Raw genomic sequence first — 281040 nt, forward strand, 5'->3', positions numbered from 1 at the left:
GTTTGGATCAGGGAATATTGTCTTCAAACAGTCCCATCGTAAATGTGACTGAAGATTGGTAACACAGATTCAGGTCATGTTGCTGGTGACATTTTAGGTCACACACCATCTTAGAGAAGTAATGAATCAGCTTCCTTATCGATTCAATTCCTTTTTGTTTATAAAAAATTATTATTACCTGCAAATATTATCATTTATTGTCTGAAAAAAATCTATTCTATTATGCAGTCTATGACATTAGTCTAGACTGAAAGACACATACAATGCTCATTGACCTGGTCATGAATGAATAATTTTTTGTTCCCTTATCTAATATTTATTGGTAGAAAAAAACGGTGTTACTGTAACAAGTTCAATAAAAGGAAGGAGGCGGGAACCGGCAAACGTAAAATAACTTTTATTTAAATAAACAAACAATAAAACGAACTTAAAATCCAGGCCTGGTCCTCTCTCACTGACGGTCCGGTCGCTCGTCCTCTCATGCTCCCAATCTCCTCCGTGACACGAGACCTGTGCGCATACAGCTGACGCTCGTAATCACTCACGCACGAATCCTGGTTCTCATCCCGCCCACCTCACTACAGTTACAAACTGGGGTCTTAAGAAGCTGAAATACCACAAATTTGCAAATGCCAGGACAGACTGCATTTTTATATACAGTATATACATATGCACCATCTGTGCTTTTATATACAGTTAATATGAAGGTCCAGCAAATTAATATGGCTAATATCTCCTTCATAAGAAAAAACAATATTTTATTTATTCATTCAATTAATCAAAAAAGGTTTTTATAAATATATGATATTAGCCTATAATAAATGGGTATAAAAGCTAAATATTGTGTTAATTACATTTTAACTTTCGCAAAGCTATTTCTATTAATTCTGTACCTTGCGCAACAAGATTTCTTTTCATGAACGAGTCCAACTTGACTGCATCATGGCCCCGATCTTATCCTGTTTATATGAAATAAGCCTGCTCCCAAACAGGTTTAAGCTAACAGACATGTTACAAACCGAACAATCCAAGATAATGCAAAATCATCACCAATGAAATCCAGCCAACTGAGTCAGCCTGGTACAAAGAACAGGCCCCAGGCAAAATTAAACATGAGTGCTACTTGTGCACAGACAGGACTTAAGACTAAACAAGTCACACCTGTGAACAATGAGACAATTAGGGCAGAGCTACTCATCAGACTACAAAGACCATGTACAATGACTACAACACAGACTTCAAATCCAGCCAACTGAGTCAGTGTGGTACAAAAAAACAGGCCCCAGGAAAAATTAAACATGAGTGCTACTTGTACACAGACAGGACTTAAAACTAAACAAGACACACCTGTGAACAATGAGACAATTAGGGCAGAGCTGCTCATCAGACTACAAAGACCATGTACAATGACTACAACACAAACTTCAAAATAAAAGACCTACACATAAACGTGACATATATTTACATTTACATTTAGCAGACGCTTTTATCCAAAGCGACTTACAAACAATTCAGGGAGCAAAAAGCAATATGTCATAAAAGAACAATAGTACAATAGGTGCTAATACAAAGTTAGTAGTTTCAACAAAAGCTAGACCACTACATGTTGAGAGAAGAGACATTTTTTATTTGACTGTCATGTATACAGTATAAGTATAGGATTTCATTTATATTATATATATATATATAAATAAAATATTTTATAGTGATAGATCACTGAAATTATTTTAGTTATTAAACTAAAATAATTTTTAGTTTGAGTAAATATGTACATATATTTCTTACCACGCTGACTAAGCCTCCACTTGATTTTGAAATTCTAGGTATTACCAACAGACTGGACGCCTGAGAGCGTAGTGCACGTGAAGGACTGTAATACTTGAGAAGTTCACTCCATGCAGGGCTAAACCATGCAGGGCTTTATAGGCAATAAGCAAGATTTAAAAGTCAATGCGGTGCTTTATAGGTAACCAGTGCAAGGTTGTCAGAATTGGGCTAATATGCTCATACTTTTTTGTACGTGTAAGAACTTGAGGTGCCGCATTTTGGACCAGTTGGAGTTTTTGTAATAGGCCTGTTGGGCAACCACCTAATAGTGCATTACAGTAATCTAGTCTTGATGTCATAAAGGCATGAATTAGCTTCTCTGCATCTGACGGTGACAGCATAAGATGTAGTTTAGATCTATTTTCAAGATGGAAAAACGCAATTTTACAGGTGTTGGCGACTTGTTTCTCAAATGACAGAGTACTATCGAATAAAACCCCAAGATTCTTTGCTGAGGATGAGGATTTTATAGAACATCCATCAATAGTTAAGCAGTATTCTTGGTTGTTACCTAGGGCGATTTTCGGTCCAATAAGTGACACTATATTCCACTATTCAATGGAATTGCTGTGTTTCATGAGGCTTCGATGATATATAAAGTTGAGTATCATCAGCATAACAATGAAAGCTAACTCTGTGTCACTTTATTATATCTCCTAGAGGTAGCATGTGTAATGCGAAGAGCATAGGCCCTAAGACTGAGCCCTGTGGTACACTGTACAGGACTTGGGATTTGCGTGACACCTCATTGTTTATTGCTACATATTGAAAAGGGTCGAATAAATAAGATCTAAGCCATTGGAAAGCTATTCCCTTAATACCGACATCATTTTCGAGTCTATGTAGGAGCGTGCTGTGGTCAATGGTGTCGAATACAGCACTAAGATCTAGCAGCACCAATAAGGAGATACAACCTCGGTCAGATGCCCTAAGCAGATCATTTGTAACTCTGATCAAAGCAGTCTATGTACTTTGATGTGCTCCAAATCCAGACTGGAAATCTTCATTGATGTCATTCCGTTGGAGGAAGGAACATAATTGAGTTGAGACTACTTTTTCCAGAACTTTAGAAATGAAAGGTAGATTCGAAATAGGTTGGTAGCTAACTAGTTGTCCAGGGTTGAAATGGGTTTTTTTCGACAAGGGGCCTTATAACAGCCACCGTATATGCTTTAGGCACATGTCCTAGTGTCAGAGACTAGTTAATAATGCTAAGTAGAGGATCTATAATTTCTGGGAGCATCTCTTTCAGTAGATTTGTAGGTATAGGGTCTAGCATGCATGTAGTTGATTTAGATGATCTAATGATTTTAGATAGTTCATCGTGATCTATGGTAGATAATAAAATATATCTACTTAGGGGCACTGTAGTTAGTCGTTTATTCAGCGGATTTCACTTCTGGTGGCATAGTTATGATTTTTTTCTCTAATATCTTGTATTTTATTTGTGAAATAGTTAATAAATTCATCACTGCTATGCTGGTATAAAGAATTAGAAGTCGCTGACGATTTATTTTTGGTTAATTTAGCCACTGTGTTAAATAAAAACCTAGAGTTTTGCTGGTTTTCTTCTATTAGTGATGAAAGGTAGGCGGATCTAGACGTTTATAGGGCTTTCCTGTATTTTCGAATACTGTCCGTCTATGCTGTACGAAATATTTCTACTACTAATTTAGTTTTCTTAAAGTTGCGCTCCATTTTCCGTGCCACTTTCTTTAGAGCCTGAGTTTGTTCATTATACCACGGTGTCTGGCTGTAATTTTTAATTTTCTTTAAGCACGGAGGAACAACTCTGTCTAGCGTTTCCGAGAAGGTGGTGTTAGCATTTTCAATGGTAAAGTCAAGATCTTCGACGTTATTACTCATGTTAGAGATTTGAGACAATTCAGGCAAATTATCAAGAAAGCACCTTTTGTAGTCGAAGTTATTGTTCTACCATATTTGTAACTAGGAGCATGATTTGCAGCCATTGGCCAGTGAAGCAAGCATGATACCAGATAATGATCTGAAATGTCCTCGCTCTGCTGAACCACCATGGAGTTAAGAGTGTTAAGAGTGGAGAGAGAGATCTAATATTTAGCAATCCGAGTCCTAACAGTTGATTATCTGTATTTTTTTCATGTTTAATTAGTTTAAAGTTTATTAAATTACCTTTGAGAGGTTTACGCATTATTTTATGTTTGCTAGTCGGGGGGACAGACGCAGTCTCTATTTTATGATGTTTGGGATAAACAGTCTTTTGTGTCTCCGGATGCTTTGAATATCAATGTGTTCTTACACCAGGAAACATTGTGAACATCACGCTTGTTCTCAAGGATCTTGAGGTCTTCTTCCAAACTGGTTTTCTGCTTCTTGATCACACAGGAAGTGAACCATTTTAAGAACAGAGCCGAGGGGTCTGGTTTCTCACACCACACATCATTTTAAGTTTTTCAGTAAACTTACACACACCTTGGTATAGTTGTCAGTCCCTCCAGGATATCAACCGGAGGACCCGAGTACGAATACCATTTTGGATGTGAAACTATGGAGGGTAAGATGTCAATGGACTGAGGGGGCCTAGTCGTACTTAATAGTTGATTGTCAATCTTGGACTGTCTGGACTTGGACTGCGTCAACTGCATCCGGCTTGAGGTTCTTCGACCTAGGTCGGTAGGTAAGGATGAACTGAAATCAGTTAAAGAAAAGAGACCACCAAGTGTCACGGAATCTCGGGCCAGACGAGACAGACACGGATCCAGGAGTACAAAAACGGATAATTTTTAATGAATCAAACAGACAGGTACACGTAACGCAAGACAAGACATTCAATAACCGACAAGGGGACAAAGGAAACACAGGGTATAAATAGTCCTTGGTAATGACAATGATGGCTGGCCGGTGCGGGAAACGAGGTGACTACGGATGACGAACAGGTGCGGGATCGTGAAATGAGAAAAAAGGGAAAACCGGCAGGGAAAACGGACGGCAGTGTTACAGTACACCCCCCTCCCCAAAGGCGCGTCCTCGCGCCAACGAAACACCAGGGAGGGGGGGTGGGCGGGCAGCTGAGAGACTCGTGCAGGACATACCAACTAGGACGAGACAGGGAGCCTCTCAGCTGGCTTCCCCTGGTTTGGGGTCAGGAGGCTTGGGCTCGGGCTGTGGGTCCGGAGGCTTGGGCTCGGGCTGTGGGTCCGAAGGCTCGGGCTGTGGGTGCGGAGGCTTGGGCTCGGGCTGTGGGTCCGGAGGCTTGGGCCCGGGGCTATCCGGGGCCATGGAAAGACTGGTGGGTGCCGGGCTCCCCGGATATGCAATGTGTACCCCCCCAAAAAACATTTGGGTTGGCCCCTGGGATTCCTTGGGCTCTGTAGAGAGCTCAGAGACGGGTATGGAAGGCCTGGTGAGGCACGGGTACGGAGGCCTGGTGAGGCTCGGGCACGGAGGCCTGGTGAGGCTCGGGCACGGGTACGAAGGCCCGGTGAGGCACGGGTACGGAGGCCTGGTGAGGCTCGGGCACGGGTACGGGTGTGCATCGGGGCGCTGGCACGGGAGTGCATCGGGGCGCTGGCACGGGAGTGCATCGGGGCGCTGGCACGGGTGTGCTTCGGGGCGCTGGCACGGGTGTGCTTCGGGGCGCTGGCACGGGTGTGCTTCGGGGCGCTGGCACGGGTGTGCATCGGGGCGCTGGCTCGGAACACCAGAGGGGACCCAACTCACGGAGAGCCTCTAGTGCAATCAGGACCGGTAGCTGTGCCCGGTAAGGTCGGAGATTTTGACCCTCATGGCCTTCCATATTCCGCTGAGGCGGAATCTCGGGAGCGCACTCGCGCTGCATGCGCGGTAGTGCCCGCCGAAGTGGATGGCGTCGACGGGACTTCGTGGAGGAATGGAGCGTGTTCCCAGAGTGAGTCAGAACGACCCCCACGCGGATGACCGGTACCGGATGCGAACCGCTCAAGCCACCGTCAAGCTCCCCAACGCGGTCCACGGATTCCTCCCCCGGGAGAACCTGATTGATCAACTCCTCCAGGGGAAGGTCGTCCGCGTACGGGAGCAGAAGGCGGCGAGCAGATCGTCGTCCAGACCGGCCAAAAACACACGGTTAAGTGTGGGATCGTCCCAACCCACCCGGCAACAGACCTCAAGAAACTCCTCCACGTACCTCATGTAGATGTAATCCATCTTGTAGGTCGGTTATTCTGTCACGGCTCACGTGCCAGACGAGACAGACGCGGATCCAGGAGTACAAAAACGGATCATCTTTAATAAATCAAACAGACAGGTACACGTAACGCAAGACAAGACATTCAATAACCGACCAGGGGACAAAGGAAACACAGGGTATAAATAGTCCTTGGTAATGACAATGATGGCTGGCCGGTGCGGGAAACAAGGTGATTACGGATGACGAACAGGTGCGGGATCGTGAAATGAAGTCCATAGGGAAAACCGGCAGGGAAACGGACGGGAGTGTTACACCAAGCTGGTCTGGAGTTCACCCGTTTCGCTTGCTGAATGTACTCCAGATGTTTGTGGTCTGTGAGTACTTAAAATGGATGAGAATCTCCTTCAAGCCAGTGTCTCCACTCCTCTAATGCCATCTTAACCACTTGGAGTTCACTATCGTCCACATTGTAGTTTCTTTTGGCTGGAGTAAGTCGGTGTGAAAAGGCGCAAGGATGGAGCTTTTTGTCTTCACCCCTCTGAGATAGAACAGCTCCAACACCAACTTCTGAGCTATCTACCTCCACCACATAAACTTTCGGTAAAAGTTTGTAAAGCCCAAGAATCGTTGAACTTTTTTAAGGTTCTTAGGGATCGGCCAATCCGCTACTGCCTGAACCTTCCTGGGATCCATTTGGATCCCTGGAGCAGCTCAAGGGCTGTGGCCATGAGAGGTAGGGGGTAACGATTACGAATGGTTATTGCAGCCCCCGATAGTCGATGCAAGGGCATAATCCGCCGTCTGTTTGGCCACAAAGAAAAACCCTGCTCCCGCGGGTGAAGTGGATGAGAAAATTAGTCCTGCTGCCTGTGGCTCCTTGATGTAGGTGTCCATGGCTGGTCGCTCTGGAGGGGTGGTGAGCTTGAACCGAGACTCAGTCTGGAGAGTGTGATCATATGTTTACACCTTTACGCAAAAAACATGCTTTAGCTCCCCACAGCAAGACTCTGCACTGGGGCTGTTCGGACGATAACACTATTGGACCAGTGCTATAATGACCCACATGATAAGGGCAGTAAATAAGGGCAGTAAACCGAGCACATATTGGCTCTAAGACGACTTGCTGGCAGGGCTTTTGGTGGCTTGTGCAGTGCTCTGCAGCGGCGTACTAGCTGTCTGACAATGCTGTGTGTGTCAGCTAGGTCGTATAGGCAGTCAATGGGGGCGGTATATTGTTTTGAGTAATTCTTCTGTAAGAACGCAGTGGCGCCAAGTTGCAAACCTGTAATAAAAGACTTGAAGTGCTTCCCAGCCGAAGCCCTTGACCCTGACTCATTTCTTCCCGATCAAACGATCAAATATTATTACACCTAACATTTATCAGCGTACAACAGGACGCCGCCATGCCAGTAGCTGGAGGCAAAGACACTAGGTGGTGAGGCTGCACATATACAGCTGAACAGTTTTAAACCAGCACCACCCTCAGGTTACACACTGCTCAGCGCTGTCTCCTGGGGTCCCATAGAGGGCAGACTCGACAATGGGATGGTGCATTCTCCACACCTCGAGGGGAGAAATCTCCCATGCTTCTGGTCAAGGTTGCCGAAACACATCAGACAGGCATCTGCAGTCCCGCTGAAAAAATTTCAGAGGCTCCTGGGGTACATGGCTTCCCCGACAAGGGTCATCCCTCTCGGGTTGATTCACATTCGACCGCTTCAGCACTGGCTTCAGAGTCGTGTTCCTTGGAGGTTGTGATGCCTCAGTGCCTTCGCACCCTCACCCCGTGGACAGACCTGGCCTTTCTCTGAGCGGTCGGACAGCACGTCTGCCGTGTCGTACATCAATCACCAGGGTTGCATATGCTCACGGAAGATGTCACGACTTGCCCGACACCTACTCCTCTGGAGCTGGCAGGTGAACAAATCCCTGCGATCCACCTTCATCCCGGGCAGCCTGAACTAGACAACAGATTGCACTCTCTCATAAGGAGACACACCTCGGAGAATGGAAACATGATCCACGTGCAGTCCAGGCTCATATGGGAGCGGTTCGGCCAAGCACAGATGACGTCTCATCCACACAAAATTTAGCCATAGGTGTCTCTTCTGGACCACCGGCTGGACATCGAATGACCTGCGTGCTGTCACCTTGGTCTTCCGGAGTGCAAAGTCAGTGGAGCAACCAGGTACCAGGATCAGCCTCATCCTGCGCTCGACTGACTGAAAAGCCGGCAGCTCCAGGGAGTCTTCATTTTGATGGGAATGGTTATAGGTGCATTTCCAGAATGCTGAATGTTCCTGTTAGCACTGTGGGAGCCATTATCTGGAAATGAAAAGAGCATCAGTTCACCATAAACCAGCCACGATCAGGTGCTCCACGAAAGATCCCTGTCCGGGGAGACCAAAGAATAATCAGGAGAGTTCTCCAATAGCCAAGAACTACTCAGGGAGAACTTCAGGAAGACCTTGCAACAACAGTTACTGTCATTTCAAAGAAAACTTTAAGCAATGCACTAAACCGCCATGGTGTAGTAGACTTCAAGTGGAAACCACAGGACACCATGGAAACACGACCACACAACGATTGAAGTGATGATACCTTGTGTTGTTTATTCACCTCCGCTTCCCTTAAACAGAGTAATGAGGCACAATTAGGGACATACCAGAAGGCCTACTCTCTCATTCCTCCGCTTCCCTGTTCGCATACACCATGCATCTCATTTAAAACATATAGCGATATAGCATTTAAAACATGTAGGTGATGGTGCTGAATTACCCCACACAACAGGACAGCACTCATAGGAAACATAAATGGAAATGAAATAACATATTTGAGAAAATTAACATACAAACATGTTATAAATTCACTCAAATGCACATATGAATGTGCTTTAGACTGATTGTTGAACTACTGTGTGTATAATAAAGTTCCCTTTTTACACAAACAGTGTTTTGACATCATAAATAAAGTGATTACATTACAGAAAATCAGTTAATACAAGACAAATGAGAGAGAGAAAAACCACCTCCGCTTCCCTGTTCGCATACACCATGCGTCTGAGCGCGAACGCTTAAAGGAGAAGCGATATAATTTCCTTAGGTGTCCCACTAATTAAGGCCCCACATACAACAATTGATAGGAACTCTCGATAGGAACCATTGAAAATAGTACATAGAAAACAAGTTTTGTTGAAGTTAACAGTTTATATTACATTTCTTATTACACATAAAAAAAAATTATGAAAAAACTTGAATGCCTAAATTGACCGGCTACAATGGCATCCATGCATGTCACCATGCAAGACTCCATTGCTGAACAAAAAGCATGTTGAGGCTCGGTTAAAGTTTGCGAAAGAGCATATGGAGAAGCCTGTGGATTATTGGAAGATTATAGTATGGTCAGATGAAAGCAAAATTGAACTTTTTGGCAGTCATTCTACACACCATGTTTGGAGAAGAAATGGCACTGCCCACCACCCCAAGAACACCATGCCAACAGTTAAGTTTGGGGGTGGAAGCATCTTGGTTTGGGGCTGCTTTTCAGCAAGGGGTACTGGCAGACTTCATATTATTGAAGGCAGGATGAATGAAGAAATGTACGTGGACATTCTGGATAAAATTCTGCTGCCATCTACCAGAAAGCTGAAAATGAAAAGAGGGTGGACATTTCAGCAAGACAATGATCCGAAACACAAGGCCAAGGACACAATGAAGTGGTTTCAAAGAAAGAAAATCAAGCTGCTTGAATGGCCCAGTCAATGACCTGACCTTAATCCCATAGAAAATCTATGGAGAGAACTGAAGATCAAAGTTCATAAAAGAGGCCCAAGGAACCGTCAAGATTTAAAGACCATTTGTGTGGAAGGATGGGCCAGAATTACTCCTGAGCAATGCAGACAACTGGTCTATCCATACAATAGGCGTCTAGAAGCTGTAATCACCAACAAAGGCTTTTCTACAAAGTATTAAATAAAGTGTGTTCAATACTTATTGCCTGTGTAATTTCACTTTATTTATTATGACTCAACTTGTATACTTAAATGTTCTGATTTCTGACACTTATTACTGGGATACAATATGCTTATACTTAACATGCAGTCAGAGGCGGTCTTAACATAGAGGCATAGGTAGAAAAGGCAGCGATAAATACTTGGCAACGCTGCCAAAGATGACACAGGTTTTTAGTACTGTTGTTGAGAATACTGACAGGAACAACAACGACGTCCAAAGTGTTGAAAAGGCCTGTACAGCAGCAGCAGCTAACAGTGAAGTGGCGCTAAATAACGTTATTTAATTAAACTCACGTTGTTGCCGCCCGCTGTCACCGGCGACAGTGTCAATGACGTTGACACAGATGAGGTGGAAGAGTTGTCCAGTGATGGCCACTTTGACACTGATGATGACGATGATGGGGCTTTGGTGAGTCAACCGCCTAGTTTTGCTAGTAATAGCCATAGCCCTACACTGAAAGAAAATATTTTGTGGCGAAGTAAATAACGTTATTACAGAAAAAGCTAATTTAACCCTTATGTTATGTTGGGGATGTTTTCGTCCACTATGTGTTGCTGTTGAGTCTTAATTTGGCCACAACTTTCTCTGTGTCACAGCAAATGGAATGATTTTTGGTGACAAATTTTATTTTTACAAATATTTTGGGAAAATGCTTTGAACATTTTTCAAAAACTCAACAATACACTGTGAGCAAATTCACAACCCTTTCATTATTGTCACACTCCGTCTGTTTCCCTGCTTGTTTTCCCTATGGACTTTATTTACCTGTTCGTCATTTGTAATCACGTCGTTTCCCGCAACTGCCAGCCATCAGTTTCATCACCAAAGACTATTTATACTCTATGTTTCCGTTTTTCCCTTGTCGGTTATTGATTGTCTTGTGAATGTCTTGCGTTATGTGTACCTTGTCTGGATGTCAGTAAAAGTTACCTGTTTTATGTAAACCTGGTTATTCTCGTCTGTCTCATCCGGCATGTGAGCCGTGACAGTTATGTTCGGGATGAAAACATCCACTCAATTTAACTTCTGTAAAAATCTGATAAATATTTGGTTTAAATGTTTTTTTGCAAAAATCTGTTAATCAACCTCAGTCCTGGTCAAAACTGCTAAATGTTTTAAACTCTTTAATTGCCAATGATTTTTTTTCAAAAACACACAAAATGACTTATTTTCAATATAAAAAGTGATTGTGGACTGGATTTTTTTACCTTTTATCACAGTCTTGGACATGTGAAAGATTAGTAACAACATTGTCTTTGATGCATTGTGAATTTTTGTGCAGGATCAGATTAATTTTTTTTCTCCCTATCATGTATCGTGTACATAAGTTTGTTTGTAGAATGTTTGAAATGTTCAATCTCAAATGTAATGTAAATTCACTGATAATATCCTGTATCTTGTACACGGGGTTGTTTGTAGATTTTTTGAAATGTTATATTGATATTGATTTGATCTTAAAAAAAATGTCCTGGTATTTTGGCAAAGACGTGTTATCTGAAACCTTATTCTCTATTGGGTTCCATCGTGACTATTAGTTTGTGTAGTGGTACACTTTGTGTGTTCTCTGCTTTCCATCTTCATTTTGAAGTAAACATTTTTCGTTCTCTTTTAAAGATCGGATAGTGTGGCCCCATACACACCTTCACCTTGGGCCCCCAATTTGCTATATCCGCCACTGCATACAGTACATTCTCAGTACTCTACTGTACGGTTAAAAAATACGCTTCCAGATGCTGTTTATTCTAATTCCTAATCTACCTTCATAGTTACAAGGAGACATATTTTGGCAATTTTTAGGTTAGAGATGAGAAACTGTCGTTGTCAACATTTGTTATGTTACAGTGATAATACAAAGATAATAACAAATAGTAATATACTGTGGCGGCCCTTAATGAGGAAAGCATCTCCTTGGGGACCTTGCCCGGAATTTGGGCTAAGCCCCCAATCTCTACAATGTCTGTCTACGTGGCTGGCCACACATCCATTTTGTCATGCAGGGTTACACCTAAAGCTAAAAATCTTCTTCACCTGCCACACAATTCTATTACGATTCAGAAGGTCCATCCATCCATCCATTTTCTTTTGCTTATCCGGGGCCGGGTCGCGGGGGCAGCAGTCTAAGCAGAGATGCCCAGACATCCCTCACCCTAGACACTTCCTCTAGCTCTTCCGGGGAGACACCGAGGTGTTCCCAGGCCAGCCGGGAGACATAGTCCCACCAGCGGGTCCTAGGTCTTTCCCGGGGTCTCCTCCTGGTCGGATGGGCCCTGAACACCTTCCGGGGAAGGCGTCCAGTAGGCATCCGGAACAGATGCCCAAGCCACCTCAGCTGACCCCGCTCGATGTGGAGGAGCAGCAGCTCTACTCCGAGCTCCTCCCGGGTGACCGAGCTTCTCACCCTATGTCTAAGGGATCGCCCAGCCACCCTGCGGAGGAAGCTCATTTCGGCCGCCTGTATCCGGGATCTTGTCCTTTCGGTCATGACCCAAAGCTCATGACCATAGGTGAGAGTAGGAACGTAGATTGACCGGTAAATTAAATCTCTTCACCACGACATGCCGGTACATCGACCGCATTACTGCAGAAGCTGCACCGATCCGTCTGTCAATCTCCCATTCCATCCTTCCCTCACTCGTGAACAAGACCCCAAGATACTTAAACTCCTCCACTTGAGGCAGGAACTCTCCACCAACCTGAAGTGGGCAAGCCACCATTTTCCGACTGAGGACCATGGCCTCGAATTTGGAGGTACTGATTTTCATTCCAGCCGCTTCACACTCAGCTGTAAACCGTCCCAGTGCATGCTGAAGGTCCTGGTTTTAAGGGGCCAACACAACAACATCATCCGCAAATAGCAAAAAAATCCACTCGGACTCGATGTCTCCAGCCTCCCTCGGGATCCGGTTGAAGCTCTGCCGGAGGTGGGAGTTAAAGATCTCTCTGACAGGAGACTCAGCCAGGCGTTCCCAGCAGACCCTTACAGTACGTTTGGGTCTGCCAAATCTGTCCAGCTTCCTCTCCCGCCATCGGATCCAACTCACCACCAGGTGGTGATCAGTTGACAGCTCATTTTGTTCGTTATAGACAAACTGTGACTAGCACAAAAGTCCAATAACTGAACACCGCTCGGGTTCAGATCAGGGGGGCGTCCTCCCAATCACGCCCCTCCAGGTGTCACTTTCGTTGCCCACAGAACGACAGGGCACTTTCCAGCACCCCTCCCAGAGACTCCAAGAAGGTCGGGTACTCTGCACTGCCATTCGGCCCGTAGGCACAAACAACAGTGAGAGACCTACCCCCGACCCGTAGGCGCAGGAAAATGACCCTATCGTTCACCGGGGTAAACTCCAACACATGGCGGGAGAGCTGGGGGGCTATAAGCAAACGAGTGATGAAGTGTGGTTCCAGAGTCCAAGCCATGCGTAGAAGTGATCCTGACTATCTCTAGTCGGAACCTCTCAACCTCACGCACCATCTCAGGCTCCTTCCCCGCCAGCGAGGTGACGTTCCACGTCCCTAGAACTAGTTTCCGTGTCCAGGGATCGGGCTGTCGAGGCCCTCTCCTCTGACTGCCGCCCGATCCACTATGCACCGACCCCCTATGGTCCCTCCCGCACGTGGTGAGCCCACGGGAAGGCGGCCCCACGTCGCTCCTTCGGGCTGAGCCCGACTGGACCCCGTGGGGAAAGGCACGGCCACCAGACGCTCGCATACGAGCACCGACCCCGGGCATGGCTCCAGGGTGGTGCCCCCCGGATGCGCCATACTGGGCGACGTCACAGTCCTTGAAATGTTTCGCATCATAAGGGATTTTTGAACCACTCTTAGTCTGACCCGTTGCCTAGGACCTGTTTGCCTTGGGAGACCCTACCAGGGGCATATAGCCCCTGACAACATAGCTCCTAGGGTCCTCAAACCCCTCCACCACGTTAAGGTGGCGGTTCAAGGAATGGGATTCAGAAGGTCGAATTATTCAAATTAATAATACAAATACTTTCTCTTACAAAATTTTTATTTGGCAGCTTTTTAAGCTAAATAATAATGACACACTTACTTTGTTTTTAGTCTGTTAAAAGTATAATAATAAAACAATCAAATGGGATAGAACATACAGTATTTGCATCAGAATAAAAAAATCTAAAACAAATTGATTCATGTTAAAGTCTAGAATTATTCCTATATGCATAACAGTAGACAAGTTACAAACTCAGCATCACTTGCTCCAAACGTTTAAATATGGTAGGCCTACACAATGGTAATGGTAAGATTAATCAATTCGTATTGGTGCATCGGCATAATATTTAGTTATTAGTAGATGCACTATACTTTTATTGTTTTATATGTAGGTTGATTTGATTTCTCTATACTGTCTCTCAAACTATTTCACTGCTGCAATGTGAATATGACATATCACAATACGACGGAGACAGAGGAGTGTCCTGACAGTCACACACAGGCTATGTCCGACAGCTATAAAGTGCTGCCTTCGGAGGCTGCATTCCAAGGCAGAGAAGCATCAAGGCACGTCGAATACAATGTTTGCTTTACTCCCTGTCTCCTGAGATACCTTCATCTGATCGATTTTTTTGCTATAAAACTTTTTTCACTCCCTGCTAGCTAACTATGGAAGCATAAAGTGACTGTCACAGTCACCAGCTGCAGTGCCCTCTCAAATTCGCTAGAGGGCACTCCTCTCATCACTCGGATTGTCACTGCACACTACATTTCCCATAACCCTTTGCTGGACTCATTGTTGACCACACTCACCTATTTCTAGTTAACCTTGTCACTTCTGTCTACATAAGCCTGGTCTGTTCTTTCAATCATCGCAAAGTCTTGTTTGACTTGTAAAATGTAAAACAGTGACTGTATTTTGATACAGCAAACTTTTAGACATCTCAGTGGTCTAGATGTGCACTTCAATGTCAAAATAGGGTTGCTAACAATATTTATTAAACAATGCATTGCAATACACAAACACTTCTCTTTATTTGTTACTTCTTTCTTTATTCTTTTAAGATCTCCCAAGTATCCATGTTTGGTCTGTGGTCAAAATTTAATGGGACAGTTCACCTAAAATTTAGTTAGTTTTGACAATCACAATACACGTCAAATGCAAGGATTTAGTTTAAGACATTCCTACATCCCAAATTTCTGCCCAATCAGGCCATCGTAACAATGGAAGTTCACAATTTTTGCGCGTCACATGATTTATGGAGCCTTCAGATAGTTCCAGGAAGTTATGTTTTCTCTTTAAATGCTTTATTTTTGTCACATTGTATTCATTAAATGATTTATGGCATTAAATGGATTAAACGTTTGTCGCTATCGGTCAGTTTAGCTGCAGCCACATGTGTTCCTAGTAACTTCTGGGAACTATTGAGAGCCTCTATGAACTGCCATTGCTGCAAAGAAACTGTTCCATTGGAGTCAACGGAGTTGACGGAACTCTCTTTCTCAATGGCTCTGAATGCTTCTAACCACAGATGACCCCCACAACCACATACTGCAATGCAATGCATTTTGCATGATGTACCTATGTTTTTGGGACACTTGAACTTAGAACTATGCTGTGTAATGATGAAACTGGCAAAACTGCTTCCAAATGCATTGAGACTGTATCTGTCCCTGGAAAAACATTATAATAATAATTTCAGTAAAAGTTCAAGAAAAAATCTAATCGTGGTTAAACCGGAAGACAATTTAATAAATGAGCAAAACCAACTCCTAAAGTTCAGGCTACTTAATATTAGGTCACTAAACATATAAGGTCAAAGGCCGTTATTGTAAATGAAATGATCCCAGACAACAGTTTTGATGTACTCTGCCTTACCAAAACCAAATTATTATTTTGGTCTAAATGAGTCTACACCACCAAGCTACTGTTATATGCATGAGACACGTCTGGTTGATCGAGGTGGTGGTGTCGCAACAATCTTTAGAGACTTTCTCACTGTAACTCAAAGAACAGAGCATGCATTTAAATCATTTGAAGTGCTTGCATAGAACATGATTGTTCCAAACAAAAGTAAAAAAATATTGCTTTCTCTTACATTGGCTACTGTGGATAGACCTACTGGTCCCTAAACTGATTTGACTTCTTATCTGACCTTTTGTTTAACGTTGATAAAGTACTGATTGTCTGAGATTTTAATATCCATGAAACATTCAGGAAAAGAAATAACACACACACACAAGACATGGTAATGCCATGACCTGGTCCACAAAACTAAATCCACCAAAGAGGGTCGACACACTCAATTTAAATCCAGATTAAAGACACATCTTTTCAGGCAAGCATTCACTTAATGCATAATATACTGAATAAAAAAACAATTAATGAATAGCAGCTACGCTATTTATTCTTTTCTGCCTTCCTCCCCCGTCTCGGGATGCCGATCCAGAAGTAGGGAGAGATTACACCAAGTCCAGTAGAAAATCCTGTGCAATCCTGTGCCATCCTCCTACCATCCCAGCTCAGGCAATTCCATCCCCAACCAAGAGCAAAAACAGACCACTTGTCACATTAATGCTAAATTTACATCACATGACAGCAGTTTGAAGTTACAGTATAGCTGCACTCAGTTACATAATGCCTTTACTATTTTCCCTGCTTATAACATTGCACTGTTGTCTGATATCGATCACAAAATAAGACTCAATTAGAACATTTCCTAAATAACAACTAATAAGCTCTCCCAATCTCACCCTATTTTTCATAAACATTTACTCAGTAACTTTAAATCAAAGTCATTGAGTGCAGCTGTGACACATCAGAGGGGACCTGGCTCTCCGGCTGAGACTGGTTTCTCCCAAGGTTTTTTTCTCCATTTATTCATCATTGGAGTTTCTCACTGGGAGACAGCATTTATTCGATATAATTTACCTAAATGATCTTGCTTGTTCTATAAATACCACGCACTGTGCTGTGTTTGACCTTTTATGTGTTTGTCTTATTTTTTCCAGTAAAGCTGCTTTGGAACAATGCACATTGTGAAAAGCTCTATATAAATTGTATTTTATTGAAAAAGTTGGTGAAACCCATCACAGGTTCAGTTTCATTTATCAGTTGTCGTTGTATGACCTAAAGTGGAACAGGCCAGACTGCATATTTCAGTTTAGGTGAGGAGTGTTAAGAGAAGTGCTGGCATGATAAGCATCACCTGCTGTGAGAGTAAACGTGTATTTAAACCCGTTTGGGGAGTGGTTCAGTTCATCTAAATATTTCCAGAATCCCTCTTCTACCAGCCCTACTAGGCTAAATGGTAAGGTTTTTATATTATCGTTACACGTTTAAATGTTTTTTTTGTGTTTATTTCTTTGTTTTAGTTTAGAAGGGCAGGTGATAATTCAATGTAAGGCAGGCTGCACTACATGTGGTACATTATGGCTAAACAAAAGTGATGTATCTGATACGGGGACCCATACTCATACTCCTGTGACTTACAGTATTTAATGTTGACATTTGTTGGTCTAATTTTAATATTTCCATTACATAATACCTTATGTCTCACGTTTAAACCAAATTTAAATTGTAAATATGGACACATACAACCGAGTAGCCTATTTAATACAGGAAACTAATCACTTTGATATGATGCAGAATTAATAATTGAAATTTGTATATCTTGGCATAGTGTTAAGAGGAACGGCAAACACTACATATGGGCTTAAATAAGACCTGATTCTGATTTCATTTCTAAAAGTGTAACAATTGTAATTTTCTTACTTTTCCAATGGTTATAATCAGTTTATTTAATTTGTGAAAATTGGTGCACATGCTCAATTCTATCATAGAGTGCATCAATTTATTGATAAATCCTGTTCAGATGAGTGCTTGTTGAGATCCAACAGTTTGGGTATATTTAATTGTCCACATGATTCTTCTATGTGGCTTTTTCCAAACCTGTTTATAGTCCGAGTAAAGTGACATTAAAATATGTGTTCTGAGCTTGTCACACAACAGAAAAGTGTGTAATTACCCTCCCAGCCAAATTTGAATGGAGGAAAAAAATTAAGTAAAATAAATTATCAAAATCTTGGAAAAATAAGCGCTCAAACGCTGGGGGCGTGTCCGCTGTTGGCGCGGAAGCCACGCCCACTCGAGTCGCTCAACCTGAATCCCCAGTGGCTATAGCGTAAATTATAGTCGTTCGTAGGACCTACGCCGAGTCGCGTACCCTGGGAATAACCTACGCATTAGCCTGATGCGGCACCTTTCCAAAAAATGTAACCGCGTCAATGGGACGCGGACCGCAAGCGCTGTGATTGGTCGGTTTGGCAGCATCGTACATCCTCTCCTCATTTCCGGCGACTTCTTCTCTGGCGTCTTCTTCCGGCAAGTTCAGAGTTCACCAAAGAACAACATGGCGAGTAATTTAATTAAAAGTAACTGTTTTCTACTTCGACCAGCTCCAACTCCATTATCAGCTTCCATTGCCGTTTATTAACACTAGCATACGCGCAAAATATAGGCGAACATAAAGAGCCGACTCGCGTTTTAGCGTTTTGAGTAATTGCAGTGTAACGCATCCTCTCAACGCAGGACCATAAATGTTCAGGACGGCGTCGTCTACGTACGTAGGCTACGGCTTTTTTAAATTGATTTTTTATTGAGCTCTTTATACAAACAGGAAATATATATGCAGTCTTAGAAAAAACCGAAAAGGATGATTTATAAAAGGACTTTTATTTTAATAAATTAAAAAATATGAAAATTACACCATGACATAAGGGAAGAATTCCGTTATTGTTCAGCTATTAACCTCAGTTGGGAAATATTTTAGGGTATCATATGTTTTTTGTGGTTTAGGATCTTTCAACATTTTTTAAAGACTTCATATACAGTTTAAATTCATTTAAACAAAAAAAATTGGGGAGATGATTTCACAATTCTACATTTGTGGATGAAGAAATTTGCTAGACATACAATTGTATTAGTACAGAGCTCATCACCCTTGCTTTGCAATAACAATCCAAATGTTATGAGAAAGAGGTTGGGAATTAAGACAACTGTTGCTTGAACCATTTATATACATCACACCAAAATGTCTGTATCACATTACATGAGAAAAAATATTGTTCATTACTTTGAGGTGTGTTTCTTTCACTTTAGGAGGTATAGGGTTTACGTAGGCTACTGCACAGGTCCGACGTACAAGTCAAAATTAATTGAACTTTTTTAAAAAGTCTAAACCTTTTCTTGACGCCTCCATGGAGGGCGCCATTACCGCGAGTGACTTCCTGTTCGCTGTTCCGCACATCCATTTTGTATTTGTTACTATGTTAGAGGACATTTCTGTTAATGGTTAAAAGTAATTGTTTTTCCAATATTTGTTTGTGGTAAAAGGCTGATACAACAGCCACAGAAAGCTCAAAAAACTTTTCGTGTTACTACGTGACACAACAAGAGCTTAATGTAAATAACATTTAAAGACCGCTTTCCCTGACTGCATTCTGCCCCCCTCAAAAACACCACAACATATTGTTTACTTCGTTATTTACTTTATTATTATTGCATATTACATCACTATTGAAGCATACATCCATGGCTAAGTGACATTATTTATAATTATGTAGTTTAGAAACAGTTCTCAGACTTCTCTTTACCCGGACTTTAACTGCAAAATTGTCAATTGTTTAATGTTCCACCTGAATCCATCTCATGCTAATTCAAAATAGTTTATACAATGTTTATTGCGGTAAAAGAACAGCATAAAAATGTCATAGCTGCTATTTGGGGAAAAGGAAGATATCATGAAAATACATAAAAACAGTTTTCATATTTGGGTGTATATCCACAACATGAATGCTGGAGGTGAACTAAAATACTCATGTAAACAGTTTAGAGTTTAAAAATGAAAATTTCAGATAATATTTGTAGTATTTAAAATATATTTGTTTTACAATCATTAACTGTAAATTTGACGGTAGAGTCTTGTATTTTCTAAATCTCTTAGTTGTGTGAGCTTTTTTCATTTGAGTCCACTAAAAAGTGTTTATATATATCACAATATAATTTTGTATTAATACTGTAAATGATATACTGATGATATACTCTTCAATTCGAATTTTTTATTTTTTTACAGTGAAAAATACTGCACAAATATAGTGAATCAATTTTATAGTTAATCAATGATCAATTATTATTAATTTAACAATTAATAGCATGTTTTACTGTGGAGAACAACAAAAAAGAAAAGAGCAACAGAAACACAACATCTACATCGGTCAAGATCTCACCATTGAACCATTGCCATCACTCTCTGGTCAACTACACAATTTAAGCCTGTAGTCTGGTCTTGTATACATTTAAGACTGCCAAACACTGTCACTTACCTGTGAATACTTACCTACTTATGTATCTGAGTACTTGCAAATGAATTCCCCGTCTCCAACTCCAGTGATTCCCCGTCTCCAACTCCAGTGATATGATACCCGTCTCCAACAAACCACTTTCACTTCATTTCTCACCATTACCATCTTCGCTTACTACAAACCACTTTCACTTCATTTCTCACCATTACCATCTTCGCTTACTAGAAACCACTTTCACTTCATTTCTCACCATTACCGTCTCCGCTTACAACAAACCACTTTCACTTCATTTCTCACCATTACCGTCTCCGCTTACAACAAACCACTTTCACTTCATTTCTCACCATTACCATCTCCGCTTACAACAAACCACTTTCACTTCATTTCTCACCATTACCGTCTCCGCTTACAACAAACCACTTTCACTTCATTTCTCACCATTAACGTCTCCGCTCATAACAAACCACTTTCACTTCATTTCTCACCATTACCGTCTCCGCTTACAACAAACCACTTTCACTTCATTTCTCACCATTACCATCTCCGCTCACAACAACAAACCACTTTCACTTCATTTCTCACCATTACCGTCTCCGCTTACAACAAACCACTTTCACTTCATTTCTCACCATTAACGTCTCCGCTCATAACAAACCACTTTCACTTCATTTCTCACCATTACCGTCTCCGCTTACAACAAACCACTTTCACTTCATTTCTCACCATTACCATCTCCGCTCACAACAACAAACCACTTTCACTTCATTTCTCACCATTACCATCTCCGCTTACAACAAACCACTTTCACTTCATTTCTCACCATTACCGTCTCCGCTTACAACAAACCACTTTCACTTCATTTCTCACCATTACCATCTTTGCCATGAAGTTTTAAACAGTTTTAAAGTGGCCGACACTCAGACAGTTTCTGCATGTCTCATGTTAATCTTGAGGATTTACAGAATAGTATCGCACCCTTCAAGTATCCGTAGTCTTTAGTTTAATCACATTTATAAAAGACAGATACAGCTTTACAATTATTTCCGAAAAACATACGACACATGCAGGGGGGTGTGGGGACGGAACTTAAGCATGTGCGCAACGATTGCCAACAAAACAAAGACATATGACTTCGTTTCACTTACCGCGTGTGGTTCATTTGCGGCATCTTTTAGTGCCCTCCATCTATCAGTCCAAACGATCTCAAAATCCAGCATTATATCCACCGTTTATATATAGGGCAATGACAATACAGACACCGCTTTGAGTCTGTTCCACTCCGTCAGAATGTTCTCCTTCATGTGTGTCAATTCATAAATTGAATCCAGCGTTTATATATAGGGCAATGACAATACAGACACCGCTTTGAGTCTGTTCCACTCCGTCAGAATGTTCTCCTTCATGTGTGTCAATTCATAAATTGAATCCAGTCCAGCACGTACCAACAAGTGCTACTACATGTACCCTAGATGTACATGTACTATGTATGTATGTTATATTTACGTAAATACTTTTCTATGTTGTGTTTCACACAGGATGGTGATTCATTTTCTGACCTCCCAGGCGCTGATGTTTCAGTCGGTCTACCAGTGGAAGTAAGATTTTGATCAGCAGCAAATGAATAATAAAAATGCTATCATTAAAACCTTCAATGATGTCCTTTTCTTAACAGAATGGTCATCAAAGTTCAACCAACCCATTTTTACCAACAGCACAGGTAAAACTTTCTTTCTTGGTTATTTATTGATATAGCACACATAAAACAACAGTTGTTGCCCAGTGCTTTACAATAATAATGCAGAGTAAACTATCACATACAAAAAACATCAAGACATCATGAAAGCTATCCAACAACTAACAACTGATCCACCCCTATCATACAGTATAAGTTTAATAATAGCAGGGCCCTAAACATAGCAAGGACTTCGCCAATCTAACAAGAGGAGTGCGACCTTTCCAAAGTTTGGAACTGGTTCTTACAATAACAAGTAGGTTTTGGTTTTTCAGATCTCAAGGATCTGCATGGAGTATACACTGACACTATGCAAGAGAGATAAGAAGGTGCCAGGTTTTGTAATGCTTTAAAAAAGGAACAAGTATCTTGTAATTGACTCTATACTGGTAACCAATTGAATGATCTCAATAACAGGGTGTAACAGGGTCAAATTTTCTAGCTGACATAACCATTCTGGCCACAGAGTTATGTATGTTGCAAGCGCGCCAAAGCAAAGTCAATTCCAGCAAAGAGTGAATAACAGTAATCCATTCTTGAGAACACAACTGCACTGATTGCTTTCTCAAAGTCACCAGCTGTTAAAAGTGGTTTCGTTTTTGATAAAAGACGTAAGTAAAAGAAATTGGATTTTATTTGTTTGTCAATTTTATAACTCTGTGTCCAGGATAAAACCTAAGCTTTTCACCTTTTCAGTAATGGATTCAGGACAGGGGATTGCCTTTATATATGCATATATCAGCCAAAATATAGGTTTCAGGGCCAAAATGTTTTATCGTCATTCAGCTTCAAGTAAGCTGCCATCACGAATGACTGTAATAAGATGTCAATGATATTCCAGTTTAAATGTTTTAAAGCAGCATAATCAATATATATATATATATATATATATATATATGTGTGTATGTAGCAGCAGATGAGAAACTAAGAAACGCAACATACTGCAAGTAGGACACTGTCTTATTAGTTACTTATCGTGACACTGCGTCTAGTTCCACCTAGCTCGCACCACAGGACCCAGCGTGTTAAAGGCGGGCTGCATCAGTCTCAAAAGCCAGACACTGCCTAGGAGTTGGCTTAAAGCAAGAAATGTATCTAACCAGCACATCACCAATGTGGTGAGGATGCTACTTTACATTAGACCCTGGGGATGAAGATTTATTGTCACTAATCACACCGTGACGAGATTTCATTCTGTCACACAACTTCACAGCAGCACAAAAAGTGAAACTATCATGTACATCTCAACTTGTGGTGTAATTCAACTGAATTATAAACATTACAACCCTAGTTTTCACCCTCTTAAATTCCTTATTTTTAACTTATCTTATTTAGAATGGGCCTCCCATCAGCCAATGGAATACTAGGAATCCTTTCTTGAATAGGAATCCTTTCTATTCAACCCCACAGGTATCAGTGACAACATTCTATGTTTGAAAAAGATTTTGTTAAACCGGGTGCAAACTGTATCATTTTTATGTCACACTGTTTGGATCATTAAACCTATAGGTCATGTCACATTGCGGGATATCAGTTGTCAATGTCAGTCAAGACTCTGCATAAAAATAGACACAGGCAAAAAGACAGAACAATTGGAGCTGGAATAAAATGATTACAATATGCATTCATCATCTGTTGAAGGACATAAGGTCTATGTTTTCAGCCTAGGACATTTGAAAATGATCTACGATTCCAAAAATGTTATGAGATTGTGGCTAAAATCTTACAGTATGCATCCAGCTTAAATAGAATCATTGTGTCTAATATTAATGTTTAATGCATTAATGCAAAATGAATCATTATGGTAATGCTCACTATATTCCACAGAAAATCGTTCATGTTTTGTTCATTTTATTTGTTCTCCAGGACTACAGTGAATTATGTTGTTCTCCTCTACAACCATTTTCACAAAGTAAATTCTTACAAAATCTGAATAATTTAAACATAGGACAGATCGACTCTGTTAACCAGACAAAAACAGAGTCACCACCATTTTTTGATTTAAATTTGGATAATACTCTCTTTCCAGCCCCGGACTGGGTTGTGCCTCCTCCACCTGATTTTTGTCAGGACACCCATTCACAAACATTCCACAACAACCACACGCTAAATGTTTGTCATACCCCACAACCATATGAAATTTGGGATAAAGAAGCAGCCATTTGTCAACCTTTGAATCGAAATGCGGGCACTGACCTGCGTAGCACCCCAGCCAATCAGAACACAGAATCAGAATCTCCATCATTATCCAATCAGAGGGATAATCATGTGGACTGTATTTTCTCCAGGCAGGCCGAAGCCAGAACCTTTCCTACATTACAATACAATTCTACACAAGTTTTTCAAAAAAACATGAACACGGCCAGATTCTTTGAGACTTCAACAACAGATAACCTAATTCATTCATTACCTCCCACCTCACCTCTCATTTCCAAAAACAAGGAAACAAATAATGATATTTTTAACACATTCCCTTCCGTCACTGAAAAAAAGACCTCGTCATCTACACCATTAGTTCCACCTTTAATGCAGTCCAATATTAACGGGTTTAATTATCTATCTGATGTACCAGCAAGTACTCCGAATGATGTCACGTTTAAACACCAGAAGAGTAACTATGACATGCCACACACCAGCCCAGGTGGTACAATGCATGACATTTCTCAAATGGGTTCACAATATGGAATCCGAGAAATATCCGCTGTTGCGGCACCTTCCACCAGCTCCTCACCCATTGGGAACCTGGTGCGTTTTTTTTTAAAACCTCTGTAATGAATATTCTGGGTTATTTTCTAATAATATCTTCTAAAATAAATCATGTTTTAATCTTATAGAACTACAGAGGTCATCCTCCTGTACCTTCACCTCGCAGTAAAGCCCCTAAGAATGCTTTCAGTAACCTTAACACATCCTTGCTGCAGGTACTCTCTACTTTTGTGGTGACGTGTTCTTCCATATTTTACTCATTTATCCTTGTTAAGCAATTTGTTTATTTATGAACTAAATATTTCTACTAATAATTTTCAGACACCATCACCTCCCACGCTTGGCTCTCGTGGTACAACTAGCTTCCAGGTCAGTTTAATACAGCACATCCTCTACTGCTGGATTTGGACTATTCAAAATATTCTTCTTTTTTGTTTTATCTTCTTTCTCCAACAACCATAATAATATCATTCTGTGGCTCTGGGGATGAAGTGATCATACCTGTGATCCTGTTATCATGTCTTAAAAAGGGAAGTTGTTGCGTCAAATAGTTAAATAGTAAATTATTGCAGTTTTTTGAGTAAGGTATCTCACTTAAGCCTCTCTTATTGTGTAAGCCTTTGTGATAGATAGTTAGTTTAATTCATTTCAGCTTTGAAACAACAGAATTTCCCTAAAAGGGCCTGGCCAAGCCCCCGCTAAAGGATTTAACTCAAAAGATAGAGGAAAAAGGGGTAGTAATGTATTGATAATATTAATTGATTGGTTGTGAAATAAAGAGAATGATAGGGTGACATAGTTTTGCATATTCTCTCAAATGCCTGCCTAAGTATTTTATTAATAAGAGGGATTTGGAACTCTGGTGCGAAATCAATGCTAGAGTTAAAGTGGCGTTTCGGCCAATCTCATATAAATCTTGAGCACTTATACAGTTGTATTGCATACTTCGTATCTTCAAAGAGTCTTTAGTTTGATCACATTTATAAAAGACCGATTCAGCTGTACAATTATTTCCGAAAAGGCCAGCCCCTGAAGGCATGCAATGGGCAGAACTTAAGCACAATACATCATTGCATTATTATTGCATATTTGTTGATTCACTATAAGTTTGTGTTGTTTACACTATGCACGTACATGCCAATTGCCAACAAAACACAGACTTGTTGGTTCACAGACTCGACTCTTCGCTCTTGACGTGACATCATTTGAAAATCCATTTCTTCCGGTTAGTGAAAGCCATTAAATGTTCCATTTGAGGTGATCCTAACCCTTCAAAAATGCCCACACTAGGAGTACATACACTGTAAAAATGTCTCGGTTTATCCCATTCCGGAATGATCTCTGCTGTGTTTAAACAGTTTCTCTAACTCTTTGCCACAACAAATTCTCCATACAAATGCACAAAATGGACTGGATATTACAGGGGATTTCAGTAAAGCCCTTTTCATACAGAGATCCCGGAAAAGAGGTGTCCCGGGATGACAGGATCGGCTGATTTCGGTTCAAACTGCCATTGATTTTCTGGAACCTGTGCGTGCGTTCACACACATCCTAAAGACATGTGAGGTGTAATGTACTTGAATGTAGTTGTGAAAAGGAATTTTTCTTGAAGTGATTTTGGTTTTTAGTCGCCGAGATTGTACCCCCAGTCCATGCACGCTTTTATCAAGTCATAAACGCTTCAGACGTGCATATGCAAATAATCATTAATGATTAGTATTAAGATTCACACATTTTAGACCGCCACTAGCCGCCATGTTTGCTCCCTGAATTTTAGTGCTGAGCAAAACGTGATTGGCTGTAGTAAGAACGTGCCCTATTGGTCAACGAAAGCGGAAGTTACTCGATTGGCTTGCGTAGATAGTGGGCGGTAGTGGGAGATATTTGTAGATTGTGCGCACGCTTTGTGCAGATGTGGATTTTGCAACCTTTCTAACGTCAGAGATCTATCCACAAATGTGTGCACTGATCCACAGATGCGTGCAGCGATTCACAAATATACAGAAAGCGATCCACAAATGTGCAGAAAGGTTTCTACAAATAAATGCCTTTCAAATAAATTTGTAAACATTTTTTATTTGCAAATCTATTTGTGAATTCCATTTCTTTTTGAGGAACGTCTCACATATTTTTATGGTTCTCTTTTTGTGCATATGTGGATTTAAAAAATGTTTGTGAACTCTATATATTTATTTGCGTATTATAGTTTATTTATTCAGAATATTGCAACAATTCTGATCCCATAGATATTTAGTCTCTTTTTAAGGAGGAAAATATAAGAATTAAGTTAGTTTATGGTAAACATTTAAAACAAAATACTTGTCAAGTAATTGTATATTGAGTTAAGAATGTTTCGATATTTGTACTAGAAAACAAGACATCAATGTTTTGGAGTTTTTTGCAGTGTACTGCATCATTTAAGTGCATGGTATATAGTTTGCAGGGCTGGGAATGTTGCTTTTAAAACGTATTTCATTACAGAAAACAAAATACATGCTTTAAAAAGTAATCTGTAACTTATTTCGTTAGATTACACACATTTTGTTACTAAATCTAAATACTTTAGAATACTTTGGAATACAAGGTACATTAAAACTGCTGTTGTTTAAAATAAGTCCTTTGTTTACAGTTTTCCCTCATTAGACATCATACTGTATGTTTCACAATTCTAAGAAAAGAATTGTAGTTAAAAATTCAAAATTGTGAGAAAGTCAGTCTGTGGGACAAAAAGTGACCTTAAATTACCTTAAAAATAACTTAAACAAGACACTCAAAAACAACGATCACAAAAATGTTAGTTTTGCAGATTGTCAGAGTCAGAGAATCACAGATTGCTGTTTACATTAATTGCCTGTTAATGTTTAAAATGAAATAAATGACATTAAAATTCCAAGAAATAACTTTGTTAATCTAAAATACTTTTTGGATGTAACTGTAATTTGATTACCATCCATTTAAAAAAAAAATATGTACAGTTACTCAAATTTTGTATTTAAAATGCCTAACTAGGCTGCAAGTATTTTGTTACTCCGCTGGCCCTGATAGTATGTCACTTGGGACGTCATAGTTACTATAATGCTAAAATATGGTAGCCTAAACCATGCTGATATCATGTTAAAGCATAATGGTAAGAGATGTTTACATCACACTAGATAACACACTGCATGTTTTAACAAGTTTTTTGTTACCATTATTTAAAAATGTTTAAACCCAAAGCCATTTGAAGCCATCACTAATTCACTTTTCAAGCCAGGCTTGTGTACAAATTAAGTTGCAGTTTGAACTTCAGTTGGTGGCACTATGACCGAAACAATAATGACATTAATAAAATTAATTTATGTGATGCAACCCTACGACAAAACATACAACTTATGTTTGACTAAGAAAGCGTCTCTTTCTAATGTGCAGGGTACCCCTTCAGCATAGTTTTTAAACATACGGGGTACTCCGTTTCCATGAGAAACTGTTAATGTCAGCAAGCGGACGTGACGGCCACGCGATTTTACCATCATTATTAAATGATATATTGGGATATAAATTAGCAATGACAACATGTGTTGGGGTTTGATTTTTAGTTTGACACCCAGAATAATAATGTTTACATGTTAGCAGTCAAAATGTCATTCAAAAACTACAATTATCCAAGTGTGCCAAAGCCAAACAATCAATTTGTATCAGCAATACATGCAAGAGCCATCCACCAAATCCCAGATCTGGTGAACAGACATTCAAAAACTGTCACCAGAAGAAATGCTACATCAGCTTCGATTGTGCAATAGCTTTGGCTCTTGTGTGTCTCATCAAATTGGTACTGCGTGCACTGCCTGAACGTCAATGAGTGAAGAATGTAGTTTTTTTAAAGGATAGAATATTAATAGTGAAGTTTGCAGGACGAGACAATACAAATGGATGGTTAAGAGATGAGAATAAACACCATTAATATACTTGTCTAAAACTTTAGTATCTTGTTGTCACATTGATCCACACAACTAAGGGCTGTGTACGGTACAACAGTGAATACAATGTTACCATGTCACTGGTTGATTTTGGTAAAATGTAACAATTTCTGAACGTAGTTGTTTTATCTAAATCGGGATGAAACATCTAATTCAGTTTTTTTGTGATTATCACACAATATCCAAGCCACTGACACATGATTGTGCTGAAATATATAACAGCCAACTGATATCTATTTCTACGATTTAACAGAACATGACATCAACAGCAGAGCTTAATCTCCCAGTTTATGAGGACATTCTTCTCACTGGTCAGGTGAGCATCTGTGTGGGGGATTTTAAATTCAGACTTGTTATTGTAGGAGATAAATTGCACATACACACTGAATCACATGATTTTTAGGAATATTGCGTAGAAGACTGGCCGGAGGACTATCCAGAACTTTTCCCTGAACGGAAACCAGTAAGTGAAGCGAAACAAGGTACCACAAAACTGTACACAAGCTGGCATTTCACTGATTTATGTAATGTTTGTTTGTTGTCAGACTGGCAAGTTAAAGCTTCGAAGAGATTCAATACGGGTGAGTCAGTGATCTACTATATATCATAGTGTAGCAATATCGATTTTTTTAATGTGCGCCATTCGGGGAAAATAAAATATTACCTTAAAATCTAACTATAATTGTGGGGTTCTCCTGTGGCCAGTGTTTCCAAACAGAACGTAATTACTCCTCTGGCCAGATACAAGTACCAATATATGTCATTATAAACCTAATTGACATCAATAAAAACATATTGCAGATTACATAAATTGCCTGTGTTTTAGGTTCCTGACATCAATGGAATTGATGGAACGGATGCTACAAAGGTAGAAATAAAATATTACCTGTTTTTGTCTTTTATTATTGTTATTACTTATCATCTCATTTCTTCTTTTAATAGAAACAAAAAAAGAAAGTCAAAGTCACATTTGTTCCACAAAGAGGATTTGTTATTGGTTTTAACAAGGTAGGCATTAATACTACTTAATTTTATATATATTAAGTTTTGTCAATTGTGTTTATATGTTTTAAATTACTTAGACGGCAAGTTTATACATATGTGTTTGCCCTACTTGGAACACTGAAAGTTGCTTTAATGACCACTCAGATGATAATGTCAATTGTTATCTTTATTTTCTTGAATGTAATCATGTCCTTTCTATTTATCATGCGTTTTGTGTAATTTAGAAGAAACGACAGGTTAAAAATAAATACCTAATAATGTGAATTATGTAAAAATTACAATTTTGTTGAAGTATACAAAGATGGTACAAAGATGATTCGAAATGGAAGTAAACTTCAGAAAGAGAACAGAAAATAGCAATTATTAAAAAAAGTGACATTTGAAAGCAAAGCTTCTTTGGAGCTTGTACGGCAAATGAAAATTTCTTCATTCATCAACCCTCACCCCTGACAGAGAAGGCTACGCTAAACGTATGATTGCCTATATCCAACCCAAGGAGCTAAACCATGCAGGGCTTTATAGGCAATAAGCAAGATTTTAAAGTTAATGCGATGCTTTATAGGTAACCAGTGCAAGCTTGACAGAACCGGGCTAATATCCTCATACTTTTTTGTACTAGTAAGAACTCGAGCTGCCACATTTTGGACCAGTTGTAGTTTTTGTAATAGGCCTGCAGGGCAACCACCTAATAGTGCATTACAGTAATCTAGTCTTGATGTCATAAAGGCATGAATTAGCTTCTCTGCATCTGATGGTGACAGCATATGACGTAGTTTAGATCTATTTTTAAGATGGAAAAACACAATTTTACAGGTGTTTGTCATTTGACAGAGTACTATCGAATAAAACACCAAGATTCTTTGCTGAAGACGAGGGTTTTGTGAAACATCCATCAAAAGTTAAGCAGTATTCTTGGTTGTCACGTATGGCGGTTTTCGGTCCAATAAGTAACACTTAAGTTTTGTCAAAGTTCAGTAATAAGAATTTTTTTTTTCAAAAGACGTAGTTACATCCGTTTTTTATTCCCTGCTTGAAGATTATGACAAATTTTAAAACCTTTTCAGTATAACTTCAAATGATGCACAGTCAGATTACTCTGAGATATTTATAACATTTTAAAGCAGTTGTAAACTGAAGTTGTATATTTTGATAAATTAACTTTGTTTTTTTTTATAAATTCTCTTTTTTAGCGGTTAATTGCAAATAGATGGGGGTTTTCCCCACAAAATAGTGTTTTATACCCTTCACTGTTCACTGCATAGAGGAAAGTGTCTGAAGGACATTCCATTTCAATAACATTTCTTAAATTGGATCTCCTTAAATCGCCTTAGCAGTTACAGGTGTCCACATCACCTGAAAGGCATTTACCGTGTAAGTACGAAAATGTGGTATAGATATGAGGAAAATAAGATTTTATTGTGATATATTATTGATTTTAGTGTATTGTGAATTCTCCACAAAAGACACAAGACGCATACACTTTTTAAAGTCTTGAAAGGTTGAATACATGCAATAAAAGCCAAAACTTCAATGCATTGACCTTGACAATATAAAGAACAAACTTGGAGATTTAGATTTTAAAACGATTTCATTGTTTACTGACCTAACATCTCTTAATGCTGGTAAAATATGACACTGATGGTAGCGCATGCATCAGTACAGGCCCTGTGAGGTTCATCCCTTAGACTTTTTATACACTTAAATCCTTCATTCATATCAGTTTCCCAAAGCTCATTTCATGATTCTGTCCTGACTTGAGCTGCAGTGTAACAGGTTTGGATCAGGGAATGATGTCTTCAAACAGTCCCATCATAAATGTTAAGATTGGTGATTAATGCAGATTCAGGTCATGTTGCTTCGGTGCTGGTGAAACTTTAGGTCACACACCATCTTAGAGATGTAATGAATCAGCTTCCTTATCAATTCAATTCCTTTTTGCTTATTAATTTTTATATTATTGGTAATAATATTATTACCTGCAAATTTAATAATTTATTGTCTGAAAAAAATATATTCTATTATGCAGTCTTTGACATTTAGTATTTTGCTCTTCATCACCAGCATTAAACAGTTCCTACACAACCTCCAAAACTATGTAGCGCTCTTTATTCCTTGGTGAAGCCATATTGTAAGTGTAAAGTGCAGGCGGAATGAAAGTGCAGTGTGTGAGCTTTGGCTTTCTCCTCTGCACATTTATAAATGATGGACAGCATTGCCAAACACATGCAATGTGATTTGTATACGAAGAATCATATTGGATTATCTTGGTTTCATCGAAAAGGTTCATTGGCTTATTTATCATAAATGATAATGTGTACTTGTCATAACTTTACAACTGTAGGAACAGTCATTGATTTAAGGCATCCTGTCAGTATAATGTCAAGCGTGTCTTGGGCGTGTTTTTATTTGTCACAGATGCTTGATAAAAACGCACAATAGTTATTTAGAAATTATTACGAAGTTTGTATTATTAAGACTAGATTACTAGTGTGTGAAATTCTTATCATTTTTTTAGGCAGCCAATCAGGTCAAGGAATTTCCCAAAGAAGCAGATCTCTTCACAATTTTTAATTCCAATGAAAAGCGTCAAGAGATGGAAGACTTTCGACCAGTAAGTGGTGTTTTAAAAATTTTATCTGATGGCATTTATAAATTTGTAGCACTAATTTCTATTGTGAGAGAAAATATGTATAACACTATAGGCTATACAGTGCTGATAACACCAATGCCTCTTCTAAGGTTGAATGGCTGAGTAAAAAGTGACATTGACTGGTACAGAACACCATTTGCTAATCATAAAATCGTTGTTATTTAATGAGGTTTCAAAGCAGATCAGAAAGAAGAGTTTTCACAAAATGAACGCTACTGACACTATGGTGAGTAAACCATATAAGAAATCGGGAGTTAACACATTCTCTGTGATGTGTATATTTTTTTTGTTTTGAAACTCACTGTTGAGGTTTGAGATCAAATGTCTTGCCTTAAACAAGACAAGGCCGGACCAGATACTATATCTTCATGGCACCAGTTGAGAGACTCAGATGATTTGTTTTCTCGTGTGTATTCTTATCTGTTACAAACAGGAAGCCAGTAAGGAGAAAGAATTTCATAAAGGAACAGTTCCCTTCACTTCCATAGATTTCAACGAAAACCATCAAGAGATTCAAGACTGTCGACCAGTAAGTGCCGTTTTAAAATCTGGCCTCAGTGCATGTCTTTTGTTCATCGGTATGTTTTGAATTCCCCTCAAATGTTTATTAATATTGTGCAAACTATGCGTTTTTTCAAGGACAATTATATATGTATTTTTTGTTATTCTGGCTTAAATCAAAACAAACCAACTGCGGTTTGATTGATTTGTTGGAATGTACAAAAGAAAACATGAGTTATCGCATTTTGGAACCAACATTCTTCATATATTCATCATCATTCATTCAGTCTTTCATTCTAAAGTTGATGTGCACAAACACATGTTGGAATCATCTAAAGTGTGTTGTAGTGTAATTTTTCCCCACAATAATCTGGTTCTTTATTGCTGCAGCAACAAAACTTATTATCCTAACTCAATATTATCTCTAAAAATTACTTGGGTTTTATTTTTCCTCTGTACAGAAGAAATCAACAAAATTTAAGGTTTTCCGCTTGCAAAGTCAATCCAAGGTAATGCTTCACACTAATGCCAGAGAAAAATCCAACCTATATTAAAAATGTAATGATTCACAGACTTTCGAATATTGAATAATCGTACACCGCATTTGCAGACCTCACTGGTACTTTTCTTTTGTAGAGTACTGAAGATGCAGAGGTCAAGCTGCAACCAAACACACACAGTGATGCTTCAGAGGTAAACATATCACATACATTTTCCAGTATTAAAGATTTTTCAGAGTTTTACTTGTATTTCTACATGTACCTTTTGTAGATAATGAAGACACCGATTTCTACAGTGCCAGCACTGACCCTGAAACATTTGAAGGTATTTTATTTGCTATAGTGTACCATATTATCGTACCATTATTCTTATGAAACATTTTTGGTCAGATCTGTTTAATGCAGGAGATGTAATTTAGCAGTAGGCTAGTTTTGTAAATAACAAAAAAAATATTTTAGCTTAGAAGCCACATAAACATAGTTAAAATGTCAACATGCTCAATAATTTGTAACAACATTTCACCTAAATTACAACCTGAGCTGTACTGTGAGTTCTGGCTGCTCGACTATGTATTAACGTTTCCCCAGCAAAATGTGGCTTTGCTGCACAAATAAGACCAGAAGAGACACATTATTTACATTCACACACAAATACACAGGCCCAGTTATAAGCCAAGAGTGCTTTTAATACTGTTGGTCGATGTATGTGCCAAGGCACGTCCTGTTTCTTTTTACGCAACAACATCTCCATCCACTGGCCTGGCGTGCATACTACAGTATTTTTATCCGTGTTCCTGATCCATGTAGATGCTGACAGTTGTGATGTGTGTCGCTGTCTTGTGTACGTGAAACTTTTCAAAAATGCAAAAGCAAAACGCTTCCATTTTTCCTTGTTTAAACGTGAAAATGATGACACAAGTTAAAGAGATAGTTTATCCAAAAATTCTATTACATTTACATTTATGCATTTGGAAGACTCTTTTATCCGAAGCGACTTTCATTGCATTGCATTATACATTTGTTTCTGACTATGTACAATCCCCTGGGATCTTACCCATGACCTTGCCACTGCTAGCACATGCTCTTACCACTGAGCCACAGGAAATGGTTTCATACCAATTTTAATACAAAGTACATAATTTATACAAGTGATTGTTGATTGAACTTACCTTTTATTGAACCAAGTACATAAATGATACAAGCTGTTGATGATTTTCCCCAGCAAAATAAACCACAGAAATCCAAGCCAATTGGAAAGCATCTCAAAGGGTCCAAGGTAATTGTGTATACGTACTAGTTTATACTAAATCAACTGACACCAATTTTTTATGACCCAAAATAAAAATGTGCGTACCTGCTCTTCTTAGCATAAGGAAACCAAGGACTTTCCTGAGGACCTTGACCTTCCATATACCAACTCTGAAGAATATTTTCTGTCTAATGCTTCTAAGGTATGATAATTTGAGAACCTATCTTTTCCGATTATACTTTGAAAACATTTACATTTAGACGCTTTTACCCAAAGCGACTTACAGATGAGGAAACGTTGGAAGCAATTATAACAACATAGGCAACCTGGCAGCAGGACCAGATGGTGGCAGCAGGACCAGATGGCTGCTTGTTGGAACTGGATTACTTATCCCTGTTGCAAGTCTTGTCTATGGTGTATTGTGTACATGTTTTTCTCCTCACCTTCCCCATCTTATGCTTTATCTTCTTCTAAAAATACATTTCGTTGCACTGTACTTGTACGTGTGTAATGACAATAAATTGAATCCAATCCAACAAAATGCATAAGTGCATAAAAACTAGTCCATTAAAGCCCAGCACAGTATACAAAGCTAAGAATAGTGAGGTTAGTAGTAGTTTTTTTTTTAAGAATACAGAAAAGAATTAGAGGTTAAAATCAATCAGCTACATGTTGACAGAAGAGATGCGTTTTCAGGTGTTTATTAAAGATGGCAACAGAGTCTGCTGGTCTTGTAGCAGCAGGCAGATCATTCCAACAATGTGGAATGGATCCAGAGAAGGTACACGAGAGTGACTGGTACCACTAATCGTTGTTCATTTGCAGACCGCAGGGATCTGGCAGGAACATAGGTCTGCATTAGCGAGTGAAGATATGATGGTGCAGACCCGGTGATGGTCTTGTAGGCCAGGAGCATAGCTTTGAACTTTATGCGGGTGGCAACAGGGAGCCAGTGTAAGTTACATGCGCTCTCTTCGGTTCATTGAAGAAAGACCACTCTTGCCTCTGCATTCTGGATCATCTGGAGAGGTTTCATTGTGCAAGCCAGAAGCGCATTGCAATAATCCAGTTTGGACAAGACAAGAGCCTAGTATTTGCGTAGAGTGCTCTGATAGGAAAGTTCTAATTTTCCTAATGTTGTAGAGGTTGAATCTACAGGACCGGGTGGTGCTGGCAACATGACTTGAGAGGTTAAGCTGATCATCAATTACCACCCCCAGGTTTCTGGCTGTGCTGGACGGTGTAATGTTTGATGAGCCTAGTTGAATGGAGAGGTTGTGGTGGATCTTTGGGTTGGCTGGGATCACAAGCAGTTCAGTTTTTGCAAGGTTTAGCTGCAGGTGATGATCCTTTCATCCAAAGTGAGATGTCACTCAGGCATGCCGTGATGCGAGCAGAGACTGTCAGATCGTCCGGTTGAAATGACAGGTGGAGTTGTTTGTCATCCGAATAGCAGTGATAGGAGAAGCCATGCTTCTGAATGACCGAGCCGAGGGATGTCATGTAAATGGAGAAGAGTAGCGGTTCAAGCACTGAGCCCTGTGGCACCCCCATGTTGAGCTGTTGGGACGTTGAGACCTCATCTCTCCAGGATACTCTGAATGACCTACCCGTTCATTTACCTTTTTGTTCTTCGGATCCTGAGAGGTTTATGCTGAGCGATCTTTGCATCGTAGATCCAGTAGTAAGAATCAGAGCAGCGGAACACGTCCTGGCAGTTGTGATTTCCCCTGGGCGTTTCAGTAGCTGGTCGGAGGTGTCTTTCATTTGGGGCAAGCACATGCTGCAGACAGACAGCATGGCTGCCCTAGCTTATGTCAACCGTCAGGTGGCGTTCATTCATGGCAGATGTCACAACTCGCCTGACGCCTCCTTTTCTGGAGTCAGAGGTACTCTCTCAACAGGTCACTCAGCGGAAGTTGGTGACTCCATCCCCCAAGGTCCAGCTCATTGGGAGCAGTGTGGGTAGGCACATGTGGTCCTATTCTCCCCCCTGAACACCTCCCATTGCCCGCTTGGGTACTCCCTGACCACCCCTCCACCCGAGACCAGACCTCTGGAACCTCTGGTAGTCCTGTATGATGCTTTCTCACTCTTGGTTCCCCTGTCAGCTAACCTGTGACCTCCCCTCGGTGGACTCCACCGCTTCTGTGCACCCCTGGTTTGGGCCCTGCACTACTACTACCGTGAGTTCTCACCACTGGTGAGACCGTGTAGGTATTACACATATTATCTCCCTTTCGGCAGATGAGGGGGTAGCACTTCCCAGTGCTCCGTACGGTGTCGGCCGACCTACTCGCCTCTAGAGTAGCAAGGCCTGTACGGCCGGTAGTAAGTGCCTCTCATTGTGGTCACACAAATTGATGTCTAACTACACAACTGGATGGTTACGATTTGTGAGGACTCTCATTCGTGACTCGCCTCGGTTCCCTCCATCAGGGAACTGAGGTTACATCCGAAAGCGAGACGTTATATGTCGGTTTGTCCACAGGCTGGTAATCCTAAACACTGACTGCAGATTAAACATAAAAAGTGCATATTAGTGAACATATCCCTTAGACATTACAAAAGGGAGAATGCAGGCGTTTTGTAGAATCGTCAGTAGTATGTTGGGTGAACAGTTCAACCTAAACATGGATTAAGCACTGTTATGTTGTGAGATGTTACATGTCATTATGTGTTTACTATTTATATGTTTTAATTGAGTTATTAATGTAACTGGTTCAATATAAATTACGCTAAATCAAAAGCATTTGGGGAATTATGAAAATGTTTAGAAACTAATTACATACTTTATACAAGCTGTATGTTGGTGATTTTTTTCCCAGGAAAATAAACCAAAGAAATCCAAGCAAATGGGCAAGCCTCTCAAATGGTCCAAGGTAATCGTATATTCGTAGTATAGTTCATTCTCTAAAATAGCTCAATCCTTTATGACACCAAGTGAAAAGATTTGTACCTGCTCTTCTCAGGAAAAAGAAACCAAGGACTTTACTCAAGACCTTGACCGTCCATGTGCCACATCTGAAGACTATTTTCTGTCGGATGCTGCTACGGTATAATGAATATCATATTTGTACAATAGACTTTGTTTTTTATTATTTATTAGAGTTTGTTTTTGAGATTTACTAAAATAATTGTTCATGCTTAATTATATTAAAAAACATTATTTTCCAACGTATCTAACATTATTACAGCACCACTATTCTCAGAAATGTTGACAAACACCTGAAATGCAGTGAGAAAAAAGTCAAGATATGTATCCTTTTGCCACTGGGGCAGTACTCTTTCAAAAAAGTACACATTTGCACCTAAAAAGTGCATATTAGTATTTCAAAGGAACACATTTGTTCCACATGTGTACATATCTGTACCTTATGGTACATATTAGGACCTTTTTGAAAGGGACCTGCCCCGACAAAAAAGTACATATTTATTTCTGACAGTAACTTCTCAATTCTTGATGTTACAGCTGATTAAGATTAAAATGGATTGTTCAATCTCTTTCACCACTTTTTCTTCTTTTAACCTTTTTTATCTCCCACGGCAAGGCTGAATGGGTGTCTGCTCGGATGGACATAAGAAGAGCAAGAGGTCAGGAGGAAAAGGAGGTCCTTGAAAAAGTGGAAGAAGAGGAGGTCAGTAATTCAGCTAATATTGCTGTCTGCTAATTTTTTCAGTGGCAAGTATTCAGTTTATTAGTAATTTGTGACCCTGCCTATGACATTCAGGCTAAAGTCTCAAAATCTATTATGATATGAGCAACAATGTTTGACCCTTAATTCCATTATGACTTGAATTAGATTTTAGAAAAAAAATGATTTATTAGATTTTACAAATGTTGATGTCACCAAAATGACTTTTCACATGCAGGGTCACATTTGCTCTTGTAAGATTCAAGACTTGTTGAACTTACACATTAAAATAGCTGGCTGCAGATGGATTTTATGTAAGGAATCTTTTATTGACAGGACACTGACAGCCTCATGGAGTGGTGGAATACAGTGGAGTGTATGTTGATATCAGATAATTCACATATCTCATTTCTTATTTCGTATCATATTTTAACAGCTATTTACACTTTTCAGTTTGGGATGAATTGCCGCCTGATGAGACAATCAGCGTGAAAGAGGATGAGAACATGTAAGAATTATTTCCACCTGTTCTTACGTTAAAAGTTATCCTGCTTAGCGGTCATGATTTTGAGGCTTTGAAACCTCCACACCAAATCAACATCAGAATGAGAAGTGTTGATTTTACAGTGTACACTAGAATCTAATATAAAAGGGACATAAAAGGGACACAAATTTAAAAGTTGGTACATTGTAGTGCATGATAATTCCTATGTCTTGCACTACAATGTCACACACAACAAGTCTTAGCTGGTCTGATGTTGGTCTTGGAAGGTGTGGTTTTGACTTTTGTAGCATTTTTGTATCGCTTCTTTGTAAATTCTTGATAAAACTTCAATACTTTTACTATTTTTACTATTTTTTTCTTCTGTAAGATCTTTTAAAGTGATTGCAGACAAGGTCCATCGTGGCCTCCGCGTATACTTAAAACTCTTCATGGAGCGAGCTGAACTTCTCTACCAGCATGTGCTGATTTTATATTCCATTGCTGATGACCTTAGCAACTTCCATCATCGGGCACAAATAGTAAACATCACTGGAGGAACCACCACAGCTCTTGGAGGGGCTGCAGCTATCACTGGCCTGGCTTTAGCGCCAGTCACTTTTGGTGCTTCACTCTTAATCTCAGCCATTGGACTAGGTGTGGCAACCGCAGGTGGCATCACAGCGGCTTCAGCGACTATTTCGGATAATTTCAACAACATGCACGTATGCAGTTTTTTTTATCAAAAATATTTTGGATGTTTTGAATGATAAATGTTTATATTACAAACATCACTTTGTATATCCACATCTCCGCGCAGGACCGTAAGAAGATTGAAATAATCGTTCAGGACTACGAGGCCCAGTTGATTGAAATGCAGCACTGTTTGCAATTTATAACTGATGGTCTTAGACGCCTACATAGCCATCCGTTACTACGACGAAACAACTACTATCTCGGTGACTGGGACGTACGTCGAGCTCTGCAAACCATTACCTTTGTAACTGACCCAGTAAAGCGAGCTGAAGAAATAATGAACAATACACTGGCCAGGTTGAAAAGCCTTCACAAAGGAATGGACAGGTACTTTACAAAAGAGTCAAAAGACGTGAAGAAAGGATGTAAAAAGGAGGTGACTGCTGAAGTTAGAACCTTGGCCAAGCATCTGCACGAAGCCTTAGTGGAGCTCAACTCCATCAGAGAAAAGCTACTTGATGCAATTGGAAACCTTTGAAAAATGGACATAACTAGAATAGACCAGTTAAATAAGCAATCTACTCCATAATGCTATGGAGAATAAAGAATAATGTCTCTGAACTTTTAGCCACTTACAGTAGCCTATTTTTAAAAGATGTCTAATCCGACCACACGGGTATCGCTACTGCAACATATTTACTATACTGCTATATTGGTTAAAGTTACTTATGATGACAATATTTCCTTAAGGTAAACGGAATTTATTAAGCGAAAATCAATTGTTCATGCTTAATGTTCCTACTGCCTTCAAAAAAATATATCATAAAACAGCCATATTAAAAACTGTAATGTAATTTATTTCCCCTTGCCTGTGAAAAACCAGCTAAAGTATTTTTTGTGATTTACTGTTTTCAAATCATTCTACATGATTTAAAGTACATTCTGTGAAAATATAACTTTGATGTCTTTAACAATGACTGAGGAAGGCCATGTCAAACAACAATGACAAGATTGAGCCCCAGTCACAACCATCCGTTTAAGTTTTGCACAATTGTAGAAATAAGTCCTCTATTCTTTCAAATCTTGCAAAAATGACTATATGGTTGTTCAAATGTTTTGAACTTGAATAAACAAAAACAACTTACAAATGAAAGAGCATTTAACATAAATCTTGCATTAACACCGTACTGTAGCCACTCAAAATGTAATAACTGAACATATTATTCATTAATTATTAACGTAATCAAATAATGTAATGAGATTTTCATAATGTAATAACTTTCACAAAACACAATCAAATCTTTGCTTCTCATTGGTTACATTGTGAAATCGTTACAGAAACCGTTACATACTTTGCTACAATACATTTGTACTTCTATCCCCTGCCTAAAACTATACGAAAACATTTTAAGAGTGCCGACCTTTTTGTATTCTCACTGAGTAAAATAGCAGAAGAGGCGATTGGAATGGTTTCTGATGACACTTGCAAGAAGGCTGAGTAGGACTCCCCAAACCCAGAGTCTGCATATTGAGACAGAATCTGCATATCAGTGATCCAATGGAAGACACACAGAATGACAAGAACTGGGTCACAGAGGCTCCAGAGTAACCACTTGGATATTATGACTAACAGGTGCATGTTTAAAATCATGTACAAGCAGCATTTTGTTGCCATTAAATCCAGGATACCCTTCAAGCAATATATAAAGTTCGAGCCACTTAGTTGGGCATGCAACTCTCCAGAAATCTATTCAAGATGCAATGTATGCTTCGCTAGATACTTCAAAAGAGACAAGTAAATAAATAATCACCTTCAGAAAAATTAGCTGGTTGTATTTAATTTACAAGAAATAGAGGGAATTGCAATATCAATGTTCCATTGTCACCATAGCGACTCATTTCAATCACTGTGGGACCGGAGAAGCTAAATGTTGACTGGATTGTTTATTCAAATGGATGCATTGTTTTGTTACTTCTACTAAGTGTTCGTGATTCGTGTGAGGCTGTCTACTTCAAATCCTTTTAACGTCATTGGAGTCACATTTTAAAAATGAATGCTGTTTGTTAGATGTGACACTAGATGGCAGTCTTACCTAAATGTGCCTGAGCAGAAACTGGAAAACATAGTGACATGACGTGCGTTTATGTGCAGGTAAACAGAAACGAAGTTAAAATGAAGTCTAGTTTAAGACAGTAAATACGTGCGGACTGAAAGACAATGTCTATCATGTCACCCGATTGCTTTTATGGAATAAATGTTTTACATAAATAATATATACATTTATTGAACTGGCTTCTTGAGCCGTAAACAGAGCTGGATGCTTCTTTCTTTCAAGATACAATAAATAAATAAAACGCTTATGTTGAAAAGGACCCACATGTTTTGGTTATTGTTTACGCTGCATTTTTCACTGTTTCTTCTGAAAAGAGTGGCCATGACGTCTTGATGACATCACTGCTTACACAAAGGCGGACACGTGCAACACACAAGAGTAAATTATGCCATGTTGCAAAGATATTGTTATCGTTCCTTTCATCCTTAGAGGTCAGACACTATATGTGTCAGGTGTTGTGCCGAGAAAAGCACGCCTGCCGTGAAAGGCACCCGTCGCGGGAACGCGCATTTGCTGAAATTCTTCTAAATATAAAAGGCGGAAACTGCAGTGCTGTTTAAATCCACTAGATGCCCTAAGTGTGTTAAATTACAGCAATAAGACCCTCGAAGCAGTTATAAAATGCAATTGCTTTTATAAAACGGTTACTGCATACGCGTAGCATAGTTTCATAAATACCAATCAGGCATTTAATAATTTTATAAAGCAATTATAATTAAAAATTATTTTATAATTTTATTAAGCCATACAAATCAGGACCAGAATTGGCAGGATTTTTTTTGCCCATAAGCTTGTAAAAACTGACATTGTGCACGTAAATTGTTACACAGTAGTTTTTACAGAGCAAGTTTACTGCTTTTCAGGACAAATCAACTAATTTAAATGAGCTGCACCCCCCCCATATCTCCCACTAGGAATGTGTCACAAGAATGAAACTCACCCAATTAGACTGTATACGTTCTATAACCATACATTCATAATTGTTTCATGCTGGGGCGAACACGAGCAAATATAAGAGGGGGGTGCTTTTCACGGCAAGCCTGTTTGCCAGAAAATGCATCCCCCCATATCTCCCACTAGGAACGTGTCACAAGCATGAAACTCACCCCATTAGACTGTATAAGTTCTATAACCATACATTCATAATTATTTCATGCTGGGGCGAACACGAGCAAATATAAGAGGGGGGTGCTTTTCACGGCAAGCCTGTTTGCCAGAAAATGCATCCCCCCATATCTCCCACTAGGAACGTGTCACAAGCATGAAACTCACCCCATTAGACTGTATAAGTTCTATAACCATACATTCATAATTATTTCATGCTGGGGCGAGCAAAGGCACATTTAAGAGGGGGGTGCTTTTCACGGCAAGTCTTGGATCTTTCCGTCAATGTATAGTTTTTCATGATTAGATTACAATTTGTATGTGAAATATAATATAAACTCAGATGTACGGTGATATGGGACGACAAAAGTTTTAAACATATTCGCCTCAACTCTTCTTCTGGGAAAGCATACACAAAGCATTAATTGCAATTTAGTTCTAATTATTACAAGAAACTTTTTTTAATTTCGTTTGTAATTTAAAAAAAATCTGTAAAAACATCTTGATAACAAAAGAAACAATCTAGGAATTAAATAAAATATAACTCATAAAATCTTCAAGGCTTGCATTGTCAGAAAAGTGAAAAAGAAACATTTCCAAGATACTTTGACAAACACAAGTTAAACATAAACTACTTGGCACAGGTAGTAAAACAAATATTGCAGCAAGGGACACTTTTACTGGCATGCAGGACACAAGTAATCCACATCCACTGGAGGGCTCTGTACACAATCATGGTGGCACCTTTCACATCCGTCACAGCAAACCTGGGAAAACAGTGACATGAAGTGGTACATGTTTTGAATTATAGGGTATTTCTAAAAATAGGTGATATGTGAATAAACTGATTTTTAATATTCTTACTATTCCTTTAATTTAAGAAGTTCTCAACAACATAATCTTGTGTTCTGACTACAATAGGATTTCCTACATCACACCTTGTTCAATAGAGAGTAATCACATAAAATCAACATTAATAATGAATACATTAATAGATTATGTAGAAAGATGAAATTACTACTGCAATCGTACATTTTTTTGTATATTTTGTAATGTGAATAACCCACCCATTGTGTTTTACCCTTGTCCTCCATCCCACAATAAAAGCACAAGCCGCTTAGATCATCTGGACAAAAAGTATTCAACAAATAAATTCAGACTAACACAGTTTGCATTACACAGCAAAGATTCACTAGCACAGAGCTGCATTTTTATGATAGGCCTATTAATTGCATAAAACCAACAACATGAATTGATTAACATGCTGAGCAAAAAAATAAACAGACCTGATTCTCTGAGGAGGGAAGTAGCTATCTCAAGCCTCATCTTGTCCACTGCCTTCTGTGAGGTGTGAATATTTATCCCCTCCCCCTGTAAAATGTTCTCTGCAAACTGAAGCCAAGTTTGATTAGCAAAATGGCACAATCTATGCACTATGTCAACCAACACTAGGAAAATACCTAAATGTACATGTTACTTTATGAATGAATGACATCTACACTAATATTTGTTTGTCTGTTTCATTCTTATTCCAAGGTCACTGTAGTCATCTTGATCTAGTTTGTATCGAGTCCAGATGACCACTGTAGTCACCTAGATACAATCGTTATTCAAACAATTAAGTGACCACAACAGCACTGACAACTAGACGAGTCTTAAAGACAAATCGCCTGTGAAGACTTTGTCACTAGATGTCCACCTGCACAAAACCTCAGCTAAAACATGAGAACCAGACCAGTCCTCTGCAAAAAGGACTCCATTCACCTGTAAAACTGAATGAATATTATGAATGATATCAAACCACAAGAGAATTTCATTTGGCTGGATTATGACATAACTGTTGTATATTCCACTGTTTTGCACTCTATCTACCATTATCTATCTAGCAAATAAGGAATTGCACAAAAATATGATGGCTGTTATTGTGGTTTGCTCATTTTATTGGAGATTATGCACAGCATTGGTTATAGCCTAAAATGTATATTAACTGTTAATTTATTGTTAAATCACTGAACCCCTTTCACAAACAGTTTGGCCTATGTATGTCCTCTTACATTTTTATCAGTCAATTAGGTACATTTCTTGAATCATCCTTAAGATTTGCAAACCAGAGAAATTGAACATTAACCATTAAGTAATCCCAATAGAGCAGTGCCTTGCAGCCACCTAGAGGCGGTTTTGTTTTTGTATATTCAGTCACTTTGCATAAAAATCACAGACTAGTAATTCGTTAGCACTAATCATTCTTGCTTTTCAACTAGGCCAATCTAGCTCTTTATGTACTTGTAATTGTGTGAGTAGTGAAGAAATAAATTAGATGACTAACTTGTAAGACTAGTCTAAGTGGTTTATGCATCTGGCCCCTGGTATTAAAGGGCTCTGGTTTATAGCTTACTAGAAATTCATAATCGATTTTTTTTATAACATAGGAATTAAAAACATAATTGAGTGTGTGTCCAAAAACACATATATCACATGTGATCATATGTGTTTTTTGCATCTGAGAATTTCGTGTGTCTTTTCTGTATGGGTTAAAGGAGCAAATGTCAAATTTTTGGCCTCTTTACAAAACAATGTCTTCATAGGTGTATAAAGACCTTACATAATGAACCGTTGTGTTTGTTTTACTTGGAATAAGTTATTTTTATCTACATACATAACAGGCTCCATAGACGGATTTCGCCATATTTAGCAGCTATGTTTTGAACAGTAGCCCTAAACGGAAAAAACAGCTCTACAATCACGTTTCTTATATGTTGTAGCATGCAAGAAATATAGCTGAAATCAGTGAATAGAAAACACTGACACAAGTATAGAAATGTAACAATAACTTTTGCAATAGCATACAGGTTAAATGGATACTACGTCAAAATATTTTCTTAGGGTTGAACTTCGTTTTATCCCTTACTATTGATAGAAAACGTAATTCGCTCTGACAATGCCGGGCCCTTTCTGCAGTGTATTTATATCTGTATTTTAGATATGTTTTGTGATAAAACAACAGACAGTGGATTTCGATTATGCGTATACAATACCTACCTTTATCGGGGTGTACTCTACCTCTTGTTTGATAATATGACCGGCTGCTTGGCACACTGCACATTCTGACACCTGTTTAAAACACACACATTATATATATATACATTTGCCTCTTTACATCCTGGCCTCCTAATTAACCCCTATATGTTCTAATTGGCTTCGTGTAAATGTCTCTTCTCAAACAATAAGCTGGTATTCGTTGGGAGTTTTGGTGCAATATGGCTGCTGTCACATCATTCTGGTGGATACTGTACATTGGTGGTGATTGAGGAGATTCTCCCCTTCCATCCAAAGTGCTTTGAGTACCAAGAAATGTGTTATATAAATGTAATGAATTATTAACTATTATAATGATATATACAGTATATATAAAAAGCTAGAACACCCTATTGTATATTTTAGTTTTCTGTATCAGGAAATAATAAAAAAATGATCTGGGACATGGCTGCCCTTTACATTGGGAAAATACAATCTCAGATGAACAACAATACATGACGAATTACACCATGTCACGAAAAAGCCATGGGTGAAAAAGTAAGGACAGTTAAGACACCCTTATCACTTCCATAGCAATTAAGAGGATCAGTAACTAGACACTGCTAATCAAATGCCTTTGATAAACTGATCATCAGCAAGTGTGAGCACCTCTACTATCACCTTTATTATTCACATTGAGCAGACATTCAAGACAGCTGTCAATCTTGTCAGGTGTGGACAATGACATCCCAGCAAATTCACCCTAAGGCCAGACCATGCAGTTTTAGAGAAGTTCTAAACAACCCAAGAAATGTAAGCTTTGCGCAAGTTCTATCAGAAAGACTCCTCACGTCATAATCAATTACCAGTTAGCCTATCATCCCTCAGCACGTAGTATAAAAGGATTGTACTTACCTTCTCTTTCGTTCACAGAAACTAACGCACGAGTGAAATCCCCCATCCTCCCCTCCACCACCACCACCAGGTCTGGCCCCGTCCTCAGTTCAGGGGGTAGGCTCCGCTCCTGCCTTATCTTCAGGCAGGAACTCCAGAATCATTTTGCCATGATTCCTTCATCGGACGGGGCCTACGCCCAAACTATTATACAATACAAATATATTGTTACATAATAAATATCATATATCGTTCTATGTTTCCTGAGTCTTTCTGGTAGAACTGCACCTCATACTCTACAGACCTTGGTTATCATGGTAAATTCTGGTAACTTGCGAACAGACGAGTATGGCATGTCTAGAAGGATTGCCAGGAAAAAGTCTCTTCTCTCTGAAGGACAATGCAGCACAGCTAAGGTTTGAAAAAATCCAAGCTAAAACAAAGAAAATACTTATGGAACAATGTCTTTTGGCCAGACAAGACCAAACGGTAAGTGTTTTGCCATAATGCACAGCACCATACTTGCTGAAAACGAAACACATCATATCAGCAAAGACACCCCACAGTAAAAGTTAAGCATTTTTGGCTTGTTTTGTAGCCACAGGACTTGGGGACCTTGCAGTCACAGAGTTGACCGTGATCTCCTCTATATTAAAGACAAATGTGGGACCATCTGTCCAACAGATGAAGCTTGGCTAGTATTGGGCATGCAACAGGACCATTACTGTAGCCTATCTAAAACAGAATGTCCGAAAAAGAGAAGAATAATGGCGCAGTCACGTCCATATCTCATCTCAACTGAAATGCCGTGGCAATACATTACTAGAACTGTGCATAAGCACGATGCCCACATCAATGAACTGAAGCACCGCTGTAAAGAAGAACCAAACATATTGCTGCTAAAAGTGGACCTAAAAGCAACTAAATCATAAGGTGTCCTTACTTTTTCATCCATGGCTTTTACATTTTGGTTTTATTATAAAATAAATATACTGTGTAATATGTCATTTGTGTTGTGTTTTTGTAATTTTAAGACAGACCTTAGTGATTTTTTATTATGTCCTCATAAAGAAAACCATACAATTTAATGGGCTGTCCTACCTTTTTAACAGCCAATCAAACTTAATGTAATCTTGATGGCAAGCGGGAATCACTTGGCGCTCGTTGGTGCCTTGGCGTCTCTCGCCTTGCCGTGCATTTACGGGAGAGTTGCACAATAAAAGAAATGAGACCCCTGTTACTAGAAAGGGACCCAGACTTATAAAAAACTTTCCGAAACAAGTTGTTCTGCTCAAGGCGTGTATCAAGCACAGAAACACATCCAGCATAAGAAAGCACGTATAACAGTAAAGAAGTCAGAATGCATGAAATAGCATGTTACCCGATTTAAATTATTGATTTTATTGTAACATATATCAAAGGTATTTTTTCGTTTAGCATGGCGGAATAAGGTTTTGTAAACCTTTTAAATTGATTTAAAGGAAAATCAATTGATTTTTCAAAAATCCAGTGTTCACTTACCCATTTGTCGATGTCAGCAGACATCCCAGGCCAGAAAAACCTTTTTGAAATGGCGTCTCTGGTCTTTTTTTGTCCAGTGTGAGCACCTGTGGAACTGTCATGAAAATCCCGAAAAATGTTGTTATGTATATAATTTGAGGGAAGTGGTGGGCAATTGCAGCTGACCATACCAACGTTGGCCCAACGTTGTATTTCTGTCAGATAGGTTGGGCCAACGTAACCAACCAATATTGACGTTGGCCCAACGTCTGTTTGCTACCTGGGTAGCCTCCTCCGTGCCTCTAACCACTTTGGTTTTGATGGCTTTACCTGGACCTTTCAAATAGTGCAGTGCTCCATCTATAAACATAAAGTAGGCTATACATTTACATCGGATCAGGCTGAGTAACGTTAGGCTACGAGACAATGACAATATCCAGAGCACAATCCCTTTATTTAGACAAAACCATAAATCCTAACCAAAATTTACCTTCCAGGACATACTTTGAAGCCTTTCGTCTAATTTCATTTTTATCCTTCTTTGAAATGTTTGGCGAATACTGGCCTTTGGTTTTGTAATCCAGAATAATCTGGTATAGTACTGGATCCATATTGTCGCAAGTGTTAACCTCGTGTAGTCGTCGCTCTCTAATTCCGGGGTCTTAATGGGGCTCTCACAAATTTGCCTTCACCCGCAATTTAATAATAATAATATGCTACAATAAAGGCATTTAGCACCATATACTTATATGTATAGTTAAATGAGGTGAGTTTCATGCTTGTGACACGTTCCTATAGGGAGATAGGGACAGTCAATTTTGTGGCAGACAGGCTTGCCGTGAAAAGCACCCCCCTCTTAAATTTGCTCGTGTTTGCCCCAGCATGAAATAATTATGAATGTATGGTTATAGAATTTATAGAGTCTAATGGGGTGAGTTTCATGCTTGTGACACATTCCTAGTGGGAGATATGGGGGGGTGCAGCTCATTTAAATTAGTTGATTTGTCCTGAAAAGCAGTAAACTTGCTCTGTGCACGTAAATTGTTAGACAGTAGTTTCTACAATGTCAGTTTTTACAAGCTTATGGGCAAAAAAAATCCTGCCAATTCTGGTCCTGATTTGTATGGCTTAATAAAATTATAAAATAATTTTTAATTATAATTGCTTTATAAAATTATTAAATGCCTGATTGGTATTTATGAAACTATGCTACGCGTATGCAGTAACCGTTTTATAAAAGCAGTTGCATTTTATAACTGCTTCGAGGGTCTTATTGCTGTAATTTAACACACTTAGGGCATCTAGTGGATTAAAACAGCACTGCAGTTTCCGCCTTTTATATTTAGAAGAATTTCAGCAAATGCGCGTTCCCGCGACGGGTGCCTTTAACGGCAGTCGTGCTTTTCTCGGCACAACACCTGTTCCAAGCATTTCAGTCTTTTATTAATGTTTAGCACACAACGCAGGTTAATAATCTATTTCAACATAAACTGTAGTTCAAAAGCTGCTTTAAAGTTTCATTCTGAATCGAATAGGCGTTATTGGTACGAAGTCATATGTACTAAAAAAATGTAAACGTTCAAATTGATACTAGTTTTACGTTTTTTTTCACAGTTTTTACATAGTACATGGTATAGAAATGGTAATATACGAGACATAAAAACAAAAGCTACATTTAGATTGTGGTCTTGTGAGAGTCTGTCACTGTTAAATATGATGTCCACTTCAGTGCAGTATCTTGATAAGAGTGTGTAATGTGTAGAGAAACAGAGTTCGAAACATCAATTTAACTTTCATTTCACAAATAAAGACACAAGAAGCCATGGGTACAAGCCTTTTTATTATACTAAAGAACAACACATTTCTGAAAAAGCACACTGGCCTTCACTCCTCACAACGCTGACCAGGAAAGTAGTTCTTAACCTGTTTAGCTTTACCAGTAAAGTGGTGCTCTGGATTTAAAGCCTAAGAATAGATCATTCAGAAACTTTCACGTTATCTTGTTATCTAGATCTTAGAACTAATAGGTGTGCCTTGTTTACAAGCAATGGACTGAATTTTATATTGGCTTCTCCTTTTCCATTTTAAAAACACATACTAGCAACAGTTTATTCATGAAAAAGATGGAATCGTATCTAGTTTAAAGAAATACTACAGTCCTAGTTAAAATAATAATTCTATTTTTTAATTGCTGTAACGATATAAGGAAAGACAATCTCGACTAAATAAACACTCAAAATCTCAAACTGAAATTTTTTTAAGAATACTGAAACCACAATATAAAGTGTTTATGCATTATTTACCTGGCCATTGTGACAGCCGACAACAGAATCATCGGGATCTCCCAATGTGATTTTTTTTGCCTCTCCCAACCCAGCATGAAAAACAGTCAACAAGCGTTTTTCATGCATTTTAGAAGGAACATCTTTTAAAAATGATTATATTGTAACTGCACCTCCCACCTGAGATATAAAAAGGTTGACCTGTATTGAACGATAAACTAAACCTTAACTGTATAACAAAAGATTTTCAGCCAATTTAGAATCAGTCAATTCATCTCGGTTATGAAATAAATACAGTAATGCAGACCTAGATCCATCAGTGCAGACCTAGATCCATCAGAACTAATTCTTTTGTCATATTAAGACGATGCGTTTTGTATATCATAATTGCCATAGATTGCATGCACTTACTATGCAAAATAGTAAAGGTAGTCTGGGAAACATTGTCTAAAGCCCCAACATACATTCAGCGTGAATATTTGTATACAATCTATTAAAAAGAAAAACTTACAGAAATGTCTAGGTCATATCCCCCCTAAGAGAAAATAAACAGAAATTTGCATAAACAATTCAAAGCTTAAACCAAGATTATTTGCATTGGACATTTTAATAACAATTAAGCTCACTTAATTCCCCATTTATACATTTAAATCCCCATTTTAAATGGACACAAAAATGACTCTCCATACAGTAACATTGACGAGGTACATTTTTAAATATACACATAATGATAGTATTTGTTGTACCAAAGCTGATTTATTTTAGAGTTCTTCAAAAATCATGAAATATGGGGTAAAATATGAAAGACGTTTCTACATGAGATTCATATATTCCCTGTCATTGAAACAGAACTTAAAGCATAATAGACATCTTATGGAAAGATAGAAAACTTCTAACAAAAGACAGAATTTTCCATGTAGAACAAAAAAACCTTGACCTTTTATTTCCGCCCAAAAAATGCATAGCAGATTTTTTGAATATTACACATGGCTTTCATAGATGACTTGGGTTTTAGCTGTAGCACCACCCTCTTGTTCTGACTCTACCTTTTCCGTCTCATCAGACTCTACATCTAAAGGCAGTGGAGCAGCCAATAAGGGAGAATTGGCCGTTTCAGAAAGAGGCGGAGCTTCGTCATTGCAACATCCAGCTGCAGTTAATGGTGGATGAATTGAAACCTGTATGGCTATGTGTTGAGGCTGCTCATGAAGTGACGCGTCATCCGAATCCACAGCAGGGGAATCGCTCCTTTCCCTCTCTCTAGCTCGCTCTCGTTCTTGCAAGATGGTGAAAACGTCACCCGAGGTTCCAGCTGGCACCCCGTTGCCACCATCACCTTCATGACTCTCAGGTGCCTGTCGAACGAAGGTGTGTCTCATTTCCTCAACCCCAACAACCTCAAGAATCTCCTCCATGAATGTGCGACAGTTCATGATTAGCGGCGGAAGCGGTATGCTACGGGCCAGCTCCTCAATATAACGTGCAAACTCCATGGTCTTGAATTGTGTGACCTTAGCCAGTTCCAGTGTTTTTGCCGAGGTTATAATAGGAATACGCTTTGCGATCTCAAAAGCCTTCTGCAGCTTTTCTGCACCTTCCGTACGGAAAAACTCATTGATGGCCTTCTCTGTTTTCTTAAGATGGCTGCTCATCATGCAAAGTCGAGTAATGTTTAATATCATAATGATTGTAAACGTCACCAGACACACCACCATATAGTAGACACCCATATCGCCATTGGATAAGACAACGCGGAGTGTCACTGTGCAGTTAGCTGTGCCATACTCATTGGACGCCATACAAGTGTATTTACCTCGGTCTGCAAAAGTGATGCCGGTGATGTTCAGTATGCCATCGTCCAGAATCCACCATTTACCATCTACAGAAACAAAAGAGAACATTGTTAATTTGATAATCAAACATTAAGGTATTGACAAGCATGCTTATCTAGAGATGTCAATGACAAAACTGATTTCAACAACTCGCAGACTTTCATTATTTTAAAAGCACTAATCCAGGGTCAGTTTTCACCCCAACCAAGGTAAACTGATCCTTGATCCTCACCGGGGTCAAAGGACACTAAAGTATAATCAATCTGCGTAGTAAGTGCTTATGAGAATTTACAGCAAGGCTGTGAATCAATAACACTTTATTTTGGCACCACAGCAATGCATTTTGCATGTAAAGTAAAACATATTTGATCTTTGTCCATCGGAAAGCTAACAGGCAGCAGTTATTCAGAACAATAAAAAGGAATCAGAAGTGCAGATAAAAGTAATCTAGATTTACAGTAGCATTTCAAAGCATCCAATAAATGATCAGGAATTACAGTAAATGCACTTATAAAGTCTTATTATTTTGATTTTAAGTACTGCTTTGTGCACCTGTTTAAAGTTTTGCCCTAAGATCGACAATGGTAACAAACTCTCTCTATTTTAGGTGTTATTTATTTGCGAAAGAACACAATAAATTCATCTTTAATTTATTCTATGTTTTTACATGAATAAATATTGCTATTACCATGACTTCTTTTGACCACAGTAACCGAGAAATGAAAATCTGATTTTGTGACAGCCCTACTCCCCATTTACTCTTGTGTGTTGTAAATATTTTCAGACTGATGTGTCAGAGCGAAATCCGATCGTTCAACCGAAAAACAAAATACACAGTATCTTTCGATATCTCCAAAGGATGTTTACACCTCACTACATTGTTGTAGTTTTCTATTCATTGATCCTTGCAGGGCTCTCCTGATTTTGCCAAGTGGTTGATGTCCTTGGGGCAACCTCCACACATACCATACCACGTATATCACACCTTATCTACGTGTCCTTAATTTCTATCCAGGGGTGACTGTTTTATTAAATGCCGGTTCGTGTAATTCATTTAGACAATGTTTTAAAACAACTACAGGTCTTAGTACTGTCGACTTACCACTGTTCTTTGTGTCAAGCAGAAGTCCGTGCGAGTTGAACCACTGGACATTTGGAAAAGGTTCACCGGTAATATTACATTCAATTAAAGCACAGCTCCCCTCCCGGGCTATGATCTGGCTCATTTTGGTAAGAACCATAGGAACTGTGCCACCGCTATCTGACACGTTCCAGTTCTTGGCACTGTCTTCATCCACTGCCGAGATGTTTAAAGTCTCCGTGCCGCAGAAACTGATCGCGGACACTAAATAAATGATGAAGGTTCTGTCGACTCTGTTCATTTTCTCTGCCATTCTGTATCAACCGCCTAGATGAGATCCAATTTCTCACTGGTCCTCATGTTACATTAACAGGTAATCTGCAAGCGTCCCAGCAAGAGGATGACAAGCCACTGATCTGAAAGATCCTTTTTGTAGATGCATCACTGAAAACATGAAGGAAAATAGTGAAATCAACATTCAATCAAAACAGACTTGTTTTTACAGAGATGAGGCCTTGTAACTCACTATCAAGCAAGAAGCCTTGTAAACAACAAGACTTGTAAACAAACAAACCAACTGACTCGTACAAGGCCCAAAACACTAAAATATACTTTAAAAAGAGCCCTCCAGCTGTATTCATACCAATCCAAATGACTTTAAATCAATTATAGGGTGCAATATATGTCGTCGCTTGGCGTTTAACATAACGATATTCACCTAAGTATTACAGTTCCTGTTGAAATACAGAGCAATACACTTAACGTTACCTTTAAATCAAACTGCGCCAATGATTGTGAAGGTAATTTATACGACTAAAGAGAAGTCTAATTGTAGCATGTAAGTTAACCTCACGTTTCGTATTAGATAATAGCTTACGTATGCAAACATATCCACTTATTTATTACATACTACAATAAATAACCAACTGAAATAAGACATTACGTTTGTGTTTAGTGATGTTTACACCGCTCTAATATCTTAAGTGTTTTGCTCAAACGTTTAACGTTAAATCTGTCAAAACAGCTCGAGCTAACTGCGGCTAACTAACGTCACGCTAAACGTCATATGACGAGACAATTTCCGCGCAGGAAGACGGACAAATCGCATTTTAGCACATTAAAACCAACAGTTTAACACTAGACAGATACATTGATATCGTAAGTTTGCACATAACATAACATTAAAAACCAATGACCCTGTAAAGTATCGTGTGAATAATCGCTGAACACGCAGCTAGCCGAATAGCTTAAAACGCTTCACTTTGTTAAATCGACAGACTGCTTTGAACAAGATGTGACGTTTACACGTTAGATAACGCAAACTTACATAATGTCGCTCCCCTGCAGATAGCCCTCGATTCGTGTCCCCAAATGGCAAAGCTTTACGTTAAAAGGGTTTCCGTTCAATAGCGAACGATTGAGTCTCGACTCTCGACCAAACAGGCTCTCGAGAAATTTACTCGACAACACATACACGATTAGAAAACTGCTGAACGTTTATGACGGAGAATGCAGTAAGAATAAATGTGTCATTTTTGGCCTCTAACTCCTCCTATTTTGTTCACCTAGTCTCCCAATTCCACCCTCCCCTTTCGCATTTTGACTTAACTGACCCAGTTTTTCCTGCCGTGGGGTGTTATGAAAGCTCACTTTCTCACCCTGTTTGAATAACCCAATTTAGTTAGTATAACGTACAGTACAAAAATACGATTGCATCGTTACATGAGGATATTTAATGTCATTTGAGTATTCTATACTTTCATAGACAGTTGTTTGAAATAGACAGTACTAAATTGACATTACCATGGTGCCTTCTCCATCTAGTTTTATATAAATAGATGTATGACGTAACCCTGAAAAAGCACACAAAGGTATATTTGCTTTTTTATTTATTAATCCAAACTTAAAAACACAGGTAATGTTTTGCCTTCATGAACAGTGGTAATACCTTGGTGGTATCAAGCAGCGTATCACGTTAATCAGATGGTATATAAATATATTATACATGTAGTAGCTTTACATAAACCAAAGAACCATGATTTTACCATTGAACATCAACGCCATGGTACAATCACATTACTATTTTGCATATATGGCAACCTGCGTGAATCTTGTATGCATTGTCTGATAATGTGTATTAAGTAAATTTACACATTCAAAATTAAGAATCAAATAAACATGGAGATAGACAGTTCTTGTTGGTCGATGTCAAATCGCGTTTGCACTTTTCTTTTTTGCCAGTTTGCATAACTGATAAACTTAAAAGAAACATGCAAATAAACCATGCAGAATACACTCTCTCCCAAGCTCATGCAAAAAAAAAAATTATGAAAGATAAAGACGTCCTTAAGAAACTCTTTCCTGGAGTACTGTATGCAAAGCACTGTTGCATGAAAGAAACAAGTCACACACTCATTAAGCTGTTGAACTTAAGTTGAGGTTAAGTACTTACTTCTTGCATGGCTTAAACAACTAAATACATCCATAACACTGTTAAACAATACCCTTTAAACTACATTAAAACTTCTTTTTATAAGGAGATTCGTTTGATTTCAAAACTTTATAGTTGCAAACCAGCACAAAATATCACAATGATAATGAATAGCTTTTAATTAAAGTGGTGTTATCTGATATTGACTGGAGTTTGCAATTTTGTTTTAAAAGTGGAAAAATGTTTGGTTTGAATAATTTTAGATTGTCAGCTGTGGCATGAGACCGAAGGATTTTATTTGTGATTTAGACTGTCAAATATTGTACATATCAGACCCTTAACTCATCTTTTCTGGGAATCAGTCAAGTGCATGGCATCCTTAATAAGATCAGCGAGTCTCCTAAAAGCCTGTGGATAATATAAAAAGGCAAATCTGATTATTACAACAGTTTGTGTAAGTAGATATTATGCAAGTAGAAAATATTGGCTGCATTAATGCGTATCTGTGGTCAGATCAAATTCGGACTTTCATGTGGGAATGCCTTAACATGCCATCTAGTTAGGCAGCTCACTTGTATGATCTTAAGTACCTCATCGATCTGTTGAGGTGTGGAGAGAGAAAAGGCTGCTCTAACATACGGAGATGGGTCTGAGCTGTTGATGTTAAATGCTCCTCCAGGCACCAGAAGAACCTACAGACAAAAACAACGTAAGTAAAAAATGATTACTCCTGTTGGTTACCTTAAAAACAAATATTATATCTTTATAATACTTCAAGGCCGTTTAATAGTGATACAAGTAATTCTGATTCCCAAAAGGTTAAAGCATAAACCCCATTTGACCTTTTTTAGAGGTAAAATTGGGGTAAGCGATTTTCAAACTTGGCCAGCTGTACACGATATTTTCTAATTGTAAGAAAAACTATTTTGTTACATGGGTGTGTATTTATACTTCAAAGCAGTCCGACCTCTTTCTCCAAAGCTCTTTCCATTATGAGCTGCTGTGTGTCTTTAATGCCCTTGAGTTTAATCCACAGGAACATGCCAGCCATGGGAGGATGCCACTCAGCGACATCTAGAAAACAAATGCACATGACATAACAGACAAAAAGGAATATTACTTCAACCCCGACTTTAACCAATTTTGAAAGAAAAACGGTGAGGTACAAAACTTGCTATTATAGTCTTTTGGAAAACATTTTTTTATATCTGGGATTACTGCAATTCATTTGATTAGGTGTCAGCATGTCATATTTTGTCATTACAATTGAAAATAAATTCATTTAATAATCAAATAACAATTGTAGTAGATACACATACAGCTCTGAAATCATTTTTGTGCAATATAGACATCGCTGCTTTTGATTATAAGGAAAAACTCATTATCTACCTGTAAGCCATTTGTCTGCTGAGGAGAGCATGGCATTTCTCTGACATCTGTAAAACTCAATGACCCTGCAGATTAGAAAAACATTTTTTTTTACATATTTTCATCTTAAACACGACCTACCCAAAGAATTCAGTTTACAAACCCTTACTTATAATCTTCTTACTAACCCATCAATGTGCTTAAGGAAGCCATCTTGACCCCAACTATGCAACAGCTGAGAAATCATCAGCTGAAGACACAAAGAGAAGATAGATAACATTTTCATTTGGTACATTACACTGACTTCACAATATTTTATAAATAAAACCATGTATAATGTCAATGCCAATAATGTCTCAGCCCATAGACACACATCATTGCAAAACTCCCAAGTGCCTATCCGGCAATGAAAACAACTTGTGGCAGTCAAGGTGGACAAAACGTTGTCTTTCTTCTTTGGTACGGTCTATTCTCTACATGCTTGTATCTGGGAGTGCTGGAGCCTGTTGCTAGATATTAGTGATCATAATGACAATGATCTTTATAATCATGGCACATGCAACAGACCTGACACTGAATTATCATTATACGCTTACGCTTGTTTTTCTCAGCACATCTCGTCTCCTGAGATTCACACTTTGAGATTAATTAAAGTTTAAATATAAGAACAGAGCTGCGTACAACTCGGAGCTCATACATTATAAGCAAACATCATCAAGCCACCCAGCATCCTTCCTTCTTACTCAGGGTATATACAGGATTCATGGAGCTAAATGCAAACTTTTCATACATTTTAAGACCTCAGTGCCACTTTAACCGGTTACATTGGCGACACTTTTACTTACATTTACTATGTTTAGTTGTGCTATCTTACAATCAGTATAGTCTTAGTTTGTGATAACTCTATATCAATGCAACATATTTGAGAAGGGTGAGAACAAAGCACAGGAGAATTGAGTGACTAACCTGATGCAAGATTTATTAAAGAGAAACCAGCTTTGTGTCTACCACTTAGCATGCTGGACCGGACAGTGTTGATCCCCATTGAGGCTACCCTATCCGCCTTCCGACACACAGACACGGTTATTCCCACAGGGGGCCCTCAGCCATGGTTCCTTATCCTTTTCATTTCCATGAAAATGTGTGTTTCCTCTTTACTCAACTGTTTAACAACTGGGTGTAAATGGACCTCCCACTATTTGCCTACGCAATGGTTAAACGTTAGCATATGACCTCTTTGTAACAAATATGAAAAGATGACACACAATTGAATACCCTGGAAAATACATTTGAATACTTTTGAAGGGCCTTAATTCTCTCTAAATTGATTTATCAACTTTCAATACTTTTTAAGACCCCGCGGACACCCTGTTACCACAAAATGAATGCTTACAATTCTTTGTACAGCCATTTCTCTGTGTGTGTAAATATTTCTGTGAAGTATGACTGACCTGTGTGAACGTGCTGGTGTGCATCGTAGAGGCCTGTATATGCAGTACCACTCTGTCCACTAATGGTTTCGGCCCTGTGATAAATCCTACCCTTAACCTACCAAAGGAGAAAACATAAATCATACTCACGTAACATTATTATAATTAACAAATATGTTACATAATGTTGTACAATACGTAAGTGTGAACTACCCCAATCCGAATCAAAACATGCACATACTACCTTCAAAAAGTTTGACAGAAGTATGGCAGCAGTACAATGGTACATCAGATGATGATGGGACATACAAAATAGGACTGAGCAATATAGCTTAAATAATCATATCTTCATATTTTTCAGCCTCCTGATCACATGATTTTCAGAAGAACCCTGTTTATACGCTACAGGAGGAGACTCCGGATAAGTACATACGTTTTCACACCCTCACTCTTCACTGAAACACCCTTAGGGAATAATGCTTCCATGAGGATTTCCATGTGCAACCCTGATAACTGTGTCTAGTAAAAAAGCACAGCTGTTTAAATGTACTCATGTACGTGCTTTTAACAGCACCCACCCTGATGAAAGAATTTTAGAGAAAGAGTCTGTTCGAAGGACTCGTCCATCAACATCCATGGAAAGAAACGTCGGTGCCCAAGGCTGAAGAACAATAGAAACACCAGAATTGATAAGCGTGTTGACTTTGCATGAATTATAGCCAACTGTTTACTTTACAAGAACAGGAACAAACAAAAGTTGTGATAGTAATAACACTCAATTACAAACGGTTTATTTAAAGAGAGCAATAAATCAGCCGTGCTTACTTTTTGGAACTGAAGGAAATAATAGGGGTCATCCTCGATGATAAGCATGTCATATTTTCTTGCAAGCTGAAAGAGAATTTTTTTTACAAATGTGATCCAAAAGAATGCTACTTTTGAGCTTGTTTTGCCCACACATGTTCTGGTCACCAAGCTGTCTGGGAACAAAATCTACACTGCCCATCCAAAAAAAGTCAAACACACTAATATTTAGTTGGACCGCCTTTAGCTTTGATTACGTCACGCATTCGCCATGGCATCGTTTCGATAAGCTTCTACAATGTCACAACATTTAGTTATTTTTCGCGAAGATCTTGCATTGATGATGGGAGAGTCAGACCGCTGTGCAAAGTCTTCTCCAGCACATCCCAAATGTTCTCAATGGTGTGGCCAATCCATGCAATGATGTCTCATGCTCCCTGTCTCCTTCACTACTTGTTTCCTGTCTCTTTCCCCGGTCTTTAGTCTCTATCACTATTTGAGCCCGATGAAGGGCATTGGCATCTTGGAATATGCCTGGAATAACCTGGTCATTCAGTATATTCCGGTAGTCAGCTGACCTCATTCTTTGGGCACATAACGTTGCTGAACCTAGACCTTGTCAACTACAGCCACCCCATATCATAGCACTGCCCAAGTGGTGACTTTTTTTTTGGATGGGTAGTGTACATACTGTATGTATGAATATGCAAAGGCTTGGTACCCTGTTGGCAGTTACAAACCTTAATATACAAAGGGGTAGTAACGTCATGCTCAAATGTAAATTCACATTGCATTATACTATACATTTGTATGTGCAATCCCTGGGATCAACAAATGACCACTAAGCCAAAGAAAGCTACATGTAGGGTTATTATTCAGGTGGCTACCTATATACTGTAAACTACAGTGTACACTAATGTCGTTTATAGTGCTCACTGTGGCAACGCAAACTCTATTGGACAAACTACTTTCATGTGTTTGCTCTCTCACATACATGCATAATGCACAGAGACAAAAGACAAATGAGGAAACACTAAGAATTATGTCTACATTAAAAGCACACATGTAAAATAGCCAATTTAGGAAATCAGCCAGATAGCCCTTACTTCGTAGACTTCATGTTTCCTCTCCAAAGTCAGAGATGCTCCAGTTGGATTGCCTCCATTGGGGATGGTGTACAGAAGTCTTGGTACTGTACTAGCTGTCTTTTGCGCATCTGATGGGTCCCACTGTGCCAGAACGGCCTTTAAGCCTTTTGGGATTATTCCATACTGATCACTCTGCACATTAATGATATTGCAGCCCAGCGGCTGAAGCTGTTGAAACAAACCTTATGGTGAGCATTTAACGACATACATATAACTTAATTATATATATTAATTTATATATATTAATCATATAAATGATTATAGTTAAGGCCTCAATCCACAAATGCATCTGTATTCTTACTGCAGCCAAAGTTCCTGCGTATGTAGGTGCATCAAGGAGGACGTTGTCACCAGGATTGACAAGCATCTCAAACATCTGAAATACAGAATGTGAGGAAAATCTCTAATCTTAAAATCTAAAGTTTACACAAACAGAAACTAAAGGGTAAAGGGATAGTTCACCCCAAAAAAATGAAAACTCTTTAGCTACGATATTGATACATTGCTAGCAAATACACAGTATGTGCAAAACTAGGTGTACTTTGCATAGGCCCTCCTGGCTGCCTGTAGTGACACACAATTCCATTTGTCCTTTCTGTGGGCTGTAGCTGGCAGTAGGTGGGTTGTGGAGACTCTTCTGGAGGTCCTTCATCCATGACGCCAGCTCTGGAATACTATAAATACACAAAAATTGTCTCTAGAGGTATTATGTGTACCTAAAATCCCAGAAACGACTCACACTATAAACTGAAAATGTTAGATTGTAGACAGTTTCTGGATCTTATACCCATATGAGCCAGAGTATTGAAGCGCTCTCTTCATCAAAGTCTCATCGAACACCACATCATCTCCACCCTTCACTTTAATCGTGGCAGACTGGAAAGGGAAGGTGTTGGGGTTTGGGGCACCTCCAGCCAGGGAGATCAGAGATGGAGGAGATCTTTGCTGAAGCTCAGCTGGTTTATAGAAAGAAATAGTGTTGTGTCATTTATCAGAAAGTTTATTTAGGCCAGTGAGAAAAACATAAATACATGTTAGTCTAGGCAGACTCACTCAACAGGCGAATGGGTGATGGTTTCCGTGCTGCACTTACAGCGGTCAGATATCTAGCATAGTTCATGTTTCTAAATGGATTAAAGTGGAGAAAATGTATTTTAAGGTACTGTCTTTAAAATAAATAGATACATTAATATAAAATATAGTGTTTTGTGCAACGGTGTCACTGAAATCAGTGTCAATGCTTGCCACAAAAGTTAATAGAAATAACTTTTGGAAAAGTTAAAGTAATGAAAAAGTTAATGGAACATAAAATATAATAATACAACGTAAATAAAAATACGAATTGTCTAACAAGCACGAAATCATTCATTTTATAATTAGGCCTATGATTCTAAGAAATAGAAGAGATAAAGTATTTAGATTGTCCTAGAAAACGTTTGAAAGCTTTACATTGTGTAACCGAGGCTAAGCTAAACCAAACCAATAAATAAAGCACAGCATCAGTGTAATAACCAGATATTATTACAAATATTAAAGCACGAGCTAAATCTGTAAATCATCGAGAGCTGTTCGAACATCTATACACAAAGACCATTTGCAGCTTATAAAGCCTGATATCTCGAGCACGTTCACTAACCTTTTTACATGCAAAGCCTTCTGGGCTGTGTAGTTTCTTATGCAAATGCCATCGAAAAGCTCACCGGTTGAACCAGTTCCCCAAATCACTATTATGCAAATGTCAAATTTCAGTTCATTTATTTACTTCAAACATGCCTTATATAGGGATGAGAGAAACGATGTTTATCGACACAAAAAAAAACTATGCGGGTACATTTCCATTTTCTGTCAAAAAGCGTTGACCTGTACGTTTAGTTACAGTACCACGAGAGGGCGCATGCCCGACTCCACCGCTGCATACGTAATCTCACAGGGTGGCTTTCTCTTAAAAAATAAAAAACTATCTCTAAAAAAAGTCTCTCTCTTAAATGGGCCGATATACTAAAGGCATCTAAATAAACACCGAAAAGTTACAAAATTAAAATGGTTTAGATACGTCAAACAAGCTCCGCCTCTTTCAAGGTTCAACAACATTTCCCACAATCCTTTTGTGGGAAAGCTAACGCTGCTCAGTAAACACCGCTAAAATGCTAGGCTACACCTATAATTCACATAAATATTATTCGGTACCGTCTTGTAACTGATATCTGTATCATTCTGTGTTTTTATGCATTAACGCAGTTTACTTAAACAAGAAAATAGCATTCATTATCGCCGCATCATTTAACGTTAGCATGCTTGCTTTTACGGAACGCTAGGTTCGGGTATGCACGTTAGTTAAACATATCACGTGTAATATGTGCATTAAGATGACTATTATAGTTAATAATTGAGGCCAGGCAAATCTGTGTGTCCATGGGGAAAAGGAAAGACATGATTCATCCCAGGTTTCTCGCCGGTAAGTCTTTTTAAGAAATAAAAACATGCTTTTATTAGTCTTTAACGTGTGAATACACTTTTAAACAGATGTAAATAAAAGTCATATCGTTTACTATTAAGAGAAGTGAAAATGTGGTTATCACACTTATTATTTTTAAGATCATTTTTAACACTCGGAAGATGTGGATTGTCACAATGTCGAAGTTTTAACAAAGGGGGTGGTACATGCTTCATAGGGTCCAGCTGGAGTGTCCTTGTGTTTCTGATCAGCTAAAATATATATCAACTATGTGTTCTTTAGGAGCTGTGGATGATTATATTAACAAGAAGAAACACAAAAAGCACAAGAAACACAAAAAGAAGCATCATCGGGATGATGGACACAGTTTCTCCTCTGAGGCTCTGGAGTCGGACTCCGGCATGGTGCTCAAACCTCCTCAACTCAAACTCAAGATCAAACTAGGAGGACAAACACTAGGCACCAAAAGGTCTGTGCTTTTAAAGTCTTTTGTGTTTTGCTTGATAGCAGGTTATTGCTAGTTATATTTCTTTGACATTTATGAGACTTTCAGTTTCTGGTATGCCGTAGATCAGGGATCTGCTGCTTAAACTACAAGCTTTTGCATTTTACTCATCATTATAATTTCGAGTTTATATTAATAAAGTGAATAGTTTAACGTTACAGACAGTACATTGATTCAGAATTACTGTTCGCATGCTATTCGCATCACATTGGTTTCTCGTGAATGGATATGAATAAATACAGTGTCGTGCTTTTCTGACCTTCATGGCATTTTCTGTGTATCTTAAAAACGTTTAAAGTTAAGTATATAAAAGTTAAATATCTCACAATCTTATCACAATGATCGGATGAATGAGAGGTGATGACTTTCCTTTTTTTGAAGTGTGCCCACATTTACAGTGATCCCGGACTCTCTGCGCGTCGTGTCACCGCTGAATGTAGACAGTGATGAGGAGGATGATGAGGAGGATGACGAAGACTCTGATGATGATGTGCCATCAGAGGGTGTCCCTATTGAGCAGTACAGAGCCTGGCTGGGTGAGTGATTGGGCAGTTGAGGTAAAAATTTTGCCTTGAGTGAACTACTGTCATGTTGGCCTACTGTCAAACATAAAGAGAATTCAAAATGGAGGCTTTGGGGACTGGTAAGGACCCTAGGTCACTTCACAGTGGGACAGTGATGATTTAACTTCCTTTTAGAAGCGCACTGTGATTCTTCACAACTAATATTTATCAACAACAGGCAAAACCAGCATCTCTTTGTTTCAAATTTTTAGATACTGGTTCAAGTACGTAATGAAAAACAATTTTGATTATTCCGTTACATATCCATGTTTTTTTATTTTTGGTTTGTTATACAAAGATGAAGACAGCAACCTGGACCCATCTCCACTGCCACACATGGACACATATTCACTTCTGAAAGTCCCTATGGATGAGGAGGAGAGGTGGCTGGATGCTCTGGAAAAGGGAGAGCTGGATGATAATGGAGAGCTCAAGAAAGAGATCGACGAGACTTTGCTTACAGCTAGACAAGTAGGTTGAAGAAACTGCCTGGGTTGGATGGGGCTTAAATTGATCACAATATAATACAAACAAATATAATCCGGAATTTAATCAAATGTTTTTTAAACTGAACAGAAAGCGCTTCTACATAAACAGCAAAGCCAGCCCTTACTAGAGCTCCCCATGGGATACAAGGAGAAGGAGCTCACTGCGGAAATGATGCAGAAGCGTGAAGAGCGTGCCCGCAAACGTCGTCTTCAGGCAGCCAAGAAGGCAGAGGAGAACAAGAATCAGACCATCGAGAGGCTCACTAAGACCAGCAAGGCCAAGATCAAGAGTATGAGGGAGCGCAAGTCAAAACAGGCCCATTTCCCCATGATCCGTTACAGCAGTTCTGCACAGGGTGCATCTGTATCTTACCCTGTTGGGATACCTCCCCCGACTCCTGCACTACCACAAGCTCCTCCTCCCGCGCCGGTGAACTGTGGAGTGTCTGGATGCTCTAATCTTAAAAAATACTCCTGCTCCAAGACTGGGACTCCACTGTGCAGTCTGGAGTGTTACAAGAAGAACCTGACATTGGTGGGGGGCGTTGCTTAACTTATTAGCTGCAGCTTTGTGCGTTTGTAATGTTTAAATCGTGCAGGTGTCACATGTCTGGTTCATACAATTATGTTTAATACAAGCAGGTTTGAATAATCTGTGTGAAATTATGGTGAAGTTTGATATATTTTGTGAATGGTAAGACACAGTGGGCCTTATTCATAAACACAAAACAAAAATCATTGCCATTTCAAAAACAATTTATGAACAATGATTTGGATATCAAAACTTTTCTACGTTGTATTGTGTGTGTGAGCTAAAGGCAAAACGGCTTTATTTTTGTGACAAGATTGAAATAAAGAACACTGAAGTCAATCTTTTTGCATTTATTTTAAAAGTGATATGCTCATTTTGAATAATGTATAACAAAGATTGTATTAAATCACATTGTGAAAAAGTTGTTGTGTTAGCGTCACAAGGATGTGGTCATAAATTCTGCATAGCTGTTGCCCATAAAACGTTGTTCCACTTGATCCAGCAAGGAAAGTTTATATGACAAGCAAAAAAAATACAAAGGCCGTTGAGATTTCATAAGCGTTGTAGCTTATTCTGCACATTTAAGAAATCCATGGTTTGAGGTAATACGTTGAGTTTTCTCTTAACCATTGCAGGTGCATTTATTGGCTCCAAAAATTGACATTTAACACGGAGCACTACTTCCATGCATAGAGCACATTCGACTGTGTTGACTGAGCCACTTTTGCCTCAAACAGTAACATGAAATTCCATCGTATCCCAATGTAATTCCCATTTTCCCCATGTAAAGTAATTTCTCCCTTAAAGCTTACAACCACCTCCTATACCAGACCAGAGCATGCTATTGTTTAAGATGACATTTAGCATTCTGTAACATCACACAGCCAAGCCGAAAGACAGTCTAAATGCCATCTCAACCGGAACCTCTGCGACGGAATCATGGAAACACACATAGAACTCCTGAGGCACTGGTTCTAGAAGCATCCGTCTGGAACACAAACGGCGAATAAGGTCATAATTCTTGTGTTGAAAATATTTCTAACAGTATTTGTTTAGACTTTGCATCTTCCAACAACACTAATTTATGCTTTAATTTTATGGACAGGAGGACTATGGGACAGTATTTCCCTTCTAAGTGTCTGGAACAGCATATTGGAGCTTTAAATGCAAACCGGCTGATAAATGATGAAATTAATGCATGCTCGTTCTAATAAAGTATAACTACAAAATGCATCTATTTGTTGCATAAATGATTTCCGAACATGACAAACAATGTAAACAGTTTATTTTTAATATGGTGATGAGTCAATTAATGATAAATGCTGTTTTGTTTTACAAAATTCTACAAGATATTTAGGAATCATTCTTTATGAAAGTTGTTTCTTACGTACCCTATAACCCAATATGTCATCATGGGCGCTGGTTTCTTCGGATCTGTCCAGTTTTCAGGTTTGCATTGAAACAGAACACCGTGTTCTTTGACTGGACCCAAACCTCGAGTGCTCTGAGGCCGCTCTGACCCTCTTCGATCCTGCAACACACACATTTACACATGTTATTTATGTGCAGAGAAACAAAAACCTATCAATAATAATTAAGACTGCAAACATGATCTCCATTACTTGTATTTGGTATGCTTCAAGCCAAGTTTATTCTTTTCTAAATTTGTAGTCATTTAAGAGTGGAATTTAATTATTGATACTAAAGACATGAAACATCACCAATGAATGGATCAATATTATGTTGATAAATACATTTTCCGCAATATACATAAGCTGACAGCACTAAAATGTAAAAAAATTGATATGTTGATTATATTTTAAAATAAATTCTGTAGAAGGTTTAAAGGAACAATAAAGGGTTTTTAAGAGGATCTATTTACAGAAATGCAATATAATATACAAAACTATTTCTTCAGAGGTGAATAAAGACCTTACGTAATGAACGGTTATGTTAGTAATAACTTATAATATGATATTTATATCCACATATAGAGCAGGCCTACATACATTGAGTTCGCTACCATGTTTTTGTACAGCAACCATAAATGGACAAACAACTTTACAACGCGCGTGTCCTCTCCCCTACCGTACGGATCGCGCTCTACGTTTCAGAAAGCATGTGAACCGCGGATTAACTGTAAATGTATTCATCCTTGAGTAAAAGTGTAAAAGGCGTTCTCGCTCTCTCTCCAATTTTGGTGCAAAGCGCGCTCTCTCTCTCTCTCTGGACGAGTACAATATTAAAATGGTTCCAGATAAACAATGATGCTCAAAACTGATGTGACTCACATACTGATCCGACTCAAAGCAAACTCCTCAGGGGTGATTTTTAGACAATCTTTCGCTCCAACGTCTCTTCGCTGGAAAGTAACTCCATAGAGTATCCCCCTTAAGCCTTAGTCCTAACGTTTCTCTGCTGGAAAGTCTTTATAATTTTAATGCAGGTCCTAGCTGCTTGCCTGACCTGTGTCCTTCATTTTATTCTTAAAATCCACGTACCTTTTATTTTACGCAATAAATAAGACTACTGTCTTTCTCATGCCCGCATGATCTCTTCCCTGTGTCAACACGAGAAGTCACGCTGTCGCATCCGGCGACATCTTAATGTACTGTGGTGGCCACCGTCGTGTTTGTAGATTCGTTGCAAATCTATAATACAACGCTAGTGGCCGCTGTAAATCAAAACTGCGCCTTTAAATCTATCCTATTAAATGAATGTAAGCTCCATTAGCAGAGCTGTTCTTACCCGTGTCGGGAGGCTCTGCTGAAAGACGTGCCGTATAGACAGGCAGCAGCGATAGAAGTTCTGGATGAGTTGAGGGTGGATGGATCCGCTGAGCTGATATACTTCTTTGTGTGTTGGAGCGATAAAGATGCCCTGCACCGTCTCCATGAGGACATAGTGGAACAGTGTATTTTCGGCACCTGCTGTTAGTCTGTCAACAGATACACAAGAAAACATTTAACATATAGACTAAACTGATCCGTGCTTAATTTCTTTATTGATATGTTTTTTTGTAAACTATTATATTGTTGCTGTCCTTCCAAAACCTTGGATGTCCAAATCAGGAAATGGGGAAAAAAAACACTGACTAAACAGTATTTAATTGTTTAAAAAGTACAAAGGTAACAAGCACTTTTCAAAACTTTATATGGGTTAGATATGAACAAAACCCAGTGACAAACATAACGAGTGACTAATAATAATGATTTATGCCAAAGAAATTAAAATGACGAAACATGAAGATACAATGTTTCAGAAAGACGGCAGCGATTTACAGTATAACAATTATTTTTACAATAACTATTAGCTGCTTAACTGATGTAGAATGAAGTTAAACGTAAAGTAATTTTTAAACAGAACTACTCTGCTCTTGCTACTGGCAGGGGCGGAGCCAGGCGTTGTAGACATTGGGGGCTTAAATCTTTCATTTGATTTATTGTTTGTGGATACATTTATTACAGAAAATGTACCGTGAGATCAAAATGTAGTGAACATTTTTTTTAAAGGCTGGCAGGGAAAGAGTTAACAGGCAGAATATGTATGCTGTAAGCCTGTAACTATGAAGTTACACAAGAAAGGTTGATAAGGAATTTGGAATAAACAGCATTACTAATATAGAATCTTGATGCCTGTTAAGTAGTTTTCATATCTGAATCTTACAATTTAAATGTTTTATTGTAAACAGTTGGCTTTGTTATGTCTGCCTTCTTACTCACTAAAGTCATCTCCGCGCTGGAATTCACGCATGGTTTCTGTTACGAGCCCGCCTGCCGATCAGCAGAAGTTCGGTATTCTTCAGTCTGATTGGCTGACATTCTGCTTGCCCTCTGTAATTTGATTGGCTGGAGTTGTGTAAACTCTGTCTTTCTCATTTGATTGGTCAACTTTTTGACATAGAGGAGCACTAGCCGCTGCTGCACCAAGTTACTATAGGGCACAGAAATTGCGAGAAAAGCTGGTAACAAGTCTTTAACAAGTCAAAAAATTATTACTTGTATCCCAACAGTGGGCCGGCACACATTGAGCAACATAGCCTATTCGCCTAGTGTTAACATTAGCCATTAACCGTTATGCCACTGTAATAATGACCAATTTGAAAGCGTGTTTACTGTCAAAAGATGAATCATTTTAATTTGCACACATGTCATTTACCTTTGTTTTAATCTGAACGTCGTCTTCTGTAAAATTGACTGAAATGGAGGACCGAGTTTCAAGCTGACTGCTGCCACCCAGCGTACTGAATGAATTCATTTTAGAAACCCGAAATAGATTCGGGGCTCTTTTTGAAAAAACATTCGAGGCTTGAGGCCCAAAAGCCGTCCCCGCTCCGCTCCGCCCCTGGTTCACTATTTAAATGGTTATTTCACCAACCACTAGTGAATTTGTGCAACTCACTTGAGAACATTGTGCATCTCCTCTGTTTCCCTGTCTGTCAGACTTTTCTTCAAGGAGCCCAGGTAGAAGGGGTTAGGATGCTTTAAACGGGGAATCTGCGCACCAAAAGAAAAGGTTTAAGCAAGAATACCATAGTTTTAGGATAAACTCAATATTTCACTAAGAATCAGAATAATGTGTATAAAAGCTGAATTGAAGTTTAAAGCAAGTCAGTCCACTGGCAGCTACTTGCAGTCAAAAATGATAAATTAATGTGTGGCAAAACACCACCCCAATCTCAAACAAAATAACAAAGCTACAAAAAACATCTCTGAATATAAGAGGTAGTTTTGGTTTGTTTTCCCAATAATACATCTTGGGATGAACTTTGTCCGACTTGGTTTGTAAAAGGATTTTCATGTGGACCTAATCTTAAAAAGCAGCTACTGTCTCCTGCTTTGACTATGAATCCAAGTCGACTAACTCAATAAATGGGATGAAAGCAAGTTTCCATGGATTTGGTTAAGGCTGTCTCTCTCTATGAGAATTTATGAGTCAGACATGCTGGTCCAGGATGTCCATTCTGTCAGACGCGTTCAGCCAGTTTAACTCGGATGAGTGATGTTTGGTTTTGATTTACAATTCTAGATTCTGATACTGCTATACAAGATGTGGTTTTGGAAGCACTCGGAACACATGCTCAATAATACACGGCATGGTCATATTTAGCAAATAGTGCAGTGGTGACATACTGACTTTGGTAGACAAAATTTAACTCCTAAATGTTTGTGAGATGTGATCACAGAACCTAGACAAGAATGTTTTATGTTGATATAATATGGGTTAAATAAAGTTATATTTTAAATTAAATCAAATAAAAACTTCTGAAGCCACCAATTCTTATTGCAACACGCTAATAAAATATTTTTTTCACTGTCAATTTATTTAATTCAGACTTTTTCCAGTACAACAAATATGTCTGCCAAATGAAAAACTGCGATTAATAAATACTTGAAATATAAAAGTATAAAAATATGATGTATTATGTAAATAATAATACAAACATTAAAATTGAATGTAATTACCTTTTACTATGAAGAAGATTGACAGGGTGTACTTTTTCCATAAAAATAAGTTCACAATATACATTGGGTGCAAACAAACTTTTTTTTGCCAAGATATAATGTAATGTTTAATTCCGATGTATTCTGTGAAATTTGCCTATATACACAATAAAGATGTGGCCTGAAATTTAGGTTGTGCCCCCCCATGCTCAAACAATGCCCCCATAATAAAAAAACTTAAGTTTTTGTTTTCTGTTAATACTAGTAAAATAGCAATACAGATTACATAAATCATACTTAATAATAAATCATTAAAACAAAATATAATATAATAAATCACACCTTGAAAAATCCAGCATTTCCTCCACTGCCGTCTGATCCGCCCGACCCAAGGGAATCTCTTCGCGTTCCACTAGTTGGTATCCTCCGTACTGTTTCCGGTGTGGCAAAAGGACTCAAACCTGAAGTAAACATCCCGGGCCCTTCCACTTGACCTTCGCTCCCGCTATCGGACATACTCCTTTGTGGACTTGGTCTTCGTCCTCTTAAACCTGACGAACCCATCTCCCCAAACAGACTTCGACCAATTGACCCTGGCGATGGGGGTTTGATGGCTGCTGTCAAACGGTTAAGAATCGGTGAGCTTCCAACGGCATCTTGTCGATCCCGTCCACCCGTAGGAAGGAACCAATCGGCACAGGACAAGCAGGGTGTGGGTGGAGCACAGAGACGCTCCTCAATACCTGCGTCGAGACTCTCTAGCTGAAGGAGTGTGGCTTTGACCTGGTCCACATACACGCAGTCAGGACCGGGAGATCCAAGAGCAGCTGAGGCACAGCCTCCGGCCTCCAGCAATACACAATGCATAAAGTGTCGCTGGAGACAAATTTAGATTCATTAGCATGAATGTGTCAACAAATTAAAGAATTTCTTCCTTGAATCTAGTTCTGGGCTTGATGGACAGCTTTCATACTTTTTACAATATGCTGTAACGACGAGTCACGTGTTTCATAATGCTAAACAATGTCTCACCAGGCCCACTATGAGCAGGAAGTAGCGTCCATGTGGTTCGCAGTGGCCAGGATGGGAGGCGGGACTTGGCTGCGCTCTCCGTTGAGGAAACACCTCCCTCCACACCACCAGCTGCCCCACGCGCTCCTCTGATGCCAGCGGCAGGAGACAGTAATGCTGACAGTAAAGACACACATCCAGCAGGTCTTCCTTTGGTAGGTGATTTGCTATGAGATATCCCTGCGTGACATCACATAGAAGATCAACCGACAGACAATTTTTTCCGTAGTAAGCATTATTACTTAATTTGGCCATTACTTACATTCATAGCAATTTATACATCAATTTTTATTTATTTAGAATGTTATCTAGAAATACTCAATTCCTTGAGTCAGGCAGGATAATATTTTTTAGAATTGATGTACCATTATATGTGTTTTTATTAATCGTGTTAAATTGATAATTCACCTAAAAATGAAATGTCTTATATTATTTACTCACCCTCTTGTAGATTCAAATATGTATGTCTTTCTTTCTTCTGCAGAACACAAAAGAAGATATTTTAAAGAATGTTGTTATACGGCACCCATTCACTTTCACTGGTTTTGTGTCCGTTAAATAGAAGTGAATGGGGACAGAGGCTTTTCAGTAACCAACTCTCTTTAAAATATCTTCTTTTGTGGGTGAATAAATGATGACAGCATTTTCATTTTTGGGTCAACTATCGTAGTAATATGGGTGATTTGTTATAAAAAAGCATGTTTCAGTTTGAGACTTACCTTGTAGAACAGACAAGAGCCCAAAATAACGTATAGACGCCTCATACCATAGAAGTCTTCAGACTGCGCAATGAAAGACAGAGACAGATCAGTGAACTGACTTTAATGGTTCATCAGGCCACATTTGTGGTCCTTTACAATTCAATTGAGATCTAAGTTGCGCTTTTTACGTTTCAGAATCTAACATTTTAAATGGTCTTACCATGTCACCAAAATCTGAGGACTCAAAATCTGACAGGATGGTGTCCACCTCAACCTAAATAAGGTGGAACAGAACAGAAAATTTATTTATACTTTGTCATGTAATTTTTAAGCTTAATAACTCTAACAGGAAATCACACCTTTATGTCTGCCGGTAGGGTGAGCCAGCGAACAGCTGGTAAGCCGTCTAAGAAGAGCGTCCCTGAGATGTCAGGAGTGGGGGGTCTAGAGCTGTCAATCAAATGGGACGGCTGGATAAGCTGCTGAAAAAACAGGCAGAAGAAGTGATCCAGACGAGATCCGTTCTCCATCTCACAAAAGGCACTGAGTACAGAGAGTGAGTGAGAGAATTAGAATCTTATGAAGAAAAATACATGTAATTTTTAACCCCAAAATATAATATTTGCTACTTTTTTGCCCTCAACACTGTGTCTACACTGGATGCGGCGCGGCGTGTGCCGGTGTAAGACTTTACAATTAAAATAATACATCACAGTCATTGTATTTACAATTTTGGGCATAACAGTAATGATTATTATTCATATTGATAATAAATTATTAGGGGGGAGGAATTGTGATAAAACTCATCTCAGTGCATATTATTGTGGCACATTGCATAAATGCTCAACGACCCACCTGTCAAGTGAACCATACATGACCTTGAGCGTGCGGACAACTCCCTCGATCACAGTCTGCAAATACAACAGAGGAACCCTGCAGAACAGACAAAAATCCCTTATAGAGCTACAATTACACCGAAATAAAATATGTCTGCATGCTGATACAAAGCAACAAACATATTCTTATTGAATGTCCAATGCCAGAAAACAGAAGTGATTGTTTACTTGAAGACTGTAATGGGAAAAACAAGGTTCACAGCTAGAATAATTCATACTTGTAAGTCGCTTTGGATAAAAGCGTCTGCCAAATGAATAAATGTAAAATGTAAATGTCATATAAAGAGACTGGAACATACAAATTGGACAGCAGCATACACGACCAAACTGGACTGCCCGACTCAACCAGATTTTCGGGCCAGTTTAACCCGTTTCATTACCAATATCATTATTACCTGCTGGCTGGCACACCTAAAACCAGTAGATCGGATCCTTCCTTCCAGTAACCCACATGAACCAACTGTTTCTGAAGCAACAGTGAGGAACTGTAGGGAGGAGAAGAAGTGAGATAACGCAGAATTCACTTTGTCGCAGAATATTACTTTTAGGGGTAGATGTAGTCTTTGTTCTCACCTGACTATCTGTCCACCCGTGACATTTTCCAGCATGTCACAGAGTGTCAGAAAAATCCCTCTCACTGCTTTCAGCTGGGCCGATGCCTCTGACACTGGATACTGATACAAGATCTCTTGCTATAAGAAAATGGAAAAGCACTGTAGTTAAAAAAGGGAATAAAACCCCATTTTGTATAAAACAAAATACATGTACACTTACAAAATTGTACAGTTGAATACATTTTAAAAACTTCAATTGGCAACTTAAATTTCCCAGCTAATAAAAGTTTGTAAGTCTAGGGTGATTATTATTAAGACTGTATTTTCACCACATTTTCTCATCCAAACTACAACTTTAGGGTTTTATTATAATGACGATTTATATATGTGTGTGCATGTATGTATGTGAAATGTAACTATGTATATATTACATAAAGTCAATTATATTTTAGTCCCTCTTTGACTAAAACTTATATACCGGTATGTAAACCAACAAGCTTCTTTATTGTATTACCCTGGGGGCTTTTTAAATCAGTATTGAAATAGTTTCCATCCATTTTAAACTCTTGTTGGGTGTTTTCCTTATTACTTATACCTGACCATGCCCTGAAGTAAGCTGTAAAATATCCTGATATGTATTAAAAAGAAATTGCTCCCCTTAAATATATTTATATATATATATATATATATATATATATATATATATATATAGTATCAGTAGTTTCTTATCAGTTAAACACAAGAACGACACATCACAAATTGAAAATTCACTCAAACTAATATAAGAGATTTTCTCTATTAGTGCTTTTTATTCATTAAGCAATTGAAAGCATTTAAAACTACTTTTCAAAGCCCTTAAAAGCTTTTCGTTCTGATGAGCTTTTGGCTATGAATTATTTAGCCAGACAGCGCGAGTGAGTTTCCACAGGTCACACTGATGGTGCTATGCTATAAATACGGTCTGGCTGTTAGACACAGCAGAGCAATTCATGTTCCTTTCTGGCAGCTCAGCACTGACTGATTTGACAGAGGAAACTCTTTTGGATGGTGAAATCTTATTAATGGATCAAGTGGCAACAACCCTTGACATTTTTCACACACAGCCTTTTCATCCTTTGCCTTCGGGAGAAAATGGACGTTTTCACAGGCAGTCCTATAAAAACGGAGTCGGGGACTATATTTACTGATGGAAATCCGCGGCGGTTTGTGAAAAGGACTATACAACGACTCATTTGCATTTAGAAGATGAGCGTTCAAAACGGACGCTCAAAAAAAATCTACAAATTCCATGACATCATGTTACACTTCACCTTCCTGTTAAAGTGGCTGTCCAATCAAATACGCTTTAGATTTAGAAGCGTCCCGCCCCTTTGAATAAGAAATCCGCTGAATTGACATGTCGTATCAGTCAGTTGTTCACACGTTTATTGTGTCCTACATAGTGAATGTCGCACTGTGCACTAGATAGGGGATGATCCGGACAGTCTAAACATATTGTTCAACGTTGACAATGAAGTCTAATTTCACGGCATTCCCACACAAGTGTGCTCCGGTTTAGAAAAACTAAACTATCTGACCCGTTTAAAGTCTACACAGTATGTTGTATGTTAAGGCTCTTTGGAGGAAGTCAGACACCGCCGCTTTGATAAGTAAACAAGACAAACGCCAGTGTCACACACCAACTGACCTCTTCCTGTGGCGACTCAGAGTCCAGTTTGAGTGAGAGGTACATCACTATGTGAGGTATATGTGCTATAGACATCTGGAGCTCTACTGTGTCCTCCCCCCACAGCAGTCTGACCAGCTGGCTGACCGGAGGAGATGGTTTAAGTCTAGAGTCCACACACCGTTCGACAGGTCCCACTGTCTCCAAAGTTAATCTCACCTGAAAGAGAAAGAAATTAAAATCAGGAAGAAACGAGATTGTAGGTAAAAGCATAAAAGCACTTCTGCAAATATCTCTTTCCACTTTAATGCTTTAATGTCTGTTTTGACAATTTGCTCATTTAATTTTAATATAAGAATTTTGTTCTATATGTAAAAACGTGCACCGTCTTACTGCTTTTTTGTTTATGAAGTAATCACAACAATATATCTTACATACTTATATACAGAACAAAATATAAGAGGTTGTCAGTGATTGTTTTAATGTGGACGAAGCTGTAAAGATACAAATGAACGAATACGATTTCTAATCCTATTATATTATGAATAAAATTGTGTAGATGGATGCTGAAAATGTACAGCTATGCAAAGGGAACAGTTTTCATAACAAATATGTTTTTACAAACATGACCTTTAAGGACCAGTGTGTAGTTTTTTGGAGGATCTATTGACAGAAAGGCAACATATTATACATAACTATGTCTATTATCAGCAGCAATATCACCCTGTAGCCCAGTCATCCTCAATAGGCAGTCCGCGGCCCAGATCCGGACCTTTGCTTCGTTCCATCCGGACCGCGATGACCGCGATACTATTTTGCTTCTTTAGATTGAGCCGCGCGTCTTCACAATAGAGACGGAACATTTATGTAATTGATCTGTTGCTGCTATATCCTCTAATATCTTTATTTAGCTCCGAACACGCTTCATTTTAACCCTTTACGCTCCACGCGCTGCTTCTCTCCCGCCAATGAAGAGCAGCAAACACGTGCTTATTTTAACACCACTAGTGTTGACACGCAGAGCAGGTAAATGGACACACAGCAGTAAACAAAATGCAGCGAATATTATAGCATTTGTTTGCTATAAGTCTCCAACCTTTCAACCAGATTTGTGATATTTTATTGACCATAACGTTTATGTCTACATTAGGCATTATCATTATTGGTCAGCATGTAAACATTTGTGACCCTGTGAAAACCCAGGCTAACATCTCATAATCTAAATGATTATTATAACAAGCATCAAAAATTTATTTCAAGCATTGATTTCAATAAGTTTTTGGCATTGTTCAGTCAATATTAAAGATATTGTTATATTTTCACAGAATATTCTGTACAATGATTGTATGAAGGAGCTTCGCTGGGTTTTCACAAGCAGGTTCACATTTTATAATGAAGACCAAAGTTGCCCAGTCGCCTATATTCATCATGGCCTCCTAATCATCCCCACATGTACCAATTGGGTTTGTAACTCTGTCCCCTCTCCACCAATAAGCTAGTGTGTGGTGGGCCATCTGGCGCAACATGGCCGCCATCGCATCTTCCACGTGGATGCTGCACATTGGTGGTGGTTGAGGAGATTCCCCCTTCAATGTAAAGTGTTTTGAGTAGATGTAATGATTATTTATTGTTTATTATACAGAGGTGTATAAAGACCTTACATAATGAAGCGTTTGAAACTTGCAATTTGCAACCTCACCACTAGATGCCGCAAAACAATTACACACAGCACCCATTTAACATCTAAATTTTGTTCTGATAAACGCAGTGTCACAGTTTTAGATTTCTGTTATGTTCTATTTACTTTCAGTTTCTATAGTGTTTCTATTCGTCCTCTTCTTCCAAATATCCTTCTCTGTGGTCATCAGAAAGAAATGTATACAGGTTTGAAACAACCTGAGGTTGAGTAAATGATGACAGAATTTTCATTTTTGGGTGAAGTATCCTTTTAAATCTAAAATTCTCTCTAACTTACCCATAAGATTATAACTGGTTGAATGCATTTAGCGTGAAGACACAAGAAAGCATCTGGATTTCCAACAGAACTAGAAACCTCTAATGATGGCATAAAAATACCGGTCAACATATTAAAATAAGTGAATAACTGAGTATATATCTCAAACGCTCAAAACACACAAATAGAGGTTTACAAGAATTGAGTTTCTTCGAGTTTTAGACAGAGGTTAAAATGATGTGTTCCTTTAAGTTCTTGAGTGCTGCCAGTGGACATGATGGTTCTGTTCCTGTGGTGAAGGAGCTCAAACGGCTGACTCATTGAAAGTCAACAGTCAGGCAACACTTACCTTATAATTGTATAAAACTGTGGTCAATGCAAAGCTCATTTTAATCCCTAATATCATAATAGCACTTGCTTGTCCCGTTTTATATGGTATAATTTGCTATCGGTTCTCGGCCTTTAATCATTTTCTCCCTTTCTCTTCTCCACAGAGTAATAGCAAGTTTCCTGTGGCCTCCAAAAACAAGCTTTGCCATAACCACCATCAATGCTGGGACGAAAGAACTCTGTAATTTCAACATTCCGTCCCTTTCAGGCAACCAGCCTGAAAAGCCATCAAACGCAAGGGATACTCAGAAATAAGCAGCGTTTAGGTACCAAAGTAAACAAATAAATAACAAAATGGTAGGGACATAAAGATTTTGTATAAATTCAGAATCTATAAATGTTGTGCTTTCTCATGAGTGTTTCTGTGACAATCTTTGATACTCCCATTCCACAACAGGGATAGATAAAAAGTTGAATGCTTTGGGCTAGGAAACCAATACCTAGCCCTAAGCAATATCCCCAGCAAGCCAAGTTCTACTAATAACCTTCCCTATGAGTCTCAAAATGTTTAAAGGATTAAACATTTAAGCCTAAAGTAAATATAAAGAGGAAATCTAACAAGCGACTGTGCCTAAAGCAAGACTGTAAATCATTGCACTGCCTCTATAATAGAAGAGTTTTCTTGCCCATGGACATCTCGTCGTAAACTCACAAATGCTTAGACACTATGAGAGCACGTAATGCAATCTCCTAGTCCTGGAAAAAGTCCTTTATGGGATTAATTTTTTATAATTTCCTTTTAAGACTTTTTAAACAAAAAGTCTCTCCATCCCCCTAAATGTTTTATTCTTCTAAATACAGAAAGTTTTCTTTGTTCTTTCTTTGTATCCCTCTTGGGTATTCTTATTAACAGCTATCAACTTTCTTTGAGCTATGAATCGGTACTAATCCAAGTGGCTGCAGTTTTTTTATTCACCAGGCAAGCGAAAAAAATACTGAGGATTTGATTTTAAGCCTTGGCCATTGGGTGACTTTTAACATTTTGGGTCTATGACTTTAAAGTGTCTCAAAAAGCACATACATGATAAAAGTAACCCAAACAACAAATGTGTTTTGATGGTAAACAATGGGTGTATGTGAGAAAACTCAATTGTTGTTTTACTGCCTTCAAGCATTGTTAGTTAAAACTGTTCAAACACAATGTCTGTGATTTTATGTACCGATTCGGAAGTGACTAGATATTACAGAGGTAGGAGTGTCTGTTTCGTAAGCTTGGGCGCTACAGAAGATCACATGCTCTGGATGCATGCATTGCGTATAGTCATATGACCCAACAATAGCAGCCTGCTTAATAAACCCACAGATATGAAGTAAACATGTTTATTTAATATAATAATTTCTCATTTTCATTCATTAACATTACCATTACGTAATTGTGTGGACAAATACAGCTGACTTCTGGACTGATATCAGTCTATAGGAATAGGAATGTTGAATTAATTAATGGAATGCAAGGACTATATACGCGCGTTGGTAAGAGCTTATGGCAGTTCACATTGGCCAAAACACGTGTGAAGAAACGCGTAGGTAAACTGCTCTGGGATTTTTAAAGAGATCCCGTGAGAAAAAACACGGATTCGGACAGGATTAAAATAGCAAATTACACAACTTTCTCTAACAACCCCCTGGAAAATGTATCCAGTCCGAATAGGGCTTTGGACAATAATAATTGAATTAATACAAAGATACACCTACCTGTGTGGGGCCAGGTATACAAGACAGAACTCTCTCAATGTTTTCTGAGGTAACATCCACATCGTCTACAGCAACCAGGACATCACCTACACAAAATAAGACAATAATCTTCAAAGATCATGAACATAGTATCTTACAAAGAGCAATATGGGATTCTTTCGATGCACAAGCTGAGCAAATCGCTAAGGTAAATTATATTTCTACAAAAAGAATAAAAACTCCCTGTCAAAGCCATCCACCCTCCAACTTCCTTTGGTAGATCTGCACAGTCTTATCTTCGCATGTTGCAAGTTTTTTAAGCATTCTAATTGCTTTAGTATGGACGAGCTTTGGAAAACAGTCGTAAAAACTGGTGGCCAAAGACTTTCACTGTGTAATTCTCTTGGAATTTGGTCTTTCTGGTGGAAGAAACCAACTGTGGGTTTCCCTTGAACTTCATTTTAGTACATGAACTAAAAAAACCTTGACTGTACAGTAAAACCAGGAAAGCAGCTGTTTTGTTATTTCCCATCAAGATTTTATTCGCAAATGTGCTATAAAACTGGCTTTGTTTAACAGCCAGTGGTATAAGGGAACATTTAGGACAGGCACAGCACCAACCCTCAACTTTAATAGTCACAGTAAGTAGACATTTACATTTCCAGAAGAGAATGTACTGTAAGTGGTGCTATAATGAAGTTGCAAGGTGGTATATTTTTTCTTTTATAGTGGGTTGAGCAAAAATCGTCTAGCCTTATAGTTTTAGAAAGTTATAACACCCTTTCTTCAAAACTCCTCTTTGAGGTCATTCATGTCTGTAGCCAAAATGGGGATGTTCAAAGCATCTCTACATAAAAAACAATCAACATCCTTGTCTGTCATGCTTACCGATTAGAATATCAGCACACTTGCTGGCGGGACTGTGAGGAACCAATGCATGTATAGTGAGTTTTTCTCCCCTCTTCCCTGCATTTCCACCTGGCCGGTGCACCACACCCAGCAAGGCCTCTAACAGACCCCCTGTCTCTGGAGATGGGGGCGAAGAGCTGCCGAGTCGTTTAGGGTTCAGATAGACATTCACGTCCTTCAGACGCTGCTGCTTTACCACCACCCCAGGCCGCTGCCCCGCTTGATTCTTAAGGATGGATGTGGGGCGTTGTGGAGCTCCTCCCTCTTTTCCATTTACTGCTTTTCTTTGAGATGATTGCCTTCGTCTCAGAATCCTGGCAAACTTCTTGAACTTTGCTTCGGATTTATTACAGGAGTCTGCTTCCTTTTTACCACTGTCTGTGATAATCTCCGCCTCTTTTTCACTGAAACGTACATGATTAGTGGCAGTGGACTGACTGGCGGTCACCTGGGCCAATAGAGCTTCTTCCTCTCCTTCACTCAGCTCAAGATAAAAGAGTTCCCCATTCTTCTGGACATCATCTAGCCATTCCGGCTCTAGGTCACTGAGTCACAAAACAGAGAGTTTTAGAAAAGTAATTTAAACGTCCACTAACACAATTTCCCCCAATTTGAGTATTTACACATTTAAATGACACCCAAGAATATCTCTTGTCATGGCAGTCTATAACAATATGTTAAAGGGGTCATATTGGATGGCTAAATTGAACACTACTGTGTGTTTTTGGTGTAATACAGTGTGTTTATGCAATTTACGTAAAAAAAACCGAATTGTTTTCACATACTGTTGCTCCTCTGTGCCCCGCCTTTCTGAAACGCCTCGATTTTTAACAAAGCTCATCTTTGTGAAAAGCACCGTGTGCTCTAATTGGCCAGTTACCCGGTGCGTTGGGATTGGCTGAATACCTCAAGCATATGGCGGAAATGTAACGTCCCTTATCATATTCGTTACATCAACCATCAAAGCATATTGACAGCTGATAATGTCACCGGTTCAAGCCCGAATATGAACCAGAAAATGCATTTGACCAAGAGGATTAATCAACTTTGCCAGCAGAGAGTAACAGAAGTGTAAGGTTTTATTAAAAAAAACGATTAGGTTAACAATTAGCTAACTAACGCTAACTTCTTGAGCAGCCTTTGACACTGTGTGTCGACGCAACATGACAGTCAATAAAACATATTTTAAACCAGGCATTCGTTGCATCCAGCGGGTCATAGTTACTGAATAAAATGACTTATATTGACTTGTTGCAGGAAGTCTGTGCCAGTCTGCAGATTTGATCAGTTAGTGTGTTTCTATCTGAAACTTTCAAAAAGTCTGCAGGTGTATGATGTCTAGTTTAAAAAAAATCTGTTCAGATTTTAAAAGTCTTGTATTCCAGCCATAAGTAGTTTTTACACACACACAGCGTCTCCACGCCATGGCGGCAGCAACAACAACACTACAGCGGGTATAGACACGCCTTCTTTCTTTGTGTATACATTTTGGGAAGTGTTCTTCAACGCCTCTCACGAACTGACGTAAAAATGTGGGGGCCGTGTTTAAACAAGGGATTTTAGGCAGGTATGGACAAGCCTCCACTTTTCAATGAAAAATATATTTTGGTTTGAGACTTTAAGTTTTACAATTTTACGTGTCTAATAAATGCATGAACAACTTGTAATACACCCAAGATACAGGAAAAATTAAATCGCGACTCCTTTAAAACAAGCGTCTGCAAACAAATTATGTGACTACCTCTTTGAGTTATTTTTGCTATCAAATAGTGTTAAAGTGATTTTAGTAAAGGTGTTCTTCTCAGCATTAATATAGACATGTTCCACTTTTTGACAAGCGAAAAGTATCAAAACTTCGTTTTTATTTAGGAAGTTATTTCTTTGCTTCGCCTCTATATAAGCTTTTAGTACATTATTTAAGCTTGAAAAACATTGTAAAATGCTTGTGATATCTTGTGGCTGTGATGCTTAGTTGTCAAAATATTTAGTTAAATTATTATTAAATATTATAGAGTAAAACATTTGAATTAGTACAGATAATATGGTTTCCATTTCACGGATAGTGTTTTAGATATTTATATTATCCCAAAAATAGAGAAAGTGTAAGTAAAGGGGAAAGTTTGATTTACATTTATTCATTTGGCAGACGCTTTTATCCAAGTATGTATTACAAGTATTTATGAAGACTTTTCTTTCTAAAAAAACTAAAACAAACATAGCTGTAAAGAAAGCACAGGATATCACAGCACATTCAAGCTCTACTTGAGCAAGGATCAAATACACTTTTAACAATTGGCTGGTCGCCATAGGTGACACGGTTCTTTATCACCACAGTAGGTTGGGTTTGTTAGGTTGGCAGTGTTTCATTTACACGTTTACAAAAAAAGACAATAATGCTTGACTCCATCATTGAACTTTCATGTTGTTATCTGTAATGAGTGTCTATATTTTAATATCCAATAGATAAAAAAGACTAAAAAATTTCCAAACACTACGCTTGCAGGAGAAAGCCACAGACCATAAACCTTCAGAACAGACTCCATCCTTCAAAAATAAATCAAAAAATGAAACTGAACTGGTGAATAACATATAATTATTTCTAATGGCTGACTTTTTGAATTGGAAACAGAGATTCCACTAAGATTGAGAGAGGGCAACAGACAATGACTTTAGGAACATCTCTTTCAAACTCGGGATCAACTTCCATTGTACTACATTCAGCAAATCTGACAGTAACCAAGATGTCAAGTATCAAATAAACATTCTAGTTAATAAAATCGTTATTTGTCGACGTTTCTTACTCTGAGAAACCTGAGCCTGAACTGTAACTTGATGCAGTAGAGTCGCTGCCGTCGTTTCCTCCTTTCTCTTCGTTATTTTCAAGAGAGTCGGGCTGTAAGCGCGTCCCGACGTCTTCTATAAAATGTCTAGAAGCCATTCACGAATATTGCCTCATTCAGCCGTCATTATACCCGATTTTAATAGTAAATTTCTCCTTTTGAGCAGGGAGACATTTTGCCATCTCGTCTGCATACGGGACTTTTCATTAGGTCACGTGACGCGTTTCTCAAAGAGTGATTGGTACAATGGAATCGTTGCTATAACAACTCTAAAGCTTTCGCTCAACCGCATGGAAGGACTGAAAACGACTCACCTGCGCCACCTTACAATCATTTAACTTGTCCCGTTGTATTTCAGTTTTTTTCCTGGTAGGTCTTGCTTATTAATATCTAGAAGAAACTAGTGTATGCTACTTCTCTAAGATATCGATTTGTTTAACGCCGGTTACTAAATAGTCTTTATAGCAATAGATCGCTAGAGCCACGCACACAAAAATCCCATTAAATCCCCTCTGGCATGCTTTGCAAAAGCGGCTCGCCATAATTAAATGCAACCAAGTTATGTGGCTGAAAATACAAGAATTAACCAACCATACACATTTTGCTACACGTAATGCTTTTTACACTAACCTGTAAAGAAGTACACTCCGTATAGAATCAAAATCATCCAGGTTCTTAGAAAATGACTGAAAATGTTTTCCACCCGAGCAAGAATTCAACATCATTTAAACTTCATAGTTCCAATGACGCATTCTTCCGTCGTTTTTCAGAGAACACCACGCAAGGAATTCCAAACATGTTCTCGTTATATTATCCACGGTGCAGTCGATGCTATTTCACGTTTTATCTTCTCGTGTTGGAGTCCACTGAGTTTTGTCAAAGTTTGGTCGCGTCATTTGGCGTTTTAGAATAGGGAACAGAAATCCGACGACACTGAATATAGTTTATTTTGACATTGAAATAAGTATTGCGGTCTTGAGTATTTCTCCAGAGTAACAGTGTCGTCGGGGCCGACGCTCTTTAATGGGCGCTCTTTTAGAGAGAGAGAGAGAGAGAGAGAGAGAGAGAGAGAGAACTATTTACCAGGCAAATGCAAACATGTGGTGTACGTGCTTAATGTAATAAAATGTTGTCTGCAATCAAAAATTTGACTTTCAAATCAAGGTTTAAACATAAAAAACATCGTGTTTAAATATAATTTAACATGTAGTATTTTGATATATTTTCTTCACGTTGAAATCGTACATTATCCGTCGAGACAAAAGTTAACAGCGGTTCAACACAGCCTAGTGGTTGAATATGTTACTGCGTGTTTATTTCTGACATGGAACGATGCTGTGTGGGTCGTGTTGCACAATGGGACTTATTTAGTTGAAGCACAGATACGTAACCTTACTCATAATATGCATAGACATGTGTACATGATCAAATGCATGTGTTTACAAATTTCCTTTTCTCATTTAATACTATTTAAATGTACAAGTTGAAAACGTACTTTTATTGAACCTAAATTATGTTTTATTAAAACTTAACGAAAGTTTTTTGTGTATGTGATTTAATTCAATTTTTATTGTAATGACATACAAACATACCAATGAATCTGAAACTGTTCCTGCTTGTTGTCACTGAAGGTAAATAGTTAAAATGTTACAGGAGCTAGGCTAATTCAAAAAGTCATGCGTTTAGTCTTTAACGGTTTAGTTCTTAATAGAAATAACGTGTGGTTATTCAAAGACGTTATTTTATTATTTAACGTTAGCTGAGTAAGTTTCTGCTGACTTTAATGGCTGTCACCCTTTAAAAGCGCTTCGTTTAGCTCGTCATACCACAAAGGCGCAACTGCAGGTTACCGTCATTGAGCTTGATCGTATCCCTGTAGTGTTGTTTAGTGAGCGCTGAGAAACGTTAAGACTATACTTTCAGGGATCATTTCTATAGTATTTAACTATGAAATGTGTTTTGAATGTGATAAGTCTCCTTAACCACGATGAAGAGCATCGATGTGTTTCTCTGAGCGTGAAACGAGTATAAATAAGCAATGTATTTCGCTGATTTGTATTATTGAAGAACGTTCTTTAGACCTTTATTGGTTTGAGGAGGAGAAACGCATGATCAGAGTGGTCATTCGCTGAACATTTAAGGTAAATTAAAGTCACGAATAGAAAATATAGTTACGACTATTAACAATATAAAATCCGTATTCTGCTATTTATTATCATATTTTAATTGAGTGATAAAAATAGCGTTGCATTTTTTGTGTTTTGGAAAGATAGAAACATAATGTTCCTCTTAGTCTTCTTATGTACGTGTCTATGAGTAGGTTACATTTGTAATTGTATATGTAACCCTGCTTGCTAGGTGAAGATACGTGACAGTTACGTAACATCAACGTAATCTTGTGACCAGATTTACCTCGTGGCGCGAGCCGAAAAGTGAAATTCCTGGATTCGTCGCCTCCACGTAACCTCGTGACGATTTCTGCCGGCAACGTAATGGATTCAAATAATTGTATTGGGAACCAGTTAGTAATTGAAATACTTTGTTTAATGTTCTCTGGGCGCATGCAGTACAAAATGTATTGGTAATGACATTACGTGCCCGCAACGTGCCACTTGCGTTACTCGTGGGTTGCGTTACAAAGGTGCAACTGCAGGTTACCGTCATTGAGCTTGATCGTATCCCTGTAGGGTTGTTTAGTGAGAAGTAAGTAACATTAAGACTATACTTTCAGGGATCATTTCTATAGTGTTTAACTATGAAATGTGTTTTGAATGTGATAAGTCTCCTCAACCACGATGAAGAGCATCGATGTGTTTCTCTGAGCGCGAAGCGAGTTTAAATAAGCGATGTATTTCGCAGATTTATACTATTGAAGAACGTTCTTCAGACCTCTTAGGTCTGAAGAGGAGAAATGCATGATCAGAGTGGTTAAGAGATTCAAAGTTAAGAATAGATATGAAGTACATTAAATAGTTAAATGTACTGAAATTAGTTATGCAATCAATTATTGACTATCATCTGATTAGGTTGATTTATTTTAGCATCCCAATAGGGGCATATTTTTAATTGAAAAGGAATTATATAACTCTCAAAACATATAGAAGAAGTGTGGAATGGTAATTCAATGAATCTGTCATGGGAACTGCCGACGTATCCTTTTGACTCTATGTGCTCGACAAAATGAAAATCGAATTAATCTGTAGAGACGTAAAAATGCGCTCTCAGCCCCCTTGAGCCAAGAAGTCTTTCTGTACAGAGTTGTACATGTTCTGTTGGTATAAGCGTGGGTTTCCTCCGGACACTATGGTTTCTTAAAATATCAAGATTAGATGGAGTTACTGCTTGCCCTTTGTTGGCAAGTGTTGTTTTAACTATATTCAATTCGAACAAGATTAAGTCGAAGTAAAATTGTTATTAAGAATTATTTGACAAATGTAATCGAAAACGTTCTTTAACATTATCAGACGAATGTTGTAAGTATACTGATTTCGTTCATACAATATTAGATAGATGTAAAAGTATTGTTTTAATATATAAGGTAATGTTTTCGAAAACTAACTTAATCCTTATAATCAATGATACCAGGTATATCGCATCTATGATACTTTGGTAACGATACCTGTTCTTCATACAGTAATTTATTGAATAACTAACGTTATATAAATTAATTTTTTAGCGTTGCTTGAAAACTCACAGGAAAGTTTGTAGGTGACCTGCACTATATAGTTATTTTTTTAGACAATGTGTTACTCAACATTATTTAATATGACGTTGAAATCTATCAAATATAGGGATGTAAAGATTCACTCAGCTCACGATGCGATTTATTCAATATTTATTTTTACAAAATGAACAACTTGCCTTGTATTATTTCTTAAATGGTGTTGTGAAATGAGAGTTCAGTTATTTGCTGAATATGTCCCTAAAAGTTTGTTTCTTTTGTGAGCATTTCTAGAGCAGGTTTCTAATACTGGGGTCCTCTATTTAATTTTGGCTGAATTACTTTATGAAAGTGATTGCCAAGGCAGAGAAACAGAAAACTCACTGTTCTCAGAGATTATTAGTGTCCAGAGTATCTGTAAACAGACCCCAATTTGAGACACATGTTGTAGATATTGATGTATGCGGAACAGTTGTTCTTAGGCCAAAACTTGGGTATATGTATGTTTTTATATGTAAATAATGATATGATAAATACATTAGAGCATGGACCGCGGAACGCATCTGAGCAAGGGGGGGCCATAATTTCAAGTCACGCGGAGGGGGTGGGGCGCAAATGCATTGAAACAGACAATATTACTGATATATTAAAAAACGTCCAGCAAACATGTGTATGTGGGGCCCACATGGGTTGTAAATGGGCTACAGGGGTACAGACTGGGCATGGGCTCAAAATGGGCATCTTATCTGGGGCCCACTTGGGCGACCCAGATAGGACCTACATGGGTGAACCCAGGTGGGCTCCCCATGTGGTTTCTAGTTGGGTAATTCATGTGAAATGTGTGCATGGGTTTAAAATGGGCTACAGTTATGTCTTTTCACAAGGAGTATTATTTAATTAATTTGTTTCTTTTTCTAGCCAAATTTAGTAGGTATAGCCATGGGCTCAAAATGGGCATCTTATCTGGGGCCCACTTTGGCGACCCAGATAGGACCTACATGGGTGAACCCAGGTGGGCTCCCCATGTGGTTTCTAGTTGGGTAATTCATGTGAAATGTGTGCATGGGTTTAAAATGGGCTACAGTTATGTCTTTTCACAAGGAGTATTATTTAATTAATGTGTTTCTTTTTCTAGCCAAATTTAGTGTCCACAAATGTACATTTCGAGGAGACAAACCTATATAGGTGTTAAGGCGGAAATCCTATCTAATTCAATGTAATGTTTAGAAAATATAAAAGTATTTTGTTACTTAGTGTTAATTTAACATTTTTAATTGTTTTATTTTGATATTGCTATAATTTAAATATTGTGTTTGGTTTTTTTATGTATTTGAATAATGTACCCAACATTTATATTTGAATAAAAAAAGAATGGTCTTCACTGCGCAGAACCATTGGCGTATGTCATCAAAGTACCGCGAGATGCAGCCGCAGAAAGATCCGGTGAGATTTCCTTTAGCAATTCCCATCCCCCTATAAGTATTTGAATCGCGCCGCCGCCAGCATTTACCTGCACGTCCACAGACTTGGCTGAACTTTGCCTGCAGTTTATAGAAGGTAAGAATTACAAGTTAAACAAATATATATATACACAATGTATATACTCTTTAAGTATGAAAATACTGTTTCATTATGGTTCAAAAACTTAGTTTTGACACTTGTCATGATCGAATGAAGACAATATCGCGTCATATTTTTCTTATTTCTGGCGCCAATGCTAAACGATAATGCTGTAAATTATGCCTTTGTTCCCAACGCCATCTAATAGTTCAAGACACGAAAAAGCTTATACTTAAACTACAAGTTTGGCACCATGCGGTGTGCTCACGATCGAGGAAGATTAGCGTTATAACAATTAGATCAGGGCTCATTGCAGAGAAGCTAGTATACTCTAGTGTATAAAGCAGCTTGGGACAGATCTCTGTCAATAATTAACAAATAGGCTTTAACAACTTTTAACAATACATAAAAATAAAACATTATTCCATATTTATCATGCAAACAAATCGTTCTGCAAGGGCACATGGAGAAGATGGGTAAAAGACTCTTTAATTTTAAATCTTGATGTTTGGCGCCAGAATGCTAACCTGACACCCGTTGTTTTAACTGTGAAAAGTGGAATCATGGTTGAGTAATTATTGTCTTTTCACAGGGCTGTTGGGAGAGAGAGGAACGAGGACTGAGGAGCTGCACAGTTTTTTTTCTACGATTATAATACACAAAGTTGTAAATGTACATATGTTTTTTTTTAAATTCTAAATGTACATGTGTTTTATAAAGTTTGAATTTATATTTTATGTATGAATGATGTATGTATGATTCAAAAGAAGTTTTAAATTGAAATAAACTTTGCTTAAAAGCATACACTGCTGGTTTTGATTCATTAAATACTGTAACAACCGCACGAATTATAGGAAGGTAGAGATCAACACACTCGGATGGCAGTTTACAAACAATTCTTTATTAAATATAAATAGTATTGCTCAGCATTTAAAACACGTTACCCCCCTTTTCTCGGGCACAGGCGAGGTTAGTCCACAGTCAGAACAGCCGCACACCAGGCAGGCACAGGGGGTACACAAGAGATCCGTTAATCCAATGGAGAGTTCACAGGTAGACGGCCTTCCGTTCAACACAGAGGATATCCAAGGGCTTTACGGTATCGTCCTTCGACCGGCAGGATCACCCTCTACAGTCTGACACAAGTATTCGGATACCTTGGTCAGCAGCTCTCCTAACTCCAAGTCGTACACCTCACTATCTAACACAGGAAGCCCCCCACTAACTGTCTGTCTTCACCGCCGGAGATACTAGTTACCTCGAGCGGCCGTTTAACGTTTCCCCACAGGTGAGAGCTCGACCCAAATCCTCCCAAATAGAACTCAAGCCATGCTTAAATAATGATCCTCTCGAATCAGCTGTAACCACTCATTTAATTAACCACGTCCATTCTTTCAAATTAAAGGGCGTGTCCATCACTCACACCTCAGGTGCCCTATTCATCACACTACCCCCCTCCCAGATGAAAGGGACTCGTCCTCGAGTCAGGCAGATAAATCATAGTCTAACAATCGGGCCGGTACCCTCCTGGTCCGCGAAGAACGTCCTTCTGCAAATCCGTGATTTATCCCAGAGTCAGGCCCCAACTCACTGAGTACATGTTCAATAGGTTCAACCCCACTAGAACTGTCACCAACAAGGCCTCCAGCCATATCCCCTGTAGGGGCAGGCCACCGGGTGGAAACAGCAGGCATCGCCACATCCAGCGCAAAACCAGGCCGAAGCGCAGGGTCAAGATGCCGTGCAGAATTAGCCAACAGCGTAGGGTCAGGAGGCAGTGCAGAATCAGCCAGCAGTATAGGGTCAGGAGGCAGTGCAGAATCCGCCAGCAGTGTAGGGTCAGGAGGCAGTGCAGAATCAGCCAGCAGTATAGGGTCAGGAGGCAGTGCAGAATCAGCCAGCAGTGTAGGGTCAGGAGGCAGTGCAGAACCAGCCAGCAGCATTCGATCCCTCTCAGCAATCTGCAATTCCGGTCTTCCTGCAAATAGATTGACCACATATGGCTTAAGACGATTAAAATGCACAGCTCGCTCCAGCCCTTTTTCTTTAGGGGCAATTCGATACAAAACCTCTGTAACCCGCTCAGTAACAACGAACGGCCCCACAAAATGCCTTTGTAACTTTGGACACAGCCCCCGCTTACGTGCCTTATTTTTCACCCAGACCAATTTTTCACACTACGGTGTAAAACTGATGGGAAACTTTTACATCAAAAATTCGTTTCTGCCTCCCTGATGCTTTCAGTTGATGAGCTTTCACAGCCTCCACTACCGTAGACAAACTTTCAGCTACTTTCGTCACATAATCATTTGCAGACTCAAACCGTTCCGTCTCCCCCACTCCCAACACAACATCCACCGGCAAAACAATCTCTCGTCCAAACAGAACTTTATATGGTGAAAAACCTGTGGTAGCATGTGAACTACTCCGATAAGCCATCATAACATATGGCAGAAGCATGTCCCAATTCTGCTGATTACTATCCACAAACAAAGACAGCATGGAAAGTAAGGTACGATTAAACCTCTCCACCATCCCGTTCGACTGTGGATGATATGCTGTAGTTCTTGTTTTATGCATCTGTAGCAAGCCACACAACTCTGTAAATAGCTTTGATTCAAAGTTCCGCCCTTGATCCGAGTGAATGCTGCGTGGGGCCCCAAATCTACACACCCACTCCTGCACCAAAACTTTAGCTATGGATGAGGCTTCTTGATTTGGAAGCGCAATCGCTTCTGTCCACTTCGAGAAATAATCCCCGATCACTAGAATATACTTATTCTTCTCTGCAGTTACAGGCAAGGGGCCCAAGATGTCTACCCCTACACGTTCAAAAGGTCGAGCAACAAAAGAGGGCTGCAAAGGGGCACGAACGTTCAGTGCTGGAGATTTACGAGAAGCACACTCCGTACATTCCCTACACCACCTCTTTACATCCTCAAACCACCCGGGCCAATAGAACCGGTCTTTCACTTTCGCCTGTAATTTTTGCACCCCTAAATGGCCACCCGTAGAAGAATTATGTAACATTTTCAAAACCTCTGGAACCATCACCTTCGGAAGGACCACCTGAATTTTTAATGCAGCATCTGTATTTAGAGGCGGTTTACGCACTAACCGCCCTCGCTCAAACTCCAACTGATCCCACACGGGCAAAAACCCTCTCACTTCCACTTTAGTCTGTGCCTCAGTACGCCCTTCCTCACCCCGCAACCATAACTGTTCCACAATCTGTAAAACAACATCCTTCTTCTGCGCCTCCACCAATTCATCCTCAATCTCCCCCGAAGGAGGCGTTTCACATACCGCGCAAACCGAAGCACTAACCTCCAATGGTGAATCTGAAAACTCTTCACACTTGTCGCCAAATGATGGCAAGCGTGAAAGTGCATCTGCATTAACATGTTTTTTTCCAGGGCGGTGCACAATTTTATATTGGAAACTGGCCAATTGTTCAACCCATCTAGCCAGCTGTCCTTCCAGCCCCTGAAAATTATGGAGCCACCTTAAGGAACTATGGTCAGTACGCAATATAAACTCTTTACCCAGTAAATAATGCTTGAAGTATTTAGTAAATACTACCAGACTTAGTAGCTCCTTTTTCGTGGTGGCATATCTACGTTCTGGTTTCGTTAAAGCTCGACTAGCGTATGCCACAACCCGCTCCAAGCCATCCACCTCTTGGGACAACACCGCACCAATGCCCACATCACTCGCATCCGTGTCTAAAATGAATGAATTGTGCGGGTCAGGATACGCCAGAACTGGAGTTGTCACCAGCGCTGTTTTAAGCTGTAAAAATGCCCGCTGGCACTCATCATCCCATTTGAATTTCCGACCTTTCTCTGTGAGACGATGTAATGGTCGCGCAATTTCAGCGAACCCCTCAATAAACCGGCGATAATAAGATGCCAACCCCACAAAACTTCGAACTTCAGTTTGGTTCTTTGGTATCGGCCATTGTCTAACCGCATCAATTTTAACTGGGTCTGCTCGTATTCCCTCGGCCGATATAACGTGTCCCAAATAACGGACCTGAGTGGCAAACAATGCACATTTAGATGGTTTAACTTTCAGGTTCGCTTGACGTAATTTCCCAAGGACCTCATCCAACCGTTGTAGATGTTCCCCAAATGTTCTCCCAAAAACAATAATATCATCTAAATAAACAAGGCAAGTAGTCCACTGTAAATCAGCTAACACTAAATCCATAAGACGCTGGAATGTGCTCGGAGCGTTGCATAAACCGAAACTTAAAACATTAAATTCAAACAGCCCTTGTCGTGTTATAAAAGCAGTCTTATGTTTATCTCTGGCATCCACTTCGACCTGCCAGTATCCACTGGCCAGGTCAAGAGTGGAAAACCACTGAGCATGGGCAAGGCTGTCCAACGCATCATCAATACGCGGTAAGGGATACGCATCTTTCCGTGTTACATCGTTTAACCGCCTATAATCAACACAAAATCGAAGGGTCCCGTCTTTCTTTCGAACAGGGACCACAGGCGCGCCCCACGGGCTACACGACGGCTGTACAATTCCATTTGCCTGCATATCCTTAATATGCTCAGCCACTTCTTCTTGCAAATGAAGAGGAACACGCCGCGGGGGTAATTTAATAGGCTTCGCCTCCCCCGTCTCGATCTGATGCGTTATTAATTTTGTCCGCCACAAATCTCCCTCATTCATACTAAAAACGGACAAATTCTTGTACAATAACTCACGCACTGCACGCGTTTCAGTCTGCCCAAAGCCCTTTCCATGCAAATTTAGCCGATCTATAAGCGCGTCCAGAGAGAATGTAGGCTTATTACCTATAGCCACGTCTTCTCCCTCCACCACTACATCAAAAAATAACTTGCCCACTTTCATCCCACGTTTTAAGAGATGGGTGTCATCAGTGACATTAATTACGCGAATGGGCAGAATACCCTGCTCCACCCGACACACTACCCTTGCCACCAAAAGGTCGCAGTGGTTATAAAGGGAGGAAGACGGTTCTAACATGCCCTGCAAACTATCAGACACCCCCTCCACCGCCCCTGTAATCAAAACTTCACTACGAGGTGGAACTGATGTATCCGCGTGCACAATCACATCACAGGACTGCATACCATTATTATTGCCTACCAAGAGGGCAATCTGTTTGCCCATTAACCCACAGCTCCTTTGGTCGAGGTTAATAATAACACCGTATTTTAGCAAAAAGTCAGAGCCAAGAAGAATTTCCTGAGGCTCAAGATCTGCCACAAGAAACTCTGCGATGACAGTTAGAGAATCAAATTGGCATACAGTTTGCCAGCGGCCCAAAATTGGCATCCTCCCCCCATTGGCCACTCTAACCACACCCTCATGCTGTTCAAGGTAAGCCCCACCATTCGTAATAGTAAGCCACCTCTGTTTCGGTATTATTGAGACTTGTGCACCTGTATCAACTAAAAGCTTGACGTCACACCCACCTAATTTAGCCGCAAGGTAAATCCCCGGTAGGCCTTGGACCGGTGAGGCCAGCTGAAAAAAATGATCTTGCATTGGGGCAGGCACTCGGCCTATGATGCCTGCCCCCTCCCGTTTCCCTGTACATAAGGACAATCTCTCCTAATATGCCGATTACATCCACATTCCCAACAACCGCCTCCTAAAGATTGCGACTGCCTTTTCCCTACCCCACTAACAGTTGACGGTTCGATCATGTTATTTCTTAATAATGTGGGAACTGTCTCACAAAGTTGTTGTACAGATTTTTGTAATGTCTGCACCTCATTACGAAGTGTATCCACCACCTCCGTCAGCGCATCTACCTTACTTTCTGCCGCCGAAATATGTAACCCAAGCACTCGAGCATCCGGGGTGATCGCACATTGTTCTAACCCCTGAATAAGTTCGAATTCGCTTGCAATATTTATTGCTTCTTCCAAAGTGATAGGTTTAATACTGCGTAATCGAATACGAGTCTCCCCGTTTCCCACATGTGCAATAAAATGATCTCTAGCCAATAAGTCCTGTGTGTCGGCACCTACAGAAGAGTACGCTTTCGTCACCAACCTCCGCAGCGCATTACCAAACTCACGTAAAGTTTCGTTCGCCAAGCGTTTACGTGACGAGAAACTAACACGATTCCATTCTGCGGTTTCGCATGGTTCAAACATTTGCCTAAAGCGTCTTTTAACAGAACATAACTGCGTTTGGACTCTACCGAAAGGCCACTATAAATATCTCTAGCTCGCCCGGATAATAAAAGTGCCATAAATTTCAATTTCATTCCGTCATTCCAATTATTCACCACAGCCGCCATCTCAAACTGTTCTTTCCAATCAGACCATTCTCTACCCGTACCGGTGAAAGTCTCCGGCATAAATATCGGACGTGCCATAGACACGTTTGATGATGTAGCTGTGGTCAAAACCGAAGGTGCAGTCACATTTGCTGAGCTAGATGGGGTAGCTACTGCCCCTGACACATCCCGGTGCCCATCTCTACCCTCCATCGTCCGGCTGTTTTATTTACGTTAGGGATAAAATCCCACCGCTGCCACCAGTGTAACAACCGCACGAATTATAGGAAGGTAGAGATCAACACACTCGGATGGCAGTTTACAAACAATTCTTTATTAAATATAAATAGTATTGCTCAGCATTTAAAACACGTTACCCCCCTTTTCTCGGGCACAGGCGAGGTTAGTCCACAGTCAGAACAGCCGCACACCAGGCAGGCACAGGGGGTACACAAGAGATCCGTTAATCCAATGGAGAGTTCACAGGTAGACGGCCTTCCGTTCAACACAGAGGATATCCAAGGACTTTACGGTATCGTCCTTCGACCGGCAGGATCACCCTCTACAGTCTGACACGAGTATTCGGATACCTTGGTCAGCAGCTCTCCTAACTCCAAGTCGTACACCTCACTATCTAACACAGGAAGCCCCCCACTAACTGTCTGTCTTCACCGCCGGAGATACTAGTTACCTCGAGCGGCCGTTTAACGTTTCCCCACAGGTGAGAGCTCGACCCAAATCCTCCCGAGTAGAACTCAAGCCATGCTTAAATAATGATCCTCTCCTCTCGAATCAGCTGTAACCACTCATTTAATTAACCACGTCCATTATTTCAAATTAAAGGGCGTGTCCATCACTCATACCTCAGGTGCCCTATTCATCACAATACCTTTAGGATTTTTATAAGATAAATGTTTGGATTTAGCGTAAAATAATTTAACCCATACAAACTATACAGTATATACAAATAAATTAGCCCATATGTATACTAACTGTGGCCCATAGGAGACCCATATAAGACCTAGCTGGGTCCCATCATTAACCCATCTAGGCATACACCTGTAGACACCAAATGGGAGCTATCTGGTTAACCCAAGTGGGGCCTGTATGGTGTCTATTAAGGGCCCATCATAAGCCCATGTGGGCTAACACATGTGGGGCCACCATGGAAACTGCGGACAAAATTAGCTGGGTCCCAGTTGGGTTGCCCAGGTGGGCCCCAGATATCAGCCCAAGTGCAACCCATTTGGGCCCCACATGGTTGTGTTTGCTGGGGGAGCACTTTATTTTATTCCGACACCACACAGTCACATCTACAGTACACACATGATGAACACGCACACATGTTTCCTCAGATTAACCCCTCTGATCCCACTTACATTCACACACAACAGGCCAAGCCTATTTACACATAAACGCACAGATGAAACTATAGCAAACACATAAAGTACATCCAGTCCACAACCACAACTCATCTTGCTGCCTTGAATCTAAATCAACATCATAGTCATTATCATCACAAGTCAAGACATTATTATCAGATTGATGTGTTGTTGTGAAGACCCAGTCCCCTGTACCTTTTTGGTCTTCATAAGAACAGCAGGGTTTTGTGAGATCCCCCGCAGCACTCACTTGTACAGTGGCTGTCGGTAGCTTGGCTTGAAGCCGGAGGAGTCTGTGGTGGAGATGGACGCTCCGGGTCTGTTGTTGAGGCGACAGTGGAAGCTGGAGTAGTTTGCTCATTTTGTTTTGCCAGTTTATTTGTTAAAAATCTGACATTGACTTCTGTCCCTTCATTGTCGCAGCCTGGTAATTCCGCCAGCGGTTAAACAGGTGCCCGCTGTTAGCTCGCGACGATGCTCTCACATGACAGACCTAGTAACTACGTCAACGTAACGTCGTAGTTGATAAACAATGCACACTAATTTCAAATCAAAATGCTGTAGTCAGTGTGAGTTTTTTTTATCGCAGCAGTTGGTGAGAGTGAGTGAAGCTGTGTGGTGACTAGTATTGTTTGGCTCGTAAAAACACGGATACAACTTAGGCTTTTATTCATATCAGATAGTTTGTCAGAGTACAAAAGTTGCCCGGGCCGTAGCCCCCCTGGCCCCCCCAGTTCCGCGGTCTATGCATTAGAGACAGATATGGAGAGAATAAATATTCAGATAATTCGGAGTATTTATATATTCAATAACCTTGTGCATACAGTACATAAGCTTATACAGCCTTATATTTCTACACAGAAATTATTATTAACGTATTTGTTTTTTGCATTTTTGACAGGGCCATTGCACATAGGATAAAACCCATAAAATGGACTGAAAAAACAGGCCTTGATATGCAGGTTGGCTATCTATCCATCCATATATCCGTCTGTCTATTCAAATCTATCTATCTAAATCGTATCATCCATTTATCTATCCCATCCCTCTCTTTAAGTCTTATGTATCTATCTTTCTATGAAATTTGGCTTATTCCCTCCTTTCATTATATTTAAGGGTTTTCCAGTACAATCATATGGCAACGACTGTGGTGTGTTTATGTTGATGGTAAGATGTACATTATGTTTGTAGTTAATATTATATTGTTGTGCCATAATACTGACGTCTCTTTCATTTATAGTCTGCATTGTACATTGTGCTGGATGCCCCATTTGACTACACAATTGTAAGTATTAGTACAGTTTTCAATAACTTTGAGACAGGACATGGTAGAGCTGAGGAAATGGTGGTGCGTCATGTTAATGGAGAACTTTGGACTGGACCTGTATGGAATTGTTTGTATTTTGAATATTTAAAGCTATTATGAGAAAGGAATCATCTAACATTCAATCACTATTTTCCAGTCATGGAAAATTGTTTGCCCACTATACAGAGGAGTCCAAAGCCTTCCTGAGATGTGATCAGCAGCCTGTGTTTAGGTTGCAAAAAAGGAATATGCTATATATATATATAGCATGTCTACATAATAAAACTTTATCATTAAACCATTGATTAACAAGCACCTGTTTATTGTAGAATGAGTAATTTATGTATATATGTGTGTTTGTTTATAATTTTAGGCCGGAAGAATACGTGTACTACAAGAAAAGGTTTTATTTAGTAATGTATTTTCATTATTAGTGCAGATGTTCAGTAATGTATTTCAGCTATAATTATAATAAATACCTGGCCTTGACCCGAACCACCAGTATTCACGGTACTCTTAAAAAGCAGTAACCTTTACATTTTATGAATAGAATCTTACAGTTCACCCCGTGAAATACGTTAGAGCGTTCATGTGACAAGTGCGCATGCGCGGCTGAGAGTGCATCTCGTCTGCAGACAGATGCTATTGATCTGGGCTGCATTTCCCAAAAGCATCGTAAGCCTAAATTGATCGTTAAAACGACCGTATGAGTGATCTTAATATTAAAAGTATCGAAACCTAAGTAACACTTGAAAATGATCGTAGATCTACGAGTGCTCTGGAGTAATCGTAAAGCTGTAAGTGTATCGCAAGAAGACAGAGTTATGAGGTCACCTACAGGACAACCGGCAGATTACACCTTTAACTTTATTCAAGTACATTGTGATAATATGTTTTGATTGTACTTTATTGTTCTTTTTTAAAAATGAGGACAGGTAACAAGCAAAAACATTACAAATGCACATCTAAATTAAATGACTGCAAAAAAATTAATAAAATAAGAAATGTAGAAAATACTTCAAAGACTGGGAAAAATAGAGATAAAATAAAAAATATGTCAATGACTTGTTGACGTGCACGAAAACCGGCCATGTATTGGGCATTTCTTGGTTGGCCAGCATGTGGTCCCATGCCATTTTCTTCTTCGTCCTCCTCCACCACCTCTTCATCTTCTTCCCTGTTAAGTAAGGGCACTCTCATCTGCACCTCTATGTAACATAGCTGTTACTATTATTACTGCACAGCACTGTTGTGGAGCAAACAGAAGACCCCCGCTGGACTGGTGAATAGCCCGAAAGCACAGCTTCAATCTCCCTACAATACTACGTGCAACACGGTGTGCTTTGTTGAAATCTGTGTCCCTGACATTCATAGGATTAGCCACAGGGGTGACCACTGTCCCCAAGCAGCCTCCACTGTCCCTTTGAGTTTGTGCCTCCTGACCCACAGATTAATTGGTGAACATGAAGGAGACGTCGGGCCACCTTGCCACAATGTCTGTGATCAAACCCTTATGGTCACAGATCACCTGGCAGTTGACAGCTGCATACCCTTTGCGGTTTATATATATACAGCACATGGCCGTCCACAGATGGTGTAAGGATCGGGATCAAGGTACCATCAATCACTCCGATGACCTGTGGGATGTGATGATGTGTAACAAAATACTTTTGTATTTCTGTGATTTCCTGTATTAATGCAGGACATGTTATGTGTTCCACAGCAAGTGGAAGTAATGCATTGGTGACTACTTGAACAGCTCTTGACACTGATGCTTTACATAATCCAAGCCCATCATCAAGTTGCTGGAGAAAGCTGCCTGTTGCATAAAATCTCAATGCTGCTAAGAGTTGGACAAGGCAAAATTTCTCCTGGTGGGACGCATCAGCTGAGGTCCGATGCTATTCAGCAGTTATCTCCCAATTATAGCCATGTCATCAAGGATATCCAATTGGTTTTGATGCTGTCTAATGAAGGCATTTAATGTCACCAATCTACTTCGTGGTCGTCTCTGTCCCTTAACTGAAGAACACGCTGTAGTGCAGCCATGATTTCCTTTGCAAGTCTACTGAGGTGTAAACTCTATATACTATACTAATTTATTTGAAGGAACCATGTGAAGGTTATCAGGCCTTGATAATGTTCACATATCCGACTGCTTGTCACCAATTTCAGTAATCACATTAGGCCCTGCCCTGAAGTAGGTGAAGGTGTGGCATGCTTAGAAATTGTATAGATTACATATTCCTTTAATCTATCCTCTGTTTGGAATGACCAGAATTTGTGCTTCTTAATATGTATACATAGAACAGTGCTGGTGAAACATGTCTGCAATAAACTTTTTTTGTCTGTACCTGTAGAAATGGCTAGATGAAGTACATATATTTGTGCTACTTTACCCTTGATATATAGACTATATATTAGTATTATTGAAACTTACATGCTTATGAAATAATGCTGAGTCATAACTACATATATAAAACATTTCAAATTACACAAGAAATAACAGAACATGTATGCAGTTGGCAGACTCTTTTATCCAAAATGCCATACACTGCATTCAAGGTACACATTTTACATTATGTCAGTTCTTGCTTTCCCTGGGAATCAAACCCACACTCTTGTTGTTTGAGCTACAGGAGAGCAGATTACCTGACTCTTCTGGCAAGGTAATTGGCACAGACTTCATCTCCTCTAATGCAAGTCTTCTCTCTTCTAAGGCCAGCTTGGCCTTCTTGAGCTCAATGAGCTGCTGTTGAAAATTGGTATCCCTCTTGTTGGCTTCTTTAAGGGATTGCCTAATGTCTTTCAAGACATTATCTAGTTTCTCCTTCTCCAGCTGAACCCCTCTTCCTTTTTGCCAGACTTGCAAAACCCTGCCACTTCTTGCGGACCTCCTTACCCGATCTTTTAACCCCCTGGTTGCTGTTAATTTGGTAGCAATGTCCTCCCAGATGTTTTGTTTCTCCTTATTTGTATGATGTCCTTTAAATCTGGCAATATCTTTATTTAGCCCCACCTCCTCTAGAAGGACATTTACTTAATCTTTTCTTGTTTTTTTTGTTCAGCCATTTTGTCAGTGCCTCAGCCTGGAGGTAGTTGCTTTATATAGACGTGTCTTGATTGCTAATCCACATCAGAGGACGATTATTAGGTGAAACGTTCAGAGGACACGATTACATATAAGGTTACAGCTAAACATTTGGATACGGTTACATTTATATACACTGATAACGATCATCTTAAAAATCGTTTTGTAAAGTTTAAAAAATTGTAAGCCACTGCATCTGTTTTAGAAGTCTTTAGTTTGCATTTAAAACAAGATTTATTTTCAACACTTATTTTCTAACGTTATTAATATGACCATGTGATACATTTAGTTTTTATTGTGATCTTGAATTATAAAATTGAAATGAATATCAATCTAAATAAAATGCTTGTTTCAGAATATTATGTCTTTCTTAGTAATGTCTTAATAATTTCCAAACCAACAATGCATTCTACAAATCAAAATAGAAGGTCAACTAAAATGTTCCTACTCAAGATAAGGGCTGATTGTTTTCATTTATTAATTCAAACCTCCAGCTTGTTCAAGTTTTTATTAAACACATCTTAAAGCTAAAATATTTTGGCATATTTGGTTATTATGGCACATGTCTCCCAGTGGATGTTATAATTGTATCACTCGGAGTAACCGCAGTACTCTCCATAAAAGAATACCAGTAATACTCTCTGTAATGCGTTTTTGTAATACTGCTCTTCAACAAGGCAAAACTGTTATTTAATTTGAATGAAAACATATGCATAGACAAAAAGATCATTCATTTTACAAAAGTGGCACGTGTCATTTAATTATTGGGTTGCTTAAGACAAAGACAATATTCCCTTAATGAATGAGATTTTTTGGTGTCAAAATAAAAACACAGCAAAAGAGCCAAGACTTTAGAATATCAGTGTTATAATTCAATAGCTTTCTTTAGTGCTCCCAAAATGTCTATTAACTCAAAATTTGCTATATACACTATTCCTGAGAATCAAGTCAAATGATACACAAAAGATAAAGCAAAATATTTTAAATATTAGCAATTCAAGTAACATCTCCAGCCTGAAAACCACGACAGGCATAGTGTAATACAGTAACGGTGACTATGTAATAAATATACTGTGCAAACATTGCCTCATATTCTTTGGTCACTCAGAGGTTGTCGCTGATTGGCCCTCCAGAGCCCCAGGAAATCAGTGTCCAAACTCTGAGGACATTTGTGAAGTCACCACATAACCCTTTCCAGGTGGGATACCAGAAGCCAGAGCTGAAGTCCAATCCTTGGTCTCGCAAAAAGCCAGCAAGATTTCAAACACTGAAATGCAAAAGCATGGTCAATTGTAAATGATCAAAATGATTATGAATTAAGCATGCAAAAGTGCTTACGTTGGTTGATTGCAAACATTTTCTACCTTGGTTGATGGCTAAGATTTTGGAGTGGAAGTTTTTGGGGTTGGACTTCTTCACCATGTATTCATCAATAGGCAGTCTCATCGTGCAGACTCCAAGTTCTTTTGCTCTTTTGTAACTTATTTTCTGTCAATATCAAGTCTATGTCAATGGCTTAGCTTTTTGTTTTGGAAGAGCATCTATCAACGATTCTTAATAAATGACCACCTTTTGTATGCTTTCATCCACTAAACCGCCAAGGATATAAACTTTATCTTCATCCACACGTTCTAAGGCTAAAATCAAAAAGAATTTTAGAAATCACAATTATATACACATTTTCACTTCATAAGGGCTTTCATTACATTAAGCTGTATGCATACATTTACATAATTACAATTTTGCAATTCAATGAAAAGAAACATCTGAAGCAAAATAGAAACATGCTGTTCTAGCCGTATAGGAACTTCTACAAACGTCACTAAAATAGCGTGCACCAGGTTGACTAGCTTTACTTGGTCATGTAATATAACTACTTAAACAATTTTTACTGTATATCTTATATTACATGTTTAGACTTTCTCTTTATCACATTAAAAACAGTGTGCATTTTAATTGCTGTAATAATTTCACTTGTTTGACAGCTAAATTTTATTACAAATATATATATATATATATATATATATATATGATAAAAAATAGATGGATTAGTCACAAAGAAAAAGACATGAATTATTTCAGAACTGTAGCAAAATCACCTTCACAGCATTTTATAAGCTTATAGCTTTTGAAAATATTTGGCAAATGGTGGCTGCTTTAAAGACACTACAATAACATAGTTTTAATTACAATACAATTCTGAATCACAATAGTCATTCCATTGTTTTGATGAGTTTACTATTATTCCCATATGAAGAAAACAAATAAAGATTTGGGGTGTTTCAATATTTTGATGGTTAGGGTGTAGAGTTTAACACAAAAAATGAAACCTAGTGTAAAACCTAGAAAATTGCTTTATTGCTAATTATAGTATGTCAGACATAAACCTTCATTTGCGTCTGGGGTTAAATATATCACATCCTCAGCGGGGAACAGATGAAACCAGCTCTCATCTGTCACATCCATCTGTCAAATACAGAGTGTGTAATGGGTCACCTCCACAACAAAACTAATATATATATATATAATTACAACAATAATTCTTCTAATGATTACTTGAATTCTTCAACATCATTAAATAAGGATTAAACTTGGATTTAAAACATTGAGAAAAATCTGACAAATGGCAGGACTATTTACCAACCAAATAATTCAGGAATCCGTCATTCATCCGAACACATTCTTTATACAGCAGACTGTCCTCCTTCAATTCTGTCAGGAAAATGTGGAATGGCCGCAAAGCTTTTTTATTCGATCCATAAAGGCGCCTAATCTGACCTGCAAGACGGCTGATTTCCTAAAGAAAAAATGTCAAAAGAAAAAAGATCACTACGGATAAGTAAATACAGTGGACAAGTAGTTTGAGTAGAAAGTTTAACTACGCATTCCTTACAACAACTCACAGGGATATTGACTACTTGCACGTAGCCTCGTGATGTACACAGTGAGCCGTACGATTTCATGTATTTACAATACATGAAACATGCGACATAAGAAATATTCTAAACATCACAGATGTTCTTTTTGATATCTGAGAAAGCAATGGCTGGTGAATGATAGCGTTTCGCTTTTCCTCCTGACACACAGCTCCGAATGCAAATCTCAAGCTGAAGGAGACTAACAGGGAATCAACAGGGAAAGCGCTGTTTTGATTGAACAATTGCAGACTTAAAGGCACATCACCATAAAATCTATCTCCTGTCAAATACTCACCCTCAGGATGTTTAAAACCTGTATACATTTCTTTGTTCCGATGAACACAGAGAAAGATATTTGGAAGAATGTTAGCAATTTTCAGTTCTGGGACATCATCCACTACCATAGGAGGATTTTTTGGTTCTAAAAAACACAAAAGGAGATATTTAGAAGAATTTAGAAAACCAAAGACTTCCATTAAATTAGTCTGCTATCGTAGTCAACGATATCCCGAAATGTCTAACATTCTTCCAAATATCTGTCTCTGTGTTCATCAGAGCTAAGTAATATATACACAAGTATGGAATTACATGAGGGTGCGCAAATGATGACAGAATTTTCATTTTTGGGTGAACTATCCCTTTCAAATAAAGTATTTAATGCGTAAGAGAGCACGGACCTGACAAACAAGTTTTTATTACATGTTTGGATCACTATGTTGTGTGGTTATTTAATTGACAAATCCTATCTATAACTAAATGCAATTTTTGTCAATAGCTATAGACCTATGTAAAAAGTGTAGTTATAATGTTAAAGAATAAATGTCACAAAATGTTGTGCAGTTAGCGTATTTATTAGCCACTCATTATTAGACTCATCTTTAAATGCTTTCCAATGTGAATGAACATCTAATTAATTTAAAAGCCACATATCACATTTAACAATCATTGTATGGTGTAATATTATTGTCATTTAAATGTATGAAATATAATACATTAGGGATGTAACGATGCACTCCAAGCCGGTTGAAAATCGATGAAAATATGTGATGATTCGTGTCGGTTGAGATGTTAAAAGAATCGCGATACACGTTTTAAACAGCAGGGGGCGCTGAAGCAGTAGCCTACATTCTGACCTCGCTTTACAGGCGCGATAGCAGCGAAAAAGCTGTAGCTTTTAACAGAAGCAAAAATGGCGGCGTCAAGTGTAGGTGACGTTGATATTGAGGATGCCCCAAACTCATTCAAATCGGACGTGTGGCGGCATTTTGGCTTTCCGAAGACTAAAAATGAAAAAGGTGAGGTGGTAACGGACAAAACAAAAACTGTGTGCAGATACTGCAAGAAGATGTTAATATACACCAATAGCACAACAAACATGATGCAGCATACAAACCGTCACCACAGTGAGAAGCTCCAGTCACCGCCGTCTGCACGTAAAAACCTGTTAGTGGGCCAAACCACACTGACCGGCGGATTTGCAGCCCCACTCGCGGCGACTTAGTTTGTTTATATGAAAAGATTTATTTTATTTGTATTTATTTTATTTGGGATTTGTTTTAATATTTCAATTTAGTTTTGTTATTGACAAAGATATTTTTTATTTTCAGAAAGAAATGTACAGCATTTTGTCTGAGTGAGAATAAAATAATAAAAGGAAACTTTTTCATTTATCTTTCTTAAATCTCATTTTGTACAAAAAAATTGTGATAAAATCGTATCGTGAAACCAGTATCGTGAATCGTATCGCATCGCGAGTTCAGTGAATCGTTACATGCCTATAATACATGAATGATACTAACACCATTTAGGTAAGTGATGGACTGCGGGGTGCATACAATGGCTTTATTATGCATGAGTTGAGTATGCGTTCATAAAATATAATAGGTGAAATTCTGCTAAGTTAAGATCTGTCATTTAAACCCACATTAAAGCATGTTAACGTCACTAAAATGATCGGGTGTCCAATTTCCGGATTACGCTTGTTAAGACAAAGTCGTACTGAGTACCAAAACAACCTTGTAGCAGTAAGGTGCACAGCGCACAGGACGGACATAAGTTGAAACTGGCGTTGACGAAAGCGAAAGATGGGGTAGGGGTGTGTTTGTTTATGTGATTTGACCATGACAACGGCTAAGAGAAATCGGACACCCCGCCTTTAAGGGGCCGTTTACACGAGACCGTTTTCAAGTGAAAGCGCAAAACAATTTATGCGATTTGGCTGTCCGTTTACACGGAAACGGCATTTTAGGGAACAGATAACGCGAACTTTTGAAAACGTGAACGTTTTTGAAGACCACAGCGTTCTCATTTCCGTGTAAACCCCGGAAGTACGCAAGAATGAGAAAATGACATTGTGCGAATGCGTATTAGGTGTGGGGGTGTGGTATGCGCATGTACACCCAAACACAATGAAGAAGAAAAAAGCAATAGTTTGTTAACGCTTCTCCAGCAAACTGTAGATTTACTACACCAGTGCTAGAACCATTATTTACCTACAGCAAAATCTTAACACTCATTCACAACGACGAAGGGTTTTTAAACGGGGCTTTTGGATCAGACCCGGGAGGACGAGAAGATGGAAGAATATCCAAACTTTTCGCCATCTTGTTTGTTTGTTTGTATATGTGCGCACGCTTCTTTCACTATAAATGAGGAGAAATGCAGCGCTCTGTATTGTATTGTCTCTTTAGCGACGGAAGTCTGCCTTCCAATAAACCGTCAATCAATCATCAGGTACTCTGGTATTTTTTCTTTACAAAGTGATCCCACCAACTTCTGGCGTGGCATGCGTAATACAGTGTTTTAGTCATTTTTGTCGATCTGTGTAAACGCGGAATGTTATGATAACGTTGCCGTGTGTACGTGAAACCTTTCAAAAACGCAAAAGAAAAACGTTTCAGTTTTTCATCATGTAAACGTGGCCTAAGTGACCATCCCAAAGATTAAAATTATTTACTATGATCTCAGCATGCAGACTGTTACCAGCAATGAGTGAGCCGCATCGAGGAGAACGCGGAAGTAGTGCAAGTAGTCCGTTGTGTGTAAAATGTGTGTTTGTGTTACCGTTATGCAAAGCTTACTTTATGTGACATGTGATCAGTCATGTTGAGGTCCACACACAGAACCAGGCCTGCGCCTCTGGCATCCTCCAGTCTCTCTTTTGTAGTCGCTTTCATAACACGCTTGTTAAGCTGGGGTCCATAAATATCTGCAAAACAAACGTTTTTAACTATTGTTATCGTTAAAAACAATAATAATTATCGCAAAGACAAGATACAAGTCAGTCTGTCTCTTGATCCATGTGCACAAAATATTTGAGATGCAACACTTTGCCTCACATGAACCTAATGAGATGGACATTCCAAAAGTATCTTTAAAACACTAGTTAAATATCACCTTTATTTCTACCGTTGAGCTTCTTTCTTTGCTTCTCCTCTTTTCTTTTGCCTTTTTTCGCCTCGACTCTTCTCTCCCAGTTACGCTGCTTTCGCATGACATTTTTCTACAAATAAATCAATAAATAAAACATGTGACTGGAATAACAGGTTCTCTCTGCTAGGACTGCTTCTCTGCATCAAGGTCATCTTACAGAACACGCGTTTTCTTCTCTGTCGCTACCAACAGGATCGAGCTCCACATCGATACGCAGAAAATCTAATAAATCGGGGATCACGGCTTCGTTTGTTCGGGACAGCCTTTCATCATAACAACGCTGCCCCTGAAGCGTTTCTTCCTCCATTCGTATTACTTGTGACGTATCCTTACAAACACAACCACAGAGAAAGTCGTAATCTTTTTATAATAAATAAATGTTCTACGTTTCAAGGAAACATACTGCTACTGTCAGGTAAAAGGTAAGACGAAAATGGATAACGGTACACACCGAAACATGTGCATCGACGGGTCTGATGTTATGGCTGAGATCAAACCTTTCTCGTCACATTTAATTATACAGGAAACGATCCGAGAAAGCTACAAATAAATAAGAAATAAACGTCACAGCATTTTTCTAAACTGGCGAATTTCCACGCACACACCTCCTCAACTTCATGTAGAACTGTCGCTACCCGATCCGTCCCGGAAACACGATTTGTTCCGCGCATGCGTGAAACTGACGTCACTTCCTGTTATCGCCGACGTTTTACGACAGTTTTCTCGACCTGGGAACAGCTCGGTTACGTCGTGCAGCCAAACTTGTATTATTATTTAACGTTTTTTCTTGTTTGTGTGTATGTTATGCACCTGCACCCGTTTTGTACGTTTATGGGTAAGAACTGTTATCATTGCCATAATGTTTGTACATGAATATTTGTTCAATAAAAAAAAAAAAAAAAAAAAAAAAAAAAAAAACGTCGTGCAGCCAAACCCCTTTCATTTATTCAATGATAACTCCTAAACTACATCCTAAATGTAAAGAGGTGCATTTTAAAATTCTGAATCATATATATCCAACAAAAGAATTTTTAAGAGTAAGATTTAACGTTGGTGATTCAAATGTATGTCAAATATGCAAGGTAGAGATAGAAACGGTTGAACACTTATTTTATCAGTGCAATTTGGTAACCATATTCTGGAACGATGCGTTGAGCTGGTTGCAACAAAGATTACCTGTAAGGCTGATATTGTCGTGGGAACTTATTAAGTTTGGACTATTAATTAAGGATAAAAAGTTATTTTTTGTAATTAATAATGTGTTGCTTTTATTGAAATTTTATATACACAAATGTACATTTTTCAAAATTCCTCCACGGTTAGTGGCTTTCAAGGAGGAATTCAGGGTATATTTAATGACCGTGAAAAAGTTGAAAAGCCCTAAAGCAGTGTATTTGTACTCAGTGTTGGAAGATTTTGGTTTTATAATTTGAATAACTTCCTACTCCACTACTTCGTTTAATTTATTATTTGTTTATTTATTTATGTATTTTTTTTCACTGTCTTCATTGTATTTATGAATGATATGAATATTATGTTCTAATATTTGTATGTAAGCTAAGGTTGGTTGTGAATGTTAAACTATGATTGTCTTTTTTTGTTAATGTTCTACAATGTTAATAAATAAAAAAAAAAAATTTTCACGAAAGACTTCAAAAATGTATCTTAAAAGGAGAAATTCCTGACTGTCCTACCGGGCATCTTCGAATTAAGTAGCGTTAAGCGATTTTATATTTAACAAAAAGGAGAACTGACCATCTAGAAAACTATAAAAACCTTCACAGAGATGCAAATTATTTCCATTAAAATACTACTATGAACTATTAGCTTTTACTATTAAAACCATTACAAATGTCATTCCTTGCAGTTTGGTTTGGGCATGATTCCTGTAGGATTGAATTGTGTTATTGGTTATAAAATCAATTTATATAAAAAATTGGTTAAATTGATGTCATGTTTTTATTGACTGTTATCGATATCAGATAGTCAGATAATATGAATTTTGACTGCAACTTTCATGCTTTTTTTTCTTATTTAAACAGGCGACAGACTCTTCTACGCCGGCCCAACTAAACAGTACATGCGGCTAGTTGTCCTGTCCGAGTAAAGAAGAGTGCTGTTCTTGCAGAGTGCTATAATAACCCTGGAACTGGCAATCACTGTGGCATCAGAGGCAGTTGCAACAGTTGTTTTTTAAACTAACTGTGGATGCACTTTTCCTTTTCCAGTTTTTCCTCAACAGTCCAGTGGGGATTCTTGCGGTGTCTACATGCAAGTCTTTCAGTGTAATTTGTGTTTCACAGTATGCTCTCAGCATCTGCACATCATGTCCCTTAACATTCACAGAGGTAAGCTGAATTTTTCACACAAGTATGTCATTTAACTACTGATATGTGTAAATTGTTTTTGTGTTTGTGTGTTTCAGGAGGAGGTGCCATTAATTCGCCAGTGGTGGTGCATTAACCTCATGGAAAGATTTTGCATAGAAGGGTATGATAGATTCTACAGATATAATTTCAGTATCTTGGCTGTATTAAGTAAGCTAAAGCTATTAAATAGAGTTCATATACGTTTACATATATTTCAAAGGCATGGACAGAGGTTTGCATACTGGACTGAAGAAGCATCCCAACTCCTTCAGGGGATCGTTGAGACTGTGTTTAGGGTGTCGAAATTCACCACCACCAAACTGTCACCCAGCAGAAGAGTAGTGGATGACAAGGACATTGATAAGGTAAATTATTATACAGAAGTGGTTATACATTAAACATTTGCATGCATGCTGAATAAATAGTTTAAATGTTGTGCCATTTTAGTATGCAAGAAATAATTTAGTCAACCAATTAGAATGCAACATAAACTTCACTTACTTCAATAGGTGCAACCAATAGCTCGCACCCAACCATTGTGCGAGACCTAAATACAGCGTGGGACTGGGTACAGAATCACAGACACTTATTCCGTGGGGAGGTGACGGAGCCGGCCTTTTTGCAGATGAACAGGGGTGATAGACAAAATGCCACCAAGAACCTCCTGGGGGGTCAATTCTGTGAGGCGAAGGATGACTTTTTGTTTATATTTTACTACCAAGAAGACATGGAAACATTTTTGTCATATTGTGTTGATGAACAAGGCCTAAAGGTCAATGCTATGTTCAACAATGAGAAATGTAGTGTGGGAGTGTGTGTATGTGCGAGTGAGTGTGAGAGATTAAGAGAGAGATAGTGTGTGTGTGTGTGTGTGTGTGTGTGTGTGTGTGTGTGTGTGTGTGTGTGTGTGTGTGTGTGTGTGTGTGTGTGTGTGTGTGTGTGTGTGTGTGTGTGTGTGTGTGTGTGTGTGTGTGTGTGTGTGTGTGTGTGTGTGTGTGTGTGTGTGTGTGTGTGTGTGTGTGTGTGTGTGTGTGTGTGTGTGTGTGTGTGTGTGTGTGTGTGTGTGTGTGTGTGTGTGTGTGTGTGTGTGTGTGTGTGTGTGTGTGTGTGTGTGTGTGTGTGTGTGTGTGTGTGTGTGTGTGTGTGTGTGTGTGTGTGTGTGTGTGTGTGTGTGTGTGTGTGTGTGTGTGTGTGTGTGTGTGTGTGTGTGTGTGTGTGTGTGTGTGTGTGTGTGTGTGTGTGTGTGTGTGTGTGTGTGTGTGTGTGTGTGTGTGTGTGTGTGTGTGTGTGTGTGTGTGTGTGTGTGTGTGTGTGTGTGTGTGTGTGTGTGTGTGTGTGTGTGTGTGTGTGTGTGTGTGTGTGTGTGTGTGTGTGTGTGTGTGTGTGTGTGTGTGTGTGTGTGTGTGTGTGTGTGTGAATGAGAGAGAGTGTGAGTGATTGAGAGAGAGTGTGAGTGATTGAGAGAGAGAGCGAGTGTGTGAGTGAGAGAGATTGTGAGTGATTGAGAGAGAGAGAGAGAGAGAGAGAGAGAGAGAGAGAGAGAGAGAGAGAGAGAGAGAGAGTGTGTGTGTGTGAATGAGAGAGAGAGTGTGTGAGTGAGTGAGAACAAATGTATGAATAAATTAAATCAATGCATATATAACTTTATTCTGTGTGTTTCTTTAATGCAGACATTTGTTAAACAATCTAGAACAGTTAAGTAGAACCCTCTTTAGAAAATTAAATGAAAGAAACACATCTGTATTTTCCAAAGTCTGTCTAGAGAATTTAAACAATTCAGTTTAATTTGACCATTTATTTAATTCAACAAAGTGAATTTATGCCACATTTAGTAGTTATTTTTTATAACAAACAGGCATTATAATGCAGCAACAATTTAACAAGCCAGGAAATATATCAAAGCAGCTTAAGAAACACATTAAGAAAAAATAAACGTATAGGCCTACAGATATAATAAATACACTTACTAATAAATGTAATACAAAATCTATAAAAACGCAGTGGGCGTATCGGGTGGCGAGTGTAAAGCATAATAATAATTATATTATAAATAATACCCGAAACTGCCGTAAAGTGTTTCGATTGATTTCAGACCGGAAGTGACGTCCGTTTCGCGCATGCGCCGTACAAATCGTGTTTCCGGGACGGATCGGGTAGCGACAAGAACCACAACTCGTGAGACGCTGTCGGACCTTGATGACGTCACTTTCTAATGTAAAAAGGTGCATACCGCCACCTACTGTGATATGTATGTAAAATCATGTATTCATTGATTATTTCCTGTTTCTGAAACACCTCCTCATTCGATAATATACGTTTCTCAGTGTTCTTCAGTTTGTTAGTACACGTTCTACATTTTCTTAGTTTTTTGTATTTTACAGATATTTGGACTTTATCAAAAGGGTCAAATCAGTCAACAGCCTACACACGTTTTCCATTTTAAAAAGGGAAAATGTGTGTGACAAAAAAGAGGATATTTTTAGACAATACTTTGGAGGAATCCTGTGATTGAAAATTCATCTTCGAGTCATGCCAGCTGCCATTTCAACGTATACTCACATCATGAGTCAACGGTGAATGACCAGTTGCTGTGTGATAGGGATTCAGATGAAGTACACTACTGGCACAGTGTAGGGGACACAGAAAAACGGTTCCTCTGGCTGCATAGGGAGATTCAAGGGGAAAATTCCCTTGACTGTCTGAGAGAGATTCAATGGGACGATTCCCCCGACTGTCTGAGGGAGATTCAATGGGACGATTCCCCCGACTGTCTGAGGGAGATTCAATGGGACGATTCCCCCGACTGTCTGAGGAAGATTCAATGGGACGATTCCCCCGACTGTCTGAGGAAGATTCAATGGGACGATTCCCCCGACTGTCTGAGGGAGATTCAATGGGACGATTCCCCCGACTGTCTGAGGGAGATTCAATGGGACGATTCCCCCGACTGTCTGAGGGAGATTCAATGGGACGATTCCCCCGACTGTCTGAGGAAGATTCAATGGGACGATTCCCCCGACTGTCTGAGGGAGATTCAATGGGACGATTCCCCCGACTGTCTGAGGGAGATTCAATGGGACGATTCCCCCGACTGTCTGAGGGAGATTCAATGGGACGATTCCCCCGACTGTCTGAGGGAGATTCAATGGGACGATTCAACCGACTGTCTGAGGGAGATTCAATGGGACGATTCCCCCGACTGTCTGAGGAAGATTCAATGGGACGATTCCCCCGACTGTCTGAGGAAGATTCAATGGGACGATTCCCCCGACTGTCTGAGGGAGATTCAATGGGACGATTCAACCGACTGTCTGAGGGAGATTCAATGGGACGATTCCCCCGACTGTCTGAGGGAGATTCAATGGGACGATTCCCCCGACTGTCTGAGGGAGATTCAATGGGACGATTCCCCCGACTGTCTGAGGGAGATTCAATGGGACGATTCCCCCGACTGTCTGAGGGAGATTCAATGGGACGATTCAACCGACTGTCTGAGGGAGACTCAATGGGACGATTCCCCCAACTGTCTGAGGGAGATTCAATGGGACGATTCCCCCGACTGTCTGAGGGAGATTCAATGGGCCGATTCCCCCGACTGTCTGAGGGAGATTCAATGGGCCGATTCCCCCGACTGTCTGAGGGAGATTCAATGGGACGATTCAACCGGACGATTCAACCGACTGTCTGAGGGAGATTCAATGGGACGATTCAACCGACTGTCTGAGGGAGATTCAATGGGACGATTCCCCCGACTGTCTGAGGGAGATTCAATGGGACGATTCAACCGACTGTCTGAGGGAGACTCAATGGGACGATTCCCCCGACTGTCTGAGGGAGATTCAATGGGACGATTCCCCCGACTGTCTGAGGGAGATTCAATGGGCCGATTCCCCCGACTGTCTGAGGGAGATTCAATGGGCCGATTCCCCCGACTGTCTGAGGGAGATTCAATGGGACGATTCAACCGGACGATTCAACCGACTGTCTGAGGGAGATTCAATGGGACGATTCCCCCGACTGTCTGAGGGAGATTCAATGGGACGATTCAACCGACTGTCTGACAAGCAGGCTGCTTGTCTGCAAGCTATCTGTCTTATTATTTAGGCTAAACGTGGCAAACTCAGCCTGGATTTATGAAGATTTTAATTCATTTCACAAAACTTGATGATGATGATCGTTCGTTTGTTATACATCACAAACTCACCTTTTCTGACAACGTAATAGTGGCCATTTCCATAACACCAAAAAGGAGGACACTTTGCAGCATTAAGTGAGGCAAGAATAACTGCATAGGACTCTGGTGTACTCGCAACTACAATACAATTTTGTGCATCATATCGCCTACTCTGTTTTTCAAAAATTGTCTGGCAATGAATATTTGACCTAAGCTTAAGGGAAGATGTACCTGCAGCTCGTCGGTTACTTTTGTTTTTCTGTGCTGGCATGTCGCATGTCCCTTGACTACAAACGTCCACTTCACAGCGACATCCATGAAAAGTGTCTCTACAGCCTTTTTATATAAAGTTGTGCTCTTTTGTCCATTCCAGATTAAATGAGGTTTCAGCAAGTTACCGTTATGATGTGACGAAGCCAGCACGTGGACTCCACTTCCACGTCGTGGAGGCTTGTTTAAGTTTTTAACCAATGATATATCAGATATTTATTTGACACCTCTTTCAGCCAATCATTTGTTTGACTGGAGATCTTACGGCGTCAGACGCTATGCTGCTGCGTCCCAATAAATGTTCTAAAGCGGGTTTTGTTTAGGCCGATTCAGCACAAAAGAAGGACAAATGAGTGTCTGGTTTGAGGCTGCCACGGACGCGGGGGCTTAAAATCCGGACTGTCCGGCCGAAATCCAGACGTGTGGCGTTGAGTCGTATCACCCGATAACCGCGACAATCTCCTTCTAAGGCCGCTCATGCTGTCTCAGCTCAGGGGCCGGTCACGTGCAGTGCTGAACCCACAGAGTTCGCCCTTCCTCTTCTGACTTTCACTTTCGTTGCCCGAATACGGAGGTGAATGAGGCTTTTTGCGTTTTTTATCTAGACTTATGTGAAATTCTGCATTCATTGTACATGATTTATTTATTTATTTATTTTCCACCTCGGGAGGGCAACGTGAGTCAAGAAGGGCATATGGGTAGTTGCCCGGGCAACCTGAGCAACCCCCCTGTGCAAGTCCCTGTGAAACAGTGTATCATATCGCATTATATTTTGCAGTATATTCTCATATATTTGTTCCGTAAGGTTCACTGTCCCAAACACTTTCAATGAGGTTAAAGACTCGATGATGGACGATTCATGTTTGAAAATTTCATTAGTTGTTTTCTGTGCCTTCTGAAGCATCTTTTCCAGAACCACTAAAAAGATCTTTAGACATTTGTTATGTCAGAAATGAGAAGTTACACACAGCATCAGTTCAGATGAAAATATATTTATCACTGCGTCAAACTCGTCAAACTATTTTTGTATCGCTATGAATCATTTGTGCAGGTGTGTAAAGTGAAGGAGACGAGAGACACAAATACTGAAGACATTTTTACATAAAACTACTTTACATTGTATACATTGTATTACTGCAATTTTCTCAGTACGATGAACATTGATGACAGTTAATGCAAGTGTTATACATTTATAATCGGACATTTCGATTCAAAGTGCTAGTATATACCACAATTATTTACATCATCACCATACAGAAAGAATAACAAAAAAAGATACTATGTGTCACGGCACTGACTGTCCCCATGCCTGTTTTCTCATGTGTTACCCCATAGACTCCATTTCCCATCACGCCACCGTGGTGGGGCACTGGCATATGCCGTGGCTGCATGGTCACCCTGGGTTTTCCCCAAATAATTAATTTTTCTGCTGTGGCCTCGCTGCACTGGCCGGTCCTACCTTCCGAGAAAGGACCGGTCACCAGAAGCACCTCCGTGTAGTGGTCGTCCTGGCCGCAATGCGGATGCTGGCCACCGTGGTGCTGGGGTCTGGTGAGTGAGGCTGGCAGCTATGAGGATGCTGCAGACAGCCGTCTCCTTCTCCACGTCCACAGCTGCCAGCCTCACCCCCACGGCAGACCCCAGTGCCACGGTGGCCGCCATCCTGTACTCCCCTAGCTCCATCACCCCTGACTTCCCCGGCCCAACTGCTGAGCCAGAGCCCCCTAGGCCCCCTGAGCTCCCAGATCCTCTGTGCTCTTAAATGAGAGTTAAATTATGTTACTGGTCTATTGATTAATATTGATCTTTTATTACTGTGTTGGATTGTCAACAGAAGATGTCGATTGTTTATTTGCAGTTTTACAATAACACAATATCAAGAATCATCTTTTAAATCATGTTTACTTTATCATGTCACTGGATTGTTTACAATATTATAATATGTGAAGTATCAACACAATATTAGTGATCACAGTTTAAAATATACACTTATTGTCAGAACTGGAAACATAATATTTCAATAAATATGTTAATTTTTTAGGTGTTCTGCAGGATTCTGAATGCAGATCTCAATGCACATGTTTAACAGACGCGTCTGTCATGTTGATCTCACTGCTGCTGTTTGTCCTGTAAACACATCTTGTTGTGTATGACTGAAGACTGTTGTTTGTTTTGTAATTTGTAGCTCTTGTAGAAAATTGATACGGTCAAGTCTCAATACTGTAAAATATTGAAGAGAAACATCAGATATGAATATCCACTCATCACAGTCATTATCAACAGACATCATGTCAGAATGATGTTTATATCTATCTGCCATTGCATTCACCTTTATACATTTACATTTATTCATTTAGCTGACACTTTCATCCAAAGTGACATGAGAATAATACACGTAGAGCTAACAATATCACATTTATACCAGTGACACTGGAGCAGAAGTGTGAAACAATTACATGACAAATAATGATTATGATTTTAAAAACACTAATATAATTCAAACACTAAATGAAGAACGTACTGTAGTTCCTGTAGTTTACAGTTTGGATCCTTCAGTAGATCAGAGATGAGCTTCACTCCTGAATCTCCAGGATCATTATAGTTCAGATTGAGATGTGTCAGGTGTGAGTTTGGGTTTGATCTCAGAGCTGAAGCCAGAGCAGCAAAACCTTCATATCCAATTTTGCACAGCTCCAGACTACAGAGTGAAAAAAAACTCCTGACACTTACAGCAAATCAAGTCGTGAAATATAATGAGGTGTGTGTGACTTTTATAATAAGAACATATAAAGTCAATGAAAGATAAACAGAGAGAGAGAAAGATTGAAAGCATTTGGAACGCTCATTCATCTATTTACGCATCAAACAAGGAGGTCTTGCATGTGTTATCTGTGTCACTACAGTTTATTAACTCTATATTACTATTGATTATTTTCTATCATATTTATGTCCGCCTTCTTTTTCTTAATGAGGAAAACTAAACTGATTAAAGTCATGTGTTTTTTGTAATGTGTGTGAAATGGTCTACCCAAACGTGCAGCATGACAACACAAAAGTGTCATGATTCCGCTATCATGTCATGCTTATTCTTGGTCTTGCAGCGGAGTCATGGCATAGCCTTAGGTTTTGTGTGAGAAAGACATGGCGTTGTTTTGATTTTGACTTGCCATGTGCTTTCTCGTGTCTCGTCTGTGTTTCCCGCCCTTTTGTCTCGATAGCCTTCCCATTAATGTTTCATTACCTACACCTGCCCCTTGTTAATTATCCTGTGTTTCCCCTTCAAAACATCCTTGTGTTCATTGTCCTGTGCTCGTTCGTTGTACTTGTTTCCCTGTATAGATGCCTTGTCCATCGATCCCTCATCCTGAAAGCCTTTAACTACAAAATACAAAGACTAGAAAATACTTAGTGTTCTTGTCAAGTGTGTTTTGTTCTTTTCAGTTTATCGTGTCCCCTGTTCTTGTTTTGTTACCCCATCGTGGGTGTTTGTTTTCTGTTTTGTATATATATATTAAAGTCCTTGTGTTAACCCCTTCATCCCCGTGTCTGCCTGCACTTGGGTTCTCCCTTTAACCAAACCGTGACAAAAAGAGCACAGTTTAACATATTATTTTATAGTTAATTACTCATTACTTTATACTCCTCCGCTGGCCTCCCTGCATTGTCGTTGGTCGATATTAACCAACGTTTCATTTCGACAAATAAGAATACCCTAAATTTAAAACCTGAAAAAGAATCTGCGTGCACATGGGACTGTTTAACAGGGTGCTGTAAATGGATTTGCTGCACCAAACCTAATGCGGTTGTTAATGTGACGTACTGTAATCACCTCAGGGTTAATGATCGAGGGGGAGGAAATTAAGGCTGTTTTATTTTGGCTTTTTATTTGCCTGGTTTTATCTTGACTAATATTTGTATATTTTGTTACACTTATTGATTGCATACGCTATTTCTAATGAAAAAAAGATTCCTGAAGACCCCGCCATCGCGGCCTTACAACCTCCCGGGGGACCCCTACTGTCTTACACTATGATGAACAACATTAGATCAACATTCTCATCAACTTTTACAAACATTTAGATGATACAAACACACACATTTAATCTTATTGCTTTAAGGATTCTCTTACCTCAATGACTTCAGTTTACAATTTGTATTCTTTAGTCCATCAGAGAGCAGCTTCACTCCTGAATCGTGCAGATTATTGTGACTCAGGTTCAGTTTTGTCAGATTTGAGGAGTTTGATCTGAGAATTGACGCCAGTGCTGAACAACTTTTCTCTGTCAGATTACACTTCCACAGACTGAGAGAGAAATAACAAGATAACAGTGTATTAAAGTACAACTTTAAATGTCACTCACAGTCAGACATAAAGAAAACAAGGGTCAATGGATGTAGAATGAGAATTAACTGCTGTGAATGAAAATGTAAAACATTTTCCACGAATAAAAACTCAAAACTATAATATCAGATCTTTGATATATAAAACAATTGTGATTCACATCTTAAGTTGCATTTTTAATCAATTAATTTCTTAAATTATCCTGTGTTTATTAATATGTGTTTTTGGCCCGATGCCAAACTTACTTGCCGACCCCTGCTCTACTGCCTCTACCTATCAATGAAATATTTTGGCCTCTCCAGGAAGCAGAAACAGACTGGGAGGAGCGAGCGTTAAATGGCAAATGCGGAGTGGAATATGCAGACCTTTAGCGGTGTAAAAAGAGAAAGTATTTAGCTTGGACGTGAATCCTCTTCACACCACTCCGCTTCAGCAGCCTTCGGATTATTTGAAGAATCACAAATATATATAATGATGATTAAATCATTGATTTAATCATACACTAGACTTGATTATATCTCACGGAGCCGATCTTACCAATAAAGATATGTTGCAGATATCTATAGCAGAGAAAATTATACATTCGGCTGGGTGGATAATTTATTTGAAGCAGTCAATGCGGGTGACATTTTAGCTCATCCTCGCATCTCTACTGTAATAAAATCATAAGCAACCCAAGGTATTTAGATTATTTAAAACTTTGGCAAACGGTTTTGCGGTGGCGTTTTGACTATTGTAAATGTTTAGTTGGGTGTTTCAAAACCAATCATGTTTTACTGTCAGGTGGTTTGTGGTGTCCTTTTATATTTGGACGTGAAGTGAGGTGTCCTGCCCTTCAAAAGCACCAAACCGCCTAAACAAGCTATCTGTTATGACCTCATTTCCTTTGCACATACCCCAGTCAAGTTAAAAGTAAAACTAAATTAACTGAAATGGACGTCTGTGATTACAGATGGCTTTAAGAATGAGAGAATGGCGAAAACGTCAAAGAGAGCTCAAACAACTTCTATGTCATTCTGACAGTGATGATGAACATTTGGGCATTCAAAATTATTCTGACAGTGTGCCTGGCACTCCAATTAATTTTTTTTTTCATTTGGCAGACACTTTTATCCAAAGCGACTTACAAGTAGTTTTTTACAGTGACACATTACTGCAGAGCAATCAGGGGTAAGGTGCCTTGCTCAAGGGCACTTCAGTCATGACACATCCTCCTGGCTTCTCTCAGTGCTAAAGGGTGTCTCTGGAATGGCGTTGCAATGGTTTGAGTCCTACCTCTCGGGTAGGTCATTCAGAGTATCCTGGAGAGATGAGGTCTCCGCGTCCCAACAGCTCAACACGGGGGTGCCACAGGGCTCAGTGCTTGGACCGCTACTCTTCTCCATTTACATGACATCCCTCGGCTTGGTCATTCAGAAGCATGGCTTCTCCTATCACTGCTATGCCGACGACACACAACTCTACTTGTCATTTCAACCGGACGATCCGACGGTCGCTGGTCGCACCGCGGCATGCCTGAGTGACATCTCGCTTTGCATGAAGGATCATCACCTGCAGCTAAACCTTGCAAAAACGGAACTGCTTGTGATCCCAGCCAACCCAAAGATTCACCACAACCTTGCCATTCAACTAGGCTAATCAACGATTACACCGTCCAGCACAGCCAGAAACCTGGGAGTGGTAATCGATGATCGGCTTAACCTCTCAAGTCATGTTGCCAGCACCACCCGGTCCTGTAGATTCATCCTCTACAACATTAGGAAAATTAGACCTTTCCTATCGGAGCACTCTACGCAAGTCCTAGTCCAGGCTCTTGTCCTGTCCAAACTGGATTATTGCAATGCGCTTCTGGCTGGACTTCCTGCTTGCACAATCAAACCTCTCCAGATGATCCAGAATGCGGCGGCAAGAGTGGTCTTCAGTGAACCGAAGAGAGCGCATGTAACTCCGCTCTTCATCAGGTTACACTGGCTCCCTGTTGCCGCCCGCATAAAGTTCAAAGCTATGCTCCTGGCCTACAAGACCAACACTGGATCTGCACCATCGTATCTTCACTCGCTAATGCAGATCTATGATCCTGCCAGATCACTGCGGTCTGCAAAGGAACAACGACTAGTGGTACCATCCCAAAAAGGAAAAAAAGTCACCCTCCCGTACCTTCTCTGGATCTGTTCCACATTGGTGGAATGATCTACCAGCTGCTACAAGATCAGCAGACTCGGTTGCCATCTTTAAAAAACGCCCAAAAAACGCATCTCTTCCGTCAACACGTCGCTGATTGATTTTTCCTAATTTTCTTCCCTTTCCTTCTTTATAATAAAAAAAAATTATAAAAAAAATTATAATGTACTAACCTCACTATTCTTAGCTTTTTATACTGTGCTAGGCTTTAATAGACTAGTTTGATGCACTTATGTATTTTGTGGCCTATGTTGTTATAATTACTTCCAATGTTTCCTCATCTGTAAGGCGATTTGGATAAAAGCGTCTGCTAAATTACTAAATGTAAATGGGCTGCTGGCACTGAGATTTGAACCAGCAACCTTCTGATCACAAGCCCAACGCTCTTACACCAGATCACGACTGCTAGTTGTAGCATTGACAATTTGCCTGGGACCCCACATAGTTTCATTAGTGACAGTGTTCCTGGGACATCAGATAGTTTTGACTTTGACACTGACATGGACTATTGGTCTACTGACTCTGAAAATGAACCAAATGATGAAGCTGAGGTGACAAGCAGCTTTGAAGACGACCTAAGACAGTGGGCCTTAGAGCAAAATTGAGGGTCATACTTCATATGAGAGTTGTGAAAGATGTTTAATCAGAGGTGCACGTGTTGAGAGAAGAATAGTTTTCAGTGAACAGGAATGCACTTCTCGAACAGATGACGGTTTCTCCAGGGTGGAGTACAGAAACTACCAAACTGATGTCAGCCCCCTTATTGCGGGAGGAATTCCTTGTGTTAATTCATTTGTCTTGGATTACATGCATATGGTCTGCTTGGGAGTAGTTAGACGCCTGTTAATTTACTTGACTCATGGCCCAAAAATGTGTGGCAAAAGGATGCTATTTCTCAAAAACTAATTGCACTGAGAGGGAAGATGCCAAGTGAATTTGCTAGACAACCAAGGGGTTTACACGAAATGGATAGGTGGAAAGCAACTGAACTACGACAGGACCTGTGGTATTGAAAACTGTGTTGTCCCCTGAAAGATACAAACATTTCTTGTCCTTGACAGTAGCCATGTCGATAATGCTGGAGTCTGATGACCGGATTCGAAATGCCTATCTCCAATATGCTCATGAACTAATCAAGTCCTTCGTCATGTGCTGTGCTGACCTGTATGGCAAGACCTTTCCTGTATACACTATACATGGATTAATTCATCTCCATGAAGATGCCAGCCACTTCAACTGTTCCTTAAATGACATTTCCTGTTTTCCATTTGAAAACTACCTGCAACGAATCAAGAAACATGTGAGGAGCGGGAGAAGTCCCCTGGAACAGGTTACCAGGCGTTTGTCAGAAATGGAACATTCAGAAGTAAACAAAAGCAAAATGCTCCCGAAAGTGTTTATCTCTGATAAAGAAAGGGACAGTTGTTTTCTCTTGAGAGACGACAGATTTGCATTTCTCAGACAAAGAAATGCAGATGTTTTTTTTTCTTATTCTTTTATCTAGATCACAGCAGGATTATCACAGCCGATCACCTGTTTGTTTTCTGCATCTTCCTCAGTGACTCCTTTCTCACTGCATCCATAAACATCCCCTTGCCTCCCTCTTCACTATTTCCTTCTCCAAATGTAACCCTCATCCCTCTTCAGCACATGTCATGTTGCTCAAATAGAACACCATGGTGCTAGCAGGGCTGATCAAAATTTAAAATTGTAACTTGAATACAATGTAAGAGCATGGCTAAAAGTGTTTGATAAATGCATACATTTCCAAACCCTATCATCCTAACCTCGCTTGCTTATTCCACTAACTTAACATGGGCTGACCCTCTAATGCACTCATTAGTGATCTTGTCACTCCTAATGAGAATTTAGCATAAGCTAAATTAAAATATTAAAGCTTTAAGTAACATACATATGCTCTTCTTTCCAGGTTATGTACGCCAGGGCTGTTTGGAAAGAGGGTGAACAAGAGGAGGAGGGTGTAGTTCCTTACAATTGGATCGACAGGAACAATAGAACAGTTAGATGGCCACATAACATGAGCACCACAAAAACCGAAAGAGCATTAAAGGAGAAAATGAACCCCCAGGATGACTGGATGATGTTCCCTTTAATTAAAATAAAAATGACTTCAGGCAAGTGATCGAAAATTAAATCTATATTCAAGTCAAATATTACTGAAGAAATGTTTTTTAAGTTGAATTGTCTAACTTCTAGATAACCATCGTGAATGCAACAACTACAACCTGACCAGTCAGGCGGAGGAGGAGGTGGTAATTAGATCAAGGAACCGTACTAAAAAAGGAACTCCGGAGGGTTTTGTTAGAAATGGTATGTTTCTCATTCTCAAGTAATTCATACATTTGTTTTCTGTTGACACAAATTGGGGCTAAAATTTTTGAAATCAATATTTATGTACTTTTTTTGCAGAATTAACAGATTCAGATGAGGAGGCGAGCGTCAGGGGTAATGACTTTCTATAATGAATTTATAATTCTGGTTTCAAAATGAATAAGATTTTTTTTGGAGATGTATATAGTAATTTTTACTTTATTAACTCTGTATAGGTGTCAAGGTACCCAACTACCCTACTGCACGCTTGTGAGTACTGATGAAAGCTTTTGAAGAAAGGTAATGTGTAGTGGATACACTACGTGATAGTTACAGGCTGATTCATGTGTTTCAGCCTCTGAACATGAAGCCATGTATGTCCAAGCTGAGCGTGCCAACAGCTCTCGGGGCAGTGAAATGTCCACTCCTTGTGAGTATTTACGTCTCCACTTTCATGAACCATTCCATTACACAAATTTAAAGTTCATTCAACACCGGTAGTTTCTTACTGCATAATAATGTGGTGATGCGATTGCCTGACCCACCTATGTTTGAGGAAATGGTACGGTCCGGGGGTATAAAGGTAGATAGGACTGGCATGTCACACAGGTGTGTCCTATAGGGCTTCCGGGAGTACCTTTATTTCCGGTGGGTTGGGCTACACGTCCAAGAGTGTGGTTGAGGAGTACTGCGGGCATTTGTGAATGGCCATGTATTTTCGAGAGCCATTAGTGAAGTCCGCGTCAAGTGCGTGGTGCATTACGGGTCATTAGCTGCAGTGACTTTGGGTGTTGGAGGTGTTGCAGCAGGCTGAACCGACGCCAGTTCGCAGGCTGATACCGGCGCTATTTGGGGCTGTGATTCTCCCTTATGGACTAGCGCTATCGTACCTGCATGTATAACGACTGCTTGAACTGGAGTGTTTTCCGAGATAGACAGTGCCACTATTGTTCGCACTGATTCGTTCAACTTACCATTTCTCCTACCTGACTGCCTAGTGGATTCCTGAACCGGGTTGTTTCCAGACCCGTTACTTTTAGTGCGACGCTTAATTTACCTTCCACTTTCATTTCACTGCGTAGCGGATGCATGAAGCTGACTGTTCCGGACCGAAGTGGACAGTCCGTAGAGTCGTGTTTATTTCCGTTTTTGCTCTTTCACTCGTTGCCGTGCCTGGGACAGCGTCTTTGTCCCGGTTGGTGTGGAGGATCTATTCCCATTTAGCTGGCAGTTATTTCCAGTGTATAATAACCATTCAGTGTCTGTTGACGTGCTTCGATATCGCGTTCTGCGTGTCTATAGGCACGACATTTGGCTCTCTTTCTCGGAGGACTGGTGATTACCGGACTAGCTATTATTATCGATGTCATTTTGGGCGTAACTTGTTTTGTTTAAATTGATTTTGTTTAATTCGTTTTGTTTAAAATTTATTTTGTTTAATTCGTTTTGTTTAAGTGATTTTGTTTACTTCGTTTTGCCTAAGTGATTTGGTTTTGTTTAAGTGATTTTGTTTACTTCGTTTTGCTTAAGTGATTTGGTTTAATTTGTTTTGCTTAAGTGATTTGGTTTAATTTGTTTTGTGTAAGTGATTTGGTTTACTTCGTTTTGCTTAAGTGATTTTGTTTACTTCGTTTTGCTTAAGTGATTTTGTTTACTTCGTTTGTTTTGTTTAAGTGATTTGGTTTAATTTGTTTTGTTTAAGTGATTTGGTTTAATTTGTTTTGTGTAAGTGATTTTGGGATTGAGTTTATTAATTTTCTTTTCGTTCCAGAATTAGGGGGAATTAGTCGCGGTCGAGATCCTCTGTATGTGGTGCTGTGGTTGACTTGTTTGTAGTGTCCACAATATCGAAACATTTGGCGTGTGGTGACGTGAGTGAGCACAACGGTTGTCGGATCAATCAGACGACTTTCCCCAATTCTGGGTTGGACGTTTTAAGTGTGTGTATGCTTTGTACGAAGATGATGGCCTGTTTCTTTTAATGACTTTAATTAAATGTGATTTTGTATTTTAGATGGTGTGTGTGAAATAAATTGTTTACCAGCTTCCCTTTTGTCTGCTACCTGTCTCAGCCAATAACGAACCTGTGAGCTTTTGGTGATTTACTTAATTTTGGGTCCCTGGCCCTATCCGGGGTGGCGTAGTCGGCTCATGCTTTGATTAATCTCCTTTCACCGTATGCCATCGCCACATTTGGCGTAGTCGGCAGGATCTTGGCTGTTGTACGGGTACAGACGTAGGGATTTGTATTTTTTTTTCACACATATATATATTTTCTTTCTTCTACTTGACCATATGGTGGAGACGCGTCTGGTGATTACCCCTTATATTGTGTAGAGATGGAGGCTGAATTACAGGAAATGAGAGACCTTGTGGCTCAGTTGAAGGCCGATAACGATCGACTGCGACAGGAGCAGACACCGGTTGAGTTGCTTGATCCTGGCGCAGGCTCTAGTAGTGCGTCACGGCCATTAACGCCTATATCTGTAGGATCCAATGTTAACACCGTTGAGCGCTTTGTTTTTGTTCCTCGTGAACGGCGCTGTCCCAAATTTAATGGTAGGTCTGGTGTAGGCATTGACGAGTGGGTCGAAGAAGCTCAGGCGTGCATGCGCATGCGGACGATGACGGCTGTCGAGCAGGCTTTCTTTTTGTTTGATCATCTTGAGGGAGAGGCTCGGGATGAGATTAAATATCGGCCGAGCCCTGATAAAGATAATCCTGAGAAGATTATTTCTGCGTTGCGTGAAGTGTATGGCTGTCTCGAGTCCTATATTACGCTTCAAGAAGCCTTTTACTCACGGCGACAGTTGGAGGGAGAAACGTTACAAGAGTTCTCCCTGGCGCTCTTGAGTTTATTTGACAAGCTTAAACAACAGTCTCCGCATGCCATTTTAGATGCGCAGGTGGTAGTTAGGGATCAGTTTATTGAATGTGTGTTGGATAATGCCTTGCGCAGAGAATTGAAACAATTGGTAAGGCGTCAGCCTGCTGCAACACTGTTAGATGTCCGAGGGGAAGCAATTCGCTGGGAGAGAGAGGGAGTGCCAGGCGGTGTACGGGGGCGCAGTCAGTCTGTTCCTTTGGTGCAGGGACATCAATGTGGCGTTAAAGATGATTCTGGGGTAAATCCTGAGCAGGGACATCATTCACAGGAATTTAGGGAGTTGAAGGACATGCTGATTCGACAGCAACAGCAAATTGATCAGCTTTCTCAGACTTTAGCCCGTAACCATAGTCCCCAGTCTCGTGGTCAGCCACTGCGTTCTAGTTACGTGATTTGCAGACGGTGTCAACAGCCTGGCCATTTTGCTCGAGACTGTCAGTGGCAGCCCCATTCGTCTGGCCCTCAAAACCATTCCCGGGGTAACCTGATATCTCGTGATGCTAGGTCAAGTGTCCCTAACCAGCCGGAAAACTAGTACCCACCGGACTGCAGAGTCTCAGTTCGGTTGGAGGTAAGAATGGCTCTTGTGATTTTCGTGCCAGCGGTTCTGTGCCTCGTTTAGTCTCCTCATGCCCACATTTAGTTGCAAATATTGGCGGTGTGCCCATACCCTGTTTGATAGACACTGGTTCCATGGTATCGACCATTACAGAGAGTTGTTTTCGGTCTGGATTCGAACCATGGGGCCAGCGTCGATTACAAAACTGTCATTGGTTACAGCTTAGAGCAGCCAATGGACTGGAAATCCCTTATATAGGGTATATGGAATTGGACGTTGAACTGTGTGATCGTGTGGTATCAGGGTGTGGCATATTGGTTGTGCGTGATCCACCTGGGGGTAATTCTAGTGTTCCTGGGATTTTGGGAATGAATGTTCTTGGTCGCTGTTATCGTGAGCTTTTCGGGCAGTACGGACCGACCCTATTTGAGCTACCATTAGTGACCCAAGACGTGGGAATATCTCGGGCCTTCCAAGCCTGTCAGAAAGTAGATGGCGTTCTGGCATACGGGGGCAATGTAAGAGTCCGTGGGCATCGGGTTTGTCGCGTTCCAGGGGGCACTATGAAGTTTGTAACAGCAACATGTTCGTCCATGTTTAGAGATAAGATCGTGTTATTCGAGCCCCTTGACACTGGTCTGCCTGCTGGCTTATTGGCCTCTCCGTCGTTAGTGTATGTCGACGGTGGTTTGGTTTGGGTGCCTGTTGTCAATGTGGGTGTTCTCGACGCTGTTTTATACCCGAAAACCATCCTCGGGAAGTTGCGGGAAGTGTATCTGGTGGATTCACCTGCCGGACTGACTGAGGTATCTGCGGTTCCTGCTATCACAGTGACTTGTGATATGATGGCAGCCCCTGAGGCAGCACAGGTCGAGAACATAGAACTGTCAGGGCTGTCGGATGAGGAACAGGGCAAGGTTAGGGCTCTCCTTCAGGAATTCCAGGCGGTGTTCTCTGCTGGGGAGGGAGACTTGGGTTGTACCGACCTCCTGTCCCATGAAATTCCTTTAATCGACGAGACGCCTGTTCGACAACGCTATAGACGGATTCCTCCATCTGAATATGAGTTAGTTAAGACTCATATTGGCCAGCTTTTAGACACCCAAGTGATCCGGGAAAGTTGTAGCCCGTACGCCTCCCCATTAGTATTGGTTAAGAAGAAGGACGGTGGCCTACGCATGTGCGTAGACTACCGCCAACTCAATGCTAAAACTCGGAAAGATTCGTTTCCACTGCCTCGAATCGATGAGACATTGGATTCATTGACAGGGGCTCGCTGGTTCACTACGCTAGATCTGGCCAGCGGATATAATCAAGTCCCGGTTGCAGAGGCTGATCGCTACAAAACAGCTTTTTGTACACCTTTTGGTTTATATGAATGGAACCGTATGCCTTTTGGTTTGTGTAACGCACCAGGCACCTTCCAGCGGTTGATGCAACGGCTGTTTGGCGACCAGCAACATCAGTCTCTCCTGCTGTATCTAGACGATATTATTGTCTATTCCTCCTCTGTGCAACATCATTTACAGAGGTTGAGGATGGTGCTGGAACGGTTGCGGGCTGCTGATCTTAAGGTAAACTTGGCCAAGTGTGCATTTTTTAGAGAAAAGGTGCAGTACTTAGGACACGTAATATCCCCCCAAGGAGTGGCCACAGACCCGGCAAAGGTTGAGGTTGTGGCGCAGTGGCCACGCCCCAAGACTGTGTCAGAGCTACGTACCTTTCTGGGATTTGGTAGTTACTATCGGCGATTTGTGGAAGGGTTTGCTCAGATAGCAGCACCGTTGCATCGGCTGGTAGGGGAGGTAGGACAAGGGAAGGGGAGAACTAAGATACAGGAGTTGGATGCGTTATGGTCCGAACAGTGTGAACAAGCATTCCGGACCCTGAAAGCTAAGCTTGCCACCACACCAGTCCTGGCATATGCTGATTTTAAGTTACCGTTTATCTTGGAAGTCGATGCCAGCTATGTAGGGTTAGGTGCTGTACTGTCTCAAGAGATTGGGGGCAAGGTGAGACCAGTGGCCTATGCCAGCCGTAGCCTGCGTCCTGCAGAGCGTAACACTGCTACCTATAGTTCTATGCGGCTTGAGTTTTTGGCTCTAAAATGGGCCATGGCTGAAAAGTTTCGTGAGTACTTATTGGGCCATCGTTGTATCGTTCGTACAGACAATAACCCCCTTAGTCATTTGGCGACTGCTAAGTTAGGTGCCACCGAACAGCGATGGGCAGCTGAACTAGCGGCCTTTGATTTCGAAGTGCAGTACCGATCCGGGAGATCTAACCAGAATGCGGATGCGCTATCACGCATGACTCCTAAGGAACGGTACCTGGAAAGGGAAGGCTCGTTGGGAACATTAGTTCCTGAACTGCTTAGGCGTGCTGGAGTGGTGGATCGGGCAGACTCCACCACTGTGAGGGCCATGCAGGTGATGCCAAATCGATCTAGACCAGAGTTGGCTCGATTACAGGAGGAGGATCCCATTATCAGTTCAGCTTTTAAATTTTGGCGCCAAGGGCAAGGCCCAGGGCCCCAAGAACGACGACAGTTACCCAAGCTAGTGTTGGTGTTACTCCGGCAATGGGAGCGGTTGGAGGAACTGGGGGGCCTATTATATCGACGGGTTTGCAGTCCTGATGGTGGTGCAAAGGTGTTGCAGCTGGTGCTGCCTGTTGTGTTACAGACTGAAGTGTTGACCCAACTGCATCAGTGTCATGGGCACCAAGGCACCGAGCGCACTTTGGAACTGGTGCGACAGCGGTGCTACTGGCCTGGGATGTCGGCCGATGTAGCCCGTTGGATACAGCAATGTGAGCGGTGCCAGCAAGCCAAAGAGGCTGCCCCAGTCCCCAGAAGCTACATGGCCCATCTGTTAGCTTCCCGTCCAAATGAGATAGTGGCCATTGATTTTACGGTCCTAGAACCTTCTCGTTCGGGGCATGAAAACGTGTTAATAATGACAGACATTTTTAGTAAATTCACAGTGGCAATCCCTACTCGGGACCAACAGGCGGCGACTGTGGCTCGCGTCCTGGTTGACGAATGGTTCTTTAAGTTTGGGGTCCCAGGCCGTATCCATTCGGACCAGGGACGTAACTTCGAATCGCATCTTATCCAGCAGTTGTGCACCCTTTACCAGGTGGGTAAGTCTCGTACTACCGCATACCATCCAGCTGGTAATGGCCAGTGTGAACGGTTTAACCGTACCCTGCACAATTTGTTGCGGACCTTGCCCACTGGAAGGAAGAGGGATTGGGCCTCTTGTTTGTCCCAGGTGGTATTTTGCTATAATACCACTCCCCATCAAGCCACCGGTGAGAGTCCTTATTTTTTGATGTTCGGGCAAGAGCCTAGACTGCCTGTGGATTTCTTGCTTGGTCGGGTGCAAGAACCAGTGGCTGGTGGAGTCCATCATTGGATGGAAGAGCATCAGGCTTGCCTTAAAGTGGCCTTCGAAGGTGCCCGTGAGCGGTTGCAGGCCGCAGCTCAGCATCGCAAGGCGAAGCATGATCAACGGGTAAAAGAGCAACCGCTAGAAGAGGGCCAAAGGGTCTATCTGCGAGAACGTGGGTTCTCCGGGCGCCATAAGATCCAGGATCTGTGGAGCTCGATCATCTATCAGGTAGTTCGAGTGCCACGGGATGGGGGATCGGTGTACTCTGTAGCACCAGTGCAAGATCTCACTAAAGTCCGTAACGTGCATAGAGTGTCCCTAAAACCCAGAGTTCAAAGGGATCCCATGCCGACCGAGTCCTTTAAGGATTGGCCGGAGTTGCCAGTACCTTCAGTAAGAGAGGAAGGCTTTGAGGAATTTGAGGATGGGGATTTAGCCTTGGTGGTGACCCAGGCCCCATCAGAAATTCCAGAGAGCATTGGGGTGAATAGAGCATCGCCAGAGGTAAGGGCGAGTCCTGCGGTACCTGGGGGTGCAGTTGGGGGGAGCGAGAGGAGTGTAAGTGTACCATTAGACGTAGTACCAGATTCTATCGGACCGTCTAGTATCTCCGAAAGGATCGTTAGACCTAGACGTGCTAGGGCCGGGCAGCATACGAATTTGTACCATTTACCACGGACCGTAGGGGCTGAGGCTCATCAGATTTCTGCTGGGTCTACTTCAGGGCTAAATCGTGCTATGGCTTTCAGACCTTGAGGCTACGTTGTTCATCGTCGGGACTACGATGACTTGTGGGGGGGGTAGATTGTGGTGATGCGATTGCCTGACCCACCTATGTTTGAGGAAATGGTACGGTCCGGGGGTATAAAGGTAGATAGGACTGGCATGTCACACAGGTGTGTCCTATAGGGCTTCCGGGAGTACCTTTATTTCCGGTGGGTTGGGCTACACGTCCAAGAGTGTGGTTGAGGAGTACTGCGGGCATTTGTGAATGGCCATGTATTTTCGAGAGCCATTAGTGAAGTCCGCGTCAAGTGCGTGGTGCATTACGGGTCATTAGCTGCAGTGACTTTGGGTGTTGGAGGTGTTGCAGCAGGCTGAACCGACGCCAGTTCGCAGGCTGATACCGGCGCTATTTGGGGCTGTGATTCTCCCTTATGGACTAGCGCTATCGTACCTGCATGTATAACGACTGCTTGAACTGGAGTGTTTTCCGAGATAGACAGTGCCACTATTGTTCGCACTGATTCGTTCAACTTACCATTTCTCCTACCTGACTGCCTAGTGGATTCCTGAACCGGGTTGTTTCCAGACCCGTTACTTTTAGTGCGACGCTTAATTTACCTTCCACTTTCATTTCACTGCGTAGCGGATGCATGAAGCTGACTGTTCCGGACCGAAGTGGACAGTCCGTAGAGTCGTGTTTATTTCCGTTTTTGCTCTTTCACTCGTTGCCGTGCCTGGGACAGCGTCTTTGTCCCGGTTGGTGTGGAGGATCTATTCCCATTTAGCTGGCAGTTATTTCCAGTGTATAATAACCATTCAGTGTCTGTTGACGTGCTTCGATATCGCGTTCTGCGTGTCTATAGGCACGACATTTGGCTCTCTTTCTCGGAGGACTGGTGATTACCGGACTAGCTATTATTATCGATGTCATTTTGGGCGTAACTTGTTTTGTTTAAATTGATTTTGTTTAATTCGTTTTGTTTAAAATTTATTTTGTTTAATTCGTTTTGTTTAAGTGATTTTGTTTACTTCGTTTTGCCTAAGTGATTTGGTTTTGTTTAAGTGATTTTGTTTACTTCGTTTTGCTTAAGTGATTTGGTTTAATTTGTTTTGCTTAAGTGATTTGGTTTAATTTGTTTTGTGTAAGTGATTTGGTTTACTTCGTTTTGCTTAAGTGATTTTGTTTACTTCGTTTTGCTTAAGTGATTTTGTTTACTTCGTTTGTTTTGTTTAAGTGATTTGGTTTAATTTGTTTTGTTTAAGTGATTTGGTTTAATTTGTTTTGTGTAAGTGATTTTGGGATTGAGTTTATTAATTTTCTTTTCGTTCCAGAATTAGGGGGAATTAGTCGCGGTCGAGATCCTCTGTATGTGGTGCTGTGGTTGACTTGTTTGTAGTGTCCACAATATCGAAACATTTGGCGTGTGGTGACGTGAGTGAGCACAACGGTTGTCGGATCAATCAGACGACTTTCCCCAATTCTGGGTTGGACGTTTTAAGTGTGTGTATGCTTTGTACGAAGATGATGGCCTGTTTCTTTTAATGACTTTAATTAAATGTGATTTTGTATTTTAGATGGTGTGTGTGAAATAAATTGTTTACCAGCTTCCCTTTTGTCTGCTACCTGTCTCAGCCAATAACGAACCTGTGAGCTTTTGGTGATTTACTTAATTTTGGGTCCCTGGCCCTATCCGGGGTGGCGTAGTCGGCTCATGCTTTGATTAATCTCCTTTCACCGTATGCCATCGCCACAATAATTAGGTATGCGAATGACTTAAGGACTCACAACATTATAGTTACAGGCTTTTTCATGTGTTTCAGACTCTGTAAATCAATCCTCAGATGGCCTTGCGGAAGCTGCAGGATCTTGGCGTAGGGAAATGTCCAGTGAGTATTCACTTAATCCAATGCACCAACAATTTCAAAATTATATTGATGGGCTCACTGCTTGAGAATCAAGTGTGATAATGATGTTTTTACACACAAGACAGTAGTTACAGGCTTAATCGCATGTTTCCGACTTGTCTGGGCTGGTGGAACGTGCCAATGGGGGAAGGGAAATATCAACACCCAGTAAGGATCCATCTCAACTAATGTTCAGCTTTTTGTTTAATTTCAATAAATTTGCATCTTTGAAGGTTATTTTTCAGGATCTCAAGATGAAAGTACTGCAGCTCTTCACAGAGACCTGTCTAAACCCAGTGAGTATTAATCTCATCACACTTTGTACAGTCACTTTTCAGGCCTTGTGAAATGTAAGAATATTCTTTGTGTTTTTCAGGATCTGGACATGTAGCAAGAGGTTGTGCCAGGGATGGCTATCGCTCCAGGTAAAGACACAGGATAAGGTCCAAGATCTCCAGCCCTTTCAATGTTATGAGATGGTATTGTATTATGTCAGTTATAAAATGGCCAAGTGATTATAATACGTTTAAATGGTACTAGGTCCAGCGGTGTCTCCATACACAGCGATGTCTCCAGTCAGAGGTCCATGTCCTGGAACAGTGATGGTTCGAGGCACGCTGCCAAGTCCAGACATGACAGATCACGACACCGGTCTAGACCTGACGCCATAGTGACGCCTCTAGATGTGATTCCAGATCCCGTAGTGATTCCAGATCCCGTAGTGATGCCAGATCCCGTAGTGATTCCAGATCCCGTAGTGATGCCAGATCCCGTAGTGATTCCAGATCCCGTAGTGATGCCAGATCCCGTAGTGATTCCAGATCCCGTAGTGATTCCAGATCCCGTAGTGATGCCAGATCCCGTAGTGATTCCAGATCCCGTAGTGATGCCAGATCCCGTAGTGATTCCAGATCCCGTAGTGATGCCAGATCCCGTAGTGATTCCAGATCCCGTAGTGATGCCAGATCCCGTAGTGATTCCAGATCCCGTAGTGATGCCAGATCCAGTAGTAATGTCTCCAGGCCCCCGCCAGGTCAAGACATGATGGAAGATCAGGGCACAGTGATCTCACCAGGCCCCCCTATGACAGGTCAAGGCATGGTGAGTTGTCTAAAGAGTTGTCAAAGCACTTTGCAATTCAGTAAGTAGTAACGATGCACCACTAATCGTTACAATATTACTGATTTATTATTTCTCATTTGAAACGGCACAAATCTGTTGAAAGTTTTGTCATATGGTAATTTCTAAAACAGACTTTCTGTGGTACAATGACCGAAATTGGAAGATGGACATTCCCATTGCCTTGGGATGGTAGGTGTTGATTTATTGGCAGTGTGAGACGACAGAGACACTCATGAGCAAGACAGAGAGAGAGTTTTATTAGGACACATTTTGCTCTCCCTTTACTGATCTCTCTGTCCACACCAACTGCTTTTCAATTATAGCAATGGCTTGTTTTTCTACTGTCAATTGTATGGTGGTTTCTATCATTCTATCATTAAAGATAACTTTTTTTTCTTTCTCCTACACTCTACTGTATTCATAAAGAGACTGAAGCTGCTTACAAAGACATTTATGTACCAGCTAGCTAGCCTTGCTATTCTAATTTGAGCTAACCATTGTAATCATAAATGTTTATTTCAGTTTTCCAGAAAAAGATCTTAAGCATGCTGGTTGACCTCCGCAATTGCTATAAACGAGCACAGCCTGCCTCTTCAGCAGTACACATTTAGCGGATGGAGACCATAGAGGATTTCGAGAGAGAGGAGCAATGCCTCTGTGATGCACAAGCCTTTGATACCCTGGTAACTTTTTACAAGTCTGGAAGTAATTGATACTCGCACTCATACACTGTTAGGTTCATCTGGGTAGTGTCAGTAAACTTAATGGACTTATTCCAACAGGTGCTGCAAATTGCAAGAGTAGGAGGGAAGAACACCAAGGACTGTGTCCACTAAGTTCTTGACAGGTAGGTTTCTACATACAGTATGAAATGTGTGAGATGTTAGGGTGCTTTGGGATTTTCAAAGCGTGAAAAAAAACTTTTCTGGGTGTTTGCCTATTTTTTTTATTTAACCCTTGTGCACCTCTTGGTACATTTTTCAATAAAAGAAAACTCTATTGCAAGTTCACAACACAAAGCATTGTGAGCTTATAGACCAGTGGTTCTTGACAAGGAGATATTTATTAGGGTGGTAAAAGGAGGCAACTGAGTTTAGAAGGCTTATTGGACGCATGTTTTCACATTTTGTGTTTGGTTTTCCTGGTTTTGGAAGTAGAGTTATTAGGGCTCTCCTCATGGTTGTGGGGAGAAGACCGTTCCTGAAAGACTCCTGGAACATCTCTAACAGGGGTGAGGTTAATTTGGACTGAAATTGGACTGAGGTTTTTCCCCTTGGTCATAAAAGGATTGTTTAAGTCTCATTAAATTAACTGCTGCTTTGTTAGCTGACAATTCATTGTACTTTGCTCTAAGCAGAAGTAGTTGAACATGTATATCGTTAGAGTTAGGTTTCTTATTGTAGAGATCTATTTCCAGTTCTTTAATTTTCTCATCTAATGTCTTTATTTCTAATCGTGTACTCTTTTTTTGAGCTGGTAAAGCTAATTATTTGACCCCTAAGAAAGGCCTTAAATGCCTCCCATCTTATGCTAGCAGAAGTCTGAGAGGTGTTATACACAAAGTACATGTCGATTTGTTTGTCGACAAATATTTATAGAGCAATTACACGTAAGCCTCTTTTTCATGTTGACCAAGGAAAGATAATTAGCTCCTGCCAATCTGTTAATGACTTATTTAGACAAAACATTTTCTCCCCTGATGAGATTTAAAATACAATGCTGACTTGGTTGGTGTATGACAAGATTGCCATCCACATCTCTAATCATTTGTCTTTCTCTACTTGCAGATGGAGTCATGAAATTTGATGTCACAGCCAAAGAGGACTTCATAAGGGTGAACACTTCAGAGAATCTAAACTAAAGCATGCACCGCAGAGAAGTGGAGGACAAACAGCAGTCACTCAAAACTGTGACATTCACCACAATAAATAATTATTCCTGTTTACACATATTTTATAAATTGTCTTTTCTGTGTGTGTTGCTTATGGTTGGCTTTTTTTGTCAAAACACTTTCAGTTTAGCACTTGTTTTGTTTTATATTTTTATTGTTGTATATTTGTTGTTGTGGTACAGACAGTTAAATAAAAATTAAACCTCTGTGTATGACTAGTCATATGTTTCAAGAAGGTGGAGGACTTGTTTCTTGTACCAGTTAACTTCTTGTAGCTTCGTTTATGCCTCTAAAATAAGTTTGAATTTTATGTTGAAAAAACCCCCACAACAACCACATTTGGACTATATCTAGACCATATATAGACGTCCTGTGTACGTCAATACTGGACGTTCAGTAGACGTTGAAAAAAAAAGACGTCATCTGGCGTCACAGTCCGCACGTGCGGGTAACCCAAATTGGATGTGCAAAAATGACGTACAAAAGACGTCGTTTAGACGTGTCTTTGCGCAGTGGGTTTCAGGATTTTGATGATTTGAGAATTTGGTTTAATTTATTATGGTGAATTCAAATATAGGGCGTAACAGTTTGTCGCAGCTTGTATAGTTACAAATTGCGAAAATTTGTCATGTGTCTATAACTGTTGTAAAAGAAACAGAAAGAACGTTTCTGCCTCTTCTTTTGACGTATACGTTTAAAGGTGGCATGAACGGAAAGGTTTGCGCATACCAAACCGTTACTGAGGAAATACTCTTCAGAGCAGACTTCATCTAATGTTTTGTCAGTACATTTAGGACTATACTTTCAGGGATCATTTCTATAGTTTTTGACCTGGAAATGTGTTTCCCAACCCACGATGATGAGCTTTGGTGCTTATTTTAGAGCGTGAATCTGGCACATAGTAGTGATTCTGTTCACGTACTTTGTACCATTGATGAATGTTCTTTATTGATTTGGCGATATTGAGAAAAGGAGCATGATCTAAGTGGTGCTTTGTGTTTGTCCATAATCAAAAAGCTTACTTGCTTTAGTTAACTTACCATAAGTAAGCTACTAGAAAGTTTTGGCTGGGTTTCAGGAATTTGATGATTTGTGAATTTGGTTTAATTTATTATGGTGAATTCACATATAGGGCGTAATGGTTTGTCGCAGTTTGTATAGTCACAAATTGCGGAAATTTGTCTTGTGTCTATAACTCTTGTAAAAGAAACAGAATAAACGTAAGGACCTTTCTGCCTCTTCTTTTGACGTATACGTTTAAAGGTGGCTTGAACGGAAAGGTTTGGGCATACAAAACCGTTACTGAGGAAATACTCTTTAGAGCAGACTTCATCTAATGTTTTGGCATTAAATTTAGGACTATACTTTCAGGGATCATTTCTATAGTTTTCGACTTGGAAACGTGTTTCGTAAGTGTTTGTTTCCCAACCCACGATGATGAGCTTTGGTGCTTCTTTTAGAGCGTGAATCTGGCACATAGTAGTGATTCTGTTCACTTACTTTGTACCGTTGATGAATGTTCTTTATTGCTTTAGCGATATTGAGAAAAGGAGCATGATCTAAGTGGTGTTTTGTGTTTGTCAATCTTCACAAAGCTAACTTGCTTTAGTTAACTTACCATAAATAAGCTACTAGAAATTTTGGCTGGGTTTCAGGAATTTTATGATTTGTGAATTTGGTTTAATTTATTATGGTGAATTTGAAATATAGGGCGTAACGGTTTGTCCCAGCTTGTATAGTCACAAATTTCGGAAATTTGTCTTGTGTCTATAACTCTTGTAAAAGAAACAGAATAAACATAAGGACCTTTCTGCCTCTTCTTTTGACGTTTACGTTTAAAGGTGGCTTGAACGGAAAGGTTTGCGCATACCAAACCGTTACTGAGGAAATACTCTTCAGAGCAGACTTCATCTAATGTTTTGGCAGTAAATTTAGGACTATACTTTCAGGGATCATTTCTATTTTTTTTGACTTGGAAATGTGTTTCGTAAGTGTTTGTTTCCCAACCCACGATGATGAGCTTTGGTGCTTCTTTTAGAGCGTGAATCTGGCACATAGTAGTGATTCTGTTCATGTACTTTGTACCGTTGATGAATGTTCTTTATTGCTTTGGCGATATTGAGAAAAGGTGCATGATCTAAGTGGTGTTTTGTGTTTGTCAATCCTCAAAAAGCTAACTTGCTTTAGTTAACTTGATATGAATAAGCTACTAGAAATTTTTGGCTGGGTTTCAGGAATTTGATGGTTTGTGAATTTGGTTTAATTTATTATGGTGAATTCAAATATAGGGCGTAATGGTTTGTCGCAGCTTGTATAGTCACAAATTGCGGAAATTTGTCTTGTGTCTATAAATCTTGTAAAAGAAACAGAATAAACATAAGGACCTTTCTGCCTCTTCTTTTGACGTATACGTTTAAAGGTGGCTTGAACGGAAAGGTTTGCGCATACCAAACCGTTACTGAGGAAATACTCTTCAGAGCAGACTTCATCTAATGTTTTGGCAGTAAATTTAGGACTATACTTTCAGGGATCATTTCTATAGTTTTTGACTTGGAAATGTGTTTCGTAAGTGTTTGTATCCCAACCCACGATGATGAGCTTTGGTGCTTCTTTTAGAGCGTGAATCTGGCACATAGTAGTGATTCTGTTCACGTACTTTGTACCGTTGATGAATGTTTTTTATTGCTTTGGAGATATTGAGAAAAGGTGCATGATCTAAGTGGTGTTTTGTGTTTGTTAATCCTCAAAAAGCTAACTTGCTTTAGTTAACTTGACATGAATAAGCTACTAGAAATTTTTGGCTGGGTTTCAGGAATTTGATGGTTTGTGAATTTGGTTTAATTTATTATGGTGAATTCAAATATAGGGCGTAACGGTTTGTCGCAGCTTGTATAGTCACAAATTGCGGAAATTTGTCTTGTGTCTATAAATCTTGTAAAAGAAACAGAATAAACATAAGGACCTTTCTGCCTCTTCTTTTGACGTATACGTTTAAAGGTGGCTTGAACGTAAAGGTTTGCGCATACCAAACCGTTGCTGAGGAAATACTCTTCAGAGCAGACTTCATCTAATGTTTTGTCTGTACATTTAGAACTATACTTTCAGGGATCATTTCTATAGTTTTTGACTTGGAAATGTGTTTTGTAAGTGTTTGTTTCCCAACCCACGATGATGAACTTTGGTGCTCCTTTTAGAGCGTGAATCTGGTACATAGTAGTGATTCTGTTCACTTGCTTTGTACCGTTGATGAATGTTCTTTATTGCTTTAGCGATATTGAGAAAAGGAGCATGATCTAAGTGGTGTTTTGTGTTTGTCAATCCTCAAAAAGCTAACTTGCTTTATTTAACTTGCCATAAATACGCTCACTAGAAAATTTGTCTGGATTTCAGGATTTTGATCATTTGAGAATTTGGTTTAATTTATTATGGTGAATTCAAATATAGGGGGTAATGGTTTAAAGGTGGCTTGAACTGAAATGTTTGCGCATTGCAAATCTGCCAAACCAATGCTGAGGCAATACTCTTCACAGCAGACTTCATCTGGTGTTTTGGCAGTAAATTTAGGACTATACTCTCAGGGATCATTTCTCTAGGTTTTGACTTGGAAATGTGTTTCGTAAGTGTTTGTTTCCCAACCCACGATGATGAGCTTTGGTGCTTCTGGCACATAGTAGTGATTCTGTTCATGTACTTTGTACCGTTGATGAATGTTCTTTATTGCTTTGGCGATATTGAGAAAAGGTGCATGATCTAAGTGGTGTTTTGTGTTTGTCAATCCTCAAAAAGCTAACTTGCTTTAGTTAACTTGACATGAATAAGCTACTAGAAATTTTTGGCTGGGTTTCAGGAATTTGATGGTTTGTGAATTTGGTTTAATTTATTATGGTGAATTCAAATATAGGGCGTAACGGTTTGTCGCAGCTTGTATAGTCACAAATTGCGGAAATTTGTCTTGTGTCTATAAATCTTGTAAAAGAAACAGAATAAACATAAGGACCTTTCTGCCTCTTCTTTTGACGTATACGTTTAAAGGTGGCTTGAACGGAAAGGTTTGCGCATACCAAACCGTTGCTGAGGAAATACTCTTCAGAGCATACTTCCTCTAATGTTTTGTCTGTACATTTAGGACTATACTTTCAGGGATCATTTCTATAGTTTTCGACTTGGAAATGTGTTTCGTAAGTGTTTGTTTCCCAACCCACGATGATGAGCTTTGGTTCTTCTTTTAGAGCGTGAATCTGGCCAATAGTAGTGATTCTGTTCACTTACTTTGTACCGTTGATTAATGTTCTTTATTGCTTTAGCGATATTGAGAAAAGGAGCATGATCTAAGTGGTGTTTTGTGTTTGTCAATCCTCAAAAAGCTAACTTGCTTTATTTAACTTGCCATAAATACGCTCACTAGAAAATTTGTCTGGATTTCAGGATTTTGATCATTTGAGAATTTGGTTTAATTTATTATGGTGAATTCAAATATAGGGCGTAATGGTTTAAAGGTGGCTTGAACTGAAATGTATGCGCATTGCAAATCTGCCAAACCAATGCTGAGGCAATACTCTTCACAGCAGACTTCATCTGGTGTTTTGGCAGTAAATTTAGGACTATACTCTCAGGGATCATTTCTCTAGGTTTTGACTTGGAAATGTGTTTTGTAAGTGTTTGTTTCCCAACCCACGATGATGAGCTTTGGTGCTTCTTTTAGAGCGTGAATCTGGCACATAGTAGTGATTCTGTTCATGTACTTTGTACCGTTGATGAATGTTCTTTATTGCTTTGGCGATATTGAGAAAAGGTGCATGATCTAAGTGGTGTTTTGTGTTTGTCAATCCTCAAAAAGCTAACTTGCTTTAGTTAACTTGACATGAATAAGCTACTAGAAATTTTTGGCTGGGTTTCAGGAATTTGATGGTTTGTGAATTTGGTTTAATTTATTATGGTGAATTCAAATATAGGGCGTAACGGTTTGTCGCAGCTTGTATAGTCACAAATTGCGGAAATTTGTCTTGTGTCTATAACTCTTGTAAAAGAAACAGAATAAACGTAAGGACCTTTCTGCCTCTTATTTTGACCTATACGTTTAAAGGTGGCTTGAACGTAAAGGTTTGCGCATACCAAACCGTTGCTGAGGAAATACTCTTCAGAGCAGACTTCATCTAATGTTTTGTCTGTACATTTAGAACTATACTTTCAGGGATCATTTCTATAGTTTTTGACTTGGAAATGTGTTTTGTAAGTGTTTGTTTCCCAACCCACGATGATGAGCTTTGGTGCTTCTTTTAGAGCGTGAATCTGGTACATAGTAGTGATTCTGTTCACTTGCTTTGTACCGTTGATGAATGTTCTTTATTGCTTTAGCGATATTGAGAAAAGGAGCATGATCTAAGTGGTGTTTTGTGTTTGTCAATCCTCAAAAAGCTAACTTGCTTTATTTAACTTGCCATAAATACGCTCACTAGAAAATTTGTCTGGATTTCAGGATTTTGATCATTTGAGAATTTGGTTTAATTTATTATGGTGAATTCAAATATAGGGGGTAATGGTTTAAAGGTGGCTTGAACTGAAATGTTTGCGCATTGCAAATCTGCCAAACCAATGCTGAGGCAATACTCTTCACAGCAGACTTCATCTGGTGTTTTGGCAGTAAATTTAGGACTATACTCTCAGGGATCATTTCTCTAGGTTTTGACTTGGAAATGTGTTTCGTAAGTGTTTGTTTCCTAACCCACGATGATGAGCTTTGGTGCTTCTTTTAGAGCGTGAATCTGGCACATAGTAGTGATTCTGTTCATGTACTTTCTACCGTTGATGAATGTTCTTTATTGCTTTGGCGATATTGAGAAAAGGAGCATGATCTAAGTGGTGTTTTGTGTTTGTCAATCCTCAAAAAGCTAACTTGCTTTAGTTAACTTGCCATAAATAAGCTACTAGAAATTTTTGGCTGGGTTTCAGGAATTTGATGATTTGTGAATTTGGTTTAATTTATTATGGTGAATTCAAATATAGGGCGTAACGGTTTGTCGCAGCTTGTATAGTCACAAATTGCGGAAATTTGTCTTGTGTCTATAACTCTTGTAAAAGAAACAGAATAAACGTAAGGACCTTTCTGCCTCTTATTTTGACCTATACGTTTAAAGGTGGCTTGAACGGAAAGGTTTGCGCATACCAAACCGTTACTGAGGAAATACTCTTCAGAGCAGACTTCATCTAATGTTTTGGCATTAAATTTAGGACTATACTTTCAGGGATCATTTCTATAGTTTTTGACTTGGAAATGTGTTTCGTAAGTGTTTGTTTCCCAACCCACGATGATGAGCTTTGGTGCTTCTTTTAGAGCGTGAATCTGGCACATAGTAGTGATTCTGTTCACTTGCTTTGTACCGTTGATGAATGTTCTTTATTGCTTTAGCGATATTGAGAAAAGGAGCATGATATAAGTGGCGTTTTGTGTTTGTCAATCCTTAAAAAGCGAACTTGCTTTATTTAACTTGCCATAAATACGCTCACTAGAAAATTTGTCTGGATTTCAGGATTTTGATCATTTGAGAATTTGGTTTAAATTATTATGGTGAATTCAAATATAGGGCGTAATGGTTTAAAGGTGGCTTGAACTGAAATGTTTGCGCATTGCAAATCTGCCAAACCAATGCTGAGGCAATACTCTTCACAGCAGACTTCATCTGGTGTTTTGGCAGTAAATTTAGGACTATACTCTCAGGGATCATTTCTCTAGGTTTTGACTTGGAAATGTGTTTCGTAAGTGTTTGTTTCCCAACCCACGATGATGAGCTTTGGTGCTTCTGGCACATAGTAGTGATTCTGTTCATGTACTTTGTACCGTTGATGAATGTTCTTTATTGCTTTGGCGATATTGAGAAAAGGTGCATGATCTAAGTGGTGTTTTGTGTTTGTCAATCCTCAAAAAGCTAACTTGCTTTAGTTAACTTGACATGAATAAGCTACTAGAAATTTTTGGCTGGGTTTCAGGAATTTGATGGTTTGTGAATTTGGTTTAATTTATTATGGTGAATTCAAATATAGGGCGTAACGGTTTGTCGCAGCTTGTATAGTCACAAATTGCGGAAATTTGTCTTGTGTCTATAAATCTTGTAAAAGAAACAGAATAAACATAAGGACCTTTCTGCCTCTTCTTTTGACGTATACGTTTAAAGGTGGCTTGAACGGAAAGGTTTGCGCATACCAAACCGTTGCTGAGGAAATACTCTTCAGAGCATACTTCCTCTAATGTTTTGTCTGTACATTTAGGACTATACTTTCAGGGATCATTTCTATAGTTTTCGACTTGGAAATGTGTTTCGTAAGTGTTTGTTTCCCAACCCACGATGATGAGCTTTGGTTCTTCTTTTAGAGCGTGAATCTGGCCAATAGTAGTGATTCTGTTCACTTACTTTGTACCGTTGATTAATGTTCTTTATTGCTTTAGCGATATTGAGAAAAGGAGCATGATCTAAGTGGTGTTTTGTGTTTGTCAATCCTCAAAAAGCTAACTTGCTTTATTTAACTTGCCATAAATACGCTCACTAGAAAATTTGTCTGGATTTCAGGATTTTGATCATTTGAGAATTTGGTTTAATTTATTATGGTGAATTCAAATATAGGGCGTAATGGTTTAAAGGTGGCTTGAACTGAAATGTATGCGCATTGCAAATCTGCCAAACCAATGCTGAGGCAATACTCTTCACAGCAGACTTCATCTGGTGTTTTGGCAGTAAATTTAGGACTATACTCTCAGGGATCATTTCTCTAGGTTTTGACTTGGAAATGTGTTTTGTAAGTGTTTGTTTCCCAACCCACGATGATGAGCTTTGGTGCTTCTTTTAGAGCGTGAATCTGGCACATAGTAGTGATTCTGTTCATGTACTTTGTACCGTTGATGAATGTTCTTTATTGCTTTGGCGATATTGAGAAAAGGTGCATGATCTAAGTGGTGTTTTGTGTTTGTCAATCCTCAAAAAGCTAACTTGCTTTAGTTAACTTGACATGAATAAGCTACTAGAAATTTTTGGCTGGGTTTCAGGAATTTGATGGTTTGTGAATTTGGTTTAATTTATTATGGTGAATTCAAATATAGGGCGTAACGGTTTGTCGCAGCTTGTATAGTCACAAATTGCGGAAATTTGTCTTGTGTCTATAAATCTTGTAAAAGAAACAGAATAAACATAAGGACCTTTCTGCCTCTTCTTTTGACGTATACGCTTAAAGGTGGCTTGAACGGAAAGGTTTGCGCATACCAAACCGTTACTGAGGAAATACTCTTTAGAGCAGACTTCATCTAATGTTTTGGCATTAAATTTAGGACTATACTTTCAGGGATCATTTCTATAGTTTTTGACTTGGAAATGTGTTTCGTAAGTGTTTGTTTCCCAACCCACGATGATGAGCTTTGGTGCTTCTTTTAGAGCGTGAATCTGGTACATAGTGGTGATTCTGTTCACTTACTTTGTACCGTTGATGAATGTTCTTTATTGCTTTAGTGATATTGAGAAAAGGAGCATGATCTAAGTGGTGTTTTGTGTTTGTCAATCCTCAAAAAGCTAACTTGCTTTATTTAACTTGCCATAAATACGCTCACTAGAAAATTTGTCTGGATTTCAGGATTTTGATCATTTGAGAATTTAGTTTAATTTATTATGGTGAATTCAAATATAGGGCGTAATGGTTTAAAGGTGGCTTGAACTGAAATGTTTGTGCATTGCAAATCTGCCAAACCAATGCTTAGGCAATACTCTTCACAGCAGACTTCATCTGGTGTTTTGGCAGTAAATTTAGGACTATACTCTCAGGGATCATTTCTCTAGGTTTTGACTTGGAAATGTGTTTCGTAAGTGTTTGTTTCCCAACCCACAATGATGAGCTTTGGTGCTTCTTTTAGAGCGTGAATCTGGCACATAGTAGTGATTCTGTTCATGTACTTTTTACCGTTGATGAATGTTCTTTATTGCTTTGGCGATATTGAGAAAAGGAGCATGATCTAAGTGGTGTTTTGTGTTTGTCAACCCTCAAAAAGCTAACTTGCTTTAGTTAACTTGACATAAATAAGCTACTAGAAATTTTTGGCTGGGTTTCAGGAATTTGATGATTTGTGAATTTGGTTTAATTTATTATGGTGAATTCAAATATAGGGCGTAACGGTTTGTCGCAGCTTGTATAGTCACAAATTGCGGAAATTTGTCTTGTGTCTATAACTCTTGTAAAAGAAACAGAATAAACGTAAGGACCTTTCTGCCTCTTATTTTGACGTATACGTTTAAAGGTGGCTTGAACGGAAAGGTTTTGTGCATACCAAACCGTTACTGAGGAAATACTCTTTAGAGCAGACTTCATCTAATGTTTTGGCATTAAATTTAGGACTATACTTTCAGGGATCATTTCTATAGTTTTTGACTTGGAAATGTGTTTCGTAAGTGTTTGTTTCCCAACCCACGATGATGAGCTTTGGTGCTCCTTTTAGAGCGTGAATCTGGCACATAGTAGTGAATCTGTTCACTTGCTTTGTACCGTTGATGATTGTTCTTTATTGCTTTAGCGATATTGAGAAAAGGTGCATGATCTAAGTGGTGTTTTGTGTTTGTCAATCCTCAAAAAGCTAACTTGCTTTAGTTAACTTGCCATAAATAAGCTACTAGAAATTTTTGGCTGGGTTTCAGGAATTTGATGATTTGTGAATTTGGTTTAATTTATTATGGTGAATTCAAATATAAGGCGTAACGGTTTGTCGCAGCTTGTATAGTCACAAATTGCGGAAATTTGTCTTGTGTCTATAACTCTTGTAAAAGAAACAGAATAAACGTAAGGACCTTTCTGCCTCTTATTTTGACGTATACGTTTAAAGGTGGCTTGAACGGAAAGGTTTGCGCATACCAAACCGTTACTGAGGAAATACTCTTTAGAGCAGACTTCATCTAATGTTTTGGCAGTAAATTTAGGACTATACTTTCAGGGATCATTTCTATAGTTTTTGACTTGGAAATGTGTTTCGTAAGTGTTTGTTTCCCAACCCACGATGATGAGCTTTGGTGCTTCTTTTAGAGCGTGAATCTGGTACATAGTGGTGATTCTGTTCACTTACTTTGTACCGTTGATGAATGTTCTTTATTGCTTTAGTGATATTGAGAAAAGGAGCATGATCTAAGTGGTGTTTTGTGTTTGTCAATCCTCAAAAAGCTAACTTGCTTTATTTAACTTGCCATAAATACGCTCACTAGAAAATTTGTCTGGATTTCAGGATTTTGATCATTTGAGAATTTAGTTTAATTTATTATGGTGAATTCAAATATAGGGCGTAATGGTTTAAAGGTGGCTTGAACTGAAATGTTTGTGCATTGCAAATCTGCCAAACCAATGCTTAGGCAATACTCTTCACAGCAGACTTCATCTGGTGTTTTGGCAGTAAATTTAGGACTATACTCTCAGGGATCATTTCTCTAGGTTTTGACTTGGAAATGTGTTTCGTAAGTGTTTGTTTCCCAACCCACAATGATGAGCTTTGGTGCTTCTTTTAGAGCGTGAATCTGGCACATAGTAGTGATTCTGTTCATGTACTTTTTACCGTTGATGAATGTTCTTTATTGCTTTGGCGATATTGAGAAAAGGAGCATGATCTAAGTGGTGTTTTGTGTTTGTCAATCCTCAAAAAGCTAACTTGCTTTAGTTAACTTGACATAAATAAGCTACTAGAAATTTTTGGCTGGGTTTCAGGAATTTGATGATTTGTGAATTTGGTTTAATTTATTATGGTGAATTCAAATATAGGGCGTAACGGTTTGTCGCAGCTTGTATAGTCACAAATTGCGGAAATTTGTCTTGTGTCTATAACTCTTGTAAAAGAAACAGAATAAACGTAAGGACCTTTCTGCCTCTTATTTTGACGTATACGTTTAAAGGTGGCTTGAACGGAAAGGTTTTGTGCATACCAAACCGTTACTGAGGAAATACTCTTTAGAGCAGACTTCATCTAATGTTTTGGCATTAAATTTAGGACTATACTTTCAGGGATCATTTCTATAGTTTTTGACTTGGAAATGTGTTTCGTAAGTGTTTGTTTCCCAACCCACGATGATGAGCTTTGGTGCTTCTTTTAGAGCGTGAATCTGGCACATAGTAGTGAATCTGTTCACTTGCTTTGTACCGTTGATGATTGTTCTTTATTGCTTTAGCGATATTGAGAAAAAGTGCATGATCTAAGTGGTGTTTTGTGTTTGTCAATCCTCAAAAAGCTAACTTGCTTTAGTTAACTTGACATGAATAAGCTACTAGAAATTTTTGGCTGGGTTTCAGGAATTTGATGGTTTGTGAATTTGGTTTAATTTATTATGGTGAATTCAAATATAGGGCGTAACGGTTTGTCGCAGCTTGTATAGTCACAAATTGCGGAAATTTGTCTTGTGTCTATAACTCTTGTAAAAGAAACAGAATAAACGTAAGGACCTTTCTGCCTCTTATTTTGACCTATACGTTTAAAGGTGGCTTGAACGTAAAGGTTTGCGCATACCAAACCGTTGCTGAGGAAATACTCTTCAGAGCAGACTTCATCTAATGTTTTGTCTGTACATTTAGAACTATACTTTCAGGGATCATTTCTATAGTTTTTGACTTGGAAATGTGTTTTGTAAGTGTTTGTTTCCCAACCCACGATGATGAGCTTTGGTGCTTCTTTTAGAGCGTGAATCTGGTACATAGTAGTGATTCTGTTCACTTGCTTTGTACCGTTGATGAATGTTCTTTATTGCTTTAGCGATATTGAGAAAAGGAGCATGATCTAAGTGGTGTTTTGTGTTTGTCAATCCTCAAAAAGCTAACTTGCTTTATTTAACTTGCCATAAATACGCTCACTAGAAAATTTGTCTGGATTTCAGGATTTTGATCATTTGAGAATTTGGTTTAATTTATTATGGTGAATTCAAATATAGGGGGTAATGGTTTAAAGGTGGCTTGAACTGAAATGTTTGCGCATTGCAAATCTGCCAAACCAATGCTGAGGCAATACTCTTCACAGCAGACTTCATCTGGTGTTTTGGCAGTAAATTTAGGACTATACTCTCAGGGATCATTTCTCTAGGTTTTGACTTGGAAATGTGTTTCGTAAGTGTTTGTTTCCTAACCCACGATGATGAGCTTTGGTGCTTCTTTTAGAGCGTGAATCTGGCACATAGTAGTGATTCTGTTCATGTACTTTCTACCGTTGATGAATGTTCTTTATTGCTTTGGCGATATTGAGAAAAGGAGCATGATCTAAGTGGTGTTTTGTGTTTGTCAATCCTCAAAAAGCTAACTTGCTTTAGTTAACTTGCCATAAATAAGCTACTAGAAATTTTTGGCTGGGTTTCAGGAATTTGATGATTTGTGAATTTGGTTTAATTTATTATGGTGAATTCAAATATAGGGCGTAACGGTTTGTCGCAGCTTGTATAGTCACAAATTGCGGAAATTTGTCTTGTGTCTATAACTCTTGTAAAAGAAACAGAATAAACGTAAGGACCTTTCTGCCTCTTATTTTGACCTATACGTTTAAAGGTGGCTTGAACGGAAAGGTTTGCGCATACCAAACCGTTACTGAGGAAATACTCTTTAGAGCAGACTTCATCTAATGTTTTGGCATTAAATTTAGGACTATACTTTCAGGGATCATTTCTATAGTTTTTGACTTGGAAATGTGTTTCGTAAGTGTTTGTTTCCCAACCCACGATGATGAGCTTTGGTGCTTCTTTTAGAGCGTGAATCTGGCACATAGTAGTGATTCTGTTCACTTGCTTTGTACCGTTGATGAATGTTCTTTATTGCTTTAGCGATATTGAGAAAAGGAGCATGATCTAAGTGGCGTTTTGTGTTTGTCAATCCTTAAAAAGCGAACTTGCTTTATTTAACTTGCCATAAATACGCTCACTAGAAAATTTGTCTGGATTTCAGGATTTTGATCATTTGAGAATTTGGTTTAAATTATTATGGTGAATTCAAATATAGGGCGTAATGGTTTAAAGGTGGCTTGAACTGAAATGTTTGCGCATTGCAAATCTGCCAAACCAATGCTGAGGCAATACTCTTCACAGCAGACTTCATCTGGTGTTTTGGCAGTAAATTTAGGACTATACTCTCAGGGATCATTTCTCTAGGTTTTGACTTGGAAATGTGTTTCGTAAGTGTTTGTTTCCCAACCCACGATGATGAGCTTTGGTGCTTCTTTTAGAGCGTGAATCTGGCACATAGTAGTGATTCTGTTCATGTTCTTTGTACCGTTGATGAATGTTCTTTATTGCTTTGGCGATATTGAGAAAAGGTGCATGATCTAAGTGGTGTTTTGTGTTTGTCAATCCTCAAAAAGCTAACTTGCTTTAGTTAACTTGACATGAATAAGCTACTAGAAATTTTTGGCTGGGTTTCAGGAATTTGATGGTTTGTGAATTTGGTTTAATTTATTATGGTGAATTCAAATATAGGGCGTAACGGTTTGTCGCAGCTTGTATAGTCACAAATTGCGGAAATTTGTCTTGTGTCTATAACTCTTGTAAAAGAAACAGAATAAACGTAAGGACCTTTCTGCCTCTTATTTTGACCTATACGTTTAAAGGTGGCTTGAACGTAAAGGTTTGCGCATACCAAACCGTTGCTGAGGAAATACTCTTCAGAGCAGACTTCATCTAATGTTTTGTCTGTACATTTAGAACTATACTTTCAGGGATCATTTCTATAGTTTTTGACTTGGAAATGTGTTTTGTAAGTGTTTGTTTCCCAACCCACGATGATGAGCTTTGGTGCTTCTTTTAGAGCGTGAATCTGGTACATAGTAGTGATTCTGTTCACTTGCTTTGTACCGTTGATGAATGTTCTTTATTGCTTTAGCGATATTGAGAAAAGGAGCATGATCTAAGTGGTGTTTTGTGTTTGTCAATCCTCAAAAAGCTAACTTGCTTTATTTAACTTGCCATAAATACGCTCACTAGAAAATTTGTCTGGATTTCAGGATTTTGATCATTTGAGAATTTGGTTTAATTTATTATGGTGAATTCAAATATAGGGGGTAATGGTTTAAAGGTGGCTTGAACTGAAATGTTTGCGCATTGCAAATCTGCCAAACCAATGCTGAGGCAATACTCTTCACAGCAGACTTCATCTGGTGTTTTGGCAGTAAATTTAGGACTATACTCTCAGGGATCATTTCTCTAGGTTTTGACTTGGAAATGTGTTTCGTAAGTGTTTGTTTCCTAACCCACGATGATGAGCTTTGGTGCTTCTTTTAGAGCGTGAATCTGGCACATAGTAGTGATTCTGTTCATGTACTTTCTACCGTTGATGAATGTTCTTTATTGCTTTGGCGATATTGAGAAAAGGAGCATGATCTAAGTGGTGTTTTGTGTTTGTCAATCCTCAAAAAGCTAACTTGCTTTAGTTAACTTGCCATAAATAAGCTACTAGAAATTTTTGGCTGGGTTTCAGGAATTTGATGATTTGTGAATTTGGTTTAATTTATTATGGTGAATTCAAATATAGGGCGTAACGGTTTGTCGCAGCTTGTATAGTCACAAATTGCGGAAATTTGTCTTGTGTCTATAACTCTTGTAAAAGAAACAGAATAAACGTAAGGACCTTTCTGCCTCTTATTTTGACCTATACGTTTAAAGGTGGCTTGAACGGAAAGGTTTGCGCATACCAAACCGTTACTGAGGAAATACTCTTTAGAGCAGACTTCATCTAATGTTTTGGCATTAAATTTAGGACTATACTTTCAGGGATCATTTCTATAGTTTTTGACTTGGAAATGTGTTTCGTAAGTGTTTGTTTCCCAACCCACGATGATGAGCTTTGGTGCTTCTTTTAGAGCGTGAATCTGGCACATAGTAGTGATTCTGTTCACTTGCTTTGTACCGTTGATGAATGTTCTTTATTGCTTTAGTGATATTGAGAAAAGGAGCATGATCTAAGTGGCGTTTTGTGTTTGTCAATCCTTAAAAAGCGAACTTGCTTTATTTAACTTGCCATAAATACGCTCACTAGAAAATTTGTCTGGATTTCAGGATTTTGATCATTTGAGAATTTGGTTTAAATTATTATGGTGAATTCAAATATAGGGCGTAATGGTTTAAAGGTGGCTTGAACTGAAATGTTTGCGCATTGCAAATCTGCCAAACCAATGCTGAGGCAATACTCTTCACAGCAGACTTCATCTGGTGTTTTGGCAGTAAATTTAGGACTATACTCTCAGGGATCATTTCTCTAGGTTTTGACTTGGAAATGTGTTTCGTAAGTGTTTGTTTCCCAACCCACGATGATGAGCTTTGGTGCTTCTGGCACATAGTAGTGATTCTGTTCATGTACTTTGTACCGTTGATGAATGTTCTTTATTGCTTTGGCGATATTGAGAAAAGGTGCATGATCTAAGTGGTGTTTTGTGTTTGTCAATCCTCAAAAAGCTAACTTGCTTTAGTTAACTTGACATGAATAAGCTACTAGAAATTTTTGGCTGGGTTTCAGGAATTTGATGGTTTGTGAATTTGGTTTAATTTATTATGGTGAATTCAAATATAGGGCGTAACGGTTTGTCGCAGCTTGTATAGTCACAAATTGCGGAAATTTGTCTTGTGTCTATAAATCTTGTAAAAGAAACAGAATAAACATAAGGACCTTTCTGCCTCTTCTTTTGACGTATACGTTTAAAGGTGGCTTGAACGGAAAGGTTTGCGCATACCAAACCGTTGCTGAGGAAATACTCTTCAGAGCATACTTCCTCTAATGTTTTGTCTGTACATTTAGGACTATACTTTCAGGGATCATTTCTATAGTTTTCGACTTGGAAATGTGTTTCGTAAGTGTTTGTTTCCCAACCCACGATGATGAGCTTTGGTTCTTCTTTTAGAGCGTGAATCTGGCCAATAGTAGTGATTCTGTTCACTTACTTTGTACCGTTGATTAATGTTCTTTATTGCTTTAGCGATATTGAGAAAAGGAGCATGATCTAAGTGGTGTTTTGTGTTTGTCAATCCTCAAAAAGCTAACTTGCTTTATTTAACTTGCCATAAATACGCTCACTAGAAAATTTGTCTGGATTTCAGGATTTTGATCATTTGAGAATTTGGTTTAATTTATTATGGTGAATTCAAATATAGGGCGTAATGGTTTAAAGGTGGCTTGAACTGAAATGTATGCGCATTGCAAATCTGCCAAACCAATGCTGAGGCAATACTCTTCACAGCAGACTTCATCTGGTGTTTTGGCAGTAAATTTAGGACTATACTCTCAGGGATCATTTCTCTAGGTTTTGACTTGGAAATGTGTTTTGTAAGTGTTTGTTTCCCAACCCACGATGATGAGCTTTGGTGCTTCTTTTAGAGCGTGAATCTGGCACATAGTAGTGATTCTGTTCATGTACTTTGTACCGTTGATGAATGTTCTTTATTGCTTTGGCGATATTGAGAAAAGGTGCATGATCTAAGTGGTGTTTTGTGTTTGTCAATCCTCAAAAAGCTAACTTGCTTTAGTTAACTTGACATGAATAAGCTACTAGAAATTTTTGGCTGGGTTTCAGGAATTTGATGGTTTGTGAATTTGGTTTAATTTATTATGGTGAATTCAAATATAGGGCGTAACGGTTTGTCGCAGCTTGTATAGTCACAAATTGCGGAAATTTGTCTTGTGTCTATAAATCTTGTAAAAGAAACAGAATAAACATAAGGACCTTTCTGCCTCTTCTTTTGACGTATACGCTTAAAGGTGGCTTGAACGGAAAGGTTTGCGCATACCAAACCGTTACTGAGGAAATACTCTTTAGAGCAGACTTCATCTAATGTTTTGGCATTAAATTTAGGACTATACTTTCAGGGATCATTTCTATAGTTTTTGACTTGGAAATGTGTTTCGTAAGTGTTTGTTTCCAAACCCACGATGATGAGCTTTGGTGCTTCTTTTAGAGCGTGAATCTGGTACATAGTGGTGATTCTGTTCACTTACTTTGTACCGTTGATGAATGTTCTTTATTGCTTTAGTGATATTGAGAAAAGGAGCATGATCTAAGTGGTGTTTTGTGTTTGTCAATCCTCACAAAGCTAACTTGCTTTATTTAACTTGCCATAAATACGCTCACTAGAAAATTTGTCTGGATTTCAGGATTTTGATCATTTGAGAATTTAGTTTAATTTATTATGGTGAATTCAAATATAGGGCGTAATGGTTTAAAGGTGGCTTGAACTGAAATGTTTGTGCATTGCAAATCTGCCAAACCAATGCTTAGGCAATACTCTTCACAGCAGACTTCATCTGGTGTTTTGGCAGTAAATTTAGGACTATACTCTCAGGGATCATTTCTCTAGGTTTTGACTTGGAAATGTGTTTCGTAAGTGTTTGTTTCCCAACCCACAATGATGAGCTTTGGTGCTTCTTTTAGAGCGTGAATCTGGCACATAGTAGTGATTCTGTTCATGTACTTTTTACCGTTGATGAATGTTCTTTATTGCTTTGGCGATATTGAGAAAAGGAGCATGATCTAAGTGGTGTTTTGTGTTTGTCAATCCTCAAAAAGCTAACTTGCTTTAGTTAACTTGACATAAATAAGCTACTAGAAATTTTTGGCTGGGTTTCAGGAATTTGATGATTTGTGAATTTGGTTTAATTTATTATGGTGAATTCAAATATAGGGCGTAACGGTTTGTCGCAGCTTGTATAGTCACAAATTGCGGAAATTTGTCTTGTGTCTATAACTCTTGTAAAAGAAACAGAATAAACGTAAGGACCTTTCTGCCTCTTATTTTGACGTATACGTTTAAAGGTGGCTTGAACGGAAAGGTTTTGTGCATACCAAACCGTTACTGAGGAAATACTCTTTAGAGCAGACTTCATCTAATGTTTTGGCATTAAATTTAGGACTATACTTTCAGGGATCATTTCTATAGTTTTTGACTTGGAAATGTGTTTCGTAAGTGTTTGTTTCCCAACCCACGATGATGAGCTTTGGTGCTCCTTTTAGAGCGTGAATCTGGCACATAGTAGTGAATCTGTTCACTTGCTTTGTACCGTTGATGATTGTTCTTTATTGCTTTAGCGATATTGAGAAAAGGTGCATGATCTAAGTGGTGTTTTGTGTTTGTCAATCCTCAAAAAGCTAACTTGCTTTAGTTAACTTGCCATAAATAAGCTACTAGAAATTTTTGGCTGGGTTTCAGGAATTTGATGATTTGTGAATTTGGTTTAATTTATTATGGTGAATTCAAATATAAGGCGTAACGGTTTGTCGCAGCTTGTATAGTCACAAATTGCGGAAATTTGTCTTGTGTCTATAACTCTTGTAAAAGAAACAGAATAAACGTAAGGACCTTTCTGCCTCTTATTTTGACGTATACGTTTAAAGGTGGCTTGAACGGAAAGGTTTGCGCATACCAAACCGTTACTGAGGAAATACTCTTTAGAGCAGACTTCATCTAATGTTTTGGCAGTAAATTTAGGACTATACTTTCAGGGATCATTTCTATAGTTTTTGACTTGGAAATGTGTTTCGTAAGTGTTTGTTTCCCAACCCACGATGATGAGCTTTGGTGCTTCTTTTAGAGCGTGAATCTGGTACATAGTGGTGATTCTGTTCACTTACTTTGTACCGTTGATGAATGTTCTTTATTGCTTTAGTGATATTGAGAAAAGGAGCATGATCTAAGTGGTGTTTTGTGTTTGTCAATCCTCAAAAAGCTAACTTGCTTTATTTAACTTGCCATAAATACGCTCACTAGAAAATTTGTCTGGATTTCAGGATTTTGATCATTTGAGAATTTAGTTTAATTTATTATGGTGAATTCAAATATAGGGCGTAATGGTTTAAAGGTGGCTTGAACTGAAATGTTTGTGCATTGCAAATCTGCCAAACCAATGCTTAGGCAATACTCTTCACAGCAGACTTCATCTGGTGTTTTGGCAGTAAATTTAGGACTATACTCTCAGGGATCATTTCTCTAGGTTTTGACTTGGAAATGTGTTTCGTAAGTGTTTGTTTCCCAACCCACAATGATGAGCTTTGGTGCTTCTTTTAGAGCGTGAATCTGGCACATAGTAGTGATTCTGTTCATGTACTTTTTACCGTTGATGAATGTTCTTTATTGCTTTGGCGATATTGAGAAAAGGAGCATGATCTAAGTGGTGTTTTGTGTTTGTCAATCCTCAAAAAGCTAACTTGCTTTAGTTAACTTGACATAAATAAGCTACTAGAAATTTTTGGCTGGGTTTCAGGAATTTGATGATTTGTGAATTTGGTTTAATTTATTATGGTGAATTCAAATATAGGGCGTAACGGTTTGTCGCAGCTTGTATAGTCACAAATTGCGGAAATTTGTCTTGTGTCTATAACTCTTGTAAAAGAAACAGAATAAACGTAAGGACCTTTCTGCCTCTTATTTTGACGTATACGTTTAAAGGTGGCTTGAACGGAAAGGTTTTGTGCATACCAAACCGTTACTGAGGAAATACTCTTTAGAGCAGACTTCATCTAATGTTTTGGCATTAAATTTAGGACTATACTTTCAGGGATCATTTCTATAGTTTTTGACTTGGAAATGTGTTTCGTAAGTGTTTGTTTCCCAACCCACGATGATGAGCTTTGGTGCTTCTTTTAGAGCGTGAATCTGGCACATAGTAGTGAATCTGTTCACTTGCTTTGTACCGTTGATGATTGTTCTTTATTGCTTTAGCGATATTGAGAAAAGGTGCATGATCTAAGTGGTGTTTTGTGTTTGTCAATCCTCAAAAAGCTAACTTGCTTTAGTTAACTTGACATGAATAAGCTACTAGAAATTTTTGGCTGGGTTTCAGGAATTTGATGGTTTGTGAATTTGGTTTAATTTATTATGGTGAATTCAAATATAGGGCGTAACGGTTTGTCGCAGCTTGTATAGTCACAAATTGCGGAAATTTGTCTTGTGTCTATAACTCTTGTAAAAGAAACAGAATAAACGTAAGGACCTTTCTGCCTCTTATTTTGACCTATACGTTTAAAGGTGGCTTGAACGTAAAGGTTTGCGCATACCAAACCGTTGCTGAGGAAATACTCTTCAGAGCAGACTTCATCTAATGTTTTGTCTGTACATTTAGAACTATACTTTCAGGGATCATTTCTATAGTTTTTGACTTGGAAATGTGTTTTGTAAGTGTTTGTTTCCCAACCCACGATGATGAGCTTTGGTGCTTCTTTTAGAGCGTGAATCTGGTACATAGTAGTGATTCTGTTCACTTGCTTTGTACCGTTGATGAATGTTCTTTATTGCTTTAGCGATATTGAGAAAAGGAGCATGATCTAAGTGGTGTTTTGTGTTTGTCAATCCTCAAAAAGCTAACTTGCTTTATTTAACTTGCCATAAATACGCTCACTAGAAAATTTGTCTGGATTTCAGGATTTTGATCATTTGAGAATTTGGTTTAATTTATTATGGTGAATTCAAATATAGGGGGTAATGGTTTAAAGGTGGCTTGAACTGAAATGTTTGCGCATTGCAAATCTGCCAAACCAATGCTGAGGCAATACTCTTCACAGCAGACTTCATCTGGTGTTTTGGCAGTAAATTTAGGACTATACTCTCAGGGATCATTTCTCTAGGTTTTGACTTGGAAATGTGTTTCGTAAGTGTTTGTTTCCTAACCCACGATGATGAGCTTTGGTGCTTCTTTTAGAGCGTGAATCTGGCACATAGTAGTGATTCTGTTCATGTACTTTCTACCGTTGATGAATGTTCTTTATTGCTTTGGCGATATTGAGAAAAGGAGCATGATCTAAGTGGTGTTTTGTGTTTGTCAATCCTCAAAAAGCTAACTTGCTTTAGTTAACTTGCCATAAATAAGCTACTAGAAATTTTTGGCTGGGTTTCAGGAATTTGATGATTTGTGAATTTGGTTTAATTTATTATGGTGAATTCAAATATAGGGCGTAACGGTTTGTCGCAGCTTGTATAGTCACAAATTGCGGAAATTTGTCTTGTGTCTATAACTCTTGTAAAAGAAACAGAATAAACGTAAGGACCTTTCTGCCTCTTATTTTGACCTATACGTTTAAAGGTGGCTTGAACGGAAAGGTTTGCGCATACCAAACCGTTACTGAGGAAATACTCTTTAGAGCAGACTTCATCTAATGTTTTGGCATTAAATTTAGGACTATACTTTCAGGGATCATTTCTATAGTTTTTGACTTGGAAATGTGTTTCGTAAGTGTTTGTTTCCCAACCCACGATGATGAGCTTTGGTGCTTCTTTTAGAGCGTGAATCTGGCACATAGTAGTGATTCTGTTCACTTGCTTTGTACCGTTGATGAATGTTCTTTATTGCTTTAGCGATATTGAGAAAAGGAGCATGATCTAAGTGGCGTTTTGTGTTTGTCAATCCTTAAAAAGCGAACTTGCTTTATTTAACTTGCCATAAATACGCTCACTAGAAAATTTGTCTGGATTTCAGGATTTTGATCATTTGAGAATTTGGTTTAAATTATTATGGTGAATTCAAATATAGGGCGTAATGGTTTAAAGGTGGCTTGAACTGAAATGTTTGCGCATTGCAAATCTGCCAAACCAATGCTGAGGCAATACTCTTCACAGCAGACTTCATCTGGTGTTTTGGCAGTAAATTTAGGACTATACTCTCAGGGATCATTTCTCTAGGTTTTGACTTGGAAATGTGTTTCGTAAGTGTTTGTTTCCCAACCCACGATGATGAGCTTTGGTGCTTCTTTTAGAGCGTGAATCTGGCACATAGTAGTGATTCTGTTCATGTTCTTTGTACCGTTGATGAATGTTCTTTATTGCTTTGGCGATATTGAGAAAAGGTGCATGATCTAAGTGGTGTTTTGTGTTTGTCAATCCTCAAAAAGCTAACTTGCTTTAGTTAACTTGACATGAATAAGCTACTAGAAATTTTTGGCTGGGTTTCAGGAATTTGATGGTTTGTGAATTTGGTTTAATTTATTATGGTGAATTCAAATATAGGGCGTAACGGTTTGTCGCAGCTTGTATAGTCACAAATTGCGGAAATTTGTCTTGTGTCTATAACTCTTGTAAAAGAAACAGAATAAACGTAAGGACCTTTCTGCCTCTTATTTTGACCTATACGTTTAAAGGTGGCTTGAACGTAAAGGTTTGCGCATACCAAACCGTTGCTGAGGAAATACTCTTCAGAGCAGACTTCATCTAATGTTTTGTCTGTACATTTAGAACTATACTTTCAGGGATCATTTCTATAGTTTTTGACTTGGAAATGTGTTTTGTAAGTGTTTGTTTCCCAACCCACGATGATGAGCTTTGGTGCTTCTTTTAGAGCGTGAATCTGGTACATAGTAGTGATTCTGTTCACTTGCTTTGTACCGTTGATGAATGTTCTTTATTGCTTTAGCGATATTGAGAAAAGGAGCATGATCTAAGTGGTGTTTTGTGTTTGTCAATCCTCAAAAAGCTAACTTGCTTTATTTAACTTGCCATAAATACGCTCACTAGAAAATTTGTCTGGATTTCAGGATTTTGATCATTTGAGAATTTGGTTTAATTTATTATGGTGAATTCAAATATAGGGGGTAATGGTTTAAAGGTGGCTTGAACTGAAATGTTTGCGCATTGCAAATCTGCCAAACCAATGCTGAGGCAATACTCTTCACAGCAGACTTCATCTGGTGTTTTGGCAGTAAATTTAGGACTATACTCTCAGGGATCATTTCTCTAGGTTTTGACTTGGAAATGTGTTTCGTAAGTGTTTGTTTCCTAACCCACGATGATGAGCTTTGGTGCTTCTTTTAGAGCGTGAATCTGGCACATAGTAGTGATTCTGTTCATGTACTTTCTACCGTTGATGAATGTTCTTTATTGCTTTGGCGATATTGAGAAAAGGAGCATGATCTAAGTGGTGTTTTGTGTTTGTCAATCCTCAAAAAGCTAACTTGCTTTAGTTAACTTGCCATAAATAAGCTACTAGAAATTTTTGGCTGGGTTTCAGGAATTTGATGATTTGTGAATTTGGTTTAATTTATTATGGTGAATTCAAATATAGGGCGTAACGGTTTGTCGCAGCTTGTATAGTCACAAATTGCGGAAATTTGTCTTGTGTCTATAACTCTTGTAAAAGAAAGAATAAACGTAAGGACCTTTCTGCCTCTTATTTTGACCTATACGTTTAAAGGTGGCTTGAACGGAAAGGTTTGCGCATACCAAACCGTTACTGAGGAAATACTCTTTAGAGCAGACTTCATCTAATGTTTTGGCATTAAATTTAGGACTATACTTTCAGGGATCATTTCTATAGTTTTTGACTTGGAAATGTGTTTCGTAAGTGTTTGTTTCCCAACCCACGATGATGAGCTTTGGTGCTTCTTTTAGAGCGTGAATCTGGCACATAGTAGTGATTCTGTTCACTTGCTTTGTACCGTTGATGAATGTTCTTTATTGCTTTAGTGATATTGAGAAAAGGAGCATGATCTAAGTGGCGTTTTGTGTTTGTCAATCCTTAAAAAGCGAACTTGCTTTATTTAACTTGCCATAAATACGCTCACTAGAAAATTTGTCTGGATTTCAGGATTTTGATCATTTGAGAATTTGGTTTAAATTATTATGGTGAATTCAAATATAGGGCGTAATGGTTTAAAGGTGGCTTGAACTGAAATGTTTGCGCATTGCAAATCTGCCAAACCAATGCTGAGGCAATACTCTTCACAGCAGACTTCATCTGGTGTTTTGGCAGTAAATTTAGGACTATACTCTCAGGGATCATTTCTCTAGGTTTTGACTTGGAAATGTGTTTCGTAAGTGTTTGTTTCCCAACCCACGATGATGAGCTTTGGTGCTTCTGGCACATAGTAGTGATTCTGTTCATGTACTTTGTACCGTTGATGAATGTTCTTTATTGCTTTGGCGATATTGAGAAAAGGTGCATGATCTAAGTGGTGTTTTGTGTTTGTCAATCCTCAAAAAGCTAACTTGCTTTAGTTAACTTGACATGAATAAGCTACTAGAAATTTTTGGCTGGGTTTCAGGAATTTGATGGTTTGTGAATTTGGTTTAATTTATTATGGTGAATTCAAATATAGGGCGTAACGGTTTGTCGCAGCTTGTATAGTCACAAATTGCGGAAATTTGTCTTGTGTCTATAAATCTTGTAAAAGAAACAGAATAAACATAAGGACCTTTCTGCCTCTTCTTTTGACGTATACGTTTAAAGGTGGCTTGAACGGAAAGGTTTGCGCATACCAAACCGTTGCTGAGGAAATACTCTTCAGAGCATACTTCCTCTAATGTTTTGTCTGTACATTTAGGACTATACTTTCAGGGATCATTTCTATAGTTTTCGACTTGGAAATGTGTTTCGTAAGTGTTTGTTTCCCAACCCACGATGATGAGCTTTGGTTCTTCTTTTAGAGCGTGAATCTGGCCAATAGTAGTGATTCTGTTCACTTACTTTGTACCGTTGATTAATGTTCTTTATTGCTTTAGCGATATTGAGAAAAGGAGCATGATCTAAGTGGTGTTTTGTGTTTGTCAATCCTCAAAAAGCTAACTTGCTTTATTTAACTTGCCATAAATACGCTCACTAGAAAATTTGTCTGGATTTCAGGATTTTGATCATTTGAGAATTTGGTTTAATTTATTATGGTGAATTCAAATATAGGGCGTAATGGTTTAAAGGTGGCTTGAACTGAAATGTATGCGCATTGCAAATCTGCCAAACCAATGCTGAGGCAATACTCTTCACAGCAGACTTCATCTGGTGTTTTGGCAGTAAATTTAGGACTATACTCTCAGGGATCATTTCTCTAGGTTTTGACTTGGAAATGTGTTTTGTAAGTGTTTGTTTCCCAACCCACGATGATGAGCTTTGGTGCTTCTTTTAGAGCGTGAATCTGGCACATAGTAGTGATTCTGTTCATGTACTTTGTACCGTTGATGAATGTTCTTTATTGCTTTGGCGATATTGAGAAAAGGTGCATGATCTAAGTGGTGTTTTGTGTTTGTCAATCCTCAAAAAGCTAACTTGCTTTAGTTAACTTGACATGAATAAGCTACTAGAAATTTTTGGCTGGGTTTCAGGAATTTGATGGTTTGTGAATTTGGTTTAATTTATTATGGTGAATTCAAATATAGGGCGTAACGGTTTGTCGCAGCTTGTATAGTCACAAATTGCGGAAATTTGTCTTGTGTCTATAAATCTTGTAAAAGAAACAGAATAAACATAAGGACCTTTCTGCCTCTTCTTTTGACGTATACGCTTAAAGGTGGCTTGAACGGAAAGGTTTGCGCATACCAAACCGTTACTGAGGAAATACTCTTTAGAGCAGACTTCATCTAATGTTTTGGCATTAAATTTAGGACTATACTTTCAGGGATCATTTCTATAGTTTTTGACTTGGAAATGTGTTTCGTAAGTGTTTGTTTCCAAACCCACGATGATGAGCTTTGGTGCTTCTTTTAGAGCGTGAATCTGGTACATAGTGGTGATTCTGTTCACTTACTTTGTACCGTTGATGAATGTTCTTTATTGCTTTAGTGATATTGAGAAAAGGAGCATGATCTAAGTGGTGTTTTGTGTTTGTCAATCCTCACAAAGCTAACTTGCTTTATTTAACTTGCCATAAATACGCTCACTAGAAAATTTGTCTGGATTTCAGGATTTTGATCATTTGAGAATTTAGTTTAATTTATTATGGTGAATTCAAATATAGGGCGTAATGGTTTAAAGGTGGCTTGAACTGAAATGTTTGTGCATTGCAAATCTGCCAAACCAATGCTTAGGCAATACTCTTCACAGCAGACTTCATCTGGTGTTTTGGCAGTAAATTTAGGACTATACTCTCAGGGATCATTTCTCTAGGTTTTGACTTGGAAATGTGTTTCGTAAGTGTTTGTTTCCCAACCCACAATGATGAGCTTTGGTGCTTCTTTTAGAGCGTGAATCTGGCACATAGTAGTGATTCTGTTCATGTACTTTTTACCGTTGATGAATGTTCTTTATTGCTTTGGCGATATTGAGAAAAGGAGCATGATCTAAGTGGTGTTTTGTGTTTGTCAATCCTCAAAAAGCTAACTTGCTTTAGTTAACTTGACATAAATAAGCTACTAGAAATTTTTGGCTGGGTTTCAGGAATTTGATGATTTGTGAATTTGGTTTAATTTATTATGGTGAATTCAAATATAGGGCGTAACGGTTTGTCGCAGCTTGTATAGTCACAAATTGCGGAAATTTGTCTTGTGTCTATAACTCTTGTAAAAGAAACAGAATAAACGTAAGGACCTTTCTGCCTCTTATTTTGACGTATACGTTTAAAGGTGGCTTGAACGGAAAGGTTTTGTGCATACCAAACCGTTACTGAGGAAATACTCTTTAGAGCAGACTTCATCTAATGTTTTGGCATTAAATTTAGGACTATACTTTCAGGGATCATTTCTATAGTTTTTGACTTGGAAATGTGTTTCGTAAGTGTTTGTTTCCCAACCCACGATGATGAGCTTTGGTGCTCCTTTTAGAGCGTGAATCTGGCACATAGTAGTGAATCTGTTCACTTGCTTTGTACCGTTGATGATTGTTCTTTATTGCTTTAGCGATATTGAGAAAAGGTGCATGATCTAAGTGGTGTTTTGTGTTTGTCAATCCTCAAAAAGCTAACTTGCTTTAGTTAACTTGCCATAAATAAGCTACTAGAAATTTTTGGCTGGGTTTCAGGAATTTGATGATTTGTGAATTTGGTTTAATTTATTATGGTGAATTCAAATATAAGGCGTAACGGTTTGTCGCAGCTTGTATAGTCACAAATTGCGGAAATTTGTCTTGTGTCTATAACTCTTGTAAAAGAAACAGAATAAACGTAAGGACCTTTCTGCCTCTTATTTTGACGTATACGTTTAAAGGTGGCTTGAACGGAAAGGTTTGCGCATACCAAACCGTTACTGAGGAAATACTCTTTAGAGCAGACTTCATCTAATGTTTTGGCAGTAAATTTAGGACTATACTTTCAGGGATCATTTCTATAGTTTTTGACTTGGAAATGTGTTTCGTAAGTGTTTGTTTCCCAACCCACGATGATGAGCTTTGGTGCTTCTTTTAGAGCGTGAATCTGGTACATAGTGGTGATTCTGTTCACTTACTTTGTACCGTTGATGAATGTTCTTTATTGCTTTAGTGATATTGAGAAAAGGAGCATGATCTAAGTGGTGTTTTGTGTTTGTCAATCCTCAAAAAGCTAACTTGCTTTATTTAACTTGCCATAAATACGCTCACTAGAAAATTTGTCTGGATTTCAGGATTTTGATCATTTGAGAATTTAGTTTAATTTATTATGGTGAATTCAAATATAGGGCGTAATGGTTTAAAGGTGGCTTGAACTGAAATGTTTGTGCATTGCAAATCTGCCAAACCAATGCTTAGGCAATACTCTTCACAGCAGACTTCATCTGGTGTTTTGGCAGTAAATTTAGGACTATACTCTCAGGGATCATTTCTCTAGGTTTTGACTTGGAAATGTGTTTCGTAAGTGTTTGTTTCCCAACCCACAATGATGAGCTTTGGTGCTTCTTTTAGAGCGTGAATCTGGCACATAGTAGTGATTCTGTTCATGTACTTTTTACCGTTGATGAATGTTCTTTATTGCTTTGGCGATATTGAGAAAAGGAGCATGATCTAAGTGGTGTTTTGTGTTTGTCAATCCTCAAAAAGCTAACTTGCTTTAGTTAACTTGACATAAATAAGCTACTAGAAATTTTTGGCTGGGTTTCAGGAATTTGATGATTTGTGAATTTGGTTTAATTTATTATGGTGAATTCAAATATAGGGCGTAACGGTTTGTCGCAGCTTGTATAGTCACAAATTGCGGAAATTTGTCTTGTGTCTATAACTCTTGTAAAAGAAACAGAATAAACGTAAGGACCTTTCTGCCTCTTATTTTGACGTATACGTTTAAAGGTGGCTTGAACGGAAAGGTTTTGTGCATACCAAACCGTTACTGAGGAAATACTCTTTAGAGCAGACTTCATCTAATGTTTTGGCATTAAATTTAGGACTATACTTTCAGGGATCATTTCTATAGTTTTTGACTTGGAAATGTGTTTCGTAAGTGTTTGTTTCCCAACCCACGATGATGAGCTTTGGTGCTTCTTTTAGAGCGTGAATCTGGCACATAGTAGTGAATCTGTTCACTTGCTTTGTACCGTTGATGATTGTTCTTTATTGCTTTAGCGATATTGAGAAAAGGTGCATGATCTAAGTGGTGTTTTGTGTTTGTCAATCCTCAAAAAGCTAACTTGCTTTAGTTAACTTGACATGAATAAGCTACTAGAAATTTTTGGCTGGGTTTCAGGAATTTGATGGTTTGTGAATTTGGTTTAATTTATTATGGTGAATTCAAATATAGGGCGTAACGGTTTGTCGCAGCTTGTATAGTCACAAATTGCGGAAATTTGTCTTGTGTCTATAACTCTTGTAAAAGAAACAGAATAAACGTAAGGACCTTTCTGCCTCTTATTTTGACCTATACGTTTAAAGGTGGCTTGAACGTAAAGGTTTGCGCATACCAAACCGTTGCTGAGGAAATACTCTTCAGAGCAGACTTCATCTAATGTTTTGTCTGTACATTTAGAACTATACTTTCAGGGATCATTTCTATAGTTTTTGACTTGGAAATGTGTTTTGTAAGTGTTTGTTTCCCAACCCACGATGATGAGCTTTGGTGCTTCTTTTAGAGCGTGAATCTGGTACATAGTAGTGATTCTGTTCACTTGCTTTGTACCGTTGATGAATGTTCTTTATTGCTTTAGCGATATTGAGAAAAGGAGCATGATCTAAGTGGTGTTTTGTGTTTGTCAATCCTCAAAAAGCTAACTTGCTTTATTTAACTTGCCATAAATACGCTCACTAGAAAATTTGTCTGGATTTCAGGATTTTGATCATTTGAGAATTTGGTTTAATTTATTATGGTGAATTCAAATATAGGGGGTAATGGTTTAAAGGTGGCTTGAACTGAAATGTTTGCGCATTGCAAATCTGCCAAACCAATGCTGAGGCAATACTCTTCACAGCAGACTTCATCTGGTGTTTTGGCAGTAAATTTAGGACTATACTCTCAGGGATCATTTCTCTAGGTTTTGACTTGGAAATGTGTTTCGTAAGTGTTTGTTTCCTAACCCACGATGATGAGCTTTGGTGCTTCTTTTAGAGCGTGAATCTGGCACATAGTAGTGATTCTGTTCATGTACTTTCTACCGTTGATGAATGTTCTTTATTGCTTTGGCGATATTGAGAAAAGGAGCATGATCTAAGTGGTGTTTTGTGTTTGTCAATCCTCAAAAAGCTAACTTGCTTTAGTTAACTTGCCATAAATAAGCTACTAGAAATTTTTGGCTGGGTTTCAGGAATTTGATGATTTGTGAATTTGGTTTAATTTATTATGGTGAATTCAAATATAGGGCGTAACGGTTTGTCGCAGCTTGTATAGTCACAAATTGCGGAAATTTGTCTTGTGTCTATAACTCTTGTAAAAGAAACAGAATAAACGTAAGGACCTTTCTGCCTCTTATTTTGACCTATACGTTTAAAGGTGGCTTGAACGGAAAGGTTTGCGCATACCAAACCGTTACTGAGGAAATACTCTTTAGAGCAGACTTCATCTAATGTTTTGGCATTAAATTTAGGACTATACTTTCAGGGATCATTTCTATAGTTTTTGACTTGGAAATGTGTTTCGTAAGTGTTTGTTTCCCAACCCACGATGATGAGCTTTGGTGCTTCTTTTAGAGCGTGAATCTGGCACATAGTAGTGATTCTGTTCACTTGCTTTGTACCGTTGATGAATGTTCTTTATTGCTTTAGCGATATTGAGAAAAGGAGCATGATCTAAGTGGCGTTTTGTGTTTGTCAATCCTTAAAAAGCGAACTTGCTTTATTTAACTTGCCATAAATACGCTCACTAGAAAATTTGTCTGGATTTCAGGATTTTGATCATTTGAGAATTTGGTTTAAATTATTATGGTGAATTCAAATATAGGGCGTAATGGTTTAAAGGTGGCTTGAACTGAAATGTTTGCGCATTGCAAATCTGCCAAACCAATGCTGAGGCAATACTCTTCACAGCAGACTTCATCTGGTGTTTTGGCAGTAAATTTAGGACTATACTCTCAGGGATCATTTCTCTAGGTTTTGACTTGGAAATGTGTTTCGTAAGTGTTTGTTTCCCAACCCACGATGATGAGCTTTGGTGCTTCTGGCACATAGTAGTGATTCTGTTCATGTACTTTGTACCGTTGATGAATGTTCTTTATTGCTTTGGCGATATTGAGAAAAGGTGCATGATCTAAGTGGTGTTTTGTGTTTGTCAATCCTCAAAAAGCTAACTTGCTTTAGTTAACTTGACATGAATAAGCTACTAGAAATTTTTGGCTGGGTTTCAGGAATTTGATGGTTTGTGAATTTGGTTTAATTTATTATGGTGAATTCAAATATAGGGCGTAACGGTTTGTCGCAGCTTGTATAGTCACAAATTGCGGAAATTTGTCTTGTGTCTATAAATCTTGTAAAAGAAACAGAATAAACATAAGGACCTTTCTGCCTCTTCTTTTGACGTATACGCTTAAAGGTGGCTTGAACGGAAAGGTTTGCGCATACCAAACCGTTACTGAGGAAATACTCTTTAGAGCAGACTTCATCTAATGTTTTGGCATTAAATTTAGGACTATACTTTCAGGGATCATTTCTATAGTTTTTGACTTGGAAATGTGTTTCGTAAGTGTTTGTTTCCAAACCCACGATGATGAGCTTTGGTGCTTCTTTTAGAGCGTGAATCTGGTACATAGTGGTGATTCTGTTCACTTACTTTGTACCGTTGATGAATGTTCTTTATTGCTTTAGTGATATTGAGAAAAGGAGCATGATCTAAGTGGTGTTTTGTGTTTGTCAATCCTCAAAAAGCTAACTTGCTTTATTTAACTTGCCATAAATACGCTCACTAGAAAATTTGTCTGGATTTCAGGATTTTGATCATTTGAGAATTTAGTTTAATTTATTATGGTGAATTCAAATATAGGGCGTAATGGTTTAAAGGTGGCTTGAACTGAAATGTTTGTGCATTGCAAATCTGCCAAACCAATGCTTAGGCAATACTCTTCACAGCAGACTTCATCTGGTGTTTTGGCAGTAAATTTAGGACTATACTCTCAGGGATCATTTCTCTAGGTTTTGACTTGGAAATGTGTTTCGTAAGTGTTTGTTTCCCAACCCACAATGATGAGCTTTGGTGCTTCTTTTAGAGCGTGAATCTGGCACATAGTAGTGATTCTGTTCATGTACTTTTTACCGTTGATGAATGTTCTTTATTGCTTTGGCGATATTGAGAAAAGGAGCATGATCTAAGTGGTGTTTTGTGTTTGTCAATCCTCAAAAAGCTAACTTGCTTTAGTTAACTTGACATAAATAAGCTACTAGAAATTTTTGGCTGGGTTTCAGGAATTTGATGATTTGTGAATTTGGTTTAATTTATTATGGTGAATTCAAATATAGGGCGTAACGGTTTGTCGCAGCTTGTATAGTCACAAATTGCGGAAATTTGTCTTGTGTCTATAACTCTTGTAAAAGAAACAGAATAAACGTAAGGACCTTTCTGCCTCTTATTTTGACGTATACGTTTAAAGGTGGCTTGAACGGAAAGGTTTTGTGCATACCAAACCGTTACTGAGGAAATACTCTTTAGAGCAGACTTCATCTAATGTTTTGGCATTAAATTTAGGACTATACTTTCAGGGATCATTTCTATAGTTTTTGACTTGGAAATGTGTTTCGTAAGTGTTTGTTTCCCAACCCACGATGATGAGCTTTGGTGCTCCTTTTAGAGCGTGAATCTGGCACATAGTAGTGAATCTGTTCACTTGCTTTGTACCGTTGATGATTGTTCTTTATTGCTTTAGCGATATTGAGAAAAGGTGCATGATCTAAGTGGTGTTTTGTGTTTGTCAATCCTCAAAAAGCTAACTTGCTTTAGTTAACTTGCCATAAATAAGCTACTAGAAATTTTTGGCTGGGTTTCAGGAATTTGATGATTTGTGAATTTGGTTTAATTTATTATGGTGAATTCAAATATAAGGCGTAACGGTTTGTCGCAGCTTGTATAGTCACAAATTGCGGAAATTTGTCTTGTGTCTATAACTCTTGTAAAAGAAACAGAATAAACGTAAGGACCTTTCTGCCTCTTATTTTGACGTATACGTTTAAAGGTGGCTTGAACGGAAAGGTTTGCGCATACCAAACCGTTACTGAGGAAATACTCTTTAGAGCAGACTTCATCTAATGTTTTGGCAGTAAATTTAGGACTATACTTTCAGGGATCATTTCTATAGTTTTTGACTTGGAAATGTGTTTCGTAAGTGTTTGTTTCCCAACCCACGATGATGAGCTTTGGTGCTTCTTTTAGAGCGTGAATCTGGCACATAGGAGTGATTCTGTTCACTTGCTTTGTACCGTTGATGAATGTTCTTTATTGCTTTAGCGATATTGAGTAAAGGAGCATGTTCTAAGTGGCGTTTTGTGTTTGTCAATCCTTAAAAAGCGAACTTGCTTTATTTAACTTGCCATAAATACAATCACTAGAAAATTTGTCTGGATTTCAGGATTTTGATCATTTGAGAATTTGGTTTAATTTATTAAGGTGAATTCAAATATAGGGCGTAATGGTTTAAAGGTGGCTTGAACTGAAATGTTTGCGCATTGCAAATCTGCCAAACCAATGCTGAGGCAAATACTCTTCACAGCAGACTTCATCTGGTGTTTTGGCAGTAAATTTAGGACTATACTTTCAGGGATCATTTCTATAGTTTTTGACTTGGAAATGTGTTTCGTAAGTGTTTGTTTCCCAACCCACGATGATGAGCTTTGGTGCTTCTTTTAGAGCGTGAATCTGGCACATAGTAGTGAATCTGTTCACTTACTTTGTACCGTTGATGAATGTTCTTTATTGCTTTAGCGATATTGAGAAAAGGAGCATGATCTAAGTGGTGTTTTGTGTTTGTCAATCCTTAAAAAGCGAACTTGCTTTATTTAACTTGCCATAAATACGCTCACTAGAAAATTTGTCTGGATTTCAGGATTTTGATCATTTGAGAATTTGGTTTAATTTATTATGGTGAATTCAAATATAGGGCGTAATGGTTTAAAGGTGGCTTGAACTGAAATGTTTGCGCATTGCAAATCTGCCAAACCAATGCTGAGGCAATACTCTTCACAGCAGACTTCATCTGGTGTTTTGGAAGTAAATTTAGGACTATACTCTCAGGGATCATTTCTCTAGGTTTTGACTTGGAAATGTGTTTCGTAAGTGTTTGTTTCCCAACCCACAATGATGAGCTTTGGTGCTTCTTTTAGAGCGTGAATCTGGCACATAGTAGTGATTCTGTTCATGTACTTTTTACCGTTGATGAATGTTCTTTATTGCTTTGGCGATATTGAGAAAAGGAGCATGATCTAAGTGGTGTTTTGTGTTTGTCAATCCTCAAAAAGCTAACTTGCTTTAGTTAACTTGACATAAATAAGCTACTAGAAATTTTTGGCTGGGTTTCAGGAATTTGATGATTTGTGAATTTGGTTTAATTTATTATGGTGAATTCAAATATAGGGCGTAACGGTTTGTCGCAGCTTGTATAGTCACAAATTGCGGAAATTTGTCTTGTGTCTATAACTCTTGTAAAAGAAACAGAATAAACGTAAGGACCTTTCTGCCTCTTATTTTGACGTATACGTTTAAAGGTGGCTTGAACGGAAAGGTTTTGTGCATACCAAACCGTTACTGAGGAAATACTCTTTAGAGCAGACTTCATCTAATGTTTTGGCATTAAATTTAGGACTATACTTTCAGGGATCATTTCTATAGTTTTTGACTTGGAAATGTGTTTCGTAAGTGTTTGTTTCCCAACCCACGATGATGAGCTTTGGTGCTTCTTTTAGAGCGTGAATCTGGCACATAGTAGTGAATCTGTTCACTTGCTTTGTACCGTTGATGATTGTTCTTTATTGCTTTAGCGATATTGAGAAAAGGTGCATGATCTAAGTGGTGTTTTGTGTTTGTCAATCCTCAAAAAGCTAACTTGCTTTAGTTAACTTGCCATAAATAAGCTACTAGAAATTTTTGGCTGGGTTTCAGGAATTTGATGATTTGTGAATTTGGTTTAATTTATTATGGTGAATTCAAATATAAGGCGTAACGGTTTGTCGCAGCTTGTATAGTCACAAATTGCGGAAATTTGTCTTGTGTCTATAACTCTTGTAAAAGAAACAGAATAAACGTAAGGACCTTTCTGCCTCTTATTTTGACGTATACGTTTAAAGGTGGCTTGAACGGAAAGGTTTGCGCATACCAAACCGTTACTGAGGAAATACTCTTTAGAGCAGACTTCATCTAATGTTTTGTCATTAAATTTAGGACTATACTTTCAGGGATCATTTCTATAGTTTTTGACTTGGAAATGTGTTTCGTAAGTGTTTGTTTCCTAACCCACGATGATGAGCTTTGGTGCTTCTTTTAGAGCGTGAATCTGGCACATAGTAGTGATTCTGTTCACTTACTTTGTACCGTTGATGAATGTTCTTTATTGCTTTGGCGATATTGAGAAAAGGTGCATGATCTAAGTGGTGTTTTGTGTTTTTCAATCCTCAAAAAGCTAACTTGCTTTATTTAACTTGCCATAAATACGCTCACTAGAAAATTTGTCTGGATTTCAGGATTTTGATCATTTGAGAATTTGGTTTAATTTATTATGGTGAATTCAAATATAGGGCGTAATGGTTTAAAGGTGGCTTGAACTGAAATGTTTGCGCATTGCAAATCTGCCAAACCAATGCTGAGGCAATACTCTTCACAGCAGACTTCATCTGGTGTTTTGGCAGTAAATCTAGGACTATACTCTCAGGGATCATTTCTCTAGGTTTTGACTTGGAAATGTGTTTCGTAAGTGTTTGTTTCCCAACCCACGATGATGAGCTTTGGTGCTTCTTTTAGAGCGTGAATCTGGCACATAGTAGTGATTCTGTTCACTTGCTTTGTACCGTTGATGAATGTTCTTTATTGCTTTAGCGATATTGAGAAAAGGAGCATGATCTAAGTGGTGTTTTGTGTTTGTCAATCCTTAAAAAGCGAACTTGCTTTATTTAACTTGCCATAAATACGCTCACTAGAAAATTTGTCTGGATTTCAGGATTTTGATCATTTGAGAATTTGGTTTAATTTATTATGGTGAATTCAAATATAGGGCGTAATGGTTTAAAGGTGGCTTGAACTGAAATGTTTGCGCATTGCAAATCTGCCAAACCAATGCTGAGGCAATACTCTTCACAGCAGACTTCATCTGGTGTTTTGGCAGTAAATTTAGGACTATACTCTCAGGAATCATTTCTCTAGGTTTTGACTTGGAAATGTGTTTCGTAAGTGTTTGTTTCCCAACCCACGATGATGAGCTTTGGTGCTTCTTTTAGAGCGTGAATCTGGCACATAGTAGTGATTCTGTTCACTTGCTTTGTACCGTTGATGAATGTTCTTTATTGCTTTAGCGATATTGAGAAAAGGTGCATGATCTAAGTGGTGTTTTGTGTTTGTCAATCCTCAAAAAGCTAACTTGCTTTAGTTAACTTGCCATGAATAAGCTACTAGAAATTTTTGGCTGGGTTTCAGGAATTTGATGGTTTGTGAATTTGGTTTAATTTATTATGGTGAATTCAAATATAGGGCGTAACGGTTTGTCGCAGCTTGTATAGTCACAAATTGCGGAAATTTGTCTTGTGTCTATAAATCTTGTAAAAGAAACAGAATAAACGTAAGGACCTTTTGGTGCTTCTTTTAGAGCGTGAATCTGGCACATAGTAGTGATTCTGTTCACTTACTTTGTACCGTTGATGAATGTTCTTTATTACTTTGGCGATATTGAGAAAAGGTGCATGATCTAAGTGGTGTTTTGTGTTTGTCAATCCTCAAAAAGCTAACTTGCTTTATTTAACTTGCCATAAATACGCTCACTAGAAAATTTGTCTGGATTTCAGGATTTTGATCATTTGAGAATTTGGTTTAATCTATTATGGTGAATTCAAATATAGGGCGTAATGGTTTAAAGGTGGCTTGAACTGAAATGTTTGCGCATTGCAAATCTGCCAAACCAATGCTGAGGCAATACTCTTCACAGCAGACTTCATCTGGTGTTTTGGCAGTAAATTTAGGACTATACTCTCAGGGATCATTTCTCTAGGTTTTGACTTGGAAATGTGTTTCGTTAATGTTTGTTTCCCAACCCACGATGATGAGCTTTGGTGCTTCTTTTAGAGCGTGAATCTGGCACATAGTAGTGATTCTGTTCATGTACTTTGTACCGTTGATGAATGTTCTTTATTGCTTTGGCGATATTGAGAAAAGGTGCATGATCTAAGTGGTGTTTTGTGTTTGTCAATCCTCAAAAAGCTAACTTGCTTTAGTTAACTTGACATGAATAAGCTACTAGAAATTTTTGGCTGGGTTTCAGGAATTTGATGGTTTGTGAATTTGGTTTAATTTATTATGGTGAATTCAAATATAGGGCGTAACGGTTTGTCGCAGCTTGTATAGTCACAAATTGCGGAAATTTGTCTTGTGTCTATAAATCTTGTAAAAGAAACAGAATAAACATAAGGACCTTTCTGCCTCTTCTTTTGACGTATACGCTTAAAGGTGGCTTGAACGGAAAGGTTTGCGCATACCAAACCGTTACTGAGGAAATACTCTTTAGAGCAGACTTCATCTAATGTTTTGGCAGTAAATTTAGGACTATACTTTCAGGGATCATTTCTATAGTTTTTGACTTGGAAATGTGTTTCGTAAGTGTTTGTTTCCCAACCCACGATGATGAGCTTTGGTGCTTCTTTTAGAGCGTGAATCTGGTACATAGTGGTGATTCTGTTCACTTACTTTGTACCGTTGATGAATGTTCTTTATTGCTTTGGCGATATTGAGAAAAGGAGCATGATCTAAGTGGTGTTTTGTGTTTGTCAATCTTCACAAAGCTAACTTGCTTTAGTTAACTTACCATAAATAAGCTACTAGAAATTTTGGCTGGGTTTCAGGAATTTTATGATTTGTGAATTTGGTTTAATTTATTATGGTGAATTTGAAATATAGGGCGTAACGGTTTGTCCGAGCTTGTATAGTCACAAATTTCGGAAATTTGTCTTGTGTCTATAACTCTTGTAAAAGAAACAGAATAAACATAAGGACCTTTCTGCCTCTTCTTTTGACGTTTACGTTTAAAGGTGGCTTGAACGGAAAGGTTTGCGCATACCAAACCGTTACTGAGGAAATACTCTTCAGAGCAGACTTCATCTAATGTTTTGGCAGTAAATTTAGGACTATACTTTCAGGGATCTTTTCTATAGTTTTTGACTTGGAAATGTGTTTCGTAAGTGTTTGTTTCCCAACCCACGATGATGAGCTTTGGTGCTTCTTGTAGAGCGTGAATCTGGCACATAGTAGTGATTCTGTTCATGTACTTTGTACCGTTGATGAATGTTCTTTATTGCTTTGGCGATATTGAGAAAAGGTGCATGATCTAAGTGGTGTTTTGTGTTTGTCAATCCTCAAAAAGCTAACTTGCTTTAGTTAACTTGACATGAATAAGCTACTAGAAATTTTTGGCTGGGTTTCAGGAATTTGATGGTTTGTGAATTTGGTTTTATTTATTATGGTGAATTCAAATATAGGGCGTAATGGTTTGTCGCAGCTTGTATAGTCACAAATTGCGGAAATTTGTCTTGTGTCTATAAATCTTGTAAAAGAAACAGAATAAACATAAGGACCTTTCTGCCTCTTCTTTTGACGTATACGTTTAAAGGTGGCTTGAACGGAAAGGTTTGCGCATACCAAACCGTTACTGAGGAAATACTCTTCAGAGCAGACTTCATCTAATGTTTTGGCAGTAAATTTAGGATTATACTTTCAGGGATCATTTCTATAGTTTTTGACTTGGAAATGTGTTTCGTAAGTGTTTGTATCCCAACCCACGATGATGAGCTTTGGTGCTTCTTTTAGAGCGTGAATCTGGCACATAGTAGTGATTCTGTTCACGTACTTTGTACCGTTGATGAATGTTCTTTATTGCTTTGGAGATATTGAGAAAAGGTGCATGATCTAAGTGGTGTTTTGTGTTTGTCAATCCTCAAAAAGCTAACTTGCTTTAGTTAACTTGACATGAATAAGCTACTAGAAATTTTTGGCTGGGTTTCAGGAATTTGATGGTTTGTGAATTTGGTTTAATTTATTATGGTGAATTCAAATATAGGGCGTAATGGTTTGTCACAGCTTTGTATAGTCACAAATTGCGGAAATTTGTCTTGTGTCTATAAATCTTGTAAAAGAAACAGAATAAACATAAGGACCTTTCTGCCTCTTCTTTTGACGTATACGTTTAAAGGTGGCTTGAACGTAAAGGTTTGCACATACCAAACCGTTGCTGAGGAAATACTCTTCAGAGCATTCTTCCTCTAATGTTTTGTCTGTACATTTAGGACTATACTTTCAGGGATCATTTCTATAGTTTTTGACTTGGAAATGTGTTTTGTAAGTGTTTGTTTCCCAACCCACGATGATGAGCTTTAGTGCTTCTTTTAGAGCGTGAATCTGGTACATAGTAGTGATTCTGTTCACTTGCTTTGTACCGTTGATGAATGTTCTTTATTGCTTTAGCGATATTGAGAAAAGGAGCATGATCTAAGTGGTGTTTTGTGTTTGTCAATCCTCAAAAAGCTAACTTGCTTTATTTAACTTGCCATAAATACGCTCACTAGAAAATTTGTCTGGATTTCAGGATTTTGATCATTTGAGAATTTGGTTTAATTTATTATGGTGAATTCAAATATAGGGTGTAATGGTTTAAAGGTGGCTTGAAATGAAATGTTTGCGCATTGCAAATCTGCCAAACCAATGCTGAGGCAATACTCTTCACAGCAGACTTCATCTGGTGTTTTGGCAGTAAATTTAGGACTATACTCTCAGGGATCATTTCTCTAGGTTTTGACTTGGAAATGTGTTTCGTAAGTGTTTGTTTCCTAACCCACGATGATGAGTTTTGGTGCTTCTTTTAGAGCGTGAATCTGGCACATAGTAGTGATTCTGTTCATGTACTTTCTACCGTTGATGAATGTTCTTTATTGCTTTGGCGATATTGAGAAAAGGAGCATGATCTAAGTGGTGTTTTGTGTTTGTCAATCCTCAAAAAGCTAACTTGCTTTAGTTAACTTGCCATAAATAAGCTACTAGAAATTTTTGGCTGGGTTTCAGGAATTTGATGATTTGTGAATTTGGTTTAATTTATTATGGTGAATTCAAATATAGGGCGTAACGGTTTGTCGCAGCTTGTATAGTCACAAATTGCGGAAATTTGTCTTGTGTCTATAACTCTTGTAAAAGAAACAGAATAAACGTAAGGACCTTTCTGCCTCTTATTTTGACGTATACGTTTAAAGGTGGCTTGAACGGAAAGGTTTGCGCATACCAAACCGTTACTGAGGAAATACTCTTTAGAGCAGACTTCATCTAATGTTTTGGCATTAAATTTAGGACTATACTTTCAGGGATCATTTCTATAGTTTTTGACTTGGAAATGTGTTTCGTAAGTGTTTGTTTCCCAACCCACGATGATGAGCTTTGGTGCTTCTTTTAGAGCGTGAATCTGGCACATAGGAGTGATTCTGTTCACTTGCTTTGTACCGTTGATGAATGTTCTTTATTGCTTTAGCGATATTGAGTAAAGGAGCATGTTCTAAGTGGCGTTTTGTGTTTGTCAATCCTTAAAAAGCGAACTTGCTTTATTTAACTTGCCATAAATACAATCACTAGAAAATTTGTCTGGATTTCAGGATTTTGATCATTTGAGAATTTGGTTTAATTTATTAAGGTGAATTCAAATATAGGGCCTAATGGTTTAAAGGTGGCTTGAACTGAAATGTTTGCGCATTGCAAATCTGCCAAACCAATGCTGAGGCAAATACTCTTCACAGCAGACTTCATCTGGTGTTTTGGCAGTAAATTTAGGACTATACTTTCAGGGATCATTTCTATAGTTTTTGACTTGGAAATGTGTTTCGTAAGTGTTTGTTTCCCAACCCACGATGATGAGCTTTGGTGCTTCTTTTAGAGCGTGAATCTGGCACATAGTAGTGAATCTGTTCACTTACTTTGTACCGTTGATGAATGTTCTTTATTGCTTTAGCGATATTGAGAAAAGGAGCATGATCTAAGTGGTGTTTTGTGTTTGTCAATCCTTAAAAAGCGAACTTGCTTTATTTAACTTGCCATAAATACGCTCACTAGAAAATTTGTCTGGATTTCAGGATTTTGATCATTTGAGAATTTGGTTTAATTTATTATGGTGAATTCAAATATAGGGCGTAATGGTTTAAAGGTGGCTTGAACTGAAATGTTTGCGCATTGCAAATCTGCCAAACCAATGCTGAGGCAATACTCTTCACAGCAGACTTCATCTGGTGTTTTGGCAGTAAATTTAGGACTATACTCTCAGGGATCATTTCTCTAGGTTTTGACTTGGAAATGTGTTTCGTAAGTGTTTGTTTCCCAACCCACGATGATGAGCTTTGGTGCTTCTTTTAGAGCGTGAATCTGGCACATAGTAGTGATTCTGTTCATGTACTTTGTACCGTTGATGAATGTTCTTTATTGCTTTGGCGATATTGAGAAAAGGTGCATGATCTAAGTGGTGTTTTGTGTTTGTCAATCCTCAAAAAGCTAACTTGCTTTAGTTAACTTGACATGAATAAGCTACTAGAAATTTTTGGCTGGGTTTCAGGAATTTGATGGTTTGTGAATTTGGTTTAATTTATTATAGTGAATTCAAATATAGGGCGTAACGGTTTGTCAGAGCTTGTATAGTCACAAATTGCGGAAATTTGTCTTGTGTCTATAACTCTTGTAAAAGAAACAGAATAAACGTAAGGACCTTTCTGCCTCTTATTTTGACGTATACGTTTAAAGGTGGCTTGAACGGAAAGGTTTGCGCATACCAAACCGTTACTGAGGAAATACTCTTTAGAGCAGACTTCATCTAATGTTTTGGCATTAAATTTAGGACTATACTTTCAGGGATCATTTCTATACTTTTTGACTTGGAAATGTGTTTCGTAAGTGTTTGTTTCCCAACCCACGATGATGAGCTTTGGTGCTTCTTTTAGAGCGTGAATCTGGCGCATAGTAGTGAATCTGGTCACCTACTTTGTACCGTTGATGAATGTTCTTTATTGCTTTAGCGATATTGAGAAAAGGAGCATGATCTAAGTGGTGTTTTGTGTTTGTCAATCCTTAAAAAGCGAACTTGCTTTATTTAACTTGCCATAAATACGCTCACTAGAAAATTTGTCTGGATTTCAGGATTTTGATCATTTGAGAATTTGGTTTAATTTATTATGGTGAATTCAAATATAGGGCGTAATGGTTTAAAGGTGGCTTGAACTGAAATGTTTGCGCATTGCAAATCTGCCAAACCAATGCTGAGGCAATACTCTTCACAGCAGACTTCATCTGGTGTTTTGTCAGTAAATTTAGGACTATACTCTCAGGGATCATTTCTCTAGGTTTTGACTTGGAAATGTGTTTCGTAAGTGTTTGTTTCCCAACCCACGATGATGAGCTTTGGTGCTTCTGGCACATAGTAGTGATTCTGTTCATGTACTTTGTACCGTTGATGAATGTTCTTTATTGCTTTGGCGATATTGAGAAAAGGTGCATGATCTAAGTGGTGTTTTGTGTTTGTCAATCCTCAAAAAGCTAACTTGCTTTAGTTAACTTGACATGAATAAGCTACTAGAAATTTTTGGCTGGGTTTCAGGAATTTGATGGTTTGTGAATTTGGTTTAATTTATTATGGTGAATTCAAATATAGGGCGTAACGGTTTGTCGCAGCTTGTATAGTCACAAATTGCGGAAATTTGTCTTGTGTCTATAAATCTTGTAAAAGAAACAGAATAAACATAAGGACCTTTCTGCCTCTTCTTTTGACGTATACGCTTAAAGGTGGCTTGAACGGAAAGGTTTGCGCATACCAAACCGTTACTGAGGAAATACTCTTTAGAGCAGACTTCATCTAATGTTTTGGCATTAAATTTAGGACTATACTTTCAGGGATCATTTCTATAGTTTTTGACTTGGAAATGTGTTTCGTAAGTGTTTGTTTCCCAACCCACGATGATGAGCTTTGGTGCTTCTTTTAGAGCGTGAATCTGGTACATAGTGGTGATTCTGTTCACTTACTTTGTACCGTTGATGAATGTTCTTTATTGCTTTGGCGATATTGAGAAAAGGTGCATGATCTAAGTGGTGTTTTGTGTTTGTCAATCCTCAAAAAGCTAACTTGCTTTATTTAACTTGCCATAAATACGCTCACTAGAAAATTTGTCTGGATTTCAGGATTTTGATCATTTGAGAATTTGGTTTAATTTATTATGGTGAATTCAAATATAGGGCGTAATGGTTTAAAGGTGGCTTGAACTGAAATGTTTGTGCATTGCAAATCTGCCAAACCAATGCTTAGGCAATACTCTTCACAGCAGACTTCATCTGGTGTTTTGGCAGTAAATTTAGGACTATACTCTCAGGGATCATTTCTCTAGGTTTTGACTTGGAAATGTGTTTCGTAAGTGTTTGTTTCCCAACCCACGATGATGAGCTTTGGTGCTTCTTTTAGAGCGTGAATCTGGCACATAGTAGTGATTCTGTTCATGTACTTTTTACCGTTGATGAATGTTCTTTATTGCTTTGGCGATATTGAGAAAAGGAGCATGATCTAAGTGGTGTTTTGTGTTTGTCAATCCTCAAAAAGCTAACTTGCTTTAGTTAACTTGACATAAATAAGCTACTAGAAATTTTTGGCTGGGTTTCAGGAATTTGATGATTTGTGAATTTGGTTTAATTTATTATGGTGAATTCAAATATAGGGCGTAACGGTTTGTCGCAGCTTGTATAGTCACAAATTGCGGAAATTTGTCTTGCGTCTATAACTCTTGTAAAAGAAACAGAATAAACGTAAGGACCTTTCTGCCTCTTATTTTGACGTATACGTTTAAAGGTGGCTTGAACGGAAAGGTTTGCGCATACCAAACCGTTACTGAGGAAATACTCTTTAGAGCAGACTTCATCTAATGTTTTGGCATTAAATTTAGGACTATACTTTCAGGGATCATTTCTATAGTTTTTGACTTGGAAATGTGTTTCGTAAGTGTTTGTTTCCCAACCCACGATGATGAGCTTTGGTGCTTCTTTTAGAGCGTGAATCTGGCACATAGTAGTGAATCTGTTCACTTGCTTTGTACCGTTGATGAATGTTCTTTATTGCTTTAGCGATATTGAGAAAAGGTGCATGATCTAAGTGGTGTTTTGTGTTTGTCAATCCTCAAAAAGCTAACTTGCTTTAGTTAACTTGCCATAAATAAGCTACTAGAAATTTTTGGCTGGGTTTCAGGAATTTGATGATTTGTGAATTTGGTTTAATTTATTATGGTGAATTCAAATATAAGGCGTAACGGTTTGTCGCAGCTTGTATAGTCACAAATTGCGGAAATTTGTCTTGTGTCTATAACTCTTGTAAAAGAAACAGAATAAACGTAAGGACCTTTTGGTGCTTCTTTTAGAGCGTGAATCTGGCACATAGTAGTGATTCTGTTCACTTACTTTGTACCGTTGATGAATGTTCTTTATTGCTTTGGCGATATTGAGAAAAGGAGCATGATCTAAGTGGTGTTTTGTGTTTGTCAATCCTCAAAAAGCTAACTTGCTTTATTTAACTTGCCATAAATACGCTCACTAGAAAATTTGTCTGGATTTCAGGATTTTGATCATTTGAGAATTTGGTTTAATTTATTATGGTGAATTCAAATATAGGGCGTAATGGTTTAAAGGTGGCTTGAACTGAAATGTTTGCGCATTGCAAATCTGCCAAACCAATGCTGAGGCAATACTCTTCACAGCAGACTTCATCTGGTGTTTTGGCAGTAAATTTAGGACTATACTCTCAGGGATCATTTCTCTAGGTTTTGACTTGGAAATGTGTTTCGTAAGTGTTTGTTTCCCAACCCACGATGATGAGCTTTGGTGCTTCTTTTAGAGCGTGAATCTGGCACATAGTAGTGATTCTGTTCATGTACTTTCTACCGTTGATGAATGTTCTTTATTGCTTTGGCGATATTGAGAAAAGGAGCATGATCTAAGTGGTGTTTTGTGTTTGTCAATCCTCAAAAAGCTAACTTGCTTTAGTTAACTTGCCATAAATAAGCTACTAGAAATTTTTGGCTGGGTTTCAGGAATTTGATGATTTGTGAATTTGGTTTAATTTATTATGGTGAATTCAAATATAGGGCGTAACGGTTTGTCGCAGCTTGTATAGTCACAAATTGCGGAAATTTGTCTTGTGTCTATAACTCTTGTAAAAGAAACAGAATAAACGTAAGGACCTTTCTGCCTCTTATTTTGACGTATACGTTTAAAGGTGGCTTGAACGGAAAGGTTTGCGCATACCAAACCGTTACTGAGGAAATACTCTTTAGAGCAGACTTCATCTAATGTTTTGGCATTAAATTTAGGACTATACTTTCAGGGATCATTTCTATAGTTTTTGACTTGGAAATGTGTTTCGTAAGTGTTTGTTTCCCAACCCACGATGATGAGCTTTGGTGCTTCTTTTAGAGCGTGAATCTGGCACATAGTAGTGATTCTGTTCACTTACTTTGTACCGTTGATGAATGTTCTTTATTGCTTTGGCGATATTGAGAAAAGGAGCATGATCTAAGTGGTGTTTTGTGTTTGTCAATCCTCAAAAAGCTAACTTGCTTTATTTAACTTGCCATAAATACGCTCACTAGAAAATTTGTCTGGATTTCAGGATTTTGATCATTTGAGAATTTGGTTTAATTTATTATGGTGAATTCAAATATAGGGCGTAATGGTTTAAAGGTGGCTTGAACTGAAATGTTTGCGCATTGCAAATCTGCCAAACCAATGCTGAGGCAATACTCTTCACAGCAGACTTCATCTGGTGTTTTGGCAGTAAATTTAGGACTATAATCTCAGGGATCATTTCTCTAGGTTTTGACTTGGAAATGTGTTTCGTAAGTGTTTGTTTCCCAACCCACGATGATGAGCTTTGGTGCTTCTTTTAGAGCGTGAATCTGGCACATAGTAGTGATTCTGTTCACTTGCTTTGTACCGTTGATGAATGTTCTTTATTGCTTTAGCGATATTGAGAAAAGGAGCATGATCTAAGTGGTGTTTTGTGTTTGTCAATCCTTAAAAAGCGAACTTGCTTTATTTAACTTGCCATAAATACGCTCACTAGAAAATTTGTCTGGATTTCAGGATTTTGATCATTTGAGAATTTGGTTTAATTTATTATGGTGAATTCAAATATAGGGCGTAATGGTTTAAAGGTGGCTTGAACTGAAATGTTTGCGCATTGCAAATCTGCCAAAACCAATGCTGAGGCAATACTCTTCACAGCAGACTTCATCTGGTGTTTTGGCAGTAAATTTAGGACTATACTCTCAGGAATCATTTCTCTAGGTTTTGACTTGGAAATGTGTTTCGTAAGTGTTTGTTTCCCAACCCACGATGATGAGCTTTGGTGCTTCTTTTAGAGCGTGAATCTGGCACATAGTAGTGATTCTGTTCACTTGCTTTGTACCGTTGATGAATGTTCTTTATTGCTTTAGCGATATTGAGAAAAGGTGCATGATCTAAGTGGTGTTTTGTGTTTGTCAATCCTCAAAAAGCTAACTTGCTTTAGTTAAATTGCCATAAATAAGCTACTAGAAATTTTTGGCTGGGTTTCAGGAATTTGATGATTTGTGAATTTGGTTTAATTTATTATGGTGAATTCAAATATAAGGCGTAACGGTTTGTCGCAGCTTGTATAGTCACAAATTGCGGAAATTTGTCTTGTGTCTATAAATCTTGTAAAAGAAACAGAATAAACATAAGGACCTTTCTGCCTCTTCTTTTGACGTATACGTTTAAAGGTGGCTTGAACGGAAAGGTTTGCGCATACCAAACCGTTGCTGAGGAAATACTCTTCAGAGCATACTTCCTCTAATGTTTTGTCTGTACATTTAGGACTATACTTTCAGGGATCATTTCTATAGTTTTTGACTTGGAAATGTGTTTCGTAAGTGTTTGTTTCCCAACCCACGATGATGAGCTTTGGTGCTTCTTTTAGAGCGTGAATCTGGCACATAGTAGTGATTCTGTTCACGTACTTTGTACCGTTGATGAATGTTCTTTATTGCTTTGGCGATATTGAGAAAAGGAGCATGATCTAAGTGGTGTTTTGTGTTTGTCAATGCTCAAAAAGCTAACTTGCTTTTGTTAACTTGCCATAAATAAGCTACTAGAAATTTTTGGCTGGGTTTCAGGAATTTGATGATTTGTGAATTTGGTTTAATTTATTATGGTGAATTCAAATATAGGGCGTAACGGTTTGTCGCAGCTTGTATAGTCACAAATTTCGGAAATTTGTCTTGTGTCTATAACTCTTGTAAAAGAAAAAGAAAGACCGTAAGAACCTTTCTGCCTCTTCTTTTCAAGTAGGGGTAACTGCAGCCTGGAGCAATGGGCGTGCCAAAAGGTGAGGGTGTAACAAACGGCATGGGGCGTGCCAGAAGGTTTCTCATTGGTCTCGCCGAACAGTATGGGCGTGCCAAAAGGTTTTGCGAAAACTGCCTGCATGGCGCGGGTTACTGACGTCATCACCACAGCAAGTTTAGGTTAAAGTTTGCAAAAACTGTAAGCAGTAAATATAAATTATATATACTTCCTTTCATCTTTTTTTCTCGCTTTCATTATACTATGAAATGTTGAAACAAAATAATAGTATTCTCATTTTTACATATTGTAGTCTTTTACGATTAAAAAAGTTTACAAAACTTAATACTAAATATAGCGATCAAAAACAAATAGCAACTATTTTTAGGGTACAAAAGCCTCTTAACACAGTTGCACTATCTGTTTTTAGATAGGAGTTATTTAAAAGTTGTATTCGTTAACATTAAAGCACTTTGAAGTGAACAAACTATGAGCAGCTGTATTTTTATTAACTAATACTATCAAAGCTTAAAACAAATACTGTAACAAATCCATTGCTCATAGTTAACGTTAATTAATACATTAATTTTAACAAACAAAACCTATTGTTATACCTTACCCTGAAAACAATGTTTTGCTTCATAGAGAAAACTAGTTAATAAAAACACCACAGAATTGAAGTGTTTAGTATCTTTCTGCTAAATGACAACCAATTCAATTAGTGCTTTTGTCAGAGCTTCTGGTTCACGCTGACAAAGGTCTACAAGTTCTTTTTGAAAATCAGCATAGTGGCCTGGGTTATATACACAGTGGCCGAAACTAAAGATAGTAATGAATTTTGTTTAATATCTGAAAGAGTGACTTTAAGAATAAGCGCTTCAAATTACTTAAACCTGCATCCTGTTGATTTAGTTGCAACAATCTATAGAAATATTCTAAATGTAACACAACCTCCACGACCAACCAAAACGTGGTTCATGCTTATAACAGTAGATAGGGGTATGTGTAGACTTGTTTAGACCAGTGTAATCATTGTTAAAGCTAAAAGCCAACCTATTGTCTGTTATCATTTCATTTACGATGACTGCCTTAGGTATAAGCGATCTAATGCTCAGTAGCCATTATTTTAAAATGTATTTTTGCGCACATCGGTCGATATTTTCCGTTTTGATTGTGATCAGATTTTTACTTGGTCCTAATTTTAACATTTTAGTTGACCTCACTACTTGGGGAACAGACACAGTCTTTACAAGATCGCCAACACAAACTCTTTGATGACATATTAGGTCATGATTAAAGGACTCAGGTATGAGGAGATCTGATGGTATTTTTTAACAAAGGCTGTACTGTAGCATGTTTGAACTTAGTAGGTACGTCCCCATTGACCAATGAATTATTGAAAATAAGTGTTTTACGTGCACAAAATAAACGGATATCGATCAAAAATCAGCTTCAAAAGAAACCTATTTTTACATGTTTACATGCATAGTTATAAACCCAGCCGGTTTAAAACCCAGTTATAAACTGACGGGGGCCCCAACAAATAGGTAAAAACTAATTTTTTTTCAATTATATTATAAACTATATAAATCATCATCATGTAGTATATTTCCAAGAAATGTGGGTAGCATTCAGTCTGAGTGGTATTATCCATAGTGAAATAAATTAGCTAGCTGCAGGCTAGTGTCAGCCTACATTTCATCAACATTTAATCAGTGCAGGGAAACGTTTAGCAAGATTTAAATTACAGACAATATTAAAATAATCCAGTTTGATGCCATTTAACGGCCAAAATTCAACGCATCTATAGATACAGACCTTATTATTCCCATCATGAAAGGCAATTTATTTGAGAAGCTTGCACACACAACACACACACAATCTATCAAGTGATGATAATACAGAACTTTATTGGTATATATTTCCATTGTTCTTATTTGTACCATGTTAACTTACCTTTTAATTTGATGTAACAAAACTAACAGTACCAGTGACAACTATATTCCAAACCTTAAAAACCTATTGATTTAGTGATCACTTGATCTGTTTTGTAGATCTTCGTTTTACACATCAACTTTTTGTTGTTGGCATATATGTGCAGTTGAGTTAAAAAATCAGCTGTCTTCATCGTTTTGAGATGATGATGTTAATTTATTTTGATTAAAAAGTTAATATATATTTAGGTATTTTCTTTTTTTAAATCTGTCAATATTTTTACAATAAAAATACATTGAGAATGGACATTTTTATGGTGGCTTTTCATCTTGCATCAAATAGTGAACTGCATACAGTATGCAGTTTTGCATTTACAGATCACCAGCAGTAAATATTTTGCTAGTACTAGTATTGAACTACGCGAAGCAAGCCTTTGATTAGAGTTATTTAAAGCTTTTGATTGGACAGTTAGGTCCTAGAGATGTGGTGCCAACAGCTGCACCGAGGGGGCCTAATTAGATCTTTTTGACATGGGGCCAAAATTCCTGGCGGCGCCCCTGCATACCAGTACCTGATTGTGACTTTTTTTCTTTGTTTAAAGAATGATGTTACCAGATCCTGTGACGTTAGAACTAATCCGTCAATCTCTGATAGTAAAATAATGCGTCAACTACACAGTCCTTGGCACCGATATTTATTAACGTTTGGGCCATTTGAAGGAACCCTTTGCCAGAGACAACATCGAGGAGGCATATATCTAGTCAGCACAGGTCCACGAATGCATCCACGAGACTAGACGTTACTTCTAGGCGTATTTTTTTCTGTCGCGACGAATATAAGAACTTAAGGTGTTTGTTTGACTTGACTGTCCTTGCGATTTAGCACACACATGATGTACCGTATTCGAAGTGCCAGTCTTGAGGCCAGTCCATTTCTCGCTAGATCAATGCAAGCAGAACTTGTTAAAAGTGAAAATTAAACACATAAAAATATGCTCAAACGGGAGTTTCGGCCGCCATTTTACTTTTCCGATAAATTCAATGTCTGGTGGAAAATGCATTTAAAACACATTTGTAATTTGGAGAAATATAGTTAATATTTATTAATGACCGATCACATACACCCGCGTTTTATAAGAATGTATTTTTAAATTAACTAACCCACTTAACTTGACCCGCGGATCAACTCTACCCGTCATCCGCGCATCGCTAATTTACAGTGATTTTACCCCAAGTATGTTTGTGACAGAATCGAAAACTGTTGTCCTACTTCTGATCCTGCATGTTTTAATATTTTTTATAAAATCCTATATCTATATATAAAGGAAAGAGATAATGCTAATTGTAGCCACAGCAGGTTTAGATAGTTTAAGACAACATCGCTTAAACATCTGACGGTTATGTGCATTTATATACTATAGTGTTAATCAACATTAAGTCCTCTTTTTCCACTCAGTTGAATGGAAGTACGGTCAATGGAAGTACGGTCATCTTAGTTAGTTTTAAGTTAAACTGCTGAAGCAGATGGTTTCTCGACTCTCGTCAGTGCGCTCCGAATACTTGACACAGCATGCTTGGCGTATTGCCTAGGCCAACCAGAGTGGCGTTTACTGATTGTGTTATGTAGACGTCCTGCCTCACCCAATCAGAGTAACGTAAAGTTACGTAAACCTGCAATCCCGCGAATTTCACGCATATCAAACGTAACTGACGCAATAGCTACATGTTAGCGTGACGCTAATGGTTTTAGATCTACAGTGTTGTATTTACCATGATAACATATACCACATTGAACACATTCGGACACGAACACAAAAAAGAGACACTTAAAATTAACCAGTAAATTAGAGGAAAATTAGTAAAATGTGTACTCAATAAATATTTAAATAAGAAAAAATCATGACAAATAATTATTCATTAACCATGTTGAAAAAAATAAAATAATATATTAATAATTAATGTATACATTATTAATTTCACTTTTCTGCACATGTCTTAAATGTTGAAATGAGGTTAATCTAGTGAGCTTGAATCTACGTGAACAGAATCACTACTTTGTGCCAGATTCACGCTCTAAAAGAAGCACCAAAGCTCATCATCGTGGGTTGGGAAACAAACACTTACGAAACACATTTCCAAGTCAAAACCTATAGAAATGATCCCTGAAAGTATAGTCCTAAATGTACTGCCAAAACATTAGATGAAGTCTGCTCTGAAGAGTATTTCCTCAGTAACGGTTTGGCAGGTTGCAATGCGCAAACATTTCCGTTCAAGCTTGCTTTAAACATATACATCAAAAGAAGGAGACAGGGGTATCTGCAGCCTGGAGCAATGGGCGTGCCAAAAGGTTTCTGATTGGTGAAAGGAGTTTTACTGTATTGGCCAATTAGCGTTAAACTTTTGTTCCACACTCCAGTCCAGCAGGCGGCGGTAAAGCACTAATCAGTTGGTTTGCAAACCCTGCCAAACTTAAAGAGGAAAAAAGCCACTACAGTGGTAAGTAATTTCCTTTAGCCAAAGAAGATGGCGGCGGTAAGATATGGTGCAATTCATCATATGCTTATCTTTGATTTATATAATGTAATTATGTATCGTTGACTGGAAATCTGTCAGTCCAGAAGTGAGAAAAGAATACAGATTGGAGTTTGAGCTCACCAGGTGGGCTTGCTGTGACAACATCTACAAAAACACCTTTGGACACAGTGGCAATGGAAAGAAGGGGGTCTTCACAGCATTCTATTCAGAGAAAGAGTTTGCTGGGTTCTGTTCAATGGACTGCTACTACAAAATGAGTGACTGAATGTTTCTGTTTACTTGCTGGAACATTTATTTGGATAACGCAAATTATGCTTTAGGAGTTGAATTGATAGGTTTATTGATCTCATTTTGGGTCAGGCAAAACATTAACCCACCCATCGCATTAATCATCCCCTAGACCTAGTTTGATCACATGGAATCGAACGTAGTGCCTTGGTATAATAATTCCCTGAAGAGAGAAACCTGAAAATTTTAGCGCAAATGGAGACCAACAAATCTAGAGGTTTGCGTGGTTAGATAGTACGTATGTCCTGTTACAAAATGCACTCAAAACGGCAACCTCCGGAACCTCATAGATACTAACCGAAACAATCCAAGGTTTTAATATAGAACGGTGGCTATCCTAACACATAACAAGACACAGCCTGATCAGAATATTCCAGCTCACCTTAGAAGTAATGACTCTATGCTATTTTTCACAGAGAGCATTTAAAACAAAACTACTTTTGCTAAACCTTTAAGTCAGCCTTCTAAACCAACATCAGCTACACTCTTTTAGAACATCTGCCATGTTTTTCACCCATAGGCCAAGAAGAGTTAAACAAACTTATCACAGCATTTAAATCGACATGTTTATTAGACCCCATATACCCACTAAACTATTAAAAGAGTTATTATCGGTCCCAGTAGAGCTCCTTCTTAATATTATTATCTCCTCATTAAAACTAGGTCATGTTCCAAAACCATTTAAGCTAGCCGTTATGAAGTATCTTATTAAGAAACCTTACTTAGACCCAAATAAACTAGTAAACTATAGACCGATATCAAATCTAGCTATATCTGTATAACTAAAATAATTGAAATAGCAATATATTCACAGTTGTGCTCTTTCCTACAAAAAACAACATATACGAAAACTTTCAATCGGGCTTTAGGCCACATCATAGCACAGAAACCACACTTATTAAAATTACAACTAACCTAGCAACAGACCAAGGCTGATTATCACTAATAGTTTAACTATAGCTTAGTGCCGCATTCGAAACCAAAGATCAGGCCATGCTGCCCGATCGCTTGTAGAATTATATTGCTATTCAGGTACAAGCCTTACAATGCTTTAGATCATATTTATCTGACCGATTAAGAAAATTAACAAAACTGGAAAAGTGCGTTCAGGACATAAAGCTTTGGGTGACTAGTAACTTTTGTTCTGGTAAATTCAGACTTATCAGACCAAATACCTGTACGCAGGATATTACATATTACAACTTGCAAATAGAAGGATGCCTTGTTACCTCAGCAAATATAGTTAATGACCTTGGCATTGGACAGCAACCTGTCTTTTAAAAACCACATCTCAAACGTCACAAAACTATGGCAAGCCGAATTAGCTTTTAATTATTCTCACGATATGAATTTTTGATATCAACAATTAAATTTCTACTAGTGAAAGCTATAATTCTTATTATCAAGAATATAATTTCTACTGGCAAAAATGTGAATTCTTGATATCAACAATTTAATTTCAAATAGTAAATAACGTAATACTTGATATCTGTAATTGGATGTCCTAAGTCTGCCTGGGGAAGCTGCCAGGGGGTGGATGCTCTCTTCCACAGAGTTCTTGGTCCACGGGGGGCCGACTGAGGACGGTGCACCGTGGCGGGTGACGCAAAGGGGCGGGACCTGGTTTAAGGACCATGGTATCCCCTTTCTTTGTATTGGTCTTAAGTAATATTCTAATTTTCTGAGATACTGAATTGGGGATTTTCCTTAGTTGTCAGTTATAATTATCAAAATTAAAAGAAGTAAACATTTGAAATATATCAGTCTGTGTGTAATGAATGAATTAATGTACAAGTTTCACTTTTTGAATGGAATTAGAGAAATAAATAGACTTTTTGATGATATTCTAATTATATGACCAGCACCTGTATATGTACTGTATCTTCATGTAATTATACTCTTGACCTTAAACTTGATGATAGCCACATGTTTTTTCTTCTTTACGTAAATAGTATTTAAAGACACCTCATATGAAGTGAGAGCTAAGTTTCTGCTCTGGATCACACAGAAACTGCTCAACAAAAGCAGCAAACAGATGTCAGAGCATCTTCACAGCTGACAACAGCCCAAATGCATTGAGTTTACAGTTCTCAACATCATTGTGACACACAGAAACACTGTGACTGTGCTGTCAGGACCAAACACCTCACCAATGACAACACTGAACATTTACTGAACCTAAACACTGATTCAGAAGAGACACAATTGTGTCTGTCTTCACTCCACAAAACACACGCACAAACAGTGTTGATAAACTCGTGTGTATGATTTAGTTTAAGGATTAAATGACTCACTCAGCTCTTCTGGATACTTTGAGCACAGGCAGCAGCTTCAGAAGACATTCCTCTGATGGATCATATTTAGCCAGTATAAACTCATCCAGCTCCTGATCTGAGTTCAGTAACACAAACACCAAAGCCGACCACTGAGCAGAAGACATGTTGACTCTTGAGAGACTGCACCAGTCATCGCCACTGTTCAAATATGTTTGTATGTGGCTCACTAGAGAATTATCATTGAGTTCATTCAGACAGTGGAACAGATTGATATATTTCTCTGGAGAGGGATTTCCTCTGATCTTCATCTTAATGTACTCTGTAACTCTTTGCTTTGTGCTGTGAGCGCTTCTTTCAGTATGTGTCAGTATATCTCGTAAGATGGTCTGATTGGATTCCAGCGAGAGACCCAGAAGGAATCGAAGGTACAGGTCCAGGTGTCCGTTCTCACTCTGTAAGGCCTTGTCCACTTCCCTCTTCAATAAATCACTCATCATCCGTTGTCCTGATGATGTTTGTGCACAAAACCAGAGAAACACAAATAAAGCAGCGAGAAACTCCTGAACGCTCAGATGCACAAAGCTGTAGACCTTCACCAGGTTCAGTCCAACTTCCTGTCTGAAGATCTGAGTACAAACTCCTGAGTACTCTGAGTCTCTGACATCAATGTCACACTCGCTCAGCTCATCCTCATAGAATATCAGGTTCCCTTTCTCCAGCTGTTGAAAAGCAAGTTTTCCCAGTGACTCAATACTCTTTCTAGCCTGCTGAACATCCACCTCAGATTTCCCATAATACTTCTGACTCCTCATTTTGATGTGAAAAATCAGGAAGTGTGTGAACATTTGAGTGAGAGTCTTGGGGATCTCTGCTGGACTCTCCGCTTCAATCATCATTGCCTCGAGAACCTCGGCTGAAATCCAACAGAAGACTGGTATGTGACACATGATGTACAGACTTCTGGATGATTTAATGTGTCTGATGATTCGAGTGGCCAAACTGGGATCTTTGATTTTCTTGCTGAAATACTCATCCTTCCGAAAGTCACTGAAGCCTCGTACATCTGTGAGCTGGTGGACACACTCAGGAGGAATCTGATTGGCTGCTGCTGGTCGAGAGGTTATCCAGATCAGAGCAGAAGGAAGCAGATTCCCCTTGATGAGGTTGGTAAGCAGCACATCCACTGAGGCTCTTTCTGTCACTTTAAACAAACTGGGATTGTTGGAGAAATCCAGAGGAAGACGACACTCGTCCAGACCGTCAAAGATAAACACCACTTTGTAGATGTCAAAGTCTCTGGATGTCTTGAGTTGTGTTGTATGTATGAAGAACTGATGAAGAAGATCCGTCAGACTGATATTTTTGGTTTTGATCAGATTCAGCTCTCTGAACGGCAGTGGAAATATGAAGTGAAGATCCTGATTTGCTTTTCCTTCAGCCCAGTCCAGAATGAACTTCTGCACAGAGATGGTTTTTCCAATTCCAGCGACTCCTTTAGTCAGCACACTTCTGATGTGTTTGTCTTGTCCAGGTAAGGCTTTGAAGATGTCATTGCATTTGATTTGGGTCTCGTCTGTCTTTGGGTGTCTCCTGTATGCTGTCTCAATCTGTCTCACCTCATGTTCCACATTGATCTCTTCATTCCCTCCCTCTGTGATGTAGAGCTCTGTGTAGATCTCATTCAGAAGTGTTGAGCATCCTTCACGTGATATTCCTTCATTCATTCTCTGGAATTTCTCCTGTAGGCTGAATTTGTGTTTTTTCAAACACAAAGGTGTGAGTTCTGTGTCATATGAAGAAAGAGAAATGGATGTGAACACAAGAAAGATTTGAAACGAAGGTAAAGGAATGAGTTTAAGACTTCTGTCTTACTGCTATGCAGTTTTTCAGCGAGGTCTGTCTGCTTCATCTTCATCAGGACGTGCAGTGTGATCTTCAAAAGCTTCTCTCTGACACTTATCTGATCTTCATCCTCCTCCTCCTCCTCCTCTTTCTCAGAGCATGCTGGGTAATCTGGTGTCAGTAGTTTCTTGAAGCTCTTCAGCTCTTTCTTTATCAGAGAGATTATTTTGTGTTCAAGCTCCTGAAATCATTGATTGAACAAAAGAAGTGAATAAATGAGTAACATGACAAATTATGAAATAATTTATATTTCTTAATAATAATAATACATTTTAATCACTTTAAACCCTGGAACAACATGTGTTAATTTCATTTTGTTCTGTATATTTCCTGTCACACACATGCACGCACACAAGATAATTCTACCTGGAAAACACAATCCATGTCCTCTTTGAAAGACCTTGATTCATCTGTTGTGTTACTGTAATTAAACAAAAGAATGTAAGAATCACACATGTACTACACAACAGCAAACACATGGATTAATGTGTGTTCCCTTTCTGTTGGTCTCTCGACGTTGTGTCCCATCAGTCGGTTCGACACAACGTCTCGTTCCCTCCATCAGGGAACAGAGGTTACATACGTAACCCGGACGTTCCCTTTCTGTCGGTCTCTCAACGTTGTGTCGAACCAACAGATGGGACACAACGTCTCATTCCCTCCATCAGGGAACAGAGGTTACATACGTAACCGGGACGTTTTTGTCCTTACCTCACACCTGCAACAGAGTCTCCTGAACTGAAGACAATTGGACGATCCATTGATGCATCACTCTTCATGGACACACAGCTGAGTTCAGCCGATTCTCTACGAATCAAACACAAAAAACAACATCAACAATTAAAAAAGGTTTCATATAAACCTAAATTAACTCTCACAGCTCTGACACAAACTCATTTAGTGAATGTTGCATATATAACATAAATCTTCCAAAATCACTTAACACTTTAATGTTTTTAAACACATACACAAGTGAAAGTGACCTGTTTGTCAGTTATGGTGAACCATACCTGAAATGTGACCTCTGCATTTAACCCATCCAGAGAGTAGTGAACACACGCACAGCAAGTCGTGAACACAACACACGTACACCCAGAGCAGTGGGCAGCTATCACTGCAGCGCCCGGGGAGCAAGTAGGGGTAAGGTGCCTTGCTCAAGGGCACCTCAGTCGTTACCTGCCGGCCCTGAGAATCGAACTGGCAACTTTCTGGTCACGAGTCCGACACTCTAACCATTAGGCCACGATTACATAAATTATGAACCTTTATTTTGGAAGTTTGAATAAATCAGTTTTATATAGAATAAAAAATGTCACTTTATTGAATGTACTATAAAGAAAATAATAATTGTTATTGCTGGAATTTCCTTTTTTAAATATAGTACAAACAACTTCAATCAAAAGGTGAAATAATATGGGGGAAATCCTGAAATTCCAGGGCTGCAATAATACTTACTGTAAATAAAACTAAAAGAAAACAATCTGTCACAGAGACATCCCGAGTTCTTCAAATAACACATGGAGGACGTAAAATGAAAGTAAACAAGTTCAATAAACAAACATAAATCAATCAATCAATCAATCAATTAATTAATTAATAACCTTGCATCAGGTCTAATCCCTCAAACAGAGTACTTTACTGCAGTTACTGCATTCACTACCACCAGTCTTAGCCCTCTGGAACACTCCTCCAGGTGAGAATTTATACACCTGGGTACAACCATTTGTCAGTAATAATCACATGGGGAGGAAAACAACTATGAACAGGTGATAAATATCCCGAAAAGTTATTACCCGATCAAGTAACCCCATTTCCCTCTGCATACTGGTTTAAATAACAGTCCACACTTCAGTCAGTAAACTTCACCAATAATTAAGTTAACATGAAGGACTTCAAACAATTACCCCTCCTTTCCCACAATACTTGGTTTCTCCCACTACCCATGATGCAACCCAGGGCAGGTATAAAAATAATGAGAAAAGTCCATTCCAATCTTTTACTTCACTCAAGATGGCTGCCGCCATGCCTGCTGACGTCAGGTGATGGTTAACAGTTTGGGATAACTTAATGTCCTCTGAGTTTGTGCTCAGGTGGCCAGTCTGAGACACAACAGTTCAACTGTAGAAAACATGTGTGGTTAATCCATCTCTCCTGTCGCTGATCCCTCAAGGTAAATAAAGAGTTTTAAAAAACCAAGTATGTGTTCATGTGTTTTGTGGAAGGGCTAACAAGGGGTCACAGAGAACAGAGGGTAGCTCTGTGACACTTCTCCCTCCTTCTGCAGACGACCACTGTCGTCCCCAGTGTCAAAGCTCCGCACTTCCATGAGCCGGGTCGGAGAACTCATTTTAGAATTGACTTCCTCTAGGATACGAGACAAAAAGTCAGCCACCTTGTTCTTGGCTCCCGGGCAGTACTTCACAGTGAACTGGTAGGGCTGGAGAGAAAGGGACCATCTCGTAATCCGGGCATTAGAGTCTTTCATACGCTCCAACCATTGCAGAGCTCGATGGTCGGTTTCTAACACAAAAAGGTCTCCCCAACAGGTAGTACCGAAGTGAATCCGTGGCCCATTTGATGGCCAAGCACTCCTGTTCCACTGTCGAGTAACGGGTTTCCCGAGGGAAGAGTTTACGACTCAAGAATGCCACTGGTCTGCGATCTCCATCCACTTCCTGTAGTAACACCGCCCCCAGTCCAACTCCAGAGGCATCAGTCTGCAGGATGAATGGTTTCTGGAAATCTGGGCTAAGCAGAACAGAGTCTCCGCATACTGCCTCTCGTAAGTCCTGGAAAGCTCTCTCACCCTGCTCTGTCCAGACCACCTTTTTGGGTGCTGTGGCTTTAGTAAGATCTGTAAGCACAGAGGCCCTGGCAGAAAAGTTAGGAATAAACCTGCGATACCACCCCAACAAGCCCAGAAACGATCTCACCTGTTTCTTAGTTGTGGGGGGGTGGTAACTTCGGATGGCCTCTATCTTCTCCTGCTGCGGCCGAATGACTCCTCCTCCAATCACAAATCCCAAGTAGCTGATCTCTCTCTTGGCTATTGTACACTTCCTTGGGTTGATAGTAAGACCGACTGCCTTAATTCTCCCCAAGACTTGCCGCAGATGTTGACAGTGTTCTTCCCAGGGCTCACTGAAGATGACCACATCATCCAGATATGCTGCCGCAAACTCCCTAGTGCCTTGCAGGATCTGCTCCATTAACCGCTGGAAAGTCGAGGGGTGCCCCCTGCAGGCCAAATGGCATAACCCTGAAATGGAATAGGCCAAAGGGGGTTTTAAAGGCTGTCAGTTCCTTGGCTCTGTTAGTTAAAGGGACCTTTGCCGGTAAATTTCTGCATTAATCTCATATTTTATCAGTATGGCCTCCTTAACTTTAGAATAGTCCTCAGCATCATTCCCATCCATGGCTACATAGGCCCCACGGGCCTTTCCTGTTAACAGGGGAACCAGTCTTATCGCCCAATTAGCTTGAGGCCACCTGCATGCCGTAGCCATTCGTTCAAAGGTTGTTAAGAACTGCTCAATGTCATCATCCCTTGTCAAGGGAAGTAATCTGGTCTAGATCCCTCCTGATGACGTACCTCCTCCTGTGGGCACTGGGCTTGCAGCAGTAGACGCTGCCTGACTTCCCCTTTGGTCCCCTCCGGCCTGGACCTCTATAACTTGATGCTGTATTTGCTGGAATTGGTGCTGCATATTTCGCCACCTCTGGTCTTGCTTCACCATTACTTGCTCCAGTCGATCATCACGGGCAGCTTGGGACTGCAGTAGAACTTTAACCAGTCCAGCCAGTTCTAACACCATTCCCTCTGTTGGGCCCGCTGCAGGAGTAGTTACCGCATCACTCCCACTGTGTCAAACCGGTGTTTCTTGTAACCCCGTAGAGCTGGGCAGCTCCTGATCCATTCCCAACTGCTCATCAGCAGCCACACCTCGGTCTTGTCTGGTCTTGGGTGGCATAACGATCCCACTTCTGACCCACTTGTCACAGAGACATCCTGAGTTCTTCAAATAACACATGGAGGACGTAAAATGCCATATAAATATTTATTCCAGTTCTCCCAAGCCAGTAAAGGGCAAGGTGCTCACAGGTGCCAAAGCATCACAAAAATAAAAATGAAAGTAAACAAGTTCAATAAACAAACATAAATCAATCAATCAATTAATTCATTAATTAATAACCTTGCATCAGGTCTAATCCCTTAATCAGAGTACTTGAAAAATAATGAGAAAAGTCCATTCCAATCTTTTACTTCACTCAAGATGGCCGCCGCCATGCCTGCTGACGTTGGTTAACAGTTTGGGATAACTTAATGTCCTCTGAGTTTGTGCTCAGGTGGCCAGTCTGAGACACAACAGTTTAACTGTAGAAAACATGTGTGGTTAATCCATCTCTCCTGTCGCTGATCCCTCAAGGTAAATAAAGAGTTTTAAAAAACCAAGTATGTGTTCATGTGTTTTGTGGAAGGGCTAACAAGGGGTCACAGAGAACAAAGGGTAGCTCTGTGACACAATCAAACACAACTACATGTGTAGTTCGTTAATTGTAAATTACTGTGAGGGTTCTAGTTCTCTCTCTCTTGCAGTTCTCATCAACATCACATCTGATGTTTTCAAAAATCTTGAAAATACAGTGTGAATATCTAATCCAATTGTTACAGGCTTAAGGAGAAATATCTGCACACTCCACAATCACATTCATGTACAAGTTATAGTCATGTAAATGGTGGTCATAGACAAAAACATTTTATTAAATTTTCTACTAACATATTCTAAAATAAAATATATAGTAAACAATATATACGTAAAATATATTTCAAAATAACTAATTAAGAAATAAAATTTGTCTTAATTATGTCTGAATGTGTTTTTAACCATTTTGAAAGCAGCGTGTTGGCATTTGAAAAATGTGTTGAAAATATATAGTGTTTTACAGGTTGTGCAGTATGAATGACAAAAGTGAATTTAGAAAAATTATTCACAGTTTGGAGTGCACAGAAATCTGTGCTGCTGAATATGTGAAGAGTTTAAAATTTTTTGCTTCAGTATTGAACAATGCTTGTAAGCAGTTGAAAAAAACTGTAATTTAACAGTTAATGGTCCTTGTTATCTGTTATATGATCTAACAAAAATATACAACTATCCTGTTTCTATCATGTTCGTCTTAGGTTACTTGGTTGTAACCCTGTTCCCTGAAAAAGCAGGAACAAGATGCTGCGTTTCAAATGCTATGGGAGAACGTCTTTGTTTCACCGGTTGTGATGCACGTGTGTCAAACACGCCAAATTTGTTTGGCTTTAAAAAAACTCTGCAGGTTACGTGGCTAATAACACCTGCACCTGCAGGTTATAAATACGCATGGCACAAACTCGTCTTCAGGTTCCAACTTTGTCTGAAAGTACGTCCGGCACGCCTACAGTGCGGCATTGTGGCGCAGCATCTTGGTCCAGCTTTTTCAGGGAAGTAACCTGAGACATTCCCTATCTAAAGCTACTCTCGATGATGCGTTTCAAATGCTATGGGAAAGAGAATACCAACGCCACCGCACTGGAGGTGTCTGAACCCCCAAGGTTGTGTGCGCAAGCCAAGAGGAGGATTCAGATGTGACCCTGGGATGTAGACTCCAGCCCCTTCGTTGCGGCTCCCATAACATATAAAAAGCTGCTCCGATTTATGCCACTGGCTAGTGCGGTGGATGTAATTCTGAAGAGCATGTACTGGACAGAGTAGGTGTAGTCGTTCCTGCTCCGATGCCGTGAACGGCGAAGGACAAAAGGCCTCAAGAACAACCGGATGCACGGTGGAGAACGGAACTTTAGGCAGATAACTCAGGTGAGGATGCAGAATAGCTTTTACCATCCCAGGGGCAAAATTAAACAGGACGGCGAGGTCGAAAGCGCCTGCAAATCTCAAATTTTCTTAAGAGAGGTGATTGCCATCAGAATTTCTTTTTTAAGGCCTGATAGGTGCTGATTCCATAGGTTCAAAAGGGGCGCTAACCAGACTATTGCTAAGTCCCCTGATGGTACAGTCCGTCTAGAAGGAGGCCTCAGCCGCCTCGCTCCACGAATAAAGCGGGCGACTAAAGGGTGTTTTCCCACAGAAACCCCATTAATCAGGGCGTGGCAGGACACATAAGCCCTGAGAGTATCGGGGCTTGTCCTTGAGGTCAGTTTCTCTTGCAGAAACTCCAACACTGAAACGATCTGGCAGTGAATTGGGTCTGCATGGTGTACCATGCACCATCTATAAAATAAAATTCCATCTAAGGGCGTAGCTACTTCTAGTGGAGAGAGCCCTAGCACTTAAAATAGTATCTATTACATCGGGCGGAAGCCCCGAACCTCTCAGCTGGTGCCAGACATTGAGGTTCCACAGCTCGGGCCGGGGATGAAACACTGTCCCCTGTGCCTGAGACAAAAGATCTCTCCTGACTGAGATCGCCCATGGCGTGTCATCGAGGAGGGATATTAGGTCCGAAAACCAGATTCTGGTTGGGAAATGGGGAGCTATCAATAAGCGGCGAGACCCCTGTTGACGGACCTTTGCCAGGACAATTGCTATCGGAATATTACAATTGCTATATGCATAAAGACGCAGTCTGGGCCACGTATGGGCCATCGCGTCCAGACCCAGGGGAGCTGGATGACTTAGAGGGGTAGAGAAGCAGAGGGGACATTATGCCGTCTCCTGTGTAACAAAGAGGTCCACCTCTGCCTCGTAAAATCTTTCCCAGATTTGTTTGACTATCTCAGGGTGGAGTTTCCATTCCCCGTTCGTCACAGCTTGTCTGGAAAGCAAGCCTGCTCCCACATTCATATGCCCAGGGCAGGATCTGCTGGGCCAATTTGTTCAGGTGGCGCGACCACAGCCCACCCTGGTGATTTATGTACGAGACTACTGAAGTATTGTCCACCCACATTAGGACATGGTAGCCTCGTAACTGCCAGAGGAAGTATTTCAGGGCCAGAAATACAGCCATCATTTCGAGGCAATTGATATGCCAATCAAGAAGATGACCTCTCCAGATCCCTTGGGCTGGAAGGCCATCTAAGACCGCACCCCAACCCGTGAGGGAAGCGTCTGTTGTTAACATCTTGCAATTACAACAAGGACCGAGAGTGGGACCTAGAGTCAGAAACCGAGCTCTGAACCACATAGAAAGGGTGTGATGCCCCTGGTGCGTCACCCTTACATGCCTCTGGGGGTAGGCCCCGGGATGAAACCACCTGACTCTGAGCCACAACTGAAATTGTCTCACACTGCCAGCTTCTCTGAAAGGGGTTTCAATGTTGACACCTCATCGAATTGGGGGGATGCCAGACATTCGACATCCTGAATCGTGGCAGGAGACGACCAAACATTTAGCATTTTTTATGACCTCACGTCTCAGGTAGACCAGACCCACCTGAGACTGTGTGCCTGGTCGGGACTGGGGAACTAGTCCAGTGTGGGTGGCCGACACTCCAGACGCTTGAGCACGACATTGGAGATAACTGGTGAAAGCCTCCTTGTGTCGCTAACGCAGCCATAGAACGGCCGATGGCCATCTGCTTGGTCGCACTGAGAGACAAATCTGTAGTTTTGAGAACACTGTTTCGGTCAGTGCTCACGTAGTGCAGCAGGTCAGCCTGGTATGCCTGCAGAACCTCCATGGTGTGCAGGGCAGCAGTAGCCTGACTGGCTGCCTGAACAGCGTTCCCCACCAGTGCAGATGTAATCCTGCAAGGCTTGGTGTGGAGACAGGGCTTTTTCAGAGAAGATGATGTTCCAGGAGAGAGATAGCTCGCCAGCGACTCTTCCACACAGGGGAACCATCGTGTACCGTCGTGGTCTCGCGCCGACAATAGTCAAATAAATCGACGTTGACGGCATGAAAACACGGGAGGAATGAGGACTCTGCCATGACCAAGATATCTCGGTGTGGAGATCCTCAAAAATGGAAGGGCCAGACTTTTGGGTTCATCCCCTTGGCCACCCTAATCTGCTTTGCATTACACTATTATTACTAACTCGCACACACATGCACACAAAGCGGTCCTTCAAGAGAAAAGAACCTGAAGACTTGTTTGCTCCACGCGTATTTATAACCTACAGGTGCTGGTGTAATTAGCCACATCACCTGCCGAGGTTATTTAAAACCAAAATAATTTGGCCTGTTTGACACACTTGCTTCACAACCGGTCGAACAAAGACATTCTCCCATAGCGTTTGAAATGCAACATCGAGAGTAGTTTTTGATAAAGAACTTTGTGTTATGATCTAACAAAAATATACAACTATCCTGTTTGTATCATGTTCTTTGTATTATGAACTAATAAAAATATTAAACTATTCTGTTTCTATCATGTTCTTTGTACCATGAACTATATCCAAATATCCTGTTTCTATCGTGTTCTTTCATTATAAACAAACTGTTATTTGAAACGAATTGAAAAGTGAAACGTGTCTGTGTAGAAATTAACATTTTTTGTTGATGATCGAAGCTAGTGTGAATCGGAAGATTGTGAATGTTCACTCACTTCTTTTCAATAGAAATAAACTCTCTCTCACCTGTTGTTCATTGTGTTTGTGTGTGTTTGTCTGTTTGGGGAGCTCATGACAGCAGTTCAGATGTTGATGTTCTATCTGTAAAGGAAGTGAACACACACATAAACACTCTTACACTTTCATGTGAAGTATGTGAAGCTTCTGTCTGGAGTTCATGTGCTCATCACATAATATCAGACACAGAGAGAAGACTGAGCAAATTATTTCAGCAGCTGTGTCAAGTATTACGCCTGTTTCACACATAGTCCTTGTGCAGTGCGTATTTTTCAAGTGCCCATGTTAACAGATTAGATCATTCAGACAGCACGAGGATAGTACAGTTTTTCTCAAATGCTAAAACACAAAAGCCAATCCTCTAAACCAAGTGACCAGTTGTCTAAATACATTTACTAAATCTAGCCATCATTTTCCAATATCATAAACGAAGAGCTGGCCATGGAAGAAGAGGAGCAGGCCAACAAGGGAGAGGAGGAGGCCAAACAAGGGACAGGAGCAGGCCAACAAGGGAGAGGAGCAGGCCAACAAGGGAGAGGAGGAGGCCAACAAGGGAGAGGAGGAGGCCAACAAGGGAGAGGAGAATGTCCAGGAGGGAGAGCAAGACAACCTCGCACCATCATTACGGACGAGATGCGAGCAACAGTCATTGACCATGTCATTTTCCATTGCTTGACAATGGCTGAAGCAGGACTTAGAGTCCGTCCAAACCTGAATAGGTTCACCATGGACACCATTATCAGGGCATTCAGACAACACAACAGGTATTGTACTCTATTGCTTTCTTTGTCACAATACAATTTACAAACCTGTGAAAGTAGTCTATTGGTTTCAAATCAGTTGTTACTGTATTGTAAAACATGTCAATTGACAACACCGGCATGCTGTCCTTGGGTCTTACAACACCCAACGTCTCCTCACCTTCCTAAAGTAGCTAAAAGACATCGTCCTGGACCGCAAACAACACCATCCTGGGCCCGCACATCACATTTATGTGATCATTTGGGACAATGTACGCTTCCACAGAACAAACCAAATCAGAGAGTGGTTCACCACCAACAGTAACCACTTTTTAAATGTCTGTCTGCCACCCTACTCCCCTTCGCTAAACCTATAGAGGAGTTCTTCTCATCATGGAGATGGAAGGTTTATGACAGAAAACCATACACTAGAGAGAACCTCCTAAGGGGCAATGGAGCTGGCCTGTGTTGACATGCCAGTGGAGGCCTTCTAAGGATGGATTCGCCATTCCAGGGCGTTTTTCCCGCGGTGCCTGGCAAGAGACACTATAGCCTGCGATGTGGATGAGGTGATGTGGCCCGATGCAGCTCAGCGACATGATGCCGCACAGTGATTGTGGTGTGAATAAAGTAAATAAAAAAACTTCACACCCTGATCATGTTTTCAAGAGTACTGTTGTGTGCAATAGATTCTGTTTTTGCATTGAGTTGTGTTACAGTAGTGTACATGCAGAATTTACTATAGATGTATACTCTTCATATGAAATTCACAAATCTAAATGCCTCATCCTCTGCAGAGATCTAAGAAGATCCATTACTGTAAAGTTTCTAAAAATATGCATTGGCAGTTATGAAACAAAGAACCTGCTCACAAATTGAGCATTGTGTTTTCAATTGTTTTGCTGTAGTGTGTAATGTGTATAGTGTTTACATTTTTGAAAGCTTCGAGCTGCTCTTTTTGTGTGAAAGTTTGAGTTTTGAAGTGAGAAGGTGTGGTTGTGTTAATGTAGCTTTAGAAAAGGGTGTTGTGTTTAGACATTGGGGAACATGGAGGAAACGTTTGTGAAATGTGTTTAAGCATTTGAGAAAAACTGTAATGAACGAGTGCAGTGGTCGTTTTTGCTCAAAGTCTATTTTTTCTGTACAGTATGGACTTCTTTAAAGTGATAGCACACGTTTCATGCTCAAAATGAACATGAATTGACACAGAAATGCTGTAATTTCACGATAAACTCATATAAAAGAAGTATACTACCATTTTTTCGTTTATGTTATTTGTTTAATAAAGCTATAAAAGCCGATTCAAATGTTGTGAAGCACAAATATTCTACAGTGTTTATATTGCGTGAGGAAGGTGCTTCTATGCAGATCCAGCAGGTCCAGAAAGTACAAACCGGCAACGCGATGGATAACACGCGTCTAATTATTGAGGTAGAGAAATACAAAGTGATTTATGTCCCCCGGGACTGTTTTTATAAAGACATGAATGTTAAAGAAAAGGCATGGTAGGCAGTTTCATCGGCCACTGGAATGGATGGTAAGTTATTTTGAAACTCTTTTAATAGGCTAGGCTAATATAACTTCACGTGAGCATCAAGTGTTTGAAGTAGCATCCTTACATCGAAACTACAGATAAAATATCCTTTAAATGGTCCGTTCTTTTCAGCTTTTGTGTTTACTTATGGTTTATAATGGTTTATAATTTTACATGGTTGTCCTACACTTAATTAAAAGTCATGTTTTTCAATCTGTTTACACCATGGAAGTTTACAGTGGATGTTGTTATATATATATACTGTATTTATCAAGGGCAAATCATTTTATAATATTTCTTCATATGCTTTCATATCGTAATGATGAAGTTGTGTGATCTACCTTAAGTTGTTGTACCACGTTAAAAGATGATACAGACACAAGACAGCTGTAGTTAGCAACCCCGAGGGAGATTTGTTTACAACAGTGTTCAGAAGCGTAAGGGCAGATCCCCTGCGTGCTGTTATGCAGGTAAGTCTTTCTCCGAGAGAGAGAGAGAGAGAGAGAGAGAGAGAGAGAGAGAGAGAGAGAGAGAGAGAGAGAGAACCACAACTTTTATTCACAATATTATTAAATCACAGACAAAGATAACAAAGCAAAAAAAGTAAATAAAAAGGATATATACACTCAACACCACAACAAAGTAAAAATGTATTCTTCTTCCAACATGAAACTCAAAAGTTAATTGCTTTACAATACTTAAACTCAACAACAATTGTTTATTTTACATATGCTTTGAAAAGAGACATGATATCTAAAGCGGCAAGTTTGGCTTCCCCAATCAGAAAATTTATTAATTGATGAACTGCCATTGTATCCTGTTTTTTTATTGTATCCTGCACCCAAAAAAACACATTCAACGTAAAATGAACACCACAATTTAAGAGCACTTCACTCACAAAAGTGAAAAGTGGAGCGAGTCTTGCACACTCTGTAAAACAGTGACATTTTTTTCTCTTAAGCCACAGAAAACACACTTATTATTTATAACAGACACAAATGCATTAATGGCTTCAGCACCGTGTAATAGCCTCCACTGTAAATCACCCAAACACTTCAAAGGTGCTTTGTAAAGCACCCTCCAAACTGGGTTAACATCTTCTCCCAACCCAAGCTTATCCCTCCATACTGTGTCAACCCTACCATTCAAAGCAGCTTTATTTAAAGTTTTAACAAAACACTTGTACACTTCTTTACCCTCAACAGTCTCTTAGTTCAAGTTTTGTATTTCATCAATGTTCAACAGTTTACCAGAGACATCTTCTGGAGTAATCCCATGTACTGGAAAATGGTCTCTTATATCAGGAAATAAGATACCTGACCCATACTCCAAAAGCAGAGCAAGTTCCTCTTGTGCAAGCTTTTGTTTCCATAAGTCCAGAATTGCCAGAGAATGGCGAATTGATCTCTGTCCCAGCAAGGTAGCCACTGCTTTTAAGTTGTTAAGCTCTGGTCCAGCTACGCTGACTAAGTTCTTCAGCTTTAAAGATTTACTGATTGACAGCATTCGCATAAGTCCCGAAACATCATCAGTAATATTTCTAGACGAGCCCCTATAAAGAGCTGTTCCTCCAGCTGCCAGAAGAGAGAGTATGTTGTCTCAGGTCTATCCAGATTTAAAAAAAGTCTGCTATAAAAAGAAGGTAAATAATTGCTTGTAACCATGACAGTAAACCAACAGGTGGGTCCACACACGCCAGTTTATGCCAAAGTGTAGATGCGGCCAGATTATTAGCTATAAGCACTCTTCATCTGAAAGATATCTGTGAATGAATCCACTTCCATTTGGCTAGTCTGCCCTCCACTCTTTCCACAATGCTTTCACAGTTTTTCTTTTGTGAAGTCTTGTCTCCAAGGAAAACTCCTAGATATTCAAGATATCCAGGTACAGTAGAAAGACCATGTTCCAATTTTCCGACTGCCATAGCATCACTTTTTTACCAATTTACCTGGGCAGCTGATATGCTTACAAATTCTTTGACATCAGATTCTAAGTTATTAATATCCTTTTGCCCATTGTCAGTTCCGTTCAGAACGGAGTTAGCCAATATTATGGCCATTGACCATAATATTGACATCATCAGCATATGCAGACACTTTGTAATGAACATGGGTTCTATAGCCAAAGAATATAACATGCCTGATAATGCACAGCCTTGTCTAACCACCATTAATCTTTAAAACACTTTCAATGTCCTGGTATAAGACCTGAATCATAGAGACGAATTTTGAACCAAAACCAAAAGACTCAAGAGTCTTCCAAAGGTAGTTATGTTCGACTATATCAAAGGCTTTTTCTTGGTCAATAGAAATGAGCCCCAGATCAACGCCTAAAAAATCTGAAACCTCAAAGGCAGACATTATCCGTTATTGACCTGCCAGGCACCTAGTAAATCTAGTCAACACAAATGATCTTAGAGTCTTAGAGATTATTTTTTATCTGAGCTTAACAAACTCACAGGACGGCAGTTCTTGATTTCCTGTAACTCTTACAGCTCTTCTGCAGCTCAAAGGCAATTAACCTTCAGCTAAGCTCTCATTTAGAACAGCTAGCATGTCTTCACCCACAATGGTCCAAAAAGCCTCATAAAATTAGACTGGAAGCCCATCGATACCAGGCGCCCTGCCATTCTCCATCTTCTGCAGTCAAGGGTCTTTCCAGCTCAGCCTTGGACTCCTCAGATATATTACCAAGGTCTTCAAAGAGACTGACACAAAACTCTTCATTATCCCTGTATTGAGTGTGTCACGGCTTGGTCAGAACCCAGATGCAGGCAGACGAGGAATTAAATAAAACAAACTTTATTTAAATGAAAAAACCCACAATGGGAAAACACGTGAACAAAACTAGAAAAAAAACACTTGCCACTATGGGGGCAAAACGTGGTCTTCAGAAAAACTATATAAATCCACAAACTTAGAAACAGGAACAACAGGTAATCCAAAACACAAAGTCCAAAGAACAGCAAGGGAATAAACAGCAAATACAAGACATCCGTGTTGAGAACAAACGTTAACAGTAATGATTAGCATGCATTAGACAATGCACCGACACTGAACAGAGGTAAACAGGGACTATAAAAAGGGAGACGCTAACGAGGAGTAATTACTTTGGGAGAGTGGTGACAGGTGATTGGAAAAAAACCCTAACGAGATTGAACAACAGAGCAGGTTATGGGAATAAAACCCTAACAAGGGTGAAACACAGAGCAGATGATGGAATGAAACCCTAACTGGAAGATTACAGGAGACAAGAGGGCAGGGCTGAGAGACATAACAGGAAGACACATGGCGCCAAGTAACAGCAAAAGCCACGTGTCTCCACACATAACAAAACCCGAAAAACGTGGCAATGTCATGACTCAGTGAGCTAGAGAACTCAAGACAGGAAGGACAGAGTCCTGACAGTGTGTTATAAAGCCCAGCATAGAACCGCTCTTTGCCCTTATTATCAGATGGTGATGTTATCTCCTGCCCGTTTTCAGAGCACAAGGAGTGAATGCAACGACTCTGACCAACTTAATTTTCAAGCCAAAAAATAACTTAGATGGGGCATTCATTTGTGTTAAGTTCTGATAAACAAGTCAATAAGACGAGATTTCTGGGACAATGTCTGCAGCATGTTATCTGTTAATTCTTGTAAATTTTGTATGTCCAATTCAAGCTCTCTCATTGATATTGAAAGTGTATTGTTGCCAAAGTGACTTTATTTCAATCTTTCCACAATCCCTCCATTGCCGCAAATTTTCAAAACATTGTTTTCTCAACTTAAAGTTCTTCCAAAACAAACTAAAAACATTCTTAAAATTAACATAATTCAAGTGCCAGTTTGCACTCCTAACTTTTAGATTTGCTATATAAAATTGACATGTGACTAGGCAATGATCAGTAAAACCAACAGGGGCAATATCACATTTTTTAACAATATTAAAATTATGCTTAAAACAATTAAACCTATCAAGTCTTGCCAATAAATATAATTTTCTCTAGTATGGGCTCAGGTGTACTCTGTTGTATAACCATTAAATTCTCTCCAAATATAAAAATTTGGGGTTTCTGACAGTTCTCATATAACACGACTAGATGCAGCATGAGGTTCAATATGATTCCTATCCATAACATCATCTTCAGTGTAATTAAAATCCCCACCCAAAAACAAGTATTCTTCTGCGCTACAGTTCTGTATAGCTGTGTTAAAATTTCTATAGAAACAAACCCTTTAAGCACCATTGGTTGGAGCATAAACATTAAAAAGACAATTATAAACTTTTGAAATTGTGCCTGTACAACAATAAGTCTCCCAGGAATCAATTTAATTTCGCAAGAGAAAAAAATTATTACCAAAGAGAATGGCCGCCCCTCCCCTTGTGGAACTCGTGTGTAAAAGCACCTCACCCTCCCATTCCTTCCTCCAATCAATCTCATTAAAGTTATCGCTATGTGTTTCTTGAACAAAAGTAAATGCTTATGCCTGATTTACTCAAACACTAAAGCTCTTTAATCAATACTCCAGGCTCCATCTAAATTAAGAGTACCCACATTTACCTTACTCATGGGAAGAATGATGTACGAAAAAACAGAAAAAACCAAATCGGAAAGAGAGATCATGTTGTTTCAAAGCCATCATCCATTTTAAGTTCAAGTTTCTATTTTGAAACAAATTTCCTAAGTCTATATGCTTCTTGTACAGTAAACTGATTATTGCCTTCACCTCTTAAAAATACTGCAGTTGACTCAAGAAACATCCTACCAACAGGAAAATAATGCATAATCCTAACATTTGTCTTGTTTTATGAGATCCGCTAAAAATACCTTATTTGAAGGTGTAAGCACTACGTCCATTTCTCCTGCTTTTGATTTCAACTGCAACACTATCTGAGTCATCCAATGTGCTGCAATCAGTATCATCATGTTGCAGTTTGTACAACCATTTAATCTCCAATAAAAAAACCTAAATATATAAAACCCACTTCCCCCACTCTAGACCAGCAGGAAGTTTGGTTAAAGATTTTTCCAATCCTCAATTAAGAAAGCTTCACTTTTGGTCCAGTTCACACTGGCAGAAGAAAAAAAACTTTTCAATAAACTTAAAGCTTGAATTGCATTTTGTCCATTAACACGTACTGTTGCATCATCTGCATAAACCGACAGTACAAATGTATTCACACCAGTGGCGGTTCTACACGGAGGCCTAGGGAGGCCCGTGCCTCTGTAGACATGTCCCTGGCCACCCCTGTGGCCTCCCCGTGCTGACCAAAAAAAAAGTATCAATTAATTATGATTTTACACGCGAGCGCAAAAAGCAGAACTAATACGACTCAACGTTCTACACGGGTGAATTAAAGCAGCGCACCCAAACACTGTAGCAGCCTGCGGTGCTGCTCGGCTCAGCAACTACTCTTGGAGAGCGGAGCTACAATTTCTCCTGGTGCAAGAGTCGAAGCAGGTAAGAAAAAATTATTTGATCTCATAAGTGACTTGTTGTTCTTGCACATAACCATTTTACTTTACATTGATAATAAAATCAAGTTTGTAAATGTCTGGTTTCTATATGTTTAGAAACGTATTCATATCTAAGCAAACTTATTGAAGCAGAAGCGAATATCTAAATGTCAGTATCCTTGCTACTAGGTCTACACAATGCCCTCACGGAACAAAAATATATGGGAATATACTTCAAAACGTAATGCGATAAATTACATTATGCATTTCCATATATGGGAAACTAGTACTTATATTTTTCAATATACTGCAATATATGCATTGAATATGAATGGCTAATAAATATACAATATTTATAAATGAAGACAAAAATAGCATTGCATGTTATATTCACAAAGTTGTATCCTTTATTGTGTACATATATTGCACACATGTTCCCATAATAGGCAAAGAAATGTAATGCATGCCCCTAAGTTATTTTTCTTCTTATAGTTATCATGAAACGAGGAAGGGACATAGCATCCTCTTTTGCCCCAGTAAACAAAAAAGTGAGAGAAACAAATCAAGGTGTTGAGGAGCAGGAATAGGGAGATGAGTCAGTGGAGGTTGGAGAGAGAGAGCATGTGATGAAAGTAAGGGCTCTGACACAGAGAGGGAAATTCTAGAGGGTGAGGAGCATGAAGAAGGGGGTGATGAGCATGAAGAAGAGGGTGAGGAGGAAGAAAATATACAGGGACAGAAAGGGGAACAGCCAGAGGGACAGAAAGTGGATCAAGTACTGCACCATCAGGTTTGTGATGAAGAAGGTCTTTAGTATTTGCAAAGCAGTGCAATTATAATTTCATTGTTGGCCTACTGTGTGTCCTTAAAATGGTGCTTTCTGCTGTAAATTCTTTTTTTATGACAATATGACTCTTAATGTTTATTTTTTTAAGTAAATACTTGCCTCATAAATTTAAATACATGTCGATATACATGCATAAGTAAATAAATGTGTGTTTACTGTACATTTTTCTACAGATATCAGCAAGTCCAAGAATGATGTACCACTACAGCCCATCTTGAATATATTCCCAACCACTTTGATGGGGGACAGAAAACGGAGCTTCAGGCCAAACTGGTATAATTGATCCAGCATTGTTATGCCAAGTTAAGTGTGGACTCAACTGTCCACAATAGGAAATGGCACATTGTTGGACCCTGGATGCATTTTTTATGGCCCTACCTCTTTTGCACCTGCACTCACTCTTGCACTACTGTACAAAATAAATGTTTATATGATTGTAAAGTAAAATAAAGTTTGTAATCTTTAAATATCATTTGTTGCAATTTTTTAATGTGCCCCTCTGGTCAAACACTGGCCCCTCCTTGGCCCCCCTAGTAAATTTTGCCTAGAACAGCCACTGATTCACACCCTGATGTTTACATATTATCTGCTTTAAAAGAGGTTCAATTGCTTAAGAATATAGCATGCCAAACATGGCACAACCTTGACTTACGCCCCTAGAAACTTTAAAAGACATACACAACTTCTAAAATACTCTTTAAAATACTCTCTACATCACTATAGAGGGCAAATGTTTCACTAAACCCAAATGTAGCTAAAACTTTCAATAAGAAACAATGTTCTACCGGATCAAAGGCTTTTTCTTGATCTAGAGCGAGAAAACCACAATTCAGATTACAAATAACACAGGTACCAATAAAAGCAATGTTGTCAAAGATCAATTTACCTGGGACACAATAAGTTTGGTCAGGAAGAATAACACTGTACATAACACTGGCCAATCTATTAGCCAAAACTTTTGATTGAAGTTTGTAATCACTGCAGAGCAAAGAGACTGGAAGCCAACACTTTATATTTCCAAGATCTCCTTTTTTCGGTAGTAGGGTATACACAGCTCTTCAGCAACTTTGAGGTAGTTTACCTCTTGCCAATACCATCAATGCCTGGTGTCTTTCCAGAAATCATTTCACCCAGTGCCTTTTGCAGCTCACTCATACTCAGAGGCCCAGAAATGTTAGTGTTGAAACTCTCGGGCACTTTAAAAAAAATACGCAGCCTCATTCTCTTGCTCTACAGCAACTTCACTTCTATATAAGTTATCATAAAAATCAACTGCCCTTTGGCAAATATCTGAAGGATCAGTCAAAAGAATCCCAGATTCAGAGCGTAAAGTATGATTAACTCTGTTTTGACCATTCTTCTTTTCTAAATTAAAAAGGTTGCTAAATTAATGCTTGTTGAAGCATCCATTTGATCTATGCTATGAAATCTGGACCTGACCCAAAACCCTTGTGTTTTAGAACCAAGTAGATCAGCTAGTTGTGTTGTTTGATATAAAAGTCATTTGAAAAAACCTTTTGTACCAGTAGACTCTACTAAATCTTGGAGCTTTAGAATATCAGCCTCCAAAATACACATTTTAAAATATCCCACCATTGCTGTACAGAGTCAAAATAACTTTTCTTAGTTTTAAAATCCTCCCAAAAGAAATTAAACACTTCTTTAAAACGCTTGTCACTTAACAAAGCAGTGATAAACTGCAGTTTGGGGTTTTAAAAGATTGATTAAAATTGAACATTTTACCATAAAATGGTCAGAAAAACCAACATGCACAACATTACAATTTCGTATAATATTGAAATGGTGTTTAAAAACATGTTTTTTGTCTAGATTAGATACAGTACAATTAAAATCACCACCCCAAGATAAAACAAAAACAGAACATTCAAACATAAAAATGTAGGCTTTTTTACTGTTATCATTTAACAAGATCAGAGTTTAGAACATATTTTCTCAGATTTCTATATTTGTGAATAAACTTTCTGCAATAAACATTTTTGTTTTGTGAGCGAACTACTTAGTGTCTGGAAAATATTCACAGACACATAATCCTCTCTTATTCTTAGTTGTCCTGAGGAAGAGTTTATATCTTCCATCCCTATATCAACACCATCATTATCATCAGGAACCACATTTTCTTTTTTCTGTTTAACTCTTTCAACTTCACTTGAGTTTCTCCTTTTTCCTTTAATTTTAAACCCAATTTCATCTGAATTTAAATCAACATCTTCACAAAACTCAACTGGTTGGCAATCTACGATACCACCTACACCCTTGGTCAAAACTGACTCAGTGGTGGGATCAATAACTTAATCAGTCACTTCACCAGTAGCATTCAAAGCACTCTCTAGAAGAATCACTCCTGGCTCAATGGCATCAGAACTTGTGTAGAAGCTTCATCCTCTAATACAGAGAGATTTTGGACAGTCAAAGCATTAGAAGTTCCTGCTTCAGCTCTAAATCAATATCATTAAAGGAGGACTTTCTTTAATCTTGCAGGACAGGCTCAAATTAAACTTCCCACAGTTAAATCACTTCATTCTTTCAGTTGTGGCATAGAAAACCTAGTCAAAGTTATCAACTTTAAAGTTAAGAGATAAATTAAGTTCTTTGTTATCACCAAAATCATATAAGTTCGAGTAGTCATATAAATCTTATGAAATAAACACATGTTTTAGCAGCGGTAAAACAGTACCAATATGAATCTTCTTAATCGGTGAAACCAGTTTTCCATAGCGAGACAAGATTTAAACAAGTGTATTATCAGTAACAAAAGGTGGTATATTAGACAATGTGACTTTTTTCAAGGGCGTTGAAAGTGGAAGAGTGTGAAAAGCTTTTGTACAACGATCCCTTTCTCCACTAGCACATTTGCTTTTTCTACCGAACTCAGAAAGACCACAACGGCACTGCTGCCATTTTAGTTTCATTGACTGACAACATTTCCCATCACTAAACAACAATCTTCAACACTTACTGCAGAAGAGAGAGAGCCTCCAATAAACTCTTTTAATAAATCACAGTTCACTTCACAGTTAATAAATTAACAAACAGTTTAAAAAAATCATCAATTTAAACTTTACTCTCCAGTCTCATCTCTTACCACAAGAGCATCTTCCACACTCCACTTCACATCAAAAAAGTACATATTATTTATTAACTTACAGTATGTGTATTCTACAGCAACTCAGTACTCCACCAGAGATTTAAACATTCCAAGCAAATCAGTACTTTCCCCTTTATTTTAACATTTTAAAATAGCCAACTTTGCCTGTCCCAGAAGGAAGTTAACAAGTGCCCCCGCTGTTTTCCAGGCCGTCATAAATGACATCTTGAGGGAAATACACAATCAGTTCTAGCACAGTCTGTTGTATGAATGCTCGAGCATGTGGGAACTGTTTTGACAGCTCCATGTGGTCACTGTCTGCGTGTATATGTGCCACACCTTTCACCTCTCATTAGTGCCCTCGTTAGCTCTCACTGTTTACACCTGGTGTTCATTTAGCCTGCCCTATTTACTCTTTGCCACTTCACTCTCCCTTTGTGTAATCGTTAAACTGCCGATTCGTTGATCGTGCTCATCGTGTGACGGTCCCGCTCCCGCTTTGGTTCAAGCTGTTGACAACCAAATAAACCATTTGTTTCCCCCCTTCATTTGAATCTGTTTCTTTCTCTGCCGTGACAGACACCGTGACAAGTTTGTATTCGTTTACCTCAATGACATCCTTATTTTCTCGAGTTACCTCCCAGAGCACATGGAGCATGTTGGCAGAGTCCTCACCCGTCTTCTGGAGAATCATCCTTATGTTAAACCGGAGAAATGCGAGTTTCATGCTGCCCGAGGACAGTTCCTGGGGTACATCAAAAAGCCAGGCCACATTCAGATGGACTCCTAGAAGATTATGGCAGTTAAAGACTGGCCTATGCCTACCTCTGTTAAGGCATTACAGCGTTTTTTAGGCTTCGCCAACTTCTAACCGCAAGTTCATCCTCAATTTCAGCTCAGTGGCAGCTCCTCTGTCGGCCCTCACCAAGGGGAAGAACACACACTTCCAGTGGAGTTCTAAAGCGGAATTGGCATTCAATAATCTCAAGTGTCTTTTCACCTCAGCACCCATTCTCATCCTTCCTGTCTAACAAGCCTTTTGTGGTGGAGGTGGATGCCTCGTACAACAGGCTCCACCCATGGGCCTTTTTCTCTCTCCGCCTTACACCTTCTGAGATAAATTATCACGTGGGGGACAAGGAGCTACTAGCGGTTAAATTGGCTCTGGAGGATTGGAGACACTGGCTTGAGGGGGCCAGATATCCCTTCCAAGTTCTTACTGACCGCAAGAACTTGTAATACATCCAACAGGCCAAAGGACTCAACTCCCGCCAGGCTCGCTCGTCTCCTTTTTTTAACCGTTTCCAATTCATTCTGTCTTACCGTACTGGTTCAAAGAACCTCAAGCCTGATGCCCTGTTTCGAGTCTACACCAACAGCAACCAAGAAGGTCCTATAATACCTATTATCCCCGATTCAAGAATTCTATGAGGTGGAGTCAGCCGTAAGACGTGCACAGACTCAAGAACCAGATTCGGGAGGAGGTCCAAAATTCTCCAATGGGACCACTCTTCTCGTTTGACCTGTCACCCAGGCACTGACTGCCCCTGGAGTTCCTCCAAAGGAGATTTTGGTGGCCAAATATGAAGGAGGATACTAAAACCTAATTGAAGGCTTGCTCTACATATAAACAGGGGAAAGTTCCCCATCATTCACCCCTTGGAATGTTCCACCCTTTACCCATTCCGAAACGACCCTGGTTCCACTTATCTATGGACTCCATCACTGGGCTCCGACTATTGCGAGGTAACACCACTATAATGGTGATAGTCGACAGATTTTCTTAGGCCGCCAAATTTATCCCCCTTCCCAAATTACCTACAGCCAAGGGTGAACCAGGACCTAGAGACTACTCTGAGATGCATGGCAGCCAAAAACCCCTCTTCATGGTCCACTTATATCATGTGGGCGGAATATGCCCACAACACCTTGTGCAGCCCTTCCACAGGCAAGTCCCTTTTCGAGTGCCAGTTCGGATATGGTCCCCCACTGTTCTCGGAACGAGAGGTCGAGGTTGGAGCTCCTTCTGCGCAGCTGTTCGCCTGTTGATGTCGTAGGACATGAATGCAAGTCTGCCGCAGGCTCCTCAGAGTCTCCCAGCAGTACCAGAGGCAAGCTAATCGCAGTCCGCCCTGGACAATGCGTTTGGCTTTTCACTAGGAACCTTCCCCTCCGAGTCGAGTCCCGCAAACTGCCTAATTTGTCGCCAGTGTATTTAAGTTGCTCTTTGTTCTCTGTCCGGTGCTCAGTGTTTTAACGTCCAGTAGCCTACCTTTCGAGTAGTCTCCAGTTTTATCTGGTATTTCTCCTGTCTTGAGTTTTTTATGTTTCTTTTTCAAACCTTGGACATTTATTTTATTAAAAAGACCCAAGTCCTCTTGAGTGCATCTCTCTCTGCTGGCACGCTAAGTTACAGTTGTTATTGCTTTATTTGAAATGTGCTGTTTTACTGGAACTGTATGCAAATATTTATGTTAGACATTTGGTTATTTACTTCTGTTTATTTTTCATTGCAGAAACTACCTCCAATGCATATCAGCATATTTATATACAATATGGTGAAACCCTACACATAAATAAATGGTAGAAAGACATTTGATGATTCTGACTCCCTGATCAGAAGTCTGAATTGGTTAACACATTTAAAGAATCAGCAATTAGGTCAATACCAAACATGTATATTTTTTGTTTGTTTATTACGGCATTCATTTGATTAACCTTTGTAAATGATATTGGGGTTTCCTCTTTACTGTTTGGGTTTTGTACCAGTTATTTAGGTATTTTGTTTAATGTTTATTTGTGAATTTGTGAAGTTGTGAACATATAGAGTGCCTGCTTGCTGTACCTTATTGATTGTGAGTCACAAAGTACCTGTGGCCCTACCGGTAGTGTTGTGACTATTCTGACAATATAATATAATTCCATTCTATTTAGCTTAAAGGAGCTGAGTGCCCAAGGCGGGGAGGACTTTTGGTGGTGGTTCTTCCTTTACGAGTGCTGTGAGGTGTGTGTATGTGTGTTTGCGTGCGTGCGTAATAATTGTGACGTCCTGCGGAAGCCTTATTGTGCCCATATTCCCTGCTGTCACGCCTTGTCTTGTGTACTTTGGCCCCAGAAGTGTGTGGCGATGCAGGTTGTCCATATCGTATTCTGTATTCTCCACCTACTGTTCTCTATTTAGCTGTGTGATTCTTTGCTCTTTTATGGTATTTTGATAAGATATGTTAACTCTTATGAGAGTACACATTCTCTGCCAATCTGTATTTCATTTGTTATACTATGCCTTGCTACATAAGCAAAGTGTTTCATGAACTTGAATAATATAGGCAAAGTATAAGAATTTGAAAAATTATAACGGTCTGTTTGTTTTCTTGTTGTCTCTTTTATAATTCTTTTTAATGTAATGTCATGCTAGCATTCACTGACACAGCAAATATGCTATTGTTTTACAATTCAATGGAAATAGCTATTATTATATAGAGTTAATGAACTCTAACTGCAATGGTGAGTACAAAGGTTTAAAATCGGTGTATGTGTCATTTGCATTATCAACTTAACAAGATTTGACAGACAAACAGGTTGATGTAAGGAAAAAATTTAAGTCAAGTTGGATGACCTCTGATCTTTCCGTTTTTAAAGTGTTTGAGTTAATCTCGTTATTTAAAAAATCAAGTGACAATAATAAAACGTGGATATTGAGTCAGAAGAACCACGTAACAAAACTTCACAAATCTTAATGAATAAACTGTTATAATGTTTACATGAATACAGCAACGTAGTGATGCAGATTTACAGCCGAAAGAATTCTAAATATCAAAATTATCTTAAACTACTGTGATGGTTCACTTGTCGTAAATAAAAACAGAATGATTGTTATTATTCCTATTAGTCAGTGTTTGTCGCAGTTCACTTCTTACCTGTGTAGACCTGTTGATCTTCACTTTGTCACTACAATATCACCTGCTAAATCATTTACTTTTAATTTCTCTCTTACAGGTTATTGACAGAGTTGAAGTTCTCTGCTCACGTACTTCTCTGCTCTGATCTCAAAATGTCTCCGGATTTGACAGTTTCACTTTTACATGTTGACAGGGTTGCCAGATATGCGTAACAAATCTAGACCGACAGCAGACACATAGATGCAGTGAATCACAAACAGTCGAGTAGAAATAAATGAAGAAATAAATGCAAAACTGAGCAAACAAAGTATTCACATAATGAACAGAGCATTCAGCACAATCATACTGCATTCAATGTGACACTCCAGTTAGAGGTTCATCACAATTTGATATCAACTTGTTTATAAACATTGAGGTTGTGCCCTTACGGAAATTAACCATGGTTTTTCTATGTTCAAAAACAAAACAACATGATTTTACTACAGTTAAAACCAGGCTACGAAAACAATAAGAACCACAGTGAAATTATGGTTACTGTAGTAAAACCATGGTTGTGCCATAAGTAATCAATACACCAAAAAAACATGATTAATTTTCATTAGGGTAGTTTGTAAGGACAGTAGAGAGTATTGCAGTGTGTAGTGATCGGTCTGCTTCACACACACATGACTGTCTTGTGTTTTATTTCATCAGTTTACAGGCCAGTAGATTGTAAATTGACATGTAAAATCTGTATAGAATTTACAGAAAATTTGAACAAAACTTTTTCTACATCAAACACTTTATTGCAACAAAATAAATATCTTTATTAAAAATCCAGAACTGTATTGTGACAAAACACACATAAATTCTTTAAATAAATAGACAAATAAATATTCATTCAAATAATTTCAAATAAGTTTTAGCTTACAGTGTAAATGAAATAAATTGGCTAAATATATAAGGGTTTGTGGTTCCCTTTCTGTCGGTCTCTCGATCTCGGTCTCTTGGTGCGTTCGCGGCAGATGGGCTCGGTCGCCGTGACTTCCTCGACACTGGAGCATCTAAGGGCTGTGTCGGTATCCCAGGTAGAGCATGCTCTCGTGGCACAAGTGCAATGGGGTCCACAGAAGTGCCACCTGGAGGCACCAACCAAGGCTCCCTTCCAAAGCGTGTTCGTTCTCGCCATCATTGATGTCGAGGGTTTACACTGCAATGGGTCAGCTGCCTCTGCCCTTCATGCCAGGGCCATCCTGCAGATCCACCAGGCCAAGGTGTTGGAGTGGTTAGACGAGGGAATGCAGGACACAGTGGTTATGCAGGGCCTGCGCACCGCCACAGACCTCGCTCTCCAGGGGAGAGCAGATGTAGGCCATCAGCCTCCATGTTAAAAACCTTAACATGTTCCTGGTGGGCCTATGTAAGGCCCCGTTGGAGTCCCTGGAGAACCTGATCTTTCTCAAATGATGAAGACGCTTCTCCTGTTGGCGCTCCATCAGGAGGATAGGGCATCAGCACGCACTCTCCATGTTCAGCGGGTGCCTAGAGTTTGGGTACCCCACTCGGGCTAGACCCCAACCTGGCCACATGCCCAGAGTCCCCACCACCCCCACCGCGGATTAGGTGGTGGGGACCCTGCCGGCGCCCCCCCTGGGAGGAGGTCCCAACCCTTTCCTTTTCTAGCCCAGTACACACCCTGCGCCTCTACTTGGACCGAGAACAGAGCTCTCGCTCTGAGCAGCTCTTTGTCTGTGTCAGGGGACAGTAGGGAGGCTGGTGCACTGGATCGTGGAAGTCGTTCCTTGGCTTGCAGATCACAGACTCTACCCACTGTAGTGATGCTCACTCCGCCAGGGTGCAGCCTCCTCGTGGGCACGGGCTCAGAATGCCTCTCTGGCAGAGATCTGCAGGGCTGTGGGTTGGGCTGCGTCCAGCCTTTTTTCTCATGGACGTGAGTGAGACTGACGGTGGGTGGGCGTATGCCTGCGAAGAACCCTCTCCCCTCTTCAGGCGCTATTGCAGCCTCCCTATTTCCTCCATTGGACAAAGTATAGGCATTCTATCCATATCAAATGTTTGGAATCAGGCGAGCCCAACAATAGCCTATAAATTGCTCTTCCCTCCGGCAGTGACTTATTATTAGGTACTGCATGGCGCACATCATTTTGAATCTGTAAATGTCGAAAAAAGTGTGTTGTGGGAAGAGAAAAATTATCTTTTAATTGAGAAAAAGAAGCAAAATGTTTGCTAATATATAAGTCCAAGGTAACAATACCATTCAGCCTCCACATGTTGAATGTTGGATCTGAGAAAGAGGCAGGAAACGCGTGATTGCGATATACTGGGGCAAAAATATCAGTGTCAGATAATCTGCATCCCTTCTTAATTTGATGCCATATTTTCAAGCAGTTTGAAACAATAAAATTATCCACCTTAACAGATGCAGGTAATACAGAAGCCGAGAAGAGAAGCGCTGGGAGCGAGCTGCCATCAACAGCAGTTTTTTCAATAGCAACCCATGGGGGAGTATCAATCAAGATTTCTGTATTATAATCCTCCTGGCAATAAACAAGGAACCTCGCATTCTCTGCCCAGTAGTAATGCAAGAAGCGGGGTACATTTACACTACATTTTCAGATTGAACCCACAGCCTTGCGTTCGTAACACAATGCTCTTACCACTGAGCTACATCTGGAAAGCTATATCTGGGTAGTCACAGCCCACCCCTCCCACGGCTTCTGCAAATGTATTTTTTATATTCTGTGGGCTTTAAAGGTAGGATTATTTAATCTAATGCTTTGAAAAAAGCCTTTGTCAAGAAGAAAATAGGTAGATTTTGAAAGAAATACAAGAATCTAGATAGAGAAACCATTTTAACAGAGTTTATACGGCCTACCATAGAAAGAGGAGGATGTCTTTCTTTAGATCCTCCAATTTCTGAAGAAAACTCAACTTAATTGATTTAGGGTTTTTGGGCAGAACGACTCCAAGATATTTACTTGTAAGTCTGTCTGTGATTTTGAAAGGGAGATTGTGCAGGAATTCAGCACTATTGGAAGTTTCCAATATAAGGAGATGTGATGATCAACGTTTCCCAGTCTTACAGGCTCTATAGATGGATGGTTTCTAATACTGATCGCAAGGGATTCAATTGCAACTGCAAAAAGCAGGGGGCTTCGGGGACATCCTTGATGTGTCCCTCGATGTAATAAAAATGACTTAAAAGTAGTAAAGAGCAGCCACTTTAGAGCCTTTCTTATACTTATAGTAGATTTTGCTCATTAATCTAACTAACATGTTTTTTTTTTAAATCTATTAGGAACAAAACCAGTTTGGTCTATATGTATAATGGATGAAATGTATTTATTTAACCTGTTAGCTAATAATTTGGTAACATTTTAATGTCAGAGTTAAGTAATGCTATAGGCCGATAAGATGAAGGCTCAGTGAGATGTTAGCATCGTATAATGTGCTTGGGAATTTCTGCGTTTTAAGAGAATGAGAGAAGATCCCCAGCAAAAGGGGAGCATTCAGCCTTATACAATATATATTGTATAATTCCAAACCGTCTGGCCCCACCGCCTTGCCATTAGGAAAATATTTTATAGCTTCAATAATCTCTGGAATAGTAAAATCAGAGTTTAAAGCATCACAAGCAGCCTAACTCAGTTTGGGAAGATTCAAAGGTCCTAGCCAATTAGAGATGTCTCCTCTTGCTCTTGATGTATATAATTGTTCTTAATATTCCATAAAGCGATCATTTATACCTTTAGGGTCCACAAGCATGTCCCCTGCTCTTTTAATTTTATATATGGCTCTAATTTGTTTGTAATCCCCTCAACTGTCGTGCCAGCAATCTATGCTCAAAATATTTTTGTTTTATCCTGAGCAATTGATCCCATACCTGTCCGCCCAGACAAAATTATATTATATTCATACTTTAATTTAAGAATATTCTGTAAGGTAGAAGGGCTAGAGGAAGTTCCCTTTCTGTCGGTCTCTCTGCGTTGTGTCAAACCGATAGATGGGGTTTGACTTGAGAACCTATCATCTTCTGACTAGTTTTGATCACATGACCCAGGCCACGCACGTTCCAGCTGGTGAAAGTGATGCCACTGCCCTTTGAAGCTGAACTAAGATTCATACAAAAGTTGAAAATAAACAATGTACAAGCATATTGCCCTTGTAAAACACTGAAAGGTATAAAAATAAAAAACACACGCACAGAAAGAACATTATCCCCCTGTCCCACTTTCCCAAACAAAGTGAGAATACGAGGGATTGCCAGACCATTGGAACAGCAAAACTGCAGCTGAAAAGCCCATTAGCTCCCTCTCCAAAAACATGAACAAGTACTTATGAACAAAGAAAACAATCATATAAATGTCCCAGTCTGAATAGTTGCTGAATAAAAGTCGCATGTTATGCCAGCACACATATAAATTATTTTACGTCTCCTCAGGTGATGTAAACACCTGGTCAGTGGTACCATGGATGACACGCAGTCTTTCCGGGTAGATAAAGCCGCTTCTCACACCGGCTTCCCGGAGATGCTTTGTGACCTCATTGAATGCTGCCCCTGCTTCATTATTTCAGCCGGAAGGTCGGGTAAATGTGTATCGGCCTGCCCTTGTAGCAAAATGGACACTGTTGACGAGCCAGTTGAAGTATTTTTTGTTTCACTAAGAAACACTGTGGGGCAACCATTCTCTATCTTCTCAGGTGTCACGGTGTCGTGCCGGACAAGACAGACGAGAATCCAGGTATACGAAAACGGGTAACTTTTAATAACTTAAACAGACTGGTACACAAAACGCAAGACAATCAATAACCGACAATGGGAAAACAGAAACACAGAGTATAAATAGTCTTTGGTGATGAAACTGATGGCTGGCAGGTGCGGGAAACGACGTGATTACAAATGACGGACAGGTGCGGGATCGAGAAATGAAGTCCATGGGGAAAAACAGGCAGGGAAACGGACGGGAGTGTTACAGTACACCCCCCTCCCCAAAGGCGCGTCCACGCGCCAACGAAACACCAGGGAGGGGGGGTGGTTAGCTGAGAGACTCGTGCGGGACATACAGACTAGGACGGGACAGGGAGTCTCTCAGCTGGCTTCCCCCTGGCTTGGGGTCAGGAGGCTTGGGCTCGGGCTGTGGGTCCGGAGGCTTGGGCTCGGGCTGTGGGTCCGGAGGCTTGGGCTCGGGCTGTGGGTCCGGAGGCTTTGGCTTGGGCTGTGGGTCCGGAGGCTTGGGCTCGGGCTGTGGGTCTGGAGGCTTGGTCTCGGGCTGTGGGTCTGGAGGCTTGGTCTCGGGCTGTGGGTCCGGAGGCTTGGGCTCGGGCTGTGGGTCCGTAGGCTTGGGCTCGGGCTGTGGGTCCGGAGGCTTGGGCTCGGGCTGTGGGTCCGGGGGCTCTGGGCTATCCGGGGCCATGGAAAGACTGATGGGTGCCGGGCTCCCCGGATAGGCAATGTGCACCCTCCCAAAAAACATTTGGGTTGGCCCCTGGGGTTCCTTGGACTCTGGAGAGCCACCGTCCAGCTCCCCAGCGTGGTTCACGGATTCCTCCCCCGGGAGAACCTGACTAATCATCTCCTCCAGGGGAAGGTCGTCCGCGTACGAGAGCAGAACGGCGGCGAGCATGTCGTCGTCCAGACCGGTCAAAAATACACGGTTAAGTGTGGGATCGTCCCAACCCACCCGCTAACACACCTCAAAAAACTCCTCCACGTACCTCTCCAGTGGCCGTCCATCTTGCCGAAGACCCACCAGCTCGTCCACTGGAGAGATGTAGATGTAATCCATTGCGGTCGGTTATTCTGTCACGGTGTCGTGCCGGACGAGACAGACGAGAATCCAGGTATACGAAAACGGGTAACTTTTAACAACTTAAACAGACTGGTACACAAAACGCAAGACAATCAATAACCGACAATGGGAAAACAGAAACACAGAGTATAAATAGTCTTTGGTGATGAAACTGATGGCTGGCAGGTGCGGGAAACGACGTGATTACAAATGACAGACAGGTGCGGGATCGAGAAATGAAGTCCATGGGGAAAAACAGGCAGGGAAACGGACGGGAGTGTTAAATCAGGTAAGCTGATGATTTTAACATTTTGTCGCCTGGAGCAAGCCTCTAGATCGATCACCTTTATTCTCTGACTGTACTTTTGCGCACTTCTGCTCAACAAGGGAAAGGCAGCGGTCGTAATCAGTAGTTGCATTCTCCACCTCCGTAATTCTGTCACTGAGCCACACTAAAGATAGTTGAGTGGAAGCCAAAAATGCTTCCAGAAGATCAAATCGATCAGTCATCGTTTTGGTCATATTCTGTATTGCCAGAAGGATACTGGCAGACTCCGTGTCAGCCTCGTCACTCGATCCTGAGGATGCCGCAGCCTGTTCTGCCATCTTCGACGACGACAGAGCAGGGGAATCATTCATCGAACTTCTTTCCCCTTCCAGCTTTTGACTAAGTCATTATGCAGCTCTTCAACAAAGATAATTATATAGTAATATCTGTGAAAATAAAACCCTGAACAATTCTAACAATGACTGAATAACTTAAAATATGGAGAGGAGCACAGCAGGATACGTCTACTCCTTGCGGTACTCCATAGCGCCAGCACAATTTTAACATAGGCGTCTTAAACATCTTTGGTTTAGCACTTGGATTTGTTTGCCCAACCAGAATCAAGAGAACAGCTAACAGCGTCGTCTTTTTTGGTCCTTGGCTCAACCAGAATCACACTTTCTAAAACGTCATGCTTGCGCCCGAGAAAACAAACGCAAAGTGTCTGCCAAAGACAAAATGGCGTTAATATTTATTATTCATTTCACCCTTGCGATGGAAACGGCTATGTCATGAGAGACAGTTGCGAATCTCCCTTTCTAATTTCCACTTCTAGAGTTCTGCCCTTCTAAGTGAGTAAGTCCGAAGTTTCAGTCCCAGAAACTGTACTTTACTGATGATATTAATTATAATTTTAGAGACCGATCAAATTGCTACATAATACATTAATATGTCGTCAGGAGACATGCATTACTTTTTATATTGCTTGTAACCAGCCCCGGATTGGCTAATCGGGAGCACCGGGAGAATTCCCGGTGGGTCGCTCTGTTTTTTTGGCCGCGAGGGCCGGTGTTGTCATGGCACGGTTGAAATCTGGATGCTGCTTTCCCTAGGCTGCCTTCACTCACAGCAGCCCTAATCTTATTATCTATTTTTTACCGCAGCCCCACTCAGAGTGCAGCGTGCAGGTTAATGAAGACGTGATTATCTTTTGACTCCCTGGCTCCGCCCCCGACAGCGGCACTGCAAGTTGCTCAAAATAAAAAACCGTCAGAAAAAAAATGGATAACAGGAAGCGCAAAGGCGGCGCTGAAAAGGCCAGAATAAAAAGGAAGAAAGCTCTGGAAACTGACGCGGCCAAATGTTCTAAACTGACCACATTTTTTCTCAAAACAAATGAAGACGACGAGACGGCCGGTAAGCTAACGTTAAGGTAGTTAGGAATAGGAGCACTGCAAGATGCTAGCGGCCGTGCAAAACAAAGTTATCTGCAAACCACGGTTCATGTATCAAACTTTTTCTTGTAGCTCTTCAGCAGCAGAAAGAAATTATCATGTCTTTGGACAATGACACCGTGATAGATAAAGTTGCAGAGACCAGTGCTCTGCTCAGGCGTTTATTAATGTTTTAGGGTTGTCCATGTTTCCTTGAAACTACACTTATGCAGAGGAAAAAGAGATGAAACAATCATTAGAAAGTTATACTGTGAAAAAAAGTCAGATAACAGTCCAATAGTTTTATTATTTAACTAATGTTCTAATATTTGTGAAAAATATTTGAAGTTGTAAAGCAGACGTTTCATTGAAAAATAAATTATAGTGTCATTAGACAGTGTAATACATTTTATTTTAATCTTTTTTAATTTATTTTGTTTTATGTTTTTGTTTATTCTTAAAGAAAATAGATTCTGATACTGTCCTGCTATTTACTGTTCTAAAAAATCTTCACTGTGAAGCAAAACTTAGGCTACTGTATTTTCACTGAATTGGAAATTATGATATTTAAAAAAAATACAATGAATTAAAAGGCTGTAGAGAACAGTGCGCTATTGCAGACTTATATTCTGAGGTTTTAATTATCATTATTTTAATATAGTCAGTCATAACCTAAAGTGGGCCGGACTAAGGCACGAAACTCCAGGGCTAAAAATGAGTCCCAATCCGGCCCTGCTTGTAACTGCTCTTTGACCTTTCTTTTTATGAAAGCTCTTTATAACTCTTTTTTGAGCTCTTATAACTCGCATCAATCAGGTCCCACACTTTATCTCTCTTAATAACTCTCTTCACATCAGTTCCGCACTTTATCTCTCTTAATAACTCTCTTAACATCAGTCCTGCAATATATTTTCTTATTCCTGAGTGTTTTAAAACCGAAACTAAAACCTCAGACGCGCAATGGGTCTGTAATACTAACAATTGGAGCATAAAGGCTAACATGGATCACGAGAGACACCTCAGTCAATCATATAACACTGTCTAGTCTCCTTGCATCTGTTACAAGTTTTTAGCTTTTACATTTAGCTGACACTTTTATCCAAAGTTACAGGAGAATAATACAAGTAAAGTGAACAATATCACATTTTCATCAGTAACACTAGAGCTGAAGTGTCAAACACTTAAATGACAAATAAGGATGCATTTTAAAACACAATTATAACTCAAACACCAAATGAATGAATACTCTTCCTGTTTACAGTTTGGGTCCTTCAGTAGATCAAATTGCAGCTTCACTCCTGAATCTCCTGGATCATTATATCAGGTGTTATTTCGTGCTGATGCCAGAGCAACAAATCCTTAATCTCCAATCCTGCAGAACTCCTGACTGCAGACAGAAGAAAAACTCCTGACACACACAGCAAATCAAGTCGTGAAATATGAGATGTGTGTGTGAACAAAACACATACAGTCACAGAAAGAGAAACAGAAAAAGATTGAGACTGGCGTCTAGAATCTTCATCAACATAGAGCCAATGACTGACAGTCACTCTTGAGTCTCATACACTATGATGAACAACATTAGATCAACATGATTCTCATCAATTTATACAAACATTTACATGATATAAACACACGTTTCATCTTATTGCTTTAAAGATTTTCTCACTTTAGCTTCCTTCAGTAGATCAGAGAGCAGCTTCACTCCCGCATCTCCTGGATTATTATAACTCAGATCCAGTTGTGTCTTGTGTCTGGAGAAAACAGAAAGAGAAACAGAGAGAGAAATATTGAGGTGGCAAGATGGCGCCATTGTTGGCATGCCGTCTGCTGCTCCCTTGTTTGATAGTCTGGTTGTTTGTTTGGTACTCCTTTTTTAGGTACCTGTTATGATCGTCTTTTCTAGTCTTGTGTCAGGATCGGGGCACAACCCATACGTTTTGTGTGGAGAGCGACATGGCAGTGTTTGTATTGGCATGCCATGCGCTTTCTTTGGCCTTGTCTTTGTGCCCACCCTCTTGTTCCCTCATCAGTGTTTGTAATGATATAATGCCCCGCACCTGTTCCACTCTTGATTTGGTTCCCTATTTTATGCCCTTGTAATTTCTGTCCTGTGTGAGTTTGTTTTGGTTGATGTCTTAGAAATATATTACTTATTTGTCCTGCTCTGTGAGTCCTAGTCCTAGTCCAAATCCAGTTAGTCCACATTCCTGTTTAAAATAATGGGAATTATCACCTTTGTTTTACCCCCTTGTGGATCTTTGTTTTGTATTTTTTAATAAGTCATTATTTTGTTACGATTCTGTCTGCACTTGGGTTCTCTGTCCGCACATACAATGACAGGAGCCCTTGTGGTTTATGATCGCCCGTATCATTTGGATATTCTGTCACACTAACAAACTGCATGAGAGTTTTATAACAGACATTGGGGAGTGCATTCACCAAAGACCTCTTGACAATCTACGGAGGAAGCACAGGAGGTAACGCGGGTCTCGGGGACCACATCTGCCGAAGGGAGATAATACGTGGAATACCTACACAGTCTCACCAGTGGGGAGAACTCATGGGAGTAGTAGTGCTGGGGCCCCAACCAGGGGTGCATAGAAGTGGTGGAGTCCACCGAGGGGAGGTCACAGGTTCGCCGACAGGGCGAATCTGAATTATAACCAGATCAAAATTCCTAGACCGTCACGGTGGCTGCACTGTAAAAAGTCCTTCAAGGGTGTTGTCTGCAGGAATTAATTTAAAACAGTATATTTCTTTCAATAAATTGATTCCCTTTTCTTTTTGAATTAATTTAGGTTTTACATAAGTAAAAAGTGTGAATGTTTTGGTTACTTAATATTACCTATCAAAAAATTAATTTTACTAAACTTCACAATAAATTGCCTTTACAAAACTTTATTTAAGTGTTTATATCCAAAGTAAAAAGTCACGACCCGCCCACGTGCTGCATCAGAACAACGAGACCGTTGCTCATCACCTGCACCGGATCAGTGCTATTCAGATTTTTGTGGAGTTTTTGAGGACTTTATACAACGTGCAACACATGTAAGTAACTATTTACATTGCATAAAGTTAGATTTTAGCCGAATGAGCACGCACTTATTTCACTATAAAATGTAAAAGCATCGCCCGGTTTCAGACAGTAACGTTAAGTTTGTCAGTTTTGCAAGCGCCATGAGGCCTCACTGAAGGTCTTAACATTAACATTAATCTTAAACAGCTATCGCTAACGTAGGATAGGTATATGTCACCGGGTGAACGAACCAGGAACCGAAGAGAGACTGCGACTCGTTGTTAGGGGGAAGAAATGCCGGTGCGACACCATAACGAGCGCCAGCTGAAGCTAATGATTAGCGCTTCATTGAAGCATGTGCTCCAGTATAAAGAGAGAGGTTGAAAGCATGGTAAAGAGAGAAGAGGAAGGGGGAAGAGAGTGTTCGTGCAGTTGTGAAGCGCTGTAGGAATACTCGAGGATCATCGTAGTGGCAGTGAGTGGTGAGTGAGGAACAGAAACTGTACCAGCTGGGGAGACCATCGAGTACGGGTTTTATCGTTTGGAACTACTAACCTTTGGATCATTCACCCTATGAAGAGGAGAGAAACGAGTTGATTAATCGCTGTAAAGAGAGAGTGAGTTTGCAGTGTCTGATAGAGTGAAACCAACACGTGTGAGGATTTACCAGAGTGATTTATGCACGAGTGTGGTGAGATCGAACAACTGTTTTCTCTGAGTCTCTGATGGATGAAACTGATCTATAACCTTGAAGATGTATTCGAATTGAACTGTCCCCGTAGTTGTTTCCAGGTCCCTAACGATCGTGCGCATGGCGTAGAGGAGGAAGGAGAACTCAATGCTCCGTTGTTGCCACAAATCACGAGCATTGTATCCCGCCTCAGCGAAAGCCCAGCCTTGCCAATTCTTCTGATGATGCCGTTCCAGTATATCCAGAACGAGAGTGGTGGCTGGTAAAGTACCCGGTTTTTGTCTCACCTACTACTGCCTGCCTCACTATCGAATTGTCCGTCCCTTACAGGGAGTAAAGAGGGAGCTACTGTGACGAGTTGGATGGTGGCTTTGTGAGCACGTTGACGAATCCAAGTCCAGAAGCTGCCTGCCCCACGAGAAATTCCACGAGTCTGACGACGAGGAAAGTCCCGATCGGTCCCACGAGCCTGCTTAGAGAGGAGTATACTCACCTGGAGAACGGAAAAGTACCTACCGGCACCCCCCCTTCCTCACTTCATCAACGCTACAGCCACAGGCCCACCAAGAGAGGAATATCCTTACCTGAAGGACGGAGAAGTACCTACCAGCCCCCGCTTCGTCATTGCGTCCACGCTACAGCCACGAGCATCCCCACCCCTGCTTTTATCCCTTTTTAGATTAATAAAGAAACTTACCTTTTTAAACTCATCCTTGTTGTCCGCCTCTTGGTGTTCTCTGGTGTCTGCTCCTCCGGAGTGTGGTAAATAACCCTCGGCCCTGTCACCGGGTGACATAACTTTTGGCGTAGTCAGCAGGATTACCACTCGGGGTTGAGCGGCCAGAGGACCCAGGATGGCGGATGAGGATTTGCCAGCCGCCCGGCAGCCGATGGCATCTATATTTATGGGAGCCCCGTGGGCTCAGAAGTACGGTGGGCCCGGCTCAGAGTTGAGCTTGACAGACTGGAGAGCGCAAGTCGAGTACCTGGCCGGACTGCAAGGGCTCAGAGAAACCCAGAGGATACAGTTTGTGCTGAATTCGCTCGAGGGGGAGGCAAAGAGAGAAGTTCGAGCAGCACCTGAAGCCGTCCGAGCCACTACACAAACGATCTTTGAGTTCTTGTCCAGACAGTATGGCGATTCCACTCCCGTGGCAGTGTTGCGGGCTCAGTTCTTTAACTGTAAGCAGGGACCTGGGCAGACCCTGCGAGCATTCGCTCTGCGACTACGAGAACAGTTCGCCAGGTTGAAGAGTCGGGAGCACCATGGTCTAGGAGATGAAGAGACATTATTAAGAGACCAGTTCCTGTTGGGGTTACGAGAAGGTCCAGTGCGACAGAGTCTGAGATTGCAGCTTCGACGGGACGCAGCACTGACTTTCGAAGACCTACGTAAAGAGGCCCTAGCCCTGGAACAGGATCACCACCAGACCGTGGAGTCGCCGGTGTGTATGGCTGCGAGTGGTACTAGTGCCCCAGTACTGCCTGAACCGACGGATTGGAAACAGGCCTTACGTGCAGAGTTGATGAAGGATGTCCGAGAAGAAATGGCTGAGTTCTCGAAGACTCTTCTGGGAGAGATCCGTCGTGGACGGCCAGAGCCCCCGCCTTTGCTCCGAGACCGGTCGTATTCTGACGGGGGGAGGGATCCGGGGAGACGTACCGGCCGACCATTCAGTTCCAGGTTCCAGTGGGATGGGCAAGGGCGCCCGATCTGTAACAACTGCGGAGAGCCAGGACACTATAGCCGCCAATGCGGCCCCCGACGTAACTCACAGGGGGGTTTTTAGGACGACCGGCCACTGTGGGTCAAGTGGTCGGAAACCCCCGTATGGACCCCTTTTTAAGCTCAGCTCCACGAGACGGCCTGGTGGGACGTTGCCCCCTCGTGGAGATTAAAGTCAATGGAGTTACTGTTCGGTGCCTGGTAGACACAGGATCCCAGGTCACCATGTTTGCCGAGAGTCTGTCTAAAGATCTGTTCGATGCCCATCACTTACTTGAAGCTGAAGTCCCCTGGCTCACCCTGCGAGGAGCAAATGGCCTGAACATCCCCTATATCGGATATCAGGTGACCGACTTTGAGATCCAGGGCACCACGATCCCACAGAAGGGAGTGGTGATTGTGCGGGACTCCTGTCTGGGGGAACATCGAGCCTTGTTGGGGATGAACGTAATCATGGACTGTTGGGAAGAGCTGTTTCGCGTGGGTCCCCTTCGTTCCACTTCTGTAGCCAAGAAGCGAGAGTGGGAACGTGTCATCACCGACTGTCGACGAGTACAGGTCGCCAGCTCCCAACAGGATCGGGAAGACGTTGGCCGAGTGGCATGTCGATACGCTGTCTCCATTCCTGCCCGGAGCGAGGCTGTGGTCTGGGTCCGTCTTCCTGAGCGGGCCGATGGTCCTGAGGAGTGTGTCCTTGTCGAGCCCCACTGGGAATGTCAGGCCGTCGAAGTTGCTCGGGGGTTAACGGTAGCCCGTCGGGGCCGAATTGCAGTTAAAGTGAGAAACACGAACACTTACCCTGTCCAACTCTATCGTCACCAACGGTTGACCCGTATCACGCCAGTGAGTTCCCATCAGGTGAGGGAGGAGCAGGAGGTTCGCTTCTGCCAAGTAAGCGCAACGGTGGTCGAGGTCGGTTTGGCAAGGGAGGAATCTGGTCATGGACCCGCTACCCACAGCATGCCGACCCATTTGCGGAGTGAGTCCCTGCAGGGGGAGGGCCTACAAGAAGAGCAGACCCACCAACTTCAGAGCTTGTTGGCCAAGTGGCAACACGTCTTCTCCACCCACGATGAGGACTATGGGTGCACCGACATCGTCAAACACGTTATACCTACCGGAGACGCTCCACCCAGTCGAGAGCGGTACCGTCCGGTACCCCCGACTTTATACTCCGAGGTTCGTGCCTTACTAAAGGGGATGCTGGGACGTGGAGTTATTCGGGAGAGCAGCAGTCCATGGGCCGCCCCAATTGTCCTGGTACGAAAGAAAACGGGCTCTTGGAGATTTTGCGTGGATTATCGCAAACTGAACTTGGTCACCAAGAAGGATGCTTTCCCCCTGCCCCGGATCGAGGATTCCCTTACAGGACTGACCAATGCCGCCTGGTATTCCACCCTTGACTTGGCGAGTGGCTACTGGCAGGTACAGGTAGAGGAGCAAGACCGAGAGAAGACCGCCTTCACCACCCCTTTTGGCCTGTTTGAGTGGGATCGCATGCCCTTCGGACTCTGCAACGCCCCTGCGACCTTCCAGAGGCTGATGCAGCGATGTCTGGGGGGACAGCTGATGGATTCCACCCTGGTATACTTAGATGACGTGATCGTCTATTCCCCCGACTTTGACTCTCACCTGTTACATCTGGAGCAAGTCTTCCGGGCTATGGAACGGTATGGACTGAAGCTCCAGCCAGGGAAATGCCAGCTCCTTAAGAGGGAGGTCCAGTTCTTGGGGCATCGAGTGAGCGCTGCAGGAGTGGCTGTTGACCCGGAGAAGGTGTCCGCAGTACAGGGCTGGGTTCCACCAAAGACCGTCAGGCAGGTGCGGTCTTTTCTGGGATTTGTCGGCTACTACAGACGCTTCATAAAAGACTTTTCAAAAATTGCGAAGCCCCTGAATCAGCTGCTGGTCGGATCCGGTTCTTCACGGAGCCGGAGTTCCCCCACGATTACTTGGAGCCCAGAGTGTGAGACCGCCTTTCAGAGGCTAAAACAGGAGTTGTTGCAGGCCCCCATTCTGGCTTACGCTGATTTCACCCGACCCTTTGTACTTTACACCGACGCTAGCAACAGCGGACTGGGAGCCGTACTGGCCCAGCGACAGGACGGAACAGAAAGGGTCATCGCCTACGCCAGTCGGAGTCTTCACCCAGCAGAGCGGAACGACGCCAACTACAGCTCTTTAAAAATCGAGCTGCTGGCCCTGAAGTGGGCTTTGTGTGAGAAGTTTAAGGACTACTTGTGGGGAGCTGAAGTGTTGGTGGTGACCGACAACAGCCCATTGGTCCACCTCCAAACCGCAAAGCTAGGGGCGGTGGAGCAGAGGTGGGTGGCTCAGCTCGCCAATTTCAACTATCGGCTGCAGTATCGGCCAGGCCGTGAACACATAAATGCTGATGTTCTGTCACGATTACCACCGTCAGGGGAAGGAAGAACCCCAGAATCAGAGGAAGGGCTGATGGTAGGGATAGTGGAGGTACCTGGAACACGATCGGAGGGAGTAACGGCAAGTTGGGGATGGGACCCCCACCGATGGAAGGAGAGGCAGGAACAGGATGAAGGGTTGGCTACCCTGCGGACCTACCTGGAGCGGAACAAACTCCCGGGGATGGATGAACGACGGGGACAGCCCGTGGGATTAAAGAAGCTTCTGGGGCACTGGAAGCGACTGAAGTTGCAGGAAGGAGTGATCTGTAGGTCTGTCTTGGACTCGAGGACCCACGAGATGGTATACCAGGTGGTGGTGCCTGAAGCCCAAATTCAGCCATTGCTCCAGGCCTACCACGATCGGCTAGGACATCAGGGTCAAGAACGGACGGTATCACTGCTGCGCCGGCACTTTTTCTGGAGCGGGATGGAAGAATCAGTGGGAGGCACGTACAAGGATGCCCCCGCTGTGTGTTGTTTAAGTCCCGACGAAACGTGAGGGCCCCCATGGTTCCGGTGAGGCCCAGAGCCCCATTGCATATGGTGGCTATGGATTTCTTGACCTTGAGTCGTCCAACAGATCGTTATCAGAACATCTTGGTCGTTACGGATTTGTTCACCAAGTATGCCTGGGCCATACCGACCTTAGATCAGACCGCCACCACCACTGCCAACGCTCTGTGGAGACATGTCTTCCAGCCCTTTGGATGTCCCGAAACACTCCACTCGGACCAAGGGCCGAACTTCGAGTCCCGTGTCATCCAAGAACTATGCCAACTGTACGGATGCAGGAAGACCCACACCACTCCATACCACCCACAGGGAAACGGGGGATGCGAACGTTTCAATCAGACGCTTCTGAGTTTACTGGGGACTCTGGATGCGGACCACCAGGGTTATTGGACGGATAGCCTCCCGGCCCTGGTGCAGGCCTATAACAACAGCGTCCACAGCACTACGGGTTATGCCCCTGCTTACCTGATGTTTGGGAGACATGTGCGTTTACCCATGGATCTGCTCCTTGGAGCAGCAGTGGTCGAGGCCCCCGCCACCACCACCGAATGGGTACACCGCAGAGATGGGAGTAAGTCACACATGGGCAAGTCACAAGCAAGTCTCAAGTCTTTACCTTCAAGTCTCAAGCAAGTCCAAGTCATTTTGTGTGACAATCAAGCAAGTCAAGTCAAGTCATAGCTTTGGTCAAGCAAGTCAAGTCAAGTCATACAAAAGTTTCCATTTTTAAACAAGCTGAAGACAGTGGTTATGAACTGCTGGAGTTTTATTTGCATTTTTTCCTACTCAATATTCAAAAGACATTGCGTCCAAGCCACATATATCTGAACAGTTTAAATTTATAAAGATAACAAAACAGCCTAAAACTGATATTAGGCCAACAATAAATCAACATACATATTTGTTCAATATGCCTCAAACATGACATCAAATCATGAAATTCATTCAAAAAATTCAAGTATAATGGTTTCTAAGTCAAATAATATTCTTCAAACATGCCTCACTTTTATGGGACAGAAACACATTTAACCTTTCCTTCTCTTAAAGAAAAAAAACATATTCTTTAAGAGTAGCTGAATCTCACCACCTTTATATAATCTGGAGAGATTGACTGAGTGTATTTATCACATTAATAGTATATTTTAATATTTGTCAGTGTATTTATGAGTGAATGTGTGCGTGTTTGAGAGAGAGTGAAAAGTTATTATTGGTGGGTGTATGTGTGTGTGAGTGCAGTGTGTTTTGTGTGTGTGCCTAGCTTTATTCACATACTTACGTGTGTGTGCGTGTGTGAGAGAGAAAGAGTGCAGTTTGTGTTGTGTGTGTGGATGTATGTGTGTGCCTAGTTTTATTAACATACTTAAGTCTGCGTGTGTGTGTGTGTGTGTGAGAGAAGATCCAGTTCTTGGGGCATCGAGTGAGCGCTGCAGGAGTGGCTGTTGACCCGGAGAAGGTGTCCGCAGTACAGGGCTGGGTTCCACCAAAGACCGTCAGGCAGGTGCGGTCTTTTCTGGGACCATCCTGACACAGACTCCTTGATATCTTCAGGGACCAAAACGTCATGGGTCAACCACATGTTGCCAAATGAAGGATCCAGCAGAGCAGCTTTCAGGTAAAGAGGGTCAGAGAAAGGCTCTGATGGCCCATTGTCCTGTACATCTGCCATCCTAACATTCACAAAGATCCCTCTGAATCTTCTTTTAAGGGATCTTTGCAAGCTACAGATCAAGCCACCCAAGTAGCACACGTCCTGTTTTTGATTCTCTAGGTGGTGATTTAGAGAAAGGACACAGGGCACCACAGCACCACAGCACAGGAGAAAAACAGTCACATTTTTTTCTCCTTGTGTGAGATCTGTGGCTTCTGCAAAAGGGTGAAGGACATTTACAAGTTCCTGTATCTGATTCCACTCTCTAGCTGTGAATACTGTCTCCTTGTGTCCCACATTTGCAAGAAGTGTAGAAAGTTTTAGGTGGTCACAGCTAAGCACCGCTTTCAGTTGTCTCAGTGTAGAATTCCAGCGCGTGGTAACAGAGGCAGGGATTCCGCGCTGTCCAAACTCATTCTCAAAGTTCTCCTTGAAAGATGTGCTTGTGTGGAGCAGGGTGCTCAACCTGGAGGTTTTGGCAAGTGCTGCACTAACTACTTTGGTCTCTTTGAGGCCATCTCCTACAACCAGTTGAAGTGTGTGTGCAAAACATTGGAGTCTTGTTTGGGATCTGGAACAGAGTGCTTTTTCAACCCTCTCTTGCTCTTCAACTGTCAGGTTGTTCCAAATGTCAGAATCATCAAGGTCATCTTCTGCCTCTTCTTGACCTGGAAAACATGTACTGAATGCTTTTTCATGTTTGCGGCATTATCGCAGATTATGTGTTCAACCTTTCTCTTGATCTGGAATTCTTCACATATTTGCTCAAACTCTTCACAAATTCTCTCTCCTGTATGGGCACCTTTAAAGCGGTTGCACGCAAGCAACTGGGATTTCAATTGCAGACTGTCATCTTCAATACTGAGCCAGTGAGCTGTGACTCCTAGAAATCCTCTCATCCTACGGTCTGACCATATGTCTACCGTCGCTGACACATTGTCTATCTTGGCCAAGTCACTTTTTAACTTTGCCCGCCTTTCTTCCACTACATCGTCTAGCTTTGACGTTATCGTTCTTCGACTTACAGGGGAGTACTTGCTGTCCATTATTGATAAAAAGTGATGGAAGCTTTTGTGCTCAATGATCGACAACGGCATGTTGCAATTGATAATGAGGTCTGAAAGTATTGAGTTTGTAATGGCTCTTTGCATGGGGTGATTGGTGTTGTAGAGTGGGACAGTCCTGGATTCAACAAATTGGGAGATTGGAGGCTGAGCCGAGTCAAAGGTTCCCTTGGTGTGGACATACGCTTCATATCTAAACAGCAAAAAGGGAAGAGAAGCAAAAACAGATTTAGACCATATATTCATTGCATAGTTTAGCAATAAAAAGTAGTCATTTTAAATAAAACATTTTGACATTTAACAGTTTCAAACTGTTATTCAATTGTATATGAGTAGTTTTTATTTTTGCACTAACACTATCTTAGTAGCACTGTACCTTTATTGTTGTAAGTCACTTTGTAAAGTGTTAACTAAATTACTTGAAATGTAATGTTTAGCTAGGCCTAGCTTTCATGCACCAGAGCTGTGCTGGAAGGCAGTTTTCATCATTCCTTGCCTCCTTTGATGGTTGGGTAGATCTCACATAATAACCTCTACTAATACACTAAAATACAGTAGGCCAATGCAGTGATATAATATAGATAAGTTACACAGATCTCGTGTTTGTTGACTTAAAACCAAATTTGTTGTATAAGAGTTGTCGGTTCTACCTGCCCTGCGCGGGCCTCGAACCGGCGCCTGTTCGAACGAGAGTCGGGCGCTCTAACCACTAGACTAAACAGAAGTGTCTATATATAAACGAAAATTCATATATTCATAATACCACACAATGAATGAATGATAGATAATAGATCACCGATTTGCGGCGGCCCAGAGTTTTTTTACTGCTCGTGCCGGTGCCGTTGTCAACGTTTTTGCTAGCATAATAATATAATACTTAGCTAGCTAGACAAGAACATGTTTCACGTTGCCATTTAACGTATTTTAGTCAAATTTCCTTCCTGTTAACTTAAAAGTATAATTGTCTCTGTCTGACTTCAACGTTACTTCTGACTAGCCACTATGGTTTAGCCAGCTAAAAAGATTAGGCTGACTTCATAATTTACCTTTCCTTGTGGGATTTGAAGTGTCTGATGAAATTCGACGTGGTGGTGGTTGTGTCGGAAATGTTTGCGCTGCAGACCTTACAAACTGCTGTTCGTTTCTTCTTTGCCTGGTCAGATGTGTAATCCTTATAGCCAAACTTTATTATTTTCGGTGCAGAGCCAGAGGGATCCATGGCATTTAGCCGTAGCCAGTCTCGTTTACTGCAGCTGTCTGTCGCATCACTTGGTAATCAACGGGTTCCCGCGCATGCAACAGCACCCAGTCAGATTTTCTCATCTGTATATGGATTTTCTAAAATCGTAAAGTTAACTCCCCCTCAATATCAGAAATAAACAGAAAATCAAGTAATTTCAAGTCATTTGACTCAAGTCTAAGTCAAGTCTCAAGTCATGAATATCAAGTCAAAGTCAAGTCGAGTCTTTTATGAATGTTCATCAAGCAAGTCTCAAGTCCTAAAATTTGCGACTCGAGTTAGACTCGAGTCCCCCATGTCTGGTACACCGACACCACCGCCAACTCCACTCTGCGTATGAGAAAGTGTCCAAACATCTCGACGTGGCCGCTCAGAAGAACAAGCGTCTGTATGACCGTACTGCCAGAGAGGCCCCCTTGTTACCCGGAGAACGGGTGCTGGTGCGAGATAACCGGCGCCAGGGGAAGGGGAAGCTCAGCGACCGGTGGGAAACCGTGCCATATGTGGTAGAGCAACGACAGAGACCTGACCAGCCCGTCTATACCATCCGGCCAGAGGGGAAGGCCGGCCCTGTGAGAATCCTGCACCGAAACTTGCTTCGCCCCTGCCCTAACTATCCGCGGCAAGAGACTGAGGAGCCGCCGGCGCCTGTGGCCCCTGCACCACCTTGGGTGGGTTGGGCTATGTTCCCTAGAGCCCCTACTCCTGAACTCAGGGAGGAAGAACCCGCTGCTCCAGCTCGACGCTCCCAGCGGGAGACCCGAGGAGTACCTCCTATCAGGTATAGAGAATAGGAGTCTAGACCCCGTTCTCGGGACTAGAACGGATCCGGTGGGGGAGGATGTCACCGGGTGAACGAACCAGGAACCGAAGAGAGACTGCGACTCGTTGTTAGGGGGAAGAAATGCCGGTGCGACACCATAACGAGCGCCAGCTGAAGCTAATGATTAGCGCTTCATTGAAGCATGTGCTCCAGTATAAAGAGAGAGGTTGAAAGCATGGTAAAGAGAGAAGAGGAAGGGGGAAGAGAGTGTTCGTGCAGTTGTGAAGCGCTGTAGGAATACTCGAGGATCATCGTAGTGGCAGTGAGTGGTGAGTGAGGAACAGAAACTGTACCAGCTGGGGAGACCATCGAGTACGGGTTTTATCGTTTGGAACTACTAACCTTTGGATCATTCACCCTATGAAGAGGAGAGAAACGAGTTGATTAATCGCTGTAAAGAGAGAGTGAGTTTGCAGTGTCTGATAGAGTGAAACCAACACGTGTGAGGATTTACCAGAGTGATTTATGCACGAGTGTGGTGAGATCGAACAACTGTTTTTCTCTGAGTCTCTGATGGATGAAACTGATCTATAACCTTGAAGATGTATTCGAATTGAACTGTCCCCGTAGTTGTTTCCAGGTCCCTAACGATCGTGCGCATGGCGTAGAGGAGGAAGGAGAACTCAATGCTCCGTTGTTGCCACAAATCACGAGCACTGTATCCCGCCTCAGCGAAAGCCCAGCCTTGCCAATTCTTCTGATGATGCCGTTCCAGTATATCCAGAACGAGAGTGGAGGCTGGTAAAGTACCCGGTTTTTGTCTCACCTACTACTGCCTGCCTCACTATCGAATTGTCCGTCCCTTACAGGGAGTAAAGAGGGAGCTACTGTGACGAGTTGGATGGTGGCTTTGTGAGCACGTTGACGAATCCAAGTCCAGAAGCTGCCTGCCCCACGAGAAATTCCACGAGTCTGACGACGAGGAAAGTCCCGATCGGTCCCACGAGCCTGCTTAGAGAGGAGTATACTCACCTGGAGAACGGAAAAGTACCTACCGGCACCCCCCCCTTCCTCACTTCATCAACGCTACAGCCACCGGCCCACCAAGAGAGGAATATCCTTACCTGAAGGACGGAGAAGTACCTACCAGCCCCCGCTTCGTCATTGCGTCCACGCTACAGCCACGAGCATCCCCACCCCTGCTTTTATCCCTTTTTAGATTAATAAAGAAACTTACCTTTTTAAACTCATCCTTGTTGTCCGCCTCTTGGTGTTCTCTGGTGTCTGCTCCTCCGGAGTGTGGTAAATAACCCTCGGCCCTGTCACCGGGTGACATATATGTGAGATATATTTGTGCTGTTTCTACTTAGTTTGCGTACTTTTTATATACAACACCGTCATTTATTTGTTTAAGGAATCTAATAACGTTAGCCTCGGTGAATGTGAATTATTCTCGCCTCTCGTCCACGTGTCGGGCAAAGGTTACGTTAACTGCTAACTTTAATTTTGTAATGCATGATTGAAAAAAATTCTAACAATTGATGCATTACAGATAAGTGAAGAATTCCGAAGGTGTTCTGCAGTTCCACTAGAATCAGTGTTTATGTCCCAGCTTGACAAGTACACTCCAAAACGTCTTGACCTGTTTTGTAAAGATCTCATCTTTTGCTTGTTCCCTCCACTCCTGCAGATGGCGCCAACGTCCCTAACCTCGTCCATTACTCTGCTCGTTAATCCTCATACCCTTCACCTGTGTCTAGCCCTTTATAAGTCTGTTTGTTCCCTGCCTTTGTGTTCAGTCTTGAGCCTATGTTTTCTGTGCGTCAGTGCGCTGTGATCAAGATTTCAAGTTTGTTACTTTATACCTTTTTGACCCTAGTGTCTGTTTTGTTTCACTGTTTTATGGAAGCTTGGCTTTCCTTGTTTATTTGTACTTTGTATTTTTTCTACAAGTAAAGATTCTATTTTTGGAAAGAAACACAGGCATCCTGGCTCATTGCTCTTCTGCTTTTGGGTTCAACTGTTGGGGAGTTAGCTTAGTGGTAAACACCTTACACTTGAGCACTGCAGACCCGGGTTCGATCCCCGCCTAAGGCAGCCACGTTACATGTTTAGTGCGAAGAGTGGAGCAGTTGGTCAACGCACCAAGAACTTGTTAATGGAACTGATAGAGGTGAGGAAAAAGTGTAATTAAATTGGCATATATATGTATAAACTCTGTTGAAAAGGAAGACCCACACTGAAAATGGCATTGTATGTTTGTAGTTATATTGCCCTGCAAGATTCAGTTTTTCATTATTCACTTACCAACTATAGGATCCAAATACCTCTGTGGTGAAGAAGAGAGACGTGACTCTAATATGCCTCATTGAATACATGGGAGAGAGTGGGCAAGAGCTCATCTCTGACTACTATGTAAGTATTGTTTAAAAAGCATAGTTTGACCTTTTGGGGGGAAAGCACTTATTCCTCAGATATCTGATGTCTTTCTGAGTTTAGTACAGAGCTGGAGTTGGCGATTAGTTAGCTTGTCTTAGAACAAGTACTGTAATTGGTTGGAAATGGCTAGTCTGGCTCTGTCAAAAGTACAAAAACACACCTACAAACACCTTAATGTATGTGCAGCAACCAGGGTTCAAAATAAACCTTTTGGTCTTCCAGTGGCTAGAAGACTTGGTCTGAAATCTGTCATATTTGTCTATTGCAGCTTCACAAAGGTAAAATCCTTGTTTTACATTAATGCAGGAGTCATAATCATCTGATGATCTAACAGCAAAAGTTGCATTTTCAGATACTTTTAATTAACCACATCTGTTTGTTACCAGCTGAGCCCCTCTCCCCTTTAAGGATTTAGGCCTTGGCGGTAACTTGTGTATGTGATGTCTAGCAGGTTTGTTGTGGGAAGTGAGTCTGTACTGAAAGTTGTACTATGAAGCCAGTTCAACAGGCCACGTTTTCTTTGCAGCAGCTGGCTCGACCAAACTTAAATCCTTTTGTGAACTTTTAATGTGTGAATTTACTGAAGGCTTTCGTCGTTGTTGTTCCCTGTTTCTACTTATTGTTTTGTTTATTTCTTATCCAGGGAAAAACTGAGAGCAGTGTCCATGAGGACTGGAAAATGCACAAAATACAGATATATGTCTGCCGTGAACCAGATGCCGTGAACAAATTATGATTTTTTTCATTTCCCTCATTGTCATTGAGGGAATCCCAGTGCTTACTGATCCTGGAAATCTGGCCGGGGCGTGTTGCCTGCTTCTGGGGATGACATATGCTCTAAACCGGCAGTATCCACCACAACTCTGCAAAACATTTGATCGTACTTAAAATGTGTTCTTGTATTGGTTTGTTTTAATACATATTAAGATGTACTGTGCACTTAAGTCAGTTCTGTTCTGTAAATTGCTCAGGTCAAAAGTCACTGTATTTTAATGTCTGTGTAAATACACAATTGCACTTTGAAGGTTGCTGCACTTTTAGATGAGGTCAGAAGTTTTTGAAATTTATTTTTAAATGTTTACAACAATAACATTAAAATTGATTAGAGAAACCAGTGTACCCAGTTGTTTGTATATGTTGTTATAGAGTAATAAACATTGGAAACAAATACCTCTCTTCCCTTATTTATTAGTTATAGCAATGCTAACTAATTATTTTAAGTGGATTGAAAAACTAATTTGTCTAAATTAATTGGAGTAAATTAATTAAAATCAAAAAGTAAAATGTTAAGTTACTTTAAGTGTAATTTAGGTAAATGCTGCTATTTTTCACAATGGTTAAACTCAAATGATTTGCTTTTTCTTGTAGACTCTTACTTCATTTTTTAGCATACTGTAAAATACATAATACTGATTTTTACCAACTTAAAATACCAAAAAGTTCACTAAACTGGAAAATGTTGCCTTAATTTTTTTGAGTTGAATCTAAGTAACAGTTTTTACAGTGTGGGGAGCACGTTCCGTCAAGGCTATGCGATTCAGTTCGCCAAACGCCTGGCAAGTTTTGGGGCATCCTCTCCACCTCAGTCAGAGGCAAGGATGCTCCCGTGCTTCTGGCGAAGGGTGCGATCGAGTTCATCCCTCCGGCTGAGATGTTCTTCAGGTTTTACAGCCCGTACTTCATCGTCCCCAAGAAAAGCAGGGGGACTGCGCCCCATCCTGCATCTGCATACCTTGAACAGGCACCTACACGAGATGCCGTGCAAAAGCACATTCTAACGTCTGTCAGGCATCAGAACTGGTTCATGCCGATCGACCTGAAGGACCCGTACTTTCATGTCTCGATCCTCCCTCGTCGTTCATGCGGTTCGCTTTTGAGGGACAGGTATATCAGTACAGGGTCCTCCCCCGCGGTCTGTCCCTCACTCCACGGATCTTTACGAAGGTCGTGGAGCCCGCCCTCGCTCCCCTCAGGGAGCAGGGCATGCAAATACTCAACTATCTTGATGACTGGCTCATCTTGGAACACTCGCAGGATCTGTTGTGTAAACTTAAATTTATATTCATTTTATATTATTCAATATATCAAGAATTGTACAAGTTACTGTTTGCTTAAAGAGTAAAATAGAGTCAAGTAAAATAAAGAGAACTGCATAAAAAAATCATAATTTGTCACATAAGCATTGAATTAGGAAAAAAACACTTTAATGTGCCAAGCCATTAGAACCAAACCGTGGGTTAATTTTATTGTTACATCCTGTTACAAAGTTGCCCAAAACATGAAACCGGGCAAAGGATCTAAGTGCAGATAATGTCTTTAATAATCCAAACATGAACAATATTCCAGGACATTTAACAGACAGAAAAAAATACTACACAACCCATATGCATACTGTACATTAACCAACCCTAGACACATGAAACACTGTGGTATTTATTAGGGCTGCCCTGATTTAAGATTTTTCTAGTATCCTGGTAGTCCATCGTTTAAGCAATTAGTCAAATAATCGCACATTTGTGATATTAACACAATTACTTGCATATATTCAAGAATAATAAAAGTCCAAGTTTAAGGGCTGACAAAATATGTTTTTGTAACACTTCCATATTACAGAGAAATGCTAAATCATATTAATAAAGCACTTAAACGAACACATTAATGAGATGCAGGAACACCGGAAAAGCTATAATTATATAACGTGTTCGAAAAAACAACAAGGTGACTGCCTGTAAATTTTTTATAATTTTCTAAATAAAATACAAAATATAACATCAGATACAGTACATTCCAAATAAACTTGCCATCAAAATACCCATAAACATAAAACACCCTTTTGAATAGAATAAATATATATAATTTTGAATGAATAATAATAATAAAAAAACTAATAAATATACATCAAGCGAACGGCAACTATTTAAAATATTAGTCGAAAATAAAATATTAAGTAGAAAGAGTGTAAAAATAGACAAGTTGTACACAACTTTGTGCGATGCAAGTGTGGCACGATGAGGAAGATAATAACTAAAAAAACCTCACAAAAGATACTGAAAGTCCTAACTGTAGCCAACTACGCCACCTAGGGACTTTCACCCCAGGATATACTAGTACTAGTTAAACCCCAGGTTCGTTCTTGCCAATTAGAACAATTTTTTATTTTATTAAAATATCATTCTTATGACAGTCACTAATAAGTACCTGCAATACATTTACCGTTTACGTTACCAACACAGACAAGAAAGGGTACTTTAAATAAAGAAAAGAAAAATGTAAACACTACGGGCAGCACTTGGGTCATCAAAAGACACTAACAAGGAAAAAGAATCCTGCCCCACCTCAAGCAGTAATCACTCACCACAAATAACCACACACACTGGTGTTGCACACTAAAAAGAGAATGAGAAACTCACTGTTATGTGGTAGACACTACACCCCAAAAAGAGAGGTGGGCAAAGTACCCTTTTTACCATTGGCCACAGTGAACCTGAGCGCTTACAGTAATTTCAAAAAACAAAAAAAGAAAACGTAATAAATCACAGTTATTTGTTCTTCAGTAAACTTCCTCAATGGGAAGCACTTCGTCTAATACAAATTATGTAAGTGTAGCAGTATGAGTCTAACTCAGAACTACTTGGCATTCTTTTGGCCAATCGCGGCCATAGGCCACTCCTATAAATACAGGAAGTAGTCCTTTTGGCTGTCCTCATGCTCACTGGTGACGGAAGGTGTCATGCTTCCGGGTCACTCGCTCCGTGTTTGGCTGCGGCATTTCTACAGGTAAGGTAGCGGCTGCTGTCTGCGCTCATTTCGCTGTTATCAACTGCCGTTATTTTATGCATTGACCGCTCGTAGATCTCCTGTTGGCGGGCCAGTTTGGTTCAACGCATTAAAAAGCGGATGCTACGAAAGGCTTACTGTACTGTTTGTACCTTCCGAGCTGCCTCCTTCTGGGTGATGCAAAACCCTGTCATCGGTATGTAGGATACACGTTTGGGGATTTATTTGTTTGAGTTGGGGTTAATTTATTTCTTTTATAAATAATGGGAATCGGGCTGGTTCAATGGGAGAGTGACCTCAGCCGCAGAGTAATCCCTCACTAGCTGCTGTTTTGCCTGGATTGCTGTTTGACTGAACTTTAATTGAACGTTGTATTCGCAACTTCGCTCGATCGCGGCACGTCTGTGTCGCACAGCTGCTTGTCTACCGCGTATTATATTCGCAACTCCACCCCTTCACTTGATCGTGGTACGCCTGCTTGACGTGCAGGTTCTGAACATTTACTCGCAAGTGCTACTGGTCGCTGTCCGCCCGTTTTGCCATCACGCCCATTTGGTCGAATGCGAGCCTCCAGTTTTATGAGGGCCAGTATTTTTAACTTTGTTGAATCTAGCTGAAGGGGTTGGCTCTTTCTTTATAATTTAGTTAAGTTGTTTCTGTTTCTTTATTTTGTTTTCAACTTGGCTAATTTGAATTATGCTTTGTTTGTTTCTTTATTAGTGACTTTAGTTTACTTTCTATTATATATATATTTTGTCTGATTCAGTGGTATTTTGTATTTGTTTTCTTTAGCCAAGGTCTTATTTACCTCCACCCTATTTATTTAGTTTCTTTGTTTTGGAATTTATATATATTACTTTCCCGTGTACTGTCCGCCTTGAGTTATTGTTGGGCTGGCAGTTTTGGTTATGACCAAGATTACTTCAGTTTGTTTATTTTGATAATAGATTGATTTCCTTTTATTGAGTGACTCCCTTTTGAAAGTGTTTGTCTGTTTCAGTTGCTGACAGCCGAAAGTGGTGGTGTTGGAGTCCGGGTGGTGGTGTTCCCTTTCTGTGTGCTGTGCTGTCGATCCCGTTTTCTTTGTTGTATTTACCGTGTGTTTTCTAGTGTTTGTGTGTGTTCACACAATTTTTTTTCCAAAAGATTTGTATATTGTGATAGGGTTCATTATTTTCCATAATGTAATGATAAAAATTAAACTTTCAGATATTTTTGATTCATTGCACACCAACTGAAATATTTCAGGTCTTTTATTGTTTTAATACTGATGATTTTGGCATGCAGCTCATGAATGGATCCATGTTTTGGTCAGTAGTTCTGTAACAAAAGTAACCAGGCAGAGAACTGGATCCAAGTGCAGTTGATTTTTATGAACAAAAACACAAAAAAACTATGAAACAAGGGGCAAAAGAAGAGGAAAGGATATTGCAGAGATTAGAATCAACAAGTCCAGAAAAGGTGAGTACGGTAGAGGGAATTTAAAAACAAATATCACGCGTAAGGAAAATCTTTGCATATGTTTTGGTTGCTGTTTTTTGAACATTTGCAGGCTTTCTGCAACTATTCCAAAAACAACAGGGCAAGGTTACATAACATGGTAGGTTTTAAAATAGATTTGAGTATTGTAAAGTACTGTGTCTGTCTCGTTTCTGCCTGCCACATTAGCTTTAGGAGTTATAGCTCTTATGAAGCTCTTTTTGAGCTCCAAAATTAAGCATGTTAAAGCATTAGCATGTTTACATTACATGTTTTCTGCATTAGCTGCACACAGCATACAATAAACGCAACACAATCTGATAATCATTACTGTTTTGTACCTTAGCCTTGTATTCTGCATGGCTATTTCTTTTTAGCTCAGCTCTCTCATTCCTTCCACTTCATCATCAATAGCATTATGCACTTCGTATGTCTTTGTGGGGCGATGGCACTGATAGATAGCGAATGGTTGAAGGACGGGAGACGAAAGTGAGTGACTGGATCTGCTGCTTGTGCAATAGCTATAAAATTTCTGAACATTAAAATTATAATGCGAAAAAATATATATTGATCAGTTTGGCAGTCAAATTAGATTAGACAATTTATTAAGAAAAACTAAGTAAGTTAAACTTAAAATGTAGTTAATAGAATTAATTGATTGAATCAAAGTTTCCGCAATTCAATTAAGTAAAGTTAATAAATATGTTTTTAAAAAGACTAGGAAAATATGTCACAGTATTGTAGTCTTACTTTCCAGGGTTTCTTACAGTGAATTGCTGTGACAGTTATGCAACTAGTATACAGTTATTTCCTGTAAATTCACATAAATGTTTAACAGTGTGCCTTTGCATTTCTAGTTAAGTGATTAGACAACGCTATATGATTTTTACCATTATTCATACCACCTTGTTACACAGACATCCCCATATTTGCACCATGCCCTGGCTCAGTACATGATTCCAGAATTCTACGGGAGGTCAGCACTATGATGAAGGTATGAAAAGATGAGAGAAAATTAATGATATTGTAAACTACTTGTGATCCCGTATTTGCTGCTTGCAATGACATTTTCTGTTGTTTATTGACACAGATGTTTGATGGCCTGTTTGTTGGAGACGGGTGCTATACTTGTGTTTGGGTCAGGGGTCATCAAAAATAGCCAAACAAGACTCAGCAATTCAACATGGCCCACAGCAAACACAGGGTACAAAATTGAGAATACCTTTGGCATTCTAAAGGCAAGATTTTACTGTCTGCGCGACCTGAGAGTTGCATTGCAGAGAGCTTCACAGATAGTGGCTGCATGTTCAATACTGCACAACATTGCCACTAAAAGAAAAGAGCAAGTCCACAAAGTGAAAGTGTTTTATTAATTTTCACCTTGCTTTAAAAAAAGAACATTAGTTATTAAAAAATGATTTTAATTCACAACTATAGCTTCACATATCATCCTCCAGTATTCCAACTCCTCAAACTGTAGTTTCAGCTTCTTTTTTCTAATAGTTTTATCTCGTAGTCCAGCTCCAGATATCTTTTGTTGAGGTTGATGGTGTCTGTTTCCGCCTAACCAATAACAGACTGATTCTTATTCTATTGTGTACAGTTGTAACTTCTTAAAGAAAAGATACATTACCTTTTCGCTGGCCTTGGAAGCAAAGTGATGAGGAGGGTTCATGTGGAGGATGCAGTGGTGAGTAATCCTTTGAAACAATAGACACGAGAAACTTTTCCTTCTGCATTAAAAGACGTTCTTACAAAGCACACATTTACATTTAGTCATTTAGCAGACGCTTTTATCCAAAGCGACTTACAAAGAGTTTGGGGAGCAATAAGCGATATGTCATACAAAGAGCAATAGTACAATAGGTGCTAATACAAAGTAACTAGTTTCAACAAAAGCTAGACCACTACCTGTTGAGAGAAAAGGGTTAGTGTACGTTTTTATTTATGTTCTTATCTTTTTTTTTCTTTTGCACAGATACCTTTGCAGCTGTCTCTGAGCAAACTGATAGTGTGTCATCATCACAAGCTTCACCCTTAACCAAACAAGGCCATGAAATAAATATATTGGCAATAGCATGGGATGTTGTGTTATGGTAACTAACCTCTGTATTAGAATCTGTAGGTGTGTGTGCTGGTTCCAGCAAGGTTATTAAACGTCCCTTAGCTGGAAAACGCATTACAAGTTATAAGTAATTGTATTTTACTGATTAGTTTAAAAAAGTATATTTTTTATGTTTATGTTCACATAACCTGTATGAAGATGCACTGCCTTCAAGGTCCCGCCCCTGTCTTCTTACTTTCCATATTTTTGTCTTGGCTACAGAGGTTACACTTAATTATATGCAGACATGATGCAACAGTGTTAAATGCAGTTAAACATGATTTAAGCTTGTTACATTTCCTCATAAAAATGTCTTACTCTTCAACCTAGAAATAGGAATACCTGCTTTTTTTTGGTTGTTTGGTGCAAACTTGTGGCTTCATGTGTATGCGCATGATGACTATTCATTGATTCAGCTGAGTTTAAACCTGGGTTGAGAGAAAAAGTTGATAACCAGCGTCATGAAACATTTTAACCCAGTTTGGATTTGTCCACCTGAAACTTGTTCATTTCGTTTTGTGCAATAGGCCTCTGATGATAATGGTATTACATTAACATTTAGGCATTTGGCAGACGCTTTTATCCAAAGTGACTTACATTGCATTTATCCTATACATTTTACATAGGTATCTGCAATCTAACCCGCAACCTTGTGTTGTTAACGCAATGCTCTTACCACTGAGCTACAGGAAAGCTACAATTGTTTACAATATAGTTACATAATTTCGCACGTAGTCTTAGTTTGACTGAAGTGAATCTCCTGTTTTCTTTTTAGCAGCAGATTTGCCTTGAAAAACTGTTTGTTTACAGAAGATTTGTGTACTCAAATACTTAACCTGATCATCTGATTGGTCAAGGATTTTCATCTTTTTTTTCTCCCTATATAAAAAAAACATTTAAGAGGCTTGTCAACACTTATCGACATCTGCTCATCAAGACTGTATGGAATAGAACACAAGTAGAAATGAAGGCTACACTTTCTATATTGTTGTTTTTGAGCCTCTGTGGACTAAACTTTAGTCTCTTTAGAAAACACATTTATGTGAACACAAGACTTTCCTGGAACAGAGCACAAGAGTACTGCAGAAAACATCATGATGATCTCTCCACCCTCACCTCTAAAGAAGCACAACAGGTCATTAAACATCTGGATATTACTGACTGGTGCATCTGGGTTGGATTTTACACGTATCCTGAAAACACATTGAAATGGTTTTGGTCTGGAGGAGAAAATGAACCAGCTTTTTGGAACAATGGAGAGCCAAACGAACTTGAACATGAACACTGTGCTGGTGCAGCGACATTTCACTCTTTGCTTATTAATGTGGACTGCAACTGGGACTTAACATTTTTTTGCATGGAGATGTTTGATTTGATTCTGGTTAATAAAAACAAAACATGGGAAGAGGCTCTGGACTACTGCAGACAGAACTACATTGATCTTGTCAGTATCACCTCTGAAAACATTATGACAGACGTGGTGACAAACACCAAGATGGCTAAAACATCTTCTGTGTGGACTGGCCTACGATTTTTGGCCGGTGATTGGTTTTGGATCAGTGGGGATGAATATGAAACCGGTTTTCAGAATGCCGCTCCTAAGTGCCCGGCCAAAAATCTTCGGTGTGCAGCTTTGGATACAACACTTAAGGTTTTAAAACCTCAAGACTGTGAGGAGAGACTCAACTTTTTCTGTATCAAGAGGAAAACTTAAAAGACTATGTAAAATATACATGTTTATTCGTAATACTTTGATGTTACATAATTTAAACATTAGAATTTGATCATATATGTACAGAAGTTTTCAATCTCTCCATGGAGTGTGCATTTTGTGTATAGAATGTCTCTTCTATTCAGACTCTGACAGACTCTTCTATTTTATCTACAAACAGTATCTATCTATCTATCTATCTATCTATCTATCTATCTATCTATCTATCTATCTATCTATCTATCTATCTATCTATCTATCTATCTATCTATCTATCTATCTATCTATCTATCTATCTATCTATCTATCTATCTATCTATCAGAGCTTTTCACAATGTGCACTGTTCCAAAATAGCTTTACTGGAGAAAATAATAAAAACTGAAAAACACAGAAAGGATCAAACACACCACAGCCTTTGGTGGATTTAGTTATTCTAGTGGTTATCAAAAGTCCTGAGTTTTGAGATCTTAGAGAGCATGATGGGTTGTGGTGTGATAGAAGCTCTGTTAGGTAGGTAGGGGCTAAACCCTGTAAGGCTTTATAAGTGATTAAAAGAACTTTAAAGTCAATACGATACTTAATGGGTAGCCAGTGAAGGCTTGATAACATCGGGGTGATGTGATCGTATTTTCTGGACCTGGTTAGAACTCTGGCAGCTGCATTCTGAACTAAATGTAGTTTGTTTTATTGATGATGCAGGACAACCACTAAGGATTGCATTACAGTAGTCAAGTCTTGAGGTCACAAATGCATGAATAAGCTTCTCTGCGTCAGCAACATATAATATTTCATAATTTGGCAACATTTCTAATGTGGAAGAATACTGGTTTTGTGACTGTAGCAAGGTTCAATAAAAGGAAGGAGGCTTGAACCAACGAATGTAATAACTTTTAATCATACAAACAAACAATAAAACTAAAGTATAATGCCATACAAACACATTAAAACACAACATAAAGTCCAGGCCTGGTCCTCTTTCGCGCTGCCCTGTTGTCGCTCTTCTCTTATGCTTCCGGAGCTCCTCCGTGAGAAATGCGAGACTGGTGCCGTTCCCTCACGGCTCTCGTCCCGCCCTGCTCGCCACAGTGACATTTGAGATGTGATTTCCAAAAGACAGGTTGCTGTCTAATATAACGCATAAGTCTTTACTATGTGTACATGGCTAAATTAATTTCGAACCAGTGGGCGTGGCTAGATACGTATTCGTTGATATTCTTCTATGGAGGCAGTAACCTACGTTGTACGTTGACACAGTTCTACAGCACTTCCAGTACATTGACACAGTTCTACAGCAAGCCAAACTCGAAATTCACGAGCCAGGGCATTGACCGCCTTGCTCCTTTATTGACTTCACACAGGTGAAATTGACGAGTGAAATTGACGAGTGAAAACAGAAAGAAATAGAAAGATACTTAGTATCTCGTACAGCAAGTCGCTATAGCCTACTAAGCTATCTTTAACTATTCATACGACACGATAACAATGTGAAAATTACATGAATTTATCAATTCATGACAGCTTTTAAACTTTCAAAGTAAATTAGGAGCTACTCACAAGTGAATGCCCAGCAGAACAGTTGAACAAAGGCAGACAAAGATTAACCTTCAGTCAAGGGAGTAATTGAAAAGTAGCAGTCAAGTCGGACACCTGCTGCTTGCTGTAATGATGTTCGCTCTGTGTTTCCAATGTCAGTGTGAATGAAGTTGATTTGATAGTGGATTCGTCCAATTAACAAATGTTTTAATTAAAAAGTAGTAACCACAAACACTCAACAACTGCTTATGTTATGTACTTGTTAACATTGTGTGCACAAAAACATGGCAAACATTAATTAAATACCGACAGAGTTGGATCAGTAGTTGTAAAAACATTTATATGACACAACATTTACTATAGGCACATTCCAGGACCTGGCGTTTGATGGGCTTAGTGTCAAATAAAAGTTGTAATTTCAGTAACACGTCTGAATCTTTACTTCAAGATTTTGTCTCCTGAGATACTTCCATCAGGTCAGTTTTGACCCACAATTTTAAGTGTGTGCTAATGCCGGGAATGTGATTCGTCGAGTTAAAAAAAGCTAAAATGGGGTCAAGAAAGCCGCTATATAGTACAGTTTTTGTGTAAATAACGTATTATTTTGTCTTTTTCCAAATTTTCATTGAATTTCTATCAATAAATTACTATTGTGGTTTTAAAGAGTAGGTAACATTAGATCACGTTTTGCTGGGACTACCGCCAAAAACTCAAAAAAAAATTATAATGTAAACTTTCTAAAATGCTCTATGTAACATAACAACGCACAGTAAAAACAATTATTATCATTATTGTATTAACAGTATTTTATGTAAAAATTATATTTTATTTCAATGATGAGCAAAAGCACAACATGCATGTTGTCACACTGGAAGTTTTGATGACAAGAGTTGTCACTTGCCACTGAGAAACATCGTGCTCCAGTGGTGCTGGACTCTTGTTGATTAGCGTCTTTGGATGTTTCTTCGTCAGACTCGGCCTCAAACTGCTATCTATACACTGTATATAATATCCAACCACCTGTAACCATAATCCAGTAATGATGATAGGCGTTCCATTTGTGACACATGATGAACGCGTTTGACCAATCCCAGCAGACTCTCGTAATGATGATAGGCTATCCCTTTGTGACAAGCTGAACGTGTTTAACCAATCACAACAGACTACACCATCTGACCGATCACTTGACACTAGTCTCGCAGGGATTAGATGGATGAATCACGTGGAACAAATCATTTGAGAGTCAGTCAAGAAGTAAGGTAATAATTACTGCCTATTATTACGACATAATAGGGTTTTAGAACGAAGGATGGCTCCACCCCTCCTCGATCTCAGACTTCTAAATCGAGCCCTCATGAAGCAGCGTTTCAGAAAAATAGATCCTCTCACAAATAAAAAAAGGTACACACGTACTTCCACATCCAGATAGGATCCACTCCTGCCTCAATGATTACAGGCCCATTGCCTTGACATCAGCAGTCATGAAATCATTTGAGTGCATCATACTCAATCACCTAAAAACCGTTACCACCCCCCTCATGGACCCATTCCAATTTGCATACAGAGCCAACAGGTCAGTTGAGGACCTAGTCAATTTAGCAATTCATCACATACTGAACCACCTTGAGTCCGCAAATACATATGCCTGCATCCTGTTTATGGATTTCAGTTCTGCATTCAATACAATAAACCCGGCCAAACTTTTTAATATATTACTGGACATTAATATCGACCCATGCATCTGTCACTGGATTTACAGTTTTCTCTGGAACAGGCAACAGAGGGTAAAGATTAACAATTATACATCCTCCCCTCAGTTCCTCAGTACAGGCGCACCCCAAGGTTGTGTTCTCTCACCCTGGCTATTCTCTCTCTACACAGACCAGCTCACATCACACTAAAGTTCTGTCAGCCTATATAAATATGCAGACGATACCACCATCATAGGATTCATCACCAACAACCAAGAAACCGAATACCGTGCACAGATCAACCAAGCAGTGACCTGGTGTACAGACCATGATCTCCTACTCAATACATCAAAAACAAAAGAACTCATCGTAGACCGAAGACGTCAACCATCCCCCAAAACTCCTGTGCTCATTGAAGGTGAACCCATCTCTATCACTGATACATTCAAATTCCTTGGGACCCATATCAGCAACAACCTCAAATGGAAAATCAACACAGATCATATCTACAAAAAAGCCCAGCAAAGACTTTTCCAGCTCAAGAAGTTCAGAGTAAGGTTTCATCTCCTGCTCCTCACCTCATCCATCACAGTTTGGTATGGCAGTCTTGACTCACTTTCCCGGAAGAAATTACAGCGCATCATCAACAGAGCATCCAAAGTCATTGGTTCACCACTACCATCCCTTGAATCACTCTACTACAAACGGACACTACGCAGAGCCCACAAGATAATTTCTGATACCACCCACCCTGCACGCTACGCCTTCCAGCTACTGCCCTCTGGGAGGCGTTACAGGACAATCGCCTCCAGAACAACTCGCTTCAAAAACAGTTTCATCCCAATTGCTATAAACTTTTTGAACTCTGAACGCTGAGGACTGTGGATTGAGCACGACCACTTATGTGTTATTGTGTATTTATGTGCTTGTCTGTATCATACCTGTCAAGTTTTGGAGGTGAAAATAAGGGAAATTTTCCGGTGCCCGCCACGAGCAGCCCCACCGCCCCAACCAAGCTCCAGTATTGCTTACATTTTAAGACAGGTGTAGAAGAAAGCTAAAAACACCACTTGTCAACCACTTATAAACTACATGCCTACCTTTGTTGACATTGACATGCTGTGAACATTCATTATAGCCTAAATGAAAACACAAAAGGGTATATATGAAGAGCATTTATTTAAAGGATTATTTGCACATTTGTCTTTACATTTTCACATTCACACACACACTCATTCATTTCATATTGCTTTTCTTTTACATAACTTTTCTTTACTCTTTTAGTGACTTATTGTACAAATTTGTTGCAGACTTTGCATTCTTTAAGACTTTTTTGGAAGGAGTGTATTTGTGGGCTGGGCCAGAGTGGTTTATTTTACATGAGAGTAGAGCGCAAACAGTTCTGTTGTCTAACGACATCCTATTCTCAACAACAATCTTTCGTACCATGCTAAACACCCTTTCTGAACTTGCATTGCTATGGGGAATGCATAGTAAAGCCTTCATAAGTTTAGGCAGCTCACTGAACCTCATGTCCTTTCCTACCAGGCCCCAGAATCTGTCGATTCTGTCTTCTTGGGGGAGTTGCTTGCTATCTGTCACCTGATAGTCTGTGAATTCTTCTCTCATCTTATCCTCTTTCAGCCTCAACTGAGGGAACAGGCCCCCTAGCCTTTCCACTGTAAAGTAAAATAAGTGTTTGACTGAACATTGCAGATCTAAACAAGTATAAAGTTATCAATGGGAAACTGGGGATCAATGGGGAACTTGCTTCTATTGCTCTCTTTTGTAAGTTGCTTTGGATAAAAGCGTCTGCTAAATGACTAAATGTAAATGTAAAATGTTACTGTCCTCAGAGTATGTTTTATGATACGATGTAAAGCCCTTGAGACAAATTGTTTGTAAAAATGTGCTATTTACAAATAAAATTGCCTTGCCTTGCCTAACATCAATAGGCTTTATGCCCAGCTCCACTACTTCCTGAACTTAAGCCAGCTCATTTATTTCCTGTCTTACATTATTGGACAAATGATGTTTAATTAACAAAGTTCGGGAGGAGCCGTAGCATATAATCAGCCGGCTGGTCCACAATCAGCAATCACTGCACATACACAATTAGCCATAGCGAGCTCGCTCATAAATAGAGAATCCATCTTACCTGCTCGATCTCCTAAGATTAAGCATCAACGCGATGTCTGAGACCCCCGTCATCGACGACAATCTGTTAGCGCCGCCGAGCGCTCATCAGTCCAGCTCAGCATCGGATATATCAAGCGATTCTCCGGCTTCATCACGAGGCCGCCCGCTCCGCCGTTCTACACCTCGGAAGGCTAAGCCCAGAGGTGGCACATCGTCTCCTGGCTCAAAGAGACGTCCACCTGCTTCCCCGGCTTCTTCCTACACCTCCGCTCACAACGCGATCCCCGCCATACAGAAATGGACCGTCCAGGGCTTACGACTAGCTCTGTCCAACGCGGACGTCCACTTCCACAGGCGGATGACAAAGGCGGAGCTTTACGGCCTCTACGCCTCTTCCCTGGCGGACGCTGCCTCACCGAAGGGCGCTACAGGGGGTTCCGCCACCAAGCCGGGCACGGCTCGCGGTTCTCCGTATTCCCGACCCGGGCAATCCACCGCCGCAGCTAGTCGCGGCCGCCCGCGGGGAAGCCGGAACAGCAGGGCTTCCGCGAGCGCAGGTATCGCCACGGACCCACCGGTCCCTCTCACCGTTGGCCAGCTTCGGCCTCCTGCAAACACCCCGCCAGCAGTAGCGGGCCGCCCTCGAAGCATTGGCTCACCAGCACCTGGAGCTCCGGTGCTTTACCACCCATTTCCTGCCCCTGGCTCTTGGCCCACGGCGCCTGCGTCGACCACTAGCGCGAGGCTGCCTCAGCTAGCGATGCAGGCGCCGGGTCCTAGCCATTTCCCAGCCACCCTGGTAGCCGCTGCTAGCGCGAGCATGACTCCGCTAGCTGCTCAGGCGGCCGCCATTCCCCCCCTTCTCTCTCTTCCGCAGGCTCGATCGTGCTTCTCATTGGCCTCGGCGACAGCTATGCCAGTGCCAATCAACGCACCAGCCCTGGAACCGCCTCCAGTTTCGGGGAACATAAGAACGCAGATCTTGACAGGTGCGGACACAGACCTTTATTTCCTCCTCTCACCATTATCACCCCCGTCAACCGAGCGGCAGATCACTTACGGTCATCTATCGCTCACATTTAAAAATCAGTCACCCAACCACACCCGCACACTGTCTTTCCCCGAATTTACCGTTGCTTTTTCCCGTTACACGGACGTGATCTGCACTGCGGTCCCTCATAGGAGACGCGAGCTGGGCGATTACCTCGCCATCGTGGCAGAGCTCGCTCTCTCCTACGGGGGCGCGCATTTTTACACTTACCACAAACTTTTTTCCGCCAAATGTGCCATTCGTGTGGCTCAATGGAACCAGTGCCCCTACTGGGGCGCACTGGACACTGAGCTGCATAACAGGGTTTTCTTAGGCGTTCGCAATATTTCCTGCGCGGTATGTCGCTCAGTAGCGCATGCTACAATCGACTGTCCCCTAGTCACCCCCTCTCTTCCCTCATGCCCAGTTACGCCTCCCAAATCCACTTCCTCTGTTCCGCGCCTGCCAAACCGCCCAGCCAACCAAGCTCACGGGCAACCCAGCAGTCTGGAGGCATGCAGGAGTTTCAATTCTGGCAGATGTTCCAGGCAGCGTTGTCGCTTCCTGCACGTGTGCCTTTTCTGCAGCGGTGCACACGCTCGCATTGTATGCCCGATGTCCCAAATGCAAAATAAAAATCTAAAAAATTACCTCTCGACTCCCGTGAACGTTTCTTGTTTGTCTTTCGAGTTGTCGTCGCACCCCGACATTCAGTTCACGGACTACCTTCTGACCGGTCTCTCGAACGGCTTCGACCCCGGCGTTATCAGTCTTCCATCACGCAGCTTAATTTGCCCCAACCTTCAGTCCGCGCTTTCCGAACCAGAGTCAGTCGATCTCCTTATTAAAAAGGAGATTGACGCAAAATTCATTATCGGCCCTTTCGAAGCTCCCCCGTTTTCCGTATTTCGCATCAGCCCCATCGGCGTAGCAACGCGTAAATTCTCTGGCAAAAAGCGCCTCATTTTCGATCTCTCGTCACCGCACGGCTCGGCCTTTCCAAGCATCAACAGCCTCATTCCAATTGAGGAATTTTCGCTGCACTATCACAACATCGACCAAGCCATTACTTTAATAAAACATGCAGGTCGTGGAGCTTGGCTAGCCAAAGTCGACATTACATCCGCATTTAAAGTCATGCCCATCCACCCAGACTTCTGGCACCTTTTCGGCATTCAATGGCGCAATAAATTTTACTTTTCTGTCCGCCTTACTTTCGGCTGCAGAAGCAGCCCCAAAATCTTCGACATGTTGTCAGAGGCAATTTGCTGGATTCTCTCTAACAATTATGCAATTCCCTACTTAATCCACCTACTAGACGATTTTTTAATCATCTCGTCTCCCGACTCGTTTCCAGCTGCGCATCTAGCAAAAGTCCAACAGGTTTTTAAAAAACTCGGCGTCCCCCTTGCCCCAGACAAAACTTCAGGACCGAGCACTTCCATCGAATTTCTCGGAATAAAATTAGACTCTCTTAAATTCCAGGCTTCACTGCCCAAAGAGAAAATCGACAGAACAATCGTCATCGCTTCCTCGCTGTTAGCTAATCCCCGCTGCTCCAAACGCGAGCTCCTGTCCGTTCTCGGCCATCTGAATTTCGCGATGAGAATAATCCCGCAAGGTCGCCCGTTCGTTTCACACCTCCTCTCTCTCGCGTCCACCGCGCACGCTTTAGAGGACATGTTATCCATATCCAGCCCCTGCCTTGACGAGCTGAGCTTATGGATACAATTTCTCAAGCAATGGAATGGCTTGTCATTTTTCTACAGTGACATGTCCTCCTCCCCCGTCGATATTCACCTTTTCACTGACGCCGCCCCTTCTGTAGGTTTCGGAGGCTTTTACCAGGGTCGTTGGTTTGCATCCTCTTGGCCCCCCCAGCTCTTAGAGATTCCGCAGGCCTTAGCATCCTCTGCACTTTTCGAGCTGTATCCACTGGTCGTCGCAGCATCCCTATGGGGGAAAGAGTGGTCGGCTTCCAGTATTATGGTACATTGCGATAACGAGGCCACGGTTCATTGCATTAACAAAGGCCGCTCTCACTCCCCCGCTTTAATGCCGTTCCTCAGACGCCTCATCTGGATCTCAGCCTGTGACCAGTTCATTCTAACTGCCAAACACATTCCCGGAGCAAAAAATCAGATTGCTGATGCCCTTTCTCGTTTCGCTTTCCAGAAATTCAGGCAGCTGGCGCCCGAAGCAGACCCCTTGCCAACTCCGATACCTCCCTATTTGGAGCTGATATTCCTGTAAACCACCCACTAAAAACCCTCCTCGATGCATCTCGAAACTCCATCATCCAAGCCGTCTCCCTTAGGACCCTCCAATCTTATCTCACTGCATGGAAAAGCTTCAAGGCGTTTCACCACGCGTTCAACATTCCCTTTCCCTCATTTTCCGTAATCTCCATCACCTCCTTCATCTCCTTCCTAAACTTGTCAAAAAACCTCCAAGCAAGCTCAATTAAAGGTTACATGAGTCTGAAATTTCCACCACGTCCATCTTCAACCCCGTAATACATCCAACGTTATCTGACCTATCAGTACTCGATTCAGAGACGATCTCATTCTTAATTAAACAAAGCAAGACGGACCAAACCAGGAGGGGACATTTCATCTACATCTTCAACCTCCAGTCACCGATTCAGCCTTATCAGACCCTTCTAGCCTACCTTCACTTCAGGAAATCTCAGACCAAAACCACATCAGACCCTCTCTTCGTGGACGAATCTAACCGCCCAGCCACACGCTTCTGGTTCCAAAAACACCTCAAAACCGTATTGCTCTTGTCTGGCATTCCCGCAGACCACTTTTCCGGCCACTCCTTCCGCATAGGCACAGCAACTACAGCCGCCCAAAAAGGCCTATCGCAGTCTCAAATCCAAGCACTAGGGCGCTGGACGTCGGAAGCTTTTAAGAGCTACATCAGGTCAGATCTCTCAATCATCAGGGAAGCCCATCGAACCCTCATTTCCCGAATCATCTAAGAATCCATCCTTCACCCACATGGGCTCGAACCTCCACTATTCAGCCTTCATCTCCCTAGCGGGAGATCTCACTGTCACTGCAACCGCCTCAGCAATCACCAGGGATTCAGACCCAGCCTGCAGGGGCCATCGCCCAAGTCACAGGCTCTGCCACAGCAGACTCTTCAGCAGAAGCCTCCATCCAAGACGTCGAAGCCAGCGTCGCCGCAGCGATCGCCTCCGCAGAGGCCAGTGCTTCCATCCAAGACGTCGAAGCCAGCGTCGCCGCAGCGATCGCCTCCGCAGAGGCCAGTGCTTCCATCCAAATCATCGAAGCCAGCGTCGCCGCAGCGATCGCCTCCGCAAGAGGCCAGTGCTTCCATCCAAATCATCGAAGCCAGCGTCGCCGCAGCGATCGCCTCCGCAGAGGTCAGTGCTTCCATCCAAGTCATCGAAGCCAGCGTCGCCGCAGCGATCGCCTCCGCAGAGGCCAGTGCTTCCATCCAAGTCATCGAAGCCAGCGTCGCCGCAGCGATCGCCTCCGCAGAGGCCAGTGCTTCCATCCAAGTCATCGAAGCCAGCGTCGCCGCAGCGATCTCCTCCACAGAGGCCAGTGCTTCCGTCTAAGATGTCGAAGCCAGCGTCGCCGCAGCGGTCGCCTCCGCAGAGGCCAGTGCTTCCGTCTGAGATGTCGAAGCCAGCGTCGCCGCAGCGATCGCCTCCGCAGAGGCCAGTGCTTCCATCTAAGACGTCTAAGCCTGCGTCGCCGCAGCGATCGCCTCCGCAGAGGCCAGTGCTTCCATCTAAGACGTCGAAGCCTGCGTCGCCGCAGCGATCGCCTCCGCAGAGGCCAGTGCTTCCATCCAAGCCATCGAAGCCAGCGTCGCCGCAGCGATCGCCTTCGCAGAGGCCAGTGCTTCCATCTCGTGTTGTGCCATCTACAACTTTCTAAGGATCAAGCACAACAGCAGCTCTCTCCCCAGCAGGAACATCCATCAGGTGCTCTACTTCAGCGGGATCCCTCCTTCAGTAGCCCCCTCCCAGTATCAGTCCTCATCCAGGGACACCCACGAAGAGGGGTTAATTTTAGATAATCTCTGAATTCCTAGATTTACACCCTCTACGGGCACTAAATCTACTTCCAGCCGCTCATGGGTTTCAACTTCTCACCACTCCAGCAGGCATCCTCTCTCCATATCAGTCTCAACCATCCTTGGAGGAACCCCTGCCCCAGTCTTGCCTCATCTCAAACCACACCTTCTAAGGAGCCACCATCCTCTTGTCCTTACCCGAACGCAGTCCACGCCTCCATACTGTCCAGCACCGCGTTTGGGGGGGTATGCGTACTCCGGCGGCTGTCCAACTTCTTGCTTTATGGGGGGTGTGCTCTGGGCTCAAACCGGTTCCGAGCTCGGCGCACTCACCCTGACCAAGGTGTAGTGTTTCGGGTTCGGATAGATCTGGCGAGCTCGGAGCCCGCTTCCCGGACAGCACGCCAAATACGCATAACCTTCATAACCAAGCTCTTGCTTTATTATCCCTATCAACATCGCTGTTATCTGCGCAGGTGAACTCGTGAAATGATGTTTAATTAACAAAGTTCGGGAGGAGCCGTAGCATATAATCAGCCGGCTGGTCCACAATCAGCAATCACTGCACATACACAATTAGCCATAGCGAGCTCGCTCATAAATAGAGAATCCATCTTACCTGCTCGATCTCCTAAGATTAAGCATCCCTCCTCCACCCCGGCTCCTCTCCCAAACTCACTTTTCTTTTGCAAGAGCCCCGGGGGGTGTGCTCTGGGCTCAAACCGGTTCCGAGCTCGGCGCACTCACCCTGACCAAGGTGTAGTGTTTCGGGTTCGGATAGATCTGGCGAGCTCGGAGCCCGCTTCCCGGACAGCACGCCAAATACGCATAACCTTCATAACCAAGCTCTTGCTTTATTATCCCTATCAACATCGCTGTTATCTGCGCAGGTGAACTCGTGAAACATATTAATCCAGGTGTGTCTGACCATTGCTAGGGTGGTTGCTAGGGTAAGTAGTGGAGCTGGGCATAAAGCCTATTGGAAACTGTTTCTATTATCTACCTGTCCCTGGAGTTATGTTAAGGCGAGCTGCAGGATCCAGCACTTTCAGGTCCCTCAAGAGTGGATGGTCGAGGGGAAAGGAGGAGAACATCTTCTTAAGCACTGCCTCATAGAAGCTTCTCACAGTTCTACAACAGAATAAGAGTGAGAAAAATTTATTAGTGGTAATATTTTTAGGCACAGCACAGCCCATGCTCTCATACTGTCAAAAGATGATATAATAATACAACTACTGGGTAGTATACTCACTGAAAGATTTTCTTCTCGGCTGACACAGGGAGCTCAGCACTTCTCATAAATGCCTTTGTGTCTGCTCAAATAAAGAGATCTTCATCAGCCAACTGATGTCCATCTCCATACTCCACCTCCCTGAGAGGTACACCCACCATTGCCCTGGCTGGTATGAGGTAGCCCAGGATCCTCTTTATCAGCCTGCACATCTCCTCTTCAAGTCTGTGAATTTGTACTCCCTCTGACTACAGATAATATCAATGGTCACAACAAAATAACAGTGAAATAAGCACAAACAATAAGCACAAACATTTAAATACATACTATTATTCACTCATTCATTCAATATCATCGACACCCACCTGGAAGGCAATGTTAAATTCAGATAAAGGCTTAAGGGCAGCACTCAGGAACAGGAAGTAGGTCTTCACGATTGGATCACGCAGATGGCTTGCCAGATCACGCACTTTAACACTACTCTCTACCTCCTCATGACTGTTAAAGTAGGCCTACAGTACATAGAGATTAAGGGTGGCAATACTTGGTTAAAATGGAAATATAGCATAGTAAACTGTGTAAATATCTGCTGAGTTGAGTTACCATCCTACCTGTAGTGCATCCCACTGGTTCAGCACCCTCTGGATGCAGGTTAACAGACTCAGCCATCTGGTGCTGCAGTACCTGAGGAGCTTCAGGTGGTCTGAATCAGTGAAGTCTACAAACTCTTTGTAGACTTCACATCTTTTTGCACTGAGAGAAAGAAAATTACTCTGTAACTGGTTGGAATTGTGAGTGAGTGAGTGCGTGTAAAGAATATGAACTGCAGGCCTACTAGGCTACCTTGTTCATGAGTTAGCCACATGCAATGTTGTTACATTGTAACACACACAAAGATAGGCGAGATAAATAGCAGGCCTATATGTATGCATTTACCTTTTATCAAAGTGGGTGTATACCCCCACCAGGATGTCTTCAACAGGTACCTGGGCTGCTCTGATGCCACTGCCAGTGGCCAGCTGTACCAGGTGGCAGATGCAGCCAAGGTCCTCGACGTGGGGCTGGCTGGTCTTCAGTCTGCTGATGACAGAGTTATGTCGGCCTTTCATAACACTCGCATTATCAGAGTTAAAGGCAATCAGGTTATCCCATGGGATGCCTCTTTTTCTATTGGAAACAGGAAAAAATGCCACAAAAGCTCTCAGACAAAATGTAAGGTTGTAATTAAATGCAAACTACTAAACATGCCAACAACACAGTGCAGTTCCCCTTACCTTAATGCTTCACTCAGCTTTTCATACAGATTTTCTGCATTTCCTACATTGCATGTAGGCATCTCCAGGAATCTTGTAGCGACGTGCAGAGTGGCCTCATCGTAGAGTCTAGTCAGGATGACGAATTCTTTGTCTGTTTTTCTGTTGTTCGACTCGTCACACATCAGTGAAAAGGGCTGAGATCGACATGTTTTGGCGAACTCGTCCTCTAGTTCTGCTGCTATGGCACCTGTTGAGTGTCCAATAATTAGCTAGTAGCCTAAACATGCATGTCATGGGTTAATCCTCAAATGTTAGAATATTCAAACACATTTTATACAGTTTAGCAAATGTAAAGTTACAGTAGCCCAGCAGTAAGATAGGTAGCTATGTGGCTAGCTAACTTACCTTTGATGAGTTGAGTAGCCTTAGTTTTTCCTGTTGAGTATTTTCGTGCAATAGCAGAGTCCGGGAACATGTCAGCTACACACTTGTTGAAGTCGTCGTGGAAGGAGAAAGGAATGTTGTTTTTGGCACCCAACATGGCCATTTTTACCTCTGCACTTGTGACCTGGTCTGCCTCGGTGGCATTTCTCGTCACAAATGCTGACATCGCCTGGGCATGTTTCTGTGCCTCTAGCCCGCGCTTGTGCTTGGCGGATTTCTCGTGCTGACATACATCATTCCTTCCCCCGTGTGAGATGCTAAAGTCACAGTTACAAAGCTTACAAAACGCGTGACTGTCCCCCACCCTGCTCCTCTTAAGAAAAGTAAATTCGCTGTGCCATTGCTCACGGTATTTACATGATGGTTTAGCTTTTTTGGCAGGAGTGCCTTCCTTCTCCGTCGTGGCTTCCATATCTCAGTTTTTTTTCCCGCCTTGTCACTCATCATCTGACCTCACACACTAAACTCGCGATAACTGCCACCTACAGTACAGGCTACTGCAGGTGGCAGTTATCGCGAGGCTAGTGACAGAGCTCAGATTGGGAATGTTTTTTTTTTAAATAACACAGGCTAAAATACGGGAGATTTACGGGAAAATACTAATACGGGAGGACGGCGGGAAAGAAGGGCAAAATACGGGACTTTCCCGGCCAAAACGCGATACTTGAAAGGTATGGTCTGTATGTATATGTATGTTATTTTATAGGCTTATTGTTTGTTTAATGTAATGTTGGAACCTGTACCAAAGAGCTGTACTGAAAACAAATTCCACCAGCTTGGCTGTGTGGTCATTAATAAATCAAATCAAATCAAAATAGCCCCCATCACAGACGATTCTTGAGATGTGCCTATGTAGGGGCTGCTTATCAATACACGGTCCTACCATTCAGGCTGTCTCTAGCTCCTCACACTTTCACATAGTGCATGGAGAAGGCTCTTTCCCCTCTCAGAGAGATGGGAATCCATGTTCTGAACTACCTCGATGACTGGCTCATTCTAGCACAGTCGGAGGACTGTAAATAAGATAAATTATGCTATTGCGTTTTTATTGACAGTATGTTATGTTGGTAACTTAATGTATTAACTAACATCACTTAACAACATGCAACACATTTGTTATTGTGTTAATTACTCTTCGTTACTGTTAGTTTATGAGAATAGATGCTTATTGTTTGTTCATGTTAGTTCACAGCAATTGGTAACAAATACATTTTTTTATTTTATTATGTAGTAATGATAAAATGATAAATTTAACTTTTACTACGATTAATAAATGCTGTAGAGGTATTGTTCTTTCTTGGTTCATGTGAACTACAGTAAACAACATTATTTTAAAGCGTTAACATATTTTTATGTATTTATAGAATAACAAGACAATAGACGGATACAATAGACAGATGTAGTAAACATTGGGTTTATAAAAACAGTATGCATTTTAACATTCGGTATAATGTGTTATATAACTCCTAAAGGCATATTGTGAGTGTTCATTTACCGGACAATGTTTGATATATTTTACATTTACATTTATTCATTTGGCAGACGCTTTTATCCAAAGCGACTTACAAGTAGTTTTATACAGTGGCACATTACTGTAGAGCAATCAGGGGTAAGGTGCCTTGCTCAAAGGCCCTTCAGTCATGACCTGCTGGCACTGAGATTAGAACCGGCAACCTTCTGATCACAAGCCCAACGCTCTAACCATTAGGCCATCCTATATTTGTAAACCAGTAAAACAGTACCCATGGAACAGTATGGTTCCTCTGCACAGTATGCAAAAAAATATTTTGTTGCATTTTGGAAAAAATTTCAGATTAGCAGATTATCAGTTTTTCGTCAGAGACTTCCCCGGTTTGACACAATGTCGAGAGACCGACAGAAAGGAAACGTCTTGGTTACGGATGTAACCTCAGTTCCCTGATGGAGGGAAGAGACGTTGTGTCCTTTATGCCAAGCCCGCTGCAGCGACCTGGGTATCCGTCCTAGGTTCCTCAGCCCAAAAGGTGCATGAATGGGCATGCCATCTTCCTTTTATACCCGTATGTCAGAATAGAGCATCCTCGCAAATCGTAACCATCCAGTGGTGTAGTAAGGCATCAATTCATGTGATCATGACGAGAGGCCCTTACTATTGGCCGTACAGGTGATGGCCTTGTTACTCTAGAGACGAGATGGCCGCCCAACACTGTAAGAAGCACAGGGAAGTGTTATTTCCTCACTAAGGAAACACACTACGGAGACCAGTTCCCACCGCAAGTAGGATTTTTAGTGGAGACACCCACATGGTCACGCCCGCAGGGGAGAACTCATGGGAAAAATGTGCGGTTGTACTGAGAGAGGTGAAGGCCCATCTAGGGCAGATCATGGGCTACCAACATGGGAGCCAGATCAGGAGGATACATTAGACGTATCCACCATGTGGGGGGGTTACAATGTGTGGAGCACTAGGTCTGGTTAGAGCTATACGCTAGGTGCACAGGTGACTCCCGGCCTAAGGGCTCAGCCCGCCGCCAAGAACTGAGTAATGATGGATGGGATGCCTTGACTTCGTCAAGTGGAGGAAGTAGGGAGGCTGAAGTAATGCACTTACTCACCTGAAGAGGGGAGAAGGCGCTTCTTAGGTGTATGCACAACCGACCGTAGGTCTTGCTCAAGACCCGGTTTGACATTGGTTCTCGACAAGGCCCCCTTCTCCAGAAGTGTAGTAACCTCTGCCCGAAGCACGGGAGTGTTCTCGCCTCTGACTAAGGTAAGAGAATGCTGCGAAACTTGGTCGGGGTGCCTGCCAAACCAGATCGCGTAGCTGAGACGGATCGTCCTCACCCGTCATGGCGTGCTGGGGAGCTATGACCAGGCCCCTAGTCAGCGTGACGAAGGAACTAGCGAGGGGATCTGCTTCAACGCCCCTTGAGGGGAAGTTCTGTGGTAGGCAGCACGGCTGTCTCGTCAGGGCGGGGCCCTGAGGAGGCAAGCGGGTCTGCCAACTTACATGTCTTAAGTCCTTGACGCTGGACGCACAATTAAATGGAGAGTGCAGAGGGCTGTGGAAGCGCATGTGCAACGTCGAGTTGAGGCTGCTGCATGCTATGGGTATGCAGGGATAAAGGGAGTCTCTAAATCTTCCTTGAACACAACTTAAACACAATAAATAAACAGAGGCAGAAAGGAAACTAAATAGTGTCTAGATAATGAGTGAAATGGGAAACAGGTGCTGGTGAAATCAACAATGTCAGGTATGCATGCAGGGAATTGTGGGAATTGGAGTCCGGTGGGGAACATGCAGGCAGAGAGTGTTACATATATAAGTTCCCTTTCTGTCGGTCTCTCAACGTTGTATCGAGACTGACAGAATGGGGTTTGACATGAGAACCTTTTATCTCCGATTCTACTTTGAAAAGGCCAACGAACGCCCATTCATTCACCTTTTTGTTCTTCGGAACCTGCAAGGCTTATGCTGAGCAATTTTCGATTCTTCCTACTGGATCTACACCGCAGAGCAGTGGAACTCGTCCTGGCGTTTGCCATTCCCCTGGGCGTTTCAGTAGCTGGTCGGAGGTGGCTAAAAGAGCATATTTCTAAAATAGCAATTTCTCCTGCAGCGTGCACATGTCGCCAGGCATGTTTCACCGCTGTAGTCTTGGGTGCGACCGCACCATCCTTAAAACAGACAGGCAGTGAAGACTTAAGGCAGATAATGCAGCAGACCCCCTCGCCCCCCCAGGGCCCTGACCCTGGCGGGACAACTGTGCTGCCACCACAGAACATCCCCCCATCTCCCAGCTGGTTTCACTGTGACGTGCTGGGGAGCTTTGACCAGGCCCCCAGACATCGTTAGAGAGCGTGATCCGTCTCGGCCTTGCGATCGGTTTCTAGGCACTCACCCAAGTTTTGGGACATTTTCTAAGGTTGCCAGCCTTCTGGATAAGAAGTAGAGCCTTCTAGTAGAGCCTTCTCCCCCTCAGTCTGGCCCTTCCTCCCTGTGCCTTCACGAAGGTCACAGAGTCTGCCCTCACTCCCCCTGGGAGCAGGGCGTGCAAATGCTAACTATCTTGACGACTGACCTATCTTGGCACTCGTGGGATCTGTGGCCTACGCACAGGGACCATGTGCCTAGCACCTCGACCGATTGGGACTACGGGACAACCAGGAAAAGAGCATCCTCTCAACTGTCGGAGCACCTCTTTTCCCGGTATGGGACTAGACTCTGTTACCATACAGCATGCCTCATGAGAGCGTTCCCAGTTAATGATGTGCTGCCTGGCCCTTGTCAGGCAACAGTCACTGGTCGCCCTGAAACACTTCAGATTCTCCTGGGGAATATAGCGTCCTTGTCGGCGGTCATGCCACTCAGGTTGATGCATATGAGACCGCTTCAGCATTGGCTTCAGAGTCAGGTTCCCTGGAGAGCGTGGCACACCGGCACAAGCCGTGTTCCCATCACGTTGATTACGCGCACACCTCTCTCCAGGGGGAGTGAGGGTGAATTCCACGACCTTCGTAAAGGTGCTTGGAAACAGGGACAGACTGAATGGGAGGACCTTGTACTGACATGCCTGCCCCTCAAAAATGCAGAGGGAAGATTGAGACATGAGACCTTCAGTTCAATTGCCACAAACCAGGACGCGCTTCTGCGTGGGCATCCTGAACGGCAGCTTGCAAGGTGCTGTCCAGGGTACGCAGATCTAGAAGTTCGGGCTGTAAAACCCGCTGGATATCTCGGCCGAGGGGACGATTTGATGGCTTCCTTTGCCAGAGGGGTGGCAAGCGCCGGGGGAAAGGTGCACCGCAGCCCGACACTCATGGCGGCCCGAGAGAGCATAGCTAACATCTTTACGTCTGCTCTTTCCTGAGCTCGTTTCCGAGTGCGTGGCTTAGGAGTAAGACTGCGTAGGACAGTCTTTGGGGAACGGCTAGATGAGCGAGACAGGGTGCGAGCGGTCTGCAAGCCGGTGGGTGACGGATTAACGGTCACGATAATCCCCATATCACCCTTGTTGCTTGCCATCGCTGACAGCAAGGCCATAGCACCTGTGGTCACCGTTATTTAATGGTGTATTTTGATTTCAGGATGGTCAGCATTGAGGGCTTAGGTCTTCTATGAAGCAATCCATTCATGTCTTCGTCAGTGCTTTTGCTGTCTTTTTGTCTCGGTTTGTGTTAATCTAGTATCCGTGTGCGCTATGCGGGTGATGGTACAGAGGTGAGTAATTCAATACTTAAGCTATTTTAAGGTAATGGTAGATTTAATATATATATATATATATATATATATATATATATATATATATATATATATATATATATATATGAGCAATCCATACATTGACTAATAAAGAGACAACATTCAGAGAAAAGTGTATTGCACAAGTCTCCTATGGCGTCCATATCAAGTGTCACAGGGACTTATTGTTTTTATATGCAAAACCCGCAAGTAACAAATTATAAATTCTGGTTCCGTTCTGGTTCCGTTGCCCCAAATTCAAGGTTTTTTTTAATGGGGTAAATGAAAAAAGATATGTGGTTATATAGATTTTTGTATATATATATATATATATATATATATATAGTAAATAAATATTCATTAGTAAACATTTTCACGTACCTGCTTTTTTCATGTTGAACGATTGATTGGTTGTTTTTGCGGCAAACTTGTGGCTTTTATGAGCATGCGCATTGTTGACTGTTCACCGATTCAGGGTTAAACCTGGGTTGAGAGAGAAAGTTGATAACCAGCCTCATGAATTTTTTTTGTTTTGTTTTGTCCACTTGAACTTGTTTATCTCGTTTTGTGCAATTGGACTTTTGATAATGGTATTACAATTGTTTACCATATACAGTAGTTACACATTTTCGACTCGCATGTACTCTTAGTTTGACTGAAGTAAAAGTTTTCCCCCGTTTTCTTTTTAGCAGCAGATTTGCCTCGGAAAACTGTTTGTTTACAAAAGATTTGTGTACTCAAATCCTTAACCTGATCATCTGATTGGTCAAGGATTTTCACCTATTTTCTCCCTGTTACAAAACATTGAAGAGGCTTGTCAACACTTATCGACATCTGCTCATCAAGACTGTATGGAATAGAACACATGTAGAAATGAAGGCTACACTTTCTATATTGTTGTTTTTGAGCCTCTGTGGACTAAACTTTAGTCTCTTTAGAAAACACATTTATGTGAACACAAGACTTTCCTGGAACGGAGCACAAGAGTACTGCAGAAAACATCATGATGATCTCTCCACCCTCACCTCTAAAGAAGCACAACAGGTCATTAAACATCTGGATATTACTGACAGGTACATCTAGGTCGGATTTTACACGTATCCTGAAAACGCATTGAAATGATTTGGCTCTGGAGGAGAAAATTAACCAGCTTTTTGGCACAATGGAGAGCCAAACGAACTTGAACATGAACACTGTGCTGGTGCAGCGACATCTGACTCTTTGCTTTTTAATGTGGACTGCAACTGGGACTGCAACTGAGATGTTTAAGCTGATTCTGGTTAAAAAAAAACATGGGAAGAGGCTCTGGACTACTGCAGACAAACCTACAGTGATCTTGTCAGTATCACCTCCAGAGCCGGACAGTAACGGAGTACATTTACTCGAGTACAGTACTTAAGTACAATTTTGAGGGATCTGTACTTTACTTGAGTATAATTTTTGGGGAGTACTCATGACTTTACTCAAGTACATTTGAGAGGCAAATATTGTACTCTTTACTCCGCTACATTTCTATCCATAACCGTAAGTACACGTTACTTCTAAAAAGGAAAAAAGAAAAATCTCGGAAACCACCAATTTGTTTTTTCCCTCTCAAACGTGATTGGATTGTGCAGGCGCCACTTATTGGGCGAGCCTATCAGCAACAATCACCCAGACCTCAGAGCTCTATCATTTGCTGTACACAGCTGTCAATCATCTCACGTCTGCATGACACGTCCTGTGTACACTTCCTCATTCAGGACATCCGCGATGAAGCTAAAGTGACATTTCTTCACCAAAACAAGAAGCTAATAAATGCACGATTGAAGAATATGTGTTTTGTGTGTATTTTCATGCGATTTGGGGGTATTTTTATACGAATAAAGAATAAAGGTAAGGGAAGAGTAGCCAATAGCGTCATATAAAATGGTAAATATAACATGAAATGAACTTGAAAACATCGCGGCCGGTCAGCTGATTTTCTTTAATCATTATTATTTTCTCTTCTTTGCTCTATGCTGCGTGTATAACACGGTCAGGTTCAGAGGTGTGTCAGAACATTGCTATATCGCCTTCTTTGCTGTTTTAGGTTTATTGATTTCAGGGGCGGCGTTTGTGTATGGCCCTAGCGTTCAGAAAACATTGTTGAAACAAAGTACGTGTGCATAATGAGACTCATTATAGATAATTAAACTACTTTACACTGATGTGTACATGTAGCATAGGCGTCGGAAGCATGTGTATTTGAGAATGTATAAACACCGTTAATTCACATAGCGTCATTGACGTATAGTCTGTAAGACCGAAGATATGTAGTTTTGACGTGACATCATCGTAATGTTGGTTCGAAGCTCTTTTTGGCTAAACTCGTTTGTCTGCATTTTCCACATTTAAGATCATATACAGGCATTTATTTTCAATAAAACAAAGAAACTGTCTACAAAATGCCTAACAGTGGTTTTGGAATCAAGTGTGAGGTTATGGGTAGTGGGGATGGTCTTTATTTTCCCAATTAGTTGGCATCCATTTAATAATTTTAATAAATCGAATAATTTACACTATTGTTATTGTATTTCATTCATAATGTACAACGCTATCTGTGAAAAATTAAAAAAATATATTGTACGGAAAGACTTTGTAGTGCAGTCGCAGTTTAGGCTATTATGTATTTTGCGATTTGCCACTAGCTATGCCAGGATTAGTTTAAAAATGAAAAGAATCAAGGCTTAACAACCCTGCGACAAGGTAAGACATGTTTTATATTTAATCTTGTTTGCTGAATCTGATCAATGGTTGGTTTATAGTTTAGTCTCATAGTCGATTAACATAGTCGTTGGTGGTGGTTATGACAACATCTGGCTGGGTTATTTTTTACTACTTTAAGTTTTGTGGTTACATATATGTGGTATCATTTGGTTTCATTGTGGTTCGTTTTTGTATGGTCTGAGGAAATTTCGCCATACCCTAGGTTTTGATGAAACGCCACTACTGATTGATGAAAAAACAGAGAAACTCACATGTACACACAATTGTTAGCTGAATTGTATTTTCTAATATTACTCATTAATGTAAGCCGAGTATTTGCTTTGATGTTCTTGAGTATGCGGTGTGTTGTTTAAAACTGTTCGGTTCAAATATGGGTGCAAAAAATCCATTAAAACTCTAGCAGAGGTGAAAAGAATAAAGCATGGTAAAAAGATTAAAATTACTTTATTTTACTTTAAATTCCTTTAACATTCTCCAAGGTATTAACATTTTTCATAACTCCATGTAGGACGTTTCTGTACATAAATGTAAGCACTGTGGCAGTAGTAATGCAATATTTAGAAAATGTACTCTTGTACTCTTGATACTCAAGTACTTTTAAAAACATGTACTTCAGTACTTTTACTTAAGTACACATCTGACTGTAGTACTTTTACTTGTACTTGAGTAAAATTTAGCAAGGGGTATCTGTACTTTTACTCAAGTAATGAACCTGTGTACTCTGTCCGCCTCTGATCACCTCTGAAAACATTACGACAGACGTGGAGACAAACTGTCATGACTCTGGGTCTGTTATTTCCGTTTTCTGCCTGCGTGGCTTTGTTTTGTTTCATGTTGAACACGTGGGGAATTGTTTGACAGTTTGCCACACGTTCCGTTCTTCCAGCATGACACAAACACCATGATGGCTCAAACACGTTATGTTTGGACTGGCCTGGGTCAGTGGGGATGAATATGAAACCGAGTCTCATAATGCAGCTCCTCAGTGCCCGGCCAAAAATCTCCGGTGTGATGCTTTGGATACAACACTTAAGGTTTTAAAACCTCAAGACTGTGAGGAGAGACTCAACTTTTCTGTATCAAGAGGAAAACTTAAAAGGCTATCTAAAATACTTTATATATCTGGATACATACTGTAATGCTTTGATGTTATATTTAGAAAACTGATATATTTATACTCAATTTCCCCTTTCATTTAAAAAAAACTATTTACATCATGTAAACATATAAGTAAAGAGGTTTTCAATCTGTTCATGGAGAGTGAATTTTGTTTATAGAATGTCTTAAACAGACTCTTAGCTCATGTATTCTGAAAACAATTTGATCAAATTTACAATCTATCTATCATTTTTTTTTTACTGACTTTTCCTGTAACATATAGTGTGTGTATCTTGAAGTAGCGATACTTTCTTTACTGATCCCTGCATACAAATATTTTCTTTGTTTATCAGGCATTTTCTTTCAAATAAGCTCTAAATGGTTAATTAAACTATGTTTGCTAATAAGCTACCTACACACCCCCTAACCAAAAACTGTGCTTTCAGCATGGCTGATGGCCTAAATGCTGTGAAAGAGCATTAGAGGGTTGGGCGTGTGATCAGAAGGTTGCCGGTTCAAATCTCAGTGCCAGCAGGTCATGGCTGAAGTGCCCTTGAGCAAGGCACCTTACCTCTGATTGCTCTGCAGTAATGTGCCACTGTAAAAAACTACTTGTAAGTCGCTTTGGATAAAAGCGTCTGCCAAATGAATAAATGTAAATGTACTGCATTTACAAGTGACAGTTTTGTAAAAGCCTCATGAATGCTTTTAGTCCGTTAGAGATAAGATATACATTTTTGTATAAATATTGCCTATATGTTTTGTTCAATCCTCTTAGCGTTGCCTACATTCAGGCAGGAGTGTCTGCCTTAATAATATTATTATTGTAATTCAGCAAAGCGCAGCTAGCATGCAAACACATTAGTTAATTTGTTATTAGAAGAGTCATTTTAAACCAGTTCAGCGGCAAAGCTTGGCATCTCTAGCAAGCAAAAATGGTAAAGTCAAAATGTTTTTGCGGAGAGATTGGCCAAATGGCGCTTGCTAGCTATAGTCCCTTTTGCTAAATATCCATAACACTACCCTTTTATGTACATGCTGCTGAAATAAACGATCATATGACATAGTCTCCTTGCCCTCGAGGTGGTTCTACCTGCTAACATAAACCTTTACGGGGCTGTGAAAAATAAAGCAGTCACGTTTCGAAGACTGTGAACAGTGGTGCTTTATTTGTATTGACTAAGAACTTCTGATTTTTATTTGACTAACGTATTTAAATGTCTGTTAACAAGATTAAGGTAACGGATTGTACAACAATTTAATAAAGTTCTCTATAGATGCTTTTCAACAATAATTTTAAACCTCTGCCAGAATTACAGAGAGCTTTGAGATGGTATGCTTTGCTTGTATTAAGGTCAAGTAAATAAAAGTGACCGATTAAGTACAATCGGTCAGCTTTTCTAATAATATAAATCCGGTTAAAAATACACTTCCCATGGGCATCGAGGATGTACTACACAATCCTCTCGTGGTGGTTACCCGAAATTAAAAGACTTACACTAGGTGTAACATCAGTAATAGGAGGAAGGGGTCTGTCCCCCAGCGACCTGGCATCCAAGGGTTCGTTGAGAGGCAAGGCTGGGATTCCCCACTCCTGAGCGGTCTGGGTACTGATAAAGTTACCCTCAGCTCCTGAATCTAGAAGAGCTTGAGCCTAGTGTTGGATTCCCTGGAACCGGACTTGACAGGATAGCAATGTGCAGAGAAGAGGAGAGGTTGAGGAACTTATCACACCCACCCGGACTCTCCGTCTCTCGGGTGGGCTTTGGGTTTTAGTGGACAATGAATGAACCCGGCTTTCCGCAATAAAGACACAGGCCCTGGGACAGACGAGCCTGCTTCTGCTGTGGGGTGAGCTTCATGCGGCCCAACTGCATGGGTTCAGACGTCACAGGAGGACTTTCATTGACTGGAGTGGGAGGACTCAGCGACTGGGTTTGAAATTGATTCAAGAAAGGGTTGTTGGGACGACGTTGACGGCGGCGGGATAACCGGCTCTCGACCCGGACAGCGAGAGAAATGAGGGAATCTAAATCCCTTGGTAGGTCAAGAGGGGCTAGTTCATCGGCAATGGTATGGTCAAGTCCCTCCAAAAAACGGGCCCTCAGGGCGTTCTCATTCCAATAACAGGCAGCTGCGAGGGTCTTGAGACGAATAGTATACTCAGTCACTGAACCTCCCTGAAATTCCACTGAAAAAAACTGAAATTCCATCATCCCTTCTTGCCAAAAGATGCCAGAACTTTACTTAAAAACAAAGACTTGCCATAGTGTTGCTTCCTTTGCAAGTGGATCATTTTATTATTTTGGCATACAGAAAATGTTCTGTCGCTTTTTTGAGAAGCTGACATTAGATGATCAAAATCAGCACAGTTTCAGATTACAATTAAACATTGATGGTCTGAAAAAGGCCTGTGCTGATTGCTCTTTTCTGTGGAAACTCAAAGCCTCAGTCACTGTCAGAACATCTAAACGATCTGATTTGTGAGTTGAAATCTATGAGCACAGGATTTGTTGTAAATGGCAAGACCTTCTTTTTAACCGTGTGCTCTGTAATATGTGATGCGCCAGCGAGGGCCTTTATTAAGGGTATTAAGTCACACAATGGGTACAGTGGGTGTGATAAATATGTACTGCCAGGCATTTACATTAATAATCGCATGACATTTCTAAGAGCTTGATGCTAAAGTGAGAACTGAAATATATTTTTTTTGCAGAAGATGAAGACCACCATTTAAAGCATTCCTCATTTAGTGAAACATCTGTCCCTATAGTCAGTAGACTATATGCACTTATTGGCTTAGGTGTGATGCGTCGTCTTCTTGATTTGTGAATCGGCACTTGTGGAAAGTTATGTTATCGTATTTCTGAAACCCACATTGGACCCTACTATTACCGACAGTTACAGACCTGTCTCTCTCTTCCCTTTTATTGCGAAAACTCTTGAAAATGCAGTTTTCAACCAAGTTTCCTAGTACCTATCCCAGAACAATCTACTTGATGAAAAGCAGTCTGGCTTCAAAACAAACCACTCCACTGAGACTGCACTGTTATCGGTCAAAGGAGCACTGCGGCTAGCCAAGGCGAAATCCAAATCCTTCGGTCCTGATTCTGCTAGACCTAACTGCAGCGTCTGACACAGTCAATCACCAGATACTGCTAGCAACCCTGTGATCCTTAGGAATCTCTGGCTCCCCTCTCCGCTGGTTCCAATCCTACCTCTCCGGCAAATCATTCAAGGTGTCATGGAGGGGCTCGCTGTCCACTGCTCACCATATGATCACTGGGGTCCCTCAGGGATAGGTGCTTGGACCGCTGCTTTTTTCCATCTACATCACATCCTTAGGACCCATCATACGGACACACAGCTTCTCGTATCACTGTCATCCTGACGATCTACATATCGTTTCACCCAGACTATACCACTGTAGCAGCTCGCATAAGAGCCTGCCTAGAAGACATCACAGCTTGGATGAAAGAGCATCACCTCCAGCTGAACCCGGCCAAGACACCACTACTCATGTTTCTGGCACACCCCACGGTGCAACTTGATCTCACCATCCAACTTGGCAAAACCACAATCACTCCTTCCAAAACAGCCAGGAACCTCTCAGACATTTTTGATGATTGAAGCACTTATAGCGATTTTGGCCTATAGCGATTTTATTGAATATAAGAGGAAGCAAGCAATTGTTAGGAAAGTACTTAAAGAGGCTAAAAGATATTATTGGAGACAGTACTGTGAAAGTATTGGAGAAGAAACAGAAATTGGTTCAGTGATTCAAGTTTACCAGGGTTCTACGCTAACTTTTTTCCCGAGGAGTACATGTGCTCTTAAATGAAAAAATTTAGGAGCACACAAAGAAATTTAGGAGCACAGTACAAAATTATTATTTTTTAATTAGTTTATTAAACAACTGAACAAATTTCATGCATATACTTCATGCATATACTGTTTCTGCCCTCTACAATATTTGCAGAACATGAGGTTGTTCTCAAAATCCAGCCATGGGAAAATCTTAAGCCAATTGACATTAAATGTATATGATCTCCCTTTGCCGGCTCCAGTGGATGTTGACGTGACAGCGCTAGTCACCACAGGTTCGCTAAAGTTGTTCTCAACTTCTTGTAAATCTTGTGAAGAAACCTCGTTAAAGTTAGTTGAACCTTCCATATCCCCCTCCCCTGATTCTTCTTTCTCCTCATCTCTTTTTTGCTTAAAATAAAAACGTATGTTCTTCATTTTCTTTCCAATTTTATCTTTCCAGTTTTTACCTCACTCGACTCTCTTTCCGCTTAAAATCCAGCAGTTCCCGCACATTCCCACACTAATTCAGTGATTGGCTCATTGGTTGCGAATCGTCGCTCTCATTTGCATAATGTTAAGCGCGTCATCATGCTACCAAGTGATCTGCTACTCCTCACAGTGTTCCCACTTAGCGTAATTCTCATCTCGCTTGTATAGTGGGACATCTACTGGTATTTCCCTAAACATAAACATTTGTTAGGATCTATTTGTATAAAAAGGCTGTTATCTTTTTTTTAATTGACTAAAGTGTCCAAAAAAAACATTGCCAGGCCTAGTTGCTGGTCTGTGAGTCTTGCCCTATTTGTGTTTGATCATGTTCTCTTGGGGCTTGACCCTTCCTGTTTTATAAGTGTACTGTATATACTGAGTTTTGCATTGTGAATAATATATTTTATTAAAATATTTGTTTTGAAATGCAAAATAAATGTAGCATATGATATTGGTTAACCAGTACACAAAACAAAGTTTTTTTTCCACAAAATACTATGTTTAGTAATTATACATTAAATTATTTATATAACAATATTAAACTGTATTTTCGCCATGCTTTTACGCCATGCTTTTAAGCAAAATAAAGGTCGAAGGAGTCAAAAGGAAGGTGTAGTTAAAATGAAATATGGTAAGGTCTACATTTCTTAATGTGACTTTTAGTTTGACAGCGGAAGTTTGGGGTTTACGCATCTACACGCAATTACGCGTCCACGCGTCTAACGTCTGTTCGCGTAATTACATTTCTGCCTAAATGGCCTTCCATAGTTCATCGCGCTGTTGTTCAGTTTGAGGACAGCCCGTCACTCGCACACTGTGCTCGTAAATTATTTTTCAAGTTCGCACATAACTATTTTTAGGCGCAAATGCGAGTGAAACACTCGCACTGTAGAGCCCTGTTTACACTGAAGTAGTTGTAGGTGTGTTTTTCTTTGATGTGGAGAAAGCCTACGACATGTAATGGGAAGAGGGACTCCTAATCAAACTGGACAAGATGGCTATAGAAGGAAGAATGTATAATTGTATTCATAGCTTCCTATTTGAGAGATCCATTCAAGTCAGGGCTTCTTACTCTAAAACATATATTATTGAAAATGGAACTCCTCAGGGAAGTGTGTGTAGCCCCATAGTATTTCATTTGATGATTAAACTGAGGAGTTTAAAGTATAAGAAAACCTTTATCCCAACTGCAATTGGTATTTTAAATAGGACCTTAAAATGAATTTATGTATTTGTATTTTCTATCTTAATGGGATGAATGTAACGTTATGTGTCGCTGTAATGAGTACTGTTTGTGTGTCTGAGCCTTTTGTCTAAAGAAAATGTTCTACCCCATTGGGGATGGACAATAAAGCTTTTTGAATTTGAATTAAGGACATTTTCTCTCAAATTGGTGACGGGGTTAGAAGGTCCCTTTTTTCAGATTATATGGGCCCTTTGGAAAAGAGGAAGGAATGTTCCTTATGTGGTCAAAAGGAGGTGGAAAAATGGGCAGATAAATGGGGATTTTGTTTATCGACATCGAAAACCGAAAATCCCTTCCTTGAACCGCCACCTTAACGTGGTGGAGGGGTTTGAGTACCCGAGTGACCCTAGGAGCTATGTTGTCGGGGGCTATATGCCCCTGGTAGGGTCTCCCAAGGCAAACAGGTCCTAGGCGACGGGTCAGACTAAGAGTGGTTCAAAAACCCCTTATGATGTTGGAAATAACAAGGACCGTGACGTCGCCCGGTATGGCGCAACCGGGGCACCACCCTGGAGCCAGGCCCGGGGTCGGTGCTCGTATGCGAGCGCCTGGTGGCCGGGCCTTTCCCCACGGGGTCCGGCCGGGCTCAGCCCGAAGGAGCGACGTGGGGCCGCCTTCCCGTGGGCTCACCACGTGCGGGAGGGACCATAGGGGTCGGTGCGTAGTGGATTGGGCGGCAGTCGGAGGAGAGTGCCTCGACAGCCCGATCCCTGGACACGGAAGCTAGCTCTAGGGACGTGGAACGTCACCTCGCTGGCGGGGAAGGAGCCTGAGATGGTGCGTGAGGTTGAGAGGTTCCGACTAGAGATTGTCGGGATCACCTCTACGCATGGCTTGGGCTCTGGAACCACACTCCTCGAGAGAGGATGGACACTTCATCACTCTGGAGTTGCCCATGGGGAGAGGCGGCGGGCTGGCGTGGGTCTGCTTATAGCCCCCCAGCTCTCCCGCCATGTGTTGGAGTTTACCCCGGTGAACGAGAGGGTCGTTTCCCTGCGCCTACGGGTCGGGGTTAGGTCTCTCACTGTTGTTTGTGCCTACTGGCCGAACGGCAGTGCAGAGTACCCGACCTTCTTGGAGTCTCTGGGAGGGGTGCTGGAAAGTACTCCGACTGGGGACTCCGTTGTCTTACTGGGGGACTTCAACGCCCATGTCGGCAACGACAGTGACACCTGGAGGGGCGTGATTGGGAGGAACGGCCCCCCTGATCTGAACCCGAGCGGTGTTCAGTTATTGGACTTCTGTGCTAGTCACAGTTTGTCTATAACGAACACCATGTTCAAGCATAAGGGTGTCCATCAGTGCACGTGGCACCAGGACACCCTAGGCCGCAGGTCGATGATCGACTTTGTGGTTGTTTCATCTGACCTGCGACCATCTGTTTTGGACACTCGGGTTAAGAGAGGGGCGGAGCTGTCAACTGATCACCACCTGGTGGTGAGTTGGATCCGATGGCAGGAGAGGAAGCTGGACAGACTCGGCAGGCCCAAACGTACTGTAAGGGTCTGCTGGGAACGCCTGGCCGAGTCTCCTGTCAGAGAGATCTTTAACTCCCACCTCCGGCAGAGCTTCAACCAGATCCCGAGGGAGGCTGGAGACATTGAGTCCGAGTGGACCATGTTCTCCGCCTCCATTGTCGAAGCGGCCACTCGGAGCTGTGGCCGTAAAGTCTCCGGTGCCTGTCGAGGCGGGAATCCCCGAACCCGGTGGTGGACACCGGAAGTAAGGGAAACCGTCAAGCTGAAGAAGGAGTCTTATCAGGCCTGGTTGGCTTGTGGGACTCCTGAGGCAGCTGACAGGTACCGGCAGGCCAAGCGAACTGCTGCCCGGGTGGTTGTGGAGGCAAAAACTCGGGCCTGGGAGGAGTTTGGTGAGGCCATGGAGAAGGACTATCGACTGGCCTCGAAGAGATTCTGGCAAACCGTCCGGCGCCTCAGGAGAGGGAAACAGTGCCCTACCAATGCTGTTTACAGTGGAGGTGGGAGGCTGTTGACCTCAACTGGGGATGTCGTCGGACGGTGGAAGGAGTACTTCGAGGATCTCCTCAATCCCACCGTCACGTCCTCCATTGAGGAAGCAGAAGCTGAGGGCTCAGAGGTGGACTCGTCCATCACCCAAGCCGAAGTCACTGAGGTAGTCAAGAAACTCCTCAGTGGCAAGGCACCGGGGGTGGATGAGATTCGCCCTGAGTACCTCAAGTCTCTGGATGTTGTGGGGCTGTCTTGGCTGACACGCCTCTGAAGCATCGCGTGGCGGTCGGGGACAGTGCCTCTGGGATGGCAGACCGGGGTGGTGGTCCCTCTTTTTAAGAAGGGGGACCGGAGGGTGTGTTCCAACTACAGGGGGATCACACTTCTCAGCCTTCCCGGGAAAGTCTATGCCAGGGTACTGGAGAGGAGAATACGGCCGATAGTAGAACCTCGGATTCAGGAGGAACAGTGTGGTTTTCGTCCAGGCCGTGGAACGCTGGACCAGCTCTACACCCTCTACAGGGTGCTGGAGGGTTCATGGGAGTTTGCTCAACCAATCCACATGTGTTTTGTGGATTTGGAGAAGGCATTCGACTGTGTCCCTCGTGGCATCCTGTGGAGGGTGCTTCGGGAGTATGGGGTCTGTGGTCCTTTGCTAAGGGCTGTCAGGTCCCTGTACGGCCGGAGCAGGAGCTTGGTTCGCATTGCCGGCAGTAAGTCGGACTTGTTCCCAGTGCATGTCGGACTCCGGCAGGGCTGCCCTTTGTCACCGGTTCTGTTCGTAATTTTTATGGACAGAATTTCTAGGCGCAGCCAGGGGCCGGAGGGTGTCAGGTTTGGGGACGACACGATCTCGTCTCTGCTATTTGCGGATGATGTTGTCGTGTTGGCCCCTTCAAACCAGGACCTTCAGCATCCACTGGGACGGTTTACAGCAGAGTGTGAAGCGGCTGGAATGAAAATCAGTACCTCCAAATCCGAGGCCATGGTCCTCAGTCGGAAAAGGGTGGCTTGCCCACTTCAGGTTGGTGGAGAGTTCCTTCCTCAAGTGGAGGAGTTTAAGTATCTCGGGGTCTTGTTCACGAGTGAGGGAAGGATGGAACGGGAGATTGACAGACGGATCGGTGCAGCTTCTGCAGTAATGCGGTCGATGTACCGGTCCGTCGTGGTGAAGAAAGAGCTGAGCCGCAAGGCGAAGCTCTCAATTTACCGGTCAATCTACGTTCCTACTCTCACCTATGGTCATGAGCTTTGGGTCATGACCGAAAGGACAAGATCCCGGATACAGGCAGCTGAAATGAGCTTCCTCCGCAGGGTGGCTGGGCGATCCCTTAGAGATAGGGTGAGAAGCTCGGTCACCCGAGAGGAGCTCGGAGTAGAGCCGCTGCTCCTCCACATCGAGAGGGGTCAGCTGAGGTGGGTTGGGCATCTGTTACGGATGCCTACTGGACGCCTTCCCCGGAAGGTGCTCCGGGCCCGTCCGACCGGGAGGAGACCCCGGGGAAGACCTAGGACACGCTGGTGGGACTATGTCTCCCGGCTGGCCTGGGAACGCCTCGGTGTCCCCCCGGAAGAGCTGGAGGAAGTGTCTAGGGTGAGGGATGTCTGGGCATCTCTGCTTAGACTGCTGCCCCCGCGACCCGGCCCCGGATAAGCGGTAGAAAATGAATGAATGAATGAATGAATGACATCGAAAACCCAGGTTTTATGCTATTCAAAAAAGAGAACAAACCCTAAAATGAGTCTCATGTTATATAATCAACAATTAGAACAAATGAATGTGATTAGATTCCTGGGACTATGGCTCGATTAAAAAAAATACATATGCAACACATGTACAGAAAATAGTTTAAAAGTGCAAAAAAGTAAATACTTCAAGATGTTAAATTGGAGTGGATTGGGGTGCTAAGCGTCTCTCTTTGAAGAATATATTTTGTGCTTTAATTAGATTAAGTATAGTCTTTGGATGCATTGCATATAGGTCAGTGTCTAAAACTGTATTACAGAAGGTGGAAAGAATTCAATCAGAAGCTTTACGTATATGTTGTGGTGTGATAAGATCTACTTCTCTGTCTGCAATGCAAATAGAAATGGAGGAAATGCCAATAGAATTGAGTAATTAAGCTAATGCTGAATTATTGGGTATTAATAAAGGGTCACTCTGTGACTCATCCCATTAAGAAGGTGTTGGATAAATGCTCGGCCCAAGAGTCTGCCAAGTATAGTAGTTTTGGATGAACTGCTGAAAAAGTTGCTCAATCATATATAATTTTAAACATAGAAATGTGCCATTCAGTTGTAGTATCAACTATTTCGCCTTGGCTGCTCCCGTCGCCAGAAGTAGATCTTGGGTTGCAAGAAATGGTTAATGATAACAATAGAGTAATACCAAATTGTGAAGTGGTTTAAACAGTATCTTGAACAAAATTATAAGAGTCTTCACTGATGGATCAAAAGATCCTGTTACTGGTCGAGCTTCAGCAGCTGTATGTATCCCACACTTTAATATTAATATTGACAAAAGAGTTTCTGATCATGAAGTGTACACTACAGAAATGGTAACAATCTTACTTGCTACTAGCTGGATGGAGGATGCGCAAACTAAGAATGTGGTTATTGTCTCAGACTCATTCTCTGCATTGACAAGTCTTCTCTGCGGTAGATCATCGAGACAAGACATTTTATATTAAATCCCAATAAGCGTGTTAAGAATAAATACACATGTTGTTGTTCATTGCCAAGGCGCTGTTAGGAAGATTACTTAATTATATCTGTAGTCTCCTATTTTATCACACTTGTATTATACAACTAGATCTTCAACTAAATTGCTTTTAAAAATCCCAAGAATATATACAGAGCCTTTTCTTTTAATGCACCTTTTTTGTGGAATGACCTGCAGATGATCTTAATGTTGGAACAACTCCCTTCACTAAAAGTTTTAAAAAATGTGTTATGGAACAAGTTAAGTGAAACATGTAAATGTTTTAAATGAACTTGTTGATCTCCTCTATGCTCTCAAACACTCATTGTTTGACTTGTCTATAGTTGTTTGATGTGTAACCTTTTGTGCTGCCATTTTGGCCAGGACTACCTGGAAGAAGAGATTAAAATCCCAATGGTCCTATCCTGGTAAAATAAAATAGAAAGCGGTTCAGTAAGCTAAGAATGCTCTGAAAACATCTCATATAGAAATGAAGATTCCGCTAAGCAAAGAAGCTGAAGCTAAAGTCAAAACCAATTTAAGCCAAGCAATTTAAGCCAAGCAATTTAAGGCAAATGGCAAGATATGTGGAATGCGGTGGGTTGAGGAAGGCATCTCTATCACATTCAGCATCAGGGTGGGAGGTGGAAGAGGGAATTTTGGTAGCAGTAGAGAGGATATAATTATCACAAAACTTCGTATTGGTCACACTGCACTTAATCTCTCTTTATTTAGAGAATTGTAGTCATTGTGGATTATTAGAAACTATTTAATTGCTCAGTTTATGAAAATGATAGAGATTCATTACTGGAAAAGGGAAAATAAAGTGGGAATGAAAGAATTTCAATGAAAACACTGAATAATGTATCAAATACATATAAAATATACTGTTCTCTAATATAATTTAAAAGATGCTAGGATGAAATACTGAGATTTCTTAAATTTATTTCCAATTACTTTAATTCATTTTTCGTTTCTAATTAAATATGTATCCAGTCCAGTAGGTGGCGGAAGTGCACCAAATGTTTGTTTGCCACCCGCCATAGACAATTTAGAAGAAGAAGGAGAACAATGCGCCATTCACAGAGATATGAAACTTTAACGTTCCTTTATTAGTTGTGAAATATAACTAGTAAACTGTTACACTAATGCGTTAAATTGTGATAATTTATTGTTTGTGTTGGTAGTTTTCTTAAGTTTGGTTTAATTTGCATGTGATTGTTTGTGCACGTGCTGCAGAACGCCGCAGTCTGGACACATATATCAACAACACATGTTTATAATGCAGAAATATTCCTGTCATTCTAAACGGAACAAGTCGTTTATCAGTTGAAACAACGATGGATTTTATTAAAGAAGAGAGGGAAGACACGAATGCTCCAAAAACATGTGAAGTGAAAACCAAATGTTGTAACGTTACGCAAGTCTTTGTTTTACTCTCATATCCGCTTAGAAACTTAATTCATCTAACGGTGCGCTTTAGAAAACAAGAGCAGTGAAAGCGTGGTTAATATAATACAACGTAGAACGATCATTTTATGTAGAAGTCCTCAGATGTTATGACTAGAATTGTCACACAACGTATTTTCTTAACACTCATTTTAGATCTGGTGGAAGTAAAAGAGGAATGTCATGAACTGAAGGTGGAGGAGAAATATCTATTCCAGGAACCTCATCACTTCAAAACTGAAGAAGCTGCTGTGAAATCTGAAGAGGATTCTTTAAGTTGCTGGCAGACTGAGATTGACTCCTCTCCAAAAACAACTAGAAAGACAGGGGGCAACGTTTTGTTCACAAGCATTATATGTAAAAAGAGTTTCACAAAAAAAAGAACACAT

The 281040-nt window shown here is 40.3% G+C and overlaps 7 protein-coding genes and 1 long non-coding RNA gene across 26 annotated transcripts; 3 read left to right on the forward strand and 5 right to left on the reverse strand.

Annotated features, from left to right (window-relative positions):
* Positions 1 to 17169: 17169 nt before the first annotated feature.
* Positions 17170 to 40565, forward strand: LOC306902153 (uncharacterized protein). Of its 5 annotated transcripts, XM_079470484.1 has the most exons (28): positions 17191 to 17252; positions 21840 to 21899; positions 21977 to 22021; positions 23372 to 23446; positions 23903 to 23948; positions 24066 to 24781; positions 24871 to 24957; positions 25064 to 25111; positions 28952 to 29014; positions 29102 to 29161; positions 29244 to 29279; positions 29525 to 29566; positions 29641 to 29706; positions 32219 to 32314; positions 32523 to 32579; positions 32787 to 32882; positions 33316 to 33363; positions 33491 to 33547; positions 33626 to 33679; positions 34577 to 34630; positions 34722 to 34805; positions 37432 to 37485; positions 37576 to 37659; positions 38155 to 38241; positions 38575 to 38614; positions 38692 to 38746; positions 39111 to 39444; positions 39540 to 40565. In XM_079470484.1, exons 1-28 carry the CDS (start codon positions 17250 to 17252, stop codon positions 39951 to 39953), a joined length of 2961 nt encoding a protein of 986 aa, XP_079326610.1. In that variant the 5' UTR covers positions 17191 to 17249; the 3' UTR covers positions 39954 to 40565. The 5 variants fall into 5 exon arrangements, 3 of the variants coding, with proteins under 3 accessions (XP_079326609.1, XP_079326610.1, XP_079326611.1); XM_079470483.1 differs by having other exon boundaries at positions 17170 to 17252; positions 23903 to 24781; XR_013787412.1 differs by lacking the exon at positions 38575 to 38614 and having other exon boundaries at positions 17170 to 17252; positions 23903 to 24781; positions 39540 to 40538.
* Positions 40566 to 49862: 9297 nt separating this feature from the next.
* mfap3l (microfibril associated protein 3 like) lies at positions 49863 to 54831 on the reverse strand. 4 transcript variants are annotated; one of them, XM_079458343.1, is made up of 4 exons: positions 54565 to 54831; positions 53259 to 53681; positions 52138 to 52203; positions 49863 to 51918 (listed from the first exon to the last, which is right to left on the reverse strand). In XM_079458343.1, the coding sequence occupies exons 2-4, from the start codon at positions 53548 to 53550 to the stop codon at positions 51305 to 51307; spliced, it is 972 nt and encodes a 323-aa protein (XP_079314469.1). In that variant the 5' UTR covers positions 53551 to 53681; positions 54565 to 54831; the 3' UTR covers positions 49863 to 51304. The 4 variants fall into 4 exon arrangements, with proteins under 4 accessions (XP_079314469.1, XP_079314470.1, XP_079314467.1 ...); XM_079458344.1 differs by lacking the exon at positions 54565 to 54831 and adding an exon at positions 54006 to 54322; XM_079458341.1 differs by having other exon boundaries at positions 49863 to 52203.
* Positions 54832 to 54949: 118 nt separating this feature from the next.
* aadat (aminoadipate aminotransferase) lies at positions 54950 to 62539 on the reverse strand. Of its 2 annotated transcripts, XM_079458404.1 has the most exons (14): positions 62055 to 62539; positions 61472 to 61542; positions 61206 to 61374; positions 60960 to 61092; positions 60720 to 60794; positions 60377 to 60586; positions 59292 to 59357; positions 59045 to 59127; positions 58488 to 58584; positions 57225 to 57286; positions 57058 to 57122; positions 56636 to 56742; positions 56259 to 56360; positions 54950 to 56076 (listed from the first exon to the last, which is right to left on the reverse strand). In XM_079458404.1, exons 2-14 carry the CDS (start codon positions 61536 to 61538, stop codon positions 56011 to 56013), a joined length of 1302 nt encoding a protein of 433 aa, XP_079314530.1. In that variant the 5' UTR covers positions 61539 to 61542; positions 62055 to 62539; the 3' UTR covers positions 54950 to 56010. The 2 variants fall into 2 exon arrangements, with proteins under 2 accessions (XP_079314530.1, XP_079314531.1); XM_079458405.1 differs by lacking the exon at positions 62055 to 62539 and having other exon boundaries at positions 61472 to 61640.
* ino80b (INO80 complex subunit B) lies at positions 62501 to 65517 on the forward strand. The gene is made up of 5 exons (XM_079458426.1): positions 62501 to 62873; positions 63156 to 63342; positions 63760 to 63914; positions 64240 to 64412; positions 64518 to 65517. Exons 1-5 carry the CDS (start codon positions 62831 to 62833, stop codon positions 64980 to 64982), a joined length of 1023 nt encoding a protein of 340 aa, XP_079314552.1. The 5' UTR covers positions 62501 to 62830; the 3' UTR covers positions 64983 to 65517.
* Positions 65296 to 84071, reverse strand: intu (inturned planar cell polarity protein). Of its 2 annotated transcripts, none has more exons than XM_079458384.1 (16): positions 83691 to 84071; positions 80200 to 80765; positions 79333 to 79418; positions 75315 to 75512; positions 73647 to 73765; positions 73469 to 73558; positions 73033 to 73110; positions 72537 to 72720; positions 72398 to 72451; positions 72196 to 72258; positions 71438 to 71656; positions 70748 to 71281; positions 69363 to 69457; positions 67710 to 67899; positions 66353 to 66492; positions 65296 to 65949 (listed from the first exon to the last, which is right to left on the reverse strand). In XM_079458384.1, exons 1-16 carry the CDS (start codon positions 83783 to 83785, stop codon positions 65838 to 65840), a joined length of 2823 nt encoding a protein of 940 aa, XP_079314510.1. In that variant the 5' UTR covers positions 83786 to 84071; the 3' UTR covers positions 65296 to 65837. The 2 variants fall into 2 exon arrangements, with proteins under 2 accessions (XP_079314510.1, XP_079314509.1); XM_079458383.1 differs by lacking the exon at positions 83691 to 84071 and adding an exon at positions 83022 to 83296.
* Positions 71569 to 72685, forward strand: LOC306895289. Its single transcript, XR_013786779.1, has 3 exons — positions 71569 to 71704; positions 72373 to 72460; positions 72555 to 72685. It is a non-coding gene; the product is annotated as an uncharacterized lncRNA (long non-coding RNA).
* Positions 84072 to 100562: 16491 nt separating the features above from the next.
* On the reverse strand, positions 100563 to 111335 carry trmt10b (tRNA methyltransferase 10B). 4 transcript variants are annotated; one of them, XM_079453205.1, is made up of 10 exons: positions 111221 to 111335; positions 107136 to 107309; positions 106842 to 107012; positions 106649 to 106754; positions 106333 to 106460; positions 102979 to 103131; positions 102722 to 102800; positions 101904 to 101971; positions 101699 to 101822; positions 100563 to 101601 (listed from the first exon to the last, which is right to left on the reverse strand). In XM_079453205.1, the coding sequence occupies exons 3-10, from the start codon at positions 106989 to 106991 to the stop codon at positions 101480 to 101482; spliced, it is 930 nt and encodes a 309-aa protein (XP_079309331.1). In that variant the 5' UTR covers positions 106992 to 107012; positions 107136 to 107309; positions 111221 to 111335; the 3' UTR covers positions 100563 to 101479. The 4 variants fall into 4 exon arrangements, with proteins under 4 accessions (XP_079309331.1, XP_079309333.1, XP_079309330.1 ...); XM_079453207.1 differs by having other exon boundaries at positions 100735 to 101601; positions 101673 to 101822; positions 111221 to 111277; XM_079453206.1 differs by lacking the exon at positions 111221 to 111335 and having other exon boundaries at positions 100781 to 101601; positions 107136 to 107224; positions 107290 to 107355.
* A 3245-nt stretch (positions 111336 to 114580) lies between these two features.
* On the reverse strand, positions 114581 to 214611 carry LOC306892223 (NLR family CARD domain-containing protein 3-like). Of its 7 annotated transcripts, XR_013786440.1 has the most exons (11): positions 214470 to 214611; positions 201500 to 201634; positions 198894 to 198968; positions 191041 to 191136; positions 190696 to 190750; positions 190300 to 190510; positions 188446 to 190210; positions 117627 to 117800; positions 116019 to 116195; positions 115167 to 115717; positions 114581 to 115038 (listed from the first exon to the last, which is right to left on the reverse strand). XR_013786440.1 is itself a non-coding variant. In XM_079453152.1 (10 exons), the coding sequence occupies exons 3-10, from the start codon at positions 198938 to 198940 to the stop codon at positions 115705 to 115707; spliced, it is 2538 nt and encodes an 845-aa protein (XP_079309278.1). In that variant the 5' UTR covers positions 198941 to 198968; positions 201500 to 201634; positions 214470 to 214611; the 3' UTR covers positions 114581 to 115704. The 7 variants fall into 7 exon arrangements, 4 of the variants coding, with proteins under 4 accessions (XP_079309278.1, XP_079309279.1, XP_079309281.1 ...); XR_013786442.1 differs by lacking the exon at positions 201500 to 201634 and having other exon boundaries at positions 214470 to 214610; XM_079453152.1 differs by having other exon boundaries at positions 114581 to 115717.
* Positions 214612 to 281040: the final 66429 nt, after the last annotated feature.

The sequence above is a fragment of the Barbatula barbatula genome (genome assembly GCF_947034865.1).
Source record: "Barbatula barbatula genome assembly, chromosome: 1".
Classification (NCBI taxonomy): Eukaryota; Metazoa; Chordata; class Actinopteri; order Cypriniformes; family Nemacheilidae; genus Barbatula; species Barbatula barbatula.

What these genes read in the sequence shown, in the direction of transcription:
- mfap3l (XM_079458341.1), bottom strand. Translation starts at nt 53,550, where the DNA reads ATGGCAGAGAAAATGAACAGAGTCGACAGAACCTTCATCATTTATTTA. An exon ending in GCTTGACACAAAGAACAGTG is followed by an intron (nt 52,204 to 53,258) that starts GTAAGTCGACAG and finishes TTGTTTCTGTAG; the next exon opens with ATGGTAAATGGTGGATTCTG.
- intu (XM_079458383.1), bottom strand. Translation starts at nt 83,158, where the DNA reads ATGGCTTCTAGACATTTTATAGAAGACGTCGGGACGCGCTTACAGCCC. An exon ending in GTGTGCTGATATTCTAATCG is followed by an intron (nt 79,419 to 80,199) that starts GTAAGCATGACA and finishes TATTTTGTGTAG; the next exon opens with GTGATGTCCTGGTTGCTGTA. An exon ending in GCTCTTGTCTGTTCTACAAG is followed by an intron (nt 71,657 to 72,195) that starts GTAAGTCTCAAA and finishes GATGTCACGCAG; the next exon opens with GGATATCTCATAGCAAATCA.
- ino80b (XM_079458426.1), top strand. Translation starts at nt 62,831, where the DNA reads ATGGGGAAAAGGAAAGACATGATTCATCCCAGGTTTCTCGCCG. An exon ending in TCATCCCAGGTTTCTCGCCG is followed by an intron (nt 62,874 to 63,155) that starts GTAAGTCTTTTT and finishes TGTGTTCTTTAG; the next exon opens with GAGCTGTGGATGATTATATT. An exon ending in CAAACACTAGGCACCAAAAG is followed by an intron (nt 63,343 to 63,759) that starts GTCTGTGCTTTT and finishes CTTTTTTTGAAG; the next exon opens with TGTGCCCACATTTACAGTGA.
- LOC306902153 (XM_079470483.1), top strand. An exon ending in ACATTCTTCTCACTGGTCAG is followed by an intron (nt 29,015 to 29,101) that starts GTGAGCATCTGT and finishes CATGATTTTTAG; the next exon opens with GAATATTGCGTAGAAGACTG. An exon ending in AAAAAGTGGAAGAAGAGGAG is followed by an intron (nt 38,242 to 38,574) that starts GTCAGTAATTCA and finishes TTTTATTGACAG; the next exon opens with GACACTGACAGCCTCATGGA.
- LOC306892223 (XM_079453152.1), bottom strand. Translation starts at nt 198,940, where the DNA reads ATGAGCTCCCCAAACAGACAAACACACACAAACACAATGAACAACAG. An exon ending in ACAAACACAATGAACAACAG is followed by an intron (nt 191,137 to 198,893) that starts GTGAGAGAGAGT and finishes TTTGATTCGTAG; the next exon opens with AGAATCGGCTGAACTCAGCT. An exon ending in CGCTGAAAAACTGCATAGCA is followed by an intron (nt 190,211 to 190,299) that starts GTAAGACAGAAG and finishes CATATGACACAG; the next exon opens with AACTCACACCTTTGTGTTTG.
- trmt10b (XM_079453205.1), bottom strand. Translation starts at nt 106,991, where the DNA reads ATGGAGGAAGAAACGCTTCAGGGGCAGCGTTGTTATGATGAAAGGCTG. An exon ending in GCTCAACGGTAGAAATAAAG is followed by an intron (nt 106,461 to 106,648) that starts GTGATATTTAAC and finishes TTTGTTTTGCAG; the next exon opens with ATATTTATGGACCCCAGCTT. An exon ending in AACCCCAGACGCAAATGAAG is followed by an intron (nt 101,972 to 102,721) that starts GTTTATGTCTGA and finishes TTTTGATTTTAG; the next exon opens with CCTTAGAACGTGTGGATGAA.
- aadat (XM_079458404.1), bottom strand. Translation starts at nt 61,538, where the DNA reads ATGAACTATGCTAGATATCTGACCGCTGTAAGTGCAGCACGGAAACCA. An exon ending in GGAAACATGAAGTCTACGAA is followed by an intron (nt 59,358 to 60,376) that starts GTAAGGGCTATC and finishes ATTCTCTTTCAG; the next exon opens with CTTGCAAGAAAATATGACAT. An exon ending in AGCAGACAAATGGCTTACAG is followed by an intron (nt 56,743 to 57,057) that starts GTAGATAATGAG and finishes TTTGTTTTCTAG; the next exon opens with ATGTCGCTGAGTGGCATCCT.